The sequence below is a fragment of the Apodemus sylvaticus genome, chromosome 3 (assembly GCF_947179515.1).
Source record: "Apodemus sylvaticus chromosome 3, mApoSyl1.1, whole genome shotgun sequence".
Classification (NCBI taxonomy): Eukaryota; Metazoa; Chordata; class Mammalia; order Rodentia; family Muridae; genus Apodemus; species Apodemus sylvaticus.
The window spans coordinates 139,168,353-139,456,710 of record NC_067474.1 but is presented as its reverse complement, the minus strand read 5'-3'; the positions used below and the strand labels follow the sequence as shown (position 1 = coordinate 139,456,710).

Below are 288,358 nucleotides of genomic sequence, written 5' to 3'. Positions count from 1 at the left end.
GCCCCAGAAAACATTTTTGGTTTCCTGGTGGGCCTTGCCCTTCTGCCCTCTCCTCTGCCTTCTCACTCCATAAACTTGAACTCAGGGCTACTTCCTAGTTCACTCAGGCTCTGTGGGTAGATCTGGGGTCACAGAAGAACAAAACAAGGTCCTTTCCCTGGGGCAACTCAGTGCTAGTCAGAGACTGATGGGAAACTAGATGAACCCAGAAATAGCCAGGCCTCTCCTGCCTCTGAAGGTGCAGGTCAAGGGACATAGAAAAATTTCCCCAAGGTTTCCACAGATTCCTGGGGTTTGGGGAAGGGGAGGGGCTTGCACCTGTCATGATTAGGCACTGACTGGAGTCCTAGTGACTGGGTTCAGGTCTCAGCTCTGCCCCATGCTAGAGCCCACAGAACTGTTCTGCCTTTCCCCATCCCTGTCCACAGCAGGTGGACAGCTATAGTCCCCAGTGGTAGGGCTGGTGTGGAGTTGAATGAGCTGCTTCCTGTTCAGGGCAGAGTGTCAATCATGGTCATTTTTGTCTTTGTCATTTGAAGCAGAGCTTCTGCTTGCATTGAATTAACTCCATTTGCACATCTTCTTACCCCCTGCTGGTTGGACCCCCCACCCCCAGTCAGCCCAGATGTGGACCTCAATTCTTTTCTTTTTGCTCCATTTAAAAAAAAAATGCCTCACCCCTAAAACAAAGCATGGCTGGGCACACAAAATCTCTGCGGGTAGCGATATTTTCAAAGGATGGAAGAGGAAAGGATTTATATACTGCAGAAAGCCACATGCAAAAGCCCATTCCCCAAAGCCCCTCTGCCATCCCTGCCCGCCCTCCACGCCTCTTCCTGGGGCATTGTTTTCTTGTTTCCCTCTCTGCCCTCTCTGTCCGCCTTCTTCTGTTTCCTCCTGCCCACAGCAGAACAGTTTAGCAGCCTCCTGCTTCCTTGTCTCTCATCAAATCAAACCCTCGGGATGTTATCTCCCTCCCAGGGCCTTATCAAGGTATTTTCCTATACAAAGACACTCTCTTTTCTAAGAGGGATTGGAGTGTCAGATGGTTGTGTCAGTTAGGATCCAATAGGGAAGGGGAAATCTTTAATGTGGGGCACTGGTTGCGGCCAGGGGAAGGGTAGCAGGGTCTTAGGGCTCTTTCGGTGGGCGATGCAGTCAGATAACACACATGGATGAAGAGCCTCTGTCTCTGGGCCCCGCCTTGCAACCCTGCTTCTCTGTACTGCACTCATGTCATGGCCCATTTTCTGTCCTTGTTAAATATTTATATGGTCACCATTAGTCTAGGTGAGGAGGTTACCTGGGGACAGCAGATGGGAGAGAGAATCAGAGTAAAGGCCAGGAGGTTGTGGTTGACCCAGGGAAGCAATGTGATCTTCTAATCTTGTTGGATTCTGGGAAGGCAGTGCTCTCTTTTGGCCCAGGATGTGGTGGCTTGGGGCCATGTTAGCTCTGTCTTTTTACTGATGGGGAAACTGGGTTCAACGGGAAGCAGAACTCTGCCCACACTTAGCAAACAGGAACTATAGCTGGGACTCGGCTTCGGCCCTGGATAGTCAGACCAGCAGCACATCATGGCAAGGAAGATTCAAGAAGAACAGAGAGGGTGAAGGTGTCCTGTACCCACTGAAGGGAGACTGAAGAGGGTGAAGAGCTGGGCCGGACAGAGCAGAACTGGAAGGAGCCTTGGAAGGACAGGCCAACAACAAGGGAGACCACATCCAAACAGGGACGTGGTGTCTCTGTGTTTGTGGCAGAGGAGGGGAAGCAATTAACAAGGGAAGAATGACTGACAGGGTAGCTGTGGGGGAGGATGGGCCAATCTGTGCTCTAAACAAACCTGGTGGCAAGCATGCGGTCATCCCAGAGCTTCAGAGAAGGGGCAGGACAGCCTGAACTACAGATCCAGACCCAGTGGCCAAAATAAACAACAACCACTCCAGAAACAAACCTTAAATGAGAGCCTAGCCCTTGTCCATTGATGGACCTTAACTAAGCTAGCCTCCTTGCCACAAGGAAAGGAAAGGACTACAGGCAATTGAAATAGCCAGTTCCAAGTTGGGTGGTGGTGGCACACACCTTTAGTTCCAGTACTTGGAAGACAGAGGTGAGTAGATCTCCCTAAGTTCGAGGCCAGCCTGGTCTACAGAGTGAGTTCCAGGACAGCTAGGGCTATACAGAGAAACTCTGTATTGTAAAACAAAACAGAGAGAGAGAGAGAGAGAAAGAGAGAGAGAGAGAGAGAGAGAAAGAGAGAGAGAAGAGGAGAGAGAGCCAGTCCCCAGGCTACCCTTGATCTAGCTAGTCCTTTGTTTGTTATGTTGTTGTTAATGGGGTCTCACTACATAGCCTTTGCTGGCCTGGAACTCACTATGTAGACCAGGCAGGCCTTAAAGGCCCAGAGATCTGGTAACATCATATCTAGCTACCTGGTTCTTGAAAAATAACTAAATAATAAATGAATGCCAGTCAGCCTCAGCAGAAGGGCACTTCCCTGAAGTCTGCACAATTGCTCAAACTTAGGGGAAGACTTGAAAGCTGGCCTTGAGCCATGGTGAAAGCTAAGATGGTGGCTGGGTGGATTGCGGCTTCCAGGTTGCTGTGGCTTGGAGGTTTGACTTGCAGCCTAGCCAAGAGCAACTTCATACCACGCCTTTCTCTGTGCCATCTTTCTAGGGCGCCATGGAAGGCAAACAGAGGCTGTGCTGAGGTCCGAAGGAGGAAAGGCTCAAGTCCAGACCAGAAGTGAGGTCACCTGGAATTTTCCTTCAGCCACGATAGCATTCAGTGAAGGAGAGGTAACTCCTTGTCTTCCCAAGCCCAAGACAGAGTGATATTAAAAAGAAAAGGATCTTGGCAAATTATCTTCCTACAAAAACTGACAGACTGGAGTTCTGATCTCAGTTCCCCAGGGATCACCCTCCTCCATCTCAGGTCCCTGTCCTGGTGCTGAGCGCTCACCGTGCTCCCTCAGGCTCTTCTGAAAAACACGGTTTTTCATTTACAAGGCCACAATATCTGCACAGACAATCATCTTTCTCTCTCCGCTTTCCTTAGGCAGCTCGCTACCATTCATTCGACAGCCAGGGCATATTTAAAAGAGAGAAACTTTAAATTAACTTTGGGAGACTCAAAATGAAAGAAAACAAGCCCTTACCATTTTTGCAGAGGAGAGGGCTCTGGTGGCCTTGGGCCATCCTTTAGCCCAGCTGGGGAGAAAGTGACAGAGTTCTCCTCGATCCCAGATGCTGGTCACCAGAGTGCAGTGTTAACTGACTAGAAGAGGAAGGGAGAGGGCTGGTATAAGGGCTCTGCAGGGTCGCGCATCAGCTGCTGTGCCGGGGTGGGGTGCTTCACCATACAGAGGCAGAGCTTCAGGCCCTACCCGCTACTTCCAGGATCGTAGGAATGCACAACTCTCTCTGTTGCTTACCTCTGGTGACCACCTCTGAACATGCTATGGTGCAGAACAGGTCAGCTGCCCCTGGCACAAGGGAACCTGCCTTCCCAAGGGGGGGCGGGCAGTGACAGGTGGATAGATGACCAGACTGGGCCTGCTGTGGATGGGAGCAAACATTTCTTCTCCTTTCTTTCCTTGCCTGTGGTGAGATTCAGGAGGGAGATTCAGGAGGGTTTTGGAGGTGCAGGTGTGGAGAGACATGCCAAAGAAGCCGTTAAGCCTGTTGACTCCTGTAAGGCTCTTGTCTGTCTTCGGTGAGACCTGGGCCTCCCTAGGTCCTGCGTAGTCCTCAGTCCTTGCCAAATGACTGAAGTATCCCGTTTAGGAAAGCTCCTATATGTATGATATATGGTATCAGGTGGGTACTGAGGCAGGATGGCTGGCCTGGACTGGATTAGAAGATACCCAGAAGACTAAGCAAGGACCCTTCTGAATGTGCATGTGACAGCACAAACAATCACAGGAGACTGACATCTGATGGTCGGAGACAACTGGCGTGTGTGGTGCAGTAGTTGAGGATGAAACTGACCATGAGAATGGGCGGCACCATCCCTTAGGCTGGGGATTCAGATGCAAGAAGGGGAGGAAGGCTCTCTCTCTCTCTCTCTCTCTCTCTCTCTCTCTCTCTCTCTCTCTCTTCCTCCCTCCCTCTCCAATTATTTTTATTGTGGTAGAATATACATAATATAAGTGCTAACCATTTTAATCATTTTCTGGTATATAATTCAGAGGCACGAAACATGTCCGTTAATTGTTTACTTCTTCCATGTTTTCCAACATCTGTAGCCCTCCATTCCCATCACACACTGACTCCCAGTTCCCAGTTCTGCTTCTCCATCCCTGGCAATCACTGGGATGCTTTCTGTGTTTGTGGATCTGCCTATTCCAGATATTTCATATTAAAGGAAACATAAAACCTGTTCAGCTGCTTGTGTCTGGCTCCCTTCGCTTAGCGCAGTGCTTTTGAGGTTCACCCAGGCGGTAGAATGCCATGGAAGTCCTTTACAGTGGCTCAGCAGTAGACCAGTGTCTGGATAGTCCACATTACCACCCACTTACCACTTGATGGCAACCTGGGTTGCCATCTGTGCTTTTGGATTATTGTAAAAAGTGTTGTTTTGAACATGTATTTGCAAGTCTTTGAACACCTTTAAAAAAGCACATCTTCTAGGAGTATTCTTAACAACAGAATTGCTAGCCACATGGTAACTCACTGTTGGATTGTCTGAGGAACTCCCAAAGTATTTTCTTCAGTGACGACATGTAACATGCTCACTAGCAGTGTATGAGGGACAGATTTCTCCAGATTTGAGTTTTGTTTGTTTGGAGTTGGGGTCTCACTATATATCACAAGCCTGGCCTTGAATTTGTGTCTTCTGGGCATGGTTGTGGGTAAGACACTTGCCATACAAATGTGAAGACTCGAGGTCAGATCCTCAGTCAGTGCCCATGACGCCACACCTGACTGTTTTAAACTTTTTTTTTTGAGACAGGGTCTCATATATCCCAGGCTAGTGTTGAACTTTATGTAGGCAAAGATGACCTTGAAGTACTGATTCTCCTGCCTGCACCTCCTAAGTACTGGGATTAGAGGCCCAAGTCACCATGCCTGGTTTTATGAGATGTTGGTATTACAGGCGTTAGTAAGGGTCAGAGGCTAAGGATTTCCCAGGATTTCACTTGTGCTCAGCAAGCGCTCTACCAACTGAGCCACACTCGCAGCCTATCCTCATGTAAACGGCGCTACCAGTCATAGACAGTATTCACTGACCTAGCCACTCAGAAAGCAGAAGATGATATAACAATCAGAAACTTTCCAGAAACCATTAGATTGGGTTTAGATGAAAAGAGACAATTCTCCGAAGTCCACACACCCACAGAAGCAGACGAGCGATGGAGGTAGGCTTGCAGGGTGTCTGATCTCCCAGACTTGTCATTTCTGTGGTTCCCAGATCTACTTCCTGTGGCTTGGTCATGTGAACCCAGGGCCTCTTCATCGAGCTTTTCCAGATGATTCTGGAACTTCGAGATCCTGACTAAGTTACATCCTAGATGATTTTGTATGCACTGACCATGGAAGCCTCTTGGGGCCATGGTGCCTGTGGAAGGGGTGGTGCCTGGGCAAAGGTGACATTGCAGGGAAAGGATGACAGAGGCGGCTGGGAGAGAGAGAGCCATGCTGGGAAGACAAACAGCTCCTCTCAGAGGCAGCAAGGAGCTGGGGCAGGAGCTGGGAGGAGGCCAGGAGTGGAATGGAGCAGACTTATTTGTGAATCCATCAGGGGACGATCAATGCTGTCGAGTGAGCTTTTTATTTCCACCGACTTTACACCTTAGGCACTCTCCCTCGAAATCAAATGTGGTTTGGGAGAGATTTTTAATGACTGCATAGCAGTCCATCATATCAAATCCACCATAACCTGCTCTTTACAAATCCCCCAGAGTTAAGCATTGTAAATAAATTGTTTACATCTTTGGGGCTGTGTTTGTTTGTTTGTTTATTATTCTACATTACTCTGCTCAGAACTTCCTTGGAAATAAAATCTGTGCACATCTCTAATTATATCCTTGGTGGTGGTGGGATTGTTATAAATGGAATTGTCGCACCAAAGACTTTGGGCATCTTAAAGCCCACAGATCCGTCTAACTAAATGGCCTTACAGAATGCTTATGACAAGTCTTCCTCCCACTGTGGGAGAGAAGTTTCTTTGCCTCTGAACCTTTGCCAGCCTTAAGCACTATGATTTTTAAAAAGCCTGGCTAAAGTGACAGGCAAAATATATATCTCAGTGTTTTAATTTCAATTTCTTTTATTACTGGCGATGTTGAATTTTTCCCCCATCTATTTATTGCCTATTCATAGTCTCCCACTGTAAATTTCTTATTTATGGCCTTCGCTCCTTTTTCTAATGGGCTTCCGAGGTCTCCTCATTGATCTGTTAGTTATTCACCTTGCCTGCTGTACATGCTACAGACCCCTGCTTGTTTGATGCTTAATTTTGTTCGTGAGAGTTTAATCGACACAGTGGTTTGATTTTTATGGTTTAGATTTGCCGATGTTTCCTTTTTGCCTTGTTAAATGAGTAAGTAAGTAAATAAATAAAACAAATAAAACAAATAAATAAATGTGGTGCATAGAAATACCCACCTCCTTTAAACTCAGACAAATATCTATCTATATTGTCTTCTAGTTCTAAAATTTAGTAATCTGAATTTCCCCATTCCTCTGGCGTTTCTCTTGGTTAAGGTCAGTCGAAGATCAAATTACTTTCCTTCTTTTAGCAATCAATTATTCTCCCCAACATCATGTGTTTAATTCTTACTCTTTCAACACCCAGCTGAAAGCATACCTGATCACCCACTGAGCTATTGGTGTTTGTATCATTTAGGGTCTTGTGGATTGAACTCCAGAAGGTGCTGGCCCACTGAGCTCCATTCCTAGACCCTGGCTGGATTGTTTGAGGGGCTGACATGTGTTTCCAGGCTCTCTGATATGTTCCCTGGGGTTCTAGTCTGACCTCTGTTTTCACGGGTTTCGGCTGGAGGACTCCAGCAACATGGCTTGACTGTGACAGGCAGGTGTGCCTGGGCTGACCATGGACAGTCTAGGCCACTGCTCCTAAGCAGTATAGCATCCTCCACACAGTCTTAGCATTGAGACCATTGTGCTCAGTAGTGGAGCTAGGACTTAGAGCATGTGAATATGTTGCCTACAACCACCGTGTCGTTTAATAACATGAGGGGCTTACAGATTCCAGTGTCTGGGATCTGTCCTGGAAGGTCCCTCCATCCCCCAGCCCCCAGATACTGAAGAATGACTGTATTTGACTATTCTTGAACCAGAATATAGTTAAATGGCTTTTCTTTTTTCACCTAAGGCCAGAATCTTTGTTTTCCAACATGAAAATTTTAGGCAGTGGTATTTGTTACAGAATTGATCATATATTTTGCATTCTAGTTATACTGCATCTGTTTTTCTTTTCTTTTCTCTTCTGTTTGCTTTCTGTGGTTGCCATTTGTTTGGCTCTTTGGGAAACAGGGTTTCACTCTGTAGGCCAGGCTGGCCTTGGGTTTGTGAGAATTCTCCTGCCTCTATCTCTAAAGTGCCTGGATTGCATGAACCACCATGCCCAGCTGTCTTTTGACTTATCTTACTCAATGTCCCTAGAACTGAATGGACAGCCTACCTATCTGGAGATCTCCAAGCAAGTCAGAGACCTTGTCTCAAAAAACAAGGTAGAAGACATCCTAAGCAACAACACCAGAGTAACCTGTGGCCTTGGGCTGGCAAGTTTATGCCAACTTGACTCAAGCTAGAGTCATTGAAGATGAGGGATCCCTAATTGAAAAAATGCCTCCGTAGGATTGGGCTGAAGGCATTTTTAAAATTAGTGATTGAGGGGGAGGGCCCAGCCCATTGTGGGCTGGTGTGCCATCCCTGGGCTGGTGGTCCTGGGTTCTATAAGAAAGCAGACTGAGCAAGCCATGGGAAGCAGGCCAGTAAGCAGCACCCCTCATGGCCTCTGCATCAGCTCCTGCCTCCAGGTTCCTGACCTGCTTGAGTTCCTGTCCTGACTTCCTTTGACAATGAACTGTAATATGGAGGCCCAAGCCAAATAAACCTTTTCTTCTCAGGTTGTTTTGGTCATGGTGTTTCATTACAGCAATGGTAACCCTGACTAACAGAGGCCTCCACGCGCATGGGCACATGTGCACATAGGGGCACCCACGTGAACACATACACACAGAAGTCAACAGAAACTCCTCAAGTGTTGCATCACACTAGGAGAAGCCAGAGATCTGCAACAGTGGAGCAGACAGAGCGCAAATGTCACAGAAGACAACATCCATCGAGCTGACTGTGTGTGAAGCGACAGTGTCTGAGACAAGAGTGGAGGAAAGAAACAACCTTGACCTTTGTGACAATCAGAATAGGCCCTGGGGTAAAATTAGGAAACGTAAAAGCTCAATTGTAACAAAAAACAGGGACTGGGGATTCAGGTTGAGGGAAACTGACAAGAAATACACGTGGGAGCCAAGGGGCCGTCTGTCTGGTCTGTCTGTCTGTCTGTCTGTCTGTCTGTCTGTCTGTTTCTAGCCTCTCTATAGGGCAAGATGAAGGTATGGAATGTCCCTGTTTGGACTTCTTCGGTCCTGTCCCCTCTGTCCTTGTCAGGTACAGTGTTACTGAGCTCACTATCTAGAGACCTGGTACTCAACATCCGGAGGCCTGGCCTTTTTTTCTTCCAAGGTAGCGTGTTCTCCAGGCTCTCAAAAAGACACAGGTTATCTCTTCCACCAGATTCCCCAAGGCTGGGAACTGCTCCCTGGATACCTAGACAAAATCCCCTCATGTTGTTCCTTGTGCTAACTGGAATGGTCCTCAGAGATGCTAACTGACCAGGTAGGATAGAACATGACTGTCCTGGGTTGAAATCCGGTAGAAAATAGACCACCTATATTCTGATGGACAGTACCCAGTTTGACTATAGCTAAACACCTGGTTCACATAGAAATTCTTTTCAGTCAAAACTGGAAAGGAAGAAAGTCTGACATGGTGGTACACAGACTGTTAACCTTGGTGCTCCAAACGTAGGCAGGGCTGCAACAAAATGGAGGCTAGGCTGGCCTACTTAGCAAGAACGTGTCTCAAAAATATAGCAGCAAACCCGGAGATGGGAAAATCCAGCCACACATGGTTTTAGGCACTGTGACATAGAATGGCAGCCATGTTGCTGCATCCTGACAAGAGTCCACCATGAAAACAACGTCCCAAAGGAAGCAGAAGGCAGTTTTTAGAGTAGCCTTCAATTTTGCATTGACTTGTTTCCATGAATTGACTCTTCTTTTCTCTGTCCTCACCTTTCCTTTCCCAGCATGCCAGATGAATCATGCAAATCTTCCTTCCCCTCCAGGGACTGCCCTAGGGGGTAGACTTGCATGGTACTATCACAGATGAATATTTAAATTCAGAAAATTCATCTGCCCTGTTTGTGAAAGGGGCTGTACCAGTTTTGGTCTCTGATCAGCACTGTACCAGAGCACCAGGTTTTTCCGCATCTTCGCCAGCTCATGATATTATCACTTTTACTTTCTTTTTATAACCTTGGAGTCCTAGTAGGTTTGGAGCAGTCTACTACAGTGATTTTGTGCAGTGTCCCTTTAAAACAAAAGATAAATGATGAAGCGGTAGGACTCCATCAACTTGATTTTGAGGGCAGTCACATGACTAACTCTGGTCAGTGGTTTTGAGACCTCAATGACCACATGAGTTTTGAGCCTCAGCTTTTTTTTTTTTTTTTTTTTTTTTTTTTTGGTTTTTTTGAGACAAGGTTTCTCTGTGTAGTCCTGGCTGTCCTGGAACTCACTCTGTAGACCAGGCTGGCCTCGAACTCAGAAATCCGCCTGCCCCTGCCTCTCAGAGTGCTGGGATTAAAGGCGTGCACCACCACCGCCCAGCGAGCCTCAGCTTTCTTGTTAGAGTGTTTCTTCTTGCCTATCAGTGACCTCTGACCTCTGACCTTTGCCATGAGATTATATGACACTGTCTTGGAAAGAGGCATGGAGCCATTTCAATTAAGATACAAGCCCACCACAGCCTGAGGAAAAAGCACCCCAGGCAATCTTCACACTGTGGGCCTCAGACTGAAACTAACTGTGCTTCTCCTGACATCTTGGGCTGTTCGTTACACAGCTTCCTGCGGCTGCAGTTAACTAATACACCAGACAGCTCAGAACTTTCAAGATTGTACTTTAATGAGTTTAATGGATAAGATTATTTTTATACTCAGTAAACAGAATTTAAAATGGAAGAAAGTCAGTGTCAAAGAAGAGGTTTAGATTAAAAAGACCAGCAAGAATAAAGCAGAGGGCTAGGTAAGGAAATATTGTAATAATACATCTTCATTTTAAGCCTCTAAGGATCTGAAAAATAGCACAGTGTGGAAATATGAAATTAGTGATATAGAGGTTAGACCTTAAAAGTTGCCCCAGAGTACAAAATAAAAAGATATTAAAACAACAAAAACAGGTAAAGTATGTGTCATGCAAGTGTGAGGACCCGAGTTTGGATTCCCTAAAAGCTTCATAAAGCTGAGCACAGCACTGCAGCTCTGGAGTCCTGAGCTCCTACCTGAAGAAGAAGGGAGCAGAGACTCCCAAGCCGGCTCCCCCGGCATCCACAGCTGTGTGTCTGTCTCATGCAAGATGGAAGAAAGGCAAACACTGACACGGGGTTATCCTTTCACCCCCACATGCAGGCTGCTGCACACTCACACACAGAACACACACACACACACACACACACACAGATTAAAAATAAAAAAAAAAAAAACAGCCGAGACCTGGGGAATAAAGACGACAGATGGCTGAGATCCATCTGCAAATAATTAGTACTTCTAAGGCAATCCAAAGATCAAACCAAAGCAACAATCAAAGATATAATAGAAGAAATGTGTCATGTATTAAAAAAAAAATAGCTCCCAGGAATGGAGATTTGGCCCCATGCTTAAGAAACTTGCTGCTCTTGTAGAGAGCCTGAGTTCTGTGCCCAGAATATGTGTCCAAAGGCTCGCAACCACCTCCAGCTCCAGCTCCTGGGGGATCCAACGTCCTCCTCTACCCGCTCTCAGCAACCGCACTCACACATGCACAGTTGCACATCATTTTAAAATAAAAATAAATCTTTAAAGAAGACAGATTCCCAGTTGGAAACAAACCACTAAATAGCAGACAAAAAAAAAAATACTGGAAACTATAGTATTTAGGTTTAAATATATCCCAGCTTTCTCTCCTCCTTTTGAGTGCTGGAGAGCTAACCCTGGCCCTCACACAAGCTAAGCACAGGTCCCCCACTGAGCTACATACATCCTTGCTCCCAAATTTAATTTTTAAAAATATTTTTATTATTTGTGTGTGTACTCTTTCTCCCTCTGTGTGTGTGTGTACCTGAGGAAGTCAGAGGAATCCTTTAGAACTGGAATTACAGCAATGATCTGATATGAATGCTGGGAATCAAATCCAGGTCTTCTACAAGTACCCACTGAGCCATCCCCCCAACACTGACACCACCCACATTTAAATTTTTAATAGAAAAAACAAAGTGCTTGCTTCAAAGAAACTATCTCAGAAGTCAGCCACCCATGATAGGGCCACTGATCACTTGCTGGGTGGCAGTCTGCTCTGAAAGAGAATGAGATCAATAACCTCGTCGTGATTGTGGCCCCATCCCCCGCTGAGAGGTGGCTCCCTCATTTCCACGTTGGTTAAATGCGGAAATGATAATATTTTGAATATGTTGAATCTAATCAAATATGTTGATTTCATCTGTTTCCTGTCCTCCCCCCCCCCCTTTTTTTCTTTAACTGTGGGCACAAGAGCATTTCAGATTACGGATGTGGCTCACGGTGTGTGTTTAGCAGAAAGCGATGCATACTCTGAAAGGGGCTTGGCAAACGAGGAGTCAGGAGTCGGAGATCAAATCAGCTTACCACCTGCTTCATAAACAAACCTCCGCTGGGACACCGCCACGCTCTTTCACGGGAGCAAACACTGCCTGTAGCTCTGGTCACATGCTGATGGCAACCTGGACAAGCTGCAGGGGAGGCCAATGGTGGGAAAGGCAGGAAATGTGTGTCACCTAGTTGGTCACAGCCAGCGTCTGCCAGCCTCTGCCCAGAGCCACAAAGTGAGAGCTTCAAGCTGGGCTTGAGATTAAAATGTCCTATAATATCGTGGCAGGCAGAGGCTTGGTTACAGGATTTTATGGATGGGGTGGGGTGGGGCTGTACTTCTTTCTCTCCCTTCCTTCCTACTTTCCTTTTGGTAGAAATGGCACTAAACCTAGGACCTCAACACTAGTGTGACCCCATGGGTATACCTCTGATGCCCAGGATGGCCTTGAACTCACTCTCTACCTGCAACCATCCTGCTTCCACTTGCCAAGTGACTGGGATTACAAACCTGTGTCAGGAAACTCTGCTGCCAAGGTTAAAGTCTAACATTTCTGGAAAGCCGCAAGCTCAGTGCAAACTGTTGGACTCCCCTTACCAGCAGGGATTCTCCTGCTCTGACCTTGTCTGGGCAGGTTGAAACTCCCATTCGTGTACCTGCGGAATGTCACATAGCCTTGGTTAGATTACAGATTGGCTTCCTTCCCCCCCCCCCCCCCCGTAAGAACCCATTCCACAAGCACCCGAGACTCCTGAAATGGACTCCCCATGCTAATGAGGCATCTGAGTACCTTAGCCTTCAGCCAGTGACCTTTGCCCACCGGATATTCCTACCCCTTCCCCAAAAACTACATAACCCTTGATTTGCCCCAATTAAAGTTGGTCTGTCTCCCTGAAGCTGAGCCTGGAGATAACTGTTATTTCTGTCACACTCACTCCAGCTGTCTGAAGCTCTGTTTGGGGACTCTGCTCCCTTTGTCCTTGTGGGCTGGTGGCCAGTGACTCCAGGGGAGAAAGGAGTCCGGTGAGCCTGCACCGTTTGTTCATGCTTGCTGAAACGGGTGAAGAGATGTCCTTCAGTCCTCCTTTCCTAACCATCCTCATTGATGAGAGACTGGCGTGAATACGAACGGAGGGAAGCTGACGCTCTCATCCGCATCTGTGTCTGTAACGTGGGCGTGCTCCTGCCCTCCTACATGGTGATCAATATCCCAGCTCTGGGGTTCACAGGTGGGCCTGTGGCCAGACACGCGTGGGGAAATTTTGTACCTTTGGTTTTACTGATTCTAACTGAAATGCATAGTTTCCCTCAGTGATGAATGTGGGTGTGGACTTCAGCTACACCCAGGTCTGCATCAGACCTATTTGAGACCTAGTAAGACCTACATCAATCTGGCATACGAGACCTCATCAAGATCTTTAATCACTTCACAGATGGGATTAAATCAAGGGGATTGAGATGGAGATGTCATCCTGGATGATCGCAGGGATCCAGTGTGATCACAATGGCCTTCCAGAGGGAGGCAGGATAGTCAGAGTCTGAGAAGACACGACGATGGGGCAGAGGCCCAGGTAACCAGAGGCCATGAGCCACAGAGTGCTAGCAGGCCCTGGCAGGTCAGAGAAACAGGAAAGACCCTCCCCAAGGGACTCCTCAAAGGATGCAGGCCCACAAACAGCCTGGCGTTGTCCTTCATTGCTGGCTTTGACTTCTAATCCCTCAAACCTGAGTTTGTGGCCCCACTCTGTCTCAGCAGTGCTGTGTCAGGCTAAATACATAAATAATAAATAAATAAATAGCAATTACACTCTGTCCCCAATCAAATCTCACCTCCACTATTGCAGAGATCTCAAAACATTGCTTCTGGTCACCCTCAGTCTGATAGTAGATAGGCAGCTAGCTATTAATATCATGGTATATTAATGAGTGTTAGCCTACAGCACCATATCATTTTTTAAATGATCTCATCATTAAACAATTCTCTTTGCAGCCCTATGCCTTTTTTTAATTGTGGGGTAGAGGCAGCTGTCAGAGGAGAGCTCTGTGGGACCGGTTCTCTCCTTCCATCTTTACGTGGGTTCTGGGAGCGGGAGCTCAGGCGGCCATGTTAGGTGTCACCCCTATGTGCTTCACGTACTTGAACTTAAGAACTCCATGAGCTTTGCCAGACTGGGGCTCAGCCTGGTGGCACAAAAACCGTAAGCATCCACGAGGTGGTGAGGGCCCTGGTCTATTTGATTGTTCCTCTACAGAAAGCTAATAAAGAATTTTACAGCTATCTTATCACCCCAGGATAAAAGTAACATCTTTACATAGGCTTCTTTCGTACCCATGGAAGGTGTTCTTGGAGGATAAATGCCAAGCTGGCCCAGAAGGGCATGTGTATTATTTATTTTCATGGGTTCTGCCCCAGAGCCTTTGATAACACCTGTGCTTCATGAGCCCCTTCTCCCCACCCCCCACTTGATATTCCCTGACCTAACAAGAGGAAATTATCTCACTGTCAGCTAACTCCTTACAGCCTTAGCTGTTAGAAGGTTTTAAATGTATTTCTTGGGGCTGGAGAGATGGCTTAGCAGCCACGAGCACGTACAGCTCTTGCAGAGGGGCCTGAATTTGAGTCTCAGCATCCAAGTCAAGTGACTCACAGCTACAAGTAACTCTGGCCCCAGAGAGAGGTTGGCCTCTACAAACACCTGCACACACACACACACACACACACATACACATACACACACATACACACACACACATACACACACACACATACACACACACACATACACACACACATACACACACACACATACACACACACACACATACACACACACATATACACACACATACACACACATACACACACACATACACACACATACATACACACACACATACACACACACACATACACACATACACACACACACGTGAACAAGAGAGACATGCATACATGTATACATGTCATTGAAAATTACACAATTAATTAATTAATTAAAAATATATTACCTCTTTTTTTCAATTTTTTAACTACACAAACAAAAACACCCCTGAAATAGAAGCTTCTGGAAGAGCCATCTTCTCTTGCCATTCGCATCCTGCCCCTCAGACTTGACCTCAGCCTCTGTCTGGCCCTGTGTTTAGGAGCTGGGCCTCTAATGACGCTCTCATTGACCTAAGTTCTCCCCAAGGATGTAGCCAGAGTACCTTGCGGGCATGAGGTGATTGTGGGTAGATAAAGTTTCATGAAAGATTTGACCTTTCACCTCTTGACAATTCTCCTCTTGTCCCTGGCGGCTGTCACTCTTTGGAGCTAATTTTCAATTCCAGCCACCAGAGCATAGGTGTAGGGGCTGTCTGAGGTACTGTTGTCAATGTTCTTCATGTTGACAGCTTTGCTTTGGGAGGAGCATCCAGCCAGGACCAGAGCCACTCTCCAGGTGTCGTGAGCACCAAGGTTAACAGCTGTGTACCACCATGTCAGACTTTCTTCCTTTCCAGTTTTGACTGAAAAGAATTTCTATGTGAACCAGGTGTTTAGCTATAGTCAAACTGGGTACTGTCCATCAGAATATAGGTGGTCTATTTTCTACCGGATTTCAACCCAGGACAGTCATGTTCTATCCTACCTGGTCAGTTAGCATCTCTGAGGACCATTCCAGTTAGCACAAGGAACAACATGAGGGGATTTTGTCTAGGTATCCAGGGAGCAGTTCCCAGCCTTGGGGAATCTGGTGGAAGAGATAACCTGTGTCTTTTTGAGAGCCTGGAGAACACGTTACCTTGGAAGAAAAAAAGGCCAGGCCTCCGGATGTTGAGTACCAGGTCTCTAGATAGTGAGCTCAGTAACACTGTACCTGACAAGGACAGAGGGGACAGGACCGAAGAAGTCCAAACAGGGACATTCCATACCTTCATCTTCCCCTATAGAGAGGCTAGAAATGTATTAGAGATAGGAAGAATGGGTACTCTTTCTAGGCATGCCAGCCCCAGAGACCCCCCTCTGCTCATTTCTTCCTTACTACAAGCCTTTCTTGCCCTTTCCTATTAGCTCAGCTCTGGTCCTCACAGGCCAAGTGCACATGAGGAATCAGCAGGGCCTTGGCCAAGAAGGCTGCACCATTCTACAGAGATAAGCATCCCAAAGGAAGCTGATTGGTTGGCTAGTGTTCTTGGCTTCTTCCCTTCATTCCTGAATTAGTCTCCAGGCAATGAGTAACTTCTTGCCATTGTAGGTCTATGTAGCACAGGCAAGCACCCTGCTGGTCTCCTTGAGCCCACCTTTGGGGAAAGGATGCCACAGGGCAGTGCCAGTGGAGCCTGAATCACCCTACCCGACATATCATAAGTCTCTCTGCAGGTATAACCTCATTTGCCTTCTCAGCAAGCCCTTCAGCTTGGCTTGGCTTGTGTGATCTTGGCAAAGTCCTTTCTCCTAGTTTCCGGCTTCCCCTTCTTAAGTCTCCTGGAAAGTAACCAAACCTGGGAGGGAAAATGAGGCCTGGAGCAGTAGGAGGGAGTGTCCCTTTTCTTCTCTGTGCCTCTTTCTGTTGAGCTGAGCTGACCTCTACCTTGTGGAGCAGGCAGGACATCTACTCAAGGTCATGTCCATGTGTCTCCTGGGATTGTAGTCGGGGATGCCCCAGCTCACGACGGCTGAAGGGTACCTTTGGAGATTCCCTTGCTGTCCCCCAATTTCCAATAACTTTTGTCAACCTCCCAGGGAACATAGGTAGGACAGGGAAGGGTGACTGGAAGTTGGGAGAGGGTGTAGGGAGAACGGGGACAGCAAGAGTGGACTCAAGTATCTGAGGATCAAGTGTTTGATAGACGTTTGTCCATCAAAAGGATGGAGCAGTAACGGACCCTGCTTCTAGAGCTTCCTTGGTGGTCTCTGCCTGGCCTGAAGGAGCTGGCACCTCCAGCAGAGCAGGGAGGTGATGTGGTATAGCTTCACTGGGAAGGGGCTTGGGAAGACACGAGTGGGTATGTTCAGAGCAAACATTTGGAGGTGTCCTAGGCTCTTGGACTAGAACACTGTGCTGTGTCTTCCAGTTTGCTGTAATTACTGTTACCTGGCCATGTGGCCTCCTTTTGCAGTATGCACATGACAAGCAGAATCATACTGATGACAGAGGCAATTGGGAAGGCATCTCAGAGTTTCTAAATCTGTGAGGAAACATCATGACCAAAGAGCAAGTTGGAGAGGAAAGGGGCGTATTTGGCTTATGCTTCCAAATTACTGTTCATCATTGAAGGAAGTCAGGACAGAAACTCAAATAAGGCAGAAACGTGGAGGCAGGAATTGATGAGAAGGCCATGGAGGGCTGCTGCTCACTGGCCTGCTTTCCATGGCTTGCCCAGTTGGCTTTCTTATAGAACCCAGGATGACCAGCCTAGGAATGGGACCACCCACAATGGACTGGGCCTTCCCCCATCAGCAGCTACTTTAGAAAATGCCTAACAGCCAGATCTTATGGAGGCATTTTCTCACTTAAGGTTTGCTCCGTTCAGATGACTCTAGTTTGTGTGTCAAGTTGATATAAGAACAACCAGCACAGGAGGAGATGCGAGGCACAAGGAAAGATCACGTCATTCTATCTGGGGAGGAAGGATCGGCAGGGACTCATGCTTTGAGCTGTCCTAAGAAGCCATTTCAATGTCCATCCTTGGTATTTTCCTCAGAATAGATTCTGCAAATGAAATTTCTTTGTCAGAGGAGAGGCATCAGCCACCATTCTTCGAGTTGTAGTGACAGAAGCCCCTCAAGTCAGCTTTCCAAAGCAAGACATGTGATGGAGACCTTTGAGAGCTCACTGCACTCACTGCTACCCAACCATGGTGCTGGTCTATCTCAGGCCCAGTTCCAATTTTTCCTCATTAACCTCTCAGTGGCTGGGGAGAAAGCTATGCGAGCAGACACTCCACAGTTTGCTCACGCTAGGCAGAGTCATGAATCTGCCACACAGGCCTTGGAAGCCATGGTCTGCCACTGGCTGTTGGGCACCCAGATGGAGATTAAACTCAAGAGACAGATGACCAAACAGTGGCTCCACCGTGACTTGTCTCCAAGAACTTCCAGTCCCTATGGGAGAGGACAAGTATAGACAGATCCAACACTGAAGTTGGCAGGGCACAGCATCAAGGTCTCCTACTGAGGCTACTTGGAAGATCTTTGGAAATGAGAAGGAGCTTGAGACAGGAAGGGTGTTTCGGACCCTAGGGAAAGACTCAGAAATAGATGTCTCTAAGAGATGGCTGAGGGAACAAAGAGAAGTTGGTAATTTCCCGTGCACAGATAGATGTGAGGCTGAGGGTCTCTGTGGGCATGAGCAATGGAATGGGGTTTATCAGGCCTAAGAAGTTGTTTAAAAAAGAATTATAGGGGATGAGAGCCCCTGGTCAGTAGAGTCTTACACTTGATCTTAGGTAGTAAGAAGCCAATTGAGAGGTCTGTGTGGCTCCCTCAGAGTGTCCTCAGATAGCTGAGGTCACTCAGGTGAGGGCCTCCACTTAGCAGATCAAGGGACCAGGTGAATCATGACAGATAGTATAGGGTAACACCTCTCTTTTCCTGTGCCTTTCCCCCCTGGCTGTCTTCCATTTCCCTCTCTCCCTTTTCTCTATTTCCTCTCCCCCACCCCTCATCCCCCATCTCCTTGAAGGATGGAGCTGCCTTCCCAGAAATAGAAGTGGAATGGGAAAGTTTTATCCTTGGCACGAGAGATATCTGCCTCACTCCAGAAAACCCAGTGTAAGATAAATCTAATTAAATCTGTTACTGTTCACAGAGACTAGTTTTGTGGGCAATTGACCTGTTTTATTTATTATGTAAACCATCATGAAAACCAAGCTCCATATTATTTATGCTAATGGAGGGAATAGGTAATAAATCCCGGGTGAGGATGTGGGTAGACCAGATGGTGCTGGTGGCACTTTGATGGCTGGTGCTGGAGGAGCCCATTTCAGAAGTTGCTCCCAACCCCAAGAGAAAGGCTGGGAAGTGTTGGAAGGAGATGGGGTAGAGTCTGGAGGGGGCAGCCTCACTATCAGCAAATTGAATGCTAATGAGATGAAGGGACCTTTCTGGGTCGCCCCTCCCTCTTGAGGAAGCTCCAAGCTGTGTCATGAGCCTTGGAAAGATGGGACTGGAATTAGATGGTGTGCTTCTAGTGTGCTATGTCCCAAGCAAGACTGCCACCTACCCAGTGGCACTAGATTCCCCTGACAATCCTGGGAAGTAGGTCTGCTCTGCCTCTGGTTTAGAGAAAATGGAGCCAGCAAGAATTGGGGCATGTGAGCCTTAGGTCTCCTTTTGGGACTCTGAAGACTTGGGGAACAGGGGAGATTGTTTGATGGACAAGAACAGCTGCTGTGCAAGCATGACCTGTGTTCAGATGCTCAGCACACTTGTATAGCTGGATGTGACCACACATTAGGCGTGTAGCCCTAGTATTAGGCGTGTAACCCTAGCATTAGGCGGTGTGGTGGGGAGGGGGAGGAGTGTATGTGAGAACAGAGATAAGGGGATTGCTGGCTAATTAGCCTAGCTGGAAAACCATGCGTTCCAGTGAGAGACCCTGCCTCAAGGGAACAAGGCAGAGAGAACACAACACTGGATCTGTCTGCCTCTGGCTCTGCAAACACACACACACACACACACACACACACACACACACACACGCATGCGCACACAACAAAGAAAGGAGAGAATGGAGCAGGAGGAAAGAGGAAGAAAGGAGGAAAGAATTGTATTGAAAGAATGGTGAAGTTCTGTGTGTGTGTGTGTGTTGTGTTATGTGTAGAGTTCATGTGTGATGTGTGTATGTGCAGTGTGTGTGTGTTGTGTTGTGTGTAGAGTTCATGTATGATGTGTGTATGTGCAGTGTGTGTGTGTGTGTTGTGTGGTGTGTAGAGTTCATGTGTGATGTGTGTATGTGCAGTGCGTGTGTGTGTGTGTGTGTGTGTGTGTGTGTATGTTGTGTTTTGTGTAGAGTTCATGTGTGATGTGTGTATGTGCAGTGTGTATGTACACGTGTGTGAGTGTGTGTGAGTGTGTGTGTGAGTGTGTGTTTGTGTATGTGTGTGTAGGAGGTGAATGAGGATTGAAGAAGGAACAGGAACAGGATGGAAAGACAAGGTGAGGAGGATAGAGCAAACGGGAAAGAGGGCAGGAAGGATGGAAGGAAGAGACATCTTGCTTTCCCCTTGAGAACAGCTGGCCCTAGATCTTTAAGGGGAAATGAGAATTATTAGGTGCGAGCCCGCGCGGACACATGAGGGCATGAGCTGCTCCTTGTTAGGACTGCGGGGGGAGGGGGAGAAGCAGGGAGCTAGCTTGATTACTTCTCTCCCAAGAAAGAGAAGCATAGTTTGGGAGGTCATGGCAAAGGATCTGAGTTTACCATAGCCTCAAAAGTAAGTAAGAAGGCTACCAGCCTGCTGCCGCGCTCTCAGCCCACTCTGCCCTGACAGCAGACCCGGCAGACACCTTTGCTCACCCCTGGATGCCGGGGGCAAATGCTTGCATTCTTGCCTATTTCAGGCCAGAGTCCGGAGTGGGGAGATATTTAATCCCCAAATGCTTTGGCTTATTTTCAAGAGAGATAAAGAATAGTTAGAGAAAATATAGAGGAGGAAAATTTACTAGCAAGGGCGTCGGAATGTCTGCGTGCCTGTGTTAAGGGCTGGACTTGAGCCCTGTGTCTGCGAGCCTTGCCATTCTCAGGGACAGCGCTACCCACTTCCAGGGCTTCTGGTGAGGACTGAGCAGAGCAGAGCCCAGGCTAGCAGAGCAAGCACGCCTTCTCTCACCTCTTCCCCCTTGTCCTCCACCTCTGGGCCTGTGGCTTTGGCCTGACTCAGCAGAGGGCCAGGCAGAGGCTGCACAGCGCTGGGGGCTGGCACAGTGGTTAGAGGCAAGACCTACCAAGGAGGGCTACAATTCAGGTGGCAACAGTCTGACAGACTCAGTCTGGGCCCATGATAATGGTAGCAAGTAGTACTATTGGCTGTGGGGGACTCAAATCCAGTCGATCACTTGCTGATGAAAATGTTCCATGGCCTTCTATGTCCCTTGAGACCGGATGGAGCCACGCCTGAAGCTTCATTAGCATTGTGCTTTTCAGTCATTTGAGCTGTATGGGGCCTGTGACCTTAAGGGGTTTCTGTTCCCTAGCATCCCTCAGCTGGTGGTGCTGGGGTCTTTAAGAAAACAGGCTGATCAAGCCATGAGGTGCAAGCCAGTAGGCATTACCCCTCTACAGCCTCTGCATCAGCACCTGCCTCCAGGTTCCTGTCCTGCTTGAGATCCTGGCTTCCTTTGATGATGAACTGTGATGTGGAAGTGTAAGCCGAATGAACCCTTTCCTCCCTAAATCGCTTTGGTCATGGTGTTTCATTACATCACAGCAACAGTGACCCAGATTAAGCCAGGGAGTGAGTCAGGCCTCTGAACCCCAATGCAATGGTCCTCACTCCACTGGAGATGCCTACAGATGGCGGTTCTCCACTGAGGACCTTGACTTCCCTGCGTTCGGTGTGATGTTCAGGTCTCACACAAATAGGCTCAGCTCAGGAATGATGTCAGTGCTTGCATCTGTCTTAGGGAGGGTGGGGGCCAGGGCTTCTCAGGCTCTTTGTAGCACACTGAAACTGCAGTACCCAGGGTCGTCGAGGGGAGGGCACCTGAGGCAGCCTCAGGGCAGCACAGCCAGGGAGGGTGCAAGGCTCCCTTGTGTCTCCTCACTGTGAGGTGGGCTCCACTGGTTCCTGGCCGCGTGAATTTGCTCTGTTGCTGTCCTGTGCCCAGCAGTGTCCAGCAGAGGCTATGCACAGAGCCTCTCCATTCCTGCTTGGCCTTGTTGTCCCTCTCCTACTCAGGCCTCAGCCCAAATATCGTCCTCAGCAAATGCTTTCTTACCCGTCTTCAATAATTCGACAAATGTTACCTGGCCACTAATACATACGTGACAGTTTCCTGTATGAGAGTAACTGGAGCTTATAATGTCCCTGGTACAGGCACAGGATAGATGGATCTCTCTCTCTCTCTCTCTCTCTCTCTCTCTCTCTCTCTCTCTCTCTCTCTCAGATATATATGGCCATGGGTACAGAAAGACATTTGGATACAGACCCAAGACACACACATACACAAACACACACACACACACACACAGAGAGAGAGAGAGAGAGAGAGAGAGAGAGAGAGAGAGAGATTGACAAACCATTTATCTTCAACAACCAAGGTACACAGACGCACAGAGAGGACCAAGTCTGTAAAGGACGTAACCTGGACTGTTGCTGAGAGCTTGGGAAGCTCAGACCTCGGGATGACTGGTTAGAAGGCCCATGAGCGACCTTGTGAGCATGCACTGAAAACCGAGAGGGACAGAGGCCCCTGGAGCTCTGCAGGAGAGCTCCAGGCAGGGGATGCTGCAGATATGGGGAGAGGAGGCAGGGGTAGTGGGAAAGAGCCCGCTTGCAGGATCTATGGCTTCTGAGGAACAGTGTATAGGTGGGAGCTGGAGTCCCAGGTGTAGATTGGGATGTGGATATAGAATGACCCGGCCTTTAGGTCCCTAGGGGACTTAGAACTTATTGAGGACACACACACACACACACACACACACACACACACACACACACACACACATATATGTGTATATGCATATTATATGCATATATATTCATGTCCCACCGTGTTCTGTAGCTCAGGATGGTCTTATACTCAGCTCTTCCATCTCAGGCCCTTACAGGTTGGGATTATAGGTGTATGCCACCACACCTTGCTCTCACTGGATTTTGCAGTGAGACACCATTAATGGCTAGCAGGGTGTGGTATGATTCCACTCACGTTCTGGCTACCATAGGGATCATGAGGAGAGGAGTATGTAGAAAAGCTTGGAAGCAAAGAAACCAGGCAGTAGCCTGGACGGCCTCAATGGTGACGATAGCCAGAGCCAGCACAATGGCTGCTGCAGTGGGGGAAGGGATGTGCTGGATATGGTACCAAGGGCCTAGAGTCAGGGAGGAAAGCTGGCCAGGACTCACTGAACCAGGGAGGACTGGGGCAGGTTCCTAACTGAGTTCAAGGTCTAGAGAGGGGACTGGGGGATGCATATCTTTGGTTTACAGAGGGTGCCTGGTGGCATATTCCTGGATGTGGCTCCCTGTGTGGAGAGAAAACAGGCAAGTGTCAGGCCTGAGCCCCAGAGAATCATCCCCATTAGCCTCTGGGCTGTCAATCGTCTCATTTGGTTTCCCAGCTGTTTCAAAGGTCAGAGTGAGTAGAAGGCTTGGGTCAGGTTCCTTAAGAGCTTCTGTAACAAACAACTTCAAACCAGTGGCTTAAAACAAGTTTATTCTGGAGGAGGGGCTTGAGGCCAAAATCAAGAAGTCTGCAGGGATGCAAGCCTGCCAGGTCTAGAGGAGACTCTGCCTCCTGGGCTCTAGGACAGGAAAGTAACCAAGATAAAGGACACCCTGTGGAGAGACCTAAGGGGAAGGAGAAGCTGGGAGCCTCCTCCTTCTGTAGGAAGTACATTCTCAATGTTGTCCTAACACCTGGGAGTGCTTCCACCTTCTCCAACCAAGGTGCCAAATGCTAAGCCTGGTCTGGGCCCTGCTAAGCTGCTGTTTAAATAGTCAAAGATTAGTTTTCAAATTGACAAACAGAGCCCATCTGGAATGCTTGGAGCCAACCCCTCTAGGGCCTGGCTGAGCAAACCCGGTTTAATTAGGACCTGTGCTTGGCCCAGGGCAGAGAGGTGAGGGGGAGGGGCAGCCACCTTCAAGCATGGCAGCTAGGCTGGCTACCAGTTAATGCCAGTCTGTTTGTCCCTCTGACCCAGCTCTTCTCCCAAGTAGAAAGGACAGGATCAGGACCTCAGGCTCTCTTGAACTCTGAGTCCACCCTCTTCCTAGAATCCTTAGGGTGCTTGCAGGTTCCTTCGCTGTCTCAGGCTTTCATCTGTGTGAGTGCATGTCATTCTGTCTATCTGGTCATCCATGTATCCATCATGAATCAAATAACTACTGAGACCCACTGTTGACTGGGTGTAGCTTCTGGCACAAAAGGTCCAGCCCTTTGGAGTTCTCCATGGGTGGGCACCAGATGTTGGTCTAACAGTTTGGAGCATGGATATTTAATATAGACTGTGAGATGTACTCAGAAGATGTGCGGGGTTCTGGGTGGGTAGAGTCTTGATGTGGGGTGGGGTGCAGGTAGTCAAGGAAGGCTCCCCAGGAACTGGTATCTGGACTGAGATTTGAAGTAGGATGGGTGAGGAGAATGTGTCTGAATGTAAATGTGTGTTTTGTACATATGTGTACAGGTAGGACACAGTCCAGACAGAGGGAACTCTGGGTGAAGGTGGGAGGGGAGAGGGAGCCAATCACTGGATACCAGTGGGAGGCTGCATATCTGGGGACAAGCACCAGGAATGTTTTCATAACACATAATTCAAGAATTTTCAGTTGGAGGGCTGTTGAGATGGCTCAGCAGGTAAAGGAGCTTTCCACTCAAGCCTGACAATTTAAGTTGGGTTCCCTAGAACTCACATAAAGGCAGGGGATGATCAACTCCATAAAGCTGTCCTCTGACCTCAGCGTGTGTGTGTGTGTGTGTGTTTACACACACAAATAACAATGATAATAAATTTTAAAAAATTAGTTGGAACATATATATTCAGTTTAATGAGATAGACAGCTTTCCCCAAACACTGGGAAAGCCCAGTCATACTTAAGAACACAGAGACAGAAAGCAAGGCCCAGTACATCGCACGACAGGGAGAGATCAGTGAGTGTCAATATCATGCATTCACTGTTCACTGGGCTAATTCTCTTTGGAGTCAAATGACAGAGAAGAACTTGGATGTTTAGAAGAAATTAAAAGGGATTAGCACTTAACTTTTCTTATTTTACTGTAGATTTTAATAAGATAGACACTGTATGAGGCCTTAGTAAGTCACAGATGGCACACTCAAGTGTTTGTAAGGATTTGGATGTGGTAGGGGAGCCATAGAGGTGGTGGGAGGGGTTTATGGCCACGCCCCCAGACTGCTAGGAACAGTGTTTAGGCCACAAGGGTGCTGCAGTCAGTCTCCATATTTTTACCCAGGCCCAGGGCTGTGACAGAACTGAAGGATGAGGGGGTCCTGAGTCATGGGGACTTGCTCCACCTGTTCTTCCAAGAGGACTGCAAGTCCCAGGGAGGTGGAGATAATGTCGCAAGTTCAAATCTCTGAAAGAGATTCCTGAGGCCCCAGATGGACTTGGCCATGCAACAACCCGTCTGCCATCCTTCAGGACACAAACGGGAGTTGGCTGCAGACTGAGAAGGTGGCAGTTGGCACAACAGAGGTGCGGCTGGCTGGGCGGAGGCCAGGCTCCCTGACGGGTTTGCTTTCTGCCTGGTGATTACCCATTACTCCCGTCAGTGCCTGATAAACCGTTATCACGGAATTATCCGCTGCAGGCTCCGCATCAGTATGAAATCCATTACTGTCCGTCAAGCCCTGTGGCTAATGGGAAAATCCCGGCAGCTGCCCGGTGCGAAGGCGGGGCTCACACAGATCCACTATCTGTCTATTACTTCAGCAATCACACCTCGTAATGGAATCTTGGATGGGAAATGACAAGAAGTCCCAAGACGTGTCATTCTGATGGGCAGCTGGTGGGTGGAGCCATCTGACTAGTTCTAGAGTGTGGCAAGGAGATGACCCAAGGGTCAGCCAGCCCTCAACACCCTACCCCATCAACTACAGGGAAGCTTTTCATTGTGGCCTGTGAGCAGATTCTCAGTAAAGAGCCAGGCAAACGTGAATGCATAGAAGGAATAATGGATGGATAGACAGATGGAATGATGGATGGAAGGACAAATGGGTGGATGGCTAGACAGATGAATGAATGAGTGAATGAATGAATGGGTGTATGTATGTATGTATGTATGTATGAACAGGTATACATATGTGAATGGATGGAAGATGGACAACTAGATGTATATATGAATATATAGATGGCTAGACAGATGGATGAATGAATGGATGGATAGATGAATGATAAATGGAAAGATGGATAGACAAATAGATGAATGAGTCAGATGTATAGATGGATGGACAATTGGACAGATGGATGGATGGAACCCTAAGATAAATTCCAACACAAGACCGTAGGGAGGCTAGCTCACTCCTGCTAAGCCTTTTTCTGCCCTGAGGTCCTCCTTTATCCTCCTGAGGGCATCAACCACCACAGGGTCTAGAGCCGGTCTGAGTGCTCGAGTTGGGTAGAACTTTGGTTGGATGCTGGGTCCCCGGTAATCTCTGGGTCATAGTAGACACTGATTACTAACGAAGGAACGAGCAGCGTGGACACAGAGCACATAGGAAAATGCTGGCATTCACAGCCTCTCAGTGCTCATTCGTCTTCTAAGTTTGCCCTCTCGTTCTTCCATTTCACTGCCCCTTGTCCCAGACAGCAGCCTCTCTGTCCCCTGGGCGGGCCAGCGCATGCCTGCGTCCAGCTCGGCCTTCTCCGCTTGTCCTCTGTACATACAGGACTGTCCCCCAAGCTAAACTACAATCATCTTCCTGAGATCACCTGTGCAAAAGAGCATCATAGCTGGAACTGATGGCTGCTGACCCTCTCCTCTTGGAGAGGCAGGGAGGGGTGTGAGATAGACCTGCACCCAAGTGAGGCTGAAGGGTACAGACTAGGAAGACTGGGGAAGAGGTTCTACGTACATGTCTTTCCCACAGGTCATCATCATTAATGCTGTGTGCTGTCCTTCCAATATGACTCATTCTCCTGTCTATAACCCTTCACCCACTGCTCTGTAAATAAGATTAATAAACTCATTGGTTCCTCAGGGTGAAATTTGGTAGAATAGTACTTAGAGTTATCATTGGGATTTTGTAAGGAGGGAGGTAGATGTTGCTTAGTACTTTCTGAGGATAAACTTCCTGAGACCACAACCCTTCAGTAGCTCAGCAGGCAGGGTGGGCTTCCTTAAAAGGGATCTTAAAAGGAAAGCAACACCCTACCTTCCTTTCCTAATTAAAACTCCCAGTGCATTCCCACTGCAATGGCCACTGATCTGGCTTTGACAGGTACCAACCTGGGAAACCATCAAGCCTGCCTGTCCTGAGTTCCCTTCCCAGAAGCCTTCTCTGACAATGGTGTCCTCACCTGTGCCTGTAATGCTCTCCCTGTAGGTCCCTCAGGGCTCCTTCCCCCTAGCTGCTTCTTAAGCAGGAGAAACTTCACTAGGCATTGAATTTGAGCACTCACCCTTGGTGAGTTATTCTCTTTGTCGTCATGGACTGAACCCAAATGGAATTATTTTGTTGGTTTGTTTTCTTTCATACTGACTGCACACACACACACACACACACACACACACACACACATTCTTGGGTGTGAGGGGCTGATGCATTTGGCTATGCGTAGAACCTTGGTGCCTGGATAAGTGACTGAAGGAGAATAAGAGAAAGGAAGGCAGGAAGGAAGAAAATAAAGGAAGGCGGCGAGGGAGGGAGAGTGATTATCTTAAGTCCTAAACCATCAGGGTCTCAGCAAGCTCTGCGCCTAGTCTCTCCAGCATCCTGGCCTCTGGGTCCATGAACTGCCGGTGTCTCACTTTAGATCTTCTAGTTGCTCAGAACCAATGCAGCCTTGAGAGCTTAGCTGCTCGCCCCTTCTGTCCATGGTGCCTGTCCTTTCGGTGCCCTTTCTAGTCACTCGGCAGAAGTAATGAGCGGTGTGAATCCGTGTGGGTCACCTGACCCTTCTGAGCTCACTTCCTTCCCTCTGCAGGGGTCTGAGGATGCCTGCCGTGGGGGGTGACTGCAGGCTGAATCTGTTAATGAAGTGCTTTGCTGACGCCAGGTGCTCAGCGTGGCATCCTAGAGATGCCATCTTCCTGGCTCATAGTCCTGTGTCCTCCAGCTTGTCACCTCTCCTCACTCAGCCTAAAGCCATGGAGCATGTCGCCTGGCCACCTGCTCTCCGCCCTGCTTTTCTTTGTCTCCTCTATGCTGGTGGAGCCCAGTCCCACATGGACGCCTGTGCCCTCTACCTGTCACCCAGTGGCTCCACTACTAGATAAGACTGTCCACTGCCCACCCCCAACACTTACCTATGCAGTCCTGAGTCTCACTGGGATCATAGGAGCAAGCTCAAGGCCTCTACTCCGGTCGGCGCCCATCCATGTTTCTCCAACAGAGGTCAAGGGTGTGTGTGTGGGGGGGGGTTGGGAGGTGGGAGGGTTCAGAAGCTCTGTATTTATGGTAATGATGACACCTGCACCAGCTGCGGGGAACCGGGCAAGAATATCCAGGGAGGGCAAAGGTCATTGCCTGAAGGCTTAAGGTACCAAGAAAATTAACTCATCAGCGTGGGGAAGCATTCCAGGAATCTCAGGTGCTATCTGAACAGATTCTTATCTGTTAGGAGAAAGGAATTTGAACCTGTAATCTTAACCAAGGCTATGTGACATTCTTCAGGTAGTGGTATCTAGGGATTTGAACTCCCCAGACAAAGTCAAAGAAGCCCTGTTAGTGAAGGGAGTCCTCTATTTTGTTCCAAACCCAGAAGGGTTATCAGGGCAGTGGTAGATTTTGACCTTAATTAGCAGGACAACAGTTCTCTGGTTGTACTTTGGGGATGCTGGCCTTTTCTCTGTTTGATGACAGGCACAGGAGATGGACATCTGTTCTCCACCCCTACATCCTGGCACTTCCCTTGTCTCCTGTCCCTTCCTGGTGACAGACACTGCTCATCAGGACCCTTCGCTGATACTTCTTGCTGGCCTCTGACTCTCATGCTGGGACTTCAGCTGGTCCAGCCTGAGTTGGTCCCCAGCGAAGCTGAAGTGTATGGCACTGTTTATGTGGTGAGACCTTCTTCTTCTGCTGCCAGATCTCTGCCAGCAGTTTCTCTTGTTGCAGCACCTGCCCTGCCTCACCTGCCTTGCGTTTGCCTGGTCCACCATATCCTGCTCAGCAGAGTGGCTCTGTCCTAGGCCACCCTGGCCAGTCCACACTGTGTGGTGATTATCTTCTTTCCAGTCTGTCTGCCACTAGACCAACCTCCAACCCTGTGCCCATCTCCTTGTACACTTGCATGGACCATGCCTGTGTGCCAAATCACACACGGATGCAGATGCAGGGGGGCACTGATGACATCGGTCTTCCATGGGGAACAGGAGAAGGAGTGTAATGAGTAGGAGGAAGACTGAGGTCAGGGTTAGCAGCTCAGGGGCTGAGGGTCTTGTATCCCATGGGAGAAACCCACTCCTTTTGCCTCTGGGTCTGGGAGCCCAGAGTTACCCAGAGGGTCCAACTAGACCAGCAACCTGGCCCGCTTGGAGAAGGCTGAAACTTGCCCAGAGAAAGCAGTAAGGAAGCTGCCAGTAAGATCTGAACTAGGCAGGTCTAAGGGCGTGAAGGTTTGAGCCTAGCACAGTCTGGTTAGCACACTGAGGCCCAGAACCACACCAGGGCTGTGTCAGGCAGGTGCGTATGGCTAAGTTTTGATGTGAGTGGTCTAGCAGACTTTTCCTCCAGGATGAGGCCTGGAATCACCCATCGTCTCATTTCACAGATAAGGGAACTAGAACCTAAGAGTGTAAGCAGTGTAAGGCACAGAAGAGCCAAGGTCTGACCCACGGAGGCTGACTCCAGAACACACCTGTGCACCTGGAGGCAGACTCGTGGGCGTGTAAATCCACCCACGCATCCAGAGACATGCCTATACCCACGAGAATGCACTTGTGAGTGCCTACGCTCGCCTAGGCTCAGGCCTGCCCATCCTTGACGCTTCTTGGCTCTGACTTGCCTCTGTATTCCTTGGGATGTCAAGTTGGATGAATTCAAAGCAGCAGAGGAGAGACCACGGGTGGGGTTGCCCAGGAGCAGCTGAACAGCCTGCTGGCTTGGCCAGGCCCCATGGAGATCCCCAACCCAATTAGCAGTTTCATTAAAGACAATTGGATTAGACGCGTCTGCTGTGAGTGTTGACTTAGCTTGAATGGGTAGGGGGGGCTGAATCCTTCATCCACCCTTGCTCCTGTCTCAATCAGGCATCCTTGGCTGTCACACAGCCTTTCCTCTTCTGCTGGTCACTCTCCTTCTCTCCAAGGCTCTGGGACAGTGCCTTGTCTCTTAGCCCCTACCCAAGAGTCAAGGATCCCAGGAGGCTGAATTCAGATGAGCAAGGCTGAGGAGGACTGAGGCTAGAGGCTAGTGAGACAGGTTCCCGCTCCATCCACGGACCTCCGCACTGAAGTGGGGATGCCCTAGATCTCCAGCCTCCTATTTCCTCCAGGGAGGGACGGTGTGGGCTCGCTCTCTCTCCTCTTGACCTCTGCACTTGCAGCTACCTTGGTCCACACTCTCTTCCACAGCCCTTAGCCTGTGTGGCATCTTCCACCCTCTGTGTCTGTTCTTCAGTGTCACCTATTTATCCTTTCAGAGTACCCGCTATGGGGGCGGGGAAGGGCGGGAACTTCCCATGTTTCCCCTTAGGTCATCATGACCCTGCTTGCTTCCTACTTAGCCAAGTGGAGACTGTCGTGCTCAGCGATCTCCACAACAACACTGTGATGCTATTATACTCTCCCAACTTTGCAGACTGGGAAACTGAGGCATGGAGAGGTTAAGCATCTTTCCACGGCCACAGAGAAGGTTAGTGGTAGAGTTGGGTGTGAACTGACCGGATGTGGTTTCACAGCCCCTGCTTGTTTGATTGTTTGTTTGTTTTTCTCTGCCATCTTGAAGAGCCTCTTTTTTAATGACCGCGGGGTCCCTGGGAGGCCCTGGGCCCTGTTCACAAGAACCTCATTCAGACTCAGCCTTACTTCCCTGTAGCCAGGCCTGTAAAGCAAAGGTCAGCCTGCTAGAGCCCAGGCACAGCAGGGCAGCCACGAGCACTGTGTCCTCTGACCCCGCAGCACGGCAGCCAGGAGACTTCCCCGTATCCGGCAGTAGTATATTCCCGCCCACTGCAGATATTAATTTGGGGGTTTATAGAAAAATCCATATGGTGTGAGTTATCAAGGGCAGCGGTTGTGGGGAAAGCCACAAAATCAATAGTGAGAGATGGCCCTATTTCACAGCTTCTGTAAACTGTGCTGCGGGGCCACACTGGGGCAGGCTCGGACTGGAGAAGGTCAGTAGACTGCCAGGGCCTGCACTGCTGGAGCCTCACCACAGCCCTGGGGAGGCCAGTCCAGTGCCTGCTGGGTCTGATTTGTATTCTCCCCGGGCACTGTCAAAGGGCTCGGTAAATATTTATTAACACTTCTCTGAGGCGAGATAGCCTTCCCTCTTGGCGGCTGCAGCGGCTCCTCAGGCAGTCTGGCTGTGGCAAAGACGCTCCAACAGCAGGGGCCCACCCAGCAAGGGTCACGTGGTCCAGGACTGGGCTGTGGCCCCCTTGGGGAGGGAGGGCCGCCCCAGGGTCCCAGAGCCATTAGAGAGGTCTGGAAGGAATCTGAGGCTGCAGCCAAACCTCCCCATCTCAGAGCTGAGCAGAGGGCTTCCAGGCATGCTCTTGGCCTAGGGTCTGAGGTGCTGAACTGGGCAGCAAGGTCCTGACAGAAATACAGTGTGAGCCACTAAGGCCAGCCACGGGTGTCACTTTTATATTTTTAGGAGCCACATTCGGAAAAAGAAAGTCATGTCAGCCATGACTGAACGAGGTAACATCTCTCCTTTAACTCCTTCCATCCTGTGGGTTATTTCACTGTGGTTCACTGTGGTTTTCTGTCACGAATGCCCCAAATCTCAGCTCATCAAGAGAAATGGCTTAGGACTGGGAATGTGGCTCAGTTAACTGAGTGGTTTCCTAACATGAGCAAAACCTTGGGTTCCATTTAGAACATCCCATAAAACAGGCATGGTGGGGCATCACTGTGATCCCAATGCTTGGGAAGTGAAGGCAGAAGTATCAAAAGTTCAAAACCATCCTTTGATACATAACAAAGGGATGTAACACATCCTGTTAAAAACTAATAAAAGAAAAGATGGAAAGGAAGGAAGGAAGGAAGGAAGGAAGGAAGGAAGGAAGGAAGGAAGGAAACCAAGAAGGGTTGTTTGACTCTGTTTCTGGAGGTGGAAGATGCAGGCACCAGGTCTTAGGCCAGGGGTGAGCTGTGCCAGGCCTTCATGGGGGTGAGCATGTGAGAGAGTAAAGCTCCTTCCCAAATGACCTGAAGTAAAAAGAGAGAAAGAAGAAAAAGGAAAGTCCTACCATCCCATGAGGACACGCCCCCTTGCCAATAATCGAGACACCTGTCCTGAGGCCACGCCTCTTACCATTTCTACCACTTCTCAATATCATTGTGCTGGGGAGCAGGACCCTCCCATGTGAGCCTGTGGGGGACATTGACAGTCCAGACTCTAATATGTGCACTAGCAAAATCAAACATCACGCAATGGGCTGGAGAAGTAGCTCTCTCGCTGCTCTTGCAGAGGACCGGGGTTAGGTTCCCAGCACCCACACAGTGGCTCACAACTATTTGTAACTCCAGTTCTAGGGGATTCAGCACTCTCTTCTGGCCTCTGCAAGGTACCAGACATGCACATGCTGCACTTACATACATGCATGTGGGCAAATTAAATCAGATGAAAATTAAATCTTTACAAACCTGGGAGGTGGTCCCCGATCCTTTTGTTATGCTAATCTTTAAGCTTTGCCTCTTCAGCTGCACCTCAATTCAGTTAAGCCACAATGTCAGTGCTCAGGAGGCACTGTCAACTCTCCTGTCTGACATGTGGGATCTGGAAAGTCCTCCTAGGAACTCATGTTTGTGTCCAAGGCCAAGCAATGGCCTGGCCCAGGGAGGGAGTGAAAGTTGGCTTGGTGTTGTTGCCTCCTGCAGACTTCTGTTCTCCAGGGCACAGACCAGGGCCTGCTTGCCCAGGGCCTGCTGCAGGGGTAGTCACATGACTCTTGTCTAGTCCCAAGAATGGTCTCAATAGCTGTTCTTTTGGCTTTGAGTGAGTGAGTTTATTAAGTACACAACAAACAAAAGTACAAGAATAAATGGTGAATGGCAGACAGAAAGAAGCAGCAGACTGACAGATAGCTAAACATCATCTGTTCAGATAAAAAGCTAAACATCGTCTGTTCGGGTGCTCAGAAATCCAGAGGTGACGGAGGTGGCCCAACTGAGAGGGCAAATGAAAGCTTAGGGCATCAGATCAGGAGCAAACACCCATCCGAAACCGACTGACCCTACACAAGGGGTCTTAGAAAATACTAGAAATAAACATGCTCATGTTGGAAGTGTGTGGGGTCTCCTGAACCAGCTTCTTGTTGAGCTCAGACAGTACATGGCAATCTACCAATGTGAGTATTGGAGCAGGGACGGGTACATGAAGCTGTGTGTGTGTGTGTGTGTGTGTCCATGCTTGCATGCACGCACTCTCCCATGTGTGAACATGCACATGTATATGTGCAGACATTCATGTATGTAGACATAACTGTAGAGGTCAGCATTTGACCTTGAGTATCTTCCTCAACCACTAGTCTTCATGCCTTTTTCAGTTTTTGAGACAGTGTATCAAAGTTTGAAGTTGGCTGATTTGGCTACATGAACAGGCCACAAGTCCAGGCCACAAGTCCCGGAGATCTTGTTCCCACCTTCCCATTAAAAAACATGTTACAGTGTCCAGCCTTATTATGTGGGTGCTTGGAATCTCAACGCAGGTCTTCATGATTGCATAGCAATTATTTTACCAGCTGACCCGCATTCATAATCCCTGATGCGTGAAGTTTTATGAACCAGTGTGCCTTGGACTATGTTGGTCTTTGTTCTGCCATTGGTGCCCGCAATGCACTGATGCACAGCAGTCTGTGTTCAGAGGGGGACTGTGGTATGAACTGGCCGTTGGTGGTTTAGCTTCCTGAGACCCCGAAGTTGCTTGCCACCACCTATATAACTTGGCTTCTGTTCACTATTGTAGACTTATATAGTTGATCCAAAGACTGTCCACCTATTACCCAGAAGTACTCAATGATACCTCCTAAAGACAAAGTTCCTTGATTGAGGGTCCTGATGCCAAGTCCCTGACTTTCCTGATGGTGTATCTAATTAGGATCATGGTGAAGGAGTATGGGACGGCCACACAGTACTTGGCATGGGAAACAGGGAGCTGCGTGGGCCCAAGGGTCTTAAGCTGTGTGCCAAGGATAGATTGGAACCCAGTAGGTGAAGAGTCAGTGAGATGAGGTCCTGGGAAGCTGCTGAGGTGGGAAGGAATCAGGGAGAATCCTAGTATCCTATTCTTCCACTTCCAAGAAATGTCCTCTTCGGAGGAAGGCCCTTGGCACTCTGTCCTATCCTCAGCCCTCTCTGAGGAGTGGCTGCATGGGTTTGGGAGACTGAACTGGCTTTGTTTGAGACCCCCAACCCCCAAAAGAGGCTTTCTCTGTGTAACAGCCTTGGCTGACCTGAAACTCACTCTAGACCAGGCTGACCTTGAACTCACAGAGATCCACCTGCCTCTGCCTCCTGAGCGCTGGGATTAAAGATGCCACTGCCATTTGACTTTCATCTCTCCAGATGTTCTGGGAATCCAGGGCCTGAACTCAGAGAGAACACTGTGTACATTTCCCTCAAAGCTGGGGATCAAGAAGCTTCCTAGCTAGCTCAAGGTAGGTTAGATGGTAGAGGTGTGGGTGGGGTGGCCAGAGATTAGATTATGTCTGGAGGAATTTTAAAACATGCCAGGATTGTGGCTTTAGACATCCTTCTGGAAGGAAGGAAGGAAGGAAGGAAGGAAGGAAGGAAGGAAGGAAGGAAGGAAGGAAGGAAAGGTTGGAAGACAAAGACAGAGTATGATGGGTCAGCAGTTAGGAAGCAGCAGTTGGCAGGGTCTTGGTGGGAGAAGGTGGCTAAGGAGGTGGCTGAGTTGGGAGAAGGGCAGAGGAATCTGAGAGAGGATCTGGGTGAGGGGCTAAGCGTCTCTGTCCTCTCAGGACCCCATTTGATACTCTTAACTTGCCCTCAGTCTGAGACACCTTCCTAGAACTCTGGTCAGCTCATGCTTTGCGAGGGCTCTACATCCTCCTGACACAGCCATAGGGCAGCCATCCCTGATGGAGTGGCAGTGACACAGAGACCAGCTGTATTTGTCACCCTGGAGCTGGGTTGATCCTTCTCTGAAGCAAGGAAGTGTGTGGTTGGCCTTAGGACATCTTGGTGGCCGTTTTTCATGAGACCTGCATATCTCAGTCCCTTGTGCTTCCGTAAGAAAACACCAAATGCTTTATAAAGATCAGACACTTGGTTGTCTTAGTTCTGGACTCTGGGAGTTCAAAGTCGAGGGTCTGGCACTGTCTAGAAGAACTAGCTGTTCTCTGCTTCCAAGGTGACACTTGAGGCATTGTGTCTTCAAATGGTGGAAGGCAGAGGGCATGCATATCTCTGCAGTGAGGACCTAAACCCAGGCACCAGGGCTCTCCCAAGACTCCATCACCTCCTGAGACCTCCTCATAATATGGCTACATTGACTGTTAAGTTCCAGCACACAGATGGTGGAGAGAGAAGGCCACCATTCACCACCGTATCCCCATCATGTGTTCTAGGGTCCTAGGATGTCACCCCCAGGGTCCTAGAGTCTCAAGAAAGGTAAGTGGGAGCCTCTCAAGGGGAGGGGCCTTGGGCTTCAGTGCAGAGTGGGAAGCTCTGACCTTTTATGGAATGCTAACCCCTGTCATTAATGACCACTATTCTCTGATACTTCAGGCATGTGCACACTGGTCAAGGCACCTCTGTCCTCAAACTTGCCCAGAATCTTGGGTATTTCTCAGCCAAAGTTATCCTCAGACCCAGTGAGAAGCTGGAGCGGTGTGTGCCTTGGAAGGATCAACTGAGGCCAGTGTGGGCGAGCGAGCCTCTAAGTACTGGGGACTCCAAGGATGGTCACAGGATGGTCTGTTATCACTCCAGAAAGATCCTGCTCCCACAGAGGAGTGGAGGGTCATTGTGGAAGAGCTTCTGTGCCCTGGAGCCCCTCTCAGCTGCTGGATATAGTCAAGATGGCTTCTGGGCCAGCCTAGAAAGTCTCTATCTATCTATCTATCTATCTATCTATCTATCTATCTATCTATCTATCTATCTATATCTATCTATCTATATCTATCTATATATCTATATCTATCTATATAGCTATATCTATCTATCTATCTATCTATCTATCTATCTATCTATCTATCTATAAAGTCTCATGATAGCTGTCCCCAAAGGCCATGCATGTGGCCACAGACTGCATCATCTAAAATATGCAGAGGGGCCAAGAGAGGCTGTACTAGGCATGTGGTGAGCATCCAAGGAAGTGGTTACTTCTCCCCCCCTTATCCTCTCTCTCCTCCCCTCTCCCCTGCTTTTCTTTAGTTTGTGAGGTGGGAGGAACCGTGTACCACCACTGGTTTCCAGGGAGAATCTTCGCACAGCAAGAACGGCGTGGGCGGACCCAAATCTGTACTCCCTCACCTTCAAATCCACTTGGGAAGGGGAGGTGGGTTTAGAGAAAGCTCTGGGTAGGCTCTGCTCAGGTTCCACCCCTCTGGGCTTCACTTTCCTGCTAGAGAGGTTTCTGCCATCTTTTCTTCTTCCTTTGGGGTGTGTTTTTCAGCGAGAGGAGTTTGGTTTTAGCGGGGGCTCATCCTAAAGACAGGAGTCCATTTATCCTGGATTATATTTACCTTGTGCGCACGTGGGAACTTTTAGCTTCTTTGATGTGGTTCTATTTGGAAGGGAAGGATGCTTTGATTGATTGATTGATTAAATTTATTGTGTTCTCTTACGAAGTATTGGTGTTAGGGGGCGGGGAGAAGACAACTCAGTAAATGTTTGCTGTGCAAAAGTGAGGCCCTACCTGAGTTTGATCCCCAAATCTACATAAAAGTTGGGCATGGCGGGACCAGGGTCTGTTATGTTATCCCAGTGCTGGGCGAGTGGAGACAGGAGGATCCCTGAAGTTCCCCAGCCACACAGCCTAGCCAAGGAGTAAGTTCCACTTTCTGCCTGAGAAAATAATGTGGAAAGCAATCGAAGAAAGCACTCAGAGTAAGCCTCGGGTCTCTACATGCATGTGCACATATATTTGCCCATTTATACACACACACACACACACACATCTCATGTACATTGAATCACTGGTGTTAAAAGGTGTTTCATTACCAAATATATATATATGGTTCATGTTTTTAAGTGTTTGGCTTTCTATCCAGTATCTGACATTCAGTCAATTATGACTATGATCAGACTCTATCACCAGGTCCTAGGTGACAGAGGAAAAAAAAAAAGAGTATGTGGAGGGGGGGAGGGAAGGGAGGGGAAATGTGGTGGTGAACGCCTTTAATCCCAGCACTTGGGAAGCAGAGGCGGGATTTCTGAGTTTGAGGCCAGCCTGGTCTACAGAGTGAGTTCCAAGAAACTCTGTCTCAAAAAACCAAAAAGAAAGAAACAAAAAGAAAGAAAAAAGAAAACCCCAGCAACAACAACAACAAAAGCCAAAACAAACACACAAAAAGTCTTCTACCCTGCATGTGGTTAGGTATCAAGGTCCCAGCTAGCAGGACGCCGGGCCTGTATGCCATTCCCTGCCCCATGACCTCAGATCAGGCACTTCAACAAGTATGGGGTACACTTGGGAATCCCATTCTTGAGGTTGAGTCTGTTTTGTTTGCTTGCTGTGCAAATTTAGGACACTCACTTAACTTCTCTGAGCCTCGGCCATCAAGTTTTTCTACTCAAATAAGTGCAGCAAATTTTCAGTTTGTAAAAGTCTACATGAGGGCGGCGGCGGCGGCGGCAGCAGCGGCAGCAGTGGCTGCTCCAGCTGAAGGGCCATCAGCAGTGGAACCAAGGCGTCACAGGGACCAGTTAAGCCCTGCGCCCACGACCACTGACCTTCGCTGACCAGCCGGACAGCAAGCAGCTGCAGTTGTGCGGCGCCTTTCCTGCACGGAGGCCACTTCAGAACTCGGCCTCCCACCAGTCAGGAGAGGAGGATCCATCTTGGTTCCGTACTCCAGGAATCGGACAGACTGAGGTACACAAACATAATCCGAGGCCAACAACGCGGTGGTCTGAGCCCGACGGGCGTTGGCCTGCACCCAGGCCCTGGGCGGGTCGGGGGGCCATCGGGGTGCCAACCCAACCAGGAGGTTTTTTGCCCAGGCCTGCGAGCGCGCCGCCGCCATTTTGCATGCAGGACGACAGAGAGCTCAGGCGGGCAGACCTGTAACAGGCATAGCCTAAGGCTAACAAAGCGGGGGTCCAGGCCCCAAAAGGCACAGGACTGACCCCAAGAACTGGGCGGCTTGGTGGGCCATCTGTGAGTCAACCCGCCCAGGTGATTGTTAGCAAAGCAGACTCTCCCGGCGCTTTCAGGGAGCGCGGGCGCACACGCCCGCCATCCTAGTCACCTGGCAAACCCAATTAACAGTCAAAGCCGTAGGGGAACTTTGCTCGGACCTTGGCCTCCCAGGCTTTTGCCTGGACTCAGGGACTGGGCGGCCAGGCTAACCTTGTGTGCGATAGCCCGGTTGGCAGATCGGCTGCCCAGCGGAGTGAGCGGAACTCAGGGGAGGTCACAGTAGCATACACCATCGGCACTCCCTGGGAGTGCACACGGGCTCCATCTGCTCCACAGACACAATCTGGGGCAAGGCCTCAGGCAGAAGCCCTTAGCTCTACTCTCTCCGCTTCCGGATCCAGATCAGTCTGGGCGGCAGCATTACATCTCCAAGTCCTGCAAGTGGCTAGCTGGGCTTCCGGGCGGCCAGCTGGGAGAAGTCAGTGTGCTCCAGTGAATCCAGCGGGCCCCAGCGGGAGCCTTCGGGTGCCTGCTTTGGGATCTGAACAGCCTGGGCAGCAGCACACTGTCTACAAGCAGTGCAGGAGGTAAGCTGTGCACCAGAGGCCAACTGGGAAGGGGCAGCTTGCACTGGTGAGTCCAGCACTGACAAGATAAACTAACACCAGTGAGATCTAGATGGCAAAAGGCAAACGCAGGAACGTCACTAACAGAAATCAAGGCAATATGGCAACATCTGAACCCAATTCTCCTCTACCAACATGTCCTGGATACCCCATCACACCAGTAAAACAAGATTTGGATTTAAAATCACTGGTCATGATGCTGGTACAGGAACACATGAAGGTCATACATAAAGAAATTCAGGAGACAATGGATCAAAAGGTAGAAGCCCTTGCAAGGGAAACACAAAAATCATTGAAAGAAATCCAGGAGAATACAAAAGCCAACAAGGAGGAAATGCAAAAAACACTTAAAGAAATACAGGAGAACTTTGCTCAACAGGCTGAGGTCATGAAAGACGAAACACAAAAATCTCTTAAAGAAATACAGGAGAACTTTGGTCAACAGGCTGAGCTCATGAAAGAGAAAACACAAAAATCTCTTAAAGAATTACAGGAAAACACAAACATGCAAGTGAAGGAGCTAAGCAAAACCATCCAGGATCTAAAATCAGAAGTAGAAACAACTAAGAAAACTCAAAGGGAGACAACTTTGGAGATAGAAAGCCTTGGGAAGAAATCAGGGGACAGAGATACAAATATCAACAACAGAATACAAGAGATAGAAGAAAGAATCTCAGATGCTGAAGATTCCATAGAAACCATGGACACAACAGTTAAAGAAAATGCAAAATGCAAAAAGCTTGTAACCCAAAATATCCAGGAAATCCAGGACACAATGAGAAGACCAAACCTAAGGATTATAGGCATAGAGGAGAGTGAAGATTTACAACTTAAAGGGCCAGCAAATATCTTCAATAAAATTATGGAAGAAAACTTCCCTAACCTAAAGAGAGAGATGCCCATGAATATACAAGAAGCCTACAGAACTCCAAACAGACTGGACCAGAACAGAAATACTTCCCGTCACATAATAATCAAAACACCAAATGTTCTAAACAAAGAAAGAATACTAAAGGCAGTAAGAGAAAAAGGCCAAGTAACATATAAAGGAAGACCTATCAGAATCACAGCAGACTTTTCACCTGAGACTATGAAGGCTAGAAGGTCCTGGGCAGATCTCATGCAGACTCTAAGAGAACACAAATGCCAACCAAAACTACTATATCCAGCAAAACTCTCAATCACCATAGATGGAGAAACTAAGATATTTCATGACAAAACCAAGTTTACCCAATATCTATCCACAAACCCGGCCCTAAAAAGGATAATAGGAGGACAACACCAATACAAGGAGGGAAACTTCACCCTGGAAAAAGCAAGATAGTAACCTTTCATCAAACCCAAAAGAAGTTAAGCATTCAAATTTAAAAAATAACGTCAAAAATGATAGGAAGTAACAATCACTATTCCTTAATATCTCTTAACATCAATGGACTTAATGCCCCAATAAAAAGACACAGACTAACTGAATGGATACGTAAACAGGACCCTACATTTTGCTGCTTACAGGAAACACACCTCAGGGTCAAAGACAAACACTACCTTAGAGTAAAAGGCTGGAAGACAATTTTACAAGCAAATGGTCTCAGGAAACAAGCTGGAGTAGCCATTTTAATATCAGATAAAATTGACTTTCAACCCAAAGTCATCAAAAGAGACCCTGAGGGACACTTCTTGCTGGTCAAAGGAAAAATACAAAAAGAAGAACTGACAATCCTGAACATCTATGCCCCAAATGTAAGGGCACCCTCTTTTGTAAAAGAAACTTTATTAAAACTAAAAGCACACATTGCACCTAACACAATAATTGTGGGTGACTTCAACACTGCACTTTCCTCAATGGACCGATCAGGAAAACAGAAACTAAACAGGGACACAATGAAACTAATTGAAGCTTTGGACCAATTAGATTTAACAGATATATATAGAACATTCTATCCTAAAACAAAAGAATATACCTTTTTCTCAGCACCTCATGGTACCTTCTCCAAAATCGACCATATAATTGGTCACAAGACAGACCTCAACAAATATAAGAAGATCGAACTAATCCCATGCCTCCTATCTGATCACTATGGAGTAAAAGTGGTCTTCAATAGCAACAGAAACAACAGAAAGCCCACATACACGTAGAAACTGAACAATACTCTACTCAATGATACCTTGGTCAAGGAAGAAATAAAGAAAGAAATTAAAGACTTTTTAGAACACAATGAAAATGAAAACACAACATACCCAAATCTATGGGACACAATGAAAGCAGTGCTAAGAGGAAAACTCATAGCCCTGAGTGCCTCCAAAAAGAAAATGGAGAGAGCATACATTACCAGCTTAATGACACACCTGAAAGCCCTGGAACAAAAAGAAGCTATTTCGCCCAGGAGGAGTAGAAGGCAGGAAATCATCAAACTCAGGGCCGAAATCAATCAAGTAGAAACAAAGAGAACCATACAAAAAATCAACAATACCAGGAGCTGGTTCTTTGAGAAAATCAACAAGATAGATAAACCCTTAGCCAGAATGACCAAAGGGCACAGAGAAAGTATCCAAATTAACAAACTTAGAAATGAAAAGGGAGATATAACAACGGAAACTGAGGAAATCCAAAAAATCATCAGATCCTACTACAAGAGCCTATACTCAACACAACTGGAGAATCTGGAGGAAATGGACAATTTCCTTGACAGATACCAAATACCAAAATTAAATCAGGACCAACTAGACCATCTAAACAGTCCCATAATGCCTAAAGAAATAGAAGGAGTCATAGAAAGTCTTCCAACCAAAAAAAGCACAGGACCAGATGGCTTCAGTGCAGAATTCTACCAGACCTTCAAAGAAGAGTTAACACCAATACTCTTCAAACTATTCCACAAAATAGAAACAGAAGGAACACTACCCAATTCCTTCTACGAAGCCACAATTACGCTGATACCAAAGCCACACAAAGATCCAACAAAGAAAGAGAACTTCAGACCAATTTCCCTTATGAACATCGATGCAAAAATACTCAATAAAATTCTTGCCAACCGAATCCAAGAACACATCAAAACGATCATCCACCATGATCAAGTAGGCTTTATCCCAGGAATGCAGGGTTGGTTCAATATACGGAAATCCATCAATACAATCCACTACATAAACAAACTCAAAGAACAAAACCACATGGTCATTTCATTGGATGCTGAAAAAGCATTTGACAAAATTCAGCATCCCTTCATGCTTAAAGTCTTGGAGAGAACAGGAATTCAAGGCCCATACCTAAACATAGTAAAAGCAATATACAGCAAACCGGTAGCCAGCATCAAACTAAATGGAGAGAAACTTGAAGCAATCCCACTGAAATCAGGGACCAGACAAGGCTGCCCCCTTTCTCCTTATCTTTTCAATATTGTACTTGAGGTACTAGCTCGGGCAATTCGACAACATAAGGAGGTCAAAGGGATACAAATTGGAAAGGAAGAAGTCAAACTATCATTATTTGCAGACGACATGATCGTCTACCTAAGTGACCCAAAGAACTCCACTAGAGAGCTCCTACAGCTGATAAACAACTTCAGCAAAGTGGCAGGTTATAAAGTCAACTCAAGCAAATCAGTGGCCTTCCTATACTCAAAGGATAAGCAGGCTGAGAAAGAAATTAGGGAAATGACCCCCTTCACAATAGCCACAAACAGTATAAAGTATCTTGGGGTGACTCTTACCAAACATGTGAAAGATCTGTATGACAAGAACTTCAAGACTCTGAAGAAGGAAATGGAAGAAGACCTCAAAAAATGGGAAAACCTCCCATGCTCATGGATCGGCAGAATCAATATAGTTAAAATGGCCATTTTGCCTAAAGCACTATACAGATTCAATGCAATACCCATCAAAATCCCAACTCAATTCTTCACAGAGCTAGAAAGAGCAATTATCAAATTCATCTGGAACAACAAAAAACCCAGGATAGCTAAAACTATTCTCAGCAACAAAAGGAAATCTGGGGGAATCAGTATCCCTGACCTCAAGCAATACTACAGAGCAATAGTGTTAAAAACTGCATGGTATTGGTACAGTGACAGACAGGAGGATCAATGGAACAGGATTGAAGATCCAGAAATGAACCCACACACCTATGGCCACTTGATCCTCGACAAAGAGGCTGAAAACATCCAATGGAAAAAAGATAGCCTTTTCAACAAATGGTGCTGGTTCAACTGGAGGTCAGCATGCAGAAGAATGCGAATTGATCCATCCTTGTCTCCTTGTACTAAGCTCAAATCCAAATGGATCAAGGACCTCCACATAAAGCCAGACACTCTGAAGCTAATAGAAAAAAAACTGGGGAAGACCCTTGAGGACATCGGTACAGGGAGAAAGTTTCTGAACAGAACACCAATAGCGTATGCTCTAAGAGCAAGAATTGACAAATGGGACCTCATAAAATTACAAAGTTTCTGTAAGGCAAAGGACACCATCAAGAGGACAAATCGGCAACCAACAAATTGGGAAAAGATCTTCACCAATCCTACATCAGATAGAGGGCTAATATCCAATATATATAAAGAACTCAAGAAGTTAGACTCCAGAAAACCAAACAACCCTATTAAAAAATGGGGTACAGAGTTAAACAAAGAATTCTCACCTGAAGAACTTCGGATGGCGGAGAAGCATCTTAAAAAATGCTCAACTTCATTAGTCATTAGGGAAATGCAAATCAAAACAACCCTAAGATTTCATCTTACACCAGTCAGAATGGCTAAGATTAAAAATTCAGGAGACAGCAGGTGTTGGAGAGGGTGTGGAGAAAGAGGAACACTCCTCCACTGCTGGTGGGGTTGCAAATTGGTACAACCACTCTGGAAATCAGTCTGGCGGTTCCTCCGAAAACTGGGCACCTTACTTCCAGAAGATCCTGCTATACCACTCCTGGGCATATACCCAGAAGACTCCCCACCATGTAATAAGGATACATGTTCTACTATGTTCATAGCAGCCCTATTTGTAATTGCCAGATGCTGGAAAGAACCCAGGTATCCCTCAACAGAAGAGTGGATGCAAAAAATGTGGTATATCTACACAATGGAGTACTATTCAGCCATTAGAAACAATGAATTCATGAAATTCTTAGGCAAATGGATGGAGCTAGAGAATATCATACTAAGTGAGGTAACCCAGACTCAAAAGGTGAATCATGGTATGCACTCACTAATAAGTGGATATTAACCTAGAAAACTGGAATACCCAAAACATAATCCACACATCAAATGAGGTACAAGAAGAAAGGAGGAGTGGCCCCTGGTTCTGGAAAGACTCAGTGAAACAGTATTCAGCAAAACCAGAACGGGGAAGTGGGAAGGGGTGGGTGGGAGGACAGGGGAAGAGAAGGGGGCTTGCGGGACTTTCGGGGAGTGGGGGGGCTAGAAAAGGGGAAATCATTTGAAATGTAAATAAATTATATCGAATAAAAAAAAAAAAAAAAAAAGTCTACATGAATCTTGAAATGCCGAGATTGCTGTAGGGTGGTGGGTGGTGACCTGAGCCGGTTGCTGTCACTTGGATGAAGTGGTCCATTTCACTGAGGAAAGCACCAGGAGTCCTGGCTATGGCTGCCTTCCCCTCCTCCTTTCTCTCAATTTTCTGTTTGCTCTGCACGCAAAAGCCCACCCTACCACCCACCACCGTGGCCCGGAATGTGCCCCGTGGAGAGCATTCAAGTCCCAGCTCCGTGTTTGTAGCAGATTTCACGCCAACGCAACTTACATTGTGACACCGCCAGATCGCACCTCTTTATTTCGTGCAGATTTGTGGGTTTTTCCTCATAAAGTGTTTACTGCGTATGTGAAATATAATCACGGCTTTATGAATATGAACTAGATTATTTTAATGATTGCAGGTAATTTGAAACTTAAGGGCAATCACATTTCCCAGCCATCTACGGCGTTTTGGAGACACGAGTGAGCGGTTCCAAACAGCCGTGGTCGCGCACGTCTGCCCCTCTGTGGTCTCCCCGCTCCAGCCCTGTGTTACGGTGATCTGGTTATTGTAATTGATGACATTAGGAACCAGGAATCGCACAGAATAATGCAGGCGCCTGTCATGCCAGAGTGCTTTTATTCATTGTCAGCGAAGTTCATAAAGTTGAAAGGAAGCCTCTCCGTGGGCCAGGGCAGCACAGAGCGGCATTCAGTCTGTAACTCACCAATAAAATGGTGAACCGGCAGAGGCCCACTGGAACGGGTGATTGGAACCAGTCCTATGCACCCCTCCCCCTGCCCTGGACCCCTGGGTGTTGTAGTCTGCCAACCCCAGCCGTCCTCAGCAGGAATCCCCTGCCCCAGGACCTAGACTTTATCCGCAGGGACCTGTCTTCTTTTGTTCCTGTCCCCAGATTTCAGCTGCTCTTTTCCAAGAGGATCCCATCTACACCCTTTTGGGAGACTCTCTCCTCAATTAGCCTCAAGGCTGGGGAATTTTGTTTGTGATTGTTGATGACACAAGGCGGGGAGATCTTCCACGGAGCTTCTAGAATCCTGGATCTTCTAAGGTTCAACTGAGATCTCTGTGGATTTAAAGTGTTTTTACCTTTTCCTCTTCCATGGTGTGTGTGTGTGTGTGTGTGTGTGTGTGTGTGAGAGAGAGAGAGAGAGAGAGAGAGAGAGAGCATGCGAGCATGTGTGTGTCCATGCGTGCACACGTGTGGAAGCCAGAAGTCAGCCCTGGGTGTCATCAGCCATCTGCCTTGTGTTTTGAGATAGGGTCTCTCACAAGACCTGGGACTTTCCAGGTCAGCTAGGCTAGCTGGCCAGTGAGTTCCAGAGATCAGACTGACCGTCTGTGTCTCCCCAGTGGAATGCAACCATGTACTACCACTCTTGGCTTTTTACGTGGGTGGTGGTGGTTGAGTATCAGAACTCAGATCCTCAGGTTGGCACATGAGGCACTTTACCAACTGAGCCCTCTCCCCACCTCTCTCCTTCCGGCTCGTCCTCTCCTTTTGGTACTGAGATGGTAACCTAAGCTCTTGCACTAAGCTCTGACCTCGGGGCCCCATCTCTCTTTTTTTATCTTAGAGCTGAGCTCAATAGCCATCAATGACTGAAGGCCACAGAGTGCAGGTGTGGCATTTACCTGCCCACAGGTCACCTAATGGAATGCCTCCAGGCCACTTCTGAAATAGCTCTCGTTATTTCTGTTTCCCAGAGACACGGCTGTTCAGAAGGGCTAAACCGCTGAATGTCGCTCAGGACAGCACATTTTAGTTAGTGGGCCGCAATAGGATTCAAACCCAGATTTGTGTGATTGCAAATGGCCACAAAGAAGCTTCTCTCTTGGAAGTGCAGGAGGCCGAAAGAAAGCACATTCCAGAACTTGCAGGCGAGCTCATGTGGAGGGGAAGTCTGGAGGGCCTCCTATGTAGTGGAGCTGGGAGCTGGGCTTCACACAGATGGGGATTTACTGGAGCAGTAGAATTCTGCTGTGTGCAGGGGACAGGGTAGGAAATTATCATCAGAAGCTCAAAGGAGCCCAGGATCTAGGGGTGTGCTGGGATATTCAAGAATGGGACAGACTCCCAGCCACATGGAGTGTGGTGACCTTGACCATCGGTCTCTGAGAGAGAAGATGGGAAGAAGGTATCAATCAGGCTGCCTCTTGGGGGACAGAGGCGTGTCTTACAGAGCAGTCCACTAACAGGGAACTACCCCCAGGAAGGCCTCCATCCCTCCCCTCCCCCACCGCACCATCTGCCCAGAGCCTTGTTCTGAAGGGTACCTGCCACTCTCCAGCTCTGGGAACTCGGTGAAGGCAGGATGATTTCCCTCTCTTTGCTGCTAATTTGCTGTTTCTGGTTAAGCTTGTAAAAAGTTTCTGAGCGAAACCACCGTGGCCTGCAGGAGCCTGCTGAGCTGCTGTAATTAAGCCTTGATTAGCCAGCTATAAACTCCCTTTTGGAAGCCAGCTTTGCCCTTGGAGGCCTTTTGTGGAGTGACCTGGTCCTCAGGCCCTAGGACTCAGAACTTTCCCAGCCACCATGGCCTATGGGCATATACCCTCAGGAATGGGGTTTGTATCATTATGTTCAGTCTCCTGAGATATGTACAGGACAGAGGGAAGAAATCCAGCCCCCCTCCCCACTTCCGGAAACAACGGTGGGCAGGGGGACTGGGAGTAGGAGGAAGGCCCTAGCCTCTGTTTTATGACTGCAAACAATAGTTGTTGACCAAATGTATTTTTCTACCACCACAAGCTTGTTGCGAAGTCGGTTTTATGGGCGCACTAACCAGCCTTTTAAATTATCACCAAGTGTAATAAAAAGGCAGAAAATCATCAATTTTCCTGAGAATGTGAGTAAAGTGAGAGTTAGTAACATGGTGGCCTGGGAGCTGTGGTCCAGCTGTGTCTGTAATCAGGGGAGCAGCTGGGTTTTTTTGGCTCTTACCTGGGGGAGGTGAAACGGAACAGCCGCTCCCCAACCCCCGCAGGGAGATGGTGGACTGAGGACTCACCTAGAGACCAGCTAGGAGGGAGTAAGAAGGACCCAGCACTGACGCCTCCTACTCCCTTCAGCCTCACAGCTTGGAGGAGAGGGGGCTAAGATGGGCGGGGCTCTGCACGGGCGAACAGGTGGTCTCGGGCTGTAAATGTTTAGTGACTGGCTCTCCAAGCAAAGGCTGATGTGTAGAGTGTGCCAGGCTCTAGGCAGAAAACACTTGCGATTTCAAAGTAGCAAGTAGTGACACGCCACCGAGCACGGAGCTGGGAAGAGATGCAAGCTGTGCAGGTAACATTCCAGCCTGTGCATACACACAGACACACACACAGACACACACACAACCCCGAGGGCATGGATGATGGGACAGCACAGCATCACAATTAAGACATTGTCCTGGATTTGAGCTTCGTTCTTAGCTTTGTTTCTGATACAATTTATTTAACAGTAAGTTAATGTAATTGGATTTTTAATCATGGCCATGTTCAACAGCTGGCTTGAAAATTCTGAGACAATAAATGACGGACTCCCGTGGGTTAGTGTGTGCCTGTTCCTGCAGCCCCCAGGTGGGCACCACCCGTAAGACCACCTCAGCCTGTCTTGCTGTTGAGTCCTTCTGCCCAGCTTAGAGCTCAACACTCAGTAAATTTGTCTGGAATTTATGAATAACAGGTGGCGGGAAATGTCTCTTGCAATTTATCTTTTTTTCTGATGGTAGGCCTGGTTCAAAGCCAAGTAGCTTTGCCTGCCTGATGCCCGGAGCTGCAGAGACTGGGCCAGGTCATCCCCATCTAAGAAAAGGGAAGGAGCAGACTGGGGAGGGGTGGAGATAAGGTTGGAATTAGGAGTAGAGAAGGAGGGTTTAGGAGGGGTGGAGAGAGATAGACAGAAATAGATACAGAGTGCCCAACCACTAGACCTTAGCACTGTGAAGCTAACTTGGGACTTTTGGCTTCCAGAACTGTAAGACAGAATGTGAGTGGCAGAGTATGTATGTTCCTGCTTAAAGAAAGGAACATCCCCTAAGTCATTAAAACTTGCGTTGTTTTGTGGTGTCTGGTAGTCCTGACTCCTGGGAAGGCTGAGATAGGAGGATTTTCAAGGCCCACTTGGATTACTTACTGAACCAGTGCTAATATTTTTAAAAAGCAAAATAGAACTGGGAATATGTATATATACATACGTACATATGTGTGTACATACATACATATATACACACACACACATATCTACATATAGCTCAGTGGTTGAGCACTTGCTCAGCATGCACAAGGTCCTGGATTCATCATCCACTATCAGACCAAAAAGATGGGGAAATTGTTTTAAAGTGAGTGCATCTGCGGTCATTCATTACAGTGGTGAGAGAAGCTATCACACTCCTGAGCCTGGCCCAGCCCCTGTCAAGCTCTAGCCTGACTCTGACATGCAGTAGTGGACCTCATTTCGGGGGTGGGGGGTGGGGGGGCTGTATTGAAGCTCTCATTTTAGCCTCCACCTCTAGAGGTTCCCCTATGACCTCTCATCCTTTGAGTATTGATTTGGTACCCCTAAAACTCAGCCCTACTTATCTCTTGAGGTTCGCTTCCAAATTCCAACCTGCCAAGCTCACCTTGGCCTCCTGATGTTTAACTTCCTGTTTGCCTCCCCTCTGCCCCTCCCCCAGGCCTGAGACCAGGGTGACAGAATGATGGGCTCTGATTTCTCAAGGTACCAGAGCCTCATAAGCCCCTTACACCTTATACTGGCCCTGGGAAAAGCCTGCCATCATCGTCCCTGGGAGCAGAGAATGGACTCTTCGACCATGTTCCCTAATGGCTCCCACCGAGAGGCATGTAAGTACGGAATTGACCTGAACAATTCACCAAGAGAGAAAGGCACTGCCTGCTGCGCACCCAGTGTCTGGACTGCAGCAGGATGCTTCCATCTTTGGAAGCACATAGTTGTCCCTGGGGAAGAAATCTCCTCCCTTCCTCCCTCCATTTATCTATCTGCCTGTCAATTGTCTATCAATTGATCTATCTATCTTCTTTTCTTGCCTTTTGTCCTCTCTCTTCTCCTCTCTACCTTTCTTTCGTCTCTCTCTATCTCACCCCCACTTTTTAGACAAACTTGTCCAAGCTGGCCTGGAATGTACTATGCAGCCCAGACTTCCCTCAAACTCCACTTCTGGTACTTCTAGGATTTCCATTGCTGTGAACAGACACCATGACCATGGCAAGTCTTACAAAGAACAACATTTAATTATTCAGTCTATTATCGTCATAGCAGGAAGCGTGGCAGTGTCTAGGGAGGCATGGTGCTAGAGGAGATGAGAGTTCTGCTTCTTGTCCTGGCAAACAGGAGAAGACTGGCTTCCAGGTAGCTAGGATGAGGGTCTTAAAGCCCACACCCACAGTGACACACTTCCTCCAACAAGGCCACACCTCCGAATAGTGTCACTCCCTGGGCCAAACGTATTCTAACCACCACACTGATGCTGATCCCTTGCCCCAGTCTTCTGAGTATTGAAATTATAGGTGTACATCACCAGACCCAATTTATCAATTTATTTCTCTTGTTTCGCTGGAGAGAAATGAGGTCAGAAAGACTATGGGAGTCGACACAGAAGAAGACAGAGCTATGATTTGAGCCAGACTATGGTCCAGTTTCCCTCTTCCTCATTCCTCCCTCTCTTCTTCCCTTCCTCCCTTCCTTTTCCCTCCCTCCTTTCCTCTCTCCCTCCCTCCCCTACAATTTTCTACTTCTTGAAATAAGATCTCACTATATAGCTCAGGCTGGCCTCAAAATTCTCCCTCCTCCCCCCTCAGTCTCTGAAGGTCATTATTACAGATGTGGATTACAGATGTGAGCACTGTCCCCGCAGCACCCACCTGCACTCATTCCCCTGTAATCTTTACTCGTTTGCTTCCCTCAAGCCTCACTTTCCCCAGCTGTGGGAGGGTAGTAATGACAGCTCCACTGTCACCCACTGCTAGAGGCTGCAGGATTTCTCTGAGGTCTGGTAATGCCAAGGTGTCCAAACACTATTCCAGAAGGGTCTGTGCCAGCCTGAATGAGTACCAGCTGCCTAGAGTCCACTGGACCTTCCTGTTCCCAGGGTGAGGCAACCTCCTACCCAGGAGTTCCCCTTGTTCTCTTCCATGCTCCCTGCCGTTTCTGGAACCTTCTTCTGGTGCTCCTCAGGAGGTGCCATGTGTCTGGGAGGACGGAGAACTAGACACCAGCAGGGACTGGCACCACCCATAATCCTGCCCTGCATTTCTCAGGAATAGTGGCATAGGTACCCACATCTCCCCTGGGCCAGCATGGTGCCGGGATGATTGCGTTCAACACTGCTGACTGCTCTCTAATGGGAGGTGCCTCATGGGCTCTGGGGGGTGAAAATGCACAGCAGGCCAGTCTTGAGGTGGGGACTAACATGGAATTCTCAGCATTCTGCCGACTCTGTCAGAGACAGGTTCCCTGAAACCTGCTTTCCTGGTGGCCTGGGTAAAAGGTTCTACCTTCATTATCTCGCTGGCCTCTCAGGAAATAAAACATCGCACTCTTTCAACACGATTCCATGCTATTTTGCTTTTTACAAACGTTTCCTTTTAAATGTGTTTAGTTTTAAGCTCCTCAAATCCTGTTTAAGTACATGGGGATAAGCCTTCCATGAATAAAGCAATAAATAGAAGAATTGGAGGATCGTGTGCTTCCTTTTCCTCTGTCTTTCCCCCTTTCCCTCCCTGAAGCTTGGACCCACAGCAGCTGGGGTGAGGCCCTCAGTCAGGGTCAGAGTTCACTGAAGGGCTCAGCCTCTGGGCATCAAGGCCTATCTTCCAGCCCTGTTTCACACTGGACTCTGGACTTTAGGGCCACCTGTAGGCATATGTACCCATCCTCAGTGTCTCGTTCTATTCTCTAGATGACAGATGGTGAGCCCAAGAAGGGTCAGCACAGCTGTTGTGACTGAGCGAGCGCTCTCAGGAAGAAGGGGCTGGGGGAAGTCCAGGAGGCTGGTCCAGAGGCTAAGCAAGGAGGAAGTTACAACAGAAGAGTAGATTCGGGCTGCCTCCACCCATCAGGCCCCAGAACAGCGGTTCTTGACCCGTGGGTCGCAATCCTTTGAGGGTGGAATGACCTTTTATAGGGGTCGCCTAGGACCATCAGGAAACACAGATATTTACATTATGATCCACAACAGTACAAAAATTACAGTTACGAAGTTGCAACGAAAGTAATTTTACTGTTGGGGGATCCCCACAACATGAGGAACTGCGTTAAAGGATCGCAGCATTAGGAAGGCTGAGAACCACAGCTCTAGAATGAAGCGACAACATCTCATCTGAGGAAACAGGAGCCTTTCTAAGGCTTCCTTACAGGCGACTGGAGGAGCTTCCTCCAGTGATGTAGATGGAAAAAGAGAAGTGTAACCTCATAGGGGCAAAGGTGGCTGTGAGGGTGTGGCTAGCTCATGCCTCAGAGCACTGAAGGGATAAGCTTGCTGTGTAAGGGATCAGGTCGGGGGCGGGGGACAGCCTGGTCTACCACGGTGCTTCTGCACCTCTGGAATGGCACTGTCCTGCCTCTTCCCCAGGCCGATGCGCTGTAAGTCAGAGCAAACGCATCTCCCTGCATGCACATCACCAGCACACATTAAAACATTCAGAGAGCATACAGATCTTAGCTGCCAGATGCTGGCTCTCCTGGGGGCTGAGGCTCCATGGTACACACCCTCCTCACAGGAAACCCCTCCTTCTTGAATCCTGGTATACTTTTTACTCAGTGAGGCTTTACACTTCCACCAGGAGCATCGAGTACCCAAATTGCTTATGAGGGGCATGCCTATGAACTCTCTGAGGTATCTGCCAACACCTCCCCCACGTGCATCCTTCTGGCAATGACAGACATTTGTCCCTGACACTCAGAGGCCATACTACAGTCAGATACTGGAGGCATGCTTGCCAGGATGTCACTAAATTGATGACAGCCCCTTCAGTCACAGGAGAGACTTTGGGAAGGAACATCTACCTCCCCAACGCACCATCATTCCTAAGTCTGCATAGCTTGGGGACAGTAGTGGCTTGTATTTTCTCTGCTGCACTTTGGGAGAGCATGGGACAGAAGCCAAGGAAGGAATGGGGAAATGTGAGTCATGGTTGAGAGCCAACTGTGGATGTCAGGCCCACGAAAGGGCCTGTGCTTGTGAGCACGCAGACAGGGCCCACTGAGGTCCATCCAGGGCCAGCCTCTTCTCCCTCCGGGATGTGTGGGGGGTGGGGTACTTTCCTGGTGCCGCCTGCTGGTATGGTCAGCTCTTGTCTTGGAGGCCTGGGTGGAAGGACTGTCTCTGCTAAGCAAAGGTGGAAGAGACTTGGCTCTTCGTTACTTGGCTCTTCGTTACTTCAGCTCAGGTTAGGCAATAATGAGGACGGCTCCCCGCTGAGATGGAAGGATCTCAAGATTGCCTTAACCCTCCAAACCCGCCATGGCTGCTTTTCGCAGTAGAGAACAGAAGGATAAAATCACACGAGAAATAAAGATGTCTATGCTGTCACTACAGGGACTGGTTGTGGTCTCAGCATAGCTTACCCTATTGCAATTAATGCAATTACTGTTTATTAATCACCTACCATGTGCAGGTTCAGTCAGCCCTCCTCACCCATGGGTTTACCCAATTACAGGTTGAAAAATTAGAAAACAATAGTGTCTGGACCTAACATGTAGACGGGTCTCCAGACAATACAATATCATGATTATTGACATAGAATTTGCATAATGTATTAGATATTGTAAGTCATGTCAAGATGATTTAAAGTCAAGAGGGGGTACGTGCCAAGATGCTGTACAACTTCACATGAGGGGCGTTGAGCATCTGCGGGGTAGACTGGAGGAATCCTGGAGTGGACTCCAGGAATGACTATATCATGTCATATCATCTCCCAAGTCCTTGGAGCAACCTTCCAGCAGGGTCTATTGTCACAGAAGAGGAAACTGAGGCTTGGGGATAAAGCACCTTCCACAAGTTGTCACACAGAATCAGTAGTGGAACTGGCTCCAGACGAGTCATTTTTACTGCTCCAATTCCAGAGAAACCTGTTGGGTTTTCTGTCCCATTAGGCTCCAGGTATCCACAAGTACATGAAAGTTGTCCATAGAGTGTCCCAAACCTGAGTAGAGTCCATGTGCTGCATTTAGTTCAAGGAGGAATAATCAAGGGTGTCAGGCACATAATGAGTCTCTGCTCAGTGGAGTTGCCTTGCTTGGTGGAGGGCACTGCCAGGCATAGATATGAAGTTGGGACTGCATGGTGCAGGTGCATGGTACATGGTGCATGTGCATGGTACATGTGTATGGTGCAGGTGTATGGTGCATGTACATGGTGCAGGTGTATGGTGCAGGTGCCTGGTGCAGGTGTGTGGTGCAGGTGTATGGTGCAGGTGCATGGTGCAGGTGCATGGTGCAGGTGTATGTAGGCACAAACATGTGCCTGTGTGAGAGAGAGTGTCACGGAGATGGTCAGCCTGGAGACAGAATAAGCTTGGAAGGGAGAGGGAGAGGGTCAGGCAGAGAGAATAAATACTTCTCCAGTGGAGATGTTGAGTATGGCTGGTTTTCTTCATCCATTCAAAAGCCTCCCCGTCCCCATAGGTCAGGAGGAACCCCCCCCCACACACACACACACTGTGGGACTTGCTACACTGCCAGGCCTCCTGCCCAGAGCACAGCAGCATTTCTGGGCTTAATTTTTTTGATTTTTGCTAATTCAAGGGCTGAGTCCCAAGTTGGGCAAAACAGGCAGGCAGACTCATGTTCACTTCCAGATTAAACCAGTTCCCCATGGTGACCTTGAGCGCATCTTGGCTTTGTGTCTTCATTTGATAAATGAAACAATCACATTTCCCTGGAAAGCCGCTTGTGAGGACTCCTGGTGAGTTCTCCCTGCCTTCCTACTCTGTGACTGCTCCTGCAATGGTCCTTGGTGACAAGGGCAGCCTGAGGTCCTCTGCCTTTGAAAAGACCCTTACGGGACCCATTCCTGAATCCAGAAAGAGGTTCTGCCTGAGGGGGACTCAGGGGCCATCTGTGGTGGCCCTGCCTTCATCTGGAAAAGAGAGAGCCACTTGAACATGACGCTCCCCAGCCTCTCCCAGCACCATGTCCCCGGAGGGAGTCACAGCCCCGTAATGTATGGCTCCATTTTTAGATGTTGCCGAATTCCATTTGCTGGAGATCTGTGTTTTATTGCCGTATCAGTGTTTCTAAATTGCACTATATTTTCTTAGCTTGATGGGAATTTACAGCACCCGGATTGGAGCAAAATTGGGCTCTCCCCGCGGCTCGGAAATCACTGGGGTCGATCGCTTCGGCTGCTGTCTCCCCCTCTGAGTGTTTCTGCTAATTATTCATATTAAGAAGGAATCTGAGTCTGAGAGGGGAGGCTGGGAGGCCCACTTGGGGGAGCCATCCATCAGGACCGGGAGTCAGAGGCTGCTTCCTGCAGGATCTGGGCCACCCAGGAGGAGGTGGGAGGGCCAATGTGTGGGTGCTCAAAGATGGAGTCCAGGCTAGAGAGCTGGGAAAGGCTCAGGTAACAGCCAGCCACAGGCCTGGCATATCCGAGGGGGTGTTAGACATCCGAATGCCAGCCTTAGTAACTGGAGCGGGAAGGATTCTTGCCAGAGGGCCCCTTGGGTGGTCTCCAAGTGGTTCCTTATCTTCTTCATTTGCCTGTGAGGAAAAGAGGCCAGGGGACATCAACTCCATTTTACAGATGAGGAGGCTGAAGACCTAGGGGATGAAGTCACATGGTAGACCTGAAGCAGGCTGTCTGACTCTACAGTGGCACATGCTTCACCCCCATAGGTGGCTGTCTTTCCCTTCAGTTACTGCACGGAGACAGGGAAGGCCTGCTCTTATTTAAAGAGCTTCACTCCGCATGCGCCAGACATTGCACTAAAAGTTCCAAGCATCATTGTTTTAGAGGTGGGTGCTGGCCCGTTTTATGGGCCAGTCTCAGGATGATCCTCAAATTTGCATAGTCACACGTGACTCCTATGTGGCAAAGCTGAGACTCGGCCTCAGGGGTATCTGCTTAGAGCCATTCTGAACCACAGTGCTCTCCCTATTCTGGTGACAAGGGCTCTTCCAGTGTCTGCTGAGGTAGAACGGGGCTGCCTGGCTCTGGGTGGCAGTCCTGGTGCATTCTGGGAGTCAGATGGCGCTGTCTGCAGCTGACGTGCAGCAGACTACAGGTCTGCACGCCAATGGCTGGGTGCTTGGGCTGCACCTGTGTTTCAAAGTCACCATCTTTCTGGCTCCGTTCTTCTAAGGTAGCACAATATGACTACCCGGGGCACTGGGCAGTGAGAGTGGAGAGTGCTGAGGTCCCCACTGAGGCCCACCCCTCTGGCAAGTCCGGGCAGTTTATCTCACTTGGCAGTGACGCTCTGTCTAGAAGCACGTCTGACGTTCTGTGCAATAAAGTTAATGGACTTCTCCGTGGCGGAGCAGCAGCTGAATTCTCTTGGAGCAGATGCTGAGGGTTATGGATGTTCTAATTAGGAAGCTGCCTTTGGCATTGGGAAGGGAGGGGAGTCCTGGGAGGAAGCTGCGCGCCCTGCAAAGACCCCCTGCTGCGGCGCTCTCCCAGAGCCAGACAGACCCAACCCGCTCCAGTAGAGAAAGACAAGATGCTATTTCTTCCTCTTTCATCTTCTACTTCCTTTCCTGCCTCAGTGGATCCTTGGTGAGTTGGAAATGACCGGCAGGACCAGGCAGGGTGGCTGCAGCCTTGCAACTTCGAGCAACCAGCAAATGGGGTTTAGTGTCAGTGGTCAAATAAACCTTGCAACCAAGTTAATCTGACACATTTATTGATGTGCATAATTGTTATTGGGTTGCACTGCAATTAGGAATAAATGGTAGGTCGTTCCTGTGAGTGACTGTAATTAGTAATTCACATTTTTGGGGACCAATCAAGTTTGTAATTTTCCCCCCTCGGTGTGGAGCCTAAACAGCTTTCCTGTGGACTATGTTCCAATATATGTGGACTATACTCACTCCTTGGTTCATTTAGCTTTTCATTCACCACATCTACGGACTAGAGGCCTCAGACTGGAGTCTCCTTCTACTGCCTACTGGATCATTGTGGGTGATTCCCCTCTCCGACTTCCTACAGCTACAGAATGGGGATAGGATCCCAGAGCTCAGAGAATGGTGTGACAAGAATCTTGTGAGTGGAGGCATTCAGGGGCCACAACCAGGGATGACTTATATTTTATTATTTGTTATTACTGTTTATGACAAGTCCTCTTGCTAAAGCATCAGGCACCAAAAGCTCTTAGATCTACCCTCAGATGGGAGGGGATTGATTCTGAGTGTCCTCTGAATGCTCAGGGGTAGAAGTCTGGATCATGCAGAAGGGCACAGAGCTGGTGACACTGGGTCCTGAGACTGCTGGAACCTCATCGGCACCCACAGCTGGTGGATCTGGGAAACATCTGATGTTTTCATCTTTTCTCTCAGCATTGTGCAGCCTCTGGGAAATGTGGGGAGAGTCTGAACTGCAGGAGAAGTGCCTCCGCCCAGGGCATAGTGTCTACAAGTTTCTCAGGAAATACCTGGCTGTCTTCCTGTTCCAGGAGATGAGTTGCTAGAGTTTTGAGACTTTGAGTTATGGGGAAGGAGGGTTCTATGGCTAAAATATGTTTTAAAAGGTTCATGTGTTGGGAGTCTGGGTTTTGGTGGGTATGTTTGAGAGCCTGTGTGTGGAGCATTTAAGAGCTGAGTCCTTGGTTGGAGAGATGGCTCAGTGGTTTAAGAGCACTGGCTACTCTTCCAGAGGACCTGGGTTCATCTCCCAGCATCCACATAACAGCTCACAACTGTGTATAACTCCTGTCGTGGGGAATCTGACATCCTGACACAGACATAAATCGCCAATGTTCATAAAAATTAAAGTACATATATTATTTTTAAAAAGATCTAAGTCTTTAGATTAGTTGGGGGAAGGGTGTACCCCTGAGAAGTTCCTGTGGGAAGATTTTTGTAAAAGCTCTCTCTGTGCCTTGGGGTTCAATGTGAGTTCTTGCCACCCTCTGAGCCCCAACACAAGTCCTGACAGTGCCATCGACTATGATATGACGTACTTCAGCGGCCCTCACCAAAGCCAGATGAGGTAGCCAGGAAGCCACCCCGCCTCTGAGCCTCCAAGCTATAAGATCAATAAAGTCCTGTTCTTTATAAAGCTCAGCCAATGCTAACCTGACTAGCACACAGAGGAAGCGGGTATTTGCAGTGAAGTGAAAGGCTTGAGACACACACACAGACTGGAAAGAGGCTCTCAGGCTCTTGAAGAAAACTTTCTCTACACATGGAAGAGGAGAATTCCCTGGGGGGAACATGTGCTTTGTCAACATGTTTATCACAGAGGAGACAGCCCGGGAGACAGCCTAGAGCCAGCTGGGAGGTGGGGGAGTATTAGCAAGGCCAGAGCTGCGGAGGAATGCTGGGAAACCTAGACAAGGGATCTGACTGTGAGCTGTGAGCAGCAGGGAGGGTGAAAGAGAGTGAGGTGCTGTTGACTTCTAGAGTTGGAGAGGCAGAGAGTCCTGAGTTAGGCTCCGAATCTATTCCTCCGGACCTCAGGCAAGTTGTTGGTCTCTCTGAACCCCAGTTTCTTCATTGATAAAACAGCCCCTTGGCAGACACCGTCAGCACATATCTTACCATTACTACACCAGTGCTCTGCCTGAGGCTGTGCCCTGGTTCAGGGGTCCAACCAAAGATGGTAAAGACTTGGTGTCTACGCATCCCAGCTCTTTCACACTTCAGTTGAGAACTCTTGTGTCACATGGTTTAGGCTGACTGACCAAGTCCTTGTCTCAGAGAGGCTTGCACAGCCCACTTCTCCCAGCACTTGTTTCCCTTCTGTTGTGTTAGGGATTGTCACTCGGTCTGCTAGCCTCTAGATTTTGGGGAATCTGAGACAGAGGCCTGAATTCTGCAGGACTGACAGTTGGGCCTTTGGAACGTAAGGACCTCGACCTGTCAGGGCCTTGTTTCCGGTCCTGAGGAAGGTTTGTTTCAGGTTGGGGCTGTTGCTCTGGAAGCTATCTCTGTGGGGTCTCCACATCCTGGATCCTGTGTGGGGCTGAGGCAGGCAATAAATCCCCTCAGTGGAGCTGGTCCCAGCATGGGCCACCCAGCAGAAAGGCCTCATCAGCGGCCTCATTTGCATAAGATAATGAACCCGCAGTAAAAATAGGAATAGAAAAAAAAATGGCCTGGCAACTTTGTTTCCATAATGACAGATGCTTCTTAAATCCTTAGCTTCTGTTTTCCAGAGGAAGTCCCCAGGGACAGGATCTGGTCCAGCCTGCCATCCTGTCCTATCCCTCAGCCCTGACCTCCTCTCCTAAGCCTGCTGCTGGCCAGTCACAGGGCATAGAAGCAGGGAACAGGAGCCCAGCTGAGGGTCAGAAAGGCCCCCCCCCCCATGGAGAACAGTCTTCTTACATTCCTTCCTGTCCATGTGAACTCCCCAAAGAAGCAGAGTGGGCATTCCCACTGTTAGTATTCTGTCCAAGCTCCACCCCACAATTACCTGGCAACAGTCAGGTATGCCCCGCCTCATAGACCTGGTCCACTATAAAAGGGGCTGTTTGCCCCTCCTCTCTCTCATCCCTGTCACCTCTTGGCACTCTCACCTCTCTGCCCCTCTTGGGCTCTCCTCCCCTCCCCCCTCTCTCCACGTGGTCATGGCCGGCCTCCACTTCTCTCTCTGTCTCTCTCTGTCTCTCTCTCTCTCTGTCTCTGTCTCTCTCTCTCTCTCTCTGCCTTTCTCTGCCTCCACTACCTCATTAACTCCCATCCTCTGCCCTGAATAAACTATTCTATACTATGTCTGTGTGTGTTTGGTCCCTCAGGGGAAAGAGTGTCTGGGCAATGGACCCGCCTAAGCGCCCCCTTTCCCACACCACCGTACGCCATTCTCTAAACTCCTTTCTCTCTTTATGAACCCAACATCCACCACACAGGAGAAGCACCCAAATCCTGTCAAGTGTGCTAAGTCACCAAGGCAGGTGTGGGAGGATTTGAAACTCAAGCCCCTGCTCCTCTGTCTTGGCTGCCTTGGGAGATGGCTTATCAGAGTGTTTATACATTGTTGACTTCTGACGGGCCGGGCCTATGACAAGCAGTCTCCATCACTCTCCGAGGGGACAGTCCTCACAATCACATGTCACAGATGAGGTAACTGAGGGTCTGCAGTAATTTGTTCAAGTTACACAACCAAGTGGTGGAACTGGAATTCTTGCATAAAATGCTAGTCTTCAGTGTAGGGGTGGATGGATAGGCAGCACCACTTTACCTCACCCCTACCATGGCCTCCTTGACTCTACCTCACCCCTACCATCATCTCTTTTCTCCCCACTCTCTGCTGGACCTGGAGTGAAGCCCAGTATGCTCACCCCACAGGACTTCTTCTCCCAGTGATGGGCAGACATCCTTCAATCCAGGACCTTTATGCGCCTCCTTACCTGGCTGTGGCTTCACGTTACACTAAAGCTCTCTGGCACTGTAGGCCATAGGTCTTGGGTCCCTCTCTTCTACTGCTTGTTGGGATCTTGCCTGAGCCTTGCTAGGTAGTGGGACGGGAAGATAAGTATTTCAGGATGCTCACAGTTCACACGGTCTCTGGAATTCTCCGGATTTTTTAGTCCTTCTATAAGCCTGTGTCTCATGATTATACTTAGTGACTGCTCTCTTTTCCTCTGGTCACACTTGATTGGAAAAGTGTCTGTCCAAGCCAAGCCACCTAACTGTCCTGGGAATTACAATTACACAGGCTTGAGAGTTTAACATAGGCCTGCCCATTGGGAAAGTTTAGGGCAGACCTGCCTGGGGAAAAATCCTCCACATCTACCGGCTGTTTTCTGATCATGTCACAGTGCAGCATGGAAAATTCTAGAAAAATCTGAGAGAAGTCAGTGGTTCTCAGTGTGAGGGCCATGATCTCTTGGAGGGGATTTGAATGACCCTTCCATAGGGATCCCATGTCAACTATCCTGCATATCTGATATTTACACTATAATTCACAATCCTGTTTCAAAATTACAGTCATGAGGTGGCAATGGAAATGATTTTGCGCTTGAGGAGGGGTCACCACAACATGAGGGGCTGTATTAAAGGGTCATAGCATTAGGAAGGCTGAGAACCACTGCCCTAAGTGAATCTGTCTGTGTGTCTGAGTGGCCAGCGGGTACAGAGGCCCCCTTCCCTCTCCCATCTGGAATGCTCCTGTCATGAGAACTTGAGAGTACTAGCAACATCTGTTCACTGCCCACCTCCAGCTTCCTGGACAATGAGACACAATTATGACAGGGGGTGTGGCTGGTAGCAGCCTTTTAATCTGCACTTCCAGAGTCCTGGATTGTAACTCCCGTGTCTCTCCTTCCAAGCTCGTGCCAGGCTTACAGGAAGGAGGTGGTTCTCTCACTGGAGCAGCTTCCTGTTATCTCAGGAGTCGTTCCTCAGGGGCCCAGCCAACTCTTCCTGCTTAAAACAAACACCTTGAACTCGGACCTCAACTTTCCATCTCCAGAGAGTAACCCACAGGGCCTTCTCCCTCCCAGCCAAGAATAGCTTAGGTGAGATACGATTAACCTCATCAGCTTTGACCAAAGCGACAGGATCAACGAGGATCACAGCAGCTCAGAACCTGTGAGGATGGTGTGTTGTAGAGGCGCATTGCCCAAGAGAGGGTAGGACAGAGATCAACCAGTCTTGAGGTGACACTGTCACGCTGATGTCTGAAATGGAACCAGGAGCCTAAAGTAGCTATCTGCTCAGCACCGGGTGTCCTTCCCTGGAGTCTGTCATTCCTGGGAGGAAGATGGCCGGCGTGGACTGCCTGTGACCTCTGGTTCTGAAGGGAGACGAGGAACAGAAAACATACCTTGGGAAGGAACCCATTTTCTAAAAACATTTATTTAAAATTTAAAACCATATTACTTCATACAGCAAACTGTGCACTTTGATATATCACAGTGTCTTAAAAAGGAAAATAATCAGATTTGTTTGGAAATTTATTTACATCAGCTTAGAATGATTGGCAAGTAACACAGTTACTATGAAACCCAAATCGTTACAAAATGTTTACAAAAAACTATATTCATAGAAATTCTGCATGTCCACAAAGGGCACCCCCTGAATGGCCCAGAGACCAGTGTGTGGGAACCTTGTTGAGTGGGAGTTGGGGGAGGGGGCATCCAGGCACTCTTGTCTGGGTAGTGGGACAGGCCAGGGCTCTTAAGAGTCCCATGGTGCTGTCTGTGGGGGGGCTCAGCCCAAGAGCTGGGAGCTGAGTTCCCCGCCACTGAGGCCCAGCCAGGAAGTCAGCCCAGGCAGGGATAAATTGGGGTTTCAGAGCACAGTGGCGTGAGGGCTCTTGGAGCCTCTGGTCTCTGTGGAGCCAGGACAGGACCCTCATCAGCGGCAGCTGGAAATTTAGATGCTTGGCCATGGCTGCAGGAGCGGGCCTGGCTTTTAAGTGCAGATGGCCTGAGGGCTGGGGTTGAAGCAAAGGGCAGGGGGCAGACCACAGGAAAGCTAAGCCCAGGTCTCCTCTCCCCAGCACACTCCAGAGATGCGCGGACCCAGGAAGGGGCTGTAGGCCTCAAACTACCGGCAACAGACAGATCCAGGCGCAGCAGGGACGGAGGTCTGTGACCTACCTGACAGGGACTCTCTACCAGCTGCCCTGTTGGGAGAGGATCAACAGCGAGGACTGGCAGACAGTAAGGGGCTGTGCAAGGCCAGACACTGCCATCTTGAATCTCTCTGCTTCCTTGATAACTCCTTCCCACTTTGTACCTGTCTCAGAAAAAACCGGGGCGGAGTCTTGGCTACCGTTTGAATCTATGGTTCTTCCTACTACTGGGAGGCCTCAGAGTTTTGGTCTATAAAAGTAAGCCAGACAGCCACGGGGTGATTTGGGAGCCTCTATTCTAGAAGCTGAGGGTAGAAGAACTAGCTTATCAGGATGCTGAAGGGGCATGTCGGCAGTGCCCTCGGGCAGTTCTCTTCAAAAGAGACATGCTCTAGCCCTGAGCTGCGGGCACCTTGCACATGTGAGGCCTTTGCCACCCAGGATCCTCTGACATCTGGGCCATTTCAGACACAGCTTGACACCTTTCCAGGCCACTCTGCAGGCAGGGATAAGGGCAGGCCTGGCGATCGGCCTCCCTTTTGCTCAACATTCGCCCTGGCACTGGGTATTGGGACTAGACTGTGATATTGGCTCAGGGATTAAAGACTAGCAAGGTCATTTCCTCAGATATGCCCACTGTCCTGCCTTAGACAAACTCCCAGGGGAGATGCTTACCCATCTCCAGGGCTGTCCCTTCCCTGGTTTATCTGTCAGCTCCGCACTACTCTGCCTTCTTTGACAAGGTCCACGGTACTGACTCTGGCAAGGCCTGGCTTGTTCCAGAGGGCTGTGTAAACCTGACTTTTCTGCTGCGGCCCCCGTCTCTCACTGGGTCCCCACCCCTACTGGCTGGGTTCTGTACACTTCGTGTGCAGACGTGCAGGGAAGGGTTGTATACACAGGGGTTGTGGGTCATATATACACTGTGCATATATATAAGCATATATATATTTTACATTCATATATATATTGTACAGAACATTAGCCTTCTATCTAAAACAATTCTGTGACTTCACTTATACTTCAGCTCTAAAATTTCAACTCCAGGACATGGAGACATGAGGACAAGGCCTCTTCCACTGTGGCAAGTGGTTAGGCCTATTCCAGATGTGCGCCCTGCTCCAACAACCTGGGACATCCAGATATATCTTACTCAGAGATCTGCCCACACCTGGACCCAATTCTCGAATCTGTCCACTGGACTGGGTGGGTCCTGGGTGTTAACTCCATACAGTTGTTTGTCCACGACACAAGGGCCCTTCCAGGTGGGCATCCACGCAGGGCAGTTCCAGAGGTGGACCGCGGAGTCTGTCACGTTCAGATGCTGGTGCCTACAGTAGGGAATGGCTTTGGGGTGTGCGTGTGTAGCATGGCTTCAGACGGCATGAAGCAACAGCAGCTGCAGCCCACCTTCAGCCCTCCCTGGACCAGAAAGGAAGGTAGGTAGGAAGGGACAGATGCTCTGACTTCTACTCTCTCATGGACATATTTAATCTGCATGCCCCTCCCCCCACCGCATGCTACAAGGGCAGGGCCCAGGATGTGCTCTTCCAGCTGTGACAGTCCAGGCTGAGGAGGGGCAGTCTCCTGCCTCAGGGATTCTAAGTCCAACTCACTGGCCAACAACTCCTGCAAGTCATCTGCCCAGGCAAGCCACCGGAGCCCCCACAGAGTGCTCAGATTTCATCATCTGGTCACAGCAGAGAAACCAGATGCAGGCCAAGGTAGAAGCAGAAGGAGGCTCATTGTCTAATAGCTCCCCGGGCCTGGACAGAGTAGGTGCTGCCCCACCACAGGGCTGATATATACAGATGGAGCTCAAGCCTAGACATAGTGGTGTGAGGTGTTTTTCTATTCAGGGCTGGCCTATAGGATCAGACAGAGCCAGCCAGCCAGGGACCTGCTCAGGTATGCCCCATCTGCTCCATCCAAACCAACCTTTGTATTTCCAATGGCTCCTCAGAGCATCTGTGTGTTCCAGCCTCGGCTCTGTGCACCCCTTAGGGGGTTTGGGACAGGTTTCCACTTGATCTGCCTTCCCCTTGCTTCCCTTCCCTACCCTGGCAGAGACACAGCTCAGCTGGCCAGGATGGTCTCCAGGGTGCTTGGCACTGGGCTGGTCTCTGGGATAAACACAGGACTTCATCCAGAGGGCAGGCATTAGCCACACCTCTGGATATAAGGCTCAGGCAGGAAGGGAGATCTTGCAGCACCCCATCCCTCTTCCCGGAATGAGTCTATAAACCATCATCCCCCCCACTGCCGTCATCCAATAGTCATTACCTCTGTGAACATCTTTCCCACCGACCACACCCTGTCCCTTCTCCCATCACAGTCTACATATGTGCATAGCCTCAGAAGAGCATGACACATCTGCAGTGTCATGCACAAAAGCACATGTGTGATATGAACACTGATGTGGGTGTGTGTTATAAAATGGTATTGGACGACAGAAGACAGTGGTTAAAGACTACAGTGGATGAGAATGGAGTGGACAATGGCTTCATGAGAATCCTGTCAGTAGGGGTGATTTTAAAAAGGAAAGGAGGGAGAGAGGGAGGGAAAAAGGAGGAGGAGGAGAAGGAGGAGAAGGAGGAGGAGGAGGAGGAGGAGGAGGAGGAGGAGGAGGAGGAGGAGGAGGAGGAGGAGGAGGAGGAGGAGGAGGAGAAGATTTCCCTTCTCAACAGGACACTCTATGAACAGCAAAGGAGAAGGCATCACCCCAGGTGGGCCCCAGAAGGTGTTTCCCTGTGCATTTTCCCATGGAGCCTCGGGAAGGCTGTGGCCAATGATCCCTCCCATAGCAGGCATGCAAACAAACCCTGGTACCCTGCCTCACTGATCACTCTGCTCTGCCTCACTGATCACTCTGCTGCCTCAACTCAGGATGTAAATTGGAACTTAGGTACATGTCTGCACATACACGGGTATGAATACACACACACACACACACACATACACTCCATTTTTGTGACTCCTCCTGTACAGCACTCACACACACACACCCATAGGCACAACAGTCTGGTGTGTCCTCTCGTGCTGTCTTCAGGGCACACAAGCCTGCACATGAGTGTGTATGCACACACACTCACACAAGGACCTCTGATGACATGGCTTCTCCTTTTACAAGTATTTGGCTATACTGCAGGCTGTGTCCTGGTCCCTACCTTCTGCCATTCAGTGCACAGGTGCACGTGCACATGCACACACTTGCTCATGCACATTTATTCAAGCTTGCACACATTATACATTCACCAGAACCCCATCTCCACATGGCTTCTCCTTTTACACAGATGAGACTCTGTTGCCGGTCCTGATTGAGCTTTTTCTTCCCCATTTCACACACACACACACACACACACACACACACACACACACACACACACACACACAACCAGGTCCTAAAGGAGGGTCCTATTATTGCCTGCTAGGGCTGTGTTACATACCCATATCTGTCCTTCATCACCAGCTCCTGAAACTCACACGCGGAAAGTCAAACACACAGATGTGTGCGCTCCTCTCTCCTGCCAGCATGGCTTCTCCTATCATTGTGTACACTGGGCTTAGCTGCAAGTCTCCCCTTTCCTCTCTCCCCCAGTGCAGCCAGCCAGCCAGAGCTCCTGAGAACCAGCATGGTGGGAGTGGTCATGTGTGCCCATCATGGGGGAGGCCCCCATTGGCTAAAGGGGTTCCTTCACCTCTGCTGAGAAGACTTGAGATCTAGATGTAACTCATCCATGCCTGGTCCTCCTGGCAGCACCGGAAAAGTGAGGGATTGTGGGTGACGGATGTCCCCCAGTTCTTAGTTCTCCATCCATATTACCCACCTCAGTCCCCGATCAGAGACCAGCATCCTCCCTTAGCTGTGTGTGGGGCCCTATGGCCCTGTCATGCTCTCTGTAAGGACACTTTTTGCCTAACCCCTCACATCTGACTCTTCCCGGGGACCATCACGGTTTCAATTCTCTAGAGGTGGAACCACAGGCCATCTGCTCACCCCTTTGGCTGTCCCCTTCTCTGGCTTCTCCTCTGGGGTCTCTCTTAAAGACCATAGCTGCTCCAGGAAAGAGACGAGGGACCAGGATGGCCTTGTGTCTCTGTGTTGGGTCTTTGGTTAATCTTCTAGGAGGCAGCTCAGCTACTCCTTCCCTACCCTGGGGGCCTCTGGAGGTCTCATATCCTAACCCCTGAAAGCTTTCTTTCTTTAGGGGGTTCATTAGGTTGGGCATACCCATAAACTTCTTTGGGTCTCCTCTGGCTTCTCCCACCTACCCCAAAGTTAGTCTGTGCAGGGGGCGGGCAGCAATTCCTCTTTTGAGGAGCTGTGACTTGGCTCACACTTCAGTTGAGACTTCTCTTCTCATTTCAGAATGACAGAGGGAGGCCAAATTCAAAGGGACAGGGACAGGAACTCGCCAATGAGTAAAAGGTAGAGAGCCCAGGGTCCTGACGGCTGACTTGTTTGCCAGCAGAGTTGGTCTATTGGTTTGAGGGCCTGTGGGATTTTCATAGAGTCCATATTTCTTCTGCTGGCCTTCCAATGCCAATTGAGTCTTTGGACATTCCTTGTGAGGGAGGGCACCTTCTCTGCTCTGTGGAGCCGTGGAGAAGAATTTGCTGTGACTACAACCTCATTCACATTCCTGGGGACTCTCTTAATGCTGTGTGGCTTAGGACATTTGACCCGAAGCATGTGAGATCACAGTCTCCATCTGTGTTCCCTTCTCCCATACCAAACACCGCCTTTCCGCACTGCTTTTCATGTTGCCAGGGGGCTGCTGCTGTGGCTGAAGCCACATGAAGAAGAGCAGACTCAGGTGACAGCCCACAAGGGTTGAAGCTTTCCTTCTATCCAGGGATGGATGGCCGCCTTTGGGCTCCCACTGGCAGCCTCGGTAGAACACCCGTGAGGTGTTCCAAGTCGGAGTCTCTGCGCTCATGGCTGCGTGCTAGAAGGCCTGGGCTTGAGGGGGAGGACGGGAGGGTAAGAGCCATCCATCTCCTGTGTTCTGAGGCCTCTGCAGAGCCCTGGCACAATTACCTGGCTATGGAGGAGAAGAGAGATGGTCGGTGATGGGGCCTGAGAGGCGTGTGCTTCCGCTGGCCTTCACAGCTTAAGAAAGCCATAGAAAAGACAAGAGGAGGTGAAGCCCCAGCAGCCGGCCGAGGGCCCATGGGTTTCCCAGTAGGTCGGAGCTGATGGTTCACCGCTGGATATGGCCAGCAGCTCCATCCCCAAGGCCGGCATGAAATGAGGATGTCCTTTCGGGTCTCCTTCGCCTTCCTCTGCGTGGACCGGGCCTGAAGTCCCCGCTGGACCCACGTCTAGGGGAAGACAGGGGCTAGCGAGGTGCTGCAGCTCATGCTGTCCTTGCCTGGAAGCCTTCGGTCATTAAAGGTGTGCATGTTGATAACCGCATCCGTCTTGACCATCATAGGAGGCTGTGGCTTGTGCTTGAGACGCCGTTGGCAGGTGAGGGAGAAGCGGATCTCGTCGGCCACTGTGCTGCAGAAGGAGCGCTGGGGAGGGACAAGAGGCAGAGTGAGACAGATCCTCCCTGCCCCCACCACTCGACACTACAACAAGACTCCTTGCGGCCTTTTACAACTACATCCCACCAATGTCTTGAGCCCCAGAGAGAGATGACTGGAAGGAAAGTCCTCTGTAGGCTAAGAGGGAGGGGCAGATGGCACCATCTTTCTGTCTCACAGAGAAGCCCACGGCAGCCTAAATGGCACACACCCAGGGTCTGAGGGGCTCTTATGAGCTCAACTCTAAGGTTTTGCCCCCAGGAATCCAGCCTCTCCTACACTAGGCCTGACCTGGAATTAGGGCTGGAGAAGCTCTTGAGACACACATGGAGGACCCATTCTGGTGGGTTTTCCAACTACTGTCTCCTGCTCAGAGGTCCACCCTGTGTCTAAGGTGGGGACCCAGTGAATAGGTCTATTCAGGGGCCTTCTGAACATGGTCCCTGAAGCTAGAGGGAGAAAGCAGGAGTGTGGCATCCCCATAGGGGTTTCATAGCAGTAGCTCTTAAGACCAACTACTAGATGTACAGAGCCATATTGGGGAGTCATGCCACATGGTAGGAACTTGACATTGGCCAAGGACAATCGCTGGCTTCAGGCAGAAATCTGACTTAGGACAATAGGGAAGTAGGTTACAGCAGGAATTTTTATCCTAGGGTGGAGAAGCTCAGAGTGAAGGTTAAGTTCATTGTTCCTCCAGGTCTACAAATTCCTGAATTAAGCAGGTGACCCACCCAGCTTCCTGAGCAGTCCAGCCAAGGACCGCCAGGCGAAGCTAGACGACTTCCGCCAGAACTCAGCCTGGAGTCTGGGGGGAAGTGCTTGCCCAAACTGTCCAAAGATCTGACTGACATTAAAGTTGGGACCTTGATTGGTAAACTCAACCTGGCCTCGTTCTTTTCGCCCCTTCCCCATCTATCTCTCAGCTTCTCTTCCAGCAACCCAGTTCGTAGTACTGCAGGCAGCTATGGAATACAACAACTAGAGCTGGCCCTGGACTGAGATGGTGCAGTGGGGCAGGCTGATGGCCCAACTCAGACAGCAAGGCTGTAGGACATCATCTCCAGGATAAGGTTATGGTCCAGGGGAACACAGTCCCTCCCCCTTCCTGCTCTGTGTAGAACACTGGCCTCTTCGGCCAGCCTTTTTGCTTCTTGTGTTTCCTACACACAAGGCCGCAAACTGGGTGTTAGGCACAGCATGGTGGTGAAACGGGCAAGGACTCGAGGATCCTGGAGCTGCAGTCTAATGCGATGCGAACAGACAACAAGCATGTAAAGAAGCAAACCCTCCAGCCAGTCACGGCTATCTATGATGAAGAGGCTAAAGCCATGGGGCTGGAGAGACGGCTTGGTGGTTAAGAGTGCTGGCTGCTCTTTCAAAGGACCCAGGTTTAATTCCTAGCATTCATGTGTCAGCTCTCAACTGTATGTAATTCCAGTTTCAGGGGACCCAACACCCTCACACAGACATAAATGCAGGAAAAACACCAATGAACATGAAATAAATAAATAAATATAAATAAATAGGTTAAAGCCATGATGTGGAAGAGAGGAGTGTGGGGAGAGGGGACTAGGAAAGGCTATTTAAGGAGGGGATATGAGTTAAAATCTACATGCCAGATGCAGCCAAGAATATAGTGTAGTTCAGGCTCAGATAGGTGAACCAACATGTGCAAAGGTCCTGAGGCAGAAACATGCCGGGTGTGTCATGGACTCAAAAGGAGTCACGTGAGGGAAAGTGAGGGAGGGGGAGGGGAAGAGCCTGTAATTTAGAATTCAGTTCAGCCTTAACAGGATTCTTAAAGGTTCCTGCAGCTAATCTTTTTTCAATGTATCATAATTTTAAACTGTTCCCTGTTAGACGTTTAGGCATTTATCCAGCCTTTGATGTTGTGGTTCATATGTAGACAAACATCCTTGTGAATAAAACAATCCATATCCTTGGCCACTTCAGACAATAACTGGTCAACTGCACAGCTGGTTTCAAAGACTCAGTTTCCCCCAGAGTAGCCTTCTGAGATCGCATCTTTTCAGGCTTCTCTTAGGCAGTGGCTAACTCAGTCAGAGCTGTCTCTCCCTTCTCTTGGTTGACTTAGCCTTGCAGGTTGTTAAACAACCCTAGTCCATTTTGATGGATCTATCAGACCCTGATTGTAATGGGCCCTCTGCATGTGACCCAGCGGCAGGCTCCTGCCAGCCGCCCTGGGCCTGGCTGCTTTTGAACTTCTGCCGGGAGAGGCGATTCCCTAGCCCAAAGGCTCTCAGCTCAGGTACATGCTTAAATCACCCAGTGGGCCTTCTGCAAACTCTAGAGTTAGGCTCCACCATGGGCCAATTAAAACAGAGTCTCTGGGAGTGAGGCCAGGGTATTAGCACTTAAAACTCTCTCGCCATGCTTCTAATTTGCCACAGGACCCGGGGCTGCTGCCCTGACCGACCACGCTTGAATTAATCAGGCCGGGGAAGACTAGCTTGACTGTTTGCACACTTGGGCCATCCCTTAGAACTTTGCTTTTTTAAACTTTTCATTATGGAAATTTCCCAATATATGCAAAAGCAGACTGTACAATATAATGAACTCCTGTGCCTCCGTCACCCAGCTTCAACAATTACCCTCGGGGTTTAGGGAGGGAGCTGACATGGTTTGAATTAAGTTTGAGACAGGGTACTGGTTCTATGGAGCTCATAGACGGTGGTGGAGAGCCATAGGGGGTGGGGCGGGAGAAACCAGAGGTTGGGAAGTCAGCCTGGGGGACCGGCCAACATGGAGAGAAAGGACAGAGACTTAGGAGGCCACGCAGATTGGAGGTACAGAAGCAGGCACCTTCTACCTCCAAGCTAGGTAGAAAGAAAGGTGTGCCATCAGTGTGGAGGCTGGGGCATAGCTTGAGCTGCGCTGACTGCACACTGGCCTGGGACAGAGTGGAGCAGGGGGTGATGGGAAAACATGCATGTCAGGACAGAGGTGAGCTGGCTGGATCCTGGTGGACTGGATGCAGGGTGGTGGGCGGGATGGTGAGATGAGACAGTCGGAGGGCAAGCCCTCGGGAGGACGGAACCTTGCCTTCCTTCCCTGTCCAACGCAGCCTCCTCCAGGGCCTCACCTGCTCCCGCTCCGCCGTCTTACGTAGTTTGTATATAAACTCGCCCACTGCCACCAACACGGACAGGACTAAGCCGGCAGCCAGGACGATGAAGATGCCGCCGATCTTCTGGATGCCCAGGGCACTGGCCTCCTTGTTCTCCTCCTCGGGGCAGCCGCTGCCCCGCCACCACTTCTCCTTCATGATGTGCAGCTTGTCCTCCTCCTGCAGCTGCAGGATGGCGATGGTGATTTTGTCACGGTAGGGGGAGCCTGTGGGGGGGAGGGGCTGTCAGTGTGGCCCGTTGACTAGAGCTGCCATGCAAGCTTGAAACAGGGACTCCTCTCAATAAGGCCCCCTGTCCAAGTCCAGGTAAGGCATTTTGGACGGGAGGCCTTATTCATTGGGTGTAGAACCTATGGCCCCGGGATGCTCTGGGTGTGTGTGGTGCATCAACAGGGAGAGGGCAGGGGAGGCTGTCTCTGTGCTCACTGTTCCGGGCCAGGGCTGACCAAGCCGGTGGTTCTGTCTCCACCCCTCTGCTCCTGGCTGAGGAAGCCTTACCTTCCCAGGTTCGGTGAAATGATTTGGGGGACTGTGTGTGTGAGAGAGGAGGGTGGAAGAGCTCAAGACCCTGTGTCCACACCGCACCCCTCTCGCCATGCCCCGCTCGCTCACCCATGGGTGTGCCGATGCCGTAGCCCTTGGAATCGATGAGGCCGCCGATCTGGGTGAGGTTGCAGTTCCTCTGTGTGATGTACTCGATGGTCGTGGACTCCATGAGCAGCGCGTAGTCAGCCGTGAGTGTCCGCTGGATACCCTCCTCGTTGTTCTTCACCAGAGCTGAGGGCTTGCTGCTCATGAAGGCCCACATCTTCTCAAAGGTGGAGATCTTGGATTTCTGGGTGGCAAGGGATGGGAATATGTAAACCAAAGTAGGGGAGCCCCTCCCCACCATGCTCCACTCCCTTTGGTCACTTAGTGTGGCTCCTGCCAGCCAACTCTGGGTGTACTCTGTAGGGCAGGGGAGCGCCGCCATTGCTCAGGTATAGAAACTGAGGCCCTAGAGGTGAAGCGCTGATGCGTACAGGTCAAAGGTGGCTAAAGCTAAGGCTCAGACTCTGGCCCACTTCCTGGTAGTTTTTTGCCATATCACAGTCTTTGGAACTAATTAATTAAACTTTGAGACAGGTTGAGGTCTAGCCTAGGCTGGCCTCGAACTCCTTAGGTAGCTGAGGATGACTTTAAACTTCTGACCCCCAAGTGCTGGGATTTGAGGCGTGTGCTACCACATCTGGTTTCTGTGATGCTGGGGATTGAACAGGGCTTCATGTATAAGAGATGCTCTGCCCACCTAGCTACCGTCTCCGGGCTCAGACTGACTTCTTCAAAATCTGTTTTCTCCAGCACCTGTTAGGGAATTAACACTCAGAAGTCTTGTTCTAAGAGCTTTATCTATATGAGCTCACTCGCCGAAATCACAGGAAGTACATGTTGTTAGCCCTGTTTTGCAGATGGGGAAGCTGAGACACTGTTAAGTAATTCACCCAAGGCTATCCCGAGATGAAATGGTAAAGCCAGGCTTCAAATCCAGACCCTCTGGAGTCAATCCGTGTGCCTACCCATACAGCTGCACTGTATCCCAGTAACCACTAGGGGGCACAAATGACGGTAAAGCTCAGTGGACTCTGCCTCCCCACTTCAGGCAAAGCTGGCCCCCTTTTGTGTGCTCTGTGTCAAGAGGGAAGTTACGCCTGGTTCTGGTCTGTTCTCAGTCCCGACAGAGGCACAGTGGGAACTGCAAGCAGAGAAAGAGGCGAGGTTCCCAGGAGTAGTGGACGGCAGGCCCCTGTGCCAGCTTCATGCCTGAGATCATAGGCAGGGGGCAGCCTGGTGGGTGGGTTGCCATGTCTGCCCCGGGGAGACTCAGGGACCAGGAGAGAGGAGAGAGAGAGAGAGCTGGGCATGCGTGTCCCCTGCTGTCTGGTTGTGTTAGGTGTGCATGACCCACCCTGGGGACTTGATGTGTGCCAGCTGCCTGGTCCCAGCAGAGACCAGCCCTGCCTTAGTTCCCAGGGGAAGAGGTGGCTCTGAGAGCCCCATTGTATCGGCTGTTTCCAAGTCTGGCTGTGGCTTTCTGTGATATCAGCCTGTCTGATTGGCACCCAGCCCAGTTCTGGTACATGTGACAAGATGGGTGCCCTCCCACAGGCTGGCACAGGCCTGGGGGAAGGGCAGGGAATCGAGCCATGGCTGCCAGAATCGGGCAGGGAGCCCGAGAGGAATATGCACTTTATGTCCTCTGGGTGCTTCTGGGCTCTGGCAAGGGATGACCCTCTGAAGCCTGTGGCTGAAGTCTGCAGCACGCCCCAGGGAAGCAGGCCATAGCACAGGAGTGAGTATCAGAGCGGCCTGGAATCACTGAGTACTCCAGGGTGTGGAACCTTTTGCAGAGCTCTCACTCCCTGCCTGCAAACTCACACAAAGGGATCTGAGGCACCAGTTCTCTAAGCCTCACCCAACTGCTCTCTGCTCTACCCTCCCGGCAGGCAGCCATTCCTGCTCTCAGCGGCCCTGCCCCGCCCCCACAGCCTTCTGCCCAACTTTGCAGCCAGCCACCTTCCAGTCTTCCCTCCACCTCAGCTCCTCCCCAAGTGCTCCCTTGCTAACACCTCTTCCCTCAGAGGTGGTTCTCATCTCTGGCTTTTCTGATGCTCCAGATGTTTCTCATTTTCCAGATAATTTCTGATATGCAGATTCTCCTCCGCCAGCTCCGTTGGCCCCTTCCTCTTCCGGCTTGGCACGCCTGCTCCTTCCTCAGCACTGCCCAGTTTCTAGTGACTCCTGTCTCCCAGCCGCACATCCTTCTTCAGGCTCCTCCTCCCCCTGAGCGCGGGCTGGACCTTTGGGCCTGCTGTTGGATCGCTCTCTGGTAGGGGTGGGATGGCGCCTCGCAGTGACAAGATTGTGTCTTCCTCTCCCTTGTGTGTCCCTCAGCTCTTCTCTCAGGTGCAGGAGACAGTACTGTCACACCGAATTGCTTAAGAAGAGATCCCCATGAGAGTAACAGAAGAGAGCATCTCGTCAGCTCTCGGTACACAGTACTTCTCTTGCTCAGTCCGGAGACCCGAGGGGAACTGAGCATGCGCTCATGCTATGGGCTTAGAGGCCTTGCCTCAAGTGATCGCAGCCTTGGCTGACAGCTGCATCACAGCCCCATGAGGAGCCTCGGGCCAGAGGGCTCTGGAAACTCCACTGATTCTTGACCACCACGCTGCCAAGTGACAGATGTTGTTTTAAGATGTGAAGTTTGGGGTAATTTGTCAAGCGGCAGATAACTAATACCCTCTCACACGCGTGTTTCCAAGAGCTGTACTGTTCCCGATAGAGCTGCGTGGACGGACAACCACAATCTCCAGCTCTTCCTGTAATCAAATCATCCAAGTCCAACCATCTCCACTTGGCCACACTGCTCCTCAGACCCACATGCATCCTGGTTATTCCCACCAAACTGCTTTTCTCCTTCAACGACTCCGACTCCTCAGCTGTTTCCTACTCCTGCCTCCTGCTCCCCAAGTTGTTTTCTACAGAGGCGGGAACAAGGGTTGGATGAGGTTTCAAGACTCTCTTTTACCTCCTAAGGCATCTACCTCTTAGCTCATCCACTGTTAATCCATGCACACACACACCCGAAAATCTCACGCACCCACCATGTCTGCATGTAGCCATCAGTCCGGCCACCTGTCAGTCCATTGGTCCATCCACCCCACTAACCTACTCACGCATGTATCCAGCCCTTTCCTCTTCTCATGCACCGTCTGCCCATTTCCTCTCCCCCACGTTATCTACATACTAGATATTCAGCCGAGCCTCCGACTCCTCATCTAAACTATAACCTCTATCCACCTGTTCCTTTTCCACACGTCCACCTATCCATCCCCTTCCCCATCTAGCCATTAGCTGCCCATCCACTCTTTCCCCCTCATACCCAGCATATCCATTTACTGCCCCACGAAACTATATAAAGACACTTAGTCTTGGCAAAAATGAGCAGTGATCCTTTCTGTGAGTCTGCCCTACTCCTGTGCCTGAGAGTGTGGTCAGAACACCGGTCTGTCTCCACCCCACCCTCTAGCCTCCCTTTCCTCCTGTCCACAGCCCCGGAGGATGCCAACTGGCATGCTCGCTTAGCTCACAGCCCACCCGAGGCAGGGAGTTCAGTTGCACCTGGAGGATGTACTGAGGCCCATAGGCTTTGAGGAAGATACTAACAGATAAAGGGACAGGTAGGGACACGGGAGATCGTGGGTCAGTTCAGATGGGAGATGACACCGGGAAGAAGCCTGCTATGACATACACTTCAAGAATTCCACCTTCCAGCTCTAGGGCCCCAACCTCACAGCATTTTGTTTTGTTTAGTTTCGTCTTGTCGTGGCTTTTTGACTTGTTGTCACAGGAGTTCTGCAACCTGTTTTTCTTGGAAGTCCCTTACTGTTCTTGACCTAGACCTTGGGCCCCATTATCAAAACACCTGCCCACAGTCTCCTCCAACAGTTCAGTGATCCCAGAACACAACCCTGAACCCTCTGACACAGGAAGAAGCAAAATCCCCCCTCCATCTCCGTGGGCCCCCTCCCCACTGCCGTCAGCTCCTCCGGGAGTGGAGTCCCACATAGCGATGACTCGGGAGTCATCTGTCTGTCCTGGCTCTGGTGGGAGCCTTAATAAGGATTACTGCAGAGCCAGTCACCTAAATCAATTAATGGAACCGTTTGGAGCAGCCAACACAGGGCGATCTGCCAGGATGAAGATGCTTTTTTTTTTTTTTTTAATCAGGAAAAATTGGCAAGAAAGGAAGTTCCAGGCTCACGACTCTCCCATTTCAGCCTCCTCAAAGAAGTGAATTGATTTTCCCTAACCGAAGACACTTCATCTTGAGAATTTAACATTTCTGTACAAGAGAAATGTATATGGGGCTGTATACGCATATATAAACACATATCTATCAGCTTTGAATGCAAGTAAATCTCAGGGAATGTGTATAGAGCTGCAGTGGGATTCCATGTGAGACTTCGGGTATTTTCCATTCTGAAGAAGAGACCTTTTCCTAGATTAATTAGCTTGCCTATCCCAGGATGGGGTGTCTTTGGCCCCCATCAGAGCCACACCCTGGAGCCAGTATCACTTCTCCTGGAGTATATCTGTGGGCACCAGGAGGCCTCTCCGAGTGCCCTGCCTCTGCTATTACAGTCCCAAGGGGGGCTGTAGCTTTTCCTTCAGAGAGGACCTAGAGATGAGGACTACAGGGGGGAGGGGATGGGAGATCACAGAGGGGTCACCTCTACTGTATGGACCCCAGTGTCACACTAGCTTGTCTTCAAATGCCAGCTCTTTGTGTCAACCACATCTCTGAGCCTCACCTTCCATGTCTGTAAAATGGGGCCTTTAAGAATGCTACTGCACCTGGCTATCATCAAACTCAGCAAAGAAAGGGCCATGATGAACACAAAGGTCCGACCCTACGGCTCCCTATGTGGCTGGCGTTATCATTCCTTAAGGCTCCTCAGCTCTCCCTAAAGCCTAGTTCTCCCACTTGGAAAGAAGAAGTCAACTTCATAGTGCAGAACAGTTACGGAGAATAAACAGCACAAAATATGGGAGGGAGGGGCTGGGGGAGGTGGCTCAGTTGGTTATCTTGTAAGCACAGGACTAGAGTTTGATGCCCAGAGCCCACATTAAAAAAGAATTCAGGTATGGTAGCACATGGCTTATACTCTAATGCTAGGCAATTAAATAGGTGGATCCCTGGAGCTCACGGGACTCAGCCTAGCCTACTTGGCAAGTTCAAGGCCAGCGAGAAACCCTATCTCCAAATGAGGTGGTTGGAACCTTAGGAAAAATGCCTGTGGCATGCCTGAAATACATGCATACAACATTCATGCACATGCACTCAAGTGACTCACATGCACATGCGCACGCACATGCACACACGGATAGGAACCTCAGGTGCTGACAGGGCCAGCCCTAGTATGGGAGATGGTTAGAGTCTGGGTGGACTAGAAGCCAGAGTCAGTCAGCCATTGCCTCTGCTCGAGAATGACTCTGCAGGAGTGCCAGCCTGGAGATGCCAAATCGTTCACATTTTCAAGAGACTGGAGTTGTGAATATTTCGAATGCAAAAGTCTCTAAATTTCAAAATGCTGACAACCAGCTTAAATTTTTTTCCTGCATCAAAGAAAGCAAAGGATGGCCCCAGAATCATGTCTATGGGGTGGACGGGCCTTTGCACGGCCAGTTGCATTAGTAAAGAGTAAGGCTGTTCCTTCAATGTCATGAGATGTCTCCTATAGAACAGAAAGCTCCAAAGCTGCATCTAGGAATCACCTTGTTAATCATCTCAGGAACTCTGTAGAGTTGAGGCCATCATTATACCCAGGTCACAGAAGGGAAAATTGAGGTCCAGGGCGGTCTTCTGAAGTTTGAAGTTTTCAGGGACTTCCCTGCCATCTTTGAACTTTGGCTGTACCTGCTGCTTTCTTTCTGAAGTCTCCTTCTTGAATCCTCCCTTTTGTTTTGGAGTCAGGGTCTCACAACATAGCCCTCACTGGCCTGGAACTCTGTGTAGACCAGGCTAACCCAGAACTCATAGAGATTCAGTTGCCTCTGCCTCCCCCGGTTTCCTCAGTTCTCTCTGTGTGTACATCCATGCACGTGGTCACAGTAAGAAGCACAAAGTCTACCACAAAGCTTGGTAAGCCTGGACGAGAGACCCTGGAGAAAGGACAATCTCCAGGTGTCAAAGGTGCTTTCTCCTTGAGTCACCTGTTTCAGGAGGGGCCTTCGGGGCAAGATATTCCCTGGCCCTGATGATCACTGAAGATCTAGGAGCTCGGTGACTCGTCCAGTGAACTGTCATAGGTAGGAATCAGTATCCACCTTGTCCAGGTGAGCAACTTGGGGCTTGGAGCAGTGAAACAACTTGCTCAGTCACCCATACGAGACACCACCCAGGACACATCCTGGTGGGTCTGATTTTAAAATGTGGTGCTTGATTGCACCAGGCTGGACCATATTGACTGCTGCCTGGCCTTCCCACCCTGCTTCTGCTGCAAACTAGGCTCTAGGGCTGTGAAGGGAAGGAGGGCAGCGGAAGAGACGGGGCTGGAGATGCTGGGAGCTGAGGTGCCGGTAGCCTCCTGAGCCCTCTGACTTTGGGAAACATTCGCTGTTCAGCCTGCACCTAGGATGCTCCAGACCCCTTCCAGGTAAGATGCTGCAGTTGAGGCCCTGTAATGGGGAGGGCTCAGCCCCGTGGAGGGCTCATCCAGGCGCAGGGCTGGGGAGCCTGGCTTTTGAGGCTCCAGACTCTCATGCTTTTCCTCAGCAGCCCCACTGTGCCAAGCGCCCAGCTCCCCCACTCACAGAGGCCACAATCCCCCGCAGAATCTCTTCCAACATTCTCTCCCTTCAAAGCCGCCCTGCTTTCCCGCCAGGAGCTCACCTCCCCCACAGCCTCCTTTACATTTTTGCCTACATATTTTTACAGCCAAACAGTGCTTTCAAAGGCCTCCTTTTTCATCTCCTAATTAATTTTTATCTTCCAAGACGGAAGGGAGGACAACACAGGAGACGCTGTTTGTGATGTCTGCTGCTCCCTGACAATTCTCTCAGCAGACCTTCTTCAGAGCCAAGGGGCAGATTCTAGACACCCAGCTTCCTGCAAGCAGCCGGCCCAGCTCGGGGCCCTGGGGCCCTGATGTCTTCCTTGTTCCTGATTATGGTCTATTCTCAGCCATGGGGGCTTTGCTTACTTATTTATTTGGGGGTGTGTCCACATGCATGGGTGTATGTGTGTGCATGCCCGCATATGTGCATGCCTGCGTATGTGTATGCTTGTGAAAGCTAGGGGACAATATCTGGCATATCTCTCACTTGTCTTTATTTCTTGAGACAGGGTGTGTCATTGAACATGAAGTTTCACTGATTCATCTAGACAGACATTCTGGCCAGAGAGGTACAGGGGCCCTCCTCTATCTACCCGCACACCCAATGCTTGGTAACAGGTGGGTGCCAGCACGCCTGACTTTTACATAGGTGCTGGGAATAGGAGCACCAGTCTTCATGTTTACAAGGCAAGATCCTTCCTGACTGAGCCATCTCTCCTTAGTTCTATGTATGTGTAGTGCCTAACTAGGAATATGCTAACCACAGAAATAAATAAAGTTGACTTGTTTTAAACTTTGGGTATGTGGGGGGAGTGCTGCCTGCTTGCTGTCTATGCATATCACTGCCTCTTACACCGGCTCTTCTTAGCTTTACCATCTTTCAATCCCACCCCTTCTACAGCACCAGACACTGGTCTTTATTAATCCTCTGTGCGACCGACCAATGTGTCAAGGCTGTGCTGGGCTGTAGGCATGGCCCGACCCACCAGAGCTTTGTTTTATCCCAGGGGAGACTGCAAAGGACTACGGGGGGGGGGGCCGGGGGGAGGGGGATTCCCCAGAGAAACTGATAGGAAAGACAAAGGATAGAGGTTTCTTCACAGCGGGTGTAGTTCAAATCCCACCTGTGCAGTTTTAGCTGTGTGTTGTTAGGCAAGTCAATTAGCCTCTCGGAGCCTTGCTTCCACGGTGTGGAACATGAGGAGATAATACTCATCTGCCTTCTAGGGTTGTTAGGAGGATCACAGAGGCACAGATAAAGTGTGGGCACACGCCTGGGACATTGTGGCTGATGGCAAAAAAGCATTAACAGGAGAGAAGGAGAGTGGGGTTGGTCCTGCCTGGGGTCACTCAGTTGCTGTTTCTGGCTCATGGGCCCATGAGCCCCATACTCCTGGCTGGGTAGCAGATTCTGTGTCTCTCCTCTGCCCTCTTCACTGCAGGGGAGCAGGGTGACTGTGCAGTGGCTGCTTGATGCTGAGCGCTGAGCTGAGGCACAGTGGGGAGCTGGGCCTGGGCTGTGAGAAGGCAATCTGAGCATCTCTGCATGGAGGGAGGCGGGGCGTCCAATCAGCCGAGATGAGCCTGCACCGGGCTTATTTATGCCTCTTTCCTTTGATCGGGAGCCCTGCTTAGAGACTAGCTCATGCTTAATGCATGAGAAGCTCCAGTAGTCAAAGGGCTGGGCTGTGGCCCGAGGACAGGGAGTGAGCAAGCGCACGTGTGCGCATGTGCGTGCAGACACACACACACACACACACACAGATGCAAACATTCATGTCCAATCACAGATCTACATATGCACATATAGGCATCCATGTCACATGTACAGAGGCAAAATGCTCATTAACCCGTGCCATCTACACACAGTCATAGATGTGTGTACACTATCAGACTTGCTCACACTCACGAGATTCCAACAAGTGCCTAATGTACCTTTGACAAGGTTTTATTTCCCCTTGATCTCAGTGTACACTGCGCCCTCCCCAGAAGATGGTGGGACCAGCCTCCACTGGCAATAGCCGAGTGCAAGGGAAAGCCCATCTTTCTCCTTTTCTTTTCAGTAAGTAGCTGCCTCCAGCCTCAGGAGACACACAGGAGCCGACAGAAAGTGCTGGGGCTTGAGCGCCCATGGGGTAAAGGCATTTTCCACTCTAATTTCTTCCTTTATTTCCTCAGGCCCCGTTGGGACTCAGTCCATTTCTTGAAGTTTCCAAAGAGACAAGGGCTCAGGGATGAAGAACCAGAGCCCAGAGTAAAGGGAAATACTCGGCCTTCCAGACTGGCAGAGGGCAGCTGATTAATAAGCCAATGGATACGCCCGCACACTTCCCAAAGCCTGACGCTTCCAAGGGGTAATTAGAGGAGCACTTCTCAAAGCATCCCCAGCCGGAGCCCAGCAGCACCTCGGAACTTGTTAGGATCTCTCTCTCTCTCTCTCTCTCTCTCTCTCTCTCTCTCTCTCTCTCTCTCTCTCTCTCTCTCTCTTCTCTCTCTCTCTTGCTCTTCCTCCCTCCCTCTCTCTCCAATTCTCCCTTCTCTCTCTCTCTTGTCTGCTCCCTTTTCTCTTTCTGTCTTATTTTCCCTCTCCTCTCTCTCCCTCTCTCCTTTTCTCTCTCTTACATAGCTCAGGCTGGCCTCCCACACCCCATGGTGCTGAGGATACTCCTGCTTCCACCCGAGTGCTCAGATCACAGGTGTGGACCACTATACCCCACTATGTGTTGGGGTGTGTACAGGATGGGGGTGTGGGGTGGGGAGATGACATCCTCTCTGATGACAGAGCCCTGTGGCACTCAGGCACACGATCGAGACCCAATGCCACTGGTTTAGCTTTGGAGAGAAGCAGATGAGGACAGGGTCCGGCTCCTCCAGAAGTGAATCCTCAGACAAGTCACCAATCTGTCGTCGGCTCAGTTTCCACGTGTAGACTGGGAATAATCGCAGTGCTAATCTCACAAGGTTTGAGGAGGTTGACAGAAGCCAAGCACGGAGCAGTCCGGCCCACTGCGAGTGCGCAGGACTACTGCTCTTTATCTAGAAGCACACCAAACCTACCCCTTCATGGGTTCGGTCAGGGTTCCTTGACTTCATCTAGGATGGCAGAAAGGGGAAACCGTGGGACTGAGCCCACACTCTCAAAGCTGGAGGAGCAGACTCTCAAAGTCCTGGCTCCTGTGAAAGCAGTCACCTGGGCATGTGACAGGGACTTTCTGTGAAGACACTGATATTCCAACAGGAGGGGATGTGCCTTCTACTCTTGGAAATGGGCACCTCACCCACCCTGTCCAGTGTTTTCTGTCTATCCTCGTCCCATAGTTCACATGGCTTACTGCAGCCACTTCTAGAACTTGAGACCAATGTATACAGCTTGTTGTCACAGCTCCTTAGCGTTAACAGGTTTCACCAGGGAGAGGCTGAGCCTTGTGGATGGAACTCAGGTCCCCTGGATTCTCAGTAGAGAGGGAGGGAGGGAGAGTTCTCCTTTTCTACTCAGAAAAGAGCCCAGGAAGGTGAGCTCTGGGCGACATGAGGTAAAAGAGACTCTCACCTTGAAGAAGGTCATGGTGGCCCCATCCTTGACAGCACCGTACTCTATTTTGGTCTGCTTGGCCAGGTCATCGGCTGAGTCGATGGGCGACTCCATGCGCTCCACGGTCAGGAAGGCAGCCAGGTTGGCCGTGTAGGAGGAGATGATAATGAGTGTGAAGAACCACCAGATGCCGCCAATGATGCGGGTGGACAGGGCTTTGGGCATCAGTTCAGATCCTGGGAGAAAGGGGGAGACACCTTATAATGTGTAGGCCAGGGGTGCCCCAAACCCCGGGTCATGACATTACCGGATACTCCCATAGGTGCTGAGACCATTTCCCCAGATGGGTCCCTCAATATTACCAGAAACTTGACTGAAATGCAAATTCTGAGATCCACCTGATCTCAGAAATAAATGAAGAGAGATGAAGGGAGGAGTGAACACAGTGTGTACTCAGCCTTTCCTGTGAGTCTGATCCAGGCTGGTATTTGATAATGTATGTTCAATGCATACACACATACGCATGTACACACACACACACACACACACACACACACACACACACACACACACACAGCAGGCACATGATTTCACAGTTCTTCAGCCTCTCTGATACCTATCTGTGGACCGTGGGATAAGGGGTCAGAACCTCTGGGTTCTGGGTGAAAATCCCATTCTCAGTTCTCTAGGTGATCTAAGGCCAGACAATTCCCTTGTTCTGGACTCTGCAGAGGACGAAGAATTGTCCTTCCTCTGTCCTAGCCTCACAAAAATACTGTGATGCCGCAACGATATAATTTGAAGAGAGATGCATCAGAAATATGAGCGGTATACAAATATGAGATTGCTGTGAGGCACTTGGCAGGGGAAGAAAAATCAACATTTTTGGAAGCTCTTTGCTGAAATATATCACTCTTCCTCCCTGACCTTGGGTGCGGAGCACAATTTAGAGGAAACCTTCTAACTGAAGTAATTAACTAGCTGACTTTCAAGAGATTTAAACAGTGAGTGACTCCCGAACTTTCCAGAATATTTGGACCTGCAACCTGAAAGCGCCTGCTTTGATATGGATGATTTTTTTTTCTTTTTCTCTCAAAGAAGTCACTCAAGGGAGAGTTTTTTCAAATACCTAGTTTTTTTTTCCCCTCTTAATCAAAACCATGCGGGGAATGCATCGGGGCCTGGACTTTGAGGAGCAGCGGGTAGCATTAGAGGAGTTATTACAGCAGCGAAGGGGCTTCCGGGTTTTTCTCAACTGTCACCGAACAAAGATGATGGGCAAAGAAGCAAGGTGAGCCTTCAGGATGCTCGTTAAGAGTGGGGACAGATGGAGGCGCTTCCCATGAATGCTCCCTGTCCCTTCTCAGCTGCAGGGGCCTCTGCTCAAGGGGTGGGACAGGTCTGCTACCTCCTCCACTGCGCTCACAGTGCTCGCAGCCCAGTGGACAGGCGTGTGATGGGTGCCAAGGATGCCTGCCCCCCTCCCTTCCTCCCTTCCCCCTCCCTCCCTCCCTTTCTTCTTTCTTCCCTCATTCATCTGGAATCTTCCTTCATCTTGCCTCCTAAAGACCAGGGTTCCTGCTGGGTCTTGAGGCGTGAAGCCTCACGTGTGAAGGACAAGGTCCTTTGCTTCCTCTCAGGTTATCAGGCTTGGGGGCAAGTGCCTTTACCCACTGAGTCATCTCGTGACACTCTTCCGCAATCCCCCCACCTCCCTCCGCCTCCCTGCTTTGAGACAAGGTCTGGCTCTGTAGCTTTACTTGGCTTGAACTCACATTAATCCTCCAGTCCCAGTCGCCCAAATGCTGGAATTACAGGTATGAGCTACCGTGCTTGGCTGCTTTCTAGACATTGAAGCATCTTCAGACATTCCTAAAAGGCTGAACCTATTCTCATGGCTGGTCAGCTTGGGGCCCTCCCTCTAAGACTGATGACAATCTCCCTCCAGGGACACTGTCTCTGATGTACACAGGCAGACGTCCCAGCCTCAGTCAACCTTGCCTAGCCCTGACCTAGCAATGTCTCGGAGGTTTCCTAGGCTCCAGAGCCACATGCCCTCTTAGCACTGGTATGCAGAGCCTCCTACCCAGCCTCTCTGCTTCGATGGTACCCACCCCCACCTGGCTTTGATCAACTTGTTCTGCCATGGAGAAGTCACCAGTCGGCCCAGCAGGCAGCATGGTCTTGTCCATCCCAACAACAGTAGAAGGTACTGTGAATGTATCTCACGTGACACAGGCCAGGGTGGCTGAGGGTGATCTAACACTGCCTAGAGCAGTGGAGCAGGCTGTGTATCAGGGGTGAGGGCACAAACCAGGGGATCAACTGTGTTTCCAGCCTTCTGATAGCTTTAATAAGGTCTGAAGCTGCCTCTTGAAGGCAGCTGGCCAAAGGACCCGCTGAAGGGAAAAGCCGCCTTCCTCAGGTGAGAGGGCAGACACGTACCTTGTTGCATCAGGGAGCCCATTCCAAACCAGAAGCTGTTAAGCAGTGTGAAGTTGTTCTCCACCACCTCAGAGCCGGGGTTGCAGGGGTGAGCGTCGTACCACTCGTAAGGGCTGAATCTGCAGGGTAAAGGGAAGCAGTGAGGGCAAGAGGCAGGAGACTACCGCTTAGCGACAAGCACTAGTGTGGAGGACCAACCACTCCAGAGGCCCTCTGCTTGTTGTCTGGCTGGAGTGATAGGCAAAGGCCGCTTGGGACCAGGTTTCTTCCTGTCCTTTCCTTTACTGCCCGTGCCCTTTTCTGGTTAGAAAGTAATTTGAATCACCTCTTCAACTTAAAAGCGTGTGTGCCCTTCTACCTTGGGAAGCTGCGAGTCATTATCCGTCTAGGAAAAAACACTCACACGGGAGCATGAGGGAAAGTCCTCAAGGATGTTTATCAATGTGTTGTTTGCAGTTCAAAAAAGACCTGAAAATAACCTAAATGTCCTTCAGTAGAGGGATGATTAAATAAGCCATGCCAGAGCCAAAATATCACACAGCTGCTAAGGAGAACAGCATGCATTTAGACGTCCCTAGACGGGGAGCCATTTTCACACGGTCTGTCTAATGAAAAGGAAGTGATCTAAAACGAAACCAACACAATTTCATTTCTGTAGGTTACCTAACATAGCCATACAGCTCTATAGGTAAATGTGTATGTGAATGGATACTCAGAGGTCTAGAAGTTTCCATCTATATTCCATATAGATTGGCATGTGTCTGTGTGTGTGTGGGGGGGGGGGGGGCAGGGACAAAAGGAATTTCAGCCAAATCTGTTACTTTATTTGTATGACATGAATCTTTTTTTGGACAGGAGAAAGTGCACTTGAATTTCTTGTATAATAAAAAAGGAAAAGATATTTATTATAAAATATTCAAATAATATACAAGAATACGGCGAGAAAGCAGAAGTGCCCCAGAATCCTACCCCACAGAGAGAACAATGTGGGATTTAATTTTGGATTTTTGTGTCTGAGTATATGAACATATGCCTGACAGGAAAAGGTTGCTTAAAGCTGCTACCCCGCACCACCCCCTTCTAAGGAAGAGGATTCCCAAGAGAGGAAGGGAAGCCTGGTTGACTGGCGGAGTTTGCTTACAAATGAGTCAGCTTGAAGACGCAAGAGAGATGCAAAGAGATGGAGAGACTGGAAAGTCACTGGGTCGGGGCAGCCGTGTGTGTGTGTGTGTGTGTGTGTGTGTGTGTGTGTGTGTGTGTGTGTACTGAGGGCAGAGACAGGGCAGGGCACAGGAGGCAAAGGAGGCCAGACAAGCACAGGGGATTTGGTTTCAGTTTTTAGCATGCCGCCCTTTGTGGTACTCGAGTCAGGCCTTTCCCAGCACCTCTCTCAAACAGCTGTATGCCACCAGCTGCTCCCAGGGCTCAGGTGAGGACAGTTCTGCTTTCAGGAAGCAGATGCCCCACCAGACAGGACATTCCCATGTGAGGCTTCAAATTGAGCTGAGGATTGTCCAAGGGAAAGAGCTGGAACGGGTTAGAGACTCGTCAATCCCCAAGGAAAGTGGGTGAGGTTCAGTGGGCGGGGTTGAGACACATTTGGTGGAGGGATGTACAAGAGAACCTTTGGAAAGCCAGGCACCCAGAATGGATGCTGTGGGACATACTGTGGCAGGGCCTGAGACCTTTGGAGGGCGGGGACTTGGTGGGTGCTTGTGCTCTAGGTAGGAGAGTCCTTGCTGCAGGCCCAGAGACCCCAGTTTTAGGGGCATTGGGTACACAATGCTTCCCCACTGAGTCCACACAGATGGGAACGTGGTTCAGGCCCATGTTGGCTCCATGCTGGAAACGCAATGACTTTAACAGGCAGAGGCCATGGGCTACTGGACACACGGTGGAGCGAGGAATGGACTGCGTAAGGAGGAATGGCTCTGGGAGGCCCACCTCGGGGCTGAAGGAGAAATTATAAAAGATAAAGCAGCACTCATAAAATTCACAGAACATCAGCCTCCATCTTCTAGGTTGAAACAATGTTTATGGCTCAGGGAGATCTAGGACTGATAGTGGGCCACATGGTTTTCACTGGTGACCAAGAGACCTGGCTCCTGTGGGACCTCTCCTGGCCCTGGGCTAGGGGCAGAAGATAAGACTTGAGCAGAGCTCAGGGGTCCAACTGTCTGTCAGTCTGTCTGTCTGTCTTTCTGACTACCTATCTATCTATCTAATTAAATTTTTATTACATTTATTTGTTTATCACATGTAAGTGGGCATGTGTACCATGCTGTGCATATAGGGGTCAGAGGATAATTTGCAAGAGTCAGTTCCCTCCTTCTACAATGTGAGACCCTGGGATACAATTGAGGTCTTCATGTTTGGTGTCAAGTGCACCTTTATTGGCAGAGCCATCTCCTTGGCCCTTGGTCTTACTTTTAGCCCACCCACATCCACACCCACGAATGCACATGCACACATACACACCCACGTACACACATACAGAGCCAGATCAAGACATACACAGAGAAAGAGACAGACAACAGACAGACACAGAGAGAGAGTCAGAGAGAGAGAGAGAGAGAGAGAGAGAGAGAGAGAGACAGAGACAGACAGACAAACAGACAGACAGACCAAGATATACATATACACATAAAAACAAATACCACATCACCCCAGGATCCTGTCATAGAAATTTCTATGTTGACGCTTGCTGCCCCTTTCCGGATCAGCGCCCACTGAACCAGCCTGAGCCCTCAAATCACTCAGGTGTGTTTTAACACTACCCTACTGCTGAGCATCGAAGCTGACCCAGTTCCCACCACTGGGGGAAAAGGTCCTGAAGGCACCTCTGTGGCCACCTACACCAAAGGGTATGTGGGTCCCCTGGAGCTCTGCTGTGAAGACATTTTAGGCTTTCAAGTGTCACTCAGTGGCAAAGCTTTAAGAAGACAAAATCCCAGAGACAGAGCTGCTAATTCTGAGGAACGCAGCTGATGCCAGAAAGGCCTTTGGGTAATGTTTTCAAAGATTGAGTTTCCCCCCAACCCAAGAAAGGTTCACAGCCTTTGGGTGCCCATTGCAGTGTAGGAGGGGGCTTGAACCTTATAGTGCAGAAGATGCAGAAGACAAAAGGGAAGACGGTGGCTGGCAAGGGAGGTGCCAGGTGCAGTTACCTGGCCCTGCTCCTCTGTCCAGCCTAGGCCAGCAGGTCCCCAGCAATACCCCACAGAGCATCTATGTGTACTGCCGCTCACTGCCCTCTAATGCCCAATACTGTGTTTAATTTCAAATGGGACCCCGCCAAGGAAAGCTTTATGACTTTGGGTATTGATGTAACTTCTCCGAGCCTTGGTGTCTGCTTCTGCAACAGGAGGACAGTTCTCCCCACCTTACAGGACTATTGCAAAGGGCAGACATGGTGGCTGAGTGTTCCTTGTGTTTTATGGGGTGACCCACATTCTTAGATGCCTTTTTCAGCTCTGTGGCCCAAACTTTCATCCCTCTCCTGCCTCTGCAGGTACCCCACGGTATCCTAGCCAATGCAGAAAACCCCTATTTTTCCTGAGCTTCCCAGACTAGCCTTGGGAGGGGAGCTACTATCTTCCTAGGCAGTAGGGAGAGTCTCTCTCTCGACACATACCCAGATGCCATCAGCGGACTGATGGGCCATATCTTGAGGGGGGAGGGGCGAACGACACACATCAAACAGACAGAACTAAGGCTGGAAATGCTCCCATCTTGGAGGGGTGGGTGGCTGAGAGGCCACTGGAGCTTCAAGAAAATTACGCTGAGAGCGCGAGAGAGCAGCTCTGCTTTCAAAGGCTTGTTAGACCATTAGTGAAGAGAGGGTGAGGAAGGCCTCGCTGTGATGGCTCGCTGTTGGCTGGGCTGAGCAGGCAGGGCAGCTGCAGCAGCACCCGGGTGCTGCAGCCAAGGCTTGGGAGGCTGGGTGATTTCGCCTCACACACTTTTCCTTTGGTCTCTCTCTGTGTGGGAGGAGGCAGAGAGTGAAGGGAGCGGAGGAGAGGGGGGCTTTCAAAGGAAGCTCTAGAGAGAAAAAAAAAGAAAGGCGAAACACCAGGTCCTTGGATCTCAAATTGCCTCTCCAGAGAAGCTTCTTTTTACACCTTGTTAGGCTTTAGAGCAAAGAGGACCCAGGGCAAGGGTGGGGTCTGGAGGGAGGGGCAGGAGCTTTGCTGGGAGGGGCCGGGAGCTTGAGGATGGGACCAAGCAGTGGCCAGAGACACAGACAAAACCTCAGTGAAACTAAATGCATATCCTGGATGTGTCCCCTTACTGCTCGTATGGCCTCGGTGGGTCTCGGGTATCTCTAAGGGATGCTGTCAGAGAAAATGGAAGGGTGTCAGGTGCAGACCAGGGTGCTTGACAAATACCAGGTACTCGATAAACATGGGCAGAACCCTCACCCCTAATGACCCACTTCCCATAACCACTATTGAGCATGTACTTTTCCTCTTTCTAATGAATAACTCAACGGGTAGGCACAGCACAAGTGTGGATTCCAAGCAGGTAGCGCATGTGTGAACAAGGCAGCATGTAAGCATGGATCCCCGGGCACGCTTGTCAGTGTGACATGTTTCTGCATGTGGCATGTGTGTAGCTGGTGGGGACTGGTTCTTCTGTTGTGTGGATGGCTTAGATACAACTTGTTTTCCATGTTTTGAGCTACCCATTAAGGCCACGCAGTGGACTTGGATCAGGTCTGCTAGCCTAGGTGCTTAGGTCAGGTAGTGCCTTCCTGAGCACTGGCCAGGCTTCTCCAAGTCTATTCTGGGAATTAGCATGCAGTTACCATATCTCAGTGTCACTGGCATGGACCAGAAGGAGGACAAGGTGACTCAAGCCCAAGGGGAGGGGCACGAAACCTTCTTCAGGGACAAAGGATCTGAGCTGTGGGGGATGGGGTGGGGGTGGGGGAATATCAGGAACCATAATAATCCAAACCTTGGGCCTTCTGAGCCAAAGAGGGCTTGCCTAGCTTCCTATGCTTTCCAGCTTGGCCCAGAGCTTCGGCCAGGGAACAGCCTTACCTGGCAATGACGAAGAGGACACAGCTGACCCCCAGGTAGGCGAGGAGCACGTACATCCAGATGTCCGGGGACAGGGGGTTGAGGAAGGAGAAGACACTGGGGTTGGTGCCATTGGGCTTGCGGTATAAGATGCTCACTCCAAGGGTCATGAAAGGCTTAGAGAAGTCGATGGCCTTCTCTCGGACGTGGGTGATGGTCAGGGGAGCCACAGCCAGGTCTGCTTTCTGTAAAGAGACCGTAGACAGACAGAGAGACAGATAAGGAGCAAAGCCTTGGAATGGAGGTGTCAGAGAACCCACTCATGGACCATGGGCTGAGATGGTGCCAGAAGCCTTAGCCTGAGGTCATTTAACTACTCTTGTGTGTGTGCCCACAATGTATGTATGTATGTCAATGTATGTATAAGTGTGGGGGCCAGAGAACAACCTTGGGTTCCATTTCTCAGGTGCAGTTGACCTTGTTTTTTGATTGTGAGCCTTTAAGGGAGTTCCTGCCCTGGAACTCACCAGTGGGCTAGGCTGACTGGCAACCAAAATCCAGGAATCTGCTTCTGCCTCCTCAGCACTGGGATCACTACGTGTGTGCCACCATACCAGGCCTTTCCTCTGACAATGGTTTTGGGGATAGAACACAGGTCCTTAACTGAACTATTTCTCTAACCTGTTTATCTGCAGTTCAGTGTCCACACTGATGGACCCTCGTAGCTGGGCCATGCCAAGAGTGTGGGGCAGGCATGTAAGCTTTGTTCTCCAGGAGCTGATGGCTTTGAAGGAGAGAGGCTGTGACAAAAACAAACGGGTAATGGAAACCCACGAGGCCACCAGACGGTGCTGCATCAAAAGAACACAGCTCAGCTGTCAACAGCCAGGACACGAGGAGCACGGGGTCCGCAGCTTGTCCCGCCTAGCTCCCCCTCTCAGTCCCTTCTTGACCACTTCAGCCCACTCAGGACGATCATCAGATTTCAAAACCTACTCAAAAGCTAGTCAGACAAGACAGTGCCCTCCTTGGACACTGGGGAGCTGCTTCAGGTGGTGACATGTTTGCCTTGAGAGCATGAGAACCTGTGTCTGGATCCCCAACACTCATAGAAAAAGCTGCTCACCAACGAGAGTCCATAATCCAAGAATTTAGGTTACAGACCCCAGAGCTCTTTGGCCAGCTAGTTGAGCCAGTTGGCCAGCTCCAGGTTCAAAGAGATCTCCTGTCTCTTAAAGTAAGGGAGAGAGCTAAAATGGAGAAGAAAATGGATGCTGATACATGTGTGTATATCAACACACACACACACACACACACACACACACACACAAACACACACACACACACATACACACACAATCATTATCATCGCCATCGTCATCGTCGTCGTCGTCGTCATCCTTAGTGTGGGTGGACAAGAAACCACGGGGGTAAGCCCAAGGCCTTGCTAGCAGGGTTAACATGGAAGCAGAAGAGGGAAATCTAGAGATAGGATTTGTTAATATAGGTCATTGCATCACAAAGTTAATGAGATGTTCTTAAATTAGGTCTGAGGTTTTCCTGATTAATAATTTAAAAAACATCCTCTTCCGCCCCCCACATCTTATCGGCAGCTCCCTCGACCTGAGGCTCCCTCTAAGCACGCTGCCGTCCCTACGCCCATTTCTTCACATGGCACACAGTGCCTTCTCTCTCTGTTGGATTCTTCCCACCGTTCTCACTATTTCCTACATGCTGCCTCCTCGAGAGCCTGTCAGGAGGCTTTAATTCTTGGTTCTCCTGAAGCTCCCTCTTTCCCAAGGGAAGGTCAGCACTGCTCAGTGTGCACGGCTGCACGTCAGCAGGCATGCAGCTTATATACACACAGGCTCCTGGCATGCTGGGGCCATGGCTGACCCACCATTCCTTCCTCCTCTCAAAGCTCCCTCTGAGGTTCTGCAATATTTAGCAGGGATTTCCTGGGAAAGGCTGCCTCTTAGGCTTCTGTGGGAATTTGTGTCTCAAATTGTGAAACAAGTTATTACTTCCCTTCCTTACATGGCCACAACTGAAGGGACAAGAGATCCTGAAGGCCATAACGGACGAGCCTTTGTCAGGAGGGAGCATGCTTCAGAAAGACCCTGCTAAGGCGATGCCTCTAGGCAGTCACGTGCTGTCTTGACCTGTCATCCACCCACCAACTCATCCATTTATCCATCCACCCACTACCCCTCTATCCTTCCTTCCATCTACCCATCTACCTGGCCCCCATCTCTTCATCCATTATCTATCCATCCTTCCAGCCACCCGCAACCAACTTATCCATTTATCTATTCATCCATCTGTTTATACCATAACATCCATCAGTCCATCCACCTACCTGCCCACCCATATTCCTTCCCACCCACTATTTTGTGAGATCCACCAGGAACTAGAGAGACAGAGGTCACTATCAGATATGGGTTTTGCTCTTGTGGCTCTTAAGGTCTAGTTGGGGACATGGGTTTTAATTTAAAGTGTTTATCAAATAAGCACTTACTTAAGACTCTACTTATCTCAGAACAGGAATAAGTGTGTCAATAGGAATCACATCAGCAGATAAAGGTAGATACATGTGAAACTCCAGTCTAGACCACTCTGTGAATACCCCAGGCTTGGGAGACCTTGGAGATACTCTGATATTGCTATCCTCAGTTTTTATCCTTCTCACTCTTAATTCCCAGCGAGGATACTCGGGGCCCAAAGATCTGATGAACTCCAAGACCCAGGAAAATGCCAGCAGGGTAGCCCATGGGATAAAAGGCATCTTCCACCAAGATTGATGACCACCTGGGTTGGGTCCTTGGAACCTATACGGTGGGAAAGAGCCAACTCCCACAAGTTGTCCTCTAACTTCTAGACATGGGACATGGCATGTATACATGAGCCTATACCCACATGAACATATGAAAACTATAAAATAAAAGAATAAATAAATGGGAAACAGTCCAACTTCATGGAACACAGGGAGGAGAAGCAGGGGAAAGACTCGTTACATTGAAACTTTTCATAGATTTTTGTGAAGACATGAGTTAGAACATGTCTGGATTTATAGGCACAGAAAAGAGGGACAGGGTGGCTGTCCTAGCTCCCAGATGCCCCTCAGTTCAAGGTTTAAACAAATGGGCAAGGGGTGTGGGTGGGGGGAGGGATGCTCAGGGACAGTGAAAACTGTCTAATACACACTTGATCAAGACATACAGTGCCTAGATGGGATACAGGAATGAACCAGAGACCTGGTCCGGTGATTCCTCTGCTTTAGGTATAGACATGATTCATGGGTAGCATGAGAGCTGAGGTGAGCACCCTGAATCTTCTGTAGTGATGGTGTGAGAGAGATCTAGTAGTCCTTTGATTGTAGATCTCTGCCTTCCCTAGCCAAGTCCCTTCAGTGTATACTGTATTGGGAGGCTCTGTTTGTCTCTAAAGGTAGACTGCACTTGAACTCTGGCTGGTCTCCAGGTATGGCCTCTGGGTTTGCAGTGGCTTCTTGGATAGAACCCCCAAGTCCATGGTGGGGGATCCTCCTTGGACTTTTGACAGGAAACCGCATGAGATCAATGCTTTTTCCACAAGAATGTCCTGGCTGCTGGTGAGGAAGCCGCAGGCCTCAGTGCAGTCTTCATCGGGGCCTTCAGAACCTGCCTTCCACTCTTCCTGCTTTCTGGCTCTAATAGGGTTGGGCAACAGCGTTGTCTACAGCAGTCTGTGCCTACGGCGGCGAGGTAATTGGCCAACGTGACCTTCTCTAGGAGTTCAGATGAGTGTTCTCCCTTGGGCTTCAGGAAGGCTGGTATTCTCCACTTCATTTTTGGCTTAGGCAGAAAATACTATATTTCACTGTTGGTAACGATTTCACCGAAAAAGGCATTATTTTGTCCAACTTCCCTTGAAAGATTGGAACAGATGTCAGGCCTTCGCGGTTTTGGTTCATTACTCGGAATGAAAGGCCCAGCCTTGGCGGCTCTTCCACTCACGCATACTTCTTCCAGTGTGATTCGTGAAATCACAGGCTGTCAGAGCTGGACGACAGATCTTCAGGAACATCTGCTCCAAACCCACACTTTATTACAGGGGGAAACTGAGGCTTGGAGAAGCTGTTTACCCTTTGTGCTCATGTTATAAAACTCATGACCTTGAAGAAAATCAAACGGCTGACCTGTCCCCACATCTTTAGTCTTACAGGTGATATTTTTCCTTTTCTGTCTCACTAAGGACCTGTCTGTATATTTTCTAAATGTCTAGGTCAGTCAGCATGCCTCTGAGGACATTGTTTTACCCTGTAAGTAGCTTTCCACTTAACAAGATTTTCTTGGGATGCACCAACTCTAGTCCTGCTCAGCGTCCCTTCCACACACGAAGCCATTTGATCGTCTTCTTGGTTCAAGCTCCAGATCTCAAACCGATGACAAGAAGTACTTACCAACTCCAGCTCTGTATTTTGGCCCCTGATATTTAATTATCCCCATGCTAGCCTGGACCCTGAACTTGTTCCCAAAATAAAGCTTGAGCCACTTCCTACCAGAACGGGATGGATCTTAGTTCTGGCAACTTGTCACTAATCGGTCTTCCAGTCTTCTTTTTGGCCAAAAGGTCTTCTTGGACTAGACCGGTCTAGTCCCCAGGCCCTAGCCCTAGCTCACTCCCTGGTTTTGTTGGCATTTCCTGTTGGATTCTCCAGTATGGTCACCACTGGATTCTATATCTCTCCTCTGCCTCATTCTGGGAGGAAACCCCAGAGTGTCCACCTGCCCAGATAGTAAACCGTTATATTAAAAAAGCAAGAACTGCCATCCTTACAGGATGCTGCTACAGGCCAAGCATCGTTAAGTGCCTCATGAATTCCTCCCTAGAGCCCCAGGAGGCAGCAGACATTGCCACATTTTAGATGAAGGATTGGTGGCTGGAGCAGGCAGGAATGCTTGTTTAAGCTGGTGAGTGGCCAAGCCATTTCTAGTACTCAATTCACCATGACCTTAAAATCCAACATTGTGTTGTACCAATCAAGTATCGTGGGGCAATGTGACAGAGGCAGGTAGCCTTAATTACATTCCAGTTCTGTAACTGTGACCTAATTTGGAATAAGGTCTTATAGATAATATTCTTATAGAACAAAGTCACCAAGGTAAGATGGCATCATACTGAATTAGGGTGGCCCCTTCTCAACAACTGATGCCCTTATAGAAGACACAGATATACAGAGAAGAGCTTGTGACAATGAGACAGAAATGGGGCCAAGGCAGGCACAAAGCCAAGAGGCACCAAGGGATGCTGGCCACATCAGAACCTTGGAGGTTGGAGCCCACTCACCTTCAGAACCTCTGAAAGGAAGCAATGCTATTGACACCCTGATTTCTCATTTCTGCCCAAAGAGACGACACATTTCTGTGTTTTGAAGGCACCTGGTTTGCTATCGTTTATTATAGCAGTTTAAGAGAACTCACACACCTGTCACTTAGACCCTATGTTGGATGAAGACATCATCTTCTACCATCTTCTCTTGTCCCTGCTGACTGTGGCCCCCCGGGGCCCGTTCTGAGCCTTGTGCTACATTCCCATACACATGAATGCCACCTTGGCGTCTGACCATACCTGTCACCCGGGCTTTGCTGAAATTTCTTTTGTAGCATTTGATGGGGTTTGGAGTTCTACAACCATCTAGATCCCTCTTCTGCCTCTACGGTACCCAAGAAAACAAGTCACATTCCCGACAACCACGAAGCAACTTGACTCATCCCAGGAGCTCTGTCTGCTGCCTCCCTCCCATGTCTCTAGTATTGAGTGTCATAGCTTGGATATAAAGTATCCCCCAAAAGGTTCATATGTTGAACACTTGTCCCAAGTTGGTGAATTTAGTCACTGGGGTCCCTTATGACTGGATACTGAGTGCCTTGATCTTATTAATCCACTGATAGACTTATACTTTAATAGCATTATTGGTAGGGGGTTAGCTCCACTGTGGAAAGTAGGTCACTGGGGTGTGTGTGTCTATAAAGGGTATTTTGTCTCTGTTTATTAGAAGCTAGGAGGCCACAAGCCTCTGCCCCATGCTCTTGTTGTCATGATGCCCTTCCTGCTTCCCCACGGGGCAGTCGGGCAAGCTGCCAGACTCTCTGAGACCGTGAGCCAACACTAACCCCCTACTTAGGTGCTTTTCTCAGACACTTGTCATGGAAGCATGAGGACTTGAGTTTGGATCTCCAGAGGCCTCACAGAAAGCCAGACTTGGCAGCGCAAATCCACACATGAGATAGAAGGGAGAGACTGGAGAACCTAGGGAAGTTCGTGGTCCAGCTTGGGTTATTCAGCAGTGTACAAGAGACTCTGTCTCCAACAAACTGGAAGGTGAGGACCAGCATTGAAGGTTGTCCTCTGACCCCCACGTGTATATCAATGGCGTGAGCATGACAGCACTCATGCATATGCATATGCACACACACACACACACACACACACACACGTATACACACATCTACACACATACAATTTTTTTTTTAAAAATGTTCTTTCTGTTTATCACTGATAAAAAGCTAGATTCACACAGGAGCATCCTCAGCTTCTGCACTTTCCCCTGACTGCTATTTCTCTACTGAGATGCTTTCCGTCCAAGCTCAGAAAACAGGGTACCTCACGCAGAGCCTGGGTAGCAACCTGACAAAGCACCATCCTGGCCTCCCACATGTCTGTACAGACCCAGACAGATGTGAGTCACATCCCAAGTACCAGCTGCCAGAGTCGCCTCTACGAGTCACCTCCAGAGCTGCGCCAGCCTCGATGGCTGACTGAGCAATGGTGCGTGTGCCTTTCCCAGGCCTGGAGAAAGGCCCCATTCCTGCTTCCCTGAAGGCACCATATTGTGCCAGTGTCTATCAGGAAGAATGGCAGGCCCAGTCTGCTCCAGTCACCAGATTCCAGGATGGGTGGGACCTGTCCTAGCAGAGCCCCCGGGGGCTGGGGCTGGGACCCCTTTCTTTGAAGTAGGCCAGATCCCCATCATTCTCCCCACAGAGCTCACTCTTCCCTGCATCGCTCCGTGCTGCTCTGATCACAACAGAATTCTTCTCTATAAGCTATTGTTTAATCTCTGCCTTCCCTGTCAGTAGATAAACTCCAGGAGGGTGAGGATTAAGCTTGTTCCCCTCAATAAAGCACCTCTCTGAATTAGTGCAAAGCCCAACATAAAAAGGAGTCTCCAGGAAATGTTGTTAGAAAAACAAACATTAGAATATCCACGCAAACTGCCCACCTGAGTTTGATCCCCGGGGCCCACATGGTAGAAGAAGAAAACTGAATCCTATAAGTTGTCATGTGATCCTGGTCTCAGTTTCCCAACTCTGCATGCCTATTTTTCCTGAAGTCAGATTAACTCTGACCATTTGCCCTGAAGCTTCCCAGAGAAGGAACTGCCGCCTATGGTGGCCCTGATGGGTCAATCTACAAAACTGTTCCTCTTCCTTGATCACTCAACAGATCCCAGCACAGTTTCCACCTGCCCTCAGGCTCACCTTGGGGAAGTCAGATCTTCAGAGCTCCCTGTCACTGCCTGGGGGCAAACTGGCTGCTGCTGTCCCTGTTGTCTGTTTTTTCTGCTCTTACTTGACCCTGTCCCTCAGTGAGGCGAACCTCCATCTTGGCTTGCTTTGAAGTGTGTATCCTGGCTCAGGGCTGGGAACAGGCTTGGGTAGAGCCTTCTCTGGGTTTGAAACAGGGCAGGGGACTCAGGCACACGGTCCAGAAGCAAGGTCTGGTTCAGGGCAGAGAAGAGACGGCACACAATCCAAGCAGTAAGGGTGTGTCTCTGTCATCAGCTATCCCTGTGACACCTGCAGACTGGGGGGACCAGGGCTCACAGCCCTGTGGCCATCACTTGCAGAGAATATCTTCCTGAGCTCTGTGTTTCTTCACCATATTTATTACCACAGTCTGCACACTAGGGACCAGAAATGACCTCATGCCCTCTTTGGGTTAACTGCTGCTGACCAAGGGGACAGCAATGACATCCTTCTGCTTTGCACGAGTCTCTCAGATCTTCTTCTAGGGCAGTGGTCTCAATCCCTTTGGAAAATCTTTGGCTCCAAAAATGTTTATATTATAGTTCATAATAGTAGCAAAACTACAGTTATAAAGTAGTAACAAAAATAATCTTACAACGTGGGGGGGGGTCAGCGTAACATGAGGAACTGTATTAAAGGGTTGCAGCTAAAGGTTGGGGAACCACTGCTCTCGTGTTTCTGGGGTAGATCACAGGAAGTCCCCACTCTCTCAATCCTCAGAATCTGTCTAGATCTGTCTAGAAATCAGAGAAGCTCACCTGACCTTCCGTATTTGCAGCATCATCCTGGCTGGAGACTCAACCCAATCTCCTGCTTAGTTGAACCTACTTTGGCTGGAGACACGCATCCGTTATCTGTTTGTTTCCAATGCTAGAATGCAGCATCTCCAGGCTCAGGACAGGGGACCTTGCCTGTGTTTACTCCTGTACCCACAGAACAGACCATGAGGCCTCGAGTGATAGATTTACTGAATTGCCTGACCACTGTGAATACTGGAAGGCTCTAAAGATGCCACCCTGCAAGACCCTCTTTGGAATGATGCTCTCAGAAGGGCACTGAGCATGGATAGTGTCTTCTATGACACCCTGAGTCGGCTGACAACGTTGACAGTGAGCACCGTGGTGACCAGCAACCTTAGAACTGGCATTCTGAATAGTTCACATAAATCTGACTAGATAGGGGGACAGGTATTGGGAAATCCCCAAATGTCAACTGTCAGGTCCTCCCTCTGTGGTGTATGTACAAGCCTCCTAGGCTGAGAGCTCCTGACAGTTTGACGTGGTCTCTCCTATGCCTGACACTGCTCTGTGATTCTCCAAGCCCCTGGGGAGGGCACTTTACCTGACTCTGAAGATGGCTGACTGGACAGGTTTTCCTGTCTCACGGTACACATCCTTTACCTAAAGGATCCTAAAAGAATCCTTTGTTTCGCATTTCCTCATATGCACAGGGTAGAGATCTTCAGGCCTTCCGATCTGCCTGCACTGAGGACCACCATGGAATTAGCTAGAGCCTCAGCCAGGCCCTGGCTGTGGGAGACTTCAGCAACCTTGGTTGTGGCCACTGCAGTAAACACACTATATAAGCCTGGACACCTCTTCCTTCTCCAAGTCACAGACAAACCTGAGTCACTGTCCCCTGTTTTAGTCTCCTCCAGGCACCCCATCTTCTTTTTGCCCCAATGCCCAAAGCCCTGATGGTATTTTGCTTGTCTGATCCATTGCTTCTTTCTGGCTTGGTCACACCTGCACCTAATGACACCCCCACCCCACCCTGCCGCCCATCACTGCCGGCCTGTTGTTGGTTAGGGATGGGTTCAGACACCTTCATATACCAATCTCATGCAGATATGGTCTAGAAGCATCTAATCCCAGCTCTGGGGCTCTGGTGACAACAGCTGCAAGGTCCTGGATAGTTCCCATGTCCACCAGGTTTTGCCAAACTGCACAAAGTCAGAGCCAATCCCTAAACCTACTCCTGCCTGTCCTTACCACACGGGATGGTCCTAAGATACCATAGAGCTTTTCTATATAGGTGCAGTGTCCCAGACTGGTTCACTTGCCATTGGCTGGTTGATATCATCTAGATTTGACACAATCTAGAATCACCCAGGAGACAAATCTCTGGGCATCTCTGCGAGGAAGTTTCTAGAGAGGATTCTTTGAGGTGGGAAGACCTGCCCTGCGTGTGTGTGGGCAGCGCCATCCTGTGGGGCCCTGGAATGAATGAAAGGGAGACAGCAGGCTGAGCACCGGGCACTCACTTCTCCTGCCTCTTGACTGTGTGTACAGAGAGACCAGCTGCCTCAAGCTCCTTTCCTGCCCCGGCGGACTACACCTACAAACGTTAAGCCCAAACCTCAGCTTCTTTAAGGTTCTTTAGTCATGAGTCTTGGGACAGTGATGAGAACAATAATTAACCCAGTCTCACAGTTTTAGCTTCTCTTGCCTGACTCTGTCTTCCCCAGCGTCACCCTCCCTAGAGAAGCCATGACAGGTTTCTGTGCGGCCCTGCACTCTACAAGCCCAAGGTGACAGCAGTACTCAAGATCTTTGGGCTGGATGAAGAGGCCCACGATGCCCTGCTGGGAAGCTTGCCTATCCCAGCCACTAGACCTGCTTCCCTGACCACCTTTTTAGACCAGGACGCTCTCACGTGCCTGGTCCTGTCTAGCACCTGATTGTCTGACCCCTAGGCTGAGTTCTAGAGCTGATAGTTATGCAGGGAATTCAGCAGGACACTCTGTCCTTTCTGCCTCCCCTGTCTGCCTGCCTAACTACTCATCTACAGATTTACTCTGATAGCCTCTTGATCTTCCCCAACACTCTTCCAGCCTAGCTCTGGGCAGTCTGTTGCCCTGACAACAGTCCACTTCTGTAGCCATCTGTTTCCTCTGCCCTAACTGCCCTGCTCCTGAAGCATCCTGACCTGTCCTGGGAGAGTTCCCAGCATGCCTTGTGTCCAAGTGTATCAGTCCAAGTGTACCTACCTGAATGAGGTAGACTGGGCAGAGTTTCTCCTGGACACAAGAACAGGGTTTGGGTTCCAACACTCGTGCAAGTAGCCCAGAGTGAGGAAGACTTATGGTAGGAAAACAATGGGCACAGTAAGTGATGGGGTCACAGTTTTGACTTCACCAGACCTTCCTCCACACATATTTTGGATGTGAAGGTGAATCTTGGCCCACAGCCATGTCTCAGGACAGGGCGAACAGTCCATGCCCATTTATGAGTCTCTCGCTCACCAGTGACTCTGTGTCCAGGTGCTGGGCAAGGGCCAAGTTAAGTGCATCAGAGACTTCCTGTCTAGAAGAGTCAAGCAGAGGGTGCAGTCCCTCCTGGCTGTGTCACTTTCCCTGGATATACTCTGTGATTGTAGAGGGGATGTCTGGGCTATTTCTTGCCCAAAGGAAGGGCAACACATCAAGGTTACCCATGGCCGTTCTTAGTCCGTTATTTTGGCGCAAGCTTATCTAGAAACCACGGGGGGGGGGGGGAGGCGCTCTATGCCACACATTCCAGGTCCCATTGACCTCCTTACCCACACTCCGTTGGCTCTCCTCCTGGGCAGTCTTCCCTTCAACCTTCCTCATCTGGCTCCCTCCTTATCCTCTGTCTAGCCACCTGCTGAGAATAGGGTCCTAACATGCCTCAGGTGACTTCTCTGGAAGGTCTATAATTGGGGTGTGTGTGTGTGCATGGTGGGGGACCAGCATCTCCCCTGAGGTCCATGTTACTATCCACTGCCTGGTCCTTCATCTCAGCCTTTCCCCCACCCCTCCATTCACCAAGCACCAGTCTGCAGCCTTCATGTCTCCTGGACGGGCCTCCATTTCCTTCCTTTCCCACTGTCCCTGTCCTCTCCTCCAGGCCTCTCAGCCACACGCTCAGGCTGGCTCCAGTTTGACTCCAGAGTGGAGCAATGTTCCTCTAGACCCTGGTTGATGTCACCCTCCACCCTGGTTCCCTTGATGTCATCCCCTGGCTCCACATCCTCCAGTGGTGCTCTGTGGCTCTCAATATTAACATAAGTGACTCGGCTGGGCGTGCAGCTCACTGATAGAATACTTGCCTAGCATGTATAAAGTCTCAGGATCCACCATCAGAATGAAAACAACAACAAAACAACAACAACACAATCCCTCAGTTCTCACCCAAGACTCAAGGTTTCTTCTCTTATGTCCCTCTCTGTGGCCCTCTGTTAGCTACTCTTTTTGGGTCTTTTCCTTCTCACTCCCCAAGTAGGCTCCTGAGTACTTCATCTCATGGAAGCTCTAGCTGGTGGGCCATGTTCCAAGGAAGGTGGTACTTCAGCGTATACCTCAGTTCCCTCAGAGTTGGATGAATGTGTGTCAGCCTCCAAGGCTGTCTGCTTAGAGTCAGCTAGGGAAGGATGAGGTCCTGGACCCCTAGGTCCTAGGTTGCATCTTGTCTAGCAGGAAGACTGTGGCTGGAGGGTTACTTCTCTTGCTGACACCATGTCTGAGCACAGACACATGTGATGGGGAGAGGGGAGGTTGCACATGGCGCAAGTCATACTGAGTAGGCCGCCTCTCGTGCGCGAGTGCTTGCTGAGCGTGGGCCAAGCCTAAGGCTCTGCTTTCGTCTGCAGCTGGCGGAATGGAAGCCAGAGAGGCTGGAGGACTCGACTCGAGTGAGCTGAAATGAGCTCAGCCTGGGATCTGAATGTTATTTCCATCGGATTCTAGAACTGTCAGGACTCATGGGAGGATTGAAGGCAGAGAGGTGCCTGAGAGGGGATGAGGGGGAGCAGGCAGCAGCGGTGGAGCGGGGTCAGAAGACACTCGCAGTTCAATCATGTTTGCAGCTGTTGGGAAGGTGAGTGTGTTTGCATCTTCCAGGGGCCCACCTCCCACAACACTGGGCTGGAGGCCAGTGGAGTGTCATGGAGGGATGGTTTAAGTCCTCCTGGTTGGAGGGACTGCCCAGGACCTCCACATGGACCTGGGGGGCGGGGCAGACACTTCCAGAGGTGGGAATTCATCATCTTTACGCCTCTGTTCGGTCCCTAATAAGGAAGCACTAATGTCGCCAAGTCTTTACCACGCTTTCTATGAGCTAGTGAGAAGACTAATTATCTGACACTAATAAATGGTTATGATGTTATTAAAAAATGGCACCAAGCTAGGATTAACAGGCTCATCAATCGTAATGAATCAGGTTTAACAAGGTCCCTTGCCTGTCCCACCCAGCCTGCCGGCCTTGATGGGTACCGTTGGGTACCAGGTCTCCAAAGCCCTGCCCAGCAGGTCAGAGGCTGTGGATGAAGATCCCTGGCCTTCCCCAGCAGAGGGGCGCTGAGGGTCTGGCTGCCGCAGGCTTTCTCATCAAGTCCCTTTAGAAAGTCTGCTCTTCATAGTCTGTGGGCCACCGAGACGCAGCTCCACCCCTTCCACGTGTGGTCTTGGCTTTCCCTTTTACAGGATCTCTGTCTCCTCCCTTCCCATCCCCTGTGCAAATGCCAGCCTTCAGAGTCCTGCTCACAAGGCTTGAGGGAGCCAGTAAAAAGGAGGTGCATCCGGTCCTGCTGGCTCATTTCCATAATAATTACAGTTATTACTAATAACAGCGACAATACAGCCTCCCATTTATACGGAGCTTCCTGTAGCTTGGAAGCCCCTTCTCACTCACTGTCTTCTTCCAGCCTCACAGTGGGCAGAAGGAAGTGGAGACAGTTATCATCTTTCTCACTGTGGAGGCAGGAAACTGGAGCCTGGGGGACACAAAAGGACTCCTGAACACCCCTGCCCCCCAAACACTCTCTGAGGATAAAAATAAGAACAATGCCATTAAGAACTGATGCGCTGTTAGCTACAGCAAGCACACCTGTTAACACAGCACCTCTGGGAGACAGGTGTGCATCATCCCCTTTCACAGGCAAGGGGACAGACGTGCTCACAGACTGCCCAGGGACACACAGCCACCGAGTGCCAGCACCAGTGCAGGCTCTTCAGCATCTCCCTCTCCCGCCAGTCTTCCATACAAACCATGTCTGACACAGCAGACCCATGTCAGGCCAGGGACATAGGCCTACCATAGCAGACTCTGAGTGACTCTTGTGCCTCAACTTTCCTCCCTACCACATGCCTCTGAGGTCCCCATGTGGTACCTTCACCAACGTCATCCATCGGTGGCCAAAGCCTGGTGAGGCTGCCTCTATCTGGAGAGTCAGCACAGTGAGGAGCCCAGACGCTAACTGGGATTACGGTGCATTGCAGACTGTCAGCCATGAATGCGCCTCCTTCCTGGCTCTGGGACAGTGTGGCCTCTCTTCTAGAGAGAGGAAAGCTCAGGCTCACTTAGGTACAGAGCCTTAGAAGACTCTCTGGCTTTGCACCCAGCCCACCACTCGATATCTGAGGCCTGGCTCCTGGCTCCCTGCTGCCTCAGCTTCTGCAACAGCATCAGTGGGCTGCCCATGGATGGGGGGACCAGGTCTAAGGGTCCATGGAAGATCTGGTCCTTTCCTCCTTATCTGCAGGCAGGATTTCTTTCAGATAAGTATTGCTTCTGTACTGCTGAGGACCCTGAGCTGGAGACTGGGAATATTTCATCTGTGTCCCGTGAGCCTGACAAGCAGTAGCTGCCCCTTCTTTATCAGCCTCGGTAGTTACCAACTATACCTATAGTCAAAGAGAAGGTATGGGGCTCTGTGTGTGTGTGTGTGTGTGTGTGTGTGTGCTTGCACTGAAGAACTTCCCAGCTCACACCTCTGCTAAACCTAAAAGCTGGTTCTTGAGCCTCAGATCTGCCTCAGGTACTGTGTCTGAACTTCTCAAGATGGAAAGTATGTTTGCTGTTAGCATCACATGGGTACCTGTGGCCCTGTGACCCTGCCCCAGTGCTCCTGAGGTGCGTACTGAGGTGGGCAGTGACCTGTACATCTCACTGGGGAGGCAGCGGCTCAGCTGGGTGACTTGTGCCTGTGCCCATAGCCAAGGGCCCCAATTCCTTTCTTGGTCTGTAACTTCCTTGTTCTCTTCCTCGCAGTCTACAAGCCAAGGCTCCTCCTGCCTTGGGCCTCTCTCCCTTCACCCTGCCTCCATGACTCCCCAGGTCTTCCCCCTCCAGGCAGAGTGGGAGGTCCTTGGTGCTGCCCAGTATAGACTGACTCTCCCCTTCATGTGAGCCCCAAGCCTTCAGTCATCTGTTGAACCAATGAACCCACAGTGACTAGAGAAGTGACAGGTCAGTTTGTGTGTCCCTGAGTTGGGTGGTATGTTCGTTTGGGTTCCTCAATCCCAGGGCTGGGATATCCTTCAAGGAGCAAAAGGCTGAGAGTCAGTAAGAATCCTCCCCAAGCAAGCTCGCCAAAGCTGCCTTGGGAAGGCCCGTCATCAGAGGGACAATTTGTGTACATAGTGGGGATGTTGGGAGGTGGACAGTCTAGGCCAGGCAGACCCAGCAAAGCTGGGCACACATTGATGGATCTTGATCAGTCCCCAAGGCCACAATCTTCATCTCCATCTACCCGGTCTTATCCTGTCGCCTGCTGGGATGCCCAGATGTTCACCTGGCACTTCCCCAGAACGGCCCACCCTGTCCTCATCCCATCCTCCATGCCCAAGCCTTGGCTTACGTGGTCAATGAGTTCCTTGACCATGCCGTTCCACTGGCCCTTGTCGTCCTGGGCCCCGTACTTGCCGTCTTCCACCAGCCGGATCTCGTAGGAGAAGCCCAGGATGTGCGCTAGCTCCTTGAGCAGGTCGATGCAGTAGCCCTCGAAACGATCATTGCCATAAAGGGTCCTATCAGACTTGCGGAACATGACGAAAGGCTCCTCCTGTGAGGACAGAGGGAAAAGAGGTGCTAGGCTAAGTGGCTTGGGTGGGCGTAGGCTCTGTAGCTCAGACTGACCTTGAAATCAATAAGCAGTTAAGCGTGACTTTGAACTCCAGATCTTCCTGCATCCACCTCCCAAATGCTGGAATTACAGGCATGTGCCACCACAGCTGTCCCAGTCTCTTATATGCACACACACACACACACACACACAAACACGCACGCACGCACACACGCTCATCGGGTGCATGTGTGTGTATAGATACATGGGCATATGTGTGTGAGCTAGAGGTCAAACTTAGGTGTCACTGCTCAAGTATCATCCACTTTTTTTTATTACTTTCATCTTAATAATAATAAAACATGCTTTAAACACAGAGAATATTTTTTAGATATTCCCCCCAGTCAGACATGGTAGTTTATGCCTTTACTCTTAGCACTCTGGAGGCAAAGGCAGGAGGATCTCTGTGAATTCGAGGCCAGCCTGGTTTACATAGAGTCCCAGGTTGGCCAGAGAGACCATAGTGCGACCATGTCTCGAAAAGAAAAATTGCCTTAAAAAGAAAATTACTTGTGTTTCTGTAATCAGAATTGACCTCTTGATGTCCACTTTGCTTCTGTGGGACAGACTGGACACCACAGAGCACTTTGGGGGTCATACACCCTGTTCTTGAGACAGGGTCTACACTGGCCTGGAGCCTGCTGAATGGACTAGACTCAATAACTGTAGAATCTTAGGGATCCTCGTCTCTGCCTCCCTAGCACTCAGATTTCAAGGCTGAGGCACCACCCCTGGCTTTCTATGTAGTTCTATGGATGAAACCCAGGCCCTCCTGCTTGCTCCGTAAGTTCTTTCCCATTAATCATCCCATCTCCACAGGCCCTGTTTCTGACGCTATTTCTTTCTTTATTTTCTTCTTTCCTGTCTTTCTTTCTTTCCTGTCTTTCTTTCCTGTCTTTCTTTCTTTCCTGTCTTTCTTTCTTTCCTGTCTTTCTTTCTTTCCTGTCTTTCTTTCTTTCCTGTCTTTCTTTCTTTCTTTCTTTCTTTCTTTCTTTCTTTCTTTCTTTCTTTCTTTCTTTCTTTCTTTCTTGTTTTTTCAAGACAGGGTTTCTCTGTGTAGCCCCAGCTGTCCTGGAACTCACTCTGTAGACCAAGGCTGGCCTCGAACTCAAATCTACCTGCCTCTGCCTCCCAAGTGCTGGGATTAAAGGCGTGCGCCGCCACCACCAGGCTCTGACACTATTTCAAATGGCTTGGGCCAACAGCCTAGAAACAAGTCATGGCTAAGTCTATTTTCTGAAAGCCAGCTTGGTGGCTTGCAATGGCACCCGCAGGGATGGTTCTCAGCCCAAGAGGACAGAGCCCTGCTGCTGCTGACTGACATAGGTGCCAATGACCCAAAACTGTTAAGAGATGGAACAGGACACCTGATTCTAAAGTACAGGTCTTCTACTGTACCAGGGTCCCAATCTAGCCTGAGCCTGACCTTAGAACCAGTTAAAGAATCGCTCTGGGGCCCACACTAGACCCACCCAGGCAGGAGCTGCTTGTGAGCTTCCTGTCCACTTGAGTTGGAGGACCATGCAGCCAAAGCCCTTCATCAGGTACAGTGACTCTCCTACTTGCTCCAGATTAGACACGTTAACAAATTAGTTAACAGATTGGACACACACCCCCTTCCCAAGACCATTCTTTTAAGGTCCCCTCAGCACCCAAGTCCGGATCTGACAGGAAGCCAACAGTGGGGCTAGAGTGGTAACTTCAGCTGTATGTGGCTGTGCTCTCCCAGGGATCAGCTGGTCCTCAGAAGGCTGTGTGTGGGCCCAGGGCTGTCTGTCCTGTGTTAGGCGCCTCTTTCCAGGTGGAAGGCATAGAGTAAGGCTCAGTGCTGTCTGGCTTTTCAAAAACACACTCCTTCCTAACTGTACCACAAATGAAGAACTAGAAGAGGCAGGGAGCCAGGGGAGGCCTGAACCGACAGCATCCAGTTGGAGGTACTTGAAGGCGGCAAGATCCAGATGCCCCAGAATCCAGGCCAAAATGCTACTCCTTGATTCTGTGGAGCTCCAGCACCCATCCCCCACTCACTCACAACCCTGTGTTGACATCTGGAGTGGTTGAGCTGAATTCCCCCACCCCCACATTTGTTGAATTGCTACTTTGCACCATGTGCCATTTTTTGACTCCTGTCAGTCTGTTTTGTTTAAGTTTTATTAGGATGCAAAATAGACGATCTTATCGCCATTTAATACATGAAGAAACAGACTCAGAGAGTCGCTACATCACCCAAGGCCGCACAGCAGTTGAAAACATTCCAAGGAGCTCGGGTTCAGCTGTACCCAGCTCCTTTCTGTTCCGTCCCCAGGCTTAGGCCGCCCTGACTTTACTTGCTCTTAGAGGTCCTGAGCTCAGGCTGAGAGCTACTGTCTCCTCTCCTGCTTTGGTCTCCTGGACCTCCTTCCTCAGTCCTGACCTATCCTCTGCGCTGGCCTCCTGGCCATCACCACACCCACCACAGCACTCTGCTCTTGTCTAAATGCCTCTCCTCCTAGCTGAGTGCTGTCCACTGGCAGAATGCTTGCCCAGTACTTACTTAGAGGGGTGTCTCAGTCTCTCCCCATTGACAGGGCCATTTTCTTGAGCCCCTGGGCCCCTGGGATGGGGTGAGACGTGGAAGGCCCTGGTGACCATTGTTGGCTGTCCTCAGGAGCAGAGGCCTGCCAATGTCTCAGCTGGGTTCCTGCCATGTCAGGTGGGCTCTGTTCTTCTACACAGGTCCTCCAGTTTCCCAGTGTACCACCCCACCTTATAACTGACGGCTCAGGCTTAACAACTCCTTCAGGGGTTTCTGAGACAGAGTGGCTGAATCTCCAAGGGGCTCCCGACCATCCGGGGAGTCTGAGGACAATGCTTTCAAGGCTAATCACATGGGAATGTAGACTTTTAGGGTAGCTCCACCCTAGACCTCGGGGCCTCTGGTGCTACCCTGCACCCAGACAAGCAGCTCAACATGGGAGAAGGGAAGTACAGGTAGGCCTGGGACAGGGGCTCAGGCTGAGTGAAGGTTGACCCTTTGACCCTTCCTCAGGTAATACGCCCCGAGTCCCTGAGGATGTCCTGAAGAGAGAGAGGGGCATACGTAGGTGGGCTGTCAGCCCATTTACCCCCAACTGATTTTCTTATGCAGTGAGTAGGCTACATTACTGTACGTGGTGGTCCTGATCTCATCCAAGCATAGCCAGAGAATTAGAGAGAAGTTATCATCTTTCCCAGGGAAATTGCCAAGACAGGGAGAGATTCCCACTCCCTTCTGTAGAATGTAGATTCTAACAGAACGTATCCTACCAAGAGTAAGAAAAGCACTTAGTGCCTGGCAAGTGTTAGCTGCCAATATCACTACTACTAATTGTTCTTATTATTACTGTTCATGCCCATTCCTGCTTCCCACGTACTCTCTGCCCAGTTACTTCAGTGACCACACCCCACGTCATCAAAGGTAACAATCATGGCCGCCAGCGGAAGTGGAGGGAACAGAGTGGGAAAGCCGGTAGGACTTCTTCCTTCCTGACCCACCCCCTCCACACCCCTCTACGGACTTAGCCTCTAAAATTAGCACTTCATTTGCGAAGCCACCACAGCCCCAGAATCTATACATCTCCATCTAAATACGCTGCCTTCGGAGCAGCTGCAAAATGCCATTAATTTCGGGAAGTGCTTTGCGGATGGCATACATATTTAACAGCTGAAGCCCAGGGCATTAAAATGGTGTTCGCCTTAGTAATGCGTCTCCAGTCCAGCAACATTTCCTAGGGGGTAATTCTCAACTCTGAGACTACTTATTCATGGACTATTTCACAATTTATTACTGGAAATGTCCAGACAGCCAGTTCACCGGCTCCCTCAGCTGCTAATCGATTGCTCAGTGAAGGTGCCCTCAATTTCATAACTTCACGCTCTCCTATTGCTCCGGGAGAAGAGCCGTGGGACCAGGGGTAATATTTCTCCTCAACAAGTCACCGAAAACAGGGGTCCAGAAAAATAACCTTTCCTGACTTTCAGTCACAAGGTTTCATCTGGGTTCACTACAATCACTTAGCAGTAGAGAGGCCAGGCCTAGAGCTAAGCTTCTCCCAGACACAGGGCCAGAAGGTTGACAGAGGAGGCAGGGAGGAGGCAGCTCCCAGAGGAGACAGATTCAGGGATCAGCCATCTGATAGCTGGGTCTCTCTCCAAGTGCCTTGACATAGGCCATGCCTCATGTGCGCATGTATACACACAGGTAATGTGACTCACATGCTCCTGAGTTCTGTCTGTCTGACCCTGCTTGGACACACAGACGAAGTACCCTGACCCAAGGCCTTCGCGGCTACAGGGCAGAACAAGATAGGGCGTTCAGAATCCTATTTCTCCAGTGGGAGGATCCAGAATGGCCCCTGGCCTGGTCTTCTGATTCCACATTCTGGTCTTGACTTTTTCCTTTTCCAGCGGTGCTAGGTAGGGGTCACCTTGCCTTGCGGTTGAGTCTATGTGGGTCACGGTGTGCATACCTATTGTACTGGTGGGTATCCAGAGGCCATTTGTGGCCTCTCCTCAGAATTCACATGCACCCACATGCACCCTGTTTGCCAGTCACATTCATAGCCCAAAGTACCTTGAACCTTCAAAAGCAGGGCCCCGGGAGCACAATGCGTGCGCTTGCTTGGTGTGAGCTGAGGTTTGAGTGCATGCATTTTTCATGAGAGCATGGAAGAGCAGATCCAGAAGAGAGGCTGGGCCTGCAGGGAGGGTGCTGGGTAGGCTTCCAGCTTTAGAGTGTGATCTGAGTGGCCAGAGGGCACAGTCAGACCCGTGCTCTATTTGCCCATTCAGAACAAGGCACCCCAAGGATCTAACCCCGGAGGTTTAGGATAGAGACTAGAAGATGGGGTTGGGGAGCACACCTAGGCTGCCGTGGCCTGTCACATCCCAGGATGAAGGGAGTCCTTCTCCCCAGGGCTCTTCCCTCCAGGTTCTAGTGTCCAGGGGCTGAATAGTTTGATGTTCTGATTCTGTGCCTTGGTGCCTGTCTGTCACTCAAAGTGTGGCTGCCTGCCTTAACAGTTCCAGGAAAGACAGGCAGGGGCCCTTGTTCCCAGCAGGAGGTGCTGGCCCTGCACACAGGAAGCCGGGCAAGGGGCTGAGTTTTCAGCCAGGACAGCTTTGCAAGAGCCAGTCGGGACTACTCCCGACTTGTGTAGCCATCCCAGGGATAAATAATAAAGGCTAGGCGGTGAGGCCAAGGGAGGTAGAGGCCAGCCTGGAGGCTTATGTCCCTCTGAGAGGTTAGGGGTCTGAGGAGGTCCTGGGTGGATGTGGCAAGGTCAGGTAAGCCACAGGTGCAGAAAAGGAAAGCTGTGTTTCAGGCCAACACAGTATGTCAACAGAGAGGCCGGGACACAGCCCCAAAGTCTGTGCGCTTAGCTATTGCTCCTCCGCTGTTCCTACAGGTGCCAAAGAGCTATTGGCCATTTCTACCCAGTTGAGTGGAGGCCGAGGGGTAGTGGGGCAGATGGAGCTGTGTCCAGGTTATGAGCCAGGAGAAGCTTGCCTCCCCCACATCCTCTTGGGGTCCTTGGGAGCCAGCCAGTTCTGGGAAAGGAGTGAGTCCAGCTGGTTGGGGACCAGCGCTGCTACTATGGTGAAGAAACGGCGAAGATGGACTGACCAGGAGCATGGGTTGTTTGCTTGATTTGGGTTTTCAAGTAAGGCAAGGCAAGGCAAAGCACCCCTCCCCCCCACCCCCTGCACCTCTACAGAACAATTCATTCTCTTTTATTGGGAGGGGAGGAGCTATCCTGGAACTCACTATGCAGACCAGGCTGGCCTTGAACTCGCAGAGATTCCCCCTGCCTCTGCTTCCTGAGTGCTGGGATCAAAACCAGCTCCGCACTATTGAGACAGGGGCAGGTGCCATTTCCATGAGATGTGACCCAGTGGCCTTTCGAGATGGCCATGTCTTGTGTCCTGCTGGGGAGTCCTCAGCTTATGATTGCTCTGTTTGGAGTCTTGCTTCATGGTTGTGGTTGTGTCTCCATGGTGCCTGTAACCATCTCTCCTCCTCATCTCCGAAGTCGCCTTTCTCTCACCTCATTTTAATCTTACCTTGCAAGAAGTGTTTTATTTATACCTCACATTTCATGCGATTCTGCGTTTAATCTTTTACCACCTTTTTATTATTTTATTTTTTTTACCCTTTTATATTTTGCCGTTGTCACACTTTCATCCTTTTGCTTTTTGACTTTTTTTTTTTTTTTGGCTTGAACATTTTTTTTTAACCTTGTCTAGCCAGTGTTGTAAATTATTTAATTTTTCGTCTTCCTTAATATCTTCCCTTTTAATCTCTCTCCTTACCTCATTTTCTCTTCATTAGTTCCTGCCTAACCTTTCTGTTTAGCCCTCCTCTTGCTGTCCCTCATCCTTCCTATTCTTATCCACATCCACATTCTTTTAACGGCTCATCAGTCTCCTTTATATCTGTGGGTGCTTTTTGTTTATTTTTATCGTTTGTATTTTACATTTGTTTTTCTCCTGTTCCTGTTGAGGTCTTTTTGACTTATGGCTTTAGTATTTGTCTCCTTAACAAGTGGATCCCTAGAGACAGGAAGGGAGGGCATATGACTATTTGGAAGACTTCTCAGGTTCATGCCCTGACAAAGGCAGGATTATACCTCCCTGGCTCTCTTCTTCTGGCTCTATCAGCAGCTTGTCCACAATACCTATTCAGTTTCTATGGTCTTTAATGGGATTTCTCAGTGACCATGACCCTGGAGGCTAGTGATGAGACACACTGGCTAAAATTCCCCCTCAACATGTACAGTACTCCAGAGTCCTTGAGGTTCCTTGAAGAATTGGCAGGGGGGGTATTTCACAGTTTCTTCCCTGTTTCATGGTGCGCCCCCACCAACCCAGCCACTGAATACATGCATGGTGAATACATGCACACTAGAGGGGAGGATGGTGTAGAACAGCCTGGCCGAACGGCCTCAGTTGGGAAGGCAGGGGAAGGCACCCTTATCCAAGCACCATGAAGAGCTCCCAAGACTTGGGTCCAGGCCTCACCCACGGAAGGTTTCCTTTATCTTCCTTAATCTTAATGGGCCAAGATTGCTTTTGTGAAGAGGAACAAGCCCAGGTATCCGGGGATGGGTCTTACAGATACAGTTGCGACACTCTAAAAGGTCTACTTGTACTAGAATTGTCCCCAAAGGGCTCAGCTTCTGCTTGGCTCTCTCCTTTCTCCAGGGAGGGCCTGCTTTGAGCCTCTGCCTGTCTCTGCAGCCTCCTAGAAGGCGGTCAGTCACACATGGAGAATGGGTACAGCACAGGTCAGTAAGGGACAGCACTGGCTGCAAAGAGCCAGTGCTGCAGGGAGCCTGGGAGAGCCCATGGGGCACTTCCTGATTGAATCAGAAGATCGATTCAAGAGGAGAACAGAAGTCACGGAGAAGGAGTCTAGCTGAACTGGGAGGCAGCTGGGAGTTACCCCATCCAAGTATCATGGGAAGTTAAGACCCACTGACTCTTCCAGAGAGAGGATGGGATGCTGTACTATTCAGGGGGAGAGGTCACAGCCTCTGGCTTTCGAGATTTATAAACCCTGAACCCAAGCCTCTTGGGGCTCTTGGGTGTGGCCACAGCACCTTCCATGGCTGGAGGGGCTCATAGCACCTGCTCAAGGGAAGGCCCAGGAGAAGAGACCCCTAGTTGTGATGAGCAGTGAGCAGTCAAGTCTCTTTTGTGGTCCTACTAAGAAAGCAGGTGGCACACAGTGGGTGAAACAGCGAACATGGTTTTCTCTAGGGGACAGGGAGAGGTCCTGGGTTCCAACCTTCCCCTACTTTCTTGTAATCCACTTTGCTACTGAGTCCTTGTCTCTTGAGAGCCTCCTAAGGGGTGCCCAAGATGTGACAGGTGGGAAATGGAATGGTCTCTCAGGACAGATGGCCCTTCCAGCAGGGCCTGAGGCTCTTACCAGCACAGTGGTGACGATGAGTGACCTATTGGTCAGAGAGTCAGTGACATTAGGACCTCGGCCTTTGGCAACTTCAGTGATATTGAGACCGTCAGCTGGACTCCACACTCCAACCTGGATGGACAGACAGACAGACAAAAACAGATGCTGAGTCCTTCCTTTCTCCTCATCAATAAGGCCATCTGCTTCCAATGGTCACAACCACTGCCACTGTTGAGGTGATTGTGTGTTCTGAGGATAGAATTCTGATGACAACCCTGCTGCCCTCGCTCGGAGGAGGAGACGTGGAAGTGTGAGGTTTTCCTTTTCCTCTTGCTGACAAAGTCTCAGCTGAAGGAGAAATGCAGAGGAGCTGCAGGGAGCTGGCAAAGCAGAGAGGGAGAAGTGCCTCACATGTGTGTACCAAGTAAAGGAAGGGCTGTGGTGAACAAGCATCAGGTCGGCCTCACCAGGAAGCTGATATGGGTGACAACACGAGTGAGTGAACTGCATGCACTACGGCTGGAGGCAGCTCGCCTTGTGGCTTCACCCTTAAAGTGGGCAGATACCTGTCACCACGGAAACTCCTCACAGCATCATTATCAATATCAGGTCAAAGGATGGAGAGGTAGGGTTTAAATGTCATCCCAGGGTTGGCAGGTAAAGGCTCATGCTGCCAAGCCAGAAGATCCCTGGGGCCCACATGGTAGAAGGGCAGAACCGACTCCTGAAAGTTGTCCTCTGGTGTCCACAGGTGCACAATGGCTTGACTCCATACACGCACCCACAATGAATAAATAAATGCAATACATTTTTTATAAGTCATTCTAAAGCCCTAGGCCTCTTGCAGGTGCATTCTGAGCAAACTTCCCAGCTGGGCCTCATCCTGGCTCCCCTCTCTCAGGGAAGGCATCAGCTCGCCCACTCTGTCCTTGGCCCAGTTGGGGGTACTCAGAAAACCTAATCAATTAAACAGAGAGGCCAAGTGCAAACAACCCACTCAGAGAGCTGTGCGCCACAGATAGCAGGGAGATAAGTAATTATGCTTGGGTAATTCTGCCTTAATCCTCCCAAAGCCACCGGCTGGAGCTGGCTGGATCAGCTCTGACCCAGCTTAGCAAACAGAAGGAGGCAATGGGAGGCTGTGGCTGGGCTGAGCGCTCAGCATGTTCTCTGCCTGTGTGGACCACCGGGGCCCCAAGGAAGGAGGCAAGGCGGAGGAGAGGGAAGAGGCTCCTTTCTAAACTGGGCCAAGTTCAGTGCGTGGAGATGCTGAGCAGAGGCTGGGTGCTGAGCAGGAGGGGGAGCTGCAGGAGCCACTCAGCAAGCAGAGGCGTAAGGAGCCTCAGCCTAGTGAGCTCTTCTAAGCCCTGACTGGCTGTCCTGGTAGATTCCAGGCCTAGTGCAGATGAAAGAAGGAGATTGAAGAAGAGGTTCTCTGCTCACAGGCCCAGGTGGCTATGACTGGGAGCCTCTAGTGGGCACCAGGCAAGCCAACCTCCATCCAGGGATAATAGAGTTTTCCTTGAGTATTAGCTACGGTCAATTTGTACCAGCTGCCTGGAGGGCTGTTGGGAGATAGATGCTGCAGGGTGGGCTCAGATGGAAAGAGTGCTCCAGTGATCAATTACTGATGCCTGCCACGGGCACAGGAGCGGAAAGCGGTGGCGTGTGTGCCATCTATCTCCTATCCCTAGAATTTGATGCTGTCCCTCGAGATGAGTGGCTGAAAAAGAAAGGCTAGGATGGCTACCTGAGAACACGTTAGTCATGGTACTGCTGAGAGGGAGGCTGCTCTCCAGCACCAGGGAGGAGGGTTTGGGGGGGGGGGGCTTAAACAAGATTGAGGGACCCATGGAGCACGCCTAGGGCTAGGACAGTGAGAGGGGCTCAGTGATCCTAGGAAGGGCCCCTGCCCTTGGGAATTAATGCCACACATGGCATGAGGTAGCTGTGGATGAATCGTGGGGTTTCTGGTCACCTCTCCCCTATAAAGTGACTGGAAGGACTCAGGAGAAAATCAGAGGGTCATGAACACAAGTACACAGCGGCTAATAGAGCCAGGTCCACGCCTGGGGGAGGATCGCGGACGGCACTTTCATAGCTAGGGAAGCAGGACGGGATGATACCCAGGAGATTAGGAGGGCAGGACCACTGTGGAGTATTTCAGGAAGCTGAAGAGACTGGGTTGGGTGAGGAGGCCAACTGAAGAATTTCTCAGAAGCTAAACGGCCCCACAGGGCTGTGGCATGCACTGGCTTGGAATCGGGAAACCATGGGCACGGTAGAGTCGGACTTGGTGAAATTCCATCTGCACATACATTCAGGATGGATGAGGGCTAGGGGTGGATAAGAGTGTGAGGTACGGTAGAGGAGGGACTTACAATGACCATCTGGAGAGGCTGAACCATACATGCAGGACATGAGGATGGGAGTCTGCTTGAGGCCCAGAGACAGCAGAGGGTCCAGCAGCCTGACTTTGGTAGCACAGGCTGAGGGCCTCACTCTCACAGGCCCTGTCACAGGCCTCATTGAACAATTCCTCTGTTGGTCAGAGGAGAGGCTCCAAGTTCAGATAGGTTTGCTTTCTTTGACCAAATATCGGAATCAGTGGTCTGAGAAACTGCAATTTGGGGAGCCCAGACCCCAAGGACTTCAACATCTCCTTGAGGTAAGGATTTTTCTCAATCTCCCAGACAAATAATCTCTCCATATTTGCTTAAATGCCTCACAGAGACTGTGAGCTTGCTACCCCCAATAGGCAATCTGTGGAGATTAGAAAGTTTAACCTAAGAACACACATGTCCTTATCTCTGACCCACTCAGGGGCTTAGAGACAGCCACTTGTGCCACGAGTCTTTCACTATGTTTCTCTGACAGGCCTAGCTCACAGAGTGAGGTCATAGGTGTCGGCTGTAGCTAAGCCACTGAGATTGGCACCTTCAGGTGTAACAGGGCCCTACAGTCTCCTCTGGCTTACAGCTCTGCAGAAGCCATGCTGGGTCAGTTGAATCTCAAGGGCGTGTCTGCAGTGGCTCTGGCCCCTCAGCCCGTGGGCTTACGGAAGGCACTTCCAGCATCCCTGGCCCTCTGCTGAGCCTGCACCACAGCCCACGCACCTTCTCGAGGCCATCTTCCTTCAGGCTGATGATGTCCAGATCAAAATCAGTCCGCAAGCCACTGGTTTTGTTGAAAACAATCCGTCCAGTTAATCCTTCCCATTGAGCCTGCGGAGGGGAGAGGGCAGAGCGGCAATTCCTCGGGCTCATAAATCATCATTCGGTACAACTGTACAATGCTTCATTTTAATTACTCCTTGCACTGATACTGTTCCCCCAAGACCATGATTAATTAATAATCACCTCCATCATTGCTCGGGCTGTGGTGCGAGCCAGCGATTTCCATAAATTCTATTACGCTCTTTAGCCAGCTCTACATCTGCACCTTCTCCTGTACAACATCGATCTCGGATGCGCTCAAATGAGCCCCCGCCTCGAAGCCCTGGGAAGGGGGAGCCCGTGTCAGATCCCTGGAGACGGCCAGGGAGGCAGGTGAGCAGAGCTGGAGCACAGGAGACTCACCAAAGGCTCTGGTTACAAAGCCGCATCCTTGAAACATTAACCCCAGAGACCAAGTCCCTCAACCTACTGCCTCAGCTCCAGGCCACAGTTGAGAACTCTTGGGGTCAACTCCAGGATCTCTGTGACCTTGAATACTCTCTGCCTCAGCTTCCTCAGCTAGAAAATGGGACTAATCATGGTATCCATCTTTCCAAAAAGCTGTGAGAGTGAAATAAGTCAGGAAACCCAGAGAGAAGGCCTGGTCTCATTCAGGCCCTGGTAAACAGCAGCAGCTGTTACTTTGTTGTTATTAACAAAAGAGGCAGTTGTACCTTCTTAACTTCAAGCAAACTGTCTTCTAGACCAGGGTGGGACCGCCTGAGCAAGGCCTGTGCTTGTGAATAGGTGAATAGCCCACAGCTATTTCTCCCTGTTCATGAGAAGAATTGCTACCTTCAGGTGTGCCAGCGTTGGATATTGTTCTAGATCGTTTCTTTGCTGGGAGGTCCCGAGTAATCATTCTTTGCATACACAAGAATGCATGCAAATGTGTATGTGTGTCTGTGTGTTGCACTTTTTTCTGTGTGTTTGTACACGTACATGTATGCAGATGCATGTGGAGGTGTCAATGTTGAATGTCTTTCTCAGTCATTCTCCACCTTATTTAAAGTAACAATAATAATAATAATAATAATTATTATTATTATTATTATTATCATTATTATTACTGTATGTTGCATACACGTGTGTGGGTGGCCATGGCCTTGTGGAGGGTGACGGTGTTGTCCTCTGCCACTCTCTACCTCTTCTCCTGAGCCAGGCTCTCTCTGAACCTGAAGCTTGCCCTGTTGTAGCTGATTAACACAATCCTGGGATGCCCCTGTCTCTTCTCCTCAAGGACAGGCACTCGCAGCCATGCCTGGCTTTTATGTGTGTGCTGGGGATTTGAACTCGGGTCCTCAGGATTGCGCAGCAAGAGCTCTTATCTGCAAAGCCATCTCCCCAGGCCTTTCATCTTATATTTGTGAGAGTCTCCCTGAATCTGGATCTCACTGACTCAGCGAGGGCTGGCAGGCCAGGGAATTCTATGGATTCATCTGTCTGTCTTCCCAGAACTGGCGTTACAGGTCTGCGCTGTGTTCAGCTTTATACATGGGTGCTGGGGACTCAAATGCTGACTCTAATGCTTGTATACCAGGCGCTTTACTGCTGGAGTCATCTCCCCAGACAGAGAGGTGATACCCTAAGAATGTTTGCATCACTTAGCTTCCCAGGTGGCCTTGAGATCTGGCCAGGTGAGGCTCATGATTTCCGATGGGAATCATGGGAACAGGTCTGGAGGGAGAAAGTATTGGGAGCCCCAAAGCTTGCACTATACAGTAAGCAGAGGCAAGCTAGACCTCTGGTCCTGGGGCCTTACCCCTTGATTTGGACCCCTTCCCTCTTCTTTTTCCTTGGGGTTAATGTTGTTGGGTATTTTGCAGTTATATTTCTGTGTCTGGAAAAAGAAAACCCATCATTCATCCTGAGGTTCTGGGGTGCAAAAGAGGATTGGGAAATAGGGAGACAGCCAGCAGTGGCAAAGAGGGGGGATACTGTTTCTATGCCAGTCTTGTGAGTGGGAGCAGGTAGGAATGCAGTACCCAGAGGAGAGGTGTGGGAAGCAGGAGGTCTGGATGTGGGTATCCTGCGGGCTGAGCACTAGTTTGGATATAACCCTGCATTCTGAGCAGGGCCCCTGGCCTCTCCCTGGAATGAGCATCAGCACCAATCATATTTTCAAGTTCCCAGGCCCCGGAAACTTATCTTTGAATCTAAGCTAGAGGCCTAGAGGGTCTCCATGTTCTTGGGCAGCTTGGAATCCCTGTGGTATTTTCCAGATAATGGTAGATGGTAGCTGGGTTAGAGGCAGGAGGATTGTGAATCCCAGGCCAGCCTAGCTACTTCCTGAGACTCTGTCTCAAGCCTTTTCTGCCCAACCTAAAAAGTAGATGGAATAGACGAAAAATACCCTGACTCAGCGGCAGCACCCTGGAGCCCCAGACGGCTGCAGAACAAAGGAGACTTGGTCCAATGAACAACCCACTGCTCTGCAGGCCCTACAAGAGGTAGGTGAAGTGCCCAGTGCCATGCCACTGTGTGTATGGTCATGACTGAGTATTATGGGTTATCGCTTTTCCTTTGTAGGTTCTGGAACCCAGTAGTCTCCTGCAAATGGAGCTGGCCCTCAGCTGGGGAGGAGGAGCAGGCCTTGGGGCAAGGCCAGGCTCCAGGCGGAAGCTGATAGTAGAGAGTTATAATACTACCCTTAGGGAACCCCTTGCACTTCCATTGTGACCCTGCTAAGTGGAGGTCATCACTGTCTTCATTTCCCAGATGTGAATACTGAGGTTCAAAGATGGACTGAGACACTGGGGAAATAGTTCAGATAATAAAATGCCTGACACAGAAGTAAGAGGTCTGGAGTCAGATCCCTGGTGATCACATAAAAAGGTCGGGTGTGGTTCTGGATGTCAGTAACCCTAGCCCTGGGTGTGCGTGGGGTGGAGACAGTGGATCTCCAGGGCTCACTGGTCAGTTAGCCCACCTAATCTGTGAATGCCAGGTTCAGTGAAAGACCAGGCTGAAAAAAACCAAGGTAGATGCTATAATGGAAGGTATCTGATATATATATATATATATATATACATACACACACCTCTGGTTTCCACATGATCGTGCACATCCATCTGCAACACACACACACACACACACACACACACACACACACACACACACACACGGAGCTGGGGGAGCTGGTGGGGCCAGGGGAACGGAGATTAAAAGCCCCATCAGAGAAGGGGAACAGCTCTGCTTCAGACTTCACAGGGAGGCCCAGCTTCCCTCAGGCTGGCTTCCCCACGCCTCTGGCTTGCATCTCCTGCTGCGAACCCCTCAGGCTCTCCACTGGCCCCCAGGGAAATCTCAGCAGGTGTCTTCAGCTGCCCTGCTCCTGCAGCGGAGGCCTTCCTCCCTGTCAGCTCCAGAGGAATTAAATGCCAGCAGGTGCGGCCTGTCTGTGGGCGGGTGGGCGGGGGCAGGGCAGGGGGCCACGGGCAGCTCCTCCCCGTGACATTTCCCAGGCCACCCGCCCCCTTCTAGCAGCGGCCCAGGACTCGCTAAATGAAAGATGCTTCACACGCTCTGAACTCCGGCCTGGTATTTTCCAGCTCCTCTCGGAAATGCCAAGTCTTTAAAATGATTTACTGTCACGCAGTCAGACAGAGATGGGCAACTTGGAAACGGACAAAGGGAAGACAGGACGATGCAGGGTACCTGGGGTCTGAAAGTTAGAGCTGCAGTTATAGAAAGAACGTGAGTGAGCAGCGGCTACTCCTGCCCGGCCCCCACGGCACTGGCACTAAGGACAACAGAAGGAATGCTGAGACGGAGTGTCCGCCCCAGCCTGGTAGGGGAGCCCCAGGAGGGGGCTGGGACTTCTCTTCTAGGCTGGGCAGTGGGTAAGCTGCTTCCCTTGGGTGGGCACTCAGAGCTGAGCCTCTTGCTTTCCAAGGGGCAAGGGGTGAAGAGGTGGGGTCTCTGAGGCAGTGTGGGCTGCAGGCCCTCTGGCTAGGACCTGGTACCCAAAAGGAGAGGGACAGATGATGGTGACTGAAAGATCAGAGCTGTCACACCTGCTGTGCTGGAGGTGGGAGAGGGCACAGCTTTGAGACCAAGCCTCAGCCAGTGGCTGCCAGCAAATTAATGGAATCCAAAGCAACACACACACACACACACACAAACACACACACACACACACACACACACAGTGAGATAGAGACAGAGAGACACAGACAGAAAGAGAATCTGGTCCTTCATAGAGGGCTTCACCTGAACCCCTCGGTGTCGGTCATGGTCACCTACTCACTGTAGCTGAGGATAGACCTACCTAGACCTCATCCTTTCTAGCATTGTCTTCTTGCTAGTTACTGAGACTAGATGCTGCTCAGGCCCTGGGTTCTACCCTGTCTTCCCAACCATTCTGAGCTGAGGAACAGAGTTGATCATGTCACTCTAAGCCACTTAACCAGCATCGATGCGCTGGCACATGAGGTCCTGAGTGTGTTTGCCTGTAGATGGGAGCCATAAACCCTGTGTCCAGAGTGACAGCAGCGAGGACAGTGACAGGGAGAGGGAGTACTTCCATCACTGGGCTTCCATCTCAGTCCCCTCGGAGACTGGGGAAACTGAGCCGCAGAGATGTGAGGTAGCCCACCCCAGTCAGTTTGCAGCAGAAACTGCTTCTATCTGAGACCCCCAAACCTGAGTGCTCCAGCGCTCTGCCTGCTTCTGAGCACTGGAGATGGCGGGGAGCATCCTTTGAGGGGTGTAAGACTCACCTCCTTGATGAAGTTCATGAAGCGGCCACCAAAGCGCCAGGCCTTGTGCCGATGGCACTGCAGGGAGTTCACAGTCATCTGCGGCGCTCGCTGGTAGCACACAGACACAATGTGGACCGCGTCGTAGAGCAGGGCTGCATCGGTCTGCAGAGGGCACAGGCCTGTCTGAGGGCTGCCGCTGCTTCTCAGCTCCTCCCCACTCACCACAAGCTCATGAGGCCCTGGGGAGGCAATAGGCCCTCAGGCCCAGAGAGGGCCCTATCCTTTCACCTGAAGACAGGCCAGCCTCAGTGGTCCTGTCAGTCTATGGATACCCTGACACTACCCTCTTCTCTGTAGCTACGGCTCTCTCTCCAGACTCTCTGCCCAAACCATCTCTGCCTAATCCCACCCACTCCTTATTCCTTTCTTGCCTTCCCAGCCTCACATCTGCCTGTCACAATCTAAATTCATTGTCTTTAGCTCCTTTTACTGAAAGACATTTTTAATCAGCCGGTGCCGCTATTAGAGAGAGCCCTTGCTTGGCTGAGGAGCGGGGGCTGTTGTCCCTGGGGTTCTGGCTGATATATGGAGGTCCTAGTTACTGAAGGTCCTGTGTAACTAGCAAGAAGAAAAGGCTAGAAAAGATAAGGTCTAGGCAGGTCTTGAATTGTTCTATGTGGAGATGGAAGGAAGGGAGGAAGGAGGAAAGGAAGGAAGGAAGGAAGGAAGGAAGGAAGGAAGGAAGAAAAGAAGGAGCGAGAAAAGGGACAAGGGACTGAGGGACAAGGGAGAAGCAAGGAGGGAGAGAGGGAGCCCCTGGGGTCCATCTGTCCATCTGCGTACTGTACCATCATCACACCATCCAACAGGCCCGACTCCGCCCGGGGAGCTGCCTGCAGCCGCTCCATGGACCACTTTTCCACAATGGCTGACACATGAGGGTTGTCCACGTTGAGAATGCGGAACCCAGTCAGGTTCACTCCCGAGTAGCGGTAGGGCTCCAGGTCTAGCGCGTAGAGATCCTGAAGAGAGATGAGAGAGTTTGATGAGGTTAGGGGTGGCCCAGCTCCCCCGTCACCATCCAGACCTGGGTACCCCTGGGTCTTGAGTTGTGACTCCCTGCATTCATGAAAGGCGACTGCAGTACCCACAGAAGGACTGGACGCAGAGGCCATTTGGCTCTCCTGATACTGACCTCACATGCTGACTATGGGAGCCATAAGCCTGTTTCTTCATCTACAAAATGGGGATCATTCCCCTTTATAGAACCCTAAGGAACTGTCTCATGATGGGAAGGGTGCTAGGCATCTCCAAGTGACACCAAAAAAAAAAAAAAAAAAAAAAAAAAAAAGCAGAAAGGTCAGACTGGTTTTTTTTTTCCTTCATAGATGGGTGAATGGGGGCCAAAGGTGTCTACTGCCTTCCCCCTGCTCTCTCTTATGTCTCGGGGCTTTTCACCCTAGGAACCTTGGAGCCTCCTAGGAACAGCTGTCCAGAGGACTCTCCATGGCAGATGGGAAGGCTTGGGTGTCAGCTCAGGAGTACAGAATTTACAGCCCAGGCGGCTCTGGCCCTTCTTGCAGCCCCAGCTCAGGCCAATGGGCTGGCGAGGTGAGGAGCCAAGAGACATGGGGGTGGACGCGCTGGCTGCCCCTTAGAGAAGAGAGCATGTGGAGGGGTAGTTAGCCTTCACGGGAGCCAACCAGAGCACCATGGCTTCAAAATGACTCCAAACTCAAAGAGACACAAGAGAATCATCCTGTGCTTTAAACACACGAGATAGTTGCTTACAGGCCGCCAGGGCTCCCTACCTCTGCTGAGTTAGGAGCTGCTGTTAATGCTAGTTAAAGCCCAAACTTCTGGTTAACATGAGATTTGTGTCCGACACAAAAAGGTCATCCCTTAGGCTGTGGTTTTATTGCTTTGCAGGAGATTAATCTATTTTGTGTCTAACCCGGCTCTACGTTCTCTTACTAAAACCTCGATACTCACGTCACTCCTCAAATGCACTGCCTCACGCCCGGACTGTTCCCTTCTGACGTAGAAAAATCCAGTCTACACTTACTTCAGGCTGATATTTTGATTTTCAAAATTAAAAACTTGGAAAATGCAGACTGGCTGCAAGACAGGACTGGAGAAACTGAGTCCCGTCTCTGTTCTTCCTCACGCCCTGTCACTGAGCTGCTGTCTGCCTTGTGCTGAAGCGCACCCCACTTCCACGCCTACCCCAGCGCCAGCCTCCGGTCATGAGACAGGATGCAGGCTGGGGCCCACAGAGCAGGCCTCACATAGTGCTTGGGTGTCCTGTGCTCTCTGAGATGCTCCTTTTTGGTATAAACTCCTGCTCCTCCCGCATTCCCAGGAGGACCCTTTATGGAAGGCACTGCATGCATTCATCTTTCCGTGTCAGAGAAGGGGACCTGGAATTCAGGCAAGAAAGTTCCATCCTAATCTCACCAAACAAATAGAGCCAGTCTTCCAAGACCATGGACATCTGTGAATTCAATCAACCATGGATCTCTCTCTCTCTCTCTCTCTCTCTCTCTCTCTCTGGTTCTATATGTATATATGCATATAGGTATATAAATGCTCATGTATATTAAATATTCAGACTTTCTTTCTCACCATAGTTCCAAAACAATAAACTACACAGCATTTGCATCGTACTGTGTACTGTAAGATAATATCTAGAGCTGATTTAAGGAGGATAAGAGCATAGATTAGTAATATGTAAATACGATGCAATTTTCTACAAGAGACTTGAGCATTGTGCTGTCTGTTTTTATGTCACCTTGACACAAGCTAGAAATATCTGAGAAGAAGGAGCAACAATTGAGAAAATGCAAGTCTGTGGGATACTGTCCTGATTCATGATTGATGGGGAGGGCCCAGCCCAGTGAGTGGCGCCACCCCTGGACAGGTGGTCCTGGGTTCTATAAGAAAGCAGACCGAATAAGCCATGAGAGAAAAAAAAAAGCCAGAGAGCAGCACCCCTCCACGGCCTCTGCATCAGCGCCTGCCTCCAGGTTCCTGCCCTGCTTGGGTTGTTAAACTGACTTCATCCATGTGAAAAAGGAAGTGAAAAAAAATCCTTTCCGCCCCAAGTTGCTTTGGGTCATGGTGTTTCCTCACAGCAATAGAAACCCTAAGAGTGACAAGCATCTATAGATGTTACTATCCAAGGGGGTCCTGGAGCCACGCCCTGTGCCCCCGCTGCTGTGAATCCTATGAATACCAAGGGACACCTCACTATAAGGCCTTGCTTCTAGGCCAATGTTTAGGATGGGAAGGAAGCTGGGTAGGAGCAGAGGATGTAGGGAAGGGAGCCAACACTAAGTTGGCCAGAGGATGTCCGGTGTCAACAGTCCAATCTCAGTGGAGAGTGAGTCTGAGGACCATCATGCCATTTTAACTTTCATACTAACTTCTTACTCATTTTATGTAAGCAAAGAGCTCAGGGGTGGGGGCGGGGCTCTGCCCTCAGCAACACTTCAAGAGGCAGTGGGTCAGGCAGGTGAGGAAGGCTTCCGCAAGAATTTGGTCAACTTCCTGGTCCAGCCCCTGTCTGCTGGCTCACCCACCATGCTATGAGGAAAACTAAGGTCCTCAGTGGGGGCCAGTGCCACATTCCCAGACTCCACAGCCTAGAGGAACTCTTGCTGCTTGTGGCTTGCTGGGACTACAGCCTCCGTCGCATCACCTGCTCAGAAGCTCTACCTCTGCATCTTGCTCTTTCCCGCCACTGTCCCCAATTTTCCCTCCACCAAGGCTGAACCACCTCCCCTGCCCCACCTCTCCGAGCTTCTCATGCTACGCCGGGTGCTTTCGTACACATCCCAGCCACTGGACAGGGGTGGCACAAAGTCTGTTCCCTTAGACTCAGACAAGTGGCACTTCTTCCCGGAAGTGCCCCTTGATTGCTTCCTTACACACACACACAAGTCTATCAATGATCCAGCTCGGGTACTGGGACTACAGGCTTTCTTCCAAACAGGTGGCGACTGTTAAGGTCTGGGGTCTGACATTCTTATGAACTCCTAAGCATTCTTGACTCAACTCTTGTGGAAAGAAGGATCAGGGGCTGGAGAGATGGCTCAGCGGTTAAGAGCCCTGACTGTTCTTCTGAAGGTCCTGAGTTCAAATCCCAGCACCCACATGGTGGCTCAGGGCTCTCCGTAAGGAGATCTGATACCCTCTTCTGGGGTGTCTGAAGATAGCTACAGTGTACTTACATATAATAAAGAAAGAAATCTTTGGGCTGGAGCAAGCCAGGCCAGAGAGAGAAGAAAAAAGTATCTGAAGACAGCTACAGTGTACTTACATATAATAAATAAATCTTTAAAAATAATAAATAAAAATAATAAAAAAAGAAGAGGCATCAGCCAGGCTAGTAACTTCCTGAGAGTTTCAGTGTTTACCTCCTCCATGAAGGAGGCTCTCTGTGAGGATGTGAGCTGGAGTAGGTTGGTGACTTGCCTGGGAAGGAGGGTGAGCCGCTGATGGAAGTCTGCTTCTAGGCCTAGGCCTAAGAGCCCCTAAGGAAGGCCCACGCACCTCAGCGCGAGGCTCTGCCAAGACTCGACAGAGGCTCAAACTGTAGCCTTCCCAGGGCCCCTGACTCAGTTTACCTGGGCCCACAGGCCAGCCTGACTCAGTGTGAAGGATACTACCTCTGCTTTGGTAGGGAGCAGTGGTCCTCAGCCTGTGGGCTGAGACCCCCTTGGGGTAGCATATCAGAAACTGTGTAGATCAGATATTTACATTACAATTCAAACAGTAGCAAAATAACAGTTCCGATGTAGCAGTGAGATCATTCTATGGTTGGGGCTCACCACATCACGAGGACCTGTACTGAAGGGTCGCAGCATTGGCACAGTGGAGAAGCACTGGTGGGGAGGCTCACGTGCTAGTGAAGCTGCTCTCCCTGGTCCCTAGCTGCAGCAGTGCTCCCCAGGGCCAACCAGGGGTAGGGGTGAGGTGGTACTTTTTTAGTTCCATGGCTATGACAAAATCCCTAACAGACCAGCTCAAGGAAATCAAGGTGTATTCTAGCTTCCGGTTTCAGACACTTGGATCCCATCATAGTCAGGGGAACGGAGGGAAAGCTGTTGACTCTGGAGAGGTGGGAATATGTTGAAACAAGTGTTCAGACCATGGTGGACCGGGAAGGTGGAAGCTGGGAGCGTGGCAGGAAACAGGGCCTGTGCGTGACTCTGAAGGACTTAGTTACAGCAGCGGGCCCTATCTCCTAAGGTCCTAGAGACCCCCAAAATACTGCCACAAGCCACAGAACAAGTATACAAAGTATCCAAAACAAGTATCACGAGCGTCTAGATCTAAGTTCTAACGGGTGGCAGGACATGGGGTCACTCCCTCCATGTCTGTCTCCTGTCTGGGCTTCTCTATGACATTTCCTATGCCCAGAGGCACAGGGCACCCCCATCCCTGTGGTATGAGGACAGTGATATGGAGGAACTAGAGAAGAGGCTTCTTTGTCCAGCTCTTGTTTTCGTGTTTTTTTGTTCAAACTGCCCCGGGCCAAGACCCTAAGTGCTCAACACGGTGAACTGTGGGCAACTCTGCAGCTTGGCAAAAAGTTGCGTTTCCGATGCCAAATGTTGACACACTGAATTCACTGTCGACTGGGGACCTTTTAGAAACATTCAGCATAACATAATAGACTAATTCATTAGCACCCCATGGGTCTGAATGGGAAGAAGCCGGAGCTCGGGAAACATGGCCTCAAGGAACGACAGATGAAAATATCTTTCCCATGATGTAACTGTTATTGCCGGGAAGTGGCATTAATTGTGATTGCTTATCTATTAATTTATTATAATTCTCTCCCTCTTTTTTTTTTTTCACCTTCAGGCTCTTACCTACACATGACATGCACCAGGGGCTCAGCTGGGGCTGATTAGCACAGGGTTATCTGGGAATGGCTCAAAGCTGCCTGACATCGATAATGGCAGCTGGAGTAATTAAAATGTCTTCTGCGTGGGAGAAGCGACTTTGGAGAAATTTTTCGAGGGGAAAGGTTGATGATGTGCATTTCCTAAGATAAATGCCAAATACCATTGCCCTTCCCAATAGAGTCACCACTGGCCAATGGGCATGGAAAGGAAGAGTCACGAGGTTGAGCCCTGAGCCAACAGGGCTGGAAGGGAGACCCTGAGGCTGGCAACAGGCTGTGATCGGGGTAGAGGACCCAGACACATGGGGGCAGAGTCTGGGGATTGTGTGGAAGATGCCCGTCATACATTCCCCCCATAAGGCGGTCAGCTTGCTCTGTGGAGGCCACATATCCCTGGAAGGGCCTGGTCTCCTATGCTCAGAAAGGGCTGGGAGGAGGAACAGTGCCCTGGAGCAGGCATGGGGCAAGACTCAGAGTGAGAGCCTCAGCCTCTGTCACTGATCCGTTCTGAGATTCTGGGCAAGTCATGTGATGTCCCAGATGCCATTTTTCCATCATTTGGTGTGGCGCAGATAGCACACTCTCCCCTGGCGGCCTGGAAGGGGAAATCAGAGGATGCAGGCAAGGCCTTAAGTACGGGCGCTGCTGGGATTTGTGAAGTGCTGTTTACCCCATTAGTGTCAATCACCATGCTGGACCGTAATGGCCAGACATCATGAAGAGTCTACCTGCCAGAGGAGGCTAGGGACTCTGTGGTGACAGCTGTCGGCAGAGGGCTTGGCAGCTGGAAAGCTTGGGCTGGGGAAAGTCCCTGCTGCCTGCCTGTTGCTGAGTCATCTCTCTGAGCCTTGGTTTCCATTTTTTTCTGGGACATGGGAGAGTCACAGCTCCCTTGAGATTTGTTTTGAGGGATGGAGAACACACAGGAAGCAGAAGCAGGAAGTGCTTAATGAGTCGATTTGACTCTTACGTGGTTGTAAGTCCCAAGTGTTGCTTCACGCATCTCCCACTCTCCATGCTCTGGACACTCACCCTTATCAAGGGACATCACTACTGTCAATGTTCACAGATACAGGCTTGAGGCAGAAAAGGGGGGAACCTTGTCTAAGTAACAGAAGCATCTTGTTGGTGTGTAGGAGGTATGTATACGGTGTATATAGTATACACACACACACACATACACACACACACACACACACACACACACACACACACACACACACACACACACACGTCTGTGCAGAGACCAAAAGAAGGCGTTGAGTGTTCTGATCTACTGCTCTCCATCTTATTCCCTTGAGACAGGGTCTCTCACTGAACACGGAGCCAGGAAGCCCCAGCAATCTCCTGCCTCCAACCGCTGGGGCTGAAACTGTGTGTGCAGCCACACCCAGCTTTTTTACATGAGTTCTGCGGATTTGAACTCGGTTCTCACGCTTGAGCAGCAAGCGCTCTTAACCACTGAGCCATCTCCCCCTCCTTCCCCTGAAACGAAGCATCTTCATCCCAATCAGACACACTGGAGTTCATGATCTTAGCTGCCTGTCACCACTGATGATGAGAACTGATCTTGATGATTACAGCCTAGTTTGTATGGTGGCCATTCATCCACCCATCTCCCACTCAGGCATCATAGAGCACCTGCTGGGGGTCAGGCACTCCGTGGGCTCCACAGATAGCCCTGCTCACAGAAGGAAGTTTCAGACCTTGTGTGTGAGCTTTGTGTCGGGTCAGGCCCATCTCTGTCCATCCTCCCAGCTCAGAGCCAGAGAGCTCAGCATTTGTTGGTGACTGATGGGTCAGTGATTAGGGAAGCAAGGTCTAGGATGCATGGGGCACTGCATGGAGCTGGACAAGAGGCCTGGGGTGCTAGAATGTTTTTTCTGAGACTGTTGATCTTGACATCCGTGGACAATAGCATTGCTGCAGAAGGCACAAGGTAGAGGGGTACCATGATGCTGTCTTCTCTAGTCTTGGTCTGGAGCCCCGATAGGAATGGAGCTCCTTGTCCTAAGGCCCTGGTAACTGTCTAGGACAAAGAATGGCAGAAAGTGACTGAGGTGAGGTGGGAGTCCTTAGGGAGAAAGTGTCTGGTCTCAGCCCTCAGTCCCTGTTGCCCCAAGGTACTTCCATCAGGTGCCTAGGTCTGATTCGGAGCCAGCAAAATGGGCAAGGTGGCCCTGACAGCTCTGCATGGGCACAGTGTCGTGAACGGGGACTGTGTGACAATCAGGGAGTTATGGTGACTATACTGTGCTGGAGAGGAACCCTCGCTGGCAGCAGTGGCCTGCTGCTGTGGTATAAATCTGACAGTGGCTGAGTGCAAGCTAAGAATACAACATGGAGCTGGGAGCACATGGCTGGGTCTCCAGCTCCAGAGTGAGCCAACTCTAACACGTCACTGAAGAACTAACCTGTGCTTTGGCCTTTGCTTACTGTTTTCCTTCCTTCTGTGTGGAATACCCTTCCTCTTTCCCCTAACTATCCTATTAAGCCTTCCAGGCCTAGCTCACACACCTGCTTTTCTAGAAATCCCACCTCAAACATCCCATCTTCTGCCAGCCCCACGATTCCCAGTATCTCTTTGTGCTGTCAATTGAGGTCACAAGCCAGCTGTATCAAAGCCAGATATGAAGAGGAAGGTAGAATCACCAGCCAGGTTCAGATGCTGGGTGAAGAATGGTGACCCACCGGTGTTCTATACCAAACAAATCATCTAGAAGATGGTAGGGCTTCAGGGGTGGGGACTACAGGACCTCAAAGGGGGAATGGCAGGGAGGGAGGGTGTGGCTGGCTTCCAGGCTAGGCAGCTCCACGCTGGTGCCCTCTTTGTCACAGGATGCCATAATTCTGCTGATCTCAGACCACAACTAATTATTCTAATGGGTTTAAATGGCCTTAACTGTTCTCAGAGTTTGGATGGGACCCATCTGGAGCCAGCAGGTGGGCTGGTCCCAGTGACTGCAAGGGGCTGACGTTAGCGTGGATAGTGCAGGATCCTAGGCGGTCATTCTGGGTATGCTGAGGGGCCTTTGACAGACGTGGGTGGGAGGGCAGTCTGAGGGGTGGCAATGGCCGCTCTCCCCAGCTCCACACCAACCAAGCTCTGCTCTCTCCCCTGGGCCTGATCAGCTTACCAAGCCTCCCAAGGTCGAAGCCCATTTTTGCAGAGGAAGAAACTGAGGCATGGAGGGTTGGTGACTTACCCAGGGCCCCTTACACTAGTCCACAGAGAAGCTGTTCTCTCTGTCTCCGGGACCACGCCCAGAGCTTTTTCAAAGGAGGCCGGGAAGATTCGTTGTAGCCTCACCTGGAGCGACACCTAGAGTCTTAAGAAGGCTTGGCTCTCTTCCAACTATAGCACCTATCCACAGCAGGCTGGTCCAGACCCAGCTCAAGTAACCTTCCTGCAAGGAGGTCCCACCCTTCTTCCTTGCAGGACCCGGAGGTACATTACCAGAGTGGTGAAGATGAAGTGGTAGTATTCCGTCATCATGCCCATGGCCATGGCCTGTGGAGAAGCAGAGTGTCAGTCAGCAGCATGGAAGCCCCTGGGAGCCATCCATTCACTACGGGAGTTGGGGGCACAGGACAGGCTGTGGGCTGTGTGAGATTATCTGCTCAGAGTTAGGGTGACACTTCGGGTAGGACGTGGTCCGCCTGGCAGACAGCAACAGGTTCCTATCCCAATGTATAGAAAAAATCACCCAGGGGCGGGGAGTTTTCAGTGTGGAGTTTGGGGCCACTTTCTCCAAAAGTCCCCAGTTCTGCAGGCTAGTGGGGAGACTCCCCGCTGTCTGGATTTTCAGTCAGTATCTCTGGGCCTGTCATTACTCAGACAGACGCTTGGGCTGCCTTGAGAGCCTGGCTCTGTATGGTTGAACTGCCCGAGTTAGCCAGCTGGGATTGAGAGGGATGTCCCCAGCATGAGTGTCCCCCAGGAGCAATGAGACCTGCATGCTTCCCTGACCCCGTCAGGCCCCATGACATAGCACACAGTCCTCTGGGGTTCTTACGCAGCGGCATGAGGTCTCTGTGTGATGTATCTTGTGTGTTTTATTAGAAGCCTGTAATCTATAACACTAATGACCGTAATGCATTTTCTACAGAGTTCCTCCAGAAGCAGGGCCCACCAAGGGCTCTGGAGGAAAATGTCACAGGGTCAAATATACCTTGAACTGCTGCATGTTTTCTGTCACCCTCGTCATGATGGGAGGGCTGGAAGGAGGCCAGCAGCCAGGAAAGGCCTCGGCTTCTTCTAATCCACTTTTAGCTCAGTCCCGGTCCTCTTCTAACTCTAGATTTTTCCAGTCAGACAGACCTGGGGCTAATCTGAACTCCTAGCGGGATGACCTCGGGCCCGCTGTTCTCCCTTCAGCCCTGGTCTCTTCACTTGACAACTGTCTGTAATAATAAGGCCCTGCTTTCAGGGTCACCGAGGAGGGACAGACACCTGCTGAGTGACTCTTAGGTAAGGCAATGTTCTGACTGTCATTCTGTCACACATGACGGGGAGAGAGGGGGAACCCCAGGACAATGCAGGTTACATGACTTCTGCGTGGGGATCCTCCACAGGGACTGGAGGGTCTCTTCAGGTCCAGCGCCAGCTCTGTGCAAGAATCTCTGTTGCCCTGTCTTGCTGATGCCCCCAGAGCTGTCTGAGGTGAGATTATGAATGAAATCTGTTCAGAGGAAGTGGTGGCGGTGACTCCCTCATATAACATGGAAGAGGACAGGCAGGGCAATAGGAAAAATTTCCTCCTACCCCTTAGGCAGGATGTCATGTATTCTACTGGTCTTGAACTTGTACAACTAAAGATGACATTGAATTTCTGAGTCTTCTGCCTTTACCTTTGACTGCTGGGATTACAGGCATGTGCCACCATACATGGGTTATGTGGTGCAGGGGATTGAACCTAGGTCCTCCTGTATTTTAGGTAAGCATTCTACCAATTGAGCTGTTTCCCTGGGACACAGACACTCTATGCACCTCTCTTAACACCGCGCATCACTACATAGCCCAGGCTACCCTTGAACTCATGACCCTTTTGCTTTTGATGCCAGTGGACCATCCAGGATGAGGAACTACCCTCTTCTTCTGCCATCACTGCAAAGCTCAGCACATTGTTTAAAGAGCAGTCTCCCAGTCACCAAGAGTGGCAGCAAGTGCCGTGGCCACGGGGAATTAGTCACCGGGAGAGACAGCGAGGCACCTGGGGACTGCGCTGCTGAGAAGCCAAGGCCCTTCCTATACCCCGTGCACCCCATGATCACGCCTCTGCTTGGAACAGAAGACAGTGTTTATGCTGGGGAAGTCTGAATACTCAAGTATGGCATGGGGCAGATTATACATCTTTAACACAACTGGAGTAAAACGACCCTCCTACTGTCGTACAACGGAAGCACTTAGTCACAGTGGCCCTCAAGGGAGACAGCTAGGATGCTTCCTGAGGTCACGCTCTTTATCTGTCCTGGGGGAAAGGGAGGTAGAGCCACGGCAGGTCCCCACCGGAACCCCACAGCTTGGATAGTGCTCGTCCACCTACCTGCTTGAGGATCTGGGCTGCCATGGTGTGGCTGCAGTCAAAGATGATTCGGAACTCCCGGCCCCGCTTCATCTCCTTGAGCAAGGGGCGCGAGTCATCCGAGTCGATGGGGAGCTGGCGAATCTTCAGGCGAATGTTGTACCTTGATGGCGCCATGATGAGTTCCTGCAGGCGGATGAGACCTGAGAGGCCCGGGACACAGAAGACACACATGTACGTGCGTGCGTGCGTGGACCATCTCAGGCATCACCTCAGATGCCTCCCTGAAGCCTTCCTTGTTTGCTCTGCTCAGAAACAATTCTCTACCCTCAAACAACCCCCATATCCACACCAGCTTAGGGGCTCTCCCTTTAGCTGCCTGGCCTGGCCTCCATCCCCCCTCAATCTGCTGGGACTAGAGGCCCACAGCACCTGGCCCAGGGCCTGGACACTTAGGGAGTACTCAAACAACAGTTTTGTAATTGGATAGACTTACTGTTTTCCTCTCCCCACATCAGAAAAAAAAAATCTATCCTCCACCTTGGCATTTTGTAAAACCACTTAATCTGTGGACTTCCAGGGAAAACGGAATGCCACTTCCTGAGACAAATGGCTTGCTTAGGTCTAATTAAGTCCATTTCCTTCCCTATTTCAAGCTCCATTCTTGCTGACTCCTCTGTGGATTCTGGGAGGGAGGCTGCTTGCTGCTCTCCCCGCTGCTCCCCCCACCCCCCAGGGCCACGGAAGGAAGGCGCTCCTTCCCTGCCTCGTGCCCTCAGTTCAGGCTCAGTGGCTGCACGCTGTTCACACACCCGTGTCCCATCCCCCACTCTCGTACCCCATTTTCCTTGGGGTAAATAAATGGGAGATGTGCCCCCCCCCCAAACTCCAAGTTGATGCGACTCAGGAAGGATCCATCCCAGCTCTAGGAAACGAACACATGGCCCCAGCATGGCCAATCAACACATCCTCTGGTAAAAAGGACACAGTGGTTCTGTGATTATTTCGTGCCAGGTAAGAAAGCTGTACTTACTTTAGGCAAATAAAGAAGGTGTATGTCTGGGGTCACCACAGGTAACCAGAGACGAGACCCATCAGGGCAGATGTCAGAGAAGATGAGAAGGAGGAAGTGTGTCCTGGTGACATGCACGTGAACCTCTAGGCCAAACAGTCTTATAAATGAGACTGTCCGTCAGTGTTTTCGTAAAGGCTGCCCGTAAGAACCACAGACATGCCCACATACATATCGGTTTAAGCTGACAGGCACTGAATTTGTATTCAGCTGTTACAGTGTTTCCTATCTGGGCAGCCTCTCCCCACTCTAATATTCAACTCTAGAATGTTTCTACCGGAATCGCAGTTTCCAAAACAGTCCCCAGGACCCAGCCTGAGCCCTTCCAGTTCTCCCTTTCCTGAGGGTTTGCTTCTACCAGCATCCTGGGTCCGAAAACCAAACCTCTCGAAGAGCCCCCAAACTTCCATGGGTTCTGGATGCACAGGTGGAAGAACTCTGGTTTCAGCAGGCCTCTGAGCTAAACCATCCTAACGGAGGGGATCAGTGGGCTTCAGTCAAGGAGGGGCCATAAGCTACCCCTGTCTCACCCAGAAGCTCAACTTCTCCGGCAGTTCTGGGATCTTCCAACTGCTACTGCTGGCCTCTCAGATCTGTTACCTGAAGGCCCTTCATGCCCACCTCACTCCTGCCTGCTCCTTTTTCTGACCCTGTTCAGCATTACCAGGCCTGTGAGCTCTGGAGACCCAGATCACGAGCACAGGGACAGGTTCGATGCTGGGGTGGAAGTCACCAGGGCTGGCTTGTCAGCCAAGCACATCACCCCGTGTAATGCATAACGACCCACATTCTCTAGCAACAAATGTCAGACTTCCTCCCATCAGTGTAGTCCCTGAGGAGACTGTGGCTCCTCCTGGCCCACCTCCAGAGGACCGGGCTGTGTTTGCCCGAGACCGAGCTTTCTTCTGCCTGTCTCCTTAATCAATCCCTCCCAGAATATCCACACTGAATCACGGTGGTTGGAACGGCGCGTTTTTTCACTTACGAAGCACTTCTGTGCTCAGGCCCCATTTAACCATCTCCGTGCGGAGCCTGGGAGGGGCACAGAGCTCGGGCCTTCATGTGGCAGCATAGATAAGGAATCAGAGAGTCACGGAGGCTAAGGGGCCACCCCTAATTTTGAAACAGGCCACAAATTGGATTGGGTTTTGAGAAACAGGGTTTCGCCTTCTAAGCAGAGACCTTTTTCTCTACCCTAAGGCTCTTTCCCTCCCTAAGCCTTTTCCTTTCAGCCCTGGCAGGAGTCTGGGCACAGACTGGATTTGGAAGCCGGAAACACGGCGAGGCTCAAAGGTCACCTCCCCCACAGCCGCTCTCCTTGAGGCTACTACTGTGAAATAGATGAGCCAACCTCCTCAGCCCTCCCTGGATCCAAACCCTTTGCACGGAGCTGGGCAGTGCCCGCCCACCAGGCCCAACCCTGTCATTTGGTTTGGTCGGTGCAATATTAGCAGGCACGACGGAACCCCATACTGGCTGATTCTCTTGCTCCTTGGCCATGGTTAGGACAACAATGGCGGGGTGAGGCTGCTGGAGCACAGAAACACAAGGCAGAGAGCCAAGGCTGGCCTGGAGCTACCAGCAGGCCGGCAAGTAAGCTAGCTGAACCCGAGGAGCAGCCGGCCAGGCCCAGTAAGCCGCTGACCTTGTGGACTCAGGAGCTAAAGACATGATTGTTGTTTTAGGTTGAATTTGGGGGGAGGGTGTTGTTACCCAGCTTATTATAGAAAGGCCTAACAGATGCATCCCCGGCTGGCATGCCAAAAGAAGGCTGGACATGTGCCAGTCCTCGCGACTGCCCAGAGCCAGCCAGGGGCACTCTCACTCCCATCTGACAGGGCCTGGGCTCTGTGAGCTGAATGACTGTCTTCTAGAAGGTGCAAAGGCAGAGTTAGCCTGTTGATGAGGGGTATGAGTCACATTAAGACAAATTCCTTTGTCTTCTTCCCACTTGGGGTATTGGCCTCTGAAGTGATGTCTGGAGCTGCAGCAACACTATTGTGCCAAGGAGGAGGAGGAGGTCAAGAGTGTGTAATAATCTTTACCCAGTGCTCTGATTTTGTCAAGCTGCTAAATAAGCCTTAGAAATGCCCAGTCCACACCCTCTAGCCACAAACAAAACAAAACAAAACAAAAAAGTGGTGACTGCTTAAACAGATTTGAACTGGGTTGCCCCATCAGCTAAACCACGGACACAGCCCTGTCACACACATAGCCAGAGCTTGCTGAGCACACTGTGCTTCCCACCAGGTGGTGGTCTAGCCTGGTGAAATGTGTTGGTTAGAGGGCTTCTGCTTCGCACTACCTATTTTTGAACGCCGTGTTGTTCAGGGCAGCTCTGAATCCTAGAACCCATTGTTTTCTTGACCAAACCCCGTCTCTCATCGCCTCTGCTCTGAGTACTTTTTAAACTGAACTGAACTGAGACAAATTGAAAATCAAACTGAATTAAATGCTAATGAAACACTGTAAGAAAAAAAGTATATCAGGCCCTGGGAAGATGAGGAAAGGAAGGCATGATCACCCCACTTTTTCTTTTTGGAATGGTTAATCAAATCACAAGAGAGCGGGGTTACTGCGCGTGTATCTCGGTGGTAAAGTGCTGGCCTAGGGCGCCCAAGGCCCTAGGTTTGATTATTAGCATCTTGTTCAGAGAAAAAGTGGAGGGAATGATTCCGTCTGCTGGCAATTCCAGGCCATCGAAGCTGAAGATCAAGTGACAAGGATTTGTGGGTAGAGCCGGGGCTCAAAGGCAGGAAGCTCCGGGCTTAACCGGGCAGTGCCACTAACATGGTGACTGTCGTCTTAGCATATCTCTTTGCAAAGCTTTGCCCTCCCACCCCCAACCCCATCCTGGAGGCCCTGCACCCTGGGTAATGGCTCTCCCCACTCTACCATCCTGTCCACATCTGTTTCCTCTCTTCTGCTCCACATTTTCTTCCGAGCAATCCCTTGAAGTAAATGAAGCCTGCCCCCGTTGTTCTTCTGGGGACCATCCGTGCCCCCCAGCTTTAAAAGCTCTCTTTCCAGCCCTCCTCACACGCCGCCCTCTGGGGTGTCTGATGAAACTCCGCTTTCATTACTCCAAGGCTACGCTCGACAGCACTCAGCAGTGCTCCGTTACACACAACATAAAACCTGAAGCCTGAGGCCGATGTCAGACCTGCACAGCCAGGTGAATCCTGTCTGTTCTGCTTCCCCTGCTCACCCATCCTCCACATACAGACTGGCATCTCTAAAACACCGTCCCAGACCGCCCTAAGCTGCCCCACACTGCTCCAGGCTGCCCCACACCGCCCCAGGCCGCTGCCCCAGGCTGCCCCACCCCCTCTGCTCATGCCGCAGCATGCCCTACTCTGTCCTTCTGTCCATCTATCTTCAAGGTCCAGGGCACATCTCTCCCCTTCTCTAGTAAATCAGCACACGCTGGTGAAGGACACAAACCTCTCCCCCAAGCCGGGTATCTGGAGCTCTGACTTCTTGTCATTTGACTCTCAGCTCCGACGGCCAAGCGTTCCCAGTGCCCTCCAGCAGGGCATCTGCTCTCCAAAATATCATTAACTCCTCAAAGGAAAAATAAGGGTAGTGGTGTCTGCATATCTGCTCCCTTATACCATTTACTGCAAGACTTATCAAAGTTTAATTCAGATGATTTTCAGCTCACCCCAAAGTCAGTTCAACCAATGCTTTAAAATGTCCATATTGTATCAATCCCCTGTGCTAAGTCCTAGAGGCACAGAGAACCTACAATCTGGAAGCAGAACTGAGCTCACAGGCAAATGTTTGTATAGAGGTTCTCAACCTGTAGGCTGCTACCCCTGTAGGGGTCACCTTATCAGATATCCATCCTGTATATCCGATATTTACATTACAATTCATAACAGTAACAACATTATGGATTTGAAGTAGCAACGAAATCATTTTATGGTTGGGGTCACCACAACATGAGGAACTGTTATTAAAGGATCCCAGCAGAGAAGTTAGAGGGGGCTGGACACTGGAGCAGCACCCTGTGGTGACAGAGCCTCCAGCTGGAATCTCAGGGGAGGGGCCGGCTTGAGAACTGTTAGTAACACGTAAGTCTGTAGCTGTTTACGGGAGACTCTACGATGGATAAACAGTATCCTGATCTGTGGGTTTCCATCCTGCTACTCCTGGCTGCTATTAGGAGCTAATCAAGAACTTGGACCTGCAGGTAGCGGGTGCTGGAGGGCTTTTAGGGACTGGATGCTCTATCTCTCCATGATACACACACGGGAGAGCCAGGCCAGATGGGTTAAAATGACTCACCAAGGTCACTGTCTCTGAAGGGGCTGGGCTAAGAATTGTCTTGAGATTCAAGGCTTTCGTGGAAAGAAAGATCGGGAAGCCACCTCGGTGCTGGCTAACACAGTGAGTGGCCTTGGGCTCAGTCAGGCCTGCAGGATGGTGCAGGCTGTGACACTGGCTGCTGACAGTGGGCAGGGTCTGTTTCCTTGCTGAATCTGTTGTTGTGCTTCTGATTTGCACCTCATAGAGTCACTGAGAGATTTGTAAAATGAAATGCTGACACTGCTTGACTCCTGGCACCCACTGCCATCTCTCCCGTGCACGCACGCACGCACGCACGCACGCACACATCCATCGGGAATTCTGCCTGCTCTGACTTCAGAGAGTGAACCTCCTAAGGGAGGAGAGGGTGGGCTGAAGATGAAGGCGGCTCTGCTGGTGGCTCTCCTCTCCCATCCTCTCCTGACCCTCCCTGCGGTCACCTAGAATGCACGTTCAGCCAAGACAATGGCTGCGGATGTGTCACAGATCACGAGGTCCAAAGGAAAGACCTAGAATGCTGGCTGGATCCCTTAGTGGCTATCTGTTCTAGGCCCACTCCAAGGGCCCCAGGACTTGGGAAGCAGAGGGTAAAACAGGATACTAAAGAGGGGAAGGTGAAGGGGGGGAGGATAAAGGGGAGGGAGGGGAAGGACAGGGGGAAGGGAACAAGGTAAAGGGGAGGGAGGGGAAGGACAGGGGGAAAGGAACAAGGTAAAGGGGAGGGAGGGAGTCCAGCACTGGCTTTCCTTCCTTCTCAGTGGAGGATGAGACTCCAGCCTGGAGCCCATTTGTCCAGGCCTGCCTTAGCTGGGCCAGCAGTCATGTCAGGAGACAGGACGCGGGTTTATAAGCACGGTTACACATGAGCAGGAGTGTCAGAGGGAAGGTAAAGAAATGGGGAAGGGGAGAGGGGGAGGGTCCTGCCTGCAGGTGTTGGCAGGATCGGTAGCTAACCTTGCCCTGACTTCCATCCAGGTTCTATATGCGCTCTCCCCTCTCTATTCCATAGCTTCCCCATGAGGAGCTGAGGACACAGACTGGCAACCCGGCCAGCAGGCGGGAGACCTGGGATTTACACGCAGCACAGACACAGTCGGACCACACTGTGAGCAAACTGTGAATGAGAATACGGACATGCCTCCTGCAGGGGAGAGGGTAAGGGTGTAGGAGTGTGGGCGGGTGGGTGGCCATGGACGTGTGAGTCCAGGTCAATGCTAGGCATGCTCCAATCACAGGTCTCTGTACTCTGCTGCAGAAGATGATGTAGGCATGCTGGGGAGGGGAGAGTCAGGTGTGAGCCAGGCTGGGGCTGAATAAGGTGTGTGTGCTGCGGCTGCTGTGGGGGAAGGGCATGAGAGACCCTAGGGGGCAAGCGTCAGTGTAACTGGCTGCTGTGGAACCCTCTCCTCAGAGGCAGTCCTGCTAGGCAAGCTGACAAGCCTAATCTTGGGGCTCTGCTCCCTCAACCTCACCCTTCCCCCCAGCCTTGGCAGGTCTAGCCACCCACCTGTACTGTCATCATAGACCACGGTGGCTGACCGCCACTTGAGGGACTGGACCAAGTCGAGGATGGCGTGGCTGAGAGAAGCGTAGTCAGGGTAGAGGTTCACATAGAAGGTATCCTTGTTGTCCAGGGGGTGATGTTTCCAGCGCAGTTGGATGTGGGGTACCTCCAAGGCATTGCAGATGGACTGGACTGCATTGGTGCAGGAGCCCTGGGATGGCCCAAAGATGGCGACAACACCCAGCGCCAACTGGTCACAGGCTACAACAGAGGAAGGTGACACGGGGTCAGTGAAGTGCTATGTGCACTGGGTGCTATGTGCACTGGGAATGGGCAGCGATTTTGATATTCGCATAAACACATGGGGAAAAGAGCCAGAGGAACCTTGCAGGGGGGTGGGGGGGAGGGGGACAACTCATGAAGTCTCAGTTTCCTCATCTGAGCAATGGAGCTGTAATAGGCTCTCCTCCATCTGACACCAGGAAGTAAGAAGAGACAATTGTGTGCTCCAATTGTGGAGCACACCAGTCCAGGAGCCGCACTACTCCACCATGATGTCTTTGCAAGTGGCATCCCAGCTTCCAGACAAACAGGAAGCAAACAACTACTGACTGGGGACTCCAGCTTCTGCCTTCTGTCCTGGCCTGCTCCCTAAGATCTGATATGAACATCTCCCTTTTCTTTCAGTGTTATTATCTGAGAGGTTTAAGATGCCTCTTAAACCTCTGTTCCATTTTAATTTCCATTGCTGTGATAAAACATCCTAAAAGCAATGCAGGAGAGAAAGGGTTTATTTCAGCTCACAGTTCCAAGTTGCAGGTTTACCGAAGAGGGGAAATCATAGCAGTGGCTTCAAACAGCTACTCATCACACCGCATCCAGAGTCAAGAGCTGAGAGAAATGAGTACATTCATGTTCACCTGCGCTCAGTTCAATGTCTCTGCTCTGATACAGTTTAGGAGCCTCTGCCTAGGGAGTGGGGCCACCCAAAGTGGACTGTGTCTTCCCACATCTATTAACTTAATTAAAACAACAGATGTACCCAGAGGCCAAGCAGGTATAGATCCACCCTACCATGCCCACCTGAGTCAAGGCACCACTACCATTTTCCTGCATGAGATGCCAGCCACCCTCCCTGTCATCTCCTCAGCATTTTAGCAGGCAAAATGAACCTTTCTGTGTGGTCCTAGAAGACCTTCTGACTGCAACTTTTCTTCATGCCTGTTCCTATGACCAGAGCTACTACCTTACTCCATCTCCCACCGTTGTCTGTCTCCCTCACAGCCGTATAGTGCTGCTGCCTTCCAGGACAGTCCCCAAGCACGGTGAGAACACACATTCATTCCCTCAGCCGTCCATCTGGCTCTCTTCTTTTCCCCAGGTGTCTGCATCTGCAGGTCTAATTAGGGAAGCCATCACTGCCCAGCCTTTAATAGCAACTCAAATCCCCACACCACCTAAGCACTATACCCCACGGAGACTTTGCTTTAAATATCCACAAAACAAGGCCTCCAAGACTAAATACTGAAGCATTAGGAAGGCTGGCACATTGTTAAACAAAGTCTGTCTTTTCCTTCTACCGTGATGCATGCAGCGGTCCCCATCCCATCCTCCCTCTTTTACACACATGCATGCACAAGGATGTGTGCACACATGCACATAGCCACTCCCCCAATGTTGATAATTATTTTTAAAGGATAGACACCCTTGCTAGGATGTTCAGACTGAAGACTTGATGGAATGACTTGTATCATTTCCCTGCACTGCTCCAAAAAAAAAAAATTGTCCTCATAGGTCTCCACTTTGCTCTGACCTTGAAACAGGCCACCAAGGATGCAGCATATCTTTCATCTTTACAATATGTACCTTTTGTGATGCTCCTAACCTGGACCAAGAGCTGAGCATCATGTTTGACTGAGACGGGACAGCAGACACAAAGTATATGACGCAGAAGATAGGGTTGAGATACTGATGCTGAACCATAGCACCAATGGGATAGGAGCACTGTGGACCACAGTACCAGTAGATGAAGATGTTGCCATAGCAATGATGGAGATGATGGCAACGGAGGCAGGGATGGAGGTGACAGCATGGACAGAGATGACAAGAATTATGGTACTGCTGTCTGTGGTGGTGGAAGATGATAGCAATGTCCACACTGGACTCCATTCTCCCAACGGTGCAGGGTCTAGAGCTACGTGGGCTCCATTTCTCTCCAATGAGGTCCTTCAGATCCTCATTCCTGATCTCCACTTCTTCTTTCTCCTTGTCCCATCTCTACATCTGTTTTCTAGTCCCTCCATGTTTCGTCCACCCTCTGAGGATCTTCCAGGATGGAAGAACTCTGCCATCAACAAGGCCCAGGACAGGGGTTATTATGGCAGCAACAACAGCAGCTCTGCTTCCAGATGTTTCCAGGGCAGCAGCCAACCTTGCTCTGGCAGTCCTGTGCATACACTACAGTAATTACATTATTTGTGGCTTCAATTTTGAATCCATTTTCTGGTCACTTTACAGTAACTCGATGGTTCACAGTCATTGTAGGAGTCCCCAGTCTGAATACATCCCCCCTTCCATGGCAATTGTAGTTATAGCTGAAATTATCCCAATCAATTTGTGTCTTAAAAGGAATTGAGCCACCCAGAGAATAAGTACAGGCAGAGGAGTCTGGGGAGTGCTGGGTCGATTCCAGCCTGCTCTGGCCAGGCTTGGAAGGAAACACAGAGCTTTCTGGGCTGCTGGCTCCGAGCCTGCTTGGCAGATACTCTTCTTTTAATTTTTCACAAAACATTTCAAAATAAAGGCAATAGTGAAAGTTCCTTTTAATGGAGGAAAGGCCTCCTGGGCCTCAAGCAGGAGGAAGGACTAATTCACCCAGAGCTGGTAGGTAGGAGGTGCCAAGTTTTGAGTTGCTGTGTCCGCTTGCCCCACGTGACTTAAGGTGGCTGGATCCAGCTCAGGGTGTGGGAGGGAACAGTGGCGGTAACTTCCATCTAGAAACAATTAATTATCACTAGATTCCTCAGAATTAGGCCCAAGTGCATCTTCTTGGAAGGGTCCAGATAAAGATCCTAAGGAATGCAGCCTGAAAAATCAAAGACCAAAACAAATCCAGGCCAGAGGAGAGGGCAGCTCCTGGGAAGAGAAGAGATGCTGTGTTCAGGGGGACCTGGCCTAGCTGAGGAGCTGCCTGGGGGACCAGACAGAGTTGCTGTGGACCGGGAGGCTACCTGATAGGTTTGAAAAACTGAGAGTGCCACAGACTAAAGCACCCCCTGCCTACATCTGTGTGTGTGTGTGTGTGTGTGCGTGTGTGTGCGTGTGTGTGTGTGTGTGTGTGTGTGTGTATGATGGAACCCAGGGCACGTGTGTGTGCATGTATGTGTGTGTGTGTATGTGTGTATGATGGAACCCAGGGTGTGTGTGTGTGTGTGTGTGTGTGTGATGGAACCCACAGTACATGCCAGACAAGCTCTCTACCATGGGGCTCCACTCCTACATGAATCTGTTCCTTTATGGCTGATTAAAATTCCATTGTTTAATTATGTGCCAATCTGTCCGCCTCATGTAGATGGTCCCTTTGTCCATCTTTAGCTTTTTGTTTTTAGCAGAAAAAATGGGTAAATAGATACATCCATCTGGCATGAGGCTTGGCAGATGTATAGGCACATCCAAACATTGCTGTGGTGATACTGAGGCCACCCTACCAACCTCGTGCACAAGAAACAAATCTCAACAGTCACATCTCACCATACACAGAAAATCCCTTAAGACAGACCAGAGAGCCAATCACGAAAGACACGACCACAGAACCTCCTGGAAGAAAACAGGAGAGCTGTCTTTAGGATAGACAGAGACCTCTCAACCAGAACACACAAAGAGACTTATTAATAAATCGGACTTCCTACAATTAATGCTTCTCATGAGATATAACTGCTAACAGAGTATGAAAGACAGTCCCACATGTAATTAATATAATGCGTATATAAATGTATATATTCACACTGCCTCAAAATGACTCTTATCAGAATATGTAAAGAACTCCTTTAAATCAACAAGGAAACGACAAACAACTCAATTTTGAAAAGGTCACTGGAAGGTTCTAAAAAAAGAAAAAAGGAATATCTAAATGACTTATTCGACATTCAGATTAGCAGAGTGGAGCATGTTAGGTCTTACGGACAATGGGACACGAAAGCAGTAAACCTACTGCCAAGAACCCCACCTGCTCTGGCTGAATCAGTCCCTTCCTCCTGCGCTGAGGCCCACCAGAAGGTCCCCATTAGAAGGTCCTTCCACTGACTAATCATCAGCTAAATATAAAAGAAAGTCACAATAACACAACCACTTCACAAATCAGCCGAGTGGTCGAAATCTTAAAGAGTCTAACTGACCTCCGTGTACACCCACACAGAGTTAGAACACCTGCCGGCCTTGAGCACTGCTGTGGGAATGCAAGTCTGTGCAGCCACCTATGAAACTGTCTGGCTACACACAGTGACCCCATTCTTCAACTCCTAAAAACAAACTCAACAAACCTGGGTACCCGTGCCCTGGGAGACAATCACAGGGCTGTTCACAGAAACGCTGCATTCGTAACTCCCTAGTGGGAGCAAGCCAAGGGCTCGTGGAGAGTGAGGTGAGGTTTCCAAAGGTTCCTCTGGTGGAGTGCAGCCCTGAGCACAGGGCTGGGGAGTGCTGCCAGAGCCAAGCACACAGACGACTGCCAGGCACAGGGTGCTGTGAGACACAGTGAGAGATGTTCAAAATGTCGATGCTGAGTGATTCTGACCCCGTGACCTCTGAGGCCGGGCCAAGTCAGTGCACGGCAGTGGCAGCCACACATTGGTAGCACAGCCATACGGGCTCCCAGAGGCCTAGATGGGCTCTCCTAGTCTTTGGCTTAATCTGGGTGCCAGGGACACTGTCTTGATCTGGCTTAGACAGGTTTGTTTCTTCTGAGTACTCCCTGGCCAAGCCAAGGTTGTACTCTCCTCTGCTGCATCATTTCCTGAAGTTCCCAGGCCTGGGCCCAGATTTCCAACCACGGTAAAGATGAATGGAAGTCTACAGTAGCAGGGACTGGCCACCTCAGCCTTTCTCAGCCTGTGATTCCTAAGTCCTGTCACCCACACAGCACATGCTCATCCAAGATGACTGAGTACATAGACTGGCTATGGTGCAAATGCCCCTTGCTCTCCACGTTGCCCTGCCCTTGCTGTTTCCAACCATCCTTCAGAGCACAGCTTAGACACCTCTTACTCCAGGAAGCCCTCTGGCTAGTGCTTCCTGCTATTGTAGCTCTTGGTCCTTAGCGAGACTTCCTGACGTCTTGGCTGTGACCTGCAGAGGGTGAAGGAAGGTTGTCTCCCACTGAGATTATCAGGAGGAATCTAAAGTGAGTTTAGCATACCAGGAATTAGTTCATACTTTTTCTCTCATTTGTATATTAGATCAAACCATTAGTAATGGCTTTGGGCACCCTGGGTGTAGGTGCACAAGAGGTGTGCTGGTTAGTTTTGTCAACTTAACCTAAACTAGGGACACCTGGGAGGAGGGAATGGCAAGTGTGGAACTGCCCCCATCAGATAGGCCTGTTGTGGTTGACGATGTAAGATGACAACTGCCCCCATCAGACAGGCCTGTTGTCTTGATTGATGATGTAAGATGACAACTGCCCCCATCAGACAGGACTGTTGTGGTTGACGACGTAAGAGGGGCCAGCCCACTGTGGGTGTGTCACTCCTGGCAGGTGTCCTCTGTTATACAAGAAAGCAGGCTGCGCACAGGCAAGGCAGTAAGCCTGGTCTCTGCTCCAGCTCCTGCCTCTGATCTCTGCCTTGGCTTTCCTCCGAATTGGATTTGGTCAATGTTTTATCATAGCAACATAAAGCAAACTGGGGCACTAGGTTATTTAGTAGAGTGACAAAACATTAACAGAGCCTGTGGTCTAGTGGAAGAGACAGAAACACACCCATCTTCACACACACACCTTCACACAATCGCAAAGTGTCACTAGCCGGACAGCACAGCCTCTGGACTGCTCGAACCGGTGAGGGCCTCTGAGGTGACTCTGGCCTTTGCTGAGTCCTAAAGTTTCTGTGAATAGAGCTGATCCTATGTAGTCATTTGCATGCGGCAAGAAGATGGATCCTTTGCTTTATGCTGGGAACAAACAAAAAGACCAGTACTGAGAGGCGGGGCTCCTGACCAGGCTAGCTAGGGTAGAGTAAGGCTCATGAGTGTCAAATGTAAGAGCTCAGCGCCTTGGAGCCGCAGACCATAGGCACACGGTGTGTGTGTGTGTGTGTGTGTGTGTGTGTGTAAGTGCATGCATGTATGTGTGTATGTGTGGGTGGGTAGGTGTACATGTGTGTGTGCGAGTGTGTGTGTGTGTGTGTATGTGTGTACTCGTGCATGTATGTGTCTGCATGTGTGTATGCATGCACGCATGTGTGCGCGTGTCTGTGTGTGTAGTGTGCGCGTGTGCTTGCATGCTGGTGTGAAGAGGACAACAGGGAAGGCCCTTGTGGGAGCCAGACCCTGTCCTGATGGCCTAGTGAGGGGAAAAGAGGAGTCAAATGTACCCAGAGCAGAATCCCACTTGTGTGTGTGTGTGTGTGTGTGTGTGTGTGTGTATGTGTGTGTGTCAGACACAATCCTAGGCATTTAACAAAGGCACTATTTTACATCACAGGGAACTGAGGCATTTTGTCCAACCCAGCTGAGGTGGGAGTTGCTGGGAAGCCAGCTTGGGCAGTCTGGCTCTACAGCCACACTCTGCAGACTTTCTGCGCTCAAAAGCTAACCATAGCGGGGCTTCAGAAAACAGAGCCATGAACAGGTAACATCCTGGCCTCTCTGCCCCTGGCAGCCCAGGAGATTAAATGGCTTAGAAATCAGAAACTCTTTAGAGAGATGGTTGAGTCTCAGTCAGCAGGACAGACATGGATGATGCCAATCCCTAAACTCAGTTTACAGGGGTCCTAGACAACGTTTCTTAGGTTCTCATGGTTCATTAATTCATTCAACAATCACTTCACTAAGCAGTTACTATAGTCCCTGACCCTTCAGGTACCCCAGGAATAGATCAAATATCCAAAGAGAATGTCCCCTTCAATAACGTGAGGGAGAAGAGAAAGTGCATTAAAATACAACGATTTAACTAAAAATTGTGATATGAGCTTTGATGGGCTATGATATCATATTTCGGAAAAGATGACCTAGTCATTTTGGAAATGAGATTCCTTAGACTTGAGATCTTTAAATGGTTACATGGAAATCTAAGGTTCTATGGAAGCTATTTCCAGTTATCTAAGCCTTTAAGTTGAATTTGAATTAAATATATATGTAAAAATATAGTTCAGATATGCAGTCTCCCTCAGGATCTGCAGGGAATTGGTTCCAGGACCCCTGCAGATAGCAGACTGGCAGATGCCGGGTCCCTGGCGCAGAGTTGCTTGGTATTTGCATAGATCTTCCACACACTGTGCCTTATGCTCTATAGTCCCAAGACACCTCATCCCACAATGCAATGCAAATGCTATGTAAATAGGCGCTGTGCTTATTGTTTAGGGAAAATGACACAGAAAAGTCTATATATGTTTAGTACAGAAGCAACTGGGGTTTTTTTTGTTTTTTGTTTTTTTTTTTTCCTTTTCTCTTCTCTTCCCCTGAGTATTTTTGGTCCCTGGTTGTAGAGTCCATGAGCCTAGACGGCTCACTGTGTGTATGAGCACACAAATAGGTGTGTGTACAGGATCTGTCTTTTAAAAGACACTAAAATGGGGCTAGAGAGATGGCTCAGCAATTAAAGTTGTTCCAGCAGAGGAGCCAGGCTCAGTTCCCAGCACTCACAGAATCAAACTCCCTTTCCAGGGGGATCTGACACCCTCTTCTGGATTCTGCAGGCACTGCATGCATGTGGTGCTCAAGCCTACATGCAGGTAAACACTCATACACACACACACACACACAAATAAATAAATAATTTAAAAAAGATAGTAACAGCCAGGTGGTGGTGGCGCACACCTGTAATCCCAGCACCTGGGAGGCAGAGGCAGACGGATTTCTGAGTTCGAGGCCAGCCTGGTCTAAGGAGTGGGTTCCAGGACAGCCAGGGCTACACAGAGAAACCCTGTCTCGAAAAACCAAATCCAAAAAAAAAAAAAAAAAAAAAAAAAGATAGTAACAAGCCAAGCAGTGGTAGTGCACCCCTTTAATCCCAGCACTTAGAAGGCAAAGACAGGCAGATCTGTGAGTTTGAGGCCAGCCTGGTCTACATGGTGAGTTCTAGGATAGCCAGGGCTACAGACAATCCCTATCTTGAAAAAACAAAAAGACAAAAAACAAAACAGAACAGAACAACAACAAAAATAGTAACAAAAAAACCCATTGTGCATTTGGGTGTGCTGTGTAGCACACTGGAAACTGGCTGTTCACCCAGGTACTGAGAAGCCAGTCACTGTTTTGTGTGTTTGAAGACCCATGGGCAATGGAATTACCCTCTTTTAAATGTGTGTGCTAATTAGCAAAGATGTGGGGAATCTCTGTGTTTAGTCTAATATATATTTTAAGGATTCAGGTGAGGGACAACTCTGACACACCATGGCTTGCCTTTGTGAGTCAGGACTTTCTAGTGGCTCTGTAGACAACAGCAAGCACACACTTATGTGTCAGACTTCCAGGCTCATCTGTAGGCTCTGGGGTCAGCCTGCTGTAGGCGCTAAGCGGCACGCTGTGCTCATAAAGTCTTTTTACGGCAGGCAGATGGCGTGCTCTTGGGCTAATACTGTCTCTACTTTATATGTGTGCTACCTACTGCTCCTTGAGTTGGATGTCAATGAAAGTTCCACAGCAAGGTGACTGTGGTTCATAATAATGTGTCGCATGGTGTGAAATGGCTGAACGTGTTTTCAGTGTTCTTACCCAAAGGAAAGGATAAATGCTAGAGATAAATGCTAGATGTGGTGGATGGGTGAGGTCCTCCAATTACAGCAATCCACAAGGCACGCATGTATCTAAACGGCACATCCTAAACCATACATAGTTTTAAAATCTGTCCATTGATAAAGCTAATGGAAGAGAAATATCAAGTTTGAAAATGTTCACTTTGGTTCAAAGGTCCTGGAGAGCTTGGTTGTCCTCCTCTCAGGCAATTGCAACCCCCTCTCCCTCCCCTCATAGTCTCCTGGTGTCTCCCTGTGTAGCTCAGGCTGACCTTGTATTTGCTATATAGTCCAGGGTGCCCTGGAGCTCAGGATCTTCCCTCTGCTGCCTGATTGCTGTGTCATTACAAGCTACAGCACCTGCCTGGCTAGCCTGGGACTTCCTTACAGACCCCACCCCTACTCCTGGGGGATTGGTACACGTGGGAAAGGCTCCCCCACACCTGCACAGTGAAGATCTGCTCACTCACCCTTCTTGGTGGCCTCAAAACTGTCATGGAAGTGAATCCTCTGAATGTCGTAAGTCAGGGTCGTGTTGGGCAGCAGAGTCCTGTTCCTGTTGATGATGTTGGCAGAAAATCGAAAGGCGTGCTCCTCAGCGTTCATGACCTGGGCGTTGGGACCGTCCGCATACTCAAAGATTCCTCCTGTGAGAGACACAGAGCTGTGTGTGGGAGGAGGGACGGGGAGAGAGCACTGATGCTCCGCTCAGGTTTTACAGACAAGGTCCTCTCACCCCGGTGTTCAATAAGATCCTAGGCAATTTCCATGTGCAAAAAGTATACATTTTACCCAACTAGCAAATTCCTGCTAACAAAATCTGACAGGCCCAAATAAGATTACCAACTTAATACTGTTATGAAAATGCTTAATAGAGCTTTGGCAAGTAGAACCTACCAGAATATTACAAGGCTAACATACCATGACCACAGAGTTTTATTTCAGGAATGCAAGACCAGCTCAATATAAAGGAATCCATGAATCCCATTCCACCACATCAATAGTTCAAAGGAGATGAAAATACGATTCACTTGCAAAATTCAGGAAGATGTCTGATGAAAGTCAGTGTCTACTGCTAAAAAAAAAATGTCTAATAAGACGTTGGCAGGAAAGACACTCCCTTCAAGCAACTTTAGCTCATATCAGCCTTGATATCACACTAAATAATACCTTAGGAAACTTTAAAGGCCTTTTTGTCAAAGGAAAAAAATTTTTAAAATGTGTTAGTGAAGACTCACACTGCCAAGCCACTAAGCAGGAAAAAACCGAGATTGAAAGTGAACCGAGGAGAGGCATGGCTCTGGCAAAGGTGCAGGTTACTATTTGCACATGATATAAATGTTAATGTATTGTGAACATATTCACGCCCCGCCGCTATCTCTCAGCCCCCCCCCCCCGCCCCCGCACTTGCCCTGATTCCATGATTGTTTTCTTTTTGCATGCTATCTATGGGTCTTGAGCAGGTGGTCTCGAGTGCTGAATGTTCGTGATGGCCCCCGCCACAGTCATCAGTCAGCACATCACAGCTCTCCTCCCTATCCTCCCTAACCTCGGGCTCCTATTGTCTTCCTGCCTCCTCTTCAGCATCTCTCCCTGGGCCTCAAAAGGAGCTGCCTTCTAAGGGTCCAAAACTCAACAGACATTTATTCTCAGCACTTTGGCCGACTGTGAATCACTGCTTTGACTACTGCACGGAGTCCATGGAGGCTTTTCGGACCCAGGTTGTAATTTGTGGGTATAAGCAGGAAAAATTTAGAAGGCGGCTTAACTGCATGAGCATTTATCAAAGCATCAGCAGCAGATTTCACCTGTAAGGCCTGTGAGAGCCCCAGCTGTAGTTTTTGAGCAGGGTTTATAGCCGCATATATCCCTCCCATGGAGCAGGTCTCAGATCTGATCAGGAATTGGTGGGTCGCCCCCAAGCATCACTGCTACTATCACACCAGTGGAAGCAATGGGCAAGCAATAAATAAATACATACATATATAAATAAATAGTCCCCAACCACAAAGACAGGCAAGAGCTGTTACAGGGAGTTAAATGGCTAGTCAGCACTTTTTTGTTCCGTTTTGCTTCTAGACAGGGTTTCTCTATATCTCTGCCTGTCCCAGAACTGGCTCTGTAGACCAGGCTAGCGCTAAACTCACAGAGATCCACCTGCCTCTGCCTCTGCCTCTGCCTCTGCCTCCTAAGTGCTGGGATTAAAGGTGTGAGCCACCACCACCTGGCTAGTTAGTGCCTCTTTAATATCAGTGAGAACTCACAGGGAAACTTAACAGCAAAAGGGTGGCTGACATCAGCACAAATATCAGACAGATAATAATGCAACGACAAATATGCAACTCCAATAGTTTACAAATGAGGACAACAAAGAAAATACCTTCAGTAGGAGAGATAATCAAACCGGAAGTGGTGGCACATGCCTTGGATCCCAGCACTCAGAAGGCTGAAGCAGGAGGACTGCTGTGAGTTTCAGACATGCCATTAATACATAAGAAGACCCTCGTGGGAGTCAGTGAAACAAACCAAGAGAAAGAGACAGAGAGACAGACACACGTAGCCCCAACGCTGCTGTTCCTTGGAAAGTAAAGTTTTGGGTCTCAGTCTTCTCCAAAGTAATTTTTCAGTTTACTTCAACTTGAGTCATGACTTCTCTTGTACTTGGAAAAAAGACTTAAATGGGAAGGCTGAACGTTAGATAATGACTGAAAAAATGTCTTTACACAAATGATGAAAGGTGACTTGTATTATTATCAGATTTTAAAATATATCATTAAGCCAGAATAATTAAAACAGTGTTGTACTAGCGTCTGAAGACACGGAGGATCAAGAGACTAAGATAAAAAGTGGTAGAAAGAGCTCAGGCAGAGACAAGTATCTAAAACATGAATGAAAAGGACGTTTCACAGCAGAAAAAGAATGAATTATTCATTAATTGTATCCTGACAATTATTCTGGGTTTTGGGGATTTCAGTTCTTTTCTTTTCGATACACGGACTGAACCTAGGATTTCATACATGCTAGGCGAGCACTCTACCACTGAGGTACATGCCTGGTTCTCTAGATTCCAATATTAATAAATTCTGGATGAATTAAAGATCAACAAGAAAAATAAGAGAAAGGTGAAAAGAGCCGGGCAGTGGTGGCGCAGCCTTTAATCCCAGCACTTGGGAGGCAGAGGCAGGCGGATTTCTGAGTTTGAGGCTAGCCTGGTCTACAGAGTGAGTTCCAGGACAGCTAGAGCTACACAGAGAAACCCTGTCTCAGAAAAAAAAAAAAGAAAGGTGAAAAGAGAACACTATAAAATTGTCAAAAATATAAAATATGGGCAAATAGTATATAATGTTGGGGAGGAAGAAGCCCGCCTAAGCATTTCAAGAAAGTCAGAAAATGTGGGAGAAAGACTGGAAGTAACACTAGACTTCTCTGCACCCAAATCACCTTGAACGGCAAGAGGCTAACCATAGATAACATCATAAAAGTTAATGTTATAAAAAGCACTTAGGATCGGCACAAAAGACAGCCGGCCTGGTGTAAGCAGGTGCAGCCGCAAGTATTGGTAATCCACTAAGAAAAACAATGCTAGCGGAGGATGGAGACAGGTGTCACCTTTCCTAACTAAATAAACTCTTCCTGTTGACATCAACAAGACGTCAGTGTAGCTCATCTGATGGGCAAAAGGGGAAGGCAGAGGAAAACACATGGGCACCTGCTTCTTTGTTGGCAGACGGGGAGAATGGCGTACCCTGCTTTTCCTAACGGCCATGTATGGACAACATCTAGAAATACCCAACCAGGGGGTGGTAAGCCATGCATAGCCGTGGATCTGTAAAACTTTAACGATATGGTTCCTCATCAGAGAAACTGCTCTTTGTAACAGATGGAGGCTGTTACAGAAAACTACAACCAATGAAAATGCAGAGCCGTGGAGCTCAGTCACAATGGATACAACCTCAGCACAACTCCTGCCCCTAAAACTCAGGGATCGCTGCAGAAGAGGAGACAGAAAGAGCGGAGGTCCAGGAGGTCGTGTCTCTGAGAAATGTCAGAGAAGCTAGACCCAAGGAATTTCACAAACACGACTGCCTAAACAAGACTTGAACAAGCTTAATACCTTGTCAGACATGCTAACATGGAAGAAGGAAATCTCTCCAGGCCTCAACCCTAGACAAGAAGCACAGGCAACTAAGGCATGCTGAGAGCAGGAGAAATGCTCTTCCTCAGAGAAGGGTACACAGATTGACTATCCAATACCAACCAGTCAGCCATGAAAACATAAATATGTGTGTATGTGCTTCATATATACAATATATAATATATAATATTATATAGAACATATGATATATATAACATATTACATGAACTGTATGCATATGTGTGACGTGTACATGTATGTATGTATAATTAAAGGAAAAAAGATCATGAATTTGAGAAAGAGCAAAGAAAGGACATTGGAGGTGTGGAGGGAGGAGAGAGAAAGGGGGAGGTGATGTAATTATATTATAATTCTCCGAAATCATTTTTAAAGTTTGTTGTTGTTGTTGTTGTTGTTGTTGTTTCGAGATAGGGTTCCTCCACATAGCTCTGGCTATCCTGGAACTTACTTTATAACCCAGGCTGGACTCAAACTCAGAGATCTTCCTGCCTCTGCCTCCTGAGTGTTGGGACTAAAGACATGTATCACCATGTGCAGCTATTTTCAAAAGTTGTGTCAATGTGGAAATGTCCATGATGTGTCTGTTGCTGCAGTTCTGAGGATATCCAGGAAGGGAAGAAGGGTAAAACAGGATCGGGTGGGCGTGGGTCACCGGGCAAGGGGAACCATCGCCTATTTAATACTGTCACGTGTTTATAGACAAGCCTTTATTCTTTTAGTAATGAGCTTTCTTGAGATACTGCTTGTGTTCCACAAAACTGACCTGTTTGGGGTATATGGTGGTTCTGAGTAAGAAGTCATGCAGGCAGACTGCAGCCCGATTTCAGAATTTCTCCACTATCCCATAATACTCCCTGTGGTCATTTCACTGTTTGCACCAGTCGCCCCAGGAAACCACTAATTTGCCTTTTGTCTTTAAATAAATATTTTTTTTCCCTGAACATTTCACACAAATGGAATCACACAGTGGGCGTTTCTCTGGGTCTGGCTTCTAGCGCTCAGTGTGTTTAGCTTTATCAGTGTGTAGTATGTGTCAGTGCTAACTATCATGACTGAGCACAGACATACCACAATTCATCTCTCCATCTGCCCGCTGATGGGTACTTGGATTGTTTGCGTTATTTGGGAAAACTAAAAGAAAAAAAAATGTGGCTTCCAGTTTCCGATCGGCCATATGAAAAGCTTGGGAAAAACTCATCACACCATCTAATGACAACTTTTCTTGAGTCTGCAAGCATGAAGCCCCAAAACAACGATCTTCTCTAGAACTGGCCAGAGAGACCAGAGGATGGAAGAATCACAGTATATTGAATCCTTAATGGGAAACACAGACTTGTGTGCTTGAATACTTGGGCTCCAGTTGGGAGCGCTGTTTTGGGAAGCTGTGAAATCTTTCGCATACATATAGGGCCTAGCTATCAGGCATAGGACCATAGAGACAAGGCTAGAAGGCTATAGCTGCCCCCAGTTCAGGCCTGAGGTCTTAGATTCCAGATTCCTGATCTGACCCAGAGATATAACAAGCGATCTACCAGCTCCTGCCTCCACACATGGAGTTCCACAAGCTGAATCTTCCATACCACAAAACTGTAAGGCAAAAAATAAAGCCTTCTTCCACTACATTGTTCTGTCGGGAATTTTGTTCCATCTAAATGGAAAGAAATAGAGAGCGATCTGGCAACAGAACCCATCATGAGATCCAGTAGGAAAACACAAATTGCAATTGGCAAGTTGCTGGAGCCTCACTGTAGATAAGCCGGAGGGACAAAGCCTGCAGGGCACACCATTGACCAGGTCCCCACATTTCCGGGTTCCACACCCTGAACCTTTCCAGGTCCTCATAGTGAATCCTGGGATGGAGACACTCCCATGTGGATTCAACAGGGGAAGGCAACAGGAACGATTTTAAAACACGTCAAAGATGTTTCTTCTTCCCTGCAAGGTCCGTCTCAAGGGAAATTCGACTTTGCCGAAGCTGCTGGAGCGTGAGGAGACCCTGGCGGACCTGATGGGAGGGAGACTCAGATTCTCATGCTTCACCCGGGGTGGGGGAGAGAAATACTTGGGAGGCGTCACCGGCTCGAGGAAAAGCTCAGACTCACTCATCCTGGGTCTGGGAAGGTGGCTCAGCGGGGAAAGCATCTGCTTCTCAGTGGGAGGACTAGAACTCAGATCTACAGCACCCATGTCAAGGCCAGGAGGGAGCAGAAGTTCCCCTGTAATACCAGCACTGAAAAGGCAGAGATGGGAGATTCCTGGAACAAGCTGGCTAGAGCCAGACAGTCTGCCTCAGTGGATGAGTGGTTGGGGAAGACTTTGAACATCAGCCTCAGGTCTCTACATGTATGTGCATATGTGTGCAAGCATGCCTGTGGGGCACACACCTGCAAATGTGAACATCGAAAAGGGGAAGGAAGGAAGGAAGGAAGGAAGGAAGGAAGGAAGGAAGGAAGGAAGAAAGGAAGGGGAAAGGACTGATCTCAATCACAGGACTGGAGAACATTACGCACTCACTAGCAAAAAATATACACAAGTATCAGAATCAAACACAGAGATCACAAGTATGTTGGAATTGTCCTACTAGGAGTTCCAAACAACCATGTCAATCAATATGCTGAGGGCTCTCGCAGCAAAGTGGACAACATGGAAGACGATGAATTTCTGTGAAAAGGAGATAAAAAAGAATGCCAGCGAGCTAAGCACAGTGACAGAAACAAAGATTCAGGGCGTGGCCTGTTGGCAGGATGACTGTGAGCTTGAGGAAACCTCAGTCGAAATATTCAAAACCAAAAACTGAGGGTAGGCATGAGGAGGAGAAAGCAATGGGACACAATACCTGAGAACCTAGGTTGTTTCAACGGTATTGTGCAAAACAAAAATTTGTTTGTTTGTTTGTTTGTTTTTATTCGAATATATAATTTTTATTTACATTTCAAATGATTTCCCCTTTTCTAGTCCCCCACTTCCCGAAAGTCCCATAAGCCCCTTTCTCTTCCCCTGTCCTCCCACCCACCCCTTCCCACTTCCCCGTTCTGGTTTTGCCGAATACTGCTTCACTGACTCTTTCCAGAACAAGGGGCCACTTGTTTGTTTGTTTTTAAAGGGAATTGCAGGAGAGTTGTGAGAAGATATAATGAAAACAATAATTAATGAAAATGCCTCCCAAATTAATGTCAACCACTCAACCTAAGCTTAGGATGCTTGGGAAACCTTGTGTCGGATGAACCCTGGCCCCAGGAGCGCCAAACTATTTTTTAAATAGCAGAAAGGGAAAGATTAAAAATAACTCTGTCAGGCTGGAGAGATAGCTCAATGGTTAAGAGCACTGACTGCTCTTCCAGAGGTCCTGAGTTCAATTCCCAGCAACCACATGGTGGTTCACAACCATCTGTAATGGGATCTGATGCCCTCTTCTGGTGTGTGTCTGAGGACAGCAACAGTGTCCCCATATACATTAAAAAAAAAAAAAAAATTATGTCAGAAAAGAATCCCGTCAGAATACAGAGGAAAAACACACCTTCTATACCGATTGGCAAGGATGGAATTATATTTGACATCTCGAGACCACCTTGTTAAAAAAAAAAAGTGGAGTGAAATATTTAAAGTGCAGAAGGAAATAAACACCAGCCCAGAATTGTTTACCTGGAGAAATTATCCTTCAAATGTGAAGAGAAATAACAGCTAAAGTGAAAGGAAGTTATTTACAGTTGACCTGCACTTCAGGAAATGTACAAAGACGTTTAGAGAGAGGAGGGAAATGATGTAGGTCGGAAATGAGGCCAAAGCAGAGAATGAAAAACACTGAGGAGAAATTAAATGAAGGCGAAATCATTTTTTCTCATTCTGACTTGATTTAACAAATAACTGCTTTATTTTAAATAGTTAAAATTACACACACACACACACACACACACACACACACACATACTTATTCATAAGTCAAATAAATGGCATCACAGATGCCAGAATGGATGGGAGAATTGCCCTAAGAAGGTACTAGCTTGTCACTTGGGAGAGAGTGTGTGTTAGTTGTAAATGTGCTTTAAAAACTGCAGAGACCACTAAATCAGGGGGTTCGTTTGCAACCAGTGGCTCCTGACCCCCTTTGCGGGTGGGGGAGGGTTGAACAACCTCTCCTTCAGGTCATATATCAGCTATCCTGCTTATCTGATATTTCCTGATATTTACACTATGATTCATAGCAGAAAATTACAACTATGAAGTACTAACAAAATAATTTTATGGCTGGGGGTGTGGTGGCTTGAATAAGAATGGTCTCCATGGATTCAGGTGTTTCAATGCCTGGCCCATAGGAAGTGGCAGTATCTGGAGATGATGATTTGATTGAGAAGGTGTGTCACTATCAGGGGAGGCTTTGTGGTCTCAGATGCTCAAGCTACACGCAAGGTGGTGCACAGTCTCCTGCTGCGGTGGTCCACAGAACTGTGGACCAGGATGTAGAACTCTCGGCTCCTCCAGCACCATGTCCGCCTGCATGCTGCCATGCTTCTCCCCATGATGACAATGGACTAAAGCTCTGAAACTGCAAGCAAGCTCGAATGAAATGTTTTCCTTTATGGTGTCTGTTCACAGCAGTAAAAACCCCAACTAATACAGGGAGTCACCACGCACGAGGAACTGTATGAAAGGGTTACAGCATTAGGAAGGTTGAGAACCAATGAATCAAAGAGAGAGTACAGCTGACACTCTAAGAGATGGAAGGTTCTAGAATCATAAAATCTGTTTGATAAAGCAAAAGATGGAGAAAGAGTAGCAAACTAAAATATGACAGCCAGGGTAGTAGACAGAAAAACGTCAAGAAACATGGAATTATTAACCTAACTATATGAAATTTGGCTTTAAACATCAGTGTCTCAAATGCATTTACAAAGAGCAAGAAAAAGAAATAGACACCTAAATTAGAAACAAAAGGGTAATATTACCTCTATATGCAGATATGATTTTGTATGTGTGAATTCCAAATCCTTCATAGAAACCCTTAGAATTCGTAAGTTTTGTAAAGTGCAATATTAAGTCAAGATGATAAAGTTGCATTTCTGTACATTAATAATGAATCATCTAAAAGAAAAATTATAAATACAATTCCACGTCCAATGTCATCAAAAGTATGAAAATGTATCCATAAGATCTAAAATTTTGTTTTTAATTATATGTATGTGCATGCCCAAGTGTGTGTACGTAGTGCGTGTATGCATAAACACACACATGTGCAAATGTGCTAATGGCAGCAGAGTCCAGAAGAGGTTGTCAGATCCCCTGGGGCTGGAGTTACCTCCAGGAGGTTGTATGACAGTCCATATAGATGTAGAAACCAAACTCCAGTCCTCTGCAAGAGTAGAGGCACTCTAAAACACTGAGAAGTCTCTCCAGCCCCCAGACTAATAATTTTTTAAACAGTGAAATACTTGTAATTTGACTTAACCAAAGATATAAAAGACTTTGATGATGAAAAGTACAAATTATTGCTGAACAAAGTTAAAGAAAATGTAACTAAAGAGAAACACACCCTGTGGATTTAGGCAACATGATATCAAGGTATCGATATTGCCCCAACAATCTACAGAGTCATTGCAATCCAGTCAAAACCCTGATGCTTGTTTGTTGTTGTGAAAACAGAAAACTCCATCCTAAAAATCAACACAGACACTCACTGAACTCTGAATAACCTAAGCAATCCTGACAAGGAACAAATTTAGAAAACCCTCAGTTCCTAATTTCAAACTTTCCACTTACTAAATATAAGGTCTCCAACCAGACTCATAGAAGAAAATGGGGCCAAAGCAAGAGCATTACGACGTGGGATTTGGCAGCTGATTTCTTGGATGCTGACGGCAAAAGCATTGGCAGCAGAAGATAAACTAGACAAATGGAACTTAGTGAAAAACCAACCAAGTATGCATCTAAATACACAATTAAGAAAAGTAACCTGGAGCTTGCTGAGTGTTTACCCGACATAACAGACAAAAGACTGACATCTAGGATATACAACGAATGTCCAAAACACCTAAACAAAAACCTAATTTAAAGCTGGATGCTGCCGGGCAGTGGTGGCACACACCTTTAATCCCAGCACTCTGGGAGGCAGAGGCAGGTGGATTTCTGACTTCGAGGCCAGCCTGGTCTACAGCATGAGTTCCAGGACAGCCAGGACTATATAGAGAAACCCTGTCTTGAAAAACAAAACAAAATAAAACAAAACAAAACAAACAAAAGAGCTGGATGCTATGGGCCTGGAGGATGGCTCAGTGGTTAAGAGCACTGACTCTCTTTTCTAGAGGACTGGGGTTTAATTCCCAGCACCCACAAGGCAGCTCACAGCCATTTGTGACTAATTCTAGGGGATCAACTCTCCTTTTCCAGCCTCTATGGGCACCAGGCACACAAATGGTGTACACATACATCATTTACAGGCAAAAATACTTGTATACAAAGTAAAATGAACAAATCGGTTTTTAAAACCCTGGATGCTATGATTTTAATGTTCCATGCTCCACCGGCGCCCCCCCCCCCTCATCAGGCTTATCTGTTGAAACCTGATATCCAGCTGGTGATGCTAATCTGGCTGAAAACATTAGGGGGTGTGGCCTTGCTGGAGGACATAGGTCACTACGGTGACCCCTTGGGCTATATCACTTTGTCACTTCCTGGACCCTCTCTGCTTCCTGTTGGCCATGAAGTGAACTGTTTCACTTCCCCACCACGTGCTCAGCCCCACCTCAGGTCCACAGCAACGGAAACAACCGAGCATGAGGGAAATTCTAACGCTCTGAGCCTAGGTAACTCCTTCCTTCTTTAAGGTGTTTTCCTTGAGTCTAGAGAGATGGCTCTGTGGTTAAGAGCGCTCATGCCCTTCCGGATGGTCTGGATTGGGTTCCCAGCACCTACATGGTAGCTCACAACCATCTGTAACTCTAATCCCAGGGGAGCCAATGAATTCTTTTGGCTTCCATACTTGCATGCACATAGTATGCAGACATATATGTAGGCAGAGCATGAATACACATAATCCTGGCTAAATTTTACCAGCCTGACACAAGCTATAGTCATCTGAGAGACGGGAACCTCAACTGAGAAAATGCCTTTATAAGATTAGGCTGTAGGCACACCTGGGGGCATTTTCTAGTCCATTGTGAGCAATGCCTCCTGTGGGCTGATGGGCCTGGGTTCTCTAGGAAAGTAGGATGAGCAAGCCACGAGGAGCAAGCCATCAAGCAGCAACCCTCCATGGCCTCTGCCTCAGCTCCTGCCTCTCTGGGCTCCTGCCTCTCTGGGCTCCCGCCTCGGGATTCCTGCCCAGACTGAGTTTCTGCCTTGGCTTCTCTCAGTGAGCTGTGATTTAGGATATGAAAGTCAAATAAATCCTTTCTTCCTCAAATCACATTTGGTTGTGGTGTTTTATCATAGCAATAGAAACTCCAATTAAGGCACACATAAAACAAAAATAAAGGTTTAAAATATACATAAAAAATCTATGAATAAATAAGGACAGGAGGTCTGACTGACAGAGTGGCTGAAAGGTTTGAACAGGCACTTTGTTTCCCAAAGAAGATACAGAAATGGCCAACAAGGTACCTGAGAGATGTTCAACATCACTAATCTCTAGGGAAATGCAAATTAAAATCAAAGTGATGAAACTGTCACACTCAAGACAGACACTATTAAAAATGCTGCTGAATGGTCTGGTGAAATGGCTCAGCCAGTGAACACCCTTGTCACAAGCATGGCGACCTGAGTTCAGTCCTCAGGATCCACATGGTGGGGTGAAGAATTGACTCCCACAAGTAGCCCTTTGACATCTGCATGTGTGCATCGCGGAAGGCACCGACCCCCTCCCCACACATAGACCACATACACCTAAATGCAGTTTTAGTAATAAAATAAATGCAAAAATGCGCTTATGAAGAAATGACTTAGATGAAGGCTTGGAAAAATTGGGACTCATGTATCCTTTTGGTAGAGATATAAATGGTCCAGCTACTCTGTAGAGCAGTATTTCAGAAATAGATTTTTATAATAGGATATGGCCTTGCCATTCCATGCATGGGAATATATTCAAAGAACAGCAGTAACATAAGCAGGGACCTGTACACCCATGTGAACGGGTGTTTTACTCACAATAGTAAAAACACAGGAACAAAACAACATGTACACCAGAAAATGGGGCGGTAAGCAGTCTATGGTACTTTATGCACAGAGAATGTTATTCAGTTACAAAAAGAATAAGTTCTGACACATGCTATGACATGAACAGACAATGCAGATGTCATACCAAGCACTATCAGCCCAAGAATTCAAACAATGCTGACTGCTTTTTCCTATATTCTAGCAAAAAAAAAGTGATTTGAAAAATTAAAAACCCCATGATACTACCCACATTTGCAATCAAAGAAAAGGAATATTTACTAAATCTAGAAAAATTTGTATAGGGTCTATTTGAAGAAGACAACAAAACTGATTTTAAAAAAAATTCAAAGGTGTAGTTTAAAACATGGAGCTGATCTTTGCCACCAGAGCAAAGGCAACAAAGAAGACGCAGATATCATATGTCTGGATACCGATGTGAAAAAAAAAAAACAAGATCTGAACATGGATTCTACATCTTTCATAAAATAAGATGAGTCGTATGACCTATGACACCCTAGAAGGACACAAGAACGAAGTTCGGACTTGGCTTTGGCAATGACTTTTTAATATAATGTCAAAGTCTCGCTCCATAAAACCAAGACGTGATAGGCTGGACTCAATCAAAATTAAAATCGTCTCTGCTGCAAGAGGTGCTTAGAAGAGTGAGGGCAAGCCACGGGTCGGGTCGAGTCGGGATGCTTTGGGTAAAGGGCTATTATCCAAAACACACTTGAAAGTAAGAAAACAAACAAACAAACAAAAAAAAACATAAAAACGGGTCAAAGACAGTAACAAGCAGCTCATTGTGGAAGATATACAGAAGGTGAGCAGGCAAGAGAAAAGGCACCGTGTCCTATAGTGTCCTTGTAATGGAGACAACAGCCTGTCTAGGAGAACAGCCCGAATCTAGAACCCTGGCTGGGACGGCTCACCTTCACTGCTAGCTTGTTTAGAGTCACCTAGGAGACACGCCTCTGGATGTGCCTTGGGCGTTTCCAGAGAGTGTTAAGAAGAAAAGATCTGCAAGGCAGTGGCCATGGTGGGCACACACCAGAGGCAGACAGATCTCTGAGTTTGAAGCCAGCCTGGTCTACAGAGAGAGTTCCAGGACAGCCAAGGCTACACAGAGAAACCCTGTCTTGAAAAGAAGGGAAGGAAGAAGGAGGAGGAGGAGGAAGGGAGAAAAGGAGGAACAAGAAGAAGAAGAGGAAGAGAAAGAGGAGGAAGAAGAGGAGAAGGAGGAAAGGAGACCAAAACCTGGTGGACACCTTTCTTTCTTTCTTTCTTTCTTTCTTTCTTTCTTTCTTTCTTTCTTTCTTTCTTTCTTTCTTTCTTTCTTTCTTTCTTTCTTTCCTTCTTTCTTTCTTTTTTCTTTCTTTCTTTTTTCTTTCTTTCTTTCTTTTTTCTTTCTTTCTTTTTTTCTTTCTTTCTTTTTAAAATTTTCCATGTTCTTTGTTTACACATTCCATATGATTTTCCCTTTCCCAGTTCCCCCCTCCCCATAAGTCCCATAAGCCCTCTTCTCTCCACCCTTTGCCCAATCAACCCCCTCCCACTTCCCTGTCCTGGCAGTCCCCTACAATGCTGCATCAAGCCTTTCTAGGACCAGGGTCCTCTCCTTCCTTCTTCTTGGGAGTCATTTGATATGTGAGTTGTGTCTTCGGTATTCAGAGCTTCTGGGCTAATATCCACTTACCAGTGACTGCATTCCATGTGTGTCCTTTTGTGAATGAGTTACCTCACTTAGGATGATATTTTCCAGTTCCAACCATTTGCCTAAGAATTACATGAATTCATTGTTTTTAATTGCTGAGTAGTATTCCATTGTGTAAATATACCACATTTTCTGTATCCATTCCTCCATTGAGGGACATCTGGGTTCTTTCCAGCTTCTGACTATTTATAAATAAGGCTGCTATGAACATAGTGGAGCATGTGTCCTTATTGCATGCTGGGGAATCCTCTGGGTATATGTCCAGGACACCTTTCTTAGGCTGGAGTGCCTGACAGAATAAAAGGGGAGGGGGGCACAGAGAAAGCCTGGAGCTGAGCCCTAACATTCTCCTCTCTCTGTTTGCTGACTCTGGTCTAAGCACCCATCCCATGCCGCTGCCAAACAAGCCCTTCTCCCTTACAGGGCTTCTTGTCAGACATTTGGTCATAGCAACAAGGAAGGGAAGTCATGCCCTGACAATAGTAAATACTGGTGGAGTCAAGGAGCCGCAGAAACAGCCCTGATGGAGGGGCGCAGAACTCGGATTCCAGCTGCTTATAAGATTCAACATACTCTTTTCAATGCCTCATCCCAGGGCCTGAAGCTCATTTTGTAGCCCAGGCTGGGTTCAAACTCATAACAATCTAGCATCCTTGCCTTAGCCTCCTGAGAAAAATCAAACATGTGCTTGTCATCTAATCCGACGGCTGTGCTCTCTGGAATTTACCCAAAGGCACTGCCGACCTAAGTCCACTTAGAAGCCTGTACAAAGGTGTTTATAGCAGCTTCATTTAAGACTGTTCAAACTTGGAGGCAAGCAGGATGCTCTTCACTAGGTGAATGGACAAAGCAGCAGGGATATTCACACCGTGAGTTATTAGCCCACGCTTACATCAAACCTTGAAAAGATGGGAAAGACATAGAAGAAACTTAGGTTTCTTCTTAAGGGCTGCAAATTGGATGTTCCAGCAGTATTCTGGAAAGGGGTCACGTGGCGATAGTAAAGAGGTCAGCAGTCACCAGGGACTGGGGGTTGCGGGGAGCTGCGTGGGAGGAAGCGCAGAGACATTTTAGGGCACTAGGATTGCTCTGCATGACTGCGGTGGTGAACTCATTGTCAGTATGGATTTGTCAGACCCATAGTGTTCAATACGGGAAGTGAACCTTCACACGCTGAAACAGCGTGTCAATGCAAGACCAGCACTTGGAAGGAACACACCATGCGCGTGCCTGTCAATGGCCACAGAGAAGGCTGTGAGCATGTACGAACAGGGGACGTGGGACATCTCCATGCCTTCTGCTCTATTTTGCTGTGAGCCGAAAACTTTCTCCTCAACCTAAGTCTATTGAATAGAGAAACAGAGGGGGTGGAGCTGAGGGCGGGGGTGGGATAATTTGGCTAAATGCTTGCAATCCCAAGTTCGATCCCTGGATGCCAGGTAACAAAAAACAAATGCTGCATTCCAAAACTGAAGAGCTTGTAGTGCTCGTCTTGGGAAGGCTGAGATAGGAGGACCCAGCCAGACCACTAGATACGTTTCAGGCCAGGGAAAAACCTTGTCTAAAGAAGGTTGGCAGCCCCTGAGGAATGCCATCTGAGTTCGTCCTTTGACTTCCACATAGACACACAAGCATGTGTGTGTATGTGAACAGACACACACACACACACACACACACACACACGTACCCTGACACAGAGAGGCTTAAATAAATAAAAGTAATAAAAGGAAATTGAGGAAAGGTGAGTAGGTTAAAGAGTAAAAAGCAAATCCACTCCTTGGCAAAGGACATTAGCCTACCAGTTATAACACCTGAGGATACACACACACACACACACACACACACACACACTCTCACTACTTGCAGATGATACTTATAACAGTTCTCTCAAAAACTCAAGGAAATCAGATGAAAACAGAAGCAACTAAGCCCGGAGCACACTCAAGGGCTAACATAAGAATAGCCAAAAACATACGGCCGTCCTGTGCCTTGGTCATAAACAGCAAGGAATTGCGAGGAATAAAAAGGACCCTACTCACAAAAGCAACAGAAAAAAAATAGTAAAATGCTTGACAATAAATGTGCAATTCCTCCATCAAGCCAAGTACAAAACTTTACTGGGGGACATAAAAGAAGACTTGAATAAATGGGGAGACATAACTTACTCCCGGAAGGGCTGGCTCAATATTGTAAAGATGTCAGTTCTCTTCAAATTAATTTATAAATTTAATGCGATTCCAATTAAAATAAAAAAGGACACACCAGAAGGACACACACCAAAATGTTAACAGTGGTACTTTCTAGAAAGTATAAACGTAATGGAGCGCGTGCTTGTGCTATTGTTTGGTAAGCCTTCCGTGTCGAGGAAAGGCTTGGAGAGTAGGAGAGGCTTTAAAACGCTCTTAAAGAATGTTTAGAAAGCAGAGGGCAGCTATCGTCTTCCCCTAAACCCTGCAAATTATATCATACGGATGTTTGTTTATCAAAGGAAAATCAGATTTAAAAAAAAGCTGGAAAGATTTGCATCCAAACGCTACCTTTGACTAAGTCTGGGTACAAGGGGCTAATGGATTATTTTGATCTTCACACCTTCTGAAGTTTTCCAAATTATTTATAGCAAATATGTACTGTTGCTTCAAAATATTTTTACAAAGTGTGTGTGTGTGTGTGTGTGTATACACGTATGTGTGTACAGTGTATGAGCTGAAGAGATGGCTCAGTGAGAAAGAGTATGTGCTATGCTGGAATTTGAGTCCCTCATCTATGTGTAGAGCCGGAACTGGGACTCCATTGTTACAGGCCTGGGGTTGCAGAGGTGGGGCTCACTAGAGTTTGTTCCAGGCTCAGTGGGAGACCCTGTATCAAGGGAATGAGTCAGAGACTGACTGCAGAACACAGGAAGTCAGTCCTCTTCTGACCTCTGCACACACATACACATATATGCTAAACGCAAAAGCAAACAAATGGATAAATACCAGATAAGATTTTTTTTAAAAGAAAATTAAAAATAAAAAAATCCCAGCACTTCAGAGTTCTGTAGAAGCAGGCAGATCTCTCAAATTGAGACAAGCCTGGTCTATAGAGTGAGTTCCGGGATAGCCAAAGGTACACAGAGAACCCCTCTCTGGAAAACAAAACAAAACAAAAAAACCCAAATGAAACAAAATAAAACCAAGAACTGGAGTCTGGTTGCTTCATATAAGAAGAAAGCTCCCCCTGCACACCCTAAGGCTGTGGGGGGCACAGTCTTTTTTTTTGGCAGGACTCCACAAAGGCCGAGACTAAGCCTACATCATCCCGTTCTGTGAAACCTGCTGACATCTGCCCTGTGCCGACCCACCACTGGATCCTCATGATCGTGGGTCCTGGTTTCCACGGCTGACCGTGACCAGTGGGCAGCGGGCACGACTGTGCTCCATTCTGATGCACAACAGTAGAAAGATTCCCCATTCAGGCTCCAGAGACAGCATGTCTTGCTCAGACCCAGCCATCTCCACCAAAGGAAGCGCCTCCATGGTCCCAAGATTTGCTTTTCTATGCTCAGAGCAGGGTGCACACCCAGTGCTTGACTGCACCTCCAAGGAAGAACTAAACCAGCAAAGCTGAGCGTGTTGATGTGCTGAGTCTCAAAAGGCAGCCATTACGGGAGCAAACAGTATGATTTAGACAAATGGAAGGAATTTGACTTTCCATATCCCAGGAAAGGTGTTGACAGTCTTTTCTTGTAGAAGTCCAGAGAGCAAACATTCTTGCCTTACTGGGCAAGCGGTTCTTTGTTGCAGTGACCTAACTCTGTCATGAAAGCAACCCCTTCATGACCCCAATGGATGTTTCAATAAAATGCCAAACCTTAGCTGAGGCTACCTCATTCCCCTAGTCTTCCTCTTCCTCTAACCTACTTGCCCATCCATCTACTCTAGAGACACCATAGACCTTCATCCCTGCCTCAGACCCTGCATCCATGGGCTCTGACATATGACCCAGGTGACACTTGGAGGGGAGGTGCCACCTGCATGTCTCTTTAGTTGGAGGAGAAGGGTTCTAATCTCGTCTACACACAGTCAAAGGTACCCTTCTACCCTCTCCCTTCTTGGTCTTCCCATCCTCTGCAGAACTCAGTTTCAGAAGCCCAGGTGTCTGGTGGGCTGGGTTCTGATCCAAGCCCCGCCTCTGTGGAGCACAAGCTCCACCTCTGTGTGGCACAAGCCCCGTCCCCGTGGGGCACAAGTTCTGCCTCTGTGGGGCACAAGCTCCTTAGGGCTTTGGCTTCTGAAGAGTGCTCCTGCCACACTTGGAGACAGCTCCCCCGATTCCCCTGGCTCATCTCCATTCTCTCCCTTCCCATACATTCCTCACGAGCAGTATTTAAAGAGGCTAATAAGTAGGTTGGCACCGTTGATTAATGCACAATCTTAATCATGATTGCATAGTGTAATTGGCATTAATTTGAAGAGCCAGTTCATTATGAAAATAATTGTCACTGCTTTCTGCTTTAATAAAATGGAGCAATGACACCAGGGCCGCCGAGGAAATGGGATAGGGTGAGTGAGTGTGAGTGTGTGTGTGTGTGTATGTGTGTGTGGTGTCCCAGAAGATATGAGCTCGGGTAGCTTGAGACACAGCTGGGACACTGTCTTCGAATAGCTTTTTCCTGAAAGCCCAGTGTGTAAAATAATGACAGTCATAACAGAAACTGATTGTGTAAGAGGAACACACTTAGTCCAACCCCTGCCCTTTGTCACACACTCCCAAAAACCTCTATAGCCCTGAGAGACAGAGACTATTATTGCCCTGTTTTATACAAGAGAAAAGAGAGGTCCAGGAGCACTAAGTATATTGTTAGTATGACTAAGTGGCAAATTCTCTTCTGCCACCAAAGGCAGAGATGTTGCAAGGTTGGCCCCTGCCAGGGTTTGAGAGGCAGGAGTTAAATCTTTAGGGACTTTTGAATCCAGAGCTTATACTGCTGGCTGGCAGCTTGAAGGCAGCCATAGTCAGAGGAATCCACACCACAGAAATCAGCAGAAGCTGCCAAAAGGGTTTGCTCTGTGGACAGTGCTTTATCACAGGATGTTCTTCAAGTCTGAGAAGGCAGGGGTCACAGCTCCAAGCAGCTCTGCAGCTATGGGAGTTCCCCCCTGCATGGCCTGTAAAACACTCTCACCTTTCACCCCTGACACAGGGCAGGAGGAAAAGAGGGACAGGATTCTCTGAGTCCCTGGACAGACTTCTATATTACTCCTTCTTTCTTCAGTATGTGAGAACATGTTCTCAGAAACACCTGTGGATTAGATTAGTGTGGGTATGTTGGTGGGTATGTGTACCTGTGTGTATGTGTACCTGTGTGTATGTGTACCTGTGTGTATGTGTACCTGTGTGTATGTGTGCCTGTGTGTATGTGTACCTGTGTGTATGTGTACCTGTGTGTATGTGTACCTGTGTGTATGTGTGCCTGTGTGTATGTGTACCTGTGTGTATGTGTACCTGTGTGTATGTGTGCATATGGAAGCCAGACGCCAACCTTGGGTGTCTTTCTCAGGAACACTCTTCACCTTATTTTGAGCCGGGCGTTCCCACTGACCCGGAATTCATCAAGTGGGCTCGGCTGATTGGGCTTCAGGGCTCTGCTGCTCTTTTTCTCTTCACCACTGGGTGTGTTGGTTTTAATAGGAAGGGCCCCCCATAGAGGCATGTGTTTGAATGCTCAGCCTATAGGGAGTGGCACTATTAGGAAGTGTGGCCTTGTTGGAGGAAGTGTGTCACTGTGGGAGTGAGCTTTGATGTCTCCTATTCTCAAGCTATGCCCAATGTGGCTCAGTCTCCTTCTGCTGCCTGTGGATCAAATTGTAGAGCCCTCAGGCTCTCCAGCCCCATGTCTACCTGCATGCTGCCATGCTTTTCGCCATGATGACAACAGACTAACCTCTGAAACTGTAAACTAGCTCCAATGAAATGTTTGCCTTTATGTAAATTGCCATGGTCATAGTGTCTCTTCACAGAGATGAAAGCCTAACTCAGACACTGGGATTTAAGTACATGCCACCAGGCCTGGCTTTTTCACACGTATTTGCGTGTTCGTGTTTGCATGGCAAGAATTTTACTGACTGAGCTCTCTCCCCAGCCCAGTTCCTAGATTTTCAAGATTGTTTTTTAAACCCCTAAGATTGTACCCATGTGGTAGAATCTCTCGAACACGTTATATAAATAGCACAGTCAAGTTGGCTATGACTACAGATGCCATCATAGAAGACGATTGTTGGCTCCAAGACTATAGGTCCAAGAGGAGACCCACTACTCCATATCTCCACATCCCTGTAATCAGGATGGCCCCAGAGAGACTCCAGGCAGTTGGGATGAAAAGCTGACCCCCTTACTGAGGTTTCTCTTTAATTTGCCTTTTGCAGAAGCAGTTGAGCCAACAGGTCCCTGAACACAATAAGCCAGAGATGCAGACACGGCCTGCAGCGAGCTGTCTGTCTGGGCCCAGGAGAGACACGAGACACGCATGTTTCCAGCATTCGCCCTGGGACTGGCTCGTCCTCAGGCAGCAGCCCTGCTCCTTCTTTCAGGCTACTTTGTTCTCTTTCTGAAGTTTCTCAGGTGCCTTAGAGATTAACCGGGATGCTGATCAGTGAACTTTTTACTAACTCCCCTTTCCCAGGCCCTTTCTTTCCCTGTCCCTCGGGACTGCGGACGCCCTTCTCCCTGCCAGAGCCCCTATGGCTCTTTGCACCACCATGGCCTGGAAGAGTCAGGCTCTGATCTCAATCAGGCTGCCCTCTGTGCTAACTTGGTGGTGGTGGTGGTGGTGGTGGTGTGTGTGTGTGTGTGTACCTCTCAACTTGCCTTTTGGGCTTCTCTGTTCCCTTGTATCTGTGGGAGGAGTAGCGAGTAGAAGGATACAGTGGTTAGCTTTCTCTGCTGGACACAACATAGATGATACTTACTTCCAATCGTTTGTCAAGTTTATGGCAATATGAGAACAAGATACACTGAGTAGTTACCGCCTTGGAATTTTGACCTTGGTCTGGCACAGTGGTACAAGGCACCATAAACTCACGATGCTGGAAGCAATGGGTGGCAGTTTCAATCGGCTGAACTCACTGCCAAGAGGGAACCGATCGATCGATCGATACACCAGTGTCCTATGTGCTTGGTTTCAAGTCAGCGTAGAAGGGTTCACGTAGGTGATGCATTTTCAATTTGTACTTACAAAGGCCAGAACAGAAGTCAGGGGCCATCTGTATGTGGTTTAGAAAGGCTCAAAGCACCCAGCAGAAAGTGCCAGAGATGGGCTTTCTGCTGTTCTGGAAAAGGAGATGAGATGTAAGTCTCTCTTTCCATGCATCCACTCACTCACTCACTCACTCACTCACTCACTCACTCACTCGCTCACTCGCATAATCATTCATCAGCTGATGACTGGCCACAACTCTGAGCAGGCGGGCGGGCGGGCGGGCACAGCGCAGGTACCAGGTGAGCAGGAGCAGTAAGCTCATCCCAGCACTGCAGGAGCTCAGGGCTCTGACAGGAAATGGCTCTGGGCTGCAAATAAAGCAATCTAAGGGCTCCAACTTTCCTGTGATGATTGCTTGAAACAGCAGGGGACTCAGGAGAAACCCCAGGGCTGTGGCCAATATAGGAGAAGCAACCTGTGACTTGCTCTGAGTCCAGATGTAGGAGGAATAGGAGAGCCAGGTGCAGGAAAAAGGCTTGTTTGGGGACAGGGCAAGTAGGGAGAGAAGGAAGGGTAGAGGTGTGTGCTATTCTAGAACTGGCCAGTGGTGAGCAGACGTGGGGGTGGGCTTGGGAAAGAGGAAAGAGGTAACGGGTCTATAGAAGATGGCCTCAAGGCTTAACGGAGAACATTATACAGTTAAGTCACCTTACGTTAGTGCCACCACTCCCCCACCCACATGATGTTGATCAGTTCTCTGGGGCCTCAAGTTTCTGTTGTTTTGTCAGAAATGGGAACACAGGTGCTGCTTACCACACGGGATAAATCATCAAGAGTAGGAATTACAGTTATAGAGACTGAGGTTCTTCACCTGTGATTCTGATATCTGGAAAAGCAGCAGTTCAGATCAGAGGAAGGTCTGTGCCCGCCCCTTAAAGTCCCAGGGGGGGTATTCCTGATTGAGTCCCAGAGCCTGGTGGCAGTTGTTTTAATTGATCTGGTGGTATGCGGAGCTCTGTCTGTACAACTCTGGGACACACAAGTCAAATACAGCAACATCGACCATGTCAAGAGGATGGCTGCCGGCTCCTGAGCTGCTCAGAGACTCTGATGAGGGATGGGCTGTCATTAGGCGGAGGGGCCAGAGCCCGGCTGCCGCCGAGGAGAGGGCTGCACCAGGTGCTGCGGAGGGGCCTGGGGATCGGTGAATGTCCTTGCCAGAGGCAGCAGATTGGAGATCTAGAGCTACCACATAGGCGTCCTGGAGAAAAGCAGGGCATCTGCCTCCTCTACTGACTTACAGAGCCGCAGCAAAGCCCGCCCTCCTGCAGGCCTGCAAGGAGCTGAAGGGCTTGGACCCCCTCTCCAGCCTCAGCCCTTCAGTCCGGCTCAGGTCACCCTTCTCTCTCACGGTCCCCATCACTACCCCACCCCCAACTGCCCTCTGTCTCCTGACTTTCCTCAGCCTGACCGTTCAGTTCACCCTTCCCTGCTCCAGCTTCTCTGAGTCTGTTCTGAGCCTGCATGGCTTTCACTGTCTTCCTTTTGTCCCACCCGGAGGCCATCTGCAGACATCAAATCGGTCCCCTTCACATCTCTGTCTCTGACCTTCTCTAAGAAGCACAAGGGTTGGCCAGTGAGGGGACAGGCTACAAGTGCCAGCCACTGACTAGAAGGAGCTTCAACCAGGAAGTGCAGGATGTGAACAGACACGCAGCTACTAGTCCCCAGGGAGATCTATGCCCCGAGCACACACAGTTTCTCAGAGGCTCCAGCAGGATGGTACAGACTCCTAGAGCAGCAGGAGTCTCTAGTACAGCCCCTCAGCTTACGAGTTCTCCTGGTTCTTTTTCTTTCCTATCATAGCCTCCCTGTACCTCAGGGTGCTGCTTCCTGGGATCATTCTCCAGATTAACTCTCATACCCTCACCCTTGTACGAATTAGGACATCTCTTGAGCTCCGAGGGTCTTTCCCCATGTGGTGACACTGTAGAGACAGTGTGTGTCTCAGTCCACTCCCTATTTACCCTGTGGTTGTCTGTCATCTACAGCACGAGGCCTACACCTTTGTCTTTCAGGTACCTCCCCATCTTTCCCAGGGTCTAACGCACTAGTGGAGAGGCTGTCAAAACACATTGTTAAGTAATTGCTTACACACACACACACACACACACACACACACTGCTTGCTTTAAGGAGTTAATTTCAGATCAGGCTTTGATATTTATATGACAAACCAGGCAACATACAAATGACCTTAGGGCTATCAGCGACTAAAGCCATCCAGCTAGGAGGGCTGGGTTCGTGAAGTTCCTCACCCCTACCCAGCACTGATGAGGAAACGGAGGATAAGACTCCCTGAAAAGACACCCTGTCCTACCTCTTCTCCGAGTCAGTGACTAGGGACTGACGTGTGGGGAAGTGGCTGCAGAGAGGCCCTGTTAGTCTCTGATGGTGGAGGGAGTCAGTCTCTAACCTAAGTAATCTGATTATCTGTGCTTCAAACAGGCGCCTGCAGGAAAGTACGGCCAGCACCAGGAAAAGAGCGCTGCCCCAGTGGCCACTAGGAAACAGGAGTAGGCAGAGGTGAGGTAGGGAAGATCAGCGAAGAGGAGATGTTATTCCTCCTATCCTCGTCTGTTTTAAATATCAATTGCTATGCAGGTTAAACACTTATTCAGATGCCTTTTAGCTTAAAAGCAAGCTAATTGATCTCTGGAGATCGAGAATGAACAGTGAAGAAACTGCACTAATTATAGAATCAGCTTCAACTCTCTGTTTTATTTTGTTCTTCTCTGACAATGCAGCCGGAGTGACAGAAATGAGCCTGGGGGGAGCAAAAGAACCCAAAAAACACATGTTTTTACTACTTGATCATATCCAAACACGTTTCCCCTCCACCAACAGGGTTCCTGACTGCTCCCAGACAGGGGCCTTCAAAAGCGGAACCATGTGATGCTACAAAAGTCAGTGCGGTTGTCCCTGGCCAGGATCTACCAACAGTCTCTGCCCTCGGACAAGTTCCCTCCGGGCCCCACCTTCTTATGTGGGCGTGGCTTGTCTGGGTGACCAATGGTGCTCAGTGTTGCCTGGGCAGGGGCGGGAGCTTCCGGTCCTTTATCTGGCAGTAGGCGACAAACGTCTACAAATGAGAAACTTTTTTGAGTTGTGCTGTGGTGCTCAAACAATCTTAGAGTTTGAAACCGTTCAGAAATCGTATTGAGAGGTGCTATGTGACAGCTAAGGCGAAGATTTCAAAATCAGAAGAGTTCTGGAGTCTGACTACCGTTCCCAAGCATATTGGATAAGGGGCATTCAACCTACACCACACAAAGGTGCATCTTCTCTTCTGTCCTGCTGGGGAGACCTCAGGGTCCGTTGGCTTTCTTTTCTCATCCCAGCCCAGGCTCTGATTCCACCTGTGGACCCCTGGGGTGGAGCAGAGATTGGGCGCCTCTGGCCTTTTGAAGGAACCGCAACTTCAACAGCCACAGTGGAAAAATGAGCAGGGCTCTCCCTCTGCTCTGCTCGCTGCGCAGAGAACCTATATGCAACCCTGCTACACAAACTTGACAACCGCGGAAACCTTTTCTGGCAGATCATCTCACCGGAAAGGCGCTTTGGGGAATCGCTGTGTTCCAGTGATTTGGGCAAAAGTTTTCCTTCCCCTTGCTTCTGAGGTCTAGGGCTAGATTCTCCACGTGTCAGTCTGCTCCACGCCCCCCCCCCAATACCCAGCCTTGGGCACTAGAGAGGAACATGAAAGAATGCAGAAAAGATTTAGGGGACTTGTCCCTAGGGGGTACGGAGGGGCTGGGCCCCTCTTTCTCTTGGGTTGATTCCCAGAGCTAGGAGGCTGGCTGATTTAAATGCAGCCTCCGAGGTAGGATTACTCACTTGGCACTCATTAGTGTGCCGATGTGTGTGCACACCTGGGCAGGTGTGGGCACACATCTCGCTTAGGTGGGAGCCCAGCAGGGTGGAAAGCATGAGGAGCCAATTCATCAGCCTCAGGCTTTGTGCCTTTCTCCCCAGGGCCCTTGGCTGAAATAAGAGATTCTGACTTAATTATGATCATTAGCAAATGAGACTGCTTGAGTCTTCACAAGCTTGCGGCTGTTCATCAGGATCCCCAGCGACCTTGTCATCCACTAACACCAGTGATAGAGACATTCAACCATTCCGGCTCTCCCCTCAATGAACACTCAGGGAAGCCAAGACCACGGATCAGGCGCCTGACCCACAGCTGCTAAAACAGTGGGGAGACCTCCACTCCAAACATCTTGCCTACTCCCCAAATCTATAAAGCATGTCACACTAATCTTTTTTTAAAATTTTTATTACATTACTTACTTGATCCCGTGTGTGTGTGTGTGTGTGCGAACCACAAGACAAGTGTGGAGGTCAGAGAACAACTTGCTCTGTTCAGTTCTGCTCTTCCACTGTGTGTGTTCCGGGACCACGCTCATGTCCCCGAACTTTGTGGCAAGCGCCTTTACCTGCAACAGCATCTTTCCAGCCCCACTACCATACCATGCTAGTATTACAGATCTGTTTGTTACTTAGTTCTGTCTGCCTGTTCACCACCTTGCACGATAGGCAATGAACTCTATCAGTCTGTCTGTCTGGTCTACATACAACACAGAGGCGTCTTTCCATAAACATTGCTTGAATATGAATGAACATGCAAGAAGTATATGAATCTGTATGGTTAGGTATAGGCAGCAAAACTCCAGGAAGACAATAAATGCATAGCAATGTTGCACCAGAGCTTCTGCCTCAGGGTGGCAGGAGGTGATACTGCGCAAGGTTAAGAATATAACCCAGGCCTTGAAGGCGGTAGAAGTGTGTGTGTGTGTGTGTGTGTGTGTGTGTGTGTGTGTATGTGTATGTGTGTGCGTGTGTATGTATGTGTGTGCATGTGTGTGTGTGTGTGATATGCCTCCTTGCAGAAGCTTCCAGATCAGAAAACTGAACCCCTGTAGTCCAAAGCCAGAAAGACCCTTAAGTTCCACCTCATCATTGCCACACAGAAAGCCTAAGGCAGTTGATGATAGGGAGGGCAGCAGGTGATTCTGCAAGGCGGGAGCTAACCTGCAACCTCTAAATTTGCATCAGCAGCAACAGAGAAAATAAGTAGTTTTGAGGTTTTTTTTTTTTTTTTTAAATTGAGGTTTAAAAACGCGCCTTCCTAAAATATGCACGCCGAACAAACGAAAAGGCCGGCCTTCCTGCATCTCTACTTGGTAAGAGGCTGAGCAGGGAGACCCGAGACGGAGCTAGATCCAGACAAACAGAAACACCAGTACTGCACATGGAGCCTGCCTTCTGAATCTCTGCCATTTTGATTTCATCTAAGCCTCACCACAACCCGTGGGGTGGGTCCTACCAGCTCTCCCTGCTTGCAGAAGTGGGAAAGAAGACTCATCGAAGTCAGCCATCTATAGAATCTGCAGATCCCCGGGTGATGAAAGACTATCTCTGAGTCCTGGTGAGCTTTTCCTAAGCCCCACCCAAGGAAGGCTGTCCCCTGGAAGTCAGCCCCGCCCACAGGCCTTAGAATGTCAGCTTCCTTGCCAGAGGCGGCTCCAGGTTTATCTTTTCTATTGGACATGGCAGGTCTCTCATTTCCAATGAATTCTTTTATTGCCTCACAAGGTTATAATTAACAGCAGATAAACCTATTTCCAAGTCGAGGCAATTGAGCCGTGAGACTAAAGCACGCAGACTTTCCCCCAAAGGACTGGCTGGCTGAGAGCCTCCTGCTGAGTGGGGCTTTCCCATGAGTGGGTGGCCGCTTGTCCAGCTCCCCCTTTCCCACATAGGTGTGGCCCTTGATGGGAAGCTGTGAAGTCTCTGGGCTGTGGCTGAGGGACAGGCTGTAGCAGGGTCAGGGTCTCCAGACCTCTGTGGACATTCTGGTCCCCCACCCACTCATTTGTACAATCAAATTCAGGTCCTGCTTCCCAAATCTACTCTGTCCTTGGGCCTGCCATCCAAGGACACTGACAACCTTCCATGTCCCAGCTGGTAAGCACGGTGTCATCCTCCCCCTCTCTACCCCGTCGTCACCTGCCCTGGCACCTGCATGGCTCCCACTCGAGCCTTTCTGCGCTAGCTTCCTCTTGTTCTCTCCCTCTCCCTGCTCTTCCTAGAGGAACAGGGTTTCGTGACTCTAGCTGCCACCCCCACTCTGCCTTATCCCCCCCCCCCCCATATCCTCCTGCGATGCACCATTTAGTCACAGCAGACTTTCTGCTCGGCCAGGCTAAGAGCCGTCACTTCCTCCTGACCTTGCTTCTGTTTATTCACAGTGGCAACATGTTGGAACACCTTTCACATATCAGATATCACGCTAGATGCTTCATGCACATCCTCTTGTTCAGTCTGGGCCATGTCCCTAAGTATTAGACACTGACTGACATGGATGGAAAAGCTGATCTCCCAACAAAGGTGTAACTCCCTCATGGCTCACACCTAGAAGCCAGATGGGCCAAGTGTCTCCTTCCCCCAGACAACACTGATTGGTAATTGATGACCTTGTATATTGGTCCCATGGCTTTCTCCATCTCAATTCCCCAACTACATGAGATGCTCATTCCAGGCACAGAGGCAAGTACATGGAGCCCATGTGAACCATGCTCCCATCTTGGGCCCTGTATGACTCAACCGTTCTATAAGTTACTTTATTGATAACAGAAAATTTACCAAACGCCTGCTGTCCCACACTGTTCTGGTCACGGGAAATGTAGCCTGGCGCGAAGTGAGCCAGCTGCTTTCAAGATGGCGTCTGCATGTGCCAAGAACTGGGAGGGGAGTGTGCAAGGCTAAGCTCTGGAGAGAGGCAAGAGAGACCCGACACAGCAATCATACTCTCGGCACTGCAGACAGTAGGCAAATGGGCACGTGTTCTTCATGACACTCTGCTCATAGCCTGACTGGGGAAAGAGTAATAGCAACTAGTCACCAACAACAGGATGCCCTCTGCTGTGGATGGAGTACTCTGGGGACAAAGGGTAAAGGAAGGGAAGGGTCTAAGAGGTTCCTTAGAAGAAGAGACAAGACAGACAGGCAAGGCCTTTCAAGGTGAGACATAGACAGAGCCACAGAGAAACTGCCTGGTGGGCAGAGCGTGCACCTTAGCTGGGTGTGAAAGTCATATCCTGCCTGGTCACCTCTCCTTAGGCGAATCTTTTCCTACCTCTGGAACTTTGATTCCCTTTTACAGTGTCGCCAGGCTGTCTGGTAACTAGCTCACTGCAATGGAACCTCATCTCTAGGCAGTGCAGGCTCTGCATGGGAGCGCAAGAGGATGTACAGGTGGCTTCTCAGACCTTCCCACAGCCGGGACATCCGAGGTCTTCAGAAATGAAGTGACATTCTTCTTGGCAGAATAGCAACCTGCAGCTGCCAGTATTGAGTGGGCAACACTGGGCTCCCAGTTCTCAACAGCAAGCTGTGTCCAATCCACGGCTCTACGTGGTTCTAAGTAACCTCAACAGACACGTCCCAGAGGCCCTCCGTGAGCTCACCCTGCCCTGCCTGGCTTCTCTTGTCTCATGCCTCATTCTTCCCAGAAGGACCAGAGCACAGCGGCCTGGCCCATGGCTAGTTGGTGTAAGTTGCACCTTGGCTACTAGCCAGCTGCTACTTCTCCCTCTATAAGTCAATATTTACACCTGTGAAATGACTTCACCTTCTAAGACTTCTTTCTGGGCAGGGTAAAAGATGTCCTTGTGCCTGGCACAGACTGCCTGCATCTTGCCAGCAGCAGGCCCGCCTTCCTTTCCACTCTACACATGAGGCTCACAAGAAGGCTGAATTTGCAAGATCTGGACCCAACTCTATCTTCTGTCCATGTCTGAGGCCAGAAAATACCTCCTGTCCCAGGATAGATATCGGGTAGGTCCTGGCTTCTGTCCATCTCAATGGAGCTGAGCTACATCTTGGTACCGCCTCCCTGGCACAGCAGCGCCCCTGCTCCAGCCCCAGTTCTTACTGGAGGATGTTGAACTAGGTTGCAGCCCTAGGTCTCTGTGCTCCTCTGGAGAGCAGCCACTCTCTATCCCATACCATTCCCCATGCCCGCCCACTCCTGGCTTTTGCTCCAGCCACCGGCCTCACGTTAGCTGCCTGGTAATGGTTGGGGAAGTGAGCTGATGGGCAAAAAAAAAGAGGCTCCATTGCTCTCTGGGACCAATTTGTGAATTTTCTGCGGCAGCTCTCGATCTCAGTTTCTGCCTCGTCCTTGCCTGCCTGCTGCTCTGCTCACATATTCCTGACTGTTAGGAATCGGAAGGAGGTAGGAGAGGTGGGGATCGCCCTCCACCAGGCAGTTGGCAGGGAAAGTGAATGCTTGTTCAGAGGTGCACTGGGCTGCACTGGGGGAAGCCTGTAGAGGGGCTGGAGGGCCTGAGAGAGGACCATCTCATGTTGGGGAGTGGGGGTGTGGGTTCAGGGGCAGATCCAGAGACAGATCTACTTCAGCTGAAGCCTTTGCTGTCTTTGGAGCACAGGCATCAGATAAGTGGAGCAGGTTTGGGAGCCCATCTCTGAACCCCTAACTGGTCGCAGGACAGTGGAATGGCTGACCAAGCAACCCTCTGCCACCTGCAAGCCATGGTCCGTAAGTGAGGACCGAGGACGCGATCTTGAGAGTCCACGATCCTACTCTTGGTGCACCACTGTGTGACTCTCCACCCTGTAACCTCTCTGAGCCGACTCTCCAATCACAGGGTTCCAGGAGATGCCGCCATCAGCAGAGTCCCTGGAGCACAGAGCCCTTGATAAACAGCAGCCACGTTATTTTCATTTCCATATTCCACTGATCCAGAATCACACTTTTTTTTTTCATTTTAACATCCCTGAAATCGAGATGGGTCTTGCAATAGATGATAAGAAGGCACCGTGTCATAGTTTAATTGGTGGCATTTTTCCCCCTTAGGGAAGTACATGAAAGTCTGTGCTTGCAGCTGCCAGTGTCTCCTGCTTTAAGAAAGCAAGACAGCTCCGGGCAGGGGGAAGTGCTCTCATAGAGGACCGGACCTGCGATGCCCCGAGAGCACTGCCCCGAGAGCACAGCACCCACCCCGGACCTTAGCCAGGACAAGTCCTCCATTCACCTTGGGGTCACTGGGAGCTTCGGAAAGAAGCAGGCTTTTCATTCACACATCTCTCCAGGACTCCTGGAGTGAGAGGTCACAGGGTCATAGAACCAGGTCATAGAATATGGCTATGCCGCTGTGCCATGCACTGAAGTCCATCTCAGCATATCCCCAGCCCTTAAGATGACAGGAGCTTAGTGGGAAAGTGGCCTCAGCAGTGGAAGAGGCTCCCCCAAAGATTCCCCAGAGCTTTCTGGGGAAAGGGGACAGTGAATGTCCCAGAAGAGAAGAGGTGAAGGAGGTTGAGAGATGTCCTGTCATCCAAGCAGCTTCTCTGTTGTCTCGGCTGCTTCAACCCCCTCATGAGGAATCCCCTCCTGGAACACCCCATGGCTCAGCAACTAGATGGCCATGGTTGCCATGTCCACACGAGTGGAACTTAGGTCACCAGAGGCTTCTCCCCTCTAGACTGGTGGTTACATATGCTGAATGACCTTGGCAAGGTCACTCAGACCTGCAGCCCTCTTGGGATGGATCCCAGTGGTCTAGGATCAAGAGTATTGTATCAGGAAAGGAAGGAACTCTTCCTGGATCAAGCACCAACGGTCTTTCTACCCGAGCCTTCCCAGGACATCAAGAGGTCAAGACAGTTCAGATGAGCTATGTGACCAAGGACCAGTGACATAGAATGCAGGAGTTCAGATCCAGCCTTGCAGACCCTCTCCCAGCCTTCTCCCCTCCTTGAGCTGTGAGCAGTCTTCCGGCCTGTCTTATAAGCCACAGCCCTCAACAAAACACATATCAAAGGCACAGGTGGGAGGGGGCACTCGTCAGAGCCCATCAGAGCCGAGGTGGAGGGAAGCCATGCTTTAGAGCAGCAGCCGGAGAGTGCACGTGGCACCCCCTGGCCCTCACCCTTGCTCCAAGAAACCATTAACTATGCAACATCTCATCTTGTTCCCGGGCAGCCGAGGGCTCTGAGTCACAGGAGGTGACATTACTTTCCAACAGGTAAGTTGTTCAACAGATGGGCAGTCGAGTGGCAAAGAAATACATTATTAATGTTTCTGGTTAAATTAACTGATTAAAACCACCCCAGGTAAAAACGTACATATCAGCGCTTTGCCCACAGCAAATGAGGAATTAATGGAATATGGCTGTGTCTCTGTAATGAGACACAGACAGGGGCTGTCTGGAAAAGTTAGCTCTCTTCAGCTCAGCGGCAGGGGGTTGGGGGCAGGAGGCTGGCTCTGCCTGTTAAAGGGACCTCTGCTTGACTGACTCTGAGCAGGGCAGGAAACAGAGACCCCAGAGGGTCTTCGAGGCTGATGGAGATCTGAGGGAGCTGCTCAAAGCTTCTTGCTTTTCTGGGGGTCTAGATGGGGCTCAAAGCTGAAGCAGCAGGCCACTGGGAAGAGCCTGGACGACCAGCAGAGCTGGGATTAGAGTGGGGTCTGGTTCTCCCCTGGTGACTTTGTATAAGTCAGCTCGCTCAAATGGCCTCCGTTTCCTTATCTGCAAACCGGGAAAGAGAACACGGTCATATGGAATGGCCTCATCCAACTCTTGCTCACCTTGTGTCGCTTCTACATCAGAACCCAGTGTTCATCCTTGCCTCACACACAGTGGGTAACCTTGTGGTAGCTGAGCCCCATGTGAGATGGATGTACCTAGATATCTTCTGTCCTCGCATGGCTTTGAGGAAGCCTTTGTGTGCGCGCGTGCACGCACGCGCGCGTGCACACACACACACACAAATTCATGTGAGTCTAACCATTGGTTGAACACACTCAACACATATGTACCCATATATGTTCTATGTCATCTGTCTAGGCACGTGTCCCCATACAAACAAGCCTGCCTCTCAGAGTTTCATACAGTTGAGGACAACGATGTCACTTCATGGACAAGAGGATGACACACTCAGATGGGGACTGTTCAGAGACAGTGGGTTGAGGGCTACAGGGATGATGCTGCTGGCACCACGGACTAAAGGCCAGTTTTCTTCTCACTAAAATCAGTTCTACGCCAGGGTTTCAGGAGCTCCGGGAAGCTGTGACCTAGTTCCAGCAATAGTGAGATTTTGCATTCATTAGCCAGGCGGTCACACCCTCACCAGGGCTCTCCTTGGTCCAGAGACTCACGGTGGCTGGAGACCCACAGGCCCAGAGGCCCTACCCATACCGGGTACTCAGAAGTCAGGGGCACTTGCTGGACTGAGCTGGCAGCCTCACCCCGCCCCGAGCGTACATGGAGAGCTCTCCGAGGTGCTGATATCTGAGAGCGGGGAGGGATTGGCTAAGTTGGGAGGGAATGTTGAGTCCTACTGTCCTATCACAGGCCTTCGTGGCCTGGGGTGCCAAGTGAGCGAACAGGGAGGGAGGCACCAGCTGATAGCTGCCTAACAACTCCCAGCCTGCAAGGAGGCCTGCTAGGGGGTCAGCGCAGGCGAGGCGGTATCATTAGCTGTTTACCCTGAGAAAGTTCACACATTCTGAGGCCGTGCTCCTGAGCTGTCAAAAACACAGCATGCGGGGCTGGCAGCTCCGCCAACTGTGCTCCCCAGGGCCCGGCAAAGCAAATATTTAGCAGGCGCCTGGCTCTCAAGTGTACACGCACACACCTACTCAAGGGGGGGGTGAGGGTTGGGCAGACACACATGCCAGCACACTGTTAAAGGCTGTGCCAACTTACTGGCTAGATACACAGAAACTGGGGTGCACACATATCATGGACACACAAGTGTATTCACAGGTCAACAGCATGTTGTCTTACATATATGAAACAGTCACTATGTGTCGGAATCCTCTCCAAGAACACACCAAGACATATCTGCTCACTCAAAGGCACATGTATGCTGACATTTACAAGCACAGACTTAGACTCACACACATGTGCACTCACTGAAGCATTCTGTTACGTGCATGCATACATTCATATCCCTGTAGAACAAGGCCATAGCAGACCGCCCCCAAACCCATTCCTCCCAGCAGCTGGACTGGCCCCTGAACATGTCCTTAGAGATCTTCTGTAAGCTGTCTAGACTCTGGTCAGACTACCTTAGCTGATGTCTATGACAGCTCCTGGCAACCATGGAGAGGCCGACGGGGATCACATCCAGATGGTAGCAAGACGCCCCAGATGTTGTGTGGAAACAAACAAGCCTGCTCAAATCTAGAACTTGGCTCCATCTTGGCCCTGTGGAGTGGCCCTCCCATAGGCTGGGAATACACTGCCACAAATGCAGGCAGGGTGGCACTGTCACGAGCCAAGCATGGCCGAAAGAGGGTTCCAGCTCTGGGATCTGAATTTCTTACCGGCCTTGGGCACACAGCAGTGGCTCTCTGAAGCCCCTGGGTCCTAGCACCCCCGAGCAAAGGGGAAGTGTTCGGTGCTCGGGTGGGCACCTGTTGGAGGACTCCTGAGGAAGACTCCACTTTCTTAGTCCTAAGTAGCCTGGCCACTTAGGTAGTCATAGCCAGACCTGCACTCCCAGCCAATACTGAATTCCCACCCTTGAGAATCTCACGTACAGGTCCACCTCTGCACTGATTTTCAAGGTCACCATTTCCTAGTTCCCAAGGTCAATGCTCTACCCAGAACAGATCTACATTAAAAATTTCAAGGTCATTGCCTTCTGATACCCAAAGACACAGCGTGTGGATCCCAGATGCCATTAGCTAGAGATCCCCAAGACCGTTCTCTGAAGACCTCTAAGGTCTTCAGAGGCTCTCCCTGCCTTCTGCCCTTTGTCTTGCGCGCGTGCGCGCGCGCACACACACACACACACACACACACACACACACACACTCACACTCAGTGATCTTGACAGGGCAGCAAACATCCCTCAGAGCCAACTTTGTGATCCTCTGGTCAGCACCACAGAGCAGACAGAGATAGGAAAGCACACAGGGAAGACTGGATGGGCCTCAGGGCCTAGGAGACTTCGGGAGCTTACCTGATGGTGCACGGGGGTGTGGGGGGGGTGGTGGAGGGTGTGTGTGGGGAGCTTACCTGACAAAGTGCATATGGGGCTGGAGGGTGTGTGTGGGGAGCTTACCTGACCGGGGTGGGGGGGCGGGGGGGGGGGGAAGGGACACCTTACCTGACAACGTGCGCATGGTGTGTGTGTGTGTGTGTGTAGCTTACCTGATGACGTGCACACGGGGTGTGGGGGGAGCTTACCTGACAATGTGCACACGGGGGGGGGGGTGTCTCCTTTTTATTCCTCTGTCTTCCTTCTCCCTCCCTCCCTTCTCCTTCTTTCTTCTTCCTCATCATCTCTCACTCCCATCCCCCCTCCTTCCCTTCCTCCCTGTCCTCCATCTTCTCCATGCCTCCTTCTTCTCCTCCCCCATCTACACTGTCTCTGGGGACACCACGGCAGATCAAGCTTAGACTTCTAGGATCTTATACTCACTCCCGGTTTGTTTGTTTTTTATCTCAAGAAACAATCCTGGCCCTCCTTCTGATCAGTTAAGTCGAGAGGGCACTGCAGGTTCTCCTGAGGGAGGGGCGTTGCATGAAGGAGTACAAATGACCCCTCCCCAGGAATGAAACTGTAGACCTTACTGAGTTACAGGAGGAAGCTCCCCCCGGGAGCCTGGCAGACACATCCCTGTTCCCCAGATACTGCCTGAATTGCTAAGCAAGGAAAACATACACAAATAAAGTGTCACGTCTTGACATTTGATAATTTAAATCCAGCATCGAAGGACACCTGCTTAATTACACCCGGAGCAGTGTGTGAACACTGAAACAGGCTCCAGGGGAGGCAGAGACCCCTGCCCAAGAGCACTAACAGCCATGCAGCCCAGGGCGCACAGGCAGCCAGATTTGTCTTTGAGGTTAAATTAAAGCCAGAGTTTTATTTTCGACACAGCCTAATTCTTCTGGTTTCCTCTGTCTACCTCAGAAAACTGGGGCTTTAAGTGGTAAAGATGCATTGAATAGCAAATGCAATTCAACAAATATTATGACACGCCGTTCATCACGAGCCCTAAATATTTAACGGTTCAACTTTATGGGCTTTTCATTTTGTTTTATTTTCACTTTTGCCAGATGCGATGAATTCCACACTAACAGGCCCCGTGCAGAGGCGCCGCCATGCCCCACTTTCGCACAAGGAACAAAGTGAATCCAGTTTAGGTGACTGTGACCTCGGGGATCGCTTCAGCCTTATCTTGGCTCTGCCCAGCTGGCTTCCCAGAAAAAAAAAATCATAATAAAGGTGAGATAGAAGGAGAGAGAGGGGAGGAGGGAGGCGGGAACGCAGAGGGTCGCAAAGCCTCCCTCGGCCAATTCATTTCTGTTTAATCCGCCTGCGCACCGTGCAAAGCTCCTTTGTGGTGGCTGAGACCAAAGGTCGGTAATGGATTTCAACAGGTTTGAGAGGCTGTTGACTGCCGGTGAGCTGTAGGGGGGAGTGTGAGGCCCCTGAGGGGCAGGGGGAGAGAGATAATTGGAGACCCCCAAGCCCCACTTTGCCCTCCAATTCTTTATTTCACGGATATAAGAAAAAACAGATTGTCTAGCTTTCTGCCTAGGCTCCCCAAGATCTGCCGAGCATGAGACCATTTGCAATGCTCAAAGAGAAGGGTTGGGAAGGAGTTGGGGGTGCCTCCCAGTTAGCCTGGCAAAAAGGATCTACCTTGGGGAGCTGGGAAGGCCTTGGGGCCATCCACAGGATTCTTTCAAGGTTGTGTCTCTGAAAGGAAGCAGGCTGGCTCCTCCCAGAGTGGAGGGTGGGGGAGTGAAGGGGCCAACAGAGGCAAGAGCTGTGGAGGCACTCAGTGAAATTTCTCAGCTGGCCTCTGCCAGCCTGGGTGTGCGAAGCAGCTATAGTTGGGCAGAGTCCTGCAGTGATCGGCCAGCCACAACCACCTCTGCCTGCACCTCTGGATCTATGAGGACTCCCTGTCATCACCTGTACCTCTCTCCACAGGCCATCTTGGCACAGAAGTGAGTCTGAGGCGGTGTGGTATGCCAGATTTGTTATGAGCAGGACAGTGTCACAGAGGCGGGCCTGTGAGAGTCCTTGGTTTTGGATTCAGCCCCGCCTGACTATCTATCACACAGGGCTGAGATACTTGGTGTGTGCATCCTGGCTATATATATAAAGGCCAAACCAGACTTGAACATGGCTGCATTGCTTCTCAAAACCCTTTGTGGTTGCATGCTACCCAGAATTCAGCCCAGAATTCATCATGGCCAAAAGATTGCCACCCGAAAACCTACCTCTTCCAATTTCTTCCTCTATCAAATCCGAAGGACTTGCAGATCTAACCACACAGGGCAAAGGACGTGGCAGGCTCTAGATTAGGCACAGTATGAGTGGATCTGTTGTGTGTGTGCAGCAGAACAGGGATTTTATGGAATAGGCCCTTTGTGGCCTCTGGACTCTGGATTCTCCCATATCTTGGTTGATATAGTGTGGGAGGGTGGGAGTGGACAGAGGGATAGACCTCAGGATTTCATGCAAGCTAGGCAAGCATGCTACCTAAGCCAGAGCCCCAGCCCATCCTCATTTTCCTTATAAAGCCAGATAAAATGGATTTCTATTGCTCACAAAGTAATACCAACTCAAAGACTCTCTACTTTGGATAGATTATTACTTTCTTTTCATTTAATGTATATGAGCATCCTGTTGCTAACACACCAGAAGAGGGCATCGGATCCAATTACAGATGGTTGTGAGCCACCATGTTATTGCTGGGAATCGAACTCAAGACCTCTGGAAGAGCAGACAGTGATCTCAAATGCTGAGTCATCTCTCCAGCCCCCAAGACATTTTTGTTTCTCCTGTGGGTATGAATGTTTGCCTGTATGTTCATTTCGTGCACGCGAGACCTGTGGGGGCAGAAGAAGCTGTCAGAAGGTCTGGAACTGGGATAACATGGGTGCTGGGAACTGAACCCAGGTCCCCTGCAGAAGAAGCAAGGGCTCCTAACCACAGAGTCACTTCTCCCTTATTGTTGCTGTTCGCTGTTGCTGCTGGGGGAGGACTCACGCACAGCCTTAATGTATGGTGGCGCAGGCATCTTTGTACGGGAATGTGACCAGAGGAGCTCACTGATGGTTCACAGGTGGATTTTTCTCAAATACCCCGTTTTCAGTGACTACAGTCTGGTTTCCTGTTCTCTCTCTGAGAGACATTTTTCCAGCCAATGCTGGACAGAAATCTCTTGGATGAATGAATGATGGCACGAGTTCATTGAATTGTTCCATTTTCTTATGTGACTCTGCCGTCGCATTCCAAAGGAACATTAGGAGCTTTCTTCATCAGAACCAGAACCAGGCCCCGAGCCCCACCCCTCCCCCGTGCATGTGCTCCAACAGCTACACGGGAAGCAGACCAGAGAGGCCTGCTGGCCCACGTCTCTGGGTTAGCGTGAGTGGGCACAGAACATTCCTAGGAATTACATCTCTCTTAGTCATGGTCCAGGACTTAGCCCTGTCACAACAGGCCTATTTAAGCAGAGTCTCCCTTTCCCTCTGACGATCAGAACTCAATGTATCCCAAGTTTCTGTAGCAGCATGTTCTCCTACTACTAAGTAAATTTGTCCAAGTATCATGGCTGGTGTGAGACGACTCTTGATAAATTCGGAATCAACAGGGACACTCAGCAAGGCGTGAAACACACAACAATGGAAGGACCTTCTGCTGGGAAACTCCACCATCTGAGCCCGCTGGCCCTGGGTGCCTCAACGTAAGCCTGTGACTCCTAGACACATCTTCCCTATAATCTCCTCCCCCTGTTCTTCACTGTGAGTCTGATTCATTGCAGTCCTACCACTTAAAGCACATTGCAACTAAACACACATTTATTTACCCGCTCATCACCACCTCCCCTAACAGACTGCACGTCTCGCCGAAATGAGAACACGGACTACTTTTGTTGGTGTTGGTTTTGTAGGGCCGGGGCGAGCCTTGAGCTGCTACATCCCATCCCCACAATGCTTGTTTCATCCCCATCTCCAGTCTTTGTGCTCACTGTGGTGCCGGCACCCAGTAAATGGCTGTCCCCACCCGGGCAGGGCCATCTGCCCTGGCCAGTCTGCAGGACAGCTGAGACCTTTCTGGGAGAGTCCTTCTCCTAACTAACTCAACACTACACATAGCAAGCCCTTCCCTGGCCTGCTCCATTGGCTGCCCCAAGTGTCCCCTCTGTCTGGCTGTCTGCAGCTGGCCGTATCTCTGGCATCTGGAATGGAGTCTGCTTCCCAGCTGGCTGCCTGGGGCTGACTTCCAGCCCGACTCTTGCTAGGCCCTCTTCTCAGGTGTGGAGTGCCCGTTGCATCTCTGTCTGACCTGGTCCTGGTTGCATCTCACTCTTTCTGCCTCTTCCTCTGTCCTCCTGCTCCTGATTCACGATCCTTTTCTGATCTTGATGCTTGCTATGACAACTTGGACTTGCACGTCCCCTCTCCTGAGTCGTCCTGTTGTCTCTTGGGCTTCCAGGTCCGCTCCTCTCAGTTTACTCCCTTGTTCTCTAGGGCTTGGCAGTGAATCGGTCACCAAGGGTTTCTGCTGATGGCTCTGAACTCCAACGTGGGCAGTCTTAGTGTATTTTTTAATTTATTATTATTATTATTATTATTATTATTAATGTATATGTGGGTACAGGTGTCTGTAGAGTCCAGAGAAGTTATATTCCTTTGGAACTGGAGTTACAAACATGTTGAGACACCCTGTTGCTAAAGTCAAAGTCTGCCATTACAGTTAAACCCCAAGCTCAGTACAAAATGGTGGATTCCCTTTGTTAGCAGGGCTCCTCCTCCTCTGACCTTGTCTGGGAACCCAAAAATCCCTCTACCCTCTGCTTGCGGAATGTCTCATAACCTTGGTTAAGATTACAGGTTCAACTTCCTTTCTGCAGATAAGAATCTGTTCAGCAAGCACCTGAGAGTCCTGGAACACCTCCCCATGCTAATGAGATACCTTAGCCTTCAGCCAATGGCCTTTGCCCACCCTGGATATTCCTACCCGCTTTTCCAAAACTATATTGCCCTTGATTCACCCTGAATAAACTCGATCTGTCTCCCTAAAGCTAATACCAGAGATAAGTCTCTTGTTTCCATTGTGTTCAAGGCCCGTCCGAAACCCTGTTCTTCAACTCGGCTTCCTTCATTCTGTGGACTAGCAGCCAACCGCCTTGGGGAGAAGCAAGGGCCACACAAACAATTTTGAGTTACCTGCTGTGGATACTGAGATTCTAACTCAGGTCCTCTAGAAGGGCAGAACACGCTCGTAACTGCTGAGCCTTCTCTCCAGGCTCGGGGGTGAGAGGCCGGGCAGTATCTGTTGACCCACCACAGACTCACTGGCACAGCGTCTGGCCCTCAAATCTACTATGAGTGCACACGCTCAGATAATGGTGGGGAGGGCTTTGAGGGGAGTCATGGAAAAGCCCATATCACTGCTCGCATTAACAGTCAAGCATGCCAGAGCACAGATTGAACACGATCAGATCCTGTTACAACAGCCTTAGATATGTAGACCCGCATTTACCATTCATGCTGCAGTCTGTTACAGTCTGTTTCCATCTGAGATAGCTTCTTTTATGAAGGGAGAACAAAGCTTACACTAAACGGCTTTGTCACCCGGCAAGCCAAGCTCTTTGTTTCCTAATATTCTGGCAGCCCACGTGGGCCCACATGGCTAGGTCCGGGAGCTTAGACCTTTCCCTGACATATACCACCTCCAGGCTGGCTGACTGTACTTGGCTTTAAGTGTCATAAAAAAACCACAGCTAAGCCACTCATGAAGGTATTTCCACCCACATACACCCTCCCAGCAATGTGTGTGGGGTCAACTGACTGCTGGGGGAAGGATGCCATGTGGACCCAACAGGCTCTATTCACTTCCAAACAATGTTAGCCTTCTGAGAAAGAGGTGACCACTGATGGGAATCAGACAGACAGACACACACACACACACACACACACACACACACACACACCTTCTGCTCTGCTCACCAGTTCCTTTATTTTTATTTGTTTTCCATAGCGTATCTGCAGGCCTGTTGATCACTCCCAGTAACCGGGTGTCTCTACTGAATGAAATCAGAAGCATAGTATAATCTGTCTAGCTACTTTGGCCAGCTTGAAGCAGCAGAAGGACTTCATCTAGCATGCTTTCCCCCAACATTCCTTGGGGCAGCAGTGAGCTCTACACAAAGGTGTGTGGACCTCTGAATGCCAGAATGTCTAGCTGGAGGTAGTGATGGAGGTTGCCTAGGAAAGGGCTTGTCTCCTCCATTAGCTAGAGGGAGTGGTCTTCAGTGTTCAGGATGGAAGCGGCACCTCCACTCTCCCTTCATGATTCTGTGTCTCCCAGGAGCCACTCCCTTCCCACAATACATTTATGGAATGAGAGACCCCCTCACAGAATGACAGACCATTCGTCTGTATATGCAGAGCTCACTTGGCCATATGTGCTGTGACAGGGATACAGTGCCTCACGGGCCATCACCTGAGCAGTCTTGCTCCTGGGGCCCGCCCCTCCTCTGCTCTCTGTCCACAGAGAGTCTCTCTCTGTGTGAGTGCATGGGCAAATGGCGCCATCGGGTCTACCTTGGGGACCCAGTACTGTCAGCCACAGGACGGTGGGAAAGCAGAGCTTTTTCATCCTGGATTTCCTGGAGTCTGCATCTGCCCTGGGTCTCTGTACCCCTTCCCTGGCACACACCCACGGCCTCTCTGCTTACCCCACTTGAGTGCTGGCAGACTCTAGTGAGGTGCCTCTCTTTTCCTGGTTACTTATACATCTTTCTGAATCTCATCTTCATTCAGATCCCAAACCCACAGCTTCTGTCTACCCCCAAAGCACTGATCTTGGAAAGGGTGGACCTTTGCCAACTTCAGGAATCCCACGGTGCTGGCCTTGCTGCTGAAATCTTTTAGGACATCCATCTGTACTGTCCACCCGCTCCTGGCCTCACCCTGAATGTCAGTCACATCTTCAGATCGACCTTCCCTGACCTCAGAGCCCTCGAGCTTTTCCTCCACCACACTTATTACTAATTGTAATTATATTCGGAAGATATGAAGGTGACAGATCTGTCCCTGGGCCACCTTGATTCAACCTCAGCAGACCCTCCCTCTCAGAGGAGAAAGACACAGACGCTCAATAGGCTAAGATGGTGCAATGGCTCTGCACACATCACTCAGGAAAAGCACCCCAAATGCCTCTGCCATCGCCCTCTTTCCCCAGAGTTCCAAGCTCAGAGGCAGCCCTTCCCTCCTTCCTCCTCCAGTCTGGTACCTTCCCCTTCACATCTGTACTTCCTGGCCATAGGTGGGGTAACTCAGCTCTCTTCAGTTCCTTCAGTCTTCCTCTCCGCTGCTGCCGTCATTCAAAGGGAAGACAGGGAAGACACCAGAAGGTCACTAACTGATGACTTGATTCGAATTTTATTATGGGCATTTATTTGCTCGATGTTGTCAGCTTTCTTTGTGAGTTCCATGGCATACAACCTTGTGAATGCTTTGGTCACCAGTGTAGGTCTGGCACCATGCATCGCCAGGGAATATGGTTATCTAAAGGAACTTGCTTTTGCTTTTGTCATTTCAGTTGGAATGTCTAAAGCCCTACAACCGCAGTGCTGAGTGGTCATGCCCAGCTACAAGGGTCACCCCAGCTGGCTACACAGCCCCTGCCCACCCAGCCTCACTGTGAAATTCCCAGGCACACTTACATAAGTTTGTTCCACTCAAGTGGAGGAAGGGTCTTCTGAAACTGGACGATCTGCGTCGTCCCTGTGTCATCTCTGCATCTGGGGAAAACAAGCTCCCTTTCTCATTGCCTCTCCCCCGCCCTTCCCCCACACCCAGGAAAGACAGGAATGACTGACACAGCATTAAAGATCTGGAAAGTTCCCTCCTGAATGATCTCACTAATGGTAAATTGATGGGATTGAATACATTCAAGTCGGAAATGATCCAAATATATGCTAATGAAGCTGAATATGCATTATTTAGACTAAAACAAACTAACTGCGAGTCAGGAAATAAAGTAGGTGAATTATTAGTTTGGCAACCCAAAGAATCGGAAAACTCAAGCACCGTTCCAAAGACAAGGCTGCGGCGGGCAGGAAAATGTGGTTAATGAATTCTAAACCAATTAACCTCAAATGGATGGCTCGCTTGAAGACCCGCCCCTCCCCCCACCTCCCCCAGTTTCGGACTGAAATTTAAATGGGAAAGTGGTGCTGCAATGCACTTTTCTTGCTTTTTTCCTTCCTAAACACGCTCTCCTGGAAACTCGAATCTCAGGGGGAGTGGGGATGGTGGAGAAAACCACAAACAGATTTCAGAGCCAAGGAATGGGGCTATTTGGGCCAGGAGTGGGGCTTGGTGGATAAATAATGCAGAGGAGTTTCCTGACTCTTCTTTGTCAGAGAAAATTATTCTCTGAGGGAGAGACTAAGCTTTGGTGAGGAAACCTGAGCAGATGAAGGAAAGCCAGGCCTCAGCTGGAATGAACCCCTTCCAGGAGGGGAGGCGGGCTTCTGATGAGAGAGAGAAAAAATGGTGGAAAGCAGCAGCGGGCAGGAAGCCAAGGGGAGAGGCCACGAAGTACACGAAGTACACGGCAGTGAGGACAGCAAGAGAAAAGGCCCAGGTGGGCTACTCTGACGGGCTGGAGTTATTCAGATTCTAAGAAAGAAGTGAGCTGGGCTTGGCGGTGTGCACCTATATCCCTGAACGTGGGAGTTGAGGCAGGAGGATTGAATGTTTGAAGACAGCTTGGCCTACATATGGAGGCCTTGTCTCAGGAAGACAAAAAGAAAAAAAGAAAAGGAAAGGAAAAAGAGAAAGAAGGAAAAGGGGGAGGAATGGAAGAAAGGAGGGAGGGAAGGAAAAGGGAAGAGGGGAAGGAAGGGAAGGGAAGGGAAGGGAGGGGAGGGGAGGGGAAGAGAGGGAGGGGAGGGGAGGGGAGGGGAGGGGAAGAGAGGGGAGAGGAGGGGAGGGTAACAGAGGGGAGGGGAGGGGAGGGGAGAGGAAGGGAAGGGAGGGGAAGAGAGGGGAGGGGAAGGGAAGGGAGGGAAGGGAAGGGAGGGGAGGGGAAGGGAAGGGAGGGAAGGGAAGGGAGGGGAGGGGAAAGAAAGAGAGGGGAGGGGAGGGAAAGGGAGGGGGGAGAGAGAGGGGAGGGGGAGGGAAGGGAGGGGAGGGGAGAGGAAAGGAAGAGAGGGGAGGGGAGGGAAAGGGAGAGGAGGAGAGAGAGGGGAGGGGGAGGGAAGGGAGGGGAGGGGAAAGGAAGAGAGGGGAGGGGAGGGAAAGGGAGGGGAGGAGAGAGAGGGGAGGGGAAGGGAGGGGAGGGGAGGGGAGGGAAGGGAAGGGAAGGGATAGTTGGAGCTGGCCTGGCTCTAACAAGAATTAAGACATTTGCTGAAAGTTCTCCCTTTGCTCTTGGTCACTGTTCTAATTCAAAGACACAGAAATAGTGGAAGAGAGATTGAGCCTCCAAGCCTATGTGATTTGGTGCGGGGCTATAGATAGAGAGCAGAAATCACTGAGGCCACAGTCCTGCTATCTTGGGACTGACCATCCATCCAACTGAAGGAACAGGTAAGACACAAAGGAAGAAGAAAGCAAGCACCTCTTGAGAGTCAGTACTTCTGACAGGACACTTCAGGTTTGTTTTTTATTTTATTTTATTTTATTTATTTATTTATTTTGGGTTTTTTTGTTTGTTTGTTTTTGTTTTTGGATTTGGTTTTTTCGAGACAGGGTTTCTCTGTATAGCCCTGGCTGTCCTGGAACTCACTCTATAGACCAGACTGGCCTCGAACTCAGAAATCCTCCTGCCTCTGCTTCCCAGAGTGCTGGGATTACAGGCGTGCGTGTGTGCGTGCAGCGGGGCTGCCACCACCACCACCGCCCAGCTCACTTCAGGTTTATAATGAATGATCAAGTTCCACATCAACAGAGCAACCACTACTCATGAGGTTGGACGAGATGCTGTGTACCAGCCTGGAGGGCCAGCTGACGAATGCTGGCTAGGTTGCCCCGAGCATGCTAACCTCACCGGCTTGCATACTGATATACGACTCAAAATGCATATCCTTAAGGATAACTGTGTGCCCAGCCCAGGTCATGACTTAAAGGCAAATGCTAACCAATGTTCTTCAGATGTTCACGGGCCAAAAGAGAAAAACACATCCCATTTCAATGTTATCTGAGGCTTCAGAAAAGCTGGCAAATAAAGATCAAGGGATGGGTTAGGAACGGGGGTGGGAGTGGGGTCCCTAGAGGAGAAAATAATGGCACTGAGGTCCACCATGGTACCCTAATCCAGACCTAGCAGAAAGGCAAGATGGAGACAGGGACCTCACTGGTGGAGCAGTGGGGTGGGGTATACACTCAGTCTCCTTCATAAAGAGCATGGTGGTGCTCACCTAGGTACAGCATCCCGGGAACTATAGTTGAACCCTGGACCATGCTTCCATCCGTAATGTCAACAATGATCAAACAGAAAGACCTTGACCCTGGCTGCTCAGGAAGGCGCAAGGGTGTCAGCTAAGAATGTCACGGAGCTGTGGTCCTGCTCACCATGGGAACGGCGTTTTCAGCCTGGACTGACGCCCAGAGTTCTCCTTTTTCTTGCTGAAAGGCTAGGAGATGAAACACAACCGCATGTCGCCCATGACCTGGAAGGACTTTTCGCACTTCACACCATTTTTCAGTGGCGAGGCCCTTGTCACTCCCGAGCCCCACTTCTTTTAGTACAGCAGCCCTCTTGTTTGCTAGCTCTGGGCTGAGTTCTCCACAGGAACTCATGTCCTCTCACCGCGGCCCAAGACTCTTGACCTAAGCAGTGGGTTGGGGCCAGCACCTAACCCGAGTTGAGCCAACTGCATCCTCTCCTGGAGTTTCCAAACACATCCTCTCTGATGGCGGAGTACAACAGAGGAGAACCTGGAGCTACTTCTAAGAGGCCCTGACTCAGAGAAGCAGGATCCTCCAAGACAGGATGATGAAGGAGTCAGTGTTTGAGTTGCTGCCTCTGCCTGTCCTCAAGCTAGGCCAACTCTGTCCTTCTGTCCTATGGCTGGATGTCAGGACCCACCATGACTGACACACCAGTTCTTACTACTCAGCTTCAATCATTTGCAATCAAACTCTAAGGTTCTATCAACACATGAAAGTGGGACCATGAAAGAGCTGATTCTGGGCTAGAGAGATGGCTCAGCGGTTAAGAGCACTGACTGCTCTTCCAGAAGTCCTGAGTTCAAATCCCAGCAACCACATGGTGACTCACATGGTGACTCACAATCATCCATAATGAGATCTGATGCATGCATGCAGAACACTGTAGACATGATAAATAAATCTTTACCAACCCCCCCCAAAAAACAACCAAAAACCAAAAACCAAAAAAACCAGATATCTCCATTCACCCTGGATTACAATCATGAGATCATTTGTCCCAAATGGAGTCTGAGAGGAGGATCTGATCCCTAGGCATGGTAAGAGCCTGCAGAGAAGGCAGCAACCTTGTTCCCAGAGGGCAGGTTGGACAGAAGAAGCCTCTCAAATGAAACATAGGAGAAAGAATGGTGGACTTGGCCTTGTGGGCGGAGGATCAGCTCCTTCTGTGGACAGAGCCCGCTGATGCAGGCTACAACACACCTTCAGAGATGAGGTGGCCCTGGGCACAGGGGAGAAGGGGGAAGACTTGCCTCTTAGGAAGGGCAAGACCAAAAACTAACAGTGCAACAATAAAGATCATCCAAGCAAGAAGCCACAGATCACCTCTCTCGTCAGTGAGCTGCCTGGTGTCCACTGTGCTTTCCGGGTTTGCCAGAATAAAGGTATAGGCAGTATTCTGTCACTGGTGATAATCCAACTGTCACAGCTATAAGGTTTAAAGTCAGGGACTGGCCTGCTTCATTCACTCCAAACCTAGCATAATCAGTGCAGCCGTGGGACTGAAGAGAGGAATAGACAGGGAAAGTCCTTGCCAATCAGACACGAGGACTGGAGTTTGATCCTCAACATCCACATAAAAGCCAGGAATAGTGATTCATGTTTATAATCCCAGCGCTGGGGAAGTGGAGACAGGTAGATCCCTGGAGCCCACAGACTACTCAGCTTACCTGAATCTTTGAGATCCTGTCTCAAAAAATACAATTGACTAAGGAAGACAGTGTTAACTTCTTAGCTTCTGCACACACACACACACACACACACACACACACACACACACACACACACATCATAGCAACCAAGATCATGTGCCTGAGTATTCTTCTCACAGAATGAAGAATGTCGGCAGAAGAATCTTATCACCACCTGAGAGGGTGATAAAGAGCAGAGACAGAAGGACCCCCTGGGTATAGAGAGCAGCTTGCCTCCCTTAAACCATCCTGGACCTCCTGACAGTCATCCCCATCCTTTTAGAGGGCCAACTGAGGTCCCAGGGCCATCCCTCCTGTCTGCATCCGTCGTCAAGGGCCTGCTTGTTCTGGCTACTGTTTTTGGAGCTGGGTATATAGCTGGGAACATGACAGACAAGGCCTCTGTCCTCAGAGGCTTAAATGACAGACAAGGGCACAAGCAATAAGCAAGTCAACAAATAAAGGAACATGGCAATTATAGCCTGTAGCAAAAATAGAAAACACTTTCCTGGCCAGTATCTCAGAGGAAGTGGCCCAGAGAGGGTGGCTGAGTTGCCTATGGTGCAATGGCCCAGGAGATCAAACCCAGTAGGGTAGCCAGCGGTTATTTCCCAGCTGTTTCTCCATGGCCATTCCAATGCCTGGAATGTTCCATGGCTCCACCTCTAACTAATCCTTTTGGGTGGGTGACTGGAAATATGCCCACTCTGCCTTCACTTCTGCTGCCTCTGGCTGACGGTTATAGTAATAGCATGGCTTGCGTTGCTGGGTACCTTTGCCGTGCACACCTGTTGTCTCTGTGTGATTGTTAACAGAACCAACTGTCACAAAAGCATTCATGTTGACGAGGTAGGTTAAATGGGGCTACCATTCATGGGGCGCGCATGTCTCCAAGTTCCAGGAACATCTTGTGTCAGAATATTGATTGGCATCTTCTCTGATATTCCATAATACTAGAAATTTACTGTGTCCTGCCTAGAGTCCTGGGGGCCTCCATCCCAGATGCCACCCCATACCAGAGGGGTTTTCCAGAGGGCAAGTGTGATGGTTTGTATATGCTGGGCCCAGGGAATGGCACTACTAGAAGGTGTGGCTCTGTTGGAGTAGGTGTGACCCTGTTGGAGTAGGTGTGGTCTTGTTGGAGAAGGTTTGTTGCTGTGGGAGTGTGGGCTTTAAGACCCTCATCTTAACTGCCTGGAAGTCAGTCTTCCACTAGCAGCCTTCAAATGAAAATGGAGAACTCTCAGCTCTGCCTACACCATGCCTGTCTGTACGCTGCCATGCTCCCGCCTTAATGATTATGGACTGAACCTCTGAACCTGTAAACCAGCCCCAATTAAATATTGTCCTTATAAGAGTTGCCTTGGTCACAGTGTCTGTTACAGCAGTAAAGCCCTAATTAAGACAGCAAGATATCTCCTTCTCATGCCCCCTACACCTGCCTGACCCCTGACTTCCACACCAAGTACTGGCTCTGCCCTTTTAAGCTGCTGTAGCAAGGATCTCTTTTTATTATTATTATTATTATTATTATTATTATTATTATTATTGGGTTTTGGTTTTTCGAGACGGGGTTTCTCTGTGTAGCCCTGGCTGTCCTGGAACTCACTCTGTAGACCAGGCTGGTCTCAAACTGAGAAATCTGCCTGCCTCTGCCTCCCAGAGTGCTTGTGATCACAGGCGTGCGCCACCACTGCCTGGCTAGCAAGGATCTCTAAGGAAGATGAACTCCCACCTGACATATTAGAAGCTTTTGTCATAGGCGATAGGGGGCTGAAGGAAGCTGACACCTTGGATAAAGTACATGCTGGATAGAAGCTTGTGGCTTGTAACTTGACCTGAATGCACATACTAGATATTGTCACAGCACTGCTATACCGCTCTGGCTAGCCTAGAACTTGCTAGGTAGACTTGGCTGAACTTGAACTTGTAGCGATCCTCTGACCTCTGCCACCTGAGAACTGGGATTGCAGATGTGCACATTAAACCTGGGCACAGTCGCTCCCTAGAAAACTCCACTAAAGGGATACCATAGGCACTGGGCCTCTCTCTGACTGGACAAAGGCCTGGCCTGTTGAGTTTTCACTTCCACGAGTGTCTTGAGTTCTTGGACCTTCTCTTTTGGGTAGAAGTCTTATCTTCTATGATAGGTATGACACAGGCGTGGATCTCCCTGATGTAATGATCAAAACGGACACCTTAGATTATAGCTGGGACCCGAACCTAAGCCATCCAGGTAGAAAGCCCGATCAGGAGAGCAGCCATTCCCTACCTGTGTTCACCCACTGCTGATCCAGGCCCTCCCTGCAGCCCAGCCTGCACAGCTGGATGGCAGCAGGCTGCCTCTTCATGCAAATTAAATAAAACAACCTTTTTATCTGTTGGCTGATTCCCTCTTTTGAAGAAATCAACTACAAATTCATTTTTGGGAGAAGCAATTAGGATGATGGATGGAAATGTCAGGGAAAGGAATCAGACAAGTCTAGAGGCTTGGGCTGGGCCAGGTTCTACTCAGGACAGAGGGGTGGGGCAGCTGCTTCCGAAGCCTTCTAGATGTCGCTTTCTGACCACCATCAAGAACTCCAGGATAAGAGCCCCTCCAACACCCCATCCCATAGCCACTGGGAGACTGTAGGTCTGTTTGAGGCAAGATGCAGCAGAGACATAGCTTGCAAACTAGACTCACAAACTCATGGTGCCAGGCACTTTCTAGGATCCTGTCACACGATCCACAATGGCTCTGAAAAATAGACTGCTTTACCCATTTCACAGACAGAGAAACTGAGGTGCACGAAGTGACTTGCCCAAGACCATGCAGCTCAATCAGAGGAGAGAATTAGGATCCAATCTTAGTCTGCAAGACGAGCCCAGCCATGGAAAGTCTGGTTTGGCTCAGAACCTTAAGACTCATTAGCCCGGTGTTCTCTGATCTCATCTGTTTGCATCTTTCTAAGAGTCCATCAAAGTTATTCGGCTGTTAATAGTGCAAACAGCCAGGCAATGTTCAAGAATGCTGGAGTTCCCAGTTCATAGTCAAGGGCTTCTGCTGCCCAGCCCAGGGTTAGGTTTGGAAAACAGGAAATTCCATGCTCTTGACAGAGGCGGCCCAGAAGGCTGGCTCCCCAAACATGACTTCGGGTCTCAGTGATGTAGTTTCCTCCATGTCACACAGCAATGGACCACTGGAGGGACTCACTGGAACCCTAAGGTGCCAGCCCAGAGATGAGAGCCCCTGGCACTCCAGCAAGGGCTAAGCTGTGTCAGCGTCTGCCAGCCTGTCAGTTCTGGGGAAATCCTTCTGAGAGATGGGTCTGGGCTCTGACTTCAAAGGCTTCTGCGGTAAAGACCTGCTAATTGTTTGAAACACATTTCCACTGAAGTGTGAATTCTCTCTCTCCAAACCTCCCGTGAATTCCAGGAGAGCTCAAGCTGCAAGCTGGAAGGAGCTAAGAAAGAAGCTCCCTTGCCCACAGTTGGAGAGGACTAGGAGTCAGAGCCCAGGCTCACCCCACCCTGTGCGTGCCCACCTCCCAGAAGGGCTGAGATAGCAGTCTTGAGATTGATAATCTTCAACAGTGAGACTTCTCTATGGCTGGGGTAGGGGTTTGAAAATTTGGAGTTCAAAGGCTGAAGGTTTGGGGCTCACTGCAGCTCTGAGGGTCCCCAGGTGCTAATGGGGCTAGCACATATAGCATTTCCCTGAAGTTCACTCTGTGGCAAGCACTGTCCTAATGGGGTGTCATTGTAAGATCCCCAAAATCCGAAGGTGCCCCAGCACCCCATGCCCCAGAAGGCGACACCCAAATCACTCGCAAGAAATGGTCTTGATGCAATGAGGATTTCTTTATTCCAGAATTCTGGGTTCCACAGCTGTACCCCGCGCAGGGTTAGAGGACTGCGACACCTTTTATAAGTTTAAAACAAAGCCCGCAAATCGCAAACCAATCATTTCTTAGCATGGAGAGCCCGCAAAATGCGAGCCAATTGATTTGTACCACTCCATAGTTTTTAGGCCAATCAGTTTAAATTATCGGAGCCCACACTCAGTGGACCAATTAGTTTCCTATTTTCTTGGATGTCTATAGCTGCATGAACTCCTGGATAGTGGTAATGGCGTAAGCAGTTTACAGAAGCAAAATAAGCTTAGCTCATTTCCAGTTACCTTATGGGGCCAGGATCACCTATTCAAGGCCTTTTTGCCTAGCTCTGAACAAAGGTCGGACTCTGGAATGTGACCTTTTACCTAGTTTCTAACAAAGAGCACAAAGAGTGGGCTCTGGAATATGAAGTGTTTGGGGCTCCTTAGAAGGCTGGAGTTAAGCTGTATTTTCTATTCTTTCATCATGACCTGCCAACTTCCCCAGAGTTCTCCCGGCAGCGCACCACATAGGGAAGATCACTGTGTTCCATTTTACCGAGGACACCGGAGAACCGGGAGTTTCAGTGACTCGATGAAGATCGTGTCCTTCCAAATGGAGGAGACAGGATAAGTCCTGCTGACCACGGTGCCAAGGGCACATAGTGTCAGCGATGGTGTGAAGAGACATACAACAGAAGGCAGCAAGCCTCTGTGAGTCTTCCTTATCCCCCAGGCTAGGGCTTGTCCAGGGGCCATCCCCAAGCAGGTGAGGTAGGGAAGCTGAAGACTCCCGACAGGCAAAAGGGAAGAAGCAGAAGTCACCAAGGTCTGCGAACAAGCCTTTACCACCTCCTTCCTCTTCTATACCGGGAGATTCTCCCGATCGCTTCCAGCAAGATTGTCTTGGGCATCTGAGCTGGCCAATCACCACTGACCCTGAGAGTGAATGGCCCCTCCGACTTTGTGCCTGAGGCACCTCATTAGCCTCTCCCTGGCCTGGCCCTGGAGATAATTACACATTAAGAATCCGACCAGAAAATTCCTGGCAAGAGTAGGTAACAAGTGAGCAAAGTGAATGACAGAGAAATGGCTAGTCGCTGAGTCAATAATTTCATTCATTCATTCATTCATTTCCTTTCTTTCCTCCCCTTTCCTTCTTTCTTTTTTCTCTTTCTTTCTTTCCTTCCCTTTCTTTCTTCCCTTCTTTCTTTCTTTCCTTCTCTTTCGTCTTCCTTCCTTCCTTCCTTCCTTCCTTCCTTCCTTCCTTCCTTCCTTCCTTCCATTGGCACGCAGCATCCAGCCTTACCAGACATTGTAGATCTACAATGTGCCATGCCCTTGAGTGTTTGCAGGCTAAGGAGGAACCAGCAAAGCTGGGGAAGTCTATCTCTGCCCTGGTCTCCCTGGGTATCAGATCTGCCCTGCATCTCCTAGCCCCCCCCCCCCACGCCCTCTGCATCTCCTAGACCCAGCAACAGAGATCTGGCTAAGGATGAAGGCTGGTCTTCACCTAGCTCATTGGATAGAGCAGTACTTGAGACATCTGCCCCTACCCTGGATACCCGCTCTCCAGACTGTCACACATCTCACATGGGGGCCTCAGGATGACAGAAACAAAAAGATAGGACTGTGTTGTGGCAGCTCCCACCTGTGGTGCACTCAGCTGGCATAGGCAGGCGGGGCGAGGCTCTTCACAGGGCTGCATTCACAGCCCTAAGGCTCCCCAGGGCACAGGAGGAGCGAGGTAGAGAAGAGGTGGGGGAGGGGGAGGGGGAGGGAAAACAGTTTTCCCAAGCTTGCTCTGATAGTAAACAGAACAGCTGGAAGGCACAGGCAAGATGTACTCAGGAGCACTAGAGAATGCTGTTCCCTGGAGACAGCATTAGGGCTGCAGGGGAGCACCCTTCCTGGAAGGCTCTTAGGCTGGAGGGCTTAAAGACCGCACAGTGGTTTCTGCAGTCCCCTTGTATTAGAATCCAGGACTGGAGCAATAAACTGAGGGGTATGAGATAGCAGGAGTGTGTGTGTGTGTGTGTGTCTGTGTGTGTGTGTGTGTCTGTGTGTGTGTGTGTCTGTGTTTGTGTGTCTGTGTATGTCTCTCTGTGTGTCTGTCTGTATGTGTGTGTTTGTGTGTCTCTGTGTCTGTGTGTGTGTTTATGTGTGCCTGTGTGTCTGTGTTTGTGTGTCTGTGTCTGTCTCTCTGTGTGTCTTTCTGTATGTGTGTGTTTGTGTGTCTCTGTGTCTGTGTGTGTGTTTATGTGTGTCTGTGTGTCTGTGTGTCTGTGTGTATTTGTGTCTCTGTATGTGTGTCTGTCTGTGTGGTCTAAAGCAGATCCAGATCAGAAGGGAGGGCTGGGCCCTGGAAACATTAGGTAGACTGCTGCTTGCACCTCCATTCCTACTGGAAAGCTGCCTCCCCTTTGCCCCGCAGCTGTTCTCAGCTCCGCTGTTGCTTTCCAGGTCGCGGAGTGCAGTGGCTAGGAGCGCCAGCTCTGGACTCAGAGATGAGTCTCCCTGCTTCTTCATCTGCATAATGGGACAGCTGTACCTTCCACCTCTCGTGGCTGCTCATCGTCAAGGAGGTGACGTCTGCAGGGCACTTAGCCCAGGCCTGGCACACAACCCAGGAAGAGCCTAGTACACCGTGGCTGCTGCCATCTTTATATTAAAGCCATTAGCAGGGACTGGGATGACCTCAGAGCCCTCTCTGGCCCATAGGGCCGGCTGTCAAGCTGTGGGGTGGGCCAGGCAGCACCCAGCCAGGCTGCCCAGGCATTCTGGCCAGTGGGCAGGAGGTGCACTCAGCTGTCCCCACCCTCTGGCCACAAGCCACACTGTTCATTAAGCAAATGGACTGCAGTGCCCAATGATAGAGAGAAGCACAAGGTAGACATGAACAGGCCTCATCAATGGCGGGCGCCGAATAATTTCCAGGCCTAAGTGGAACATATTTTTTTCTGGTGTGGCCATTTCAATCGACTCCTATTGTCTCCAAATAAACAGTGGAATCAAAGCTGTTCGTTTTCTGGCTGATGTGCCAGTTTGGGGTGGAAAAGGCGGAAGGGGTACAGAAGGTGTTGGGGAGAGAGCTGGGACTGGGTGGGTGGAGTTGGGTATGACCCTGTCATGTGACCTGGGCCCTCTGCTTGGGCAGAGACCGGTTCTTAGACATCTGGGCTCCCACCAGGGAATGGAAAAGCCCAAGTGTCAATCACAGACCTTCAAAACTGGCAGGGACTTGCGACATTATTTAGACTGATCCTGCAACATCATTTAGACTGATCCATCATGCGACAGCTTGGAGGACACAGGAGATTTGGGAGAGAATACAGATGGCTCAAGACTGTCCATCAAGTCAGAGGTTCAGCCTGATGAGCTTCCCTGCTCAAGTGTTAGTGGGAAACTCATGTCCTTCAGCACATACAGCTCCAGAGGAGCTCTGGGTGTATAAACTCCTTTCCAAAAAGGTGGGGTCCTGATTCATACTTCTGAGTTCTGTAAACAGAGGCCCAGAGAAGGTAGGTGATGGCCAAGGTTCATAGAGTTGATGGACAGTGACACTGGATGTTCTTCTCTTCCTGCTGTTGCATGCCAAGTAAAAGTGGGTTTCTTCCCCGCGTATTCCTGAGAATGGACATTACCTTGGTACTCCAGGAAGAGCCAACTTCTGGGGTATCTTGGATTCCCCTGGAATGACAAATGCTGGGCCCTGACTCTGTCTGGTAGAGACAGCATTGACAGACATGAGAAGGGACCGGTAGCTCTATGTCAGCTGGGTGGAGCTGGGCCTGAGGTCAGCCAGGGAACAGGTGCCAGGTAGCAGGAAAACTGGAACTCCAGTGAGGGGCAAGAGCAAGGTCTGGGCCTCCAGGGTGCACGCTGACACTGGGCATTACTAGCTCTGTCCCAGAAGAACAGGACACTTGCCCTTGGTTTTGGGGACACGAGGAAAGTGTAGAGAGGGATCCTGGCCTTGAGGAAACCCAGGGTATGAGGTTCCAATAGCTGGCAGAGTCTGCGAGCACCCTCTACCCCCAAATCTCTAGAGGGAGAGAGAGGGTCTAGTCCTTCTGTGACTGTGGAGATGGTGGTCAGAGAGGCTGTTGGGAAACTGAGTGGGACTCTCAGGTAATGGATCTGATGACATCAACAGAGATTTCCAGATAGGTCTGCTTCTGAAATACACATACCCCACTGATCCCGGCTCTGTCCCCAAGCCCCACGTGTGCAGACAGTCTTACTACTGGCTGTACCATCAATAGCAGGGACAGCAGTAGCAATGGTCACTCACAGACCCTTCTCTGTCCCCTACCCTGTGTGGCTGGTTGGTGTCAAACACCTCCCCGGACACTGGGCTGCTTATGGTGGCAGAACTGAAACCCAAACCAGGACACTCTGTTGTGCCCAGCTCTGCCCCTGATCATCAGAATGTCACTTAGCCTGTGAAGACTTTGAGAACATCACTTGACCAGAGATTTGATTTTTCAATATCTCCTCCAAGGAGTGAGGAAGGGCACAGCAAGACCCAGAGAAGCATGGATGAAGATGGGGAATACAGCAGTCTCGACCGTCTGGACAGAGACGCCTCTGTGACTGTGAGGCACGGTGCCGAATTGAGAGTAGATTGGGGTGGGGGACCATCTTCTCCCCTGTCCACTCCACACCTGCTCAAGCTCCACACCTTCAGACCCTGTGGCCTCTGCCCTCTCTTCCCTCCGCTACCACATCAGCACAGAGGCCACCCTTCTCCCTCCGGCCAGCCATGCCCTTCCCCATTGTTCCCAGCCTCTAGTTCTGCACTACTCACAAACATGGCTTCTTGCCCCACCTCCCTCTGCCAGTCCTCCTGCCCTTCTGCTGTTCAGAAGGCCCTGGTTTGGCTGCTGCCTACAGCATCTTCATCCTGAGTACTGAGACCCTCTGAGATCCATCTGGCCTCCACCGGCCCCCCATCTTTCACCTGCCCCCTGTCTTCCACCTGCTCCCCTGTATTCCACCTGACGCCCCTGTCTTCCACCTGACCCCCTTCCCCCTCTGTCTTCCACCTGCCCCCTCTACTGAGGACTTTGGCATACTGGGCTCAGGCCCTTTGATCAAAGAGAATTCCCAAAGAGCTCACACCTTCTAGCACTCCCATCTTTCCTCAAGGGGCACCCAGTGGCCATCACCTAACACACTGCTGCTTCTCTTGTCCTCCCTCCCCAACAAGAGCAGGCTATAAGGTGAAGTTCTCCACTGGCTACAGCCTCGGCAGCCATTTTTGTCAGACACACATGAAATACCCCATCTCTCCACAGTGTGGATTCTCCCACTCCCGTGTGGGTTCTTTCTCTCCTCCCACTTTTTGCTACATCAACGAGTGATGTTTCCCAGTCATTCTGTCACATCCAACTCATGGTACCTTCTGCCTGTGGTATTTGGATGAAATGGGACCTTGGCCCATCTCAGGTAACCTCTTTCAGGCAGCCAGCTCTTCACGCCTTGCGCCTTTGCTTGTTTTCTATAGGTCTGTACTGCAGCACCTGGCTCTGGGTGCCTTCCCTCAAGAATCAAAGGTCTGCATCTCCCTCAGCTTGCCCATCCAAGCTCCAGAGCATCTGGTGCCAACCAGGCCAGAGACCAAGGACACGGTTAACATTTCTTCCTAGTAGCAGACATGAATTAAAACTTGACCCCACAAGCATTGGTCTGGAGTCCACCCCCAATATCATACCTGATGACTAACCTCTGTGATCTGGTTATATCCTCATAGGGCCCCTACTATGTGCCAGGCACCATATAGAAGAGACACCCATTGTATACCCGCCTGGACCATTGCATATAGGCCTTGTTTGTATGAGCTCCTATGAAGGGCCATTAGTGTTGTGCTAAGAGGAGACCTACTCTGTGCAAGATGAGCAAAAACAAAGCCCATATCTGGTCCTCCCTCAGTTACTTATTAACAGCATGGAAAAGAGGAAGAGTGCACAGGAGAGATTAATAATAACTATTTATTCTGGCAAATTACAAGTGTGTATAGAGCCATCTGTGCACACCGCTCCTCACCAGCCAGCCTAGTGTAAGAACCCAGCTCGGCTCTAGGGAGCAGCTGGGCCCTCCATCAACCTGCCGGCGCTCGGGAGGTGTGCCCGGCCTGCCTGTCACCAGCCCTGCTGCCCACTACCCTCCAGGTGGATGCCCAGAAGCTGCTCTAGATACAGCCAGAGTTCTGCCCATGTGCTGTGGGGGTGCCCCCTCCTACTGAACTGGGCTGGGGGCTGCCTAGAAAGGAAAACATTTAGGGCCCTGGGGTCCACTGAGTGTGAGTCCATGGATCACCCTGCATGAAAATACGGCATCAGACACCCTGCTGGAAGCTCAGGGGCAGCCTTGCCCGAAGGGTGAGTGAAAGACCCAGGGAAAGGTCATTCTGACTGCGTAGCTCGGTGTGCAAAGCAGGCCTTGGGTTCTGCCTGGCCCTACTGGGAAGCAAGAGACCAGCCTGGGCCCGCCCTGGACAGTGTGAAAGTCTCTCCACAACTTAGTCTTGAAATTGGCCTCAAATTGAATATTGACTTTATCTCATCTGACCTCTAACCCTAGTGTAAGCTGAACCCCAGATGCTACGGTGGCCTCCAATCCACGCATTGAAGGTACTAGAGGACCAACACTCTCTCCACCCTAAAACAGACAGGCAGACAGTGCCTAGAGGACTCAAGTGCGTGCAAATCTTGCTTCAGTGCACACATGCACACACACACACACACACACACACACAAACAGAGAGAGACAGACAGACAGACAGACAGACAGAGACAGAGACATAGAGAATGAGTTTTATGATTGCAATCCTAGAGGTTCAATTCCCAGCACCCATGTTGGGAGGCTCATAACTGCGTATAACTTCAGCTCCAGGGGATTGATGTCCTGTTCTGGTCTCCTCAGGCACCTCACATGTACACACACACACACACACACACACACACAGCAAAAACAAAAATTATAAGAGCAATAGCAGCCACAGCTGGCGTTTGGGGAGCATTACTTGTATAGATGCCATCTTAGATAGCTTGTATATATCAATCTCTTCATTCTTTATCAGAATTCCATGTTACAGACAAGACACAGGAAAAGAATGATCCAGTAAGCCAGGCAGTGGTGGCGCACGTCTTTAATCCCAGCACTTGGGAGGCAGAGGCAGGCGGATTTCTGAGTTTGAGACTAGCCTGGTCTACAGAATGAGTTCCAGGACAGCCAGGGCTACACAGTGAAACCCTGTCTCAGGGGAAAAAAAAGAAAGAATGATCCAGTAACCTTCCTAAATATCATACAGTCCAGTCAATTAAGTGTCAGGGTCAGGATTTGAACCTGGGCACCAACTGCCTCCAAAGTACCTGTGTATGCTTATCACACTGGATTTACCCAAGTGCATGCAGATCTTGCTTCAGTGCATACATGCACACACACACACACACACACACACAGAGAGAGAGAGAGAGAGAGAGAGAGAGACAGAGACACAGACACAGACACAGACACAGACACAGAGAATGAGTTTTATGATTGCAATCCTAGAGGTGCAGAAATCAGCTCTGAAAGGAGAGGTGGTTTGCCAAAGTTAGCACAGCTGAGACACCATCACATTGGCATTCAAACTCAGATTTTTAAATGTAATCAGGCCTCCTTACTAAACACACATCCACTGAATACCATAAGGGAAGATATTAACACTTGTAATGACGCCATCCAGCAAAACCCTGTTAGTGTCTGGGCACAGGTCCTTCCGCTCTTCTTCCTGTTTATGAAGTAATATTCTCCAATAAAGGGTATACGCTACTTAATTCAGTCGACAGGTCCTGACAGATTTGCAGTCAGGGCACAGTTTGAGTATGGCTCTATCTTCCCACACTTCTGGATAAATCAGATTTCAGGGGAAGCAACGGGAGTGGGCATGGGCAGCTTCAGGAATGGGCTGTGTGACTAGCTAGACATGGTCTGCCTGGATCAAGGCAAGTTTGTTTATCCTCGGGATGGCCCCCATGCGAGGTCGATGGCTCCTGGTGGCACTTTGAGGGGGGGTCACAGATGGAAGATGATCTCAAATGATCCACAGTCCCACCAAACAATCACAACCAGGGGCCTGAAACCGAAAGCAGGAAGTCTGTGGGCGGAGCCAGAGGGTCTCCAAATTGGTAGCCAAGATTGAGTAAAGCAAATGCTCTCAAATCCAAAGGTAAGTGCTCCCAGCATGCACAGGGGGCAGGGGAGGAGCTGGAGTGAACACCCAGAGGACGCAGTTCTGCAGGGCCAGAGGGTTAGACCTCTCTGGGTCACCCAGCGTGCTCACTGTGAGGTCCGAGGGCAGGGAGGCTGCACCCGAGCACCCTCTGAGGGCGCCGGACCTGAGGGCGCCTAGGAACTGAGCCTGACACAGGCAATGGCCAGGGCCACAGCGCCCTCCACAGGGGTGGACTGGCATAACCTGAACTCAGGATGAGGAGGTGTAGCCTTCAAGGAGACAGTCCAGGGAAGGACAGGGACGATCCAGAGTCCTGGGGCCAGAGGTTGGGGCTGCAGAGCCTGGGGTCTTGGGCCTCTTCTCCCCAGTGCTCACATAGAGACCGGTCATGACTGCTGGGGGCCTTCTCCTCAGCAGTCCTGCCTCTGCCCTACTTACGTTGGCACCATGATGCCAGCCTCACACAGATTAATGAGGCCAGGCTGAGGACCCACGTTGGGGGACCGGCCTTGTTTCCAGGTGACCAGATACTTGAGCCTAAATTAACTCTGACTACCCTTTGTGTTCTCCTCCTCCAGCAGGCAGAGGGAGAGAACGGGGAGGAGGGAGGGCAGGAGGCACAGAGGAGGAGGAAGAAGGGAAGGAGTTGAAAGGGGGGAGGAAGCAGGGGAGAGGTGGAGTGGGAAAGAGGTGAGGAGGCTGCTTTGGGCAGTATTCCCCAAACTCCCTGCCAGGAAATCCCCTTCAGGTAGGCCTTGGTCAGGTGACCTCTTGTCAGAGGAAGGTCAAGGAACGTTCCTGCCCACAGGCTTCTTTAGCTCCCACCCTGCCAAAACAGCACCAAGCACCCGGCATTACCGGACACAGCCAGGCTCCAAGAGAAAGTGTCCTTCTTAGCAGGGTGAGGGGCATACAATACCACAGAGTTATGAAACCCTCTTTTCATCCCTCAAAACCCTACTTCAAGAGGTGTGTGTGTGTGTGTGTGTGTTATACCTCCCCAGCCCCTCTCCTGCCCTCCCCTCCCCTCCCCCTCCCCACATCACTCTCCCCCACATTATTCCTTTAGAGTGTGGTCTTGCCTCCTTGGGGCAGAGTGTTGGCGGGGCTGACAGACACAGGCATAGGCCGGGGGAAGTCCCAACTACTGCTCAGGCTGAAGGGAGGAGCAGGATGGGGCAGAAGACTCGCAGTGTGCAGTTCTCATGCGCAGGGCAGAGCCCCTGCTGGGGGCTCTGTTCCCTTCTTCAAGGTGGAACAGCCCAAACCGGCAAAGGGCAGACAGAGGTGTGGCAGAGAAGCTCACCTCAGGAGACAGCAGGAGCCACATGGCATGAGGTGGGTGGTAAGGAGTGTGGATCACCTTCAAGTGTCCCCATTCAGTCCTCCAAAAGCGAAGAAGAGCTACAGCCTGAGGGCCACTTAGAAGAGAAGGTGGCAACAAAGAGGAGAAAGCCCACACCTGTGTGTCCCCAAATCCCCACCTCCATTCAGCCTGTCAGTTGGGCTCAGCCCTGCCATCCCAAGGTGCCTCACTCACCGCTGTGGCACTAAGGATATCATGTGGACAGCCCTGTCTCTCAGAGCTTAGGAGAAGCCACAAAAGCAGTGCCCAGACAGTCTACCCTGGGTCCTGGCATGTGCTAAGGGGTGCCCTGTATGTGCAGAGAGGAACGTGCGCTTGTCCTGACACAAGCCAGGAGGAAGAAAGAGAGATAGATCCCAGGAGGCCTCCCTGAGGAAAAGCCCCTGGGCTGAGAGGCTGAGAGGCTGAGAGGCTGAGAGGCTGAGAGGCTGAGAAGCTGAGAAGTCTCTATGGTGCAGAGGAGTTTGCGGGCCCTGCTGGGGGCTCCGGTCTGTCTCAGAGCAAGGACTAGCTACAGATGGCACTAGTTAGGGAGGGGGAGGGGCACTGTAGCCATATTTTCAGAATCTGCGGTGTGAATGACTTGTGCAGGGAGCGGGGGCTTAGTAGCCAGGGCCCCAAGAAAAGCTTGGATGGCAGTGGCCAGGATATGCTGGAGCTAAAGAAGGTTGGGGACACCTGAGGTGCGCAGAAGTGTGCAGGGCAGGGGACTCATGACGTTAGGGAGGATTTCTCCAGCCCAGATGGAGACAGATAGGATATTGTTTTTTTCTGACAGAAGACTTTGTGGCACTCTCCACCCTGACATTCTACACCACCCCTCACAACTGAGGTCTCCCAGCTCCTAACTAAGTAATGGGGAGTCACAGAAGGGGGGATCACAGGAGCAGCTTTGAGGGGCGTATGAAGGCCTGTAGCATATTTGGAGCTGGGGAGGGAACAGAAGCCAGAGGCGGGACAACAGAGAGGACAGGTAGTCCCACCTGAGGACTGGAAGACTGTGTACCCAAACCTGCAGCACGCAGACGCATGAGTGTGTCTGTGCACAGAATGACAAAAGGAAGCACAGATACCCCAGAGAGACCTTCAGGAACAGACACTCAAGCTCACACCAAGCAGAGGGGCCCTTTGACCCTCAAGTGGAAGCACAGACTGGACAGGCACCCGAAGGTGTAGTCGGAAGGACATTCCTATGGTATCACAAGGGCATACAGACCCGTAGACACCCCAGGTGGCAGCCTATTCTTTCCAGTACAGGGAGCAAGCCCTAGCCAGCTCCTCTGTGGATGGTAGTACTACAGACCATGCCAGGCTGGATGGTAACAGAGTCCTGACCCACCTGAGGCCCAGCTCTCAGCAACACTAACACCCCCTAAAAGGAGAGTAGCCTGGGGCCCAAGATGGGATTCCAACTCACCCATTCACTGAAATTCCGGAAATAGGACACCTACTTCCCCTCCTAAGATGGCAGCCGTGGATAGATGGCCAATGGCAGGGCTCTGGGCCACTATCCTCAACCCTGTGAGCAGGGCAGGAAGGGACCGGTAGGGGACTCCAATCTCAGGTGTACTGTGCATATAGTCCCAAGACCAGAGAAAGGCCCAAGTACTGAATCGCCCAACAGAGCCTGTACACAGGATACACACTCCCATACTGACAGCATCCCGGGGTACACTAACACACACCAGGGGTTCTTGGCTCCACACACATGGCTCAGGCAGCACATGGCTTGTTCATATGTAAGGCATGGCAGAAGATGGCTGGTCAACACCCTGACACATGCTGCATGGGTCTAGGTGCCCTGCACGGATGTGTATTAACACACACTTGCACTCATGTGCACACAGACATCCACAGTGTCCACAGGCCTCTGCTCTCAGGGGTTCCCTCTTTCCTCCCCACCCGCTGCTGGACAGAAAAGACTTCGGCTGAGTTCTGCCTGGTAGACCACAAGGGGTGGCTGTGGCCTGCATCCAAGGCCTTCCGGGCATGACAGGATCGGCAACATCTGGACAAGGATCCTCAACACTGGAAACTGATAATGGACAGAATAGAGTGTTTGTCTCAGGGATGCCTCCTCCTTTGGACCTCTGGGCTTCCTCAGCAGCTCGGTTGGGAAGAGCTGAGCCCTGGGGCGGAGGCACTGGCTGTGTGCAGGGGCGGGAGCTTCAGCTACGGGCTTGAAAGGGCTGAGGTGCTGTGTAAGCAGAAGCCCAGAAGAGGAAAGTTCCTTCACAAGATTAAATCAGTCAACATAATATCTCCCCGCAGCCATTTAAATGACTCAAAGCCTTGACAGTGCAACTGCCACCGTTTATCTGAACGGTGGCCCAGAGGCAGTGTTCCAAACATACCTAGCGGGGAGAACATGCTAAGCCCTTCCTTGCTACACGCAGACACACAGGCTTCCTGGGTCCCAGGAAAATGGCTGCTCGGGGCCATGAGAAGCACACATCGCACCTGGTGACTTTTTCTTTCCTCTGCTCAGCGAGGTTCTGAAAGTGTCCGGAGCCAACCCTGCCAGACGACCTCAGGAGAGGCCCAGAGCAGAGTCTCCAAGACAAAGGAAACACAGTCCTGTTGAAGTGACAAGCTTAGCTGCCCCCAAGCAATCAACGGTGGCCCTGGAGGTGACATGGTTCTATTAGCTCTAGTTTACTGCGTAGTCCTTTGCATTTCTGAAGAAAATGGGCGGTTCTGCACCCTCAGTCTAGCGATGGTACCATTTCATGTTTTGTGTAGAGCTTCATCCGATCCCTCACTTCCTCCACAGCTGCTCTCAGGGAGCTGCCTGAGGGAGGCAGCTCAGGACCTCTATCCTGTCCTTAGACTCTTCAGTCAGTATCTCTGGGACTGTATGGCTAAAGCCTGGCTCCTGCGATCACACCCTTCACTCTCGGCAAGCTCCCGGACACAAGGCTGCTCTCTAGCCCCTGCCTGGCTAGCTCTGGTGTCTACACAGCAGGACCCTTCCTCTCACTCTAGGACAACCAGCTGGTCCCAGGAACTGAGCACCACAGATCCTTCTATACTTGCATCAGCTGGGAAGCTGGCGTGCCGGCTGAACACAGCCACGAAGGGTAAAGGTGGTGATGTGGGCCTTCTCAAGGAAGCACAACACCTGTCACCACCATTGCAGCATGGCTGGGGGTCAGTGGTCGCTCCAGAGCTGGAGCTGGTACAGGGAGAAACCCCATCCTTAGCAGTGACATCCCAGGGACAAGAGCTCGCTTGTCATCTCTTCTATGCTCCACTGATTTCAGCAGACGCTTGACGCTGTGCTGTGTCTCCTGTACACAGAGGTGGACTCCAGACAACACAATGCACCTGAACACATGTGCCCACCTACACACACACACACACACACACACACACACGTACATGCTCTCATGAACACACACCCATACACACACATGCACACCCATACACATACTTGCACATACACACACTCTCACACACTCCCATACACATTCGTATATACACATACATTCATATGTACACCTGCATATATACACATACACGCATGCACATAAATATACACATTTGTACACCCACACACTCACATGAACACACACTCTTGAGAACACACACATTCATATACAAAAGCATGAGCATACATACACACACACACACACACACACACACACACACACACACACGCTCACACTCACTCTCCCTTCCTCCCACCTGCCCTCAAGGGCCCATCATCCCTCTCTGAGCAGACCTGCCTGGCTCAGTCCCTCAGATAGGGTTAAGGGGCACTCAGAGGCAAGCAGCAAAGGGACCTCAGCCTGAATTCTAAAGTCTGAAATAGCCCACCACAAATTATCTTTGTTCTGACAGGCTGATTAGCATAATTATCCCATCAGAGGAGAAGGGGGGAAAAAACAGGACGAGGAAGTGGCAGAGAGACAGCCAGGGGCAGAGCCAAAGACAGCAACAGGCACTAAGAGACGAACATCTCCAAGGAGACTGCCACAGCAGCATGAGCAGGGACACCAGAAGCCCCTTCCTTCAGCAGCTGAGGGCTACGTGTGAGCCTCAGGGCCCATCCATACACCAGGAGGCTGACAGAGTGCTCTCCAAGGTCCTGCTGGCTCTACCTTGAGTGCCTGAAGACATCAGCACCCGGGAGGTGCTGGCAGACCCAAGCTGCCAAGGATGTGACCCCTCAAGCGGCTGTTGTCCTTTCTTAAGACAAGTCACACATCCTTCCCCTTCCCGTTAGTGACAGCCCAGGACCTGTGCATTCTTGCTCTGTGCCAGGCACTGTGCAAGGCCCTTGCAGACACAGCAGCACCTACTAAAAAGCCTGAAGTCCTTGCTCAGGGTGCACACAGCCTGGAGGGGGTGCAGAGAAACCCAGCCAGGAAATTTCCCACACTAATAGTTGGTCTAATGAACAGGTGCACTGGGAATGCAAACAAAGGACAGTTGTTTTGTGAGTGGGAAGACATGGGAATCTCTCAAGGCAAAATAAAAGCCCAAGAGAAGAGACTTAGAGAAGGACAGCTCCCAGTGGGGGCAGGGCTGGGCCTGGTGATACTGCACTCATGGCAAGGTCACAAGATACAACCCACGGCTCTTTCCACTCCTGCTGACCACCACCCTGGGCACAGTCAGCTCAACATATCCTCAAAGAACACATGACACAGGGGCTCAGTCCCCCTCCTGCCTTTATTTCTCCTCCAGAGGGTTAAAGGCCTCACCCCCTAGAGTATGTGCAGCCAGAGGTCAGTCTAACCCAATCCCACCTTTTAGGGAATGATGCTTCTAGAGTCTGAAGAAAGGTTAAGAAAAGGACATCAAGCAGCAGCGCCCAGACATATGATCAAAAGCTGGGAGTGGGAAGGGGCAGTAGCAAGGACAGAACGGATGAGGGGCAGAACTAGAGGGTGTCACAAAAGAGGACAGAATTTGGGAAGGGAAGGATGGGAAGGGACCATGTTAGCTGGGGCTGGCCAGCCCTGGGTCTGGGCACCGGGCGGGAAGCCTGGAGTGAGGGTAGGCTGCATGCCCAGTGTCCCCCTCACCCATCTGTCTGTCCGCAGGCGCTAATCTCGGGCTTCCACTCCATCAGGCTGGCAGGGCTCCTGCCCATTTGGCTCTTTCTGTGTGTCTGGAGGAGGAGGCGGCAGGGGGCAGGCAGCAGAGAAAACAGCTCCGAGAATAAACACAGCCTCTGCTCAGCCTTCTGAGACCAGGACACTCAGGACACCAGGTGGATCATGGCAGTCAAACCTGTCACACTTCCTGATGGCTCCCCCTGTGCCTGAAAGGAGGCTTTAGTAGCTGAGCTACTTGAGTAACCACGAGGTCAAGGACGACTTCCCGTCCAGCACCGTGCTGGGCTCTTCTAAGCATCATCTTATTGAGTCTGCACGCCAGATCTCCGAGCTGGGTACCAGTATTCACTCCCTTTGAACATCTAAGGCTCAGAGAGGCTTGGGAACTCACCCGAGGCTGCAGAGCTGGGAAGTGGTGGAAACCAGATTTGGTTCTCTGCTTTTATCTTAGATTCCTTGTGATCTAGACGGAGGGGTGAAGAGGTGCAGGCCTCACTGTGGGAGCACCCCACTTCTGAAGGTGCGGGCCCTTTAGAATCATCCCCAGGGAAATGGCCTCTTGTATGCTGTCCAGGTGGCTATGACCCTGCCTACACCTCTGCAAGAATGGTTGAGTGCAGTGGGGGAGGCCTGGCGGGAAGAGAGTTGTAATGGGGCTGATGGGCCTCAGCTCTCTGTACAGAATCGGCCATCTCCCCCTGTGGCTCTGCCTTACGCGGGCATATCTGAGGGTTCAGGATTTGTAAGAGTACCCATGAGTCCTTGCCTGACAGCCACACCTACATGACTAAGGAGGACACTGAAGGAAAAGTATCAGCTCCAAGGACTCTGAGTGACCCGAGGTGGCTTCAGCATAGTTACCTCTCTGTTTTCTTCACAAAGCATCCTGGGTCAAGCCCCGGTTCTTACATCGCCCAGCTAACATCTCTGGCTTCTGCTGGACAGGGCTAGTTACATGACAAGCTAACTTAGATATCTTCTCATGTGCCACCATTGACAGCTATTACAGCCATTCACCAGAAAGCAGCTCCTGGTGCCCTCTGGATAGATGAGAAAGTCAGTAGGGAGAGAGAAGCTGTCCAAAGCCACTTCTACAGCAGCCTAGAATCAAGGCCATTTGGATCCCTAACCCTGCCCTGTCCACAGTTGTGATGTGACTAGTGCTCCTATCACCAACAGTATCGAGCTTGAGTTTCAAGTGTTGCTTAAAAACATAATCCCAAGCTAGGGAGATAGCTCAGTTGGTAAAATGTCTTCTGTACAGGCATTAGGACCTGAGTTCAGACCCCCAGCACTTGATGTCTGTAACTTTGCTGCCATTGAAAGGATAGACAGATCCCCAGAGTTAGTCACTGACAGGCCAGCTTGGACAATCTGTGAGCTTCCAATTCAGCTGAGAGTCTCTGCCCCCAAAAAGAAGGCGGAGAGTAATCATGGAAGACATCTGATGTCAACCTCTGGCCTATACATACATGCATGCACACACACACACACACATACACACGCGCGCGCACACACACACACACACACACACACACACACACATATAAAGGAAAGAAAAGAGTAATCCTCCAGGGGTCCGAGGAGTCCTCTGTAGCGTTCACAGGAAGGCTCATAGCTTCTGGGGTACTTGTCTCCACCGAGCTCATTAGATGAGTCAGTTTCCAAGAGAAGGATCTGAAGTGAGGCTGATTCTCCCAGTCACAAGACAAATGCCTGCTGCTCCGGGAAATGTTTATCACACAGCAGAGCGCAGAAGCAGCGGCAGCCGAGTGGAGGGGCCCGCAGTGTGTGGTGGAGAGCGTGAAGAACCTGAAATGGGAGGCCCAGGCTCATCGCAGAGCTGCTCTCACTCAGAGACTGACCTTGGACAAGTCCCTTACCCATCCTAGACTTCTATTTTCTCTTCTGTCAAATGAAGGAGTTGAATTATGCAGTCCCCAAGGTCCCCAGTAGGCTGAACCTTCTAGGAGCCTGTGATTCGTGTTTCAATTAAAGTTCAGCAGACTGACTATCAGCAAATTTAATGACTCTTCAAAGTTGACCATGGCAGGCCAAAAAAAAAAAATTATAAATGTAATTTTATCAAAATTGGAGAAGATGAGCAAAAGCGAGAAAATAGTATTTTGGAGCAGAGGCCATGCTTGCCAGTCTATAGTGAGCGACCGCCCTTACATGGGGTAAAAAGTGGAGTGAAATCAGGATCTCTGGAGAGCACCTAGGTTTGCCTTCCCAGACCCAAGGAGAGAGCAGGCTCTAGCCAGGGGCAAAACAGGACTCTTGGGGTTAACTTGAAATGAGGGGGAGGGAAGAAGGAAGTCCCAGAAGAAGTGATTTAAACCTACCTACAAGAGGAACTTATGACAGTCACAGCCAATTCTTCTCCATTTGACCCAAAGGCCTCCCAATCTCCTGGAATTTGGCCTGGGAGACTCTGTAATTGGGTATTTCAACCTCAGAGAGGTTAAAGGGTCTCTATGCGTACTCAATTCCCCCAAAGAAACACTACAAAGAGGGTGATTTAAGGAAAAATACTATTTGTTTCCCAATTTACAAGCAATTACACATGATTTACAGCCCAGCCTGCCTCTTGCACAAGCAGCCCCGTAATTTACAAGACCATAAAGTCCGGGGGCTCCCATGCTCCTGACACTGTAAATCTGGCCTGGATGGTGACTCCAGGCGGAAATGATTAATCTGTCCTTCCAGGGATGAGCCCGCTCGGTGCTACATTAGCAGGGGAAGCATCATGCTGAGGTGGCACTTCTCCGCCACACCCGTGACACCACCTGTTTTGCACTGGAAGAGAAATATGGTCCAGGTCCCACGAGGCCAGGCCAACGAAAGGTGCCAGCCCGGGATGCAAGCCCAGTCACTTAAGCGCTGGTGTGCATGTACCTTGTCTGTTGTCCTGATGAAAGCCCTTAGCCCCTCTCTCCACAGGCCGAGTTCCAGCCCGGAGGGAACTTGTGACAACTCAAGCAGGAGATGGAATCGGACAGGCAGCAGCCAAGTGTCAGACACATTGACCATGGTTTGGCCTGGCGTGAGGTTAAAGACTCTGCCAAGCCAATGGCGGCCTTGGAAGGTTCAGCAGCCAGCTTGGACTGGGTCAGGCTGCTTTATGGATTTGCCAGAACAAAGATGGGCAAGGGGGTCAGCACCAGGGATAGCTCTTAAAATACTACCTGCCCAGAATTGCCTGCACCACCATAGCAGTCCAACCCACCTGAGCTGTGAAGGCTGGACTCAAAGAAAGGCCACATGGCCTCCACAGATGGGTTGGTCCTCATCTGCCCAAGGGCCCTTCCCCTTCCTCTTGAAACTGGATGTCTAAAGACACCCTGAATCCCTCAAAGGCTCACCTACGGTAACTTACAGCTAAGGCTCCTTCTTCCAGCCTGTCGCCACCCCAGCACTTTCTCCACACCAATTCTGAGCAGAACCTTGAGCAGAACCCTTCCTTGTGGACGATAGGAATCATTGATATCTGTTGTGTTAACTATCAGGTCTTATGTGGGCCCCTCTGGAAAGGATGTCCCACTTGACTCTCTGGATGAAGGCTAAATTCTCTAAAGCTGTAGAAATGACTCATCTGGTAAAGTGCATGCCGTGCAAGCACGGGGACCTGACCTCTGTCTCCAGCAAGCTCAGAAGAGACCAGGTGTAGGAACACGTGCCTGTAACATCAGAGCTGAGGTAGCTAAGGCAGGAGGACCGGAGGGGCTCACTGGCCCGCCAGTCCATTCAAATTGATGAGTTCTAGGCTTACTGAAAGACCTTGTCTCCAAAAATAAGGCAGAGAGTGATAGAAAAAGGTAAACATTAACTTCTGGCCTCTGAAACTTGCGGACACACACATGCATGTGTGTGTGCTGTGCGTGCTGGCACATGCAGACAGGCAGGCAGACAGGTAGGCAGGCAGGCAGACAGACAGAGAGACAGAGACAGAGAGACAGAGAGAAGCAGAGACCCTATGAAGCAGGTGATATAAAAACTGGCCCCCACTTAGCAAAGGACACTGGTATGTGGCCCCAGCCATTCTGTTTCCAGAGCCTGCCTGCTTCACCACTGGATGACAGTGACTCCCTTAGATGAGCACTGTGAGAGGGTGCATGAGCCCCAGTACACAGATCAGCCTTTCAGGCCTGAGTTCTCACTGCCCCCCAGGTCCTGTCTGCTAAGAGATCAGGAAATGTGGGCTCCGAAGCCCAGGACTACCTCTCAGACTCAACAAAGCCCTGAGTATTTTCCATTCATTGTCCTTGGGCCTGGCCTGGCCTGGCCTGGCTTTCTGACCTCAGAGCACAGCAGGGCCCAGCTGCAGTGTGGCCGGGGTCCTTACCTCCTGCAGCACAGGGCCCTGTTGGTAAGTAAGGAACAGAGTGCAGGTCAGCTGTGGCCAGCTGCAGGGATCAACACCAGGATGCAAGGCCACAGTCCCAGGCCTGGAAGGGCACAAAGTGACAGCACAAGAGGCAGAGATGTCATGGGGTGGAGAGTGACACTTGGCATATAAGAAGCAGGTATACTAGGTCATGCAGAAGGGCCAAGCAGATGTGCCCGAGTGCTTCTTTGGAAGCCCAGCACCGCCATTCACAGGCAGGTTACTCCGACTTTCTAAGGCTCTGCTTCCTCATCTACACAGTGAAACTCCAGACTAAAGCACGTCCTTCTGAGAGTGCATGAAATGGCAGATCTGGGAGCCACGGCAGCTCTCAGCAGATGTGATTTTTAACAGCATGGTAATGATTTTCACTGTCAAGGAGCCTGTCCTGAACCGTCTGGACCAAGAACCTGGAACAGAGGCCAGCTTCAGCCAGCGTTGCCAGAGAGGCTCGCTGGCTATCAGCAGGCACGCGTGATGGAGGTGACCCCACGGACACAGATGGTCTGCAGCATCTCTCAGGGAAGAACAGAGAACCTCTGTGGGTCCCCACTGTGGGGCATGGAAGGCTCCTCTGCTTTCCCTGTCTCCTGTTTCCTCTCACCCTCTTCCTCTTTTCGTCCCTATCTCCGACTCCTTTTCTCTGGAACTGTTCAAACTCTCTTGCTTGCCTTTTGTCCTTTTCCCTTTCATTTCCTGCCTCCTCTGCCCCACCATCACCCACAGGACAGACTGCTTGTTTGCTATGGGGTTGGTGCCTGCTACTGTGAGATGAGGCAGGACCATCTCACTAAAGGTTTGGCTGGCTAGAATCATCCCAGATTAAGACATCCCTCATTCTCTGAGCAAGAGGCAGCTTAGCCTTTCTCTATGGTCACTTGCGGACAGCTCAAATAAAATTATCCTCTGTCTTTCCAAAGACCTAGCTTTATAACTCCTCCAACTGTCAGCGTCCCTATGGTTCCAGCAGTCTCCCTCATTCTCCTTACAAACCCCACTTCCTATCCCCAGCCCCGGCTCCATTTGAAGGCGTGGTCTCATAAGGTCCTTGCCAAGACCACTAACTAGAAAGGCTGCACGGCCCATTTCTCTACCATCACGTGCCTCAGGGACAGAGCCGCTGGGCAACTCTGGGCACTGAAACCTCTGTCTGAATCACACTTCTTCTATTGCTGTTGACAGTCCTCAGCGTGAGTAAACAGAGTGACTCATCCCAGAGACCAGGCCCAGGCCCAGAGCCCTCCCTGCCCTCTCCCAGGGCATCAGCCAAATCAGTAGCCTCATCCAAGGGCCCAGTGCCATGCCAGCTCCCAAACCCTGCTCTTTCAGCCTCCCTTGGGAGATCAGACTCATGGATGGGCAGCAAACACCACCTCCTCTTGCCTCAAATGTTTCTGACTCCCATGGGCCTTGCTAGAAAATGTCCTCATTCAATAGCTAAGCCCACACAGATCGGTTTCTGTCCAGGGGTCTAAAGGGGGCCAAACAGAGCAACTACAGGGTAAAGAGAGAAACAGACGCAGACAGCTCAGGGGACCCCCATCCATCCTCATAAACTATGGGAGGGGCTTATTGGAGAGATGATGATGTCATTACATACTCTTGAGACCAGCTTCAGGATAACCAAGAGGAGGGCAAGTCTGCCACCTGGAAACAGAACTGGGGTCTTTTAGTTACAGAATTCTTGACAAACTAATCTCTCATAAAGTCTTCTAAAGTTTTATTTATGTTTTTGTACATGTAAATATGTGGGTATTTGCACCTATATATGGGTATATATGCACATGCTGGTGCATGTGTGAGTGGACAGGCCAGAGGTTAACATCCAGTGTCTTTACCTTATAGTTTGTGACAGGGCCTTTCACTGAACCTAGAGCCACAACTCTGGCTAGATCTCTAACAAGCCCAAGAGACCTTTCCATCTCTGCTTCTCCAGCACTGGGATACATACTCTCGAATATGTTTTTTACACAGAGACTAGGGTCAGACTCAGGTCCTCCTGTTGTATAGCAAGTACTTTGCTAACTGAACTATCTCCTTGGGCTTCTGTGTATTCTCTGAGGCAGACCTGTCCGATTATCCATCACTGTTAGCGTCGGTCATACTGTCAGACATGTTGTTAAGCTTTCTTAGTACATAAATGAAACCCCTCAAAGTGGGGAAGTGTAATCAGAGTGAGGGGTGTGTTGTGTAACCTGTGTGCCTAGAGTGGAGGGCACTCACTATAGGGACACTCTCTACTTCCTGAGGATGCCAGGAAGGGGTTCATTGCAGAGGAGACAGCCAAATGAACATCAGAATACAGACTTCTCAAGGAGGCTCAGTGTCCACACAGTCTTGGCTCCTGGTTTTGGTCTTCTCAAACACATTTAGAGTATCATATTCTCTCCAAAATTCACCAAGTCACACACAGAAACTTAAAAGTATGTATATAAATCTACTGTACAAGCCAGAAGCCATTCCATGGGCACCAAGCATGAGCACGAGGAATCATGTAGCAGGAGCCTCGTCCCCAGTGACAGGACACAGGGTGAGGGTTGCAAGATGGACAGGGACGATTTGTGTGCAAGACAGGATGGTCATGTCAGCTGCTATCACTTGCTGGGGCATGTGCTTTCAGAAACCAAAGATGCAGAGGGCAGGAGCAGGGGAGACTGTAGATTAACAACACAGCTTCTGCATCCTCAAGTTCCCTTAGAACTGTAGAGGCTGACTTTGCTCCTGACTCACTTGTCTGATCTAGGGAGACTGTTCTAGCTTCGTGTCTGTCACTGTGATAAAAATCCTGACAAAAAGCAATGCGGGTGAGAAAGGACTTCATCTTATGGTTCCTGCTCACAGGATACTTTAACAGAGAAGTCACAATGGCAGGAGCCAGAAGAAGCTAGCCCTGTCATAGGTCGTCGAGAGCAGAAAGAAATAACATCATGCATTCTGTCTGCTTGCTGAGGTTCTCTTCTCTTACACAGTTTAGGGCAACACACCTAGGGAACGGTGCTGCCCATAGTGGACTGCATTTTCCCACATCAATTAACAGCCATGACAGGCGCCGGAGAGATGGCTCAGTGGGTAAGAGCACTGACTGCTCTAACAAAGGTCCTGAGTTCAAATCCCAGCAACCACATGGTGGCTCACAACCATCTGTAATGAGATCTGACGCCCTCTTCTGGTGTGTCTGAAGACAGCTACAGTGTACTTACATATAATAATAAATAAATCTTAAAAAAAAAAAATTAACAGCCATGACAATTCCTCCCAGACAGGCTCATGGTCCAACTAGATCTGGATTCTCCCTCAATTAAAACTCTCTTTCCATAGGTTGTGTCAAGTTCACAATTAAAAAGTAACCATAAGGGCCCTCCAGTGTTGTCACGTAGCTGGCTCATTCCAAGCATCACCAACCTCCAGGTTCTATGGCTCTGCTCACCATGGTCAGCTCTTGGAGCATAAGTCACAGTCAATAGATGTTTTATAGGGTGAGAGAAGGGTGGATGGATAGATCTGGTGGGTGGGTAGCTAATGGAACTCAGTCCCGTGCCACCTGTTCTCCTGGCACTCCCTGCCCAAATCCATCTCATCTTTGCAAACTGGCTTCTGACACTTCTTCCCTGGGATCCTTCCTCCTCAGGTCTTCTGCCCCACAATGATTACCTTTTCGTTCCTGAGGAATGGGTTTACCGGCTTACTGGAGACAAACTGGGCTTGCTTCCAAACCTCCCTGTAGTGCCATTTATAATGATCTTAGCTTTGCAACTGGCTTTTCATGACATCTCCCCTCGAGTAGCCTACCAAGGCTTTAAGAAAGATGCTGTTCTTTCTGCCTGCATGGTCCTGGACCACCAGGCAAGCCGAAGGAAGTACTCACAAGGTGAAGTACTTACAACAAGGGAGATGTGCCAAGCCACAAATAGGAGTAGCCCAGTAACTGCTGGGTTGATCTTGGGTGATTTATCTCAGAACCTCCGGGGCATGCTCAGTCTGGCTCTTCTGCAGTCTCTCCATGTGATACCAATGCAGCTGTCAATCATGGTGCCCTTTCTCCAAGCCACTGGAGTGGGTAAGTGTCCAATCTGGCAAGTCAACAGTCATCCTCCATGCCCAGACATGGACTCCAGGATGGGCATGGGCATGCAACCAGTTTAGAGAGCGTTACATGAGGCTTGGCAGAGGGAAAGTCTTTCCCATAAATGGAAGAAGGCCTGTGTTATAGAAAGCTACATCTGGGTCTCACAGAAATAAAGTCAAGAATATTGTGACCTGATCCGCTAGTTCTAGCTGTTCCTAAAGCGGTCTGCACCTGATCTGATGGCGGAAGCCTGCTAATTCCCTTTGCTTAAGCTATTTTGTTTGGGCTTCTAAAATCGACACAGTAAAGTTCTATCTGCACCACAAGGAAAGGTAAGAAATAAGCAAGTGGTTTGTGGCATGTGTGTCAGGGGACAGCTGTGGCTCCTCGCCCTCTGTTCTCCCCCTTAGCGCATCCACACTCCACTTCATAGGAGCCTGGGAAGATCAAGTCCAGAATGGGCGCGATCTGCAGGATCCTGGTCTGGCTGGGAGTGAGCTGGGAGATGGATCCAGAAGGTCTTCCCCGGGTCTCTTTGTGCCACAGCTCTTTAAGAAAAAGACCCCAACGATCTTCAGTGAAACACCTCTCTTAGATGATCTTAGCGTGTGCATGTGTATTTTATTTAGGGTGAACCAGGGCTGTATATGGACCTTGGAGAGTGGAAAAGGAGCTTGCAGGTAAATAAAAATCATTGGCTAGAGCTTAAAGTTCTGTGAATGCCTCGATTGTGTGGAGAGGCATTCCAGAAATCCCAGGCACTTGCTGGGCAAGTACTTATGGGGGTGGTTTGAACTTGTAGGTCAGCCAAGGACTACTCGGCCTTCCCCGGGTAGAGGTGTGGGGGATTGGTCGGGCTCCACAGTCAAAGTCAGAAAAGGGGAAGTCCTGCTGGTAAAGGGAGTCCTCCATTTTGCATGGAGCTCAGAGGGATTTCCACAGCGGCTCTGCTTTCCCCCGGTGGGGGTGTTTACGCATGGAGATCAGGAAGCTTGCCTCAGTTCTAGGAAGGCTGTTGGGTGGCCCTCAGTAGCTCTAAGTCTCCATTCCAGATTTCCAGGTGGGTGGTCCCGCCACATCTTCTCCGACAGAGTCTTCGGCAACCACTTGCTCTCCCTCCTTTTCTTCTGTTCATTATGCAAATGGAGTTTGGAGTCACAAAGACTTAATTCACTGCTGGGGGTGTGCAGGGGAATGTCCCCGGTGCACCTCTCTGCAAAGTAGAACTCCTCCCTGGGCCTAGCAACACTGGAGTCAGAAACCCTGCAACACTGGTAAAACTTCTCTAAACAGAAATGAATCCGGGATCCGGGCAGAAGAGAGCTTGGAGAAACATGGACAGTTTACTCAGTCTCGGTCCGCATCCCATCACCCCTACACGAGACAGCTCCCAATCCGGCTTCACGGGAAGCTCCTCCGTATGCTTGTGGGTTAACAAGGCTATTTCAAGAAACTCCACCAGACCTAAGAGTCCCAGGAACAGCCTCACAGAGCCCCCACATTGTCTGGAATGTTTTGGAGCCTGGTAGAGTCCCACTCTCCCTAGGCCCCAAGATCCAGACAAGGCTGTAGGTTCAATTGGAACAGACCAGGTCTTCTCGGTGGTGTCAGCATCTTGGAAGGGCATAGTAGGTGCATCTTACCCCAGTCGGCTCCAAGATGAAGAACTGCCTGGTATTCAGTACCCTTGCCTGGTAATTGCATGGCAGAAGGGAGGGCCAGTGGAGGAATAGGCTCTAGAGAAATGAATCTTATCCCAACAAGGTCCTACCAGCTCCAGGGTTTCCTCCCACTTCTCCTCAGGCAGGTTGACCCAGGTTCAAGGAGCCAAGCTTGGGGACACTAGAAGGGACATGCCCCATGTCTTGAGCTCCTTCTTTTTTTTTTTTAAGATTATTTATTTGTTTGTTTGTTTGTTTGTTTTTATTGTATCTAAGTACACTGTAGCTGTCTTCAGACACACCAGAGGAGGGCATCAGATCTCTTGGTTGTGAGCCACCACGTGGGTGCTGGGATTTGAACTCAGGACCTTCAGAAGAGCAGTTGGTGCTCTTTCCTGCTGAGCCATCTCTCCAGCCCTCTTGAGCACTTTCTATAGTAAGATTTTTCTCATAAGTTCTGCCCAATAACCACCTAAACTAGGCATGGTTACTCCTATTGAACAGACCAGGAAACTGAGGCAGAGGAGAGATATGATTTGCCTAAGCTACCTGACAGTAGACGAAGGATTCAACTCCATGAGAGATTTTCTTCTAACACCCTGGGCTGAAAGAGGGCCTTGAGCTCAGCTGAAGGTCCCGAAGGTGTCCGACTTGCCCCGATAGGTTATCACCAATATCAATGTCACCTTTGCACATCAGGTATCCATTGGCCCCCAAAGTACAAAGATTTGAGGGGCACTCACTCCCATTGGGGTTCCCTGGGAGGCAAGTAAAGACTCAATACCGCATGCCAGCCTGGAATCTGCCCCAGGCCAATAGAAGAACAGTCACTATCTAGATGACCAATCACATCACACACATGCTCACTTCCTAGGTTTAAAATCCTCTCCGGGATTCCAACAGCTCTGGGGGCAGCCTGAGACTTCCCTGCAGGGCCTGTCCTCCACCCAGGGCATAAGCTTGCTCTGTGTGTCCTCAGGGTCTTACTGGAGATGCTCTTTCCTGCACAGTCAGGCCAGGCCCTGTTCTGTTCAGCCATTAGCCTGCCACTTTAAGGAGACACCCTCTCCAAGCCCAGAATGAGGTGTTGAAATGTTTTCAGACAGCACAGCAGGTGTTCACGAGCGCTGAACAGCCCATAGGCTCACCTGATTTCAGCACAGCTGTAGTGGACAGTTTCCGGCACTGGGCTCAGTTGTTTTTCTCAGTTTAGGGAGGAAGGGGGTGCAGCAGCGGAGGCTGGGGACTGCAGATGTGTGTCAGCCTCCTGTCCTCCAGTGGGATGAGTCTGAGGTGTGTCTACTCAGTTCTTCAAACCTTATTAAGAGTGAGCCCCAATTGCCCACAGCAATAACCAGCTCAGTATGCTACTGGCTTTGATCCCTCTCCAGTCACACGCTCTCGACTCCTCCATTCCTGTTTCTCCCCCGAATAAGCTACCTGCACTCTTGTCCTCATCCGAACTTCTACTTTCAGAAGCAATGATCACAGAAAGCCATGAAGAATCCCAACCGTGAATGGAGTCACGGGAACACAGGTTAAAACACAAACTGTATACGTTGTAGCATCCCTTCCTGACCAACAGATAAACCATGTGGTCCAGACACACAACTATCATGCTATCAAGCCTGCAAAAAGGATGGCATGCTCTATCCACCACAATGCAGATTAACCTCAAAGACATCTTAAACAAAGCAAACCAGACATGAAGGAGCATGTACTGCATTATTCTACTTTTGGGGAGCACCTAGTACAGACTCCTGGGGAGACAGGGAGTAGAGCAGAGGTTACTAGAGTCTGAGTGAGTGGTGGGAGAAAGGGGGGATGGGAGGATTCGTAGAAGAGTAAATGGCTCTATTTGGGATGGCGAGAAAGTTCTAGAAGTGGAAAGTAGTGACCGCTGCACGACACCATGAATGTACTCAGTGTCACTAAACTGTACACTTAAAAAAATGGCAAATTCATGTTATGCATATTTTACCATAATGAAAAACTTTGAAGTTTCTGTTTAAAAATGGTAAATCCGGGCCCACTGTTTCACAGAGAGAGTTGCTTAGCCCAACCACAGCAAAGCAGCTTGCCGGATTTTAAGCTTACTTAAAGGCAGACAAGGGGAAGTACACAATACAAGGGGAAGTACACAATACAATGGGAAGTACACAATACAGTGGGCGTGTTGGTGTGAGGGAAATGAGGAAGGCGGGACCCCTGTAAACGTCAGAGAAGCCTTGTCCTGCATCACCCTGCATCACAGACAACTACCCTGCCTTTAGTGACACTAAATGCTTCCCTGACTGCTTCCCTGTTGAAGGGAAGGAAGGGGAGGAAGAGTGAGCATGGAGATGTCTAGGAAACGGGGAATCCAAAGCAGGCAGGAGCTACTGCAGCTGTGCAGAGTCAGACTCAAAGCAGGAAGCTCTGTGCTCTCCAGGGTTCTCCCAGGAGCAGTCCTGAGGGGCGGGGGCAGGTGAAGGGAACGGGAGGGTGTGTGTGGTTAAGGTGGTCAGGGAGGATGCTGGATAGAGACGCTCTTGCTGACCTACCTAAGGCTTCCAGGAGAGTCTCTGTAAGCCAGTAGAGGGTTCGCTCCCTTTTCTTCTTTGCCAGGGTCTCAGTCCAAGAGGGCATTCAGGGACGCATGCCTAGAAATTCACGGCTCTTTGTTATGTAGAATGTATGCTATGAAACCAGAGAATCTCTGGCTGGCATGGGGTGAAACTAAGTGAACAGGGTATCCCTCAAACTCTCCCTTCTTCCAAGCAAGTCTTAGCAAGAGAGGGTTAAGGAGCCCACACACCAAGTTCAATCACGCTCCAGATCCCACGACCCACCACGAGGATGGGGACTCAAAAACTATGAAACCAACTGTGTCTTGATGCATTCTGATAGTTGAGGAGCCAACAGAGGCTGGTCCCATCTCCTCAGCATGGTCCTCAGATCTTCCAGCTCCTTCCTCCCTCCCTCATGGAGTGTGAATTATTCCTGTGTCTGAGCCTGAGTTCTCATCCCTTCCATTCCGGCCCAGGTGCTGGGACCTCCAATGAACTCTCCTAGGAGCCCTGCTTCCTGGGCGGCATAGACTGGTCCATCTCCTCTCCTTTTGAGCACTCCTGTAAACCACATCCCCAGCATCTACAGAGTCTGCTCCTTCTCCCTCATCAATACAGTACGAAGTGTCCCAGGATGTATAGCCAGCAGGTTCCACCGCTGTCCACAGCTGTCTCTCCCAATAAAGATGGCTGTCAGTCTTCCTTTTCCTTAGAGGCCTGCTCGATGCTTTAGTTAAATAGACATGGAATCAGATCCCACGTGGGGTCATCCACCTTCTCCCTGCAAATTCCATCCTCGGTGTGTGTGTGTGTGTGTGTGTTGTGGGGGACCCCATTTCCTAAGTTCTGTAATGGGGCTAAGAATCCTTAATGTGTTCTGTTCATAACAAGTCTCAAATGGAATCCGGGCGGCCCCTCCCACACCAGACTGCTGATTTCAAGATCTGAAACCCTTCTGCCTCTATCTTAGAGACCTGTAAGTCATGGTTATGCTAAGGGCTCTGACAAGTTGTACATAAAGAGGAAGCCAGTGCTGGACCTTCAACTCACCAATCTGCCCTGATCCTGTGCACAGCTGGCTGTGGAGCCGGGGAGCCGAGCTGCTGTGTACAGAAATAGCTCAGTCTCTGGCAGGCCAGTAGATGCTCAATTAACAAACTCTCTTCCCCTGACACTCCCCCTCGAAGAGCCAGATATGCAGAACATGTTGAAAATTGAGGTAATAAAGCCATTCCCTGAGAGGCTTCTTGTGACAGCTCCGATGACACTTTCAGGGGAGGGGGCTGGAGAGATTGAGGTCTCAAGGCACAGCTCCCTGGACCAGCTGGCTGGTTCCAGGGAGGCTGTCCTATCCTGCTGAAGGGGGCGGATGAATCCTGCCAGATTTGAATGCTCCCTAATTCTCCTGAGGGCTTCTCTGCTGACAGCCAAGACCCACCCACCCATTAGCAGGACTTGGTGGCCAGAGCAGCAAGAAGAAAAAAAATCAGGGAAAAGGAAACAAGGCACTAAACGGAATCCACCCACCAAGCGAGCCTCCGAGCCCCATCTGGAGCTGAGTCGGAGGGCGGGACCCTCAGGGCAGCACCTCCCCTGCCTGGCCAAGAGACCCAATGGGGCTGCCCTCCGCAGCTCCCAGACCCCTCTCCACACAGCCTCCGTCACGTCCATCCGCTGATTACGGCAGTGTTCCCTACTACAGCATAAACGAATGCATTATGTCTTTGTTATGCTAATGTCATAGCACGACGCAATTTAAATAGCACTTCCAGAGAAATTAAGTATGTTCATTGACACAGTGAAATGTTTTCACCCTCGATGTAACCTTCACAGATTCTGTACAAAATCCATCAGTCAGTGAGCTATTCATTTGCGAATGCTTAGCAATTATTATGCTAATGCCTCACAATGCATTACAGCAAATTCTCTGTAAGTGGCAGGAAGTGCAGCTGCCTGGCACGCTCCACACCCAGATTACAGGGCATCTATCAATATACCAAGTCATCATGGCATCTTGGGTCCAAACACATTTTCAATCCAGCCTTCCAGAGCAGACCACCCTAGTATCAGGGACCGAGCTAGAAAGCAAATGTCAACACATCCTCTGAGATCTCAGGATGGGGAGGTGTATCAGTAAGCTACTGCTGCATAACAAACACTGTTTGACTCAACACATGACTCAGCACCTTACAGTAATCTAAGCATACATTATTGCTCAAGATCTGGGCCAGACCTAGGCTGAGTGTGATTGTTTTTAAACTTTTTTTTTTCTTTTTGGTTTTTTTGGACAGTGTTTTTCTGTGTAGCCCTGGCTGTCCTGGAACTCACTCTATAGACCAGGCTGGCCTCGAACACAGAAATCCGCCTGCCTCTGCCTCCCAAGTGTTGGGATTAAAAGCGTGCGCCACCACTGCCCGGCTCTGAGTGTGATTGCTAATCTTGATTGTCAACTTCATTGGGTTGAGCTAAGAGACAAGTCACTGGGCTTACCTGTGAGGAGTTTTCTTTGCCGGGTTTACTAAAGTGTGAAACCCACCTCGTTCCCATCCCCCCATCTAAATGTGGACAGCACCTTCTATTGCAGCCTAGATAAAGGTGGTCTCAGAAAAAAAAAAGCTTTGGGTTTGGTTTGTTTTGCTTTGAGTTGCCTGCTTGCCTTTGTGTCTTGCTGGTGAGTTCATTGATTCTGTTGCTGCCGGTATTGCTATTGCATTCCTTCACTGAACTCAGAACCTAACTTCTTTGGGTTTCCAATGTGGTCCAATTCAAGTACCAGTGGCTCTCCAGGAATCTCTGAATCCCTAGCATCAGATGGAGACGACTGAGGTATGCGGATGGAGCAGCTCCCAGGCTCAGCCTGTCTGGTGTGCAGCCACTGTTGGATTGGATCCCATGAACCAAGTCTAACAATTTTCTTTTATATTCTACCAGTGCGTAACTATATCCTGCTATGTGTGCATGTGTGCTTGTGTGCATAAGATATTGTGGTGAATGTGTGACCAGAGTCCCACTAAGCAACGTGGAAGTGGCACAGGAAAGGAAATCATGGGGAGCAGATCTGAGGTGGACAGGAAGGACAACGGAGGTAGGGAATGGAAGATGGCCAAGATGAGGCAGCTGTTGGCCAACAAATAGAGAATCTTCTTCAATGCCCTGGCTGCTAGCATGTCTGGATTGAAGGGGCCACCATCATGTTTAAGACGGCCGTATTTAGAGCCTTAATCACAGGCTGGTTATGAGTCAGGGTATGGGAGTGACTTGATCTCCTGTGTTTCATTATCTAACATACTAGGCTAGCTTGTGTGACAGTGGCGGGATTCCGAGAGTGCACGTGCATATGGGAATTCTTTATTTTTATTTTTAAAGATTTATCTATTTGACGTGTATGCTATGTGTGTGCACCACATGCATGCCTGGTGAGCATGGTGCTCAGAAGCAGGTATCAGATCCACTGGAACAGTTACAGATGACTGTAAGCCACCCCATGGGTGCTGGGTGTCAAAGCAGTTCTTTGCAAAAGCAGCAGGTGCTCTTAACCACTGAGCCATTTTCCTGGCCCCTCTACAGGTATTCTTAGGTTTAGCAGTAGCACAATATCCCTTCCGTTAGGTTCTGTTGGCCAAATCATCCAAATGCCACCGGGCAGCCCCATTGAGAAAAGAGAAGTAGATCCCTCCTCTTGAGAGTTGACACTCAGACAATGCAAAGAATCCTGGGCAGAGGAAAGAGTGAAGAGCCAGCCCTTCGCCATACTCCCTGCTGGAGACCTGTGAGCACACCTGACCAAAGCTCCAGAGAGGCTGGTGCTAGCCAGTCTCCTCTGACGCCTTACTCGGTAGCTCAGCTGGAGCAGTCAGGAGAGATGAGTCAGCTGTGGTTGCGGTGTGGTGTGCAGTTCTGGTCGGATGCACCTGCCACTGAGATGAACTGGAGATTCCGGATCCCCTGCCCTTACTACAGCAGAGCCCCGACTTTGTGGTAGGTCCTCAGAGAGCCATTCGTTCTCTGGCTAGAACCAATGGCATGGCCATGGAGTGCACAGTCCAGGGTCAGGACTGTGACTGTGCATCCTGACCCAGTTCTGACCCACTTGAAGCTCAAGGGCTGGTGTAGGTCTCGTGAAACAAGCCTCCAAGCATCAGATATACGAGAAAAGCCAGAGCTCAGAGCACTGGTTCCGAAGCGCTCCCAGCCAGCATGAGCTAGTGCCGGGCCTGCCCCATGCACGCTCTTTCCAAGGGAACTCACAGCCATGGAGGCCATACTCAGCATCCCATGCTCCCTGGACTCAGCTGATGAATAAAGAGGTCGGGCACTTGACCCAAAGACAGATGCCCTCTGGCCTGACTCATAAAGAATGGTTGAGTTAATCAGCTCCTCTCCTGGGAATATGAACTCATAAACAGAAGGGAGTTGCTGGCCAGTAGTGGCAGGAACTGCTGCTGAATGATCATGAGGCAAGGGCAGGCCAGAGAGGGCAAGATGGAGCACCTGTGCACAGCAGTGACAGGGCCAGGAGCTATGGGCTGTAGAGGATAGGGAGGACCGACAAGTAGTTCCTAAAACTACAGTGCTCAAAGATGGGAGGAGGGGTGGAGAAAGAGACATGGAAGAAACGTCTCTCCTCCAGAGCGCCTGGATTCCAGAGGCTTTGTAGTTGCAGCCCGGGCTCTGCACACATCTTGAGAGGAAGGCCTCTTGTGCCGCCACTCAGCAAGTCCAACACGGCTCTCCACACACTCACATGCCTGACCTGTCTTCACGAGCTTCTCAGGAGAGCTCCCTTCAAGGGTCTGATTTTATTGCTGCAGGACTGACAGGACAAACCAAGCCACAGCCCCCCTTTATCCACCCAGCATGCTTAAAGGGAAAACTGGGGTGAGGGTGGGGCAGTGCAGGGAGATGGTTCAGTCAAATCACATAGCACATCCAGGCCTAGGCCAGGCCCTGGTTTCAAACTCCACCTGTCTCTGTGGCTTCCTTTTTGACCAACTCATCTGGCTATGCCACTACAATAGAGACCTGGTCAGGGAGAGTTACGCCTTATGCTTACCATGTGCCTCACTAGGTACCACACTGTCTCAGGCACAGAGGATACTACACTGAACAAAGTCCCTTCTGGAGAACAGCTACCAGTTGAGAGAGTTGGCAACAGCCAGGAATCCAGTAGGATACACTTTGAGTAGCCAAGCTCTGTCCTCCAGGCTGTCTCTAGGTCCTCCCCACTCTGACCCAGCTTCTCCTCTAGGTCTTCCCCACTCCAACCTAGCTGCTCAACCCTATCCTTGGTGTCATTAGCTCCACTGACCCAGTCAGGACAGGTGCCCCCAAACCATGTTTCCTGTACATGCTAACCCCAGCTTGTCTGAGTAGACGGTCAAGGTTCGGACCAGGCAGATATGCTAAATACAATCCTCCAGGCCCCACCCAGTCTCATACTCCACCTTTCCCTATGGCTTCCATGAAAACAGAGCTCAGCCCACCATCCAGAAAGGACAGCAGGGAGAGAAGCAGTTCTCAAGAAAGGCCACTGAGTCCCCAGCCAAAAGCCTTGAGGTCCTTACTTTTCCAAGTGTGCACCTGGGGTCTTGTTAGAAACGCAGTCAGAGCACTCTCTGGGATGAAGTTGGAGAAAGGACGGAGACCATGCAGGAAATAGACGGTGCTCTGCCCCTAGTCCGGGCAGAGTCTCTGAGGGGCAGTCACTAGCCTTTCCAAGCCAGTCACTGGCCAGGCAGAGTAAAAGACAGAGCAGAGCCCCACTAAACAGTGTGGAAGGGGGACGGGAAAGGACAAGCTAACAAGCTAGATCTCAGGCAGAACAGGAGGGAGGGAACAGGGAGGGAATGAGAGATGGCTGAGGGGAGGCAGTTGTTAGCCAACAAACAGAGCAAGGCTCACCAGCACTCTCAGAGGGGCAACCAAGAGCCTTCTCCAGGACCTGTCGTTCCCATCACAGTTACTGTCTCCAAAGGGGCCCTAGCAGACCCTGGTTCACATGCTGCTGTGGCTGTGTCTGCCCCAGCCCTGCAGGTGGCACATGCCTGCCCTTGTGCACAGTTGCACATGGCTACAGTCACATGGCCACTACAATCCTCATGCACACAATCATACATTCATATATAGACCCTGCAGGCACCTGTGCTATCTTGGGCATGGCGCTCATGGGCAGGCACACACACACACACACACACACACACACACACGCTCTTGTCTACAAACACGACATTCTCACCCTGCCCTACATATGCCCATGTCCATCCAAACTCTACTATGGGGTACACAGAATACATCCTGATGCCTACTCTGCCCACTGTCTCCCTCGTGCCCACTTCTGTTCATCTCTCGCACCACCAGACACGGGGAAGAATTTACGGCAGGGAGTACTTGGTGAGCACTTCCCATATCTCAGGCTCCGATCTAAGGACTTTCTAGGTTGTCTGTGACCTGGAAGAGGAGACAATGGCCATTCTCATTCTGTACCTCTGGAGGCGCAGAGATGTGGAGGTGCAGAGATGTGGAGGCGCAGAGATGTGGAGGCGCAGAGATGTGGAGGCATTTTCTCAAAGCCAACAGCTATGAAACAGCAGAGCTGTGCCTCTAAGCCAAGCCCTTGACCTCTGCCCTCTGCTGCTTTATTGCACAAATGTTCACAGCATGCAGCCTTCACAGTGGAGGCCCTTCCTAACCCTTCCGATCATGGTCTCAGATCACCTCTGCACTGGTGCCCGTTTCTGGCATCTAATGGTGCCAGGCATTGCCAGATACCAGAGTGCTGTAACGTGGTCTCTGTCTCTCCCGCTGTTGCCTGCTCTGGGGCGAGGATTCTGCTTTTGACCTGAGCTCCCACACATAAGAATCTGGGTGCAGGATAAGGAAGTTATGAATTACATAGCTACACTGTAACATGTAACATGCACATGTAAACATGCCAGTGAAGACTCATGGGTCCCCAGAATCACACAGTCACCAGAAGCTACAAACCACCCTCATTCTCCACCTTCTCATAGGTTGACTGTCACATGAGCAAACCAAGTGTATATGCGCGCGCAGAGTATATACACACACAGAGTAAGGATCTAACTGACCCTCACATGCTTACACATCCCCACATCCTCTTCTGACCCTTATATTCTCTCTCTCTCTCTCTCTCTCTCTCTCTCTCTCTCTCTCTCTCTCACACACACACACACACACACACATGCTTGAGCGCACACTCACACACACAGATGATCTAACCTGCTTCACATGCTTGCACACTCACATTTTCCTGTGCCCTTCATATTCATACATACACACATACACCCACAGCTGCTGTAACTCAACACTCACATTTACACAGCCACCGAACACACCACCACACACTCACACTGCATTCACCCTTGTGGCACCAGCAAGGGGTGGGGTGTGTGGATGGAGGGAAGTAGGGCAGCTACGAGCCCAGGCTTGGTAACCGGGACAGAAGGGAGAAGAAGGTAGCGAGTCGTTCTTGAGCGACGGCCTGAACCCTTCCCTCCAGGTCTGCTCCTCCGCCCGGTGAAGGGGCACCTTCACACTGGCATCATGACCTACGGCCTGTGAGCGTGGAGGCCTGCCAGGAGAGCCATCATGGACAAGCGAGCACAGGACTGAGGGCTAATCAGGACATGCCAAGCCTGGGGGACAGCTCAGGAGGAGCTGGGCACACCAGGTAGGCAGGGCTCTGAGCGTCAGTAGCAAGAAGCAAAAGAACATCCCTCGCCAAGTGTGATAATTCGTGTCTTTAATCCCAGTACTCCAGGGGAAGAAGAGGGTAGATCTCTGTCAGTTCAAGGCCAAGCTCTAGGTCAATTCAAGGCTACATAGAGAGACCTTGTCTTAAAAGAAGGAGGAGAATGAAGAGAAAGAGGAGGAAGAGAAGGAGGAGGAGGAAAAGGAGGAGAAGAAGAAGAAAGAAAAAAGAATGCATAGCCCGACTCTCAGCCTGCTTTGACAGAGTTGCCTCACAGTGGGTGCTCAGGACGCTGAGGCTAGGTGGCTCCAACTTTGAGAAATAGGACAGACCTGAGAGGGCAAAGCAGGTCCTTTCTCTTCAGAGCTTTCAAGGGGAAACTGAGGCAAAGTGCAGGTAGGCAGCTGCAATTCTGCTTACCTTGTCTTCTCCTCAGGCCCCGGAGCACTCTGTCCATCCCTAGTAATACCGGCAGAGACCCAGGAGACCTGGTGCTCCCTATAGGATGTACCTCCTCCCAGCAGCCAGCAGGTCCACACTAATGTCCACTCCCACCCTCCTCCCCTATAGCCAGGCTCAGAACGCTGGCGCTGGCCTCAAAGCATAGGCGTTCCTGTAACTGAGGAAGGCCCTATGGCTAAGGGAATCTGCATGAATTAAGCCTCAGCTCCCTTTCCCTGCTGGGCAAAGGCAGTGGTCCTTCCTGTGTCTCTGGAGCCAAGTCAGGTACAGCATGAGTTTTCCTTGAGGGACAAAGGACAAGTCTGGGACAGGCTTCCAGACTTACGGCCACGACAGGCAGAGGCTTTTCAAAGGCTCGGGAGAGTGGGAGGAACTGATATTAGACCTCAAAGGGCCTGGTACTTCCTGTCCCTCCGGGGCTGCTGTTGGCCTCTGCCACCTCTCGGGCCTCCTGCTGCAAAGCTAGAAGAGGGTTTGAGTTCATTCCATCCGTGCCTGCACCACACTTGGGGCCTTCTCTGTCTGCTTCCTTACAGAGTGGTCCCCAGCAATGAAGGACACGCACCCACCCCTCCCTCCTCACTGGGACATCCATGATGAGTTCCTTCAGGCTAAGGCTCAGGGTCCTATACCCAGAGACCCGCACTTCCTGGCCCCTCATCTCTTGACATTCCTTGGAGACTGCAGTGGCATCCACTCACTACCCAGGAAGAGGGTCATTGGGGGAAGCTGTTGTTTCCGGGTTCTAAGGGTTGATCTGAGCACATGACACCTACGGGACAGTCTGCATTCATCCACACAGCGGTTGGTCCGCCGGTCATTCTGTTTATCATCCATCCATTCATCTATTCATCCATCTATCCATCTGTTCATTCACACACCTGTCCATCAATTACCGTTAGTTTTAACTGTTGCCTTGACACAGCACAGAATTGCCTAGAAACAGTCTCAATGAAGGGTTGTCCGTAGCTCTGTCTATGCGGGATTGTCTTAATTAAATTAGTAGAAGTGGGAAAACCCAGTTCACGGTGGGTGGTGCCATTCCCTAGGCAGGGCACCGAGAGCTGAGCTGAGTAAGAACAGAGAACTCAAGCTGAGCATAAGCCAGCTTGCCTAGGGTTCTCTCTCTCAGATTATGATGATGGATGTGATGTGGGACCAACTCCTGCCCTGTGACTCCACGCAGATGCACTTCATGTAACCCTGGAATTGTGAGCTACGACAAACCCTTTCTCACTTAAGGTGCTTCTTGTCAGGTTTTATTATTTTTATTATATATATATATATATATATATATATATATATAATTACAGCAACAGAAATGAAACAAAAGCATCACCCATCTATCCATCTGCAAACACAGCCAGTCAGCCGTCTCATCTGGTCACCTACCCACCCACCTGTCCATCTGTCTGTCTACTACCCACCCATCTGTCCATCTGTTTGCTTATCCAGTTATCCACCCACCCATCCATACCGTAGCTGATAATTCAGGACACTTCTGAGTTGGGACTGTGCCAGGCAGGAGCCTCAGAACAAATGAGATGAATGGAAACAGTCCCTGCCCTCAAGGCGCTCCCAGCCTGGTCAGGGAGACTGTCGGCAGGAGACAGATAAATGACAAGATATTATGATAAGTACAGTTACCCAGCTATGAACAAAGAGCTGTGAAAACACTTCATCCCAAGCCTGGAGGAGCGCTTAAGAAAGGCTTGGCAGAGGAGGTGATGTGGAAGCCAAGTCCTGACAAACAGATAGAGGTGTGGAAACCAGGAATAGGAGAGAGCTCATGTCACCACACCTCAGAGGTGTCCTGTGACAGTCCACAACTAATAATAACTTTGGGGTTCCAACTAAATCCACTCCAGACATTAAGTTCAAACCTCAGATGGTCATTTCAGACCTTGGACTAGGAATAGAGTCGCATAGAAAATGATCACCCAGGCCTCTCAGTGACGCACCCTTCCTCAAGAGTGCTAGCCAGTTCATATAAGGGGCTGTGCTTAACTCAGGCTGGCTGGATGCTCCTTTGTCCTGTCAAAGAAAGTCTGACAATGGCTGAATGCGACCGAACACATCACTTCCCGAGTCAAGAAGTGGGCTAAGGAGCAGAGTTCAGCATCCCTACAGTCATCAGCTAGGCAGTGCTGTGGGTCGACTCCACAGCCGCCAGGCAAAGCAGCCCCTGGAATGAGAGTTCTCAATGTGTGGGGCGTGACCCCTTTGGAGGTTGACTGACCCTTTCACAGGGATCACCTAAGACCATAGGGGGAAAAAAACCCACAAAATTTCATCCTAGTTCATAACGGTAACGAAGTCACAATTCTGAAGTAGCAATGGAAATAATTTTATGATTATTAAAGCGCCACCACACGAGGAACTGTATTAAGGGCCACAGCATCAGGAAGGTGGAGGACCATTAAGCATCGCTTGAGACAGGGTTTGAGTTCAAGCCATCTACCTGAGAGCTACCCCAGAGAATACTGATGGAGAAGAGTGGGTGGGGTGGGGTGGGTCAGAGCGGGAGGGGTGTGGCTGAACAGATCCTCAAGGAGGATGAGACCCTAGCGAAACCTCGCAGACATGACGACCATACTCTGAGCTAATCCTGCCAGAGGGCAAAGGGATAGGGTGTTTGTCCTTCCATCGCCAAGGGCCACCCCTACAGCGTCAGGGATCCGACACCTGTTGCCTGGAAAGGCCCTCAGTTAAGCACCTGCAACAAAATCCTGCTGCGATGTAAGTCCCACAGGCACAGCACTCAAACCAGGGTCACCAACTGGAAGGGAGAGTGTGGGTCAGGGAGGCAGGAGCTATCTTCTGGTACAAGGCAAGCCTTCTGTTTAGGGATATTCAAAAGGAACCCGGGTAATTAGGAAGGCACAATTCTGAGCAACGATCAAGAGACAACATAAGCATATAACCAACTACCGCCCTGATAGGATTCCAGTGAGGGACAAAAGGGTGGACTTAGGATCCAAAAGGCTGTAAGGAAATGAAAAGTCTAGTCCAAGCACTGTCCTCTTGGGATCCTACCCTCCTGGTGGAAGGCATCAGGTAGGGACCTTATAGGGCAGGAAAGAGGAACCTGGACAGACCTGTGGGGCACCTAATGATTTGACCCAGGGCAAACACCAGCCACGGTTGGTCTGTACCTAGCTGGACATCCATCCAGAGTCTCTCTGTGGGAGGCCTGGAGATCCTCTCCAGGCTGAGCAGGACTGAGTAACTTTCCTCCAGAGTGTGGCAAAGTAAAACTCCTCAAAGTGCCGAGTCACAGGAAACGCCAAGATTCCTCACACACAGAATAATGAGGCAATAAAACTCAACTATAAAGTTAAATAATTTACCATAAATATCTAAAGCTCTCAAATTATTCTCTACATTAACTGCCTATGTTTAAAATGATCTTTGCATTCACTCTGTCACAGATGGCGAAAGCAGACAAGAGAGTCCTTGACAACTCTAACTGCAATTAGCCCTTCCCAGCTGCGGTGATTTAAAGGCCTTTTCAGTTAAACTGAATGAAACACCCGCGCTTTATAAATAAAGGCTTTACCAGGCCCGACAATGAAGTATTTGAAACGTACAGGCCTGAGCCACTGGGGAGGGGTTGGCAGGCGAGGGCTGTCACCACATCCCCAAACCTGCCTCCCCACACCCTCAGCCATGGCCCCTCCCTCCTGCCTCATTCATTTGAGCCAATAGGCTCTCTACTCCACTCGAGCTGCAGCCCCCTCCCCTAGGTCAGTCCACGCTGCCCGTTCCTACCCAGACACCCACGCATCTCCATTCACATTTCTGTTACACTAATATCCTCTATACATTACCCTAGCACATGTGCGCGCGCGCGCGCATACACACACACACACTCACACACAGGGCATATAGCTCAGTTGGTTATACATCTCCAAGGAAGCTAAATGTGCAGGACCATGAGAAATTCTCTACTGTGTAAAGGCCAAATAAGGTCAGACAGGTCAGCGTCTGTGGCTGAATCAGGGGACCCTGGCCTCTGCTCCAACTGGCCCAGAAGGAGGAGTTCTCTGCGCTGGGGAGGAGCTGCCCTTCAACAGTACTTGAGCACCTTGGAGCCTGGCTGAGCATCACAAAGGAGGTCAAGGTTACCCTGATTGCCGCCAAACGTCCCTCCCCGGGGCCTGGCTGGTTAATTGCTTGGAGTCTGGTGAGACAGAAGAAGCTGTCAGCAAAATGGCCCTGTGAATCACATGCTTGGATCTCTGGGATCTTCAAGTTGATAAGGCTGGGCCACTCCAGCTCCCAGCCAGCCACGCCCCTAGCACAGGGGTGGAGGGATTACACAGCCAGCCCAGCCTCTGCCTGGCCAAGGCTCGGTCAGAAGGAATACTCTGACTCAGTCTTCCTCACCCGGGCATATACAGGCAGAAATAACCATACCCCCTTTATTGAGCAATTACTTTATGTGGCATCCTGGCACCATGCCCAAGGCCCTTGCAGACATAATCAATGCCCCTGGGACCTCACTAAGAACCTAGGAGCAGATGCTGAGATCTTTATGCCATTTGCAGGTGCGGCAACTCAAGTAACATGTCACGGTGTGTGTATTGGAGTGGGGGTGGGGTAGATGTAAATAAGGCAGCAAGTTGCCCAACTCAGCTGCCGCTTGCTATTCACAGCCTCAGAGCCTTACACCTGAGGCTTAATAACCCCTTAAAACCTCGCCCAGCCCTCCATCCATCTTCCTTAAAATCCTATTTCTGAAGCTGGATGCTCAAGATGCTCTCTCTTCCCACCCTTGCTGTCACTCCACTAGATCTTTCGGGGCGAGGCTTTCCCCTCACTACCCCTGGGCTACCCCCGCCCCCCAGTTTCCCACTATGAGAGCTCCCCTTGCCTCCCTTCCATCCTAGAAAGGCCAGTGCCCCTGCATCAGAGCCAACAAGGTGCCCTAATCTTGAAGGCCAGGAGGATTCCTAGTAGAAGCCAGATCTGTAACCAGCTCAAGCCAGTGGGAGGACCAGCCAGAAGTTCCGGAGGAGCATCTGGACTCCCAGGGCTGCACCCCAGGCAAACTCTCACCAATGTGCTGTTTATCATATTTGAGTTCCAAGGAGATGCCTGGGCTGGGACCCAACTCACAAAGGAGAAAACAAAATGCCTTCCATCTCTGACAGATGAAGGATCGGGAGATTCTCAGAGGGGGTAGGAGGCACGGCACGGGCACATCGAAAGTGATCCAACGACCTAGACAACTAGGCAACTGGGCACCAAGCCAGGGCCCTGGGTAAGACAGCCAGAGTTGCAGGGCCTGGGGAGGTGGCCCTGGGGGTGGGGCTGCCACTCTAAGAGAAGGAGATGCACTTCCAAGGCCAGCCCTAGCTGCTGTCATTAGCCTCTTGCAAAGTGTCCTGGGTTACAGATATCTGTAAGGAAAGGGACCTCGGGCCTAGAGAGGAGAGGGCTACCTTTCACTCCCTTGCTGAGTTTGGGAACCATGGAGAAAGATCACAGATGGAATATGGAGGGAGAAGGCAGGGCTTCGGTGAGCCAGGCCTGAGAAGAGAGTGCCGTGCACGGCCGGTGGGAGGGCAGGGCCTCCAGTGGCTCTGTGGACAAGCTGGACTTCCTCCTCAGGGCCAAATGGAAATGCGTATGGTGCCACCCAGCTCTGTGGGCCAGGTGACAGAGGATGGGTATAATAGCCTCCTAGGAAACAGAGAAAGATGGTGACAACGCTGAGCTGGTGGTGATGGTAGAGTCTGGGGGCGAATGGTCAAGGCACAAAGTGAGGTGGAGGCACCTGACCCATGGGAGGCAGAGGATGAGGGAGTACCTACTAATTGTTCTTACCTGGGATTGTCAAAACCACTGGGGGCAATAATCAGGCCTGTTATAAACACTTTGTGTATGTGTGTGTGTATGTGTTTATGTGTGTGTGCATGCATGCATAAATACACACATATGCAAATGTGTATACGTGTGCTCATGTGTGTAGGATAGGTAAACCAACAATGATATGGGATAAGTAGATCATTCCCATTCCCATTTTACAGATAAGAAAGATGAGCAGAGAGGCTAAATACCTTCTAAAGCCATAGCTAAAGCACAGTCAGAACTAGAATCAGGACTTTTACTTCCTGCAACACCAGGAACAGACGAGTCAGTGATAGAGATGGAGTCTAAAGTGATTCTGGGACATGAGGAGAGAGCTGGGGGAAGAGAGCCGTTCTAGAAGCATCCCCACAGACATGGGAGATAAAGCCCTGGGTGTGGTGAGGCACTAAGGGAGAGGAATATTCAGTGGTTCAGACACCAAGCAAGGTGATCGAGCATGGAAACCAGGTGTCATCTGCCTAGGGGACTTGGGGACTTGCTGTGAACGGTAAGAAGCCAGGTCAGGAAGCTGGGCTTGGGAGTTGACACGTGGTGTTTTACTAGATGTGTGTCCTTGAGCTGGGCTTTTAGACCCTAGAGCATCTGCACTGCTCTTCCACAGAGAGAGACATTAGTGAAGCTTGGGCCCATGAGGGCCTGGACTGTTATTCACGGCAGTTCCGGGTGTCCTTCCGGTATGATGCATCTGGGCGAGGTGTGTGAGGATGACCAGGCTGAGACATCGAGGGGTGTGGTGGCACCGCGGTAGTCCTCAATGCTGTGGGCTAGCCTTTACCCAGCACAATCTTGGGATTCCTCCAAGTCACACTCCTTCCACAGAAGATCATTTAACCCTGGACTGGCCCACCTACCCAATATAATTAAGTTCCTCTTTCCTCAACTTTACTTTCTGTGAGATAGCACCCATCCTGTAGGCTGTTGTGACATTACCCTCAGAATAGTGTCTTGAACACATGATTCCATAAATGTCAGCTGTGACCTTCAAAGCTCCCCTTCATCAGGTGGTTCCCAGACTAATACAATGCCCTTGGCTCCCCATGCAGAGCAGCGTGTGTGTGTGTGTGTGTGTGTGTGTGTATACCATTACCTCCTCTATTTTACATCATTTATTTCCAATAATGATAGAATTTTTAATTCTTTTTTTAAAGGTTTATTTATTTTATGTCAATGAGTACACCATTGCTCTTTTCAGACACAGCAGAAGAGGGCATCTGATCCCATTACAGATGGCTGTGAGCTACCATGAGGTTGCTGGGATTTGAACTCAGGACCCTCAGAAGAGCAGTCAGTGCTCTTATCCGCTAAGCCATCTCTCTAGCCCCAGAAGATAATTCTTATCAGTTGCCATACCACACTGATCATTCTAAACTTCCAGGTAGAAACAAAACACACACACACATACACACACACACCATAGGTGGGAGAGTGGGAGACGGACAGAGTTCTTTCCAAGACCCCTGATTCCTACTGGAACCGGAACCATTTTCCACCCATAACCATTACTTTGAGTGATTTGGTCAGCTTGGATAGAATCCTTCATTAAACAGAACACAGTCACTTGCCATCGGAGACCTGGGTTAAGCTGAGGGGACCAGAGAGAAGCAGTGGAAACCTGCAGTGTCACAGGGGCCTGGGCACAGCACAGAGTGGCTTCCTGCAGACTCAGGAGCCATCGAGAAGCTCAGACACACAGCTGCTGTCACCCAGAGAAATTGTAATTTCCCACCATTCTGCCTCACACATGAACTTAATGAGCGAACCTGTTCCTGTTGCAAGCAAAACTACTAATTATCACCACTGTTTACAGGTCATGATCCAGCCACACCTCCGTTCAAGGATGGTCCTTGTGTGCCTTTTCTTCGGTATCAGCCTTCCCCATCCACCCAAGAGTCACACAATCGCCTGAGGCTGGCAGTCTTCCATGGGCTGACAAGGGCCCAAGGAAAACGCTGACAGTCCCACTAAACCCTCCTCCCTGGATTCTGAGGGGTGGTGTTATTGGCAAAGGCAGTTGGGAGACCATTTGGCGGGAGGCAGAGGCTATGTCCCAAATGGTTGGCCCAAGGCAAGGTAGGCAGTGTCTGAGAACAGGCTTAGGGGTGGGGGGAAAAGGAGAAGACCTTGGGCAGAAAACAGGACAGAGATGACAGGTCCATAAGAGCTCCGGCGACAACCTGGAATTTTCAGCCTCTGTTCTGCCCAAGCTCCGAGCCCTACACTGTTGTGGGGTGCTGTGCACCCATGTCCAGCAACATTCTGGAGATAACAAAAGGATGTCTGTTTCTAGCAACCGAAGCTCACAGAGCTCTGTGGCACTCTGACTCTCACATGGGGCAGAGCTGACAGCTCTGTCTTGGGAGACAGAGTTGGGCCAGTTACTGATCCATCTCACTGACCTTTAAGAAGAGTCTCAAGGATGTCAGGCTGGCCTTGAACTCCTGATGTAGTTATCCGGTGGGGGATGACATCTAATTCTCCTACCTCCCAATCTCAGGTGCTGGGATCAGGGGCACACACCATCACGTCCAATTTTACACCATGCCAGGGCCTTGTGTGTACCAGGCAAGCCCTCCACCGTACGAACCACATCCTGAGCCTTCACTGTCCTTCTGGATACTTGGAATGTCTCCATCTCGTGCACACTACAGCCCAGTGACAGGTTTCCAAACATGTCTCTGAACCCAGGCACACTGCACCTTGCTGGCCTGAAGTTTAGCAGCCACCTTTGGCCCTCAAAAGCAAGTTCAGCCTAGCAGAACCTGGTCGTGAGCCTAACACAACATGTGGCGTAAGATGGATCTTCAACGATGCTGTGTGTCTGTAGATGTGACTTCAAGAAGGCTTCCTGGTCTGCGATTTCTGAAGATTCCTCCCGCCGTCCTCAGGCTTCCAGGAAGTCCCATTCTGTTCTGAGGTCACAGGTCACTCAACGCTGTTTAGGTAAATGGCCTTGGTGCCCAGGTTCAAAGCCTCCCACAGTACTCACCTGAGATTTGCTTCTCTTCCAGAGAGCCAGGTCAGCCCACTCTTTCTTCAAGAGTCTGTGTAGCGGTGAGCAAAACATCTCAGAGGCACCTGTCACCATCAACATAAAGCCCTTTCCCTTTTCTCAGTGGGAACCAGGAAACCTTGGGCCATCTTTGGCTCCTGATCTGCTGCACTCTCTCCCCATCACTTAGCCCATCCAAGGCTTTGCCCTGCACCATCAGCCCATGACCTGGAGCCCATGGAGCCTCAATAGGGATGGGACCCCAAGGGGCTGGGCAGGAGCTGCACACCCATCGCTGTGTAGGATGGGAAGACCAATAGTGACTGGGAAAGAAGGGGCCCACTGTAATGAGAGAGAGTCAGTTTAGGGACTCTGCCACACTGTCTACCACAGACCACAATGCACTTTGGGAAAGCTCAAAAGGCCAAATCCTCCTTCTTGTGGGTTATGTCAAGGCTGACTAGCTGTGACTCGTTCAATATTCAGTACCACATATAGTAGATCTTCGAACAGTTCATGGCTGCTGTCTCAAAACATTCTCCACCAACAGACTCCAGGTCCTCTTAGGGAATGGCATGGCCAGGAATCATGTCACAAGGCACATGCCATATTGATCAACCCCTCTTTCTTTTTCCATCCTTGAAGCACACCTACAAATCCAGCCTCCCTAGAGCTCCCTAGGGAAAAAAAAACAACCAACCAACCGACCAAACAAACAAACAAACAAAAAAAAATAGGTTCCCTAGGACTCAGTCCAAATTCGATTTTTCTTACATCAATTTGCTGGTTGACTCTAGATGCCCACAGGACTTTTGTGATAATTTGAACTGGAAATGTCCCCCACTGGCTCAAGTTCTGAGCACTTGATCTCCAGACAATGGTATCATTCTGAAAGGTTCTGGAAACTTTGAGATTTGGGGCCTGGTTAAAGAAAGTCTCTGAGATGGGGGCAGGTGGGTGCTTGAGAATGCTTGACCCCAGCCACTCTGATGCTCTCTGCTTCCTGTCTGCCTCTGCCACACCCCCCCACTGTCATGACATTCCACTCAAGTTCATGGGATGGAGGGACTGTGCACAGACCCCTCTGTATAAGAGAGACAAAGGAAACCTTTCTCCTTCAAGTTGCCTCTGTCAGCTAGCTCCTCGCTAAGACAGAAAAGCAACTACCGCAGCACTGGTCCCAGGATACCTGTGTATAGCACAATCCAGAGCTGCTGGAGTCCCTTACTGAAAACACGATAGTGTTCATATTTATGCAGAACTACACATGTCCCCCACTGCAAGTCACCTATGGATGACAGAATCAGCAACGAAATTCATATGCCGTGCAAGTAGCTGTCAGAAGCACTGTTTAAGGATCACTACAAGACAGTAATGAAGGAGTCTGTGCATGTTCAGAGTAGGCTCAGTTTTGTTCTAAATGCTTTTGGTGGGGCTGGGGAGACACTCAGCAGTTAAGAGCACAAACTGCTCTTGCAGTAGCCTGAAGTTCAGTTCCTGAACCTGCATTGGGTAGATTACAATCACCAGGTTCTGGCCTCAGTGGGTAAACACACACACACACACACACACACACACACACACACACACACATGCTTTTTTAAAATAATAAATAATACACACAGCGCTATGCTCACTGACAGAAATGAGCCAGCCGTGGTCTCTGCTCATGTGTCTTCTTTCATGCGCACATGTCACATGTGATATCCAGGCTACACCCTTCTAGGTGTGGACTTTACAAATAGACAAGGTGGCTTCCTCTCATTTTCTTGTCACATCCCGTCACTAGACACCTACACCTCCCTGTCAGTCAGAATCCAGGGGCAGGTTACCCTTCCCATCTCATTCTCTTCACTCTGGGAACTGGACTGTCACCGGGACAGCTGGAGATGCTTCTGTCGGAGGGCCAGGGGTGTGAGCTGTCCCATCATACCCTCCTCCTATATTTCTGGGCGTGAGGTTGGCATCATCCATTGTCTCCAGGTCAGCCACAGCTAGGAAGGTGTGGTGGCTTGACCTGTGGGAAGTGGCACTATTAGAAGGTGTGGCCTTGTTGGAGGCAGTGTGTCACCGTATTGTGGGTGGGCTTTGAGGTCCTATGCTCAATCTCCACCCAGTGTGGAAGAGACCCTCCTCCCGGCTGTGTGCATAAGCCGGTCTAGTCCTGGCTCCCTTCGGATCAAGATGGAGAACTCTCGGCTCCTCTAGCACCGAGTCTGCCTGCACGATGCCACGCTTCCCACCAGGATGATACTGGACTGAACCTCCAAAACTGTAAGCCAGCCCCAACTAAATGTTTGCCTTTATAAGAGTTGCCTTGGTCATGGTGTCTCTTCACAGCAATGGAAATCCTAAGACAGAAGGCTTCCAGGCCCTGATTTCCAGGAGGTTGTGGGAAAGTGAAGTGGCCCCAGTTTATCCTTGGCTAAGAAGAGGTGAGAGAATGAGAGAAGACAGTGAACGTGGGCAGGACAGATGGTCTGCTGGTGGACATGTGTCCCCTCCTGGCTTGCCCACCAGCTTTCCCTCCCTGGTTCTCCCAGGGTTCTGAGGAACCACTATTTCCTGTTAGAATATTCTCAGTTTGTGGAGGAGGAAGCAAGAACCCACTTCTAAGGGCCACCTCTCCCAGACTGCGGGGCATCCAGTGGTGGAAGCTGCAGTTTGCCTCTGTTGTCTCTTGCTGGAGTTCAGGCTGCAGCCCAGACTGGGAGATGGAAAGGCACACCTCTGGGTATGTCTGAGAGGACACTTCCACAAAGGATTAACTGGATGTAGGTGTCACTGTCCCATGAGCCGGAGTTCCAGAAATAATAAAGGGGGGACAGGAGAAAGCCAAGCCAAGCAAGCACTGAGCGTCATCCCTTGTCTCTGCCTGTGGGATGCTGAGAAGAGAGGAGAAGCTTCTGTCACATGATCCCCATGGTGATGTCCCAACCACATGGAAGAAGTCTTGAAAGCATGGACAGAACCTTCTGGAAAAAATTAGACCCCTCCTCCCTTAAGTTGTCTCTACCAGGTATTTGATAACAGAGGTGGGAAACGGGGTGGGTCCTCCCTTTTGGAATAGTGGTACCCCAGAGAGGGTGACTTCCTCCCCATCTGACAGGAATCATCTGGCAATGTCTGGAAATAGTTCTGGTTGTCACCACTGGCAGTGAGGAGGCCACTAACATCCTATGGGAGAGGTTAGGTGTTAGGGGACAACAAGGAATTATCTGGCCCCAGACAGCACTGTCCCTAGGACTGGGTTCTCTGGCTTTCTGAGATGAATCCTAGAAAGGGAGCTAAGAACCAAGGTACCATGGGCTCAGCCTCAAGGAAACAAGGGGTGCCTCCACCCCTCCAGGCCAATAGGGAAGCAGAGAAGCGTCAGTGGCTATGTCCTGGAAGGAGCCCGCAGTGGGGGGTAGGGACAGGCACTTTTGGCGAAAGGCTGGCAAGGAGCAAGCTTTATGGCTCGTTCTGTTCAGAGTTTTAATTAAGCGTCTCAAATAAGGATTTAATTGGGCTGTAACAAGCTAGGCTATTGTATGCAAGAGAAACACCTGGGGGTTATTAGAAAACATTTTTAAGGCAGTAAAGCTGCGGTGAACACACACAGATGTTAAAATGAGAGGCTTCATTGCAGAATCCCATGCCACGCCCATCCAGGACCCTGGAAGAGGAGCAGTGTGGTCCGGAAGGATGAAGCCCGGGCTCAGATGACAGCAGGGCTGTGCAGGTCCAGGCAGGGAGACTCAGATGTAACTGCCACCAGCCTCTGCTTCTCAGGCTGCTGTGGGGAAGGAGGAATGAGCGACCAGGCTCAGCCTCAGATGAGCTGGGGTGACCATACCCGCCTTAGGGATGCCATGATGATCAGCCTAGTCAACTCCCCAGAAGGACCAGAAACGATCAGCCTTAGCCACAGCAGTGCCGAGGATAGCTGGCCTGGGTCCCCATGGGTCTGGATGGGGAGAGGATGACCAACATATTTAACATCTCTCTCTCTCTCTCTCTCTCTCTCTCTCTCTCTCTCTCTCTCTCTCTCTCTCCCTCCCCCTCCCCCTCTCCCTTCCTCTCCCTCCCTCTCCTTCTCCCTCTCCCTCTCCCTCTCTCTCTTTCTCTCTCTCTCTCTCTCTCTCTCTCTCTCTCTCTCTCTCTCTCTCTCTCTCTCTCTCTCTCTTCACAATCTAAGCTCTGGCAGTCCAGGGATAAAGGTATGTTTTGTTCCCTGCTGTGAAGTGCAAAGCAGGGGACAATGTTGGGCACACAGTAGGTCTAGCTGAATAAATAAGAAATGAATGTGTGGAGTCCTATTTTTTGTCAGCCCAAACTGGGCAGGCTGTTGTATCCCATTGGTCAGGCACTCTGAATCTCTATCCGACAAGAACAGTTTTCCATCAGAACCACTAAGGCCACTTCTCTCTCCCTGACCTGTCCTGGGCTCCTTACCACCCTGGCATTCAGGACCAGTCTTGTGTTAGTTTATTCTGCATCTCCAGTGGCAGCCAAAGGCCTCCACAGGGAAGATCACTGGTGCGTGTCCGTGGACGAGGGAGCTCGCTTACAGCAGTGGCCTCTTTGCTCTCCACAGCTGGCATCTGTCAGATTCCACAAAGGAGTCCTGGGCTCTACTCTTCACCTGTCTTAGCCACTGTTCTCTTGTTGTGAAGAGACACCATGACCAAGGCAACTCTTATAAAAGAAACCATTTAGTTGTGGCTGGCTTACAGTTTCAGGGGTTCAGTCCATTATCATCATGGCGGGAAGCATGGCAACATGCAGGCTGCAGAAGGAGCTGAGAGCTACATCTGATCCACAAGGAGAGAGGCGGGGCCTGGTGTGAGTGTTTGAAAAGTCAAAGCCCTCCCTCAGCGCCACAGCTTCTTCCAACAAGGCCACACCTACTCCAAGGAGGTCTTGCCCCCTTATCTTTCTGATCCTTCTCAAATAGAGCCACCCCTTGGTGATTAAGCATTGAAATCTATGAGCCTATGGGAGTCATTCTTTTTTTGTTGTTTTTTTGTTGTTGTTTTTGTTTTTTCGAGACAGGGTTTCTCTGTATAGCCCTGGTTGTCCTGGAACTCACTCTGTAGACCAGGCTGGCCTCAAACTCAGAAATCCACCTGCCTCTGCCTCCTGAGTGCTGGGATTAAAGGAAACCACTGCCCTACGGTTATTCTTTTCAAACTACCACATCACTTAACACTCCTGATGACTTTGTGACATGAGATATTACCACCATTTTACAGAAAAGTAGTTTGAAGCTCAGAAATGCCCCCCTTTACCCTGTTCTCTCAGAGTAAGAGAGCCTGGCATGAGAAGGAACCCTTCCGAAAGCCTGTGAACAACACCTAGGATTTCCACTCAAGGAAATGGGAGAAGCAGGATGAGTGTCAAGGTTTACCCTAGGCTCCATATATAGCCTCATGCATCTAACTGGCAAGATTTATAGCTCCCTCTAGCCCTGTCCTATACTGCTGAGCTTCTGGAGACAGAGACAGTGAGACAGAGACAGAGACGGAGCTGAGGACAGGAGGCAAAAAAAATGGGGTTTTGAGAAGTCGATGGCAATATGGAGGCAGGGGAGGGCGGACTGCACAGGTGCCCAAGGTTGGAGGCCCCAGGATATAAAGGAGAAGGTAGGCTGAGTCTGTTGCTGACAATCCAGGGAGGACAGTCTGTGTGGCAGAGTCAGGGAGGGCCCAGGCACCCCAGGAGTGGATTTCACATCAAACACACTGTCCCAGCTTCCACAGACCTGTATCTTCAGTGGTGAGAAAACCACTCTGCAGGAGACAGGTACGGTGGCCAGCTGGGGACATAAGACTCAGCGTCGGGGCTTTCCAGGCTGCTCTCTGGGCAGGCAGCTCCTGGAAAAGCACCCCTATTCTGTCTCCTTCCCACCCACATGGTCCCCAAGGCAGCTTTCCAGATATAGTGCCATTTAGTGCACCCCATAATGGTCCATTTCAATGCCTAGCATAGACAAGAAAACTCTTATTTTTATTGACTTATTATTATATTTATTTATCAACTTATTAACATATTAACACATATGAAGGAATGATGACAGTAGCAATACCTAGCTTTTGTTGAGCACTTACTGAATGCCAGGCCCCCCAGGAAAGGCTTCGCGCACCTAATCTAATTGACTGATGTTTCCCAATCACTCGAGAAGGTGAAAGCTATTAACCCACTTTGCCAAATGGAGAAAATGAAGTTCAGAGAAGCAAGATAACATATCCAGGCTCACAGCACTGAGCCCACCGCCATGCTGGGTGCTTTATATGGGCTTCATCATGGGTGCCTGCAACTGTTTCATTATCAGGCAATAATTTCAGTTTACAGAAAAAGAAACTGCAATCTAGAGCAAGACGCATGACTAGTCAAAGACAAGCAGGAGGCCGAGCCAGGAACCCGCCCTCGCCCATCCAAACCCCCAGTCTCCCTCCTCGTCCTCAGGGTCACTGGTCAGCCAGAGCCTATCAGGAGTGACAGTCAAGGGCCTGAGGTCATACTGCAGAGTAGGTGAGTCTTGACCATCTCAGCCGGAGCTAAATCACCTTCATGGTGTGAAAAGCCTGCCCGGAAATGTACATCTGAGGGACAGTGACTGCAGTGCAGGACCACCTGACTTCTTTACCACTTGCCCAGGAGAAAGAGCGAGACACATGCAGGCAGGGGTGATATGTGGAAGTGGCCTGGCAGATCCCAGGCCAATCCAGTAACTTCTCCACAGTGCTCCTTTACTTGCCAGTCAGCAATCGATCTGATGCAAAACCCCAAAGACTTAAGTGCTATCTGATGTGATCAGTGTGAGAAGTGTGTGTGTGTATATTTATGTATATATGTATGTATGTACATGTGTGTGCACATGAGTATATACATGTGTGCATGTATGCTTTGAGGTGTCTATGTCTGTGTATCCATGGATGCATGTATGTATGTATGTATAAATGTATATACATATAGGTGTATGTTTACGTGTGTACATGTTTGCCCTTGTGTTTATATGCAGGTAATGTTATGTGCATATGTGGATATGCATGATGTGTATTACGTGTGTGTACTATGGATCTGTGTGTGTGCATGTATGCATGCATGTATGTATGTGTGCCGATGCATGCATGGTTACCTATCTATGTAGATATATGGTATGTGTGTGTCTGTGTATACATACATGTGAATTGCATGAGTGTTTGTGTGTAATACATGTGCTTATATGTATATTTGCCTATGCAATATACATATACATGTGTCTGCATGTACATGCATGTATGCATGGATATGTATATGCAGGTAATGTTGTATGTGGATATATATGATGTATATGTGTGTACTGTGCATCTGTATGTGTGTATGTATGTATGCATGTATGTATATATATGTATGTGTGTCCATACATGCATGGTTACGTGCCTATGTATGTATGAATTGTGTCTATGTAGATATATGTTATGTGTGTGTCTGTGTATACATACATGTGAATTGCATCTGAGTGTCTGTATATATATACATGTGAATTGTATCTGAGTGTCTGTGTGTAGTATATGTGCTTATGTGTGTATTTGCCTATGCACATGTGTCTGCCTATACACCTGTGCATGCATGGGTGTGCATATGTAGGTAATGTTGTATGTGTATATGTTTGTGTGTCACTGCCCCCCAGACTCTGAAGGATGAACATCTGGGACAATTGCTCCGTTTTATTGTTTCAACCCAAGAATGGCTGTAACAGACAAGTGGCCCTTCATCTGCCTATTGTCAGAAAAAAATTGGCTGGAATCAATTGTCCTAAAGCAAAAATCGATTGCATTTGGCAGTTGTCCTCGCAAATTTAATGAGCTTATATTCAAAGCTCCCTTCAGTTTAGACTTTAACTCGATTGCTCCTGGGGCACCACACAGATCTGCAGGTGGGGAGCTGCGCAGCTCCAGCCTTCTTGGAGTTCCTCCCTGCTCCTCAGCAGGGCCCAGAACGCTTCATGAGAAGGCCTTCCAGGCTAGAGTCTCCGCACAGCACAGATCTGCCCAGTCCCCGTGGGGCAAAGGGACACAGTGCTGTATTTCAAGGGCAAGAGAATCTGATCCCTCTTTGCCAGTCAGAGAACGATGTCCTTATTGGTCTTCTTGATTTCCTCAAAGGAGATCCACCCTTGCTGCGCTTCCCCAATGTGGAGGCTAAGTTCGCTTGGGTGGTGACTTCAGGATGCATGGGTGAGGCAGATGCAGGAGCAGCTGCATTTTCTGGTCCTTGCAGAGGCTAAGCCCCTCACACACCACTGCTTCCGCTGCATGGCACTCCTGAGCACAGCACTGCCCGGCCGTCACAGTGGGAGGATTTAGAACTGTCCATACAGGCTGGACATAGCTGAGTACAAGACAGACGTCACCAGTAACATCCCCTGGGGCTGATGTACAAACATCTTTTTTGAGACATGGTCTGGCTTCAAACTCAAGATTCTCCTTCATCCTCCCCAGCGCTGAGATTACAGGTGTGAGCCACCACACCTGGTTCTGAATACCATTATTTTTAATTACTTATTTAAATACCACTATTATTAATTAAAACCTGCAATTTGTTAGGTATGTAGATTAGCCTGGGGATAATGATATATAACGTATGAAGAACGTCACATTTCCTGGGTGAACGTTAAACCTGCCCTCACAGAAATCCGCCTGCCTCTGCCTCCCAGAGTGCTGGGATTACAGGCGTGCGCCACCACTGCCTGGCAGAATGTTACTTTCAAAACGAGGGGTTAATGGGGAAACTAACCACACTGACATGCACACCACACCAACACCCACACCCCCACACCCACACACACCAACACACACCCACACACCCACACCCACCAACACACACCAACACACACACATACCAACACACACACACCAACACACACACACACACACATTTTGAGGCTTCCTGAGCAACTACTCTTACTCTCTTCCTACATTCCTCCTGAAGTACCCCAAACGAGGTACCTAGAAACCACTGTAGCTGTCACTCATCTCCCTGGCAACCCTCCTCACCCACAGGCTGCTCAGATCCTGCTCTTCAGGCCCACTCTGCCCCTGCAGAGGAAGAGGGTGGGGCTGAGTGGCACTGGCCACCTATCAGGACCTCAAAGCCACTGTGAGGGACAGCAGTGGAAGAGAGGAGTCTAGGGACCACTCCACCTTCTCCTTTGCTCCTGCAAACTTCAGGACATCTTGGTTAGATGAAAACTGTTCCCATCAGAGCAGAGGAAAGCCAGGCACTCTAGACTAATCCTCACACCCGGGGCTCTCTCACACAAGCCACAGGACCTTCTCCAGTCGTTCCCTTATCTATAAAGCAGAGTGGATAATCCCATGTGATCTGGACATCACAGGGGTGCACACAAAGGGCTTGGGGAGGGATGAGAGACAGGGAGAGCATTGCTCCTGTGACTGTCCCTTCTGAGAACCAAGGGAACCTAGGGATGTGGATGACTGGAATGGAGGCCCCCACCACGAGGCTCTGAGACCCTCCCTCCTGGCCCTCAAATTGGCAGGCAGCAAGTATAAAAGAAGTCTCCGGGGCCACGAAGGAGTCCTTGGTTATTGTGCTCTCTCTGTCTCTGCCTCTGTGTGTGTGTGTGTGTCTGTGTGTGTCTGTGTATGTCTGCATGTGTGTGTGACTGTGTATCTCTCCCTGTGCTTGTGTGTGTATGTGTGTGCGTGTGCGTGTGTGTCTGTGTATGTCCGCATGTGTGTGTGACTGTGTATCTCTCCCTGTGCGTGTGTGTGTGTATGTGTGTGCGTGTGCGTGTGAGTGTGTGTCTGTGTATGTCCGCATGTGTGTGTGACTGTGTATCTCTCCCTGTGCGTGTGTGTGTATGTGTGTGCGTGTGAGTGTGTGTCTGTGTATGTCTGCATGTGTGTGTGACTGTGTATCTCTCCCTGTGCGTGTGTATGTGTGTATGTGTGTGCATGTGCGTGTGCGTGTGTGTGTGTGTGTGTGTGTGTGTGTGTGCGCGTGTGTGCCTGCATCCTCTAATGCCTTCTAGTGGGGGACATAGTATCCTTGACTCAGGCATGGGACAGCAGTGGGAACAGCCATTAATCTGAATGGCCACAGGCCACACTTATTAACATCCCCACTCCAAGCCCAACCCCAGTCTGCCATGCTCACGAGTGCAGTACAACTAAAGTAGGAGGGCCCAATTAGCTGTCCCCGAATGAGCACTCACCTCTCTGGACAGCAGAAGCCTAACTTTAGCCCTGGGTGAAGCACACAGGTTCCGCCTTGCTTCCAGGCCTCAGGCTCACCTCAGAATCCTGCCTCGCAGCTGCTTCCCCCAAGAGAGCTTCTGTGATGGCAGAGGCACAGTTGTGGAGACCACTGATTTCCTCCCATTCCTGCAGTTCCTGCTCTGAGCTCCGCCATTATCAGGCCCCAGGTCATGCTTTTCTGGGGTTCTACTTACACGAGCTCACCCAGATGATGCCAGTCCCTCTGAGCCCCTCAATCTGTCCTGAGCAGATGATACATGCACTGTCCCCTACCTGGGGTGGCATCTCTTCCCCTCTGCTCTACTAGGGCTGGTCCACCCCATCCTCCATAAGCCACAGAGGAATTCAGAGGGCTTGAAGGTCCCAGGCTGAGGCATCTTCTTTCCACAGACCCCAAGGAGTATCAGCCATTCGCTACCACAGAAATGCCCAGCAGGGAGGCCACTGGACTGGTCTTCCACAGAGGATCAGGTAGGGTCGAGGATGAGTGTACACAGGGAGGGAAGCTGCGGACGGCCACGCTATACTTCATTTTTTAGCCATTAGGTCAGCGGGTAAACAGATCACCTGGTGTTCCGTTTACCTTCCGAGTTGCCTGTGGTGGATGAAACACATGAAATCTGTGTCTCTGTGAAGGTTTCGTCCCTGAGGGGCCTAGGGTTCTTACTGAAGATGGAGAAGTAGGTGGATCAGATCACAGAAGGCCCTGAATGCCAAGCTGAGGTTGGGCTTCACTTATAGCTGACAGGGAGCCCTTGAGGACTTTCCAATGAGGGTAAGATGACACATAGATCCATGTCAGAACTGCTGGCACAATAGTCAAAGAGTGCTGGACCGAGGGAGCAAATGGGCCGACTTGGAGACACAGAAGGCCCTGAGATTGGAAGCTCACCTCTCTGTCCTCTCTCTCTCTCTCTCTCTCTCTCTCTCTCTCTCTCTCTCTCTCTCACACACACACACACACACACACACACACACACGGAAGGCCATGTCATCAGAGTCTGTGGCCCTGTCCTCTCCTGTGCCCCTTAGAGCCATCGATAGAGGAGTCTCAGACCCTGGAGGGACCCTCGAGCATTCACTAGGGAAGGGGCTTTGCCTCAGCCCTCCAGGCTCGGTTCTGTAAGAGGAGCAGTGACCTTAATAGAGCTTGGACGGACGGAGGGACTCAAAGGCCCGATGAGACCTATATTTAGCACCAGACCACATGCAGTTGAAGTTACCTGTGAGCAGAGGCTGCCGGATCCCACGGGGACCCATGCCTCCAGTGTCACAGCAGCTGGGCCAGAAAGGGCCGAGGCTCTTTCTCTATATGTGGAAACCAGAAAACATTTTTCTGCAAAACCTCACTGTGATATGTGAAAGGAGGAGACAGCTAGGTCGGGGAAGGAGGACTGTCACAGGCAAAGTCTGCTTTGCCCAAGGGATCCCATAAGCTGCTACCTTTGGACAAGAGGAGTCACCAGGTAGACACTATTGGGGTGTGGATGCTGGGCCTTTCCCTGAGTCCCTGGCTGGGCGGGAGCAGGGGTACCGGTTGCCTCTGCCTTCAGTGAACCACTCAGCCAGTGGATGTGGGCAGCCAACAGCCTATTCCTAACATCTTTGCCCCCACTTTGCAGGTGGAAAAACTGAGGCCTAGGCTGGTTAAGGTACATTATCCAAGTGTTACCACCAAGATTTGCATTAAGGCTTATCTGCACTGCTAGAAGTATTTAGGGCCAAGGCACTGTCCATGGTTCTGATCTACAAGCGCCACCACACAACCCTGCAAGTCCATCTTTTTAAGATGTTGTGTGAGGCTCTAGGACTGGGAAGCAGATTGTCAAAGGCAGCAGGCCCACATCGCTGTCTCTGAGGCCTTTCTAGGGAAAGAGGGAGGAGGAGATGCAGGCAGAGAGAACCACTGCTTAGAGCGTCACATGTGCAGGGCAGGCCAATGCTTCAGTCCCCGTGAGTACAATGGTCACACCATTTATGAGGTAACTGAGGCACGGAGCAAACTGTAGCTGACAGAGGGGACCCAGCTGTCAGTCTTGGCCCCAGCATCCCCTGCTAACCTTTGAGTTCTGTAGTGGTGGGGGGAGTGGTTGGCTTAGAAAACCTCTTGGATCAGAGGCCTGACCTTGATCGACCACCATGATGGTTTGAGTAGGAATGGCCCCACAGGTTCATGGATTTGAGTGCCTGGCCCTTAGGGAATGTGGCCTTGTTGGAGAGTAAGCGTCACTGTGGAGGCCGGCTTTGAGGTCTCCTATATGCTCCAGCTATGCCCCGTGTGGCACACAGTGTAACGCTCAGTTTTTTGTTGCCTGTGAATCAAGATGTAGCTAGCACTCTCAGCTCCTTCTCCAGCACCACATGACCCACACTCTGCCATGTTTCCCGCCATGACGATACCGGACTGCACCTCTAAACTGTAAGCCAGCCCCAGTTAAATGTCCTCATAAGAGTTGCCGTAGTCATGGAGTCTCTTCACAGCAATAAAACCCTAACTAAGGCAACCACAGAGGGAAGAGAAGATCTCCCAGCACAGAAGCTTAGAGACCTGAATGCAAGGTGGTATTTGACAGCCATGGGCCTGGGGCAGAAAATTCTAGAAGGTAACACAAGGACAGCCCCCATACAACCTACCTACTGTGCACCAGGCTCTGGGTGAAGCACCCCTTCCTTCACTCCTGTCTCCTTTCCTTTGTCGTGTGCGATGTCTGCCTGTGTGTGTGTGCACACGCATTCACCTATGTGCATGCATGTGGAAGCCAGGTTAAGGCAGGAATGTCTTTCTTCCCCGAAGCCGGAACTTGCTGCCTCAGCTAGACTGGTGGGCCAGCGTGCATCTGGGATCTGCCCGTCTCTACCTTTCCCCCATCAAGGTGGTCACAGGCACGCATGCTCAGACTTTACCCTGGAGCTGGGGATCTGAACTTGAGTTCCTCCCCACCCCACAGGTGAAGCACTCTTGAGATGTTTTCTCAGCACTGCCAACAAGCTATGGTTGATTCTGTTCACAGCAGAGGACGGACCACCCTGGGAGCAGGGAAGCAACTTGGTGCTGGGAGACTGAACAGAGGGAGCTGTGGAAGGCTCAGGAAGGCTCACTTGGAATGCTGCCCAGGTCAGGCCTTCACTGTGGCAGCAGCAGGGGTGAACTTCCAGGAACCCCACCTTCCCCCTCTCCTTCCCCCCCCTCCACACAGCCTGGGCTTAGGTGAGCCTTCCCTAACAAGCCAAGCATCCTTCCCAGCCCATGGGACAATAAGCACCCACACCTTTCCTCAGGCTGGACTCGGCACCCGGAGAGGTCTGGGTGAGGAAGGGTTTTGTCTGCATTGTCCTGGGGACTCAGTGTCCTGCGGGGACAACAGAATGGGAGAGAAGGAGACCCAAGGTTTCAAGGGTAGAGAGTCCTGGGGCCGCTTCTGGCCCTGGCTCTTGTGGAGTCTCATCCTCTCAACAAATCCTTTCTCCAACCTGTGCCTCAACATGTTCCTCTGTACAATGGGTGCAAGAAGCCACACTGCTCTAAGCCTGCGTAAGTGCGGATGACATTACAGAATTGTCTGGGACAGTGCTGTGCATAAGGTTGCAGCAGGCTGTGCCCAGGATGTGCACCGAAGCTTACTCTTGATTTTCTGTGTTATAATGTGTGCCTTGTCATAATTAAGGGTTGGGGTGGTAAGTAATCGATTCCCTTCCTTCCTCAGAGGTCCAGACGAGGTTCCCACCCTGCCTCTTCCTTCCCACCCTTCTGGAGGGTCCACATGAAGAAGCAGAGATCGAGACTTGGGCAGGCATCTTGGGGCACCGATGGCTGAGCCCTTTCTCCCAGGCCTCGCCCAAGGGTCTGCCCAGCTGGCCGGGCCCCAGCCAAACTCTGCTCCTCCAGTGCACACAAAACCCTTCCTCACACAGACCTCTCTGAGTGCTGAGTCCAGCCTGAGGAAAGATGTGGGTGCTTATTGCACCACAGGATGAGAAAGACGCATGGCTTGGTAGGGAAGGCTCACCTCAGCCTAGGCTGGGAGGGCGGGGCTCCCGGAAGTTCACCCCTGCTGCTGCAGCAGTGGAGCTCAGGTCAGAAGATGCCGTCCCTGACCAGCTGAGACAGGCTGACTGCTGAGACACAGCAGGGAAATGAATGGCAGTCCGACACTGGCCTGAATCCAAGGACATCGGAAAACTACAGCAGCTCCAACTTTGATCCCAATTCTTCCTTTCAAAGAGAAGAGGGAAACTGCAGTCTAATTATGGCTCAGATTCTGAAGCAGTGTGGGGTCACATCCGCCAAGGCTGAGTGTCCCTGAGGAAAAATTTACACCTTTAGGCCTCAGTCTTTCCATCTGTAAAATGGACATTTAATAACAATACTGACCTCAAACTATTGTGGAAATTAAGGTGTCTGATCAACGTGTAGCAATCCTCTAGCAAACATTAAGCTATTAGGTTTTATTTGAGGAAGGAAACCTTAAAAGTCATTCAATTCATACTTTCTGCATGCGAATTAGCTAAGGATATGAGTATGCTGTGGGCCACAGTTACTGCCTTCTTACTGTTTACAGAAAGAGGAAAACTGAGCCTGACAAATTTCCTTGGGAGAAAATATCTTTTCCTTTTTTATTTAAGTATAGAATCTAAAGAGCTAGGGATGAAGTAGTAATAATATACATGTATAGCTAGACCAAGATGAGTGTGTGTGTGTGTGTGTGTGTGTGTGTGTGAATTGTGTGTGTGTGGGGGGGGCATTCATGCAGAGCCAGGGTTCGGGGAAATGTCAGATTCTTGGAGAAGGAGATTTTAATTAGGTTAGAGTTGCCTCCAAAAAGTACTAAAATTAAATATGAATCCATAATGCATGGCATCATAGCTAATGGTATGCAAATGGGGCCGGGCCTGGCCAGCTGCAGCAGGAACTTAGGCGATCGAGGTAATTGGGAAAAATGTCCCTTGGCCCAAAGCCACAGTCCTGAGGATGTTGCGGGAGAGAGCAGGCCATGGGTGTTGGGCCCGATGGGGTAGCTAATGTCCCTTTAATGGGAGGAAGGTGGCTAATGTGGGGCTGTTGGGGAGGGGAAGCATCACAGCACCCACTAAGGAAGGGTCTGGAGGCAGGACCGGGCCAACTCCGCTGCAGGGACCAGCTGCCCGGGAAGGCTGGGGCTGTGACACGGAAGGGGCCACACACAGCTGGCACTCTGGGTCCTGCCTGGCCCGCTGGGCAGCTGTGCAACATTGAATGTTTCCCCCATACTGGGCTCTGTTACAGGGACAAAAGCTAAGCTCCGCCCTTCGGTATCCCAGCTTCCTCTGGGGTCAGACTGGGGTAGAAAAATATTTAGAGCTGTAAAAAAACCAGAAATTACTGTTTTCGTTTTAGCTGGAGTACAGATGAAGCTGAGAGGGGTGATGGACGCCTGCAACCCCAGAACGCTGGAGACTGAGGTAGCAGGGCTGCTGGGAGTTCAAGGCTAGCCTAGGCTATACGCTAAGACTCTGCTATGAGAAGTAAAGAAAAGCTAAGTAGGTAGATAGGCAAAAGCAGAGAGTGAGTACTTTTTATATATCCCTATACAATATATATATATTTCTATATATTTGTATATATTTGGATCATATCTCCTGGACCCTTGTTACAGCCCTAGGGACACTGAGGCAAAGTCAGGAAGTAAGGGGTTCAGGATTCTGGTTCAAGAACCTGTTCTCTTAAGTCGGGAGATGGTAGTACACGCCTTTAATCCTAGCACTTGGGAGGCAGAGGCAAGCAGATTTCTGAGTTCGAGGCCAGCCTGGTCTACAGAGTGAGTTCCAGGACAGCCAGGGGTACACAGAGAAACTCTGTCTTGAAAAAAACCAAAAAAAAAAAAAAAAAAAAAAGAAAAGAAAAGAAAAAAAGAAAGAAAGAACCTATTCTCTTAACAGCAGTGGCAGGGCGGGGTTAAAGATGCCACCGCTGTCAAGGTAGCGCACATCTGTAACAAAGCCACCGTCTTGAAATAGTTGAGGAGGATGGAGGTGCCTGTGCCAGCCTGGGCTGATTAAAGTCTCAAAGGGGGTCTGGGGGGAGAGGAGGTCTGGAGTGGAGGGGGCTCTAGTCACATCTACCTGGGTCAACAGGGAAGCCAGTCAGACACCCAGGTGTGCGCGCTGAATCGTGAGGCCCTGAAACAACTGTACATTTTCAGCAGTCAGTCAGCTCCCTGGGAGTCAGTCTGCAGAGGGCACCACATTCAAGCCAGCCTGCCTCAGCTCCTCTCTGACTCCATGGACCTGTGACTGGCTCAGCCCTCAGGGGAAACGTCATGAGCAGCGGTCACAGCAGCCTTGTGAAGCCTGACTCATGCAGTTGGCCCCACAGAGCCTCAGTGTTCTCATCTGCAGAACGGGGAGTCTAGGAACACACAGTGTGACAGTTACATGAGCAGCAATGCTCGCCCTGTATGCCAGCTCCATGTGACACACGGTGCTCTGGGAACCACATGCATCCGTTCATTTTATCCAAACTGGCCAATGCAGCTCCCGTGGGGCTGCCCCATAAGACCCCAAGGTCCTCCGCACCCTCTGGACTCTCTCTCGCCTCACTCAGACAGACAAGGCGGTAACATCTTGAGGAAGGTTGTGAGGCGTGCTGTGCACCAGGATCACAGTCCGTGGTCCCCTCCAGCCGAAGGTCTTCCTGCCTCATATGAACACCACGAAGGTTGTTGGTGTATCCAAAGGGTAGAACATTCAAGTACCAAATTCATCAATACACAAAGTTCCAGCAAGGACGAGGGACTCAGAACATATAACACTTTAGAAGCAGCCTGTGGGTCCACTCTGACTCCTGGATCTTCCAGGCAGGAGGGGAACACGGTGCCCGTGGATCCCAGCAGGACATAGTTCTCACGATGCCCAGGCACTGCTGTGACAGCACATACACCCGGCGTCCAAGAAAGCAAAACCAGTTCTTTGGGGGCCTGGTGGGTGAACTCATTCACACTCCATCCACCCTCCATGCTTCGAGGTCAGAAGAGTACCTGTCTGTGATCTCAGAGTCTTGTCTGAGCAGGTCCCAGCCCAGGCAGAAGGGAAAATATGGGTCTGGAAACCGCTGCAAGGTTTTCGAGATGGAAAAGCACACAGACCCTTCCTTTGTGAGGAAGTAAGTGCCAGGGGCCTTTGCCTATTGAGTTTTCATCAAAGTAATTTATTGATCAATACAGAGAACATGGCTAGTTCAGCGATTTTGTAAAAAATCACCATGTGTTGGATGCGAGAAGCACTTTGCTGGATTGTGGCATTCAAGGCCCGGCAGGATCACCCGTGTTTTATGGCCTTCTGGGAACCGGGCCCTGGCAGTTACATCTCTGTGGCTTTATCTTCATGACACCAAAACATTTGGACGGAGAAAAAAGATGGGTCAATCTTCCAGATGTTTTGTCTACCTGGCAACAAATATCAAGACGTTTCCTGAACAAGGTCAGCCCAACAAACTGGAGCGAGGGAGGCTGGGAAGAGGAGTGGGTGTAAGAAAACATGTTCTCCTTCCTCACTCGAAGGCCTCAGGCCGAGCAGAAGTGCGGGTTACAGTTACTCAGCACCTGCTTACTGAGACCCGCACCCCCACCACCTGCAAGGGTGACACTTTGACACCTGGAGTTTCTTCTGCATTTTCAGATGGTGCTGGCTTTGTGTTCCCAGAGTGACAGAGCCACGAAAATGAAGGTACATCCCCGCACAGAGGGTCTTCTGACTCAGCTTTATCAATGATTTGTGTTCCTGGACCTCAGTCTCATGTTTAGACTTAGGGGGACATGCTGGAAAGCGCTAAAACCCTGCCAGTGAGCGGGTTCAGCAGACATGGCTGCTTCCGGTACGCACGGGCGGTTCCATGGGGACAACATGCTACAGTAGGGAACCCCGAGGGTCACCCCTGTCTCTGAGTGAGTTCCTCTCCCCTCAAACCTTGGAGGGGCCCAAGGACAGGGGCTAGTGCCTCCTATTGCCGTGGCGGCGGCTGCAATCAGAAGGGCTAGTAGGCCCCAGGGAAGGCACCTGAGGGGTGGGAACCTCTTGGGTGGGTAAGGGACCCAAGCATGACTCCCAGACACTGGGAACAATGAGACACTGAGACAAACTCTCCCAGAAGCTGAGCCTCCACTCTGGTGTCTGTGGCCACAGGCACTCTCTTAGAGTCAGGACCTCTCTCTTCCTATAGTACATTGTAGGATCTGAACACAGCCCACAGATGTCGCTTAGACAACATGCCAAAGGTCTCACCATAGTTGGTGTCAGGACCAAGACATTCACTCCACATCTCTGATGTGAGAGCCAATGCTATCAGCACTATATCCCCAGAATGGGACTTGTTTCCGGGCCAGTAAGGCCAGATGTCTTAAATCCCAGACTGGAACAGTTGGAGGCTCAGGATCCCCAAGTTTGGATATGGGGGATAATCCGCGTATCCAACATGTATCCCAGCAGGCAGAGAAGCCAAGCCGGCCCTGAACGCCAAGAAAGCAAGAGGCCCTATTTGATCCAGAACTTAATCCACTTGCACAGAGAGCTGGAGCCAGGCAAAGAAAACCACAGCCCAGCCTCATCTGAAGCTTCCCATGCCACCTGCTCCAACGGGCTAGCAGGATGACAGGACGGCAGGACTAGACAGCATTCCCAGACGCTTGCATGTGGAGAGCCGGGGATCCTTTGTCGAGTTGTCCTAGCAGCCACCTCTTGACAGTGTCCACAGAACACTCCTGTTATAGGGAATCCACTGGGTGGTGTGAGGTACCCAGCATCCTGTGCCTGCCTGGAACAAGGGACCATCTGCCTTCTAGCCACAACTCTTCCCAACTCCTGCCCAAGCAGAAGGCTTGGCTTTGTAAAACTACAGTCCAGTCGAGAAGAAGACTGGAAAGGGTGCATGCACAACCTATTATCTGGGCCCAATTAGTCACCAAGACAGTGTAAGAGGGATGAGCCTGCAGCCACCCCGAGTACTAGGAAGAGCGTGAACAAGGCCGGAAGTGTTGTTAAAATGCTTCCACTGAGCTTGACCCCTGCATGGTGTCCTCCTGCCTCAAAGATAGGGTAGTGCTTGAGGGGTGGGGACCTCAGCATATCTCCACCCAGCATGTGTTCACTTAAGGCTCCACCTCCAGAAAATCAGAGCAGTTCCCAAATGAGGGGAGGTAGAACTGGAAACATCAGTCGCAGGCTGCCCACACCCTACCCCACCTCAGGCAGGGACCAGCCCTATCCGGTCCGTCTCACTTATGACTGCCACTCAGCCTGACTTACTAGGCCTTATTAATCACCTCCTGGGAGCAGCTGGAGCAGCTGCCGGGAACCAGCGAAAGGGGTTCCACTGCATCCTGGCAGATCAGTAATCAGATCTTGAGGACTCCCAGCCTGGGCACCTCACTTCCTGTTCCTTGCCCTGAAGGCGGGGACAGTTCCACCTGAGGAGACTATAAGAGTTAAGAAGAGATTGGTAAGAAGCCTGGGTGCTCCACAGCTGTAAAACCCAGCACAGACTAAGACCAAAGCCCGCCCTGAGTTAGAGAAACTCATTCCTGTCCGCGTGGGAGGTCGAGTCAGCCAAGAAAGCGGGGCACGTCAGAGAGGGGAGGCAGGAAGAATAGTCCTGTCTCTGTCCTTAGCTTCCTCCTGGAAATAAAATCACAGGTCCACAAAACACTCCGTTTCTCCCTGAACTCCACTAAAAGCCAGCTGGAAGCAGGACACGGGGCATCCTGTCATGAGGGGTGATTGGAAAGCAGGGTGGAGGCTGTGGTGTTGGAGAACGTGCAGAAAGAAGATGGGCAGACCATCTTTGGGTAAGCCACACGGACAAGTTCCAACGTCTGAAGGGTAGGGGACTAAAAATTAAATAAATAAATAACATCTTAATGCAACTTAAAATTCAATCGATGAGAGAGACACGCATAGATTAAAAAAAAATTAGGTGTACACACACACAAATTAGGTTCACACAGAGAATTCCTTCAATGATCCCACAAACAGTGGGTGTGCTGCTTTGTTTTAATAAAAAAAGATCGGGTTTTTTTTTTTTTTTAAAGCTTAAAAACAAATATAGCCCGAGTCAGGCACAAGAGGACCAGCAAGACTGATGGGACAGAAGAGAATTTCGTCCCCCACAAGTGCTCCTAAAATAGCTGGGGGTGGGCTCCAGACAGGCGTGGGGACTGGGGGTGAGATGTGCTCTCCTGCAGGCCTCCCAGAGCAGGTGGGGCTTCCGCTAGGCATGCTGGGTGAGGAAGAAATGATTCAACAGGAGGCTGAAGAGAGATGACACTGAAAGCAGGGTGCTGGAGAGACACAGCATCAGAGCTGGAACCGCTGCACCCCAGCCGAGCTGCTCACATTGGAAACGAAATGGTCCCTAGGAGGTCTTAGCAATGTACCCTGTGGCTGAGGGGTCGGGGTGGAGCAACTGTGCTTTGAAATCCAGAAGGATCAGGAAGGATCCAGAAGGGCAGCATCTGCCCTCCTAGGGTCAGTCCCTGCAACTGGAACAGCTGCCAGGATGAGGTGCCCTGCGAGTCCAGGGAGGACTGCTGAGGGGGGCAGGCTAGACCAGGAGAAACCGATGGGCAGGAGGAAATGAAGCAGGAACCACTGGGGCACCGGGGAGTCAAGAAAAGCTCTTTCTCCAGCTTGTGCTGGACTGGCCCATGCACCCAGCTTCTTGCTAAGGAAACAGATACACTTACACACCTATACACACAGAGACACACACACCTTCTGAATACCCTGATACACTTACACACACACACACACACACACACACACACCCTCTCGACACCCCTGACAGTAGGCCAGGTCAGGCCAGTGAATTTCCTCATCTTTATACTTGAGGTAACAAGAGCAACAATGTGTCAGAAGGCTGCACTGTGTCCCCACCTGTGTAACATGGACAACTACAAGGTCTCACTAGAAGTTGAAAACAACATTTAAACAAAGAAATAAATAAGTGCTTTGCCTCAAAAGTAGCCAAGTTTCTGGCCCACTGGTGCTAAGGAAAGCAAACCTGTGTGGGCTGAATGAGCGGCCCCTCTCTGCATGAGTTAGCCTGGGTCTTTACCATCCTCATTATGAGGCAGGGCTGCATCCCACCCCTCGAAGGTGCTCTGAGCATGACACGACTCTCTGGAACATTCTTAGCACAGTGCCTGGCACGTGCTAGGTCAGCAATGGGTCACTCTTGTCAGTGGGTCGCTGTTGTCTGGATTCGTCACGTGGCATAGTATTCACAGAGACATCTGGAAATTCAAAGTGGAAAGGAAGGAAGTCCAGTCCAGGCAGATCTCACAGAGCCCTTTCCCCAGGAGTTCTTGTTCTTGCCTCTCACTTGCCCTGTGGGCTGTGCTCTCTCTCCTCTGCTCCATCTGCTAAGGAGAAGTGAGATTGTTCCGTGCCCAGCATATAGAAGGGCTGCTCCTCCATCCCAAGCTCCAGACCCCAAGAAGATTGCAAGGGCCGGGCCAGACAACGGCCCAGTCACTAGATTCTTTCTCAGGCTTCCCTGCCAGGTCATTGGAAGGCCCTGGTGCTATTCAGTGCAAGCCCAACTGGTAGCCAGACACGTCAGGAGTCTGCCATCTTTTCATGGCTTGTTCCCTGGGCAGCAGGAGACAGAACTTATTGTAGATTTTCAGTTCAGAGTAGGGAGCTATGAGTGGGGTTGAACCATATACTATAGGTATTGAGGATGCCTAAAGACATGGACACAGAGCTCTTAGGAGGACCAGGGCTCCCACACACACCCAGCCTGCATCCACTACTTAGATCCAAGGCAAAGGGACAGTCAGGCCTATGGGAAGAGCTCAGGACAGTGGCAGGATGCTTGCTTTCTAAAACGGCCACCATCCACCCACAGATGGCGGTCCCTTCCTCACCTGGACCTCTGAAACAGCATCCAATGGGCCTCGGGCTTCCACTGAAGTCATGCCCCACAGCCACCAGGATGATGTTTCAGAGATGTGAGTTTGGTTTGGTCCTTCTCCCTCAGTGGGCTACACAGTGTCCTCGGGATCTGGCCCAGAGTCCTCACTGTCACTCAGACAGTCTTCCAGAGGATCACGTGGACACTTGGCCATTACCATCACTCAAACATCCTCCAACAGAGTCACCTGGACAATTGTCTATACCATCGTTGCTCACACCTGGACTTCCCTGAGGTTTACAAGGTTGGTTTGAAATGTTTGAAACTTCTGGTATTTGATCGTGCTTGCCTACAAACCTGGTAGTCTCACCCAGGGCAGCTTACACCACTGCCAGCCCCCTGGGCAGCTGCGCACATTTTAGCTGCTAACTGAGAACTTTTTACTCCTCCCCATCTCCTCACTGCCCTCTCTTGCTGCTTTAAGTCTCCACCTGATGTCATTTTCTTACTCCTGAACTTTACTCCTGGAACGCGCTTTGATGCCTGCCTTTCCTGCCAGGCTAGGAGCTTCCTAAGGACAAAGATCCTGCCTGCCTGCTCACCTTGGCACCTGGCACAAGACTGACCCACAGTGAGTACAACCTAAAGCCACCCATTGTGAGCCGCCACCCCATGAACGAAGCTCCTGCTCTGATGATTTGCTGCCTGACCTCAGGACTTCTGCCTCAGACACCCGGCTTCGCTCCTGCAAAAGTAAGCGCCACACATCAGAGACGGGGGCCAAGCAAACTGAGGTCTACGGTCAGCTTGCTCCACATCTCCCTGAGTTCCAGCTGGCTATAGCCACCAGTTCCCTCACTGACCCGTGACACTGTCAGCCACCAAGACAAACCAAGAGAGTGTGAGCTCCGAGCGTTCTCGGCAACTGCCTTCTCACAAGTCTGGCCTCCGTGGGGTTAGCGTAAGCTAGAGCTGGCACAGCCTTGCTCTTTTCAGGGAAGTTGGAAAACCTGGATGTCCTCCGCAGCCTTAGTCATACAGCTGGGCAGACTGAGAATTTCACGGGGAGAGAATCCCGGGCTCCTCTGTGACGTCATCAGCCAAGCTGTGTGTGTCTCCATTACAGGAAGCCCACCAACCCCATGAGACAGTTTCCTGAGTCTTCAAATAGCACTAAACATGGACTAGCTGATTCTGGACAGCACTCACTGATCTCAATCCTGCAGGGTCCTCTCAGGCTCCTAACACACGCACTTGCTATAGACCTCAGAGATTTTTTATCATTGCACGTTTATTTGTATACACTGAAGAGGGGTGCACATGTGGAGGTCAGAAGACGACTGTGGGCATCAGCTCTCCTTCCAGCATGTGGGTCCTGGGGACCGGACTCAGGGAGGCTTGGTGGCAAATGCCTTCACTGGCTGAACCATCTCACCAGCCTGAACTTAGGAATCTATACAATAACTCTTACCTTCATGTCTTTAAGTTCCTGTCCTTCGCAGGTGTGTGTGGGGGTGGGTGGGTGGGTGTGTGTGTGTGTGTATGTGTGTGTGCATGCATGTTCATGGATGCATACATATGTGTGCAGGTATATATGCGTGGATGTCAGAGAACAACATTTTCCAGTGTCATTCTTAGGACTGCCACACCCTTCCTTTGAGACAGTTTATCTCCGGGGTCTCTCACTGTCCTGAAACTCAGTAAGTCCAATAGGCTGGCTGGCCAGGGAGCTCAGAGGCCCTCCTCCACCACCTCCTCAGCACTGGAATTACATGTGTGCACCACCACACCTGGCATTGGCTACGCAGGTTCTGGGAATCAAGCTCAGGACTTCATGCGTGCAAGGCAAGAGTTCTCCCAGCTGAGCCATCCATTTCGTTGTCATGATTCAGGTACTCAGTCTCCAAAGCTGTGTGCTGGGGACAGCGGGCACTGCACCTATTCCCCTTGGGTAAGTGTGAGGAGAAAGGGTGGGGAGAGGGTAACTGGTGAGGAGAAAGCACCACCTCTGTGCTGGAAGAGGAGTTTACAGGAGGCTTGGGATATCCTCGGGCTCTCTGGACAGTCTCAGCAGCAAAACAGCTCACAGGAAAACCTGCCCTTTGCCTGATGAGCCAGGCTGTTAGACCATCTGCCCTCCCCAGCCCCAGGGAGATTGATGCCTGAACTGACGGATCACTCCAATGTATTAGGTAGATAAAGAAATTGATTATTCCATAAATCATTGTCTCCATGAAAAAGGGGCCAATTTTTAAAAAAAGAAAATATTATAAATCTGTCCAAACCCCTGAGAGGGAAAGTGTGTAGCCATTTCAATGTAATTGTCTGAGAGCTTCTTTGCTATAGAGCTCCAAAAAGAAAAGATGTGGGAATGAATGAGTCCCCAGCTAGAGGTTCCTATGCCCTAAGGAAAGGCCGGGCCAGGCCCTGAACTGGAGAGCTCTGTTTACCCTGTAATAGGGAGGATGCAGATCCCGTTCCTCAGGCACTCAGTGCATGCTGGGGGCTCGGGAGAGGGCTCAGCAGGTGAAGTGTTTGTTGCATAAGCAAGAAGACCCGAGTTCAAATGTCCAGCACCTGTGTAAAAGCCAGGTATGGCTATGAGCCTCCGCAGCTCCAGTGCCGGAAAGTGGAGACAAGCAGCCCCCAGGGTCAGACTGTCTAGTCAAAATGGCATGCTCCAGGTTCAGTGAGGAACAGCATCTCAGGAACTAAGGCGGAGAAACAACCCAGGAAGACATCCAAGAGCTCTTGCATAGATGTTAGTGCTCCCCTCCCCCATCTCCCTCTCTCCCTCTCTCCCTCTCTCCCTTTCTCCCTCTCTCTCCCTCCACACACACACACACACACACACACACACACACACACAGAGAGAGAGAGAGAGAGAGAGAGAGAGAGAGAGAGAGAGAGAGAGAGAGAGCTAATCTCTTCCCTTCTAGAAAAGTTAGATAGAATTCTGTCTAGGGAAAGGAAAAAAAAAAGAATCCTGGAAGGGGCTGGAAGGGGCTGGATGAGCTTAGGAATTCCTGGCAGAAAATAAACTGAAAGAAATTATCTGGGAGGGGCGAGGGAGCTGGGAGGGCAGAAGCCAGGAGGAACTGAGAAAGACGCTTCCCGCCCATGTCTTCAGTGTGACATGGAGTCCAGCTCTGAGCCTCTCTGAGCTTTATTACTTCTCCCAGAATATAGAAAGCCAAGGATGCTCCAAGCACAGGCTTCGATGGAGGTTGTACACACCTCAGAGTGGGGGACCATGCTATCATCACTACCTGGATCTCCCATGAAGACCCCCAAAGGCTCCCCTGCTCAGGATGCTCCTGACAGCTGAGGGGTAACACGCAGGCCCGGGCCCACTGTCATCAACGTACCCCAGCCCTGAGGCTGCCTGTCCGCGCTCTTCGACACGGAGTGGGCGCTCCACTAATGTTTGGTGAATCAATGAGTCAGCCCAGAATCCATGTGAAAAGGACAGGAAATAAACACAAAATTACAAACAGCATAAAAATAGCCACATTTCCAAAGCAGAGGGTTTTTTTTTCCTTCTGCTTTCTTAAGGGAAGGAAAAAAAAAAAAAAACCCCAATCCCTTGATGCTGACATTTTTCAAGCCTGAGTCTCCAAAGCAGCCGTAACTGAGGCTGCCATCCACTCTCACACTGCATGTTCTAGGTCTTTCTATCTGCTGTAGGGGCCATCTTGACTCTGACATTCCCAGAGCCCGAATGGCAAGTCCTCTGTTATTCTGACATGTATGGTCTTCTTTGTCTCTTTGGGTTCTAATGCCAACGCTCCCAGCCAATTCTTGGCGCCCCACCTCTCTCACATCTTCTTGACTAGGATTGGCCTGTGGTTCCCACCGTCACCAGGCTTCTCTGACACATCCAGGTGACTATGCACCTGGAGCAGGGGCTCTTTGAGGGAACGCACGCCGCAAAGCTGTGACATACTGGTTTCCCATCACCCGAATGAATAGTAATTTTATTTATTAGCAGAAAATAAGGTTCTATTACAGGTGTGCAGGGCTCCACAGCTCAGGAAACAATAACACAGAAAACACGTTTAAGAAATCACATTTAGCAGGATAAAACTGCATTACGGAAGCCCACTTACCAAATGCAATGTGAAAGATGATGCCGGCAGGCCGAGCAGAGACTCGTGGTATCAGGTGTAATATCTGACAGGCAGATGTTCATGCGTTTCGTCATCTGCTCCCGCTTCCTAGCAGACACGCCGTACATGGCGCCAAAGATTTAAGAATAGTTTATGTAGAAGGGAAAACAGGGAGAAATCCTACCCAGAGGCTGCATCTTCCTTAACCATGAGTTACTGGACTCTAACAAAATTTCCAGTGTTTCCTCACCAGCTGTGGGCTTCTTAAAGACAGGTGTCCGGTATGGGTCTTGCAGAGCCCTAGGGGACCTGCATCGGAAGGCAGAGGACCCGTTTTGTGTGACCTTAGGACCTTAGCTGTACCAGGACTAGAAAGAGGAGCTTAGTGCCCTAGGCCAGAAGCAGGCTGCTCTCCGTGGTGCTGAACATAGTGGGTCCAGGGTGACCCTCCTAACAGGGCTGTTATCTGGGAGGAGCGAAATCAACCGGTACAGACCCAATCTGTATTCTCTCTGTGTGCAGAGGTCAGGTCTAGGGGTCGATGCTTCAACCTCTGTTTCAGCACAGCTCACCAAGAATCACAGAACAGGTCATTTCTTCCATCCTCAGTATCCGTATCTGTGGCATGCAACACTGGCCATGCCTCCACTGGTGGTCTGGTTCTTCCATGGACCCCGACAGCACCAAACACTATGACCTAGTCTCCTCCCATACTGAAAAAGGACTTCCCAGATTCACTTGGAAGACCCAGGCTCTTCTTCTCTTAGAAGAAGTCAGGGACTCAGTCTCCCTGACGGAGGCTTCACTGATCCTCGCTCCCCAGAGATCGGCTGTACTTCAGTTTAACCTGAGAGTTCCCCCATATTTTATTTACTGATTCGATGTTACGAGACATCTAAAACAGACGGCTGTCACCTCTATTAAACTGGAGGAAAAATGGCCTTGTCAGCAACAGGCCATGCTCATGAAGTTGCCTGTTTCCCTACAGGAGAACATGAGAAAACGGGAGGGCCTGGCTCTAGGAGGGGGTGTTCCCCTCTGCTGTGTCTGTGAAGGCCTTGGGGGCTTTAGGCTTTATGTCATGAGCTCATAGCACTCGTAGTCCTACCATGATGGCGGACGGATCATCTAGACACTCAAGAAGGGAGACCCTCACCAAAGTCCTGTGTCCCGAGTGATCAGGGGAGACTGCTGTCACTCTTTGGGCTTTGGACAAGGAACAGTTGCCAAGCCTCCCCTTGGTAAGCTGGCTCTACGGAAGCAAACCCCCTTGGAACATCTCTGGCAAGTATACGGTACATGTGCACACACAGGCACACTGAGGGCTCTCCAAGAGAACATGCGCATCCCGAGTCTACAGGATGACAGCGGGCCTGGGTCTGTGTGTGAGCGCTCAGCTGTCAGTCTGCTGCCTACACATCCCAGCAGGATTCAGAGAGGTGACAGGGGACTGGCAGAAGTACAAGTGGCTCAGCCATTACTCTGCCTGACGGTTGCCCGGTTGCCCCAAATGACCAGCCTGTCAAGGACCAGAGGACACAAGTTCATATCCTTAGAGCGGTTCCCAAGAGAGCAGCAGCAAGTGGGAGGGAGAGCGGTGAGGTCAGAGAGGCAGAGGGGTCGTGACTGCATCCTCCCTCTGCTCTGGAAGTGGACAGCTGCCTTTCTCCCAAGGGCACAGCCATCAGGATATGAATCAGACATGATGGGGATGGGATGTCTGTCTAATCCTGGGCTTGGAAAGGATGAGTTCACTGACCCCAGCCACTCCAGTGTCACCCAGTAGACTGGACAGCGAAGGTCCAGTCCGAGTGTTGGGAGAATACCAGAGATTGCTCATTAAATCCTCAGGGATGAGACAGGAAAGGTGCTGAACTCAACGACAAGGCAGTTAGGTGGCCTTCTGTCCACACGACCATCGTTGTAGATGGATCCATTTGCTCAACCAGTGTTTACTCATCCTCTATGATGGGCCAAGCACAAACTGTGCTGGACACAGAGTACAGCAGAGAGTGCCCCATGTCCGCCCTGCATTGATTATCTCCACAGTGACTGAGAACAACACAGCGAACACTTTACCCAGGACAGTGAAAGGAGGTTCTGGGGGACTTGCAGAAGGCATCAGAGGTCAGAGGTCAGACGTCAGGGGTGAGAGTGGAGAGGCAGAGCATCCTAGGAGGCCTCAAGCAATTGCTGGAGAAGCTATGAGGTAAGGATGAGCCATGCCTGAGCGCAGAGACTCTGAGCACTGCAGCAAAACAGACCTGGCTGAAGAAAGGGAAGACCTGTCCGTCCCAGGCTCTGATGGCCTGAGGCGTGCTACACAACCTAACAGGCGGTCCCCAAAGCTTTACCACTCTGAACAGGGGTCCCTAGCTCCAGCCTGCAGGTGCTTCATCTCTAAAGACCTCACGAAGAAAGCCACAGAAGAAGGGGATGGTGACACTTATACCCACTTGCTGAGATGGGAGGTGTGGTAACAGGCCTGGGCAGTCCAGCAACAGTGCATAAGGAAAAAAAAAAAAAAGAAAGGAAAACACAGGAAAACTCAAAGGCAGGCGATAAATGACAGGCCCTGCCTGGAGGATGAGAGAGGTTATAGACTGGCAGTGAGTTCTGTGGTAAGATCCCACAGTCTGAATGAGGCAGTGCATACCTTTGATCTGGAGGCAGAGGCAGGTGGATCTCTATGAGTTCAAGGCCAGCTTGAGCTATATGGTGATACCTTGTATCAAAAGAAGAAAAGACCCCATGATCTCAGGAGGCCACCAGTGTGGTCTAGTAGCAGCTGAATAAAGAGAAACAGCTGCTTAAACGCCTGGTGTTGCATTATCAGTGGCCAAGGCTAAGACACATGGAGGTGGATCTGATTTCAATTCTGATGCTTTCAATAAACAATGGGTAAAATGGCAGACATGTGCTGGTGGCGCCAGGCATTTTTGGGTCAAAGACAATCCTTTATATTTGTCAGGGTGGGAAGGGGAGCCCACCTCAATTGGCTTCAGGGTGATCTAACAGCAAGAGCAATAGAGAGCAGCTACTGAATGCCTACACAGGGGAATTCCAGGGCTTCCTGGACATTAACTCACCCAATCTTTACCAGAGGCTGGGAGATAGGTATGATCATTGTGAATAGTATTTTGAGATCTGTAACCATTTGCCCCAAATCATACAGGTGGCACTTCACCAAGACAGGTTTTAAAGTTAGTCTGCTGTATACAAGAACCTGTAAACGTGTCCACAATGATCAATAGAAAAAATTTGTGTTGTCCTTTTTGTTTTAGAGTGTGTGTGTGTGTGTGTGTGTGTGTGTACATGAGTGTGCCAGGCCAGCTGGTTCTCACAAAATCCTATGCTGTGAAAGCTGCTTTTCCTGTTTCACAGGTGAGGGAATCTAGACTGTGAGACATGAGTCAGTCAAATTCACACAGGCAGGAAGGAAGGGATTTTAAGGCCTGAGAGCTGGATGCTAGAGGTCACATAGGCTCCCACTGCCTCCTCAGAACTGCAGGCAGATGTGTTACGGCTTCTGAGGGAGGGGCATCTGCAGCCAACACTGCACTAAAGAATGGGTGGGCCCTAGAAGCAGCAAGCTCCCTGAGACTGCAGAGAGCCTATGGTATTATGGTAGAGATGGGCTCCAGGAAGTCCTCCGCGTTGTGACAGCGGTCTCTCAAAGGGTGACAACCAAGGAGGTGGGCATGATGGCTCTCCATCGTCCTAGCATTCCAGAGGCTAAGACAAAAGGATAGCAGAAAATTCGAGCCCAAGTCAGTCCAGGTGAGACACTGGCTCAAAACCAGGAAGAAAGCAGACAAGCAAAGCAGGTGATGAGAGGAAGAAGGCGGGGGGGGGGGGGGGGGGGGGGGGGGGGGGAAGGCGGGCACAGAGCTCAGGCCAGGAGCACTCACTTTGGCAAATCCACAGGCCTCACCCCTAACCTCCTGAGTGGCAGCCTTGTGGGGGCTGGGGTCCTGGTACTCTGGGTTTGAAAGAGTTCTCTGTGATTCTGATGAATGCTAATACTCGAGAGCCAGAAGCCCAGAATGACCCCTGGAGTTCTCCGCAGCCCAATTCTTCTCTGTAGACAGGAAATGGGATGCTTGGAGCCCTAGGAAGTCTTTGGCTTTCCGCTCCCGCTTTTCCGCCCAATTGGGCAGCTCTTAGGAATAGCGCATTCAGTTCTGCAAAGCGGAGGCAGGGAGGCTCTGCAGAGGTCCCCGGCGTTGCCATATTTAAAGAGCTCGTTCCCGCAGTTTTTCTGAGAACTCTATAAAATCCCTTCTGCCAGCAGACTGTCTTGAATAGCAGGAGACTTAATTGTCTCCTATGGACTGGAACCCTCTTGACACAAACAGGGATCTCGGCAGTTCGTTCCTTTTCTCTCTGCCATCCTTAACCACCGTCCAATACAGCACCGGAGGATCTGGAGTAGAGGGTTGACATGCCCCCTCCCCCAAGCTCTGCTGGGTTCATTATCTCCTATCCTTGCATCACCACGAGGACCCCCTCCCCAGCTTTTGCCTTCACTACCTGGCATCTCCCAAAAGAGCCAGCAATGTCTGTCCTCTGACCCAGCCCATCCCTACCGACCTGCCCAAGAAACAAACATTGAACACCCTATTTAAGAAGGGCTGGCTGACCAGAATTCCTCAGACTAATCCCTCAAGAGCAACCCATGCCAGCCCCTGGGTCTTCCCAGCTCTGAACACACAGGCTTTTTAAAAAGCATTTCAATTAAATCACTGCAAATGCAAACGCAGCGCCCCAGGCTGCAGGTGTGTGATAAATAATGGTCCAGGAGTGTCCCGGGAAGGGTTCCTCTCTTGCTCTTGTAATTGGCACGGCAGCTGGACTTGCCCATTCCACACTAGGGCACACTGGTATGTGCGCAGAGAGCAAAACACACAGGGAGCGGCAGGGAGTGTAAGCTACAGGGTGAACACAAAGCCAGAGACTGAGCTTCAGAGCTTCCGTCTGACGGCAGAGACATGGCCTCCACCCCGGGGGAACCTTCCTCCTCCTCCTCCTCTGTTATTAAACGTTAGGCTCAGTACGAGGAGATTCACACACATTAACATCACCTTTCATCCACGCGGCAGCCCTGTGAAGGCGGTACTGTAAGGCTCAGCCATACATAGTGTTTGTAGGTCAGAAGGAACAGACTAGGTTCTCCACTACGCGTAGAGACTTCTGTCTCAGCTAAAAAGGAAACAGAGGCTCAGAGGGGAAGTGACTCAGCCCGGGTCATGCAGCAAGCACACGCTAGTAGATTCACACTGAAACGCCATCAGATAAATCTCGTCAAACCCAGACACACCATGATTTGGAGGTGCCAAGAAAAAAAAATTCCATAAGTAAACTCAGACATGGCATATGAGGCCCACGCTGGCTTCTGCGTAAAAAACATAAAAATAAAAAGCCTAGCTTATTATCCATAGAATACATCATTATGAAACATCCATTTGGTAGGGATGTGGGAAAGGTGGCTATAGGCAACCTTGGGCAGATCCTTCCCTAAAGCAGATGGCAGAATCAGAAGCATTAGAGAAAGCCCAAATCCATCCCCGAGCCTAACCATAGTCAAGGTCAATAACACTAGCAGAAGCATATATAAAGGTCAAAAGAAGCAGAGCCAGGAACCTGTGCTGGGACTGAGCTGTGAGGAGAAGGAAATGCCAGTGGGAGGGACAGCCTGGACTCTGGAGGTGATTCCAAAGAAATAGAGCAAAGTCAGTTGGGGGAAGGGTGGCACAGAGGTTCTGAGGCCTTGCTGTTGTAAAATGGGTTAAAAGGGAAGACCAACAAAATCAAACAGCCTGTAGCCCTCAACTCCAGTTCCCTGGCCCCTCCTCCAGTCTCACCTCTCCAAACCCTATTGGTTAGGATTGTGTCTAGCAGCTAAGCACCTCTAAATCCAAGAAATTTGGAACCAGAAGTTCACCCAGAAGAAGGGGGAAAGAGCCCAGATTTAAGGAGGTACTCATTGTTGCATCACCGAGGCAGGCTCAAAGTCCTCATCTTTTGGGAGCTTCCTTAAATCCTGACACCCGGGGAGCTTCACCAGACTCCAGGCTCTGAACTGGTCTCTGACTACTACCGGAATAATAGCAAAGATGGAATGTTGATCGTTGGACCGACTTGCTACGCCTTTTGAAAAGACATCACAATTATCTGACTCTGCGAGACAGACATTCTGTATTTCCCCAGCTTTGCAGACAGGGAAGCTGGACAATGACAATGTGAGGACCCCTCTGTCCGAGCCAATCCTAATTGTGTCACCACTGCAGTAAGTGACACAGCTCCTCCATTCACTAGCAGAGTGGCAGTTGCTGACAGCAACCACTCTGCCCCGTGCACTGCCCACCAATCTCGGTTCCAGACCAGATAGACTCCATTTAGAAGATGGGCATGTGACTCTTGCTTAAAAATAGAACAACATAAAAACTATCAGTAGCCTGGGAAGGATGATGGAGAGGGGAGGGGAACGGAGGGGATGAGACTGGGGTAGGAAGCGGAGGTGAGGCAGGGGAGAAAGAACAAAGAGGGGCTCGTCCACCACAGATCTTCCTTTTGCTGGCTCAGGGATGGTAGAGGCTGGAGGCGAGATACACTCGGGACCCTCAGGGCTCAAAGCTTTGACACTGTCTTTGAGGATATCCAGGGAAACTCCTGGGAAGCAGAGGGATTTCAGTGAGTAGACTGGCCTCAACCACAGAAGAATCCAGCCTTTATCTGGGGCTTGGATTAAAGCTCTGGTCAGTCAAAAGGCCAAAACCAGGTGGAGTACAGAAAAACATTAGTGTATATCTCCCTGGACATCCACTCATTTCACAGTAGTCTATATGTGACTCATCAGCCAGGGGAGCCTGATACTGCATAGATCACTGATGAGGCTAAACAAGACACAGAAACCATCCCAGGCCAGCCAGAGCCCCAGAACCACCCAGCAAGACCCCGTTCAGCTTCCAGAACCATGGGTCTGCCTTTGGCCCCTTTATAAATTATTGCTATCTTCAAGCTACATCGCCAGCTCCGAGCGAGCCCCAGATCTGGAGGCTATCTGACTGCAGTTCAAGTCCTGTGTCTACTAAGTACTAGCCATGTGCTTCTGGGCAAGTGAGTCCACCTAGCTTAGTTTCTTTGTCTGCAAAAGGGGGAGCGGTACCAGCAGCAGATTGTAGAGGCTAGATCTGATAATGGAGACAATGCTGCAGCCACATTTATTGAGCACTTACTATCTCTCTGTTACTTGTCATTGTTTGGAAAGCACTCCAAACAGCTTGGCAGCTATTAAGTGCTCAATAAACTACGGCCATGGTATTGTCGCTGCTTTATTATTTTGATTACGCTCCAGACTCAGTGGGGCCCCAGGCAGGAGACTCGGTGGCCATCTGAGCACAGACACACTGCCCTCTGCTGCTGCTGCGGAGGAATCAGCACCTGGAAGCAAAACAATCCAGACCAAGGCCAAGGCCCCAGCTCTGGCTGGCCCTACCTTCTTGGGGCTCCTACCCCACCTCTCTAGCCTCTGGAGGATGCACCAGGGTCTTCTGGTTGCAGGCTCCAGAGATGAGCCTTATTCTTGGATGTCAGTTTTCTCTGTTGCCAGGCAGATTCTGGGGACCTCCATCCCCCACCCACTTTTACAAGACCCAGTGAGGTATCAGAGCTCAGTTGCCTCTAGCAGGTCCTGAGTAAGGATGACTGGGCTCAGGTTGCAGGCACAGAAGGAAGAGAGGGGTGGCTGACCATGAGATGACAAGGAGGCCTTGCCTATGGTGCATCAGAATCAGCCCTAGCCACAAAGCACAAATGTCTCCCGCCCAAACCTGCAGCTTCCCTTCCTAGGAGGAGGGGTGAGTTCTAATACCTACAGGATCACCTAGACCTTCTGTCTCTGCAGAACACTCTACTTCACAAGGCTAGAACACTGTGCCTGGGAGATCACTGGGGCCCTGAAGAGGCTCACAGCTGTGGGAGAGGGGACACAAACAATGTCAAAGGGAGCCAAGCACTGACTGCTGCATTCTGTAAGGGTGAGGAGCCAGGAGCCACCTTTAAAACAGTGCTATGGGCTAGACATCTAAACTCAGCCCTTCTTGCTGCGTAGCCACGGGGGTCTGCCCATGACCTTGGGAAAGCTTAGCCCAGCCTGGCTCACCCCACACAAACCTAAAAACCCCAGGACATCCTGAGGCCAAATGAGACTGTTCAGAGCGTCTCAAGCGTGGAGGGGGAAATTAAACTCCAGCTGGGGAAGAAGGGAAGCCTGAGCTGACAGGAGCAGCTGGGCTGGAAAGTGAAACAGAAATTCCTCAAGTTAATGCAGTCTAGGGCCCCTCGGGCCACTCCCAGGTTTTGTCTGAAGCTATTTACTTCTAGTGGGGAAAACCCTATTGATCTTCATTCAGCGGCTGTCTGTTCCTACAAGGCGCACTGTCTCCACTCGTTGTCAGTCAAGAAAATTCCTCATTGTTTTACACACAGTGACTCTCAGACTCAAGAGACCAGTGTTTGGGACAATGTGGATGATCTGATCCGAGGAAGGGTACATGGAACCGGGAAGGGCTGCTGGACCCGTGCACATTCAGAAACTGCTTAGCTCTGCCCTGACTGTGGAGGCTCAGGGCAGACTGAGAACGCGGAGCCGGGCGCGCCCTTCCCTCCCACCCCCTTCCACCTGCTTTATGTCTCTGCAGTCATTTGGCTTTGAATCCCCCCACTGGCTGGCCAGAGATCAAGAGCAGCTGCGGAGCCCCTCATCACAGAAAAGACTCTCCAGGCTCCCCAGTCGCTGCCACCGCTTCCTGGCTCCCTTTCCAGATTCCAAGCAGCCCCCAAGCCACCGTAGTCCTAGGAAAGATGCACACAGGATCCTGCGTTGATGATGATAACCGTTTCCTGGCAGTCCGTTCTAAAGGGAACCTGACACCACAGTGAGGATGTCAGGCAAACTTGACATGTATGTATGTATGTATGTATGGGGAAACTGAGCATCAAGGTGGGAAGAAGAATAGAATATTATCAAAGTGATTCAGTTCATTAAGAGCAGAAAGAAGAGGAAATCCAAGCCTCTGGCCTGTAGGTCTATCACCCCTCCTGAAGAGCGTGTAGATTATAAACCTATAAATCCAAGTCCCCAAATGGAAGGTCACTAAATCTCATTTAGCTGAGAAAACCCAGAGTCTTAACTGCTTATCCTAAGACCTGGATCCATCCAAACAACAATAACGATGACAATAATAGTAAAACGCAGAACAATATGCCTCACGGACCTTCAATGGCAGCTCTTGATAATCACACACAGAATACATCTTCCACATATTCATATAAAATAATCAATGATCATTTTTCCCCCGCAGACTACAATCCAATTACTCTCTCTCTCTCCCTCACTCTCCTTTGTTACTTGCAAACCATCCAAGCAATCAATGCCTTGACCTCTCCCTCTGATAGACACAATTACAAAAAGACAGAGCAGTGCAATTCATCTATTCAAGACAGATTGTTTGAACACTCTGTCACGCTGCTGAGCTATCCATCTCCTTGTCTAAGAGGGAATTTCAGCCCCCAAAAGAGGCACAAAGAGAAGGGGCGGGGAACACCCTCCCCAGGCCAGAGAGCCCGTCTTGCACCTGCAGGTAAAACCTCTCTGGTCCTGTGCTCAGCTACGAAGCCTGGCTGCTGGAGAAGGGATTCGGGCTCCAGCAGCTCCAGCAGGAGCACCCAGCAGGAGCATCCAGCAGGAGCACCCAGCAGGAGCACCCAGAGTGCTTCAGAGAAGCTCAGTTTCCAGGGCCTCGATCCCTGCAGCCCAGTCAAGAGGCCTCAGAGATGGGACTAACAGAGAATCGGCTTCCAGTCTAGCCAAGGCAGCGTCTCTGGGTTGCAGCAGTCCTCCCTCCCCTCCTCCTCCTCCTCGTTGCTTCCTGCTTCCCAGTGCTCCACCTCCAGCCGAGGTTTAACTTCAAGCTCTAGAAGGCCAGGCAGCTCCCAAGAAGCCCAGAGGCCTCAGGCCCTTCCCATCCTCCACCCAAAGCTGGCCCTGCTCCAGTAGTCACGTTTGGCATCAGTACAGCACCCCAGTCCTCGGGCTGGGAGTCAAACGGGGCCGGGCTCTTGGATATAAATGGCCTGGGCCGACACGCTAATTAATCCTAGGGCTTAATATGAAGAAGATTAGAAAAGAGGGGGCTCTGCCGTCCTTAATTGCGCTATTACACTGTAACTCAAGAAACGGACCCAGGTTTGCAATGTGTTCTTCCTCCCAGCAATGAGGAGACCTCTATTTACTGTCCCGGGGACAAGGGCAGGTGAGGACCGGTTACCCTGCCCATTTACAGCCCGGAGCGCTTAGGCTGTGGTTACCCTGCTCCTGTCTCTCTAGGTCTCCAAAGATTTCCATTCCTGAAAGCAATCTGGAAACACACCCATCCCACCCTCTGGGAGGTGGGGGAAGACCAAGGATGATAGGCCTGCAAAGCATCGGGGTGGGGGGCAGGGGGCACAGCATCCTTCGAGGTTCCCTTTCTATCTCAAGGACACTCTACCATGAAGGTCCCCCCAAAATCACAAGGACTGAGAGAGGAAATAAAAAAGCGGTGGCCCACTACTAATAGCTAGAATGGGGGCCAAGCCAGTACTGGGGCAGTAATTGAGATAGAAAACACTCTTGGCAGCCCAGAGACACCTGGTCTTCAAAGAGTTAAACTTGACTGTGAGGGCTGTCCCCAGATTCCCCCCAAGTGCCTCTCCTTCTCTGCCTCAGGGTGCTATGCCAGCCCATCCTGGTGCTGAATCGGATTGTAGGCATGCACTGGAAGACCTCAACATCTGCAAATCTGAGGATCGTTTTCTGTCCCCATTCTGAAGCTGAGTTCAAGAGGACGTGGCTCCGGGGAGAGTGAGCGAGAGGACTGCCTCCTAGGGAAAAAACCTCAAGTACGTATGACCAGGCTTGGCCCGAGTTCCCTGCAGCCTCATCGCACCGCCGGCCACCCAAAGTCCGCTCTTGCAGGAGCAGAGACGGCTCCTGGAAGAGAGCCTCGGAGGAGGAGGAAGGTTGCCCTGTCTGGGTAGAGATCGGTTGGCTGTGAACCAGATGTTGGTGTCTCGCGAATCCGAGCTGCCCAGGTCTCCGGCCTGGTGCGGGCAACCCGCCGTAATGGAAGCTCCTGGGTAGCCCAGCTTGGCTCAGCCCTGCGCAGTGAGTGGGCTAGAGACTCGCGTGGGCTCCCGCCCGGGCCTGAGCGCTGCCGCGCAGGGTGCCTCCGGCGGCCACAACAAAGTTAAAGCCCAGAGTAAGAAATCTGCAGCGGTGAGAAAAGCAGAGAAGCCAGAGCCCACCCCCCACCCCCACCCCAAAAAAGCCGCGCACAGACCGCCAGCCGCTGCCAGCTGCGGAGGGATTTCGGATAACTTTAAAAGCCACTCGCAACCCTCGGCTGCCGTCCCCTGCTGCGCTGGGTTGCCTCCTGCGCTTCCTTTTCCCAGCCTCGGCTACTCTTCCTCTAAAGAGGCCTGGGCCTGGGGGACCCGCTCTAGCGCCCAGCAGGCGACTGCCCCCTCTCCTGCCCTGCGCCTCTCGGCCAGCTAGGGGCAAGGAAATCCGCCATCCTAATCCGGTGAATCCATCCCCTGTACCCCTTGCCCGTGCCTGTCCCCATGCTCCAGTGAGGTGCCCGTGGGGGGAGAGAAGTTGGCGCCTTCCCCAGGGCTCCCACTCTGCGCAGAAGCCAGTCCCAGAACTAGGTCTGCGGCCATCCTTGCTGACAGTCGCGGCGAAATTCCCCAGAGGCGCTGGCTTAGGGCTAGAACCTTCGCCACACTCCACCGCGTCGCCTTCCCCGGAGCGTACCCTGGTCTCCTCGCCACCGCGGCCCGATTGCCTCTTTCCCGTAAGGCCCCGCGACCCTGGCTTTGGAACTTTGTCTTCCCCTCCAAGAGCTGCCAGGAGACACCCGAGCCCTGCAGCCTAGAGGGAGGTTGGGACAATCTTTCGGATCACGTTCAGAGCACCACTACCCCCCAATTCCCGTCCCCACCCGAGCGCGCAGAGACCCCCGGCTCTAGAGGAGCCCTTACCGATCCGGATGACGTGGGGCATCCCGCGCGAGTCTGGGATCCAGAAGGCGCACACGAGGAACCCGGCCCAATATTCCCAAACCAGACTCCGGAGGCGCCGCCAGGGAGCGGTCATCGTTGGGCGCCACCGAGCGTGCCCGGGGCGCGGCCGTGGCGGGCTCCCTGGGGCGGCAGCTCTAGGCGCGGGCGCGCAGCAGCCCCCGAGGCGCCGCCTGGCCCAGCCGCCCGGCTCCCGAGCGCCTCTGCGAGTGGGGGGCGCCCCGCGGCGCTGCGCACATCTTACTGGGGGGCCGCCCCGCCGGCGCCCGCCCCGCCTCGGCTGCCGCCCACGGGCCGCCCGCGAGCGAAGGCTCCTGGGTTCCGCCCGGGCTCCGCTCGGACTCGGCTGCGGCGTCTCCGGCTCGCGTCGGCTCGTCTCCCGCGCGGGCTTCCCACCTGCCCCGGCTGCCAGGCGGGCTTGCACGCGTCTCCGGCCGCTCCTCCTCCAGCCGCCGCTGATGCTATCGCCCGGGCTCGCACAAAGCCCCGGAGTGGAGTTGCACGCGCGCACACACTCCCTCCCAGCCCCCTCCCCCGCGCCCTGCCTCCCGCCTCCCGCGCCGCCCGCCGCCCGCGCTCCCTCCGCGTACTCCCCCGCGCACACACGCTTCCCACTCACACTCGCCCGGGTGCACACTCGCGCGCTCACACCTGCGCAGGGGGCGGGGAAGGGGACCCTGGACCGGATTTGGGAGGGGGGACACCCGGAGGATGGAGACTATCCTCCGCAGCTCAGACGTCCCCATCTGCCCTGCCGCCCCCAGGGCAAGGCACGAAGCCGGGGAGCCAAGCGTAGAGCGGCGGAGCTGGCACCGTGAGCCGGGAGACGGCGGCAACCCAGCAGCCCGACCAGCTGGAAGAGACGCGCCTGCCTGGAGCCGCGAGACCCGGAGCCTGCCGTCTGCGGAGCCTCGCCTTTCAGCTCCCACGCGGCCGACGCTGGCTGGACGGCGGCGGCAGGAGACTGACCTGGAGCTGTTTTTCACTCTTGATCTCCAGCCCATGAGAAAGCAGGGCTGGCCCAGGGCTTGGAGGTTTGGGAAGTGGGGGTGGCAGTGGAATTCAGAGAACTGTAGGTGCTGGACTAGGGGGTGCGGAGCTTCGGGAACTAACCGGGAGGGAGAGACCAGGCCAGACTCTCTGCGTGGAAGGTAGGACTTGACCACGCACCATCAATAGGAGGATTGCTGAGAAAAATCGCCAAAGCCTTCGCTTCCGAGGGCCGCTGGAGTTGGAGCCCGCTGGTTTCTCAGTCCTCATCCGCGGGTGGAACTGGAGCCCCCTCCCGGATTCCTCCTGAGAAACCATACAGAGAAACTGATTTTCCATGGGACAGAGTAGGGTACGCAGGAGAGAAAGCCGAAAGGGTTAAAAAATGTTGTTTATTACCAATAATAAATTCTTTTTCAAGTGGCGCTGGGTGTCGAGGGAAGAGAAGGGCTGTGAAGCGAGGCAGGAGCAGGAGGCTGCGAATTACGCAGCTAGGCGAGTTTAATGACCTTTTTGACAGAGACAAAGCGGTACCGATACAGTAGATAAATAAACGGATCTGTCACCGGGCAGCGGCTAGGCTGTGTGCGAATTTATTTTTCTCATTTAAATAATTTGATCTATTCAATCATTTCCAATCTCTCCCATTTGCCAGCTGCCTGGTAAGAGCATGGCCCCCTACATCTGAAGAGCAAATCTTTAATTTTCCTACAAATAGATAATGTGTTGCGCTCCAAACAGGCCTGTTAATTTTGCTGTCTTTTCTTTCCCACCCTATGAGGGCGCAGGGCTTCCCGACATTGTGTGGGGTTGTGAATAAGGCAGTGTAACCAATTAGCAATTAGGAAGGGGCTCCTTCCTATCTGAACTTACACCAGTGGCCTTGGGAGCAAAGAGTTCCTGAGCTCTGTCCGAGAAAAGAGAGGCCTGTGCACCTCGTCCCGGGACATCCTAGCTTTTATACAGAGCTCTCTGAATCTGCCATCCTTGGGCCTTCCTTGGAGAGAGAATGGCTGGAGAATGGCTCGTTCCCCCAATGACCTCTGAATTTGTCCAAAGAAAGAGGCAAAGACACACAGATGGCAGCTTCAGAGTCCACAGTTGCCACCTCTCCATAGGGAGTAGAGATCTTACAGGATAGGCCCTCAAGGACCTAGCAAGGAGGCACGCAGAAGAGGGGAGCTGAGGACCCTGAGGGGAGCTGAGGACCCTGAGGGGAGCTGAGGACCCTGAGGGGAGCTGAGGACCCCTAGGACACAGTTGAGAGACTCTTCATTGGAGACACACCCTGGCAGCTCACTGCCTGCCCTCAGATTCCACAGTTTGGTTGGCTGTTTCCTGGAACCAAAAGGACCTGGCTGGGTTTTGAAGGAAGATAACCCTATGCCCTGCCAGAGAAAGGGGAAGAGCTGAGGGGAGCAGCTCCCGGTGCCTAAGGCTGACTAACTCTAAAGGTGGCCTGTTCTGCAGGTGGAACCTCACCCTTACCCCCCACCCCACACACACACATCTGAGTGGACTGGATACAGACAAGTGGCTTGTCAGGAAACTGCAGAAGCAGAAAGGTAGAGGTGTGGCCAGAGGGAGGAACACTTCTGAGGCCACCCGGATGAAGAGCCCTGAAGGGTCTGGGAGATGAGCAGCCTCCCTAAACACTAGCTGAGGTGGCATCATGGTAGTAAATGGATGAAAAAGCAGACCTGAGCTCTCCCAAAGGAGAGAGTAAGGTTCTGTCCGCAAAGCTCCCTCACCAGCGTCCCCAGGAAGCAGGCGCCCCAGCCAGCTGCGTTCCCAGGCAGCCTCCTGGCTACAGTGACTGTGTGGCTCAGGAGGCACTGACAGCCCCTCTTGGAACCCTGGAGTAGATCTGGGTAGAAGTTGCTATCCCCAGCCCAGGGCCTGACACTTGTTCTTGACCCAACTGCTAGTCACTGTATATGATGCTAGGGCATCTCCAGACAGCAGCAGGATTCCTTTCAGCTGTGGAGGGGAGGGGGGAAAAGGGGGATGCGCTTCACACACACACACACACACACACACACACACACACACACACACACACACACCAGCCTCCATGACAGCTCTCGTGATTACTGTACATTTTCTGCATTCCAGCAAAGGTCCTCACAACCTTGTCTGTCACTTCATCGGGTCCTCCCCATGACACCCCATGACAGTCCACTGTTATTTTTCCACTTTGCAGATGAAGAACCTAAACTTAAGAAGTCCAAAGACATACACAGCTAGCTTCTTCCCCCCTTCCCTCCCTCCCTTTCTTTTCTCCCTTCCTTCCTTCGACCCACTAATATTTATTAGGCGTTACCGTTTGCCAGGCTGGGTTCCCACACAGACCCAGCAGGCTGTTAAGTTGACAGTCTTGCCCCTGTGGTGTCCAACACCACCTGGGTTGAGCGGAAACAGCTCTATCAAGAGCCTCTTGGAGCCCTGCAGAAACCCCTTGTAGCCTCTGACTGCCTGAGGATGGGCTAAAAGCCGAGTGGGGTGGGGTCCTTAACCAGAGTAAATTGGAGAGCTCAACCCCCACCCCTCCCCCAAATCTGAAGAGAGCTCTGCAGTCCTCTCTCAGGAGTTTTCAGGCTACCCCAAAGGCAGCAGATAGCAGGATTGGCAAGATCTCAATCCCCCTCTCTGGAGATTGGGAGCCGCCAATCCTGGCTTTTGGAATTGTTGGTAAACAAGCCAACCCACCAGCCAGGCCTCAGCTCCCTGCTCCCCCATGAGGCAGCCAGCACTGGATTTATGAGGCCTCCAAATCTCATTCAGACTAATGCAGCTTTTCATTCCCAAATAAAAGGGGCCGCTGTCTGAAAGGACAAGTGCTCCCGAATTTCATTAACATCCCCTAAAACGGCTGAGCTGGCCCAAGCCGCTGCCAGCTAGATTCATGCCTCCCACTGGCTCACAGGTGGGGGTGTGGATAAGGCTTGGAAGAAGGGGGTGACACTGTCAGGGCCCCCAAGCCCCCAGCCCCTCCCTCTACTCCCTACTTCTGTGGTTAAGGAGGGGAGCCCCAGGGGTGGCCCAGCTAGCTCCTCTCGATGAGTCCCCTGTGCGTGTGTTTTGTTTAGACTGATCCGCTCGGCTCGCAGTCCCTCCACAATCACTGTGAGTGATGAGGCCCTGGGCTCGAGTTACTAAGATTCATGACTCCGCTTCCCCGGGAAGCCACTGAGCAGAGCCGAGCGGAGCGCGCAGTTCCTGAGTGGAGATTCCTAGGACTTGAGTGCCCTCTGCTGAAGCCTGCCTATTGTCAACTCCTTTGCAGGCAAGTGCTGATGGGCTGGACACTGTAGCCCAGCCTGCCCTGGGGGCTCTGGGCTCTTCCCTCTGTCTCTCAGAAAAGAGTCTACTGGGTTTGTAATCTGCAACCCAGTCTTCTGATGCTTTGGTGAGAGAGAGAGAGAGAGAGAGAGAGAGAGAGAGAGAACTGCCTCTTGCCCCAGGGGTTCAAGTTTGGAAAGGGACAGCTGCCACCCCTACACACACACACACACACACACACACACACGATCTCTACTGACTGTTCAACATGGAGGTCTCTATTCCCAGGCCCCACTCTATTTTCCTGTACCCTCTCAATGGCCAAATGCGTACTTAGCACAAAAGCCAAGAGGTGACCTATAGCCTTAGAGCCAGGCACAACAGTCTGGGGATTTTATTCCTTCCCCGTGTCCCAAGAACACAGAAACCAGCAAGGTCAACAGCCACCCAAGCAATCGGTGAGCCAGGGAAAGTGACATCACCTTAGATTTTTGTCAACAGTCAAGCAAGTTCATTCCCACTGAAGTCAATTCCTGTGTTTATTGTCAGCTTAACCCGCCGCTGCGAGTTATTTCTCTGTGGTGAGGGAGACAGGTAGACAAGCCACTGGAGACAGGTTATTTTTACTGACATCTGCTCTTCAGTAGTTGGGGACAGTAACTGATACACAGATATCCATACACGGAGCTTCTTATTGTAAGTGCACACAATGGAATGGCCGCTAATGGGTAAGGTGGGGAAGCCACCCTCTGCTGTGAGACGAGGCTCCTCGCCACAGGAGCCAGCACTTTCTGGCTTCCTGATGCCAGCAATGGGGACCACAGTCACACTAGCTGGCTTACTCCAACGACTATCCATAGTCCCTAATTTACTTATGCAATCATTCATTCATTCACTCACTCATTAGATCATCCATTCATCTTTATTCCCTCAGACAGCTCACTCACTGATTCATTGTTTTTTCAATCCCTTACCAAATTCTCCCCTCGCCCATTCATCCGGTCAATGTCTAATTAATTCATCCAGTCCCCCATTGATCCACTTAGGCATCCACTTACGAGATGCTTTGCTTGTTTGTTCGCTTACTAGAGCCCTCACTCGCTTCTTTCTTCACTCTCTCACGGTTACCATACATTCATTCATACGTTCTCTCAGTCCTCTGATCCTTTGTCACTCATCTTTGTTCTGTCGCCTAGCCACACCCTCCTTCACCCTCACAGCCTCCCCAGCAGACCCAGCCAAAACACCTGCCTGCTGCTCATCCCAGCCACTTGGGGCTGAGCCTCAGACCCCCTCCAGTCACTTATGCCAACCCAGGACACCCCAGGAGTGTGCTGAGCTCCCCACGAGGCGAGGCGGCCTTTTGATCCTTGCACCTCCTGCCTCCCATGGAACCGTGATATTCAACAACCTTCAGGATTCAGCCCTCATTTCTGAGCCCGGGAATGGTCTGGCATCTGTCCTCCTCACAAAGATGAAGAAGGTCCTGAAAGACCCAGCATCTGTGCCTGGTGATGGATGGGACACGATGGAGGTCACGTAGTGCCACCACACAGAGCCAGGAGTCACACTGGCTTCCAGTTGCAGTGCTCGCCTCTTGTCCTTGAAATAACCCAAGTGTACAGGGACAAAGAAACAGGTCCAGAGGAGCCAGGGAACGTGTCTCCTGGAACTTGCCGGAAGGCGTGGTGGTGGTGGTGGTGGTGGAAGTTGAGACATTCCCTGTGATGGTACCGGGGAGAAGGCAGAGAAGAATGAGTCCACGCATACATGAATAAATGAGCAAATGAATGAATGATGTGCCCTTCCCCCAAATACGTAATGAAATAGAGTTTCCAACCCACATTTCCTCAAGTCCAGTGCTGCCTCAGTTGCTTAAAGATTCCATCCTCTCTCCTATCTTGAACTCTCAGGGAAAAGTCAGAGGCGGGCTCAGAGCGGGCAGGAGGCAGATCTAAAGTCGGCCAACAATAGATCTGGGTGGAGAAGCTCCTCCCCGGGAAGCTGCAGAACCAGTTCTCAGGCACACCTGTCATCTGCCCCCTCCACGGGTACGAGGCTGCCACCCACCCCCCTCAGAGCGAAAGAGACAGGGTGCACTGGGAAAACCCAATCGCTGAGTGATAAGAAAATAAACAAGTAAACTTCTCCAAGTTTGCCAGACTTCCCTGCCCGAGGCCAGCTTAATTAAAGTTGATGTAGAATTTAAAAGTGGGAAAATAATTAGGGCAAGTGGTAGAAAAGAGAGAGGAAGGAAAACATTGTTTTGTTTTGTTTTGCTCTCTCTTAATTACGCCACAGACTGTCTCTCCTGTGGATCCCATCCCAAGGCCGCCTTCCGCCAAGATTCCAGCAGGTGGGCCACTGTGTGAGTGGCACAGGCACACCTGTGCCTCGCTGGCACAAAGGTATGGCACTTCTCTGCGCGCAAGACAGGCGAGGCGGCAAGCAGCCAGAATGCCAGTGGAGAGAAGCACGTGCCCTGGACACTTAGAAGCATGAGCTGGGAGGAGGCTGGGGCAGCAGGGCTGGGGAAGATGCGGCTGCCATCCACTGCAGGACAGCAAGGAATGGGCACCAGGGCACAGGCGTAACCCCACCCCCAGTCATGGATAGAAGATCCCCAGTGCCCTATCCATCCCCTGTCCCACCTTGCTCCAGAGAAAGAAGATATTTCCAGCGATGGGCACATGTTGGAGAAAGAACTTGGGGTTTGTGCCCAGAACAGGGCTGAAGGCAGCCAAAATTTCAGCCACAGCAGATGATGGGAACTATGGCCCACTCCATACACAAGAACCTCTGCATGCAGATGTGCCTTGGTTTTTGTTTGTTTGTTGCTAGGAGGACAGAGAGCCCTGTAACCACCAAAGGTAGAGACAGTCTGGAGAAAAGCTACTAGTCTCTCACTGGGGGAACAAAAGGGCAGAAGAAAAAGTCCTCGAGATTTCTTTAAAAGAAACTAATTTTTCTAGTTCTGTGAGAGAAACGAAAGAATCTATCTCCAGAGCCGTGCTTTGCCATGCACAACTCATAGGTGCAGATGCATGTCCCTGCTACAGCACACACACACACACACACACACACACACACACACACACACACACACGATACAAAGTTCTACTATCCACCTAGAATGAAAGGAACCACAATCTGCAAAGCCAGATCGTCGCCTGGCTGCAAATGAGCCTGGTCCCCTCCTAGGTGCACACCCCTAGCTATTGATCTGTTTTCTATACTTCTGCTTTCTATCTGTAAAATGGAAATAATAATATGATCTGCCCTGCAGGGCTGTTGGGAGGTTTAAGGGAGCTGATAGGCGCAGTGTGCTTAAGGACCATGTCTGGCACTCTCTGAAGGCACGTGGCCTTTGGCAATCAACTGTCCTGCTTGCACGTGTCTGATTGGTTGGGCCCATGGTTCTTCTCTAACCCTT

The 288,358-nt window shown here is 50.3% G+C and overlaps 1 protein-coding gene across 1 annotated transcript; it reads right to left on the bottom strand.

Annotated features, from left to right (window-relative positions):
* Window positions 1–64,681: 64,681 nt before the first annotated feature.
* Grik3 (glutamate ionotropic receptor kainate type subunit 3) lies at window positions 64,682–280,729 on the bottom strand. Its single transcript, XM_052177323.1, has 16 exons — window positions 280,615–280,729; window positions 148,128–148,304; window positions 138,713–138,970; window positions 131,844–132,025; window positions 129,755–129,808; window positions 121,232–121,405; window positions 120,402–120,545; window positions 115,582–115,689; window positions 112,484–112,597; window positions 104,269–104,472; window positions 89,120–89,343; window positions 84,075–84,193; window positions 81,648–81,865; window positions 71,331–71,553; window positions 70,674–70,924; window positions 64,682–67,555 (listed from the first exon to the last, which is right to left on the bottom strand). Exons 1-16 carry the CDS (start codon window positions 280,727–280,729, stop codon window positions 67,361–67,363), a joined length of 2,760 nt encoding a protein of 919 aa, XP_052033283.1. The 3' UTR covers window positions 64,682–67,360.
* Window positions 280,730–288,358: the final 7,629 nt, after the last annotated feature.

Excerpts from the sequence above, each read along its gene's own strand:
- Grik3 (XM_052177323.1), bottom strand. The coding sequence starts at position 280,729 with ATGACCGCTCCCTGGCGGCGCCTCCGGAGTCTGGTTTGGGAATATTGG. Across the intron at positions 121,406-129,754 it reads ACTTCATCTTCACCACTCTG|GATCTCTACGCGCTAGACCT; the intron begins GTAATGTACCTC and ends ATCTCTCTTCAG. Across the intron at positions 115,690-120,401 it reads TCATGAACTTCATCAAGGAG|GCTCAATGGGAAGGATTAAC; the intron begins GTGAGTCTTACA and ends TCCCCTCCGCAG.